Source organism: Eurosta solidaginis, chromosome 4 (assembly GCF_040869045.1).
Source record: "Eurosta solidaginis isolate ZX-2024a chromosome 4, ASM4086904v1, whole genome shotgun sequence".
NCBI classification, from domain to species: domain Eukaryota; kingdom Metazoa; phylum Arthropoda; class Insecta; order Diptera; family Tephritidae; genus Eurosta; species Eurosta solidaginis.
The window spans coordinates 272,053,335-272,328,494 of NC_090322.1; the positions used below are offsets into that span (position 1 = coordinate 272,053,335).

General features: G+C 36.8%; 2 protein-coding genes, 1 long non-coding RNA gene and 1 other non-coding gene across 7 annotated transcripts; 2 read left to right on the top strand and 2 right to left on the bottom strand.

The window, feature by feature from the left end:
- Positions 1-17,622: 17,622 nt before the first annotated feature.
- TRNAW-CCA (transfer RNA tryptophan (anticodon CCA)) lies at positions 17,623-17,694 on the bottom strand. The gene has a single exon. It is a non-coding gene; the product is annotated as a tRNA-Trp (tRNA).
- Positions 17,695-36,977: 19,283 nt separating this feature from the next.
- On the bottom strand, positions 36,978-227,631 carry Cen (cerebellar degeneration-related protein 2-like). 4 transcript variants are annotated; one of them, XM_067786149.1, is made up of 9 exons: positions 130,267-132,371; positions 56,912-57,024; positions 50,691-50,839; positions 50,378-50,621; positions 48,612-48,873; positions 48,451-48,550; positions 48,199-48,376; positions 39,914-40,094; positions 36,978-39,826 (listed from the first exon to the last, which is right to left on the bottom strand). In XM_067786149.1, the coding sequence occupies exons 1-9, from the start codon at positions 130,940-130,942 to the stop codon at positions 38,529-38,531; spliced, it is 3,201 nt and encodes a 1,066-aa protein (XP_067642250.1). In that variant the 5' UTR covers positions 130,943-132,371; the 3' UTR covers positions 36,978-38,528. The 4 variants fall into 4 exon arrangements, with proteins under 4 accessions (XP_067642250.1, XP_067642251.1, XP_067642252.1 ...); XM_067786150.1 differs by lacking the exon at positions 130,267-132,371 and adding an exon at positions 227,387-227,631 and having other exon boundaries at positions 36,978-40,094; XM_067786151.1 differs by lacking the exon at positions 130,267-132,371 and adding an exon at positions 152,901-153,381 and having other exon boundaries at positions 36,978-40,094.
- LOC137247811 (uncharacterized) lies at positions 135,101-149,325 on the top strand. Its single transcript, XM_067778757.1, has 4 exons — positions 135,101-135,601; positions 135,668-135,727; positions 135,796-135,950; positions 149,269-149,325. The coding sequence occupies exons 1-4, from the start codon at positions 135,112-135,114 to the stop codon at positions 149,323-149,325; spliced, it is 762 nt and encodes a 253-aa protein (XP_067634858.1). The 5' UTR covers positions 135,101-135,111.
- On the top strand, positions 179,022-179,738 carry LOC137251485 (uncharacterized). The gene is made up of 2 exons (XR_010953258.1): positions 179,022-179,224; positions 179,634-179,738. It is a non-coding gene; the product is annotated as an uncharacterized lncRNA (long non-coding RNA).
- Positions 227,632-275,160: the final 47,529 nt, after the last annotated feature.

The window sequence follows — 275,160 nt, forward strand, 5'->3', positions numbered from 1 at the left end:
TGAAGGAATAAAGTATAAATTATGTTCAGCCAGCTGCAGGAAATAACCAAAAAAAACCTACGAAGGTTTGCAGAAAGTCGGCTAAACCTACGCAAAGTAAAATTCTAGCAATTTTTTTTTTAATAATATCGAGGTTTTCTTATAAAATAATATCTTATCAAATTTATATATGCACTTACAAATATTTTAAAAATGCAGACCACATTTTTTTGAACAACCATATGGTGATATAAAGCTAATGTCTGTCTCCTTATGACTGCCGCCGCCGTTACAAAATGCAAATTTGATATTTTCCATCAATGCCAGCAACACTTCGATAATTTTTTACTTTTTGTGTTTTTCCTTTGGTTTCTCTTGCCTTATCCGACACAACTTTTAATGGTTGATTTTTATCATTCGTTTTTTGGTGAGTTTCATTTGCTCTGTACGCTACAATTCTTCTTTATTTCTTCAGCCGTAAGGACGAGAAGCAGCGTGCCTCATTTGGTTTGTGCAACGAATCATTGTGCCACCAAATCGACAGTAAACATTTCCAAAGCAGCCACATATCCGATCAAAGTGCCACATAATCCAATAATTCTACCAACGTCAATGGCGCCATCACTACTACTTCAAGTAATACAATAAAAAAATCTGCCAAAATGAAATCAAATTGGAAATCAATGCAAATGTGCCAAATGTCACGCGACCAAATTGTACAAAGAACTTTGAAACACACATACATTCAAAAACACTACAACCACATAAGCAAATTCATAGGATCGCACAGATAAACTGACAACTTACTGGCATTTAAGGTCGCGGCAGAATAGAATTTTTCATATATGTAAATGCAGTAACACAAGCTTATATAATCCAGTCACATCGCCACAATCACCCAAGATTTTGCGTTTATAAATATGAAATGACTTCAGACTTGGCAATTGAAGTTTATTACGCCTTGCCCATTCACATACAAAATTTCGCGAACCACTGTTATAAACATTCTCCCTGTACAACAAAAATACTTGCTAACATAGTATTTTGTGTCGTATTCATTTGTTATATTTCAGTTTTTAATTGCGAAAAATGTTAGAAAAGCTACCAACCAAATGTCAAATTCTTCTTCTTATGTTTCTCTTGCAACAAAAGTTGCTACTTTTCATGTAAGATGGCGCCAGTGTCGCTCAATATGCCATTCTCCATTAAAGTACGTGCAATCTACTTAAAATGCATAAGATTGAGTTCAACGCATCTATATGAAACACTACTTATGTGACGGGGCTTTTATTCACTGGCAGGCAATCAACAACATTATCAACAACACCCTCTACAGCAACACCATCAAGGCTTAAGCATCCGAGACATGAGGTTGATTTCAAGCCAGGCAAATGTACCAAATACGGATTTAACACAACAGCTCATAATACACTCAATAAAAAGAGCCTATTGAGCGTCATGTTGATTTTATAATACCAACAACAACAGTTCTGCTTTATCGGTGTAACCTTTGCTATGGATAAATCGATGTGGTAAAGGCAGTAAACATTTTTAGGATTTAAATGATGGCTGTTTGTTCCACAACAAAGGTTAGTTTTGCTTTACTCAGCAAGGTGTTCTTCTCCTTCCCTCCTCTTTGTGCTCGCTAGCACGTAGCGTCAATGCAGTTTATGGTTTTTTATTTCAATGAAAAACGTTTTCAGGTACTTCGATTTGAAAGTCATTTGACACTTGTTGTAATTTGTAACAAGGAAATTCGGTGGACTTGATTACATTTTTATCAATTTTCGCTTTCGTGTTTGTGCTTGTAATTACGTACATTTCATAGATTATGGCGGCTTTTGAAAAATATATGAAGTATTGGTTAGTAGACGATTTATTTAAATAAAAAGCATCCGTTTCAGGTTTATCAACGCAAATTTAAAAAATATGGCAATCTGAGCGGTGAAACAAAGAGTTTAAAAGAGTGTATTAAAATTTACTTTAAAGTTAGATTAAGCTGGCCGGCGCATTTGGATCTCACATAAACTGAATTAGTTCATAGTGTTACCAGAAGTTTGCTTGACGACCAAACTGAAAAACTATATCAAAAACCAGGGCCTATTTTAAGAAATAACTAAGGCCCTTCCTTTTGCAAATACTAGAAGATTTCTAATTCACTTGCTGTTTTTAGATCTAACAGATCTATAACTCCTAGCCTGGCGAGCGTAGGGCAAGAGAACAAAACGTGCTTGATCGTTTATTTCCGGATCAGCACAGCATTCCCCAGACCCTACTCCTTCCACTACTTTGGCGCTAAAAGTCCCTTCGAATATGTAATAAGGTGGACTTCCTTTACATGCATAATGTGTCACTATCTCATCCGCGTTGAACTTCCATGACAATTTACTGTCTAGAATGGTTTCTCCTGCATGGTCGCGCCTCCAAGTTTTAGTGTAGTCCAACTTGGGATCTTATTCCTTCTTAGTAAACAAACCATATCCATCTTATCTGCGTTGGCGGTCAGCCGGACATAAGATGCTGAGGCATGTATGTATATCCCGAAGAGCCTGATCGATCAAAGAGCAGATTGTTGGAGTGCACTCTCCAGATATGACAACTGCAACATCATCTGCATACGCCATAAACTTGACGGGTCCTTCGTCAAGCCGCAGTTGGCTGGTAACCAGCGTCCACAGAAGAGATGGTAATTCTCCGCCCTGTGACGTGCCCCTGTCCACTTATTTCATGCCACAACTCTCATTTTGAAGTAATCTCACTGCTATTAAGCTTGTAATGTAATTCAGACTATCCACGATCGCGCCTTTAGAGACAATGTCGAAAGCCAAGTCAATGGCTAAGAAGACTCCTAAGACGTGCTCTTTATACTGCAAGGCTTTCTATATTTATAACAACGCGATGAGTCTACCGACTTGCTTTCGGTATACGCATGTGGTGTTGGGGAGATCAGTTTTTCATCCACGCTGGACCTTATGTACATATATGTATATCATTGAAAGTTGGCACCTTTTTCTGAATGCTTAGTTGATAAGTGACTTTTTTTGCATAAATTTTATAAGAATTCCAAAAAAAAAGTACTTCTATAAGAGTCAGTAATGTATTCAGATCAAATTGAGTCCTATTTTTGTACCGCCAAGCCAATTACTGTATTCAATGCGCTTAAGTTCTATTTATTCATGGAGTAAAATTAAGAAAATCTTTTTTTTTTTAACATCGTGCCAGTTGCGTCCCGTAATATTTACTTACACGAACATTATATTGTTCTTTTCCGCACCTGTCAAAAACAGCTGTGACAACAATAAAATATTGTAAGTGGAAAAAAGTGTACATGCAAATTAACACTACAAAACTATTTTCAGTTTAAATATTTTTTGACAAAAACAGCACTTAGGCCTGTCGATGGCAGTGTTTTGGCACGTAGCCAATAAGCAAAAAACTTTGGACAATTACTTAAGAGTATTTTAGAATATATTCCATTTGTATGCCGCTTCTTTTGTTCCTGCGTGAAACGCTGTTTTCTTATTCTTAGGTTTTGCCTCTACTTGCTTGTCATGAACACGCCATTATATTTCGCTTTGATTGCTTATATATTTCGTTTTGATTTTGTCGGCCTAAGCCACAGCCAGATGAGGCTTCTTCAGCATCAACGCCTGTACATATTTGAGCCAAATGCATTGAGCTGCTTTTCGAGTTAATGAGCCGTTTGTTGTTATTTTACTAAGAAGATGTACGCTTTATATAAAAAAAGATTGTGAATTTTCCATCACATTCCGAATTTTTCTCAAATTTCCACCCCAATTTTTTTGCTGACTAGCCTTTAGTTTCTACTTGATTGACTCTTTTAATGTCGCATACTTAGCAATTATTTGAGCTACATCCAGTATTAGCTTATCAGAGCAGTTTAATGCGTTTCTTTGATTTCTCTGTTCCTTTTTGTCTATTTGTACATAAGGGTGTTATAATTTGGATTGGATAACGGTGGTACGTAATGGCATAAAAATAAAAAAATAAATGTAAGGCGCGATAACCTCCGAAGAGATCTAAGGCCGAGCTTCTCTTCCAATTTGCGTCGTGCTCCTCTTGATTTTCCCTACAAATTGGCCGGACGGGACCTACATGTTTTATGCCGACTCCGAACGGCATCTGCAAAGCAGATGAGTTTTCACTGAGAGCTTTTCATGGCAGAAATACACCCGGAGTGCTTGCCAAACACTGCCGAGGGGCGACCCCGCTTAGAAAAATTTTCTTCTAATTGAAAAATCTTATTTCTAAAATTTTGATGTTGCTTTGCCCGGGAGTTGAACCCAGGGCATACGGTGTGATAGGCGGAGCACGCTACCCATCACACCACGGTGGCCGCCGATGGCATAAAGGAATGCGAAAAATACAGACTTCCTTACATCAAAATAATCTGCATGGAAAACATTTTTAATTAGCCATATCCGTCTGTCCGTCCGTTAACACGATACCTTGAGTAACAATTGAGAAAGCTGGCTTATCTGGGCCTAATCTGGGCTAAATGGCATGATAACCACGCCTATTTTCCGATATCGAAAACTTTAAAAAATGTAAAAAATGCAATAATTCATTGTAGAAGACTGATAAACTGATGAGTCTTAATACGTGAGTTGACCTTGCGATAAAAAATAGAAATTTGCAAAAATTTTTGATTTTCATGGCATTTCCTTCATTTAGAAGATGAAATTTCAAAAGTCTTCTATGCCATAAATCCCAGCAGTTGAACTCATCATGTTGTTGGCAGGGAGGGTTTCCTTACCATTATACATTCACCTAATGATAACTAACAAAGACCATGCCCACTTTAAAACAATGTATATTGAAATTTCAAAAAATGGGAAAAATGCGATAATACATTACCAAGATAAGTAGGAGCTGAAACTTGTTATCATGGTTAACTTTTTGACCAAAAACAGAAATTTAAAAAAAAAATTTAAAAAGGGCCTGGCACGGCACGTCCACATTGAAAGAAGAAATTTTCAAAGTTTTTATATCCGTAAATAAAAAGGTGTTCCACTCCAACCATTACGTTATCAAAGTTAATATACTCTGTTTGCAAAGCACGCTGAATATAAACAAGTTGCTTAAAATTTTAACCCTTACGAAATTGACAATATATTTATTATTCGTATTGTAACGAATTTCCTGCAAATCATCTTATTTGCAACCTTCTGCTAAGTTCGAATAACTAAACTGTTAAATAAATAACTCCAATCTTCAATAATTCAAAAATTGCCTTTATTAAAGTAATTCACAATAACACTTATACTTCGCTTACTGATAGCTTGCTTAACTCAACTGATTGATAGCTTAAATGAAACTAACTCTCGCGCCTCTACTGTCGTGGCCTTTTATACTTTTTGATTTCTCGTTGCATACTTCTGGGCTTTTCCATTCCAGAACTTACTAGTTAGTTATCAGCTACAAAATCACCAGCCACAACTACGTTTCTGGCTTCTCATATGCGCGTGAGTAATACTTGCACAAATTATTGCCCTCTCTTGTGAGCACCTCAGATAAGATATATGCATGTGTTTGTGCGTTGCTTCTCCGCTGCGTGTACGTACATATGTGTAGATATAATTATTGATTCGTTTATGTAGATACATAATAATTGATTTATGGATGTGCATGGTATCACTGTTTAGCATCGGCTTAGAGATGACAGTACCAAGTAGTGTTGCTAATATTCGTAACACTGCCCTCCACCTAAGTCTGATCGTCCCGATCAGACAACTCTCTCGATCTAAACGCTGCTAGCATCTCCAAATGTACCACTCTTCTATTTCGTAGTTTCCCAATGGTTTGTATGCGCTACATGGTATCACTGATCTTCTTCACAGCTTTGTACGGGCTGCACCGAAATTTGGATGGAACACCATTCCGCCGGTGAGGGTTGTATAGCAGTACCAAATCTCCCTTCAAGAAAGCTTCCGAATTAAAGTTCTTGTCATGCCAGAGTGTCATCTTACTACTCATTACCCTGGGCCGTGCCCTCACACTATGTTCTTTGGCCAATGAAGAACTACTTCACAGAGCTTGATCTTGACGGATTAACTTTGTATCATCAGTATCGTCTTGACGTTTCACAACAGTAGTGCGCTCCGGCTCGAAACTACCCTCGCATTCTTTCTGGGAAATTCGTTGCTCCGTTTTTGTGCGTCCATTGAGTTTTGTTAATGCCAGTGTTTCTCTCGCAGGTACTTTTGATTTTGCTTTATTTGGCACATTCGATCTATCAACCTTTGCCTTTGACTTTCGTGGTCTTTGTCGAGTCTTCTCCACCAGTACTTGACTACTACTGAACCCTTTCGCCAAACTGAAGTTAAGTGGTATATCCTGGTTCTTATAACGCATAATCCTTCTCTGCATATCGATCCTGATGTCACGGTCAACTAAGAAGTCCACTCCCAATATGACTTCATCAATAATCTCCGCCACAATGAATTTGTGTGGAACCATGACCTTCCCAATTAAGACTTCACATATTACTTCTCCCTGGACTTGGTTATACTTGCCTGTGACCGTACGCAACCTTGCTTCAGGTAATGGCTTTACTCTCCTATTGACCAAATCAGATCGGATTAAGGAGTGAGATGCGCCCGTATCTACAGTCAGTACACGCCCCTTGCCATCCAGCTTTCCTTTGACGGCAAGACTGCTCAATTCTCTTCCAATTGGTGAGATAGATATCACAAGACATTCAACAGTTGGAGCTAGCTCTTGATCTTTACATATGGCACGCTCTTGCTCATCTCCTCCAGCTTTGTTATTAAGATCACTCATGCTGTTGCAACCACTAGGATCAAGATCGAAATGACGTGCAATGTGACCGGGCTTCCCGCATTTGAAGCATTTGATAACTCTCTCACTCCGCTTTTGCGATCCTTTCAGCGCCTCCAATATTGCGTCTAACCACTCTGGCCTTTCTACTTCCACACGGCGTGCTTTGAAAACTGGCTTACACAGAAGCGACGCTGTTTCCTGAATCAAAGCTTGTGAAACCGTTTCTGCGAATGTTGGCTTTGGGTTTGCATATGTAGCTCGCTTCGTTTCCACGTCCCGTATGCCATTTATAAAACTCTGAATTTTTACCCTCTCGGTGTATTCCACGGGTGCGTCCGCATTTGCGAGATGAGCCAATCTTTCAACATCCGGGGCAAACTCCTGCAAAGTCTCATTCTCTCTTTGTTGACGGTTTTGCAACTCAATTTGGAATATCTGTTTTCAATGCTCGCTTCCATAACGTCTCTCGACAGCGGCCATCATTGCTTCATAGTTGTTCCGCTCTCCTTCGGGAATCGTCTGTAGGATTTCGGCTGCTGGCCCTTTCAATGCCACGAACAGAGCTGCAAGTTTATCTTCAGCATTCCAGTTGTTCGCTGCCGACGTCTTCTCAAATTGGAGCTTAAATACCTGGAAAGGAACAGAACCAACAAACGTTGGGGATTTTACCTTCAGAGTAGACGTTGACGTTATTGGACGGTTCAAGTATAACACCTGAATACGATCTTTTAAAGCATCTATCTCGGCCTCCATTTTATCTTTTCCACCACTGAACCCTTACTGAAACTGCGTTAGTTTCTCTTCCATACGCGATTCTAGTTGTGCAGAGATCTGCGATGATACCTGTGCTGAAATTTGTGTCTACATTTCTGATACACGTGCCTCTTGTGCTTCAATTTTAGATGGTATTTCTGACGACATTTCTGAGATACGTGTCTCCTGTGATTCAATTTTCGCTATTATACGGTTCTCCTGAGATTCTAGTTGTTTTTTCATCTTGGATGTTATGCGTGTCTCTTGCGATGCCAGTTGAGATGACATTTGTGTCGACATTTCTGAAATGCGTGCCTCCTGTGCCTCCATCTTGAATGTTAAACGTGTCTCCTGCGATTCCAGCTGAGATGCCACTGTCGATGTTTGAGCAGTTATTGCAGAAAATATCATGTTGAAGTCTGTGCTCGTAACTGTCTGCGATATTTCGTTTTTCTCTTCAATTTTTGTTGTTGTCTCGTCGACATCAAGATGAAAGACATACTCCTCCACGTTAATTCCTTCTGCTTCCATTGCCTCTCGTAGTCGTGCCTGAATTTCGAGTTTAATGCCGGTTGTATTCAATCCACGGCACTCCAACTCCTTCTTCAGTTGCTGGATCTCCAATTCACTGAACTTCGCCATGTCCTTATTTTCCTCTAGAATTTATTGAACAATTCCTCTTCTGACACCAATTGTAACGAATTTACTGCAAATCATCTTATTTGGAACCTTCTGCTAAGTTCGAATCACCAAACTGTTGAATAAATAACTCCAATCTTCAATAATGCAAAAATAACCTTTATTAAAGTACTTCACAATAACACTTATACTTCGCTTACTGATAGCTTGCTTAACTCAACTGATTGATAGCTTAAATGAAACTAACTCTCGCGCCTCTACTGTCGCGGCCTTTTATACTTTTTGATTTCTCGTTGCATACTTCTAGGCTTTTCCATTCCAGAACTTACTAGGTAGTTGTCAGCTACAAAATCACCAGCCACAACTGTTTCTGGCTTCTCATATGCGCGTGAGTAATACCTGCACAAATTATTGCCCTCTCTTGTGAGCACCTCAGATAAGATATATGCATGTGTTTGTGCGTTGCTTCTCCGCTGCGTGTACGTACATATGTGTAGATATAATTATTGTTTCGTTTATGTAGATATATAATAATTGATTTATGGATGTGCATGATATCACTGTTTAGCATCGGCTTAGAGATGACAGTACCAATTAATGTTGCTAATATTCGTAACAGTATTTACATTACCACCATAGATCCATACATATGTTTGGTCAAAGTAGGGAAATTTTAAATATATTGTTATATGTATATGTTAATGCCAAAATCTAACGAAAAGCGGCAAAATTTTAACGAGACTGGGTAAGACCTTGAATTGTTTTATAGCTGCTTACGACAGGCGATATTTGCATGTTTAGAAGTTGTTTATTCCACCTTTTATATCATTTAATGCTCGTGACATTCCTCCCTAAACGCATTGTAACGTATTTACTTGCAAATCCTCTTATTTGAAACCTTCTGCTAAGTTCGAATCACTAAACTCTTGAATAATTGAAACTGATTCTCGCGCCTCTATCTGTCGCTGCCTTTTATACTCTTTGATTTCCTCGTTTATGTAGATACATAATGATTGATTTATGGATGTGTATACAAGGCGCTGTTTAGCATCGGCTTAGAGATGGCAGTACCCCTTAGTGTTGCTAATATTCGTAAGAGTATCATATATACATATGTATATACATATACATATATGTTTAATATCTCAGCTGTGTACTATTTATTAAGATTTTATGTGTATATCAACTTTTTGCAATTTTAGTTCGTCACTACTAAGGACAAAGTACAGGCGTGACGATTCCTTCAGAAATTTACGCGGCTTATGTTTAAAGTGAGTAACCAGTCCCCTTCATTTACGGTGGGTTATGGAGTTGAAAACACTATTTTATAATAAATAAGGTTAGGTTCCCTGATAGGGGAAGCTCACTTGGACAACATGACGGTCCGTTGTGATACCACATATAATAAACTAAACTAACGGTGACGTAGATATAACTACTTAGAAAATCGTTGGGTAGCAACGATAAAGTTCCGTTTGATCCCGATCTCAACCTTGGGTAGCTCCTCGGGAGATCCAAGTGAGTCACGACCGAAATACTTTCGCCTAGTACTGGCAAAAGCTGGGCAATCAAGCATAAAGTGATTTGGTGATTCCACCACATCATCCTCCATACAGCTGCAGCAGGATGGAGTTTCCAATATATTGAGACGTACCGCATGGATACCCATGGGACAGTGCCCTGTCAAAACTCCAATGACCATTGATAGGTGAGCCTTAGTGAACCCAATCATTTCAGCAGACGTCCTGTCATCCACTTTCGGCCAGAAAGATCTTGCTACCCTGCAAGACGTAGTGTCCGCCCAACGTTTGCTGAGCTTACTCGAGGCCCAGCTATGGAAGAGCAATCCAGAGGTGGCTAGCGGAATCCCGAAATCCCTACAGCCAACTTCATCCCGTTCAGTTGTACCGATTCGGGCCAAGAGATCCGCTTGGCAGTTACCCGGAATATCACTTTGACCCGGGACCAAGATAATCTTAATTGTAAAATAATTTGATGCAATCGCAAGTGAGGTCAGGCACACCCAGACCACCCTCGATCGCACTGTAGTTGAGCTCAAGGCCTTTATAGCCGCTTGGCTATATAACAAATAATATAAAGTTTAAAAAAACTAAAAAAAACATGGAAATATGGTGCCGTTTTAGTATCTATAATCCACTTAGATATTTGATGTAGACAGCACCGAGGTTCGTGTCTCCGCTATTAAGCACAACTCGTTTGTATTGAGTTATTTAACCACTGCTGCGAGTCTTCAATAATTGCCGCTAGATGGGTCTAACTCTTCTTTGCGCGCCTAGCCTAGAGAGTTACAAACAACCATACATACAAGTAAAGCTAATATAAGCGTGTTAAAAATGGATGTACTTTGGAGTATGCACATCCATTTCTTCCTCCCCCATTAAACTGGAATCATACAAAGAATTTAATATTAAATTCCACATCCATTTCGCAACAAAATTTTAAAAGTCAGCCAGAAATTCATATACTCAGCACGTACCTGAGTCTTAATATAATAAAGAAAGCGCATGCAATTCGCCAAGCTCTTAACCCATGAACCTTCTCAAAAGTCGTAAGTAACGGGCAAGTAACTGCTTTTGTTAGTGGTTTTAAGTAGCTCGAGGACAAATTGCAGCTGCGGAACTCTTGCAAGTTTCGCTAAAGGCTAGTGTACAGAAATATATCAGAATGGCTGGACAAAATAAAACTAAAGAATTTGAGTTCCATACCCTGAGTGAGTAAAACTAAAACTTTCATACATATTTACATGATCTTACATATGTTTTAAGTATGTATATACTTGTACTTCTCAAAATGCTAAAGAAACTGTTATATATACATACTTATTATATAAAGCAAAGTTTTCTGCCAGCGAACGTGATAATTTTGCATCGCATGCCACTCCACCTAGATCTTTATTCCTTTTTTTATTTCTAGTCCATTCAACATTCCTTCACTTAACCTATAGCTGTCACTACGATTTTTTTTTAAGCGCAATACTTCACAATAACTAAGCTCCAAATGTCTGATGTGCATTTGAATAATTTAATAGATTTTTATGAGCTGTAAAACGCTCAACGCATTTACACTTAACACATCGCCGCCTGCATTTGACTGTCATGCAAGTGCCAGAGGCACACACACACAGCAACATCTAAAGAGGCAACTCAAAGCATAGCGGCAGAATAAAAAAGATTAACAAATGAAAAAAAAAAAACTTGACTATATACGTCAAATGTAATTGTTTCAAGTCTCAAAGCTTCCCAAGTGGCCGTACGACCGGGAGGAGTTATATACACTTTCACATCATGTCCAACTACCAACGTGTTTTACTAACACATCACAGCACGACCGACCTTTCTTTCCGCCGCTGCATACTCACTACTCAAAAAGCGCATTAAATCTTTGTCAACTTCTCAGGTGTATTTCCTTTGTCGTTTTTTTTTTTCAGTTTTCATGTCATTATTGTCAACCAACGTAGATCCGACAGAAAGTCCAACACTAGCAGTATCTGGACCATAGTGAAAAGTAAAATTAATGCTTGACAACACCTTCATGCGCTTTACTCAAGCGTGAAGCAATAAATTTCGTACCATTTCCGTTTCCGCTTAGCGACAGCTTTTACACCACCAACGATAATCTCATAACCCCAAAGGCATGGTGGCTATTGATAAACAGGATATGAAGGAAAACAAAACGGACAGCTAAGCAAACAATAACAACAAAACCATTTGGGTAAAAGAAAAAGTTTGTTGTCGTTGTAAAAATATGTGAATATGTTAGGCCGGATTTATATAGAACGCTTTGCCAGGAGCTTCTGATTTCGTTTGCTTTGTTCCATAAGCTCCCTATAGGATAGCTGTACCTAAATTATACCTTGAACTTCACTGTTAAACGTAAAGGATGAGCAAATATGCGTCTTTAAGACGTTTGACTAGCATACTTACATGTTTTTATATGCTACCATACTGAAGTCTGATTTAGCATTTTACTTTACAAAATCTGCAAATAGCGGTACGTGCTCTGCAAGCAATACTCCAGAAAATTTAAAAAAAGCGACGCATACGAAAATATGGAATCAAAAATCGCACGATATTTAGTTCAAAATTTCCAATTTATAATATAAAAAAATTCCGCCGGCGAAAATTCAAATTCAAATTCGCGTGATTTTTTTATTCCAAATTTTCTATTCATATTATGATACGATATCAAGGTATTATTTCGAACTAATTTTTCAAGTTTAAAACACCAGCGCCGCACAATGGGGAAAACTGGAAAAAGTTGTCTCAAAATCAAATTTGTTCGCAACAATTAAGGCTAGAGTTTTAAACAAAAATTCTTGAAAGACCAATTTTTCAGGTATTTGGAAAAAACCGGCCATTGGGAAAAATGACACACAAAAATATTATCTGTACTTGACTAGCGAGACATGCTCATATTGTTTATACAATTGCTTTTGTTATTGATATTAAAGAAAAAATTTAAAGTTTACAAACGGCGTTCATGTTTCTTAATTTCACTTCTTCATCAGTTAACTTCTCGGGAGCTGAACTCGAATATGTAAAAGTACGGTATCGCTTCGCACAGAAATTTTACCTTAAAATACGAATAATATTGAAGATATTGGTCTGCTTTACAGTTTATATGACTTTTTATATAGTTACAAATTACATAATATCTGTGTTAAAACTCCGCCACCAAATAGTTTTAATCCCAAAAATGTTAACGTAATATATGCATACATTTGATTTTATTTGTCTCTATTGGCAACCCTCGCTCATGTCAGAATGTAAACTTGTTCGAATTGTTTCATCACTATTCTAATAAGTGCAAGCAAAAAGAGCGGTTGGGAAAAAACCAAATGTAAGTATTTTATTTCAAACTCTTCAATATGTAACAATTTTCTTTTTTAATTTATTAAATAAAGATTTAAAAGCCTTCGGCTATTTTATACGATAAATACACTGTGCTAAACAATTGGCTGGATCGCCAACAATCTGAAGTATTGCAAACCGTGTTTGAAAACATAATTTTTCCATTTTTAGGTGTTTTTTAATTTTTAAATAAAAACAAAATAAAAATTTTTAATTGCAAATCACATTTTTTAAAGATTTTGAGATTCTGAACTCGAATATGTAAAAAAATATATGTATGTGTTCAAACAAAAGTTTTCGCGAAAGGCACTAGCAAAGTTTATATGAAAGAGAGTTCCTTAGATTTTCTGGTTAATTTGTAATGAGTTAAAAGTTCGCTCATATAAAATGCACTAAAAACCCAATCAATCGCATGCATTTTGGCCACCTTAAAAATTAAAACTTCTGTTGTAGCCTATATTTTTTTCCTACAAATTCTAGTTTTGCAGCTCAAAATGTTAAGTAAGATTGATTTTAATGAAAAAAGGCTTTTAGTTTGTTTTTAATAATTAAAAAACAATAAAAAAAATGCCAAATAACCTTTTTTCAAACGTTTTTCTATATTTAGTTTTGAAATTTTTATCAACTTTTTTATATCGGCAAAAAATTGGCCTATCATGTTTTTTTTTTTTTTTGTTCGTTACAGCGAAATTTTATTTTGAGACAACTTTTTCGCATTTACTCCGTAGTGGGCCGCAGACGAAAATTTGATATGAATAATCACGCGATTTTAAATTTCTTATTTTCTCTTTATATTATGATGCGATATTTAGATATTTTTTTGAATGTATTTTCGAAGTTTAGAAAAAAGCGAGGGAGGCAAAAATGTTTAATTAAAAGTCGGGCGCCGTTTTAATCAAAATTGTCGATTTCTTTATCCTTATCCTCATCCTTATCCTTATACCTATTCTTAAAAATTTACTCAAACTTGTCTCGTAATGATTCGGTAATAGTTTCAAATGCTCTACAATTATTCTTGAAAACTATCTAGAAATGTTCAAAAGTAATCCCAAAATAGACATAAAAATAATACCAAAATCGCCCAAAAGGTAGCCCCATATAATCCTAAAAAACCGCGTGTTGATTAATGATTCCGGAACATCTTCCGCAATGATTCTGAAATAATGATTATAATAAAATAATCCTCAATTGCTCACGAAAGTTTTCCGTTTGGGTGCAATTCTCGAGTTGAATCTAAGAAAAACATAAAGCACGAAAATGGCACAAAAATTTACAACAAATGTAAGCAGCAACTTTTCTTTTTTTTATACTCAGTTGAGCAGAGCTCACAGAGTATATTAACTTTGATTGGATAACGGTTGGTTGTACATGTATAAAGCAATCGAGATAGATATAGACTTCCATATATCAAAATCATCAGTATCGAAAAAAAATTCGATTGAGCCATGTCCGTCTGTCCGTTAACACGATAACTTGAGTAAATTTTGAGGTATCTTGATGAAATTTGGTATGTAGGTTCCTGGGCACTCATCTCAGATCGCTATTTAAAATGAACGATATCGGACAATAACCACGCCCACTTTTTCGATATCGAAAATTTCGAAAAATGGAAAAAGTGCGATAATTCATTACCAAATACGGATTAAGCGATGAAACTTGGTAAGTTAGTTGAACTTATGACGCAGAATAGAAGCATGGTAAAATTTTGTACAATGGGCATGGCACCGCCCACTTTTAAAAGAAGGTAATTTAGAAGTTTTGCAAGCTGTTATTTGGCAATCGTTGAAGATATCATGATGAAATTTGGCAGGAACGTTACTCTTATTACTATATGTCTGCTTACTAAAAATTAGCAAAATCGGAGAACGACCACGCCCACTTTTTAAAAAAAAATTTTTTTTAATTCGAATTTTAAAAGAAAATTTAATATCTTTAGAGCATATAAGTAAATTATGCCAACATTCAACTCCAGTAATGACATGGTGCAACAAAATACAAAAATAAAAGAAAATTTCAAAATGGGCGTGGCTCCGCCCTTTTTCATTTAATTTGTCTAGGATACTTTTAATGCCATAAGTCGAACAAAAATTTACCAATCCTTGTGAAATTTGGTAGAGGCTTAGATTCTAGGACGATAACTGTTTTCTGTGAAAAAGGGCGAAATCGGTTGAAGCCGCGCCCAGTTTTTATACACAGTCGACCGGCTGTCCTTCCGCTCGGCCTTTAACACGATAACTTGAGCAAAAATCTATATATCTTTACTAAACTCAGTTCACGTACTTATCAGAATTCACTTTGTATTGGTGTAAAAAATGGCTGAAATCCGACTATGACCACGCCCATTTTTTCGATATCGAAAATTGAAAAGGATGCCATAATTATATATCAAATACGAAAAAAGGGAGGAAACATGGTAATTGTATTGGTCTATTGACGCAAAATATAACTTTAGAAAAAAACTTGGTAAAATGGGTGTGACACCTGCCATATTAAGTAGAAGAAAATGAAAAAGTTTTGCAGGGCGAAATCAAAAGCTCTTGGAATATTGGAAGGAATACTCTTCGTGGTATTACATATATAAATAAATTAGCGGTACCCGACAGATGAAGTTCTGGATCACCCTGGTCCACATTTTGGTCGATATCTCGAAAACGCCTTCACATATACAACTAAAGGCCACTCTCTTTTAAAACCCTCATTAATACCTTTAATTTGATACCCATATCATACAAACACATTCTAGAGTCACCTCTGGTCCACGTTTATGGCGATATCTCGAAAAGGCGTCCACATATAGAACTAAGGCCCTCTCCTTTTTAAAATACTCATTAACACCTTTCATTTGATACCCATATCGTGCAAAAAAATTCTAGAGTCACCCCTGGCCCACCTTTATGGCGATATCTCGAAAAGGCATCCACCTATGGAACTAAGGCCCACTCCCTTTTAAAATACTCTTTAACACCTTTCATTTGATACCCATATCGTACCAACAAATTCTAGAGTCACCCCTGGTCCACCTTTATGGCGATATCTCGAAAAGGCGTCCACCTATAGAACTAAGGCCCACGCTCTTTTAAAATACTCATTAACACCTTTCATTTGAAACCCATATCTTACAAACGAATTCTAGAGTCACCCCTGGTCCACCTTTATGGCGATATCTCGAAAAGGCGTCCACCTATAGAACTAAGGCCCACGCCCTTTTAAAATACTCATTAACACCTTTCATTTGATACCCATATTGTACAAACGCATTCTAGAGTTACCCCTGGTCCACGTTTATGGCGATATCCCGAAAAGGCGTCCACCCATAGAACTAACGCCCACTCCCTTTTACAACACTTATTAACACCTTTCGTTTGATACCCATATTGTACAAACGCATTCTAGAGTCAACCCTGGTCCACTTTTATAACGATATTCCGAAAAGGCGTCCACCTATAGAACTAAGGCCCACTCCCTTTTAAAATACTCATTAACACCTTTCATTTTATACCCATATAGTACAAACAAATTCTAGAGTCACCCCTAGTCCACTTTTATGGCGATATCTCGAAAAGGCGTCCACCTACAGAACTAAGGCCCACGCCCTTTTAAAATACTCATTAACACCTTTCATTTGATACCCATATTGTACAAACGCATTCTAGAGTCACCCCTGGTCCACGTTTATGGCGATATCCCGAAAAGGCGTCCACCCATAGAACTAACGCCCACTCCCTTTTACAACACTTATTACCACCTTTCGTTTGATACCCATATTGTACAAACGCATTCTAGAGTCAACCCTGGTCCACTTTTATAACGATATTCCGAAAAGGCGTCCACCTATAGAACTAAGGCCCACTCCCTTTTAAAATACTCATTAACACCTTTCATTTTATACCCATATAGTACAAACAAATTCTAGAGTCACCCCTAGTCCACTTTTATGGCGATATCTCGAAAAGGCGTCCACATATAGAACTAAGGCCCACGCCCTCTTAAAATACTCATTAATACCTTTCGTTTGACACCCATAGTGTACAAACGCATTCTAGAGTCACACCTGGTCCCCTTTATGGCGATATCACGAAACGGCGTCCACCTATGGAAATAGGGATCACTCCCTTTTAAAATACTCATTAACACCTTTCATTTGATACACATGTCATACAAACACATTCCAGGGTTACCCTCGGTTCATTTTCCTACATGGTTATTTTCCCTTATGTTGCCACCATAGCTCTCAACTGAGTATGTAATGTTCGGTTACACCCGAGCTTAACCTTCCTTACTTGTTTTTGTTTTCTTTTGTTGATTTCAGAAAAACTTAAAGGAATTGTGCAACCAAAATTATGGAAATCAAAAGTTTTTTATGTACTTAACTCGATTCGAAAGGAATCCTAATCCAAAAAAAAATGTTATTTGACAGTACCAAACGCTTGAAGTTTTTATAGAAAACCATTCAAACTAACACCCATCTTTCTCTTCAAATAAATACACGATATACTTAAAATATATGCCATTTGTTTTAGTTAAATAAAATCGCTTTAATAATAAAAATTTTATTTAAAAAATTTAACAACTGATTTGACCCCGACGTGATTTGAACACGCAACCTTCTGATCTGGAGTCAGACGCGCTACCGTTGCGCCACGGAGTCTTTTTTAGCATTTCGGCAAATGCGTGACATGAAACATATCAAAAAAGCTTTCGTACAAACAACAATTCCCAATTGAATGAAAAAAAACCAACCAAATCACTAATGTCGTACAATAAGATTTCATCTACATACTAAGCTATGTACTAAGTGCAAAGTACAATCCGTACAATAACGAGTAAATTGCATCATGAGGTCTGGCGACATGATAAGCATAGCAATTGTTGTTGTTGTATTCAAAGCTAAAATTAGAATTTGAAGAAATAAGCTTTTGTTTGCATTCGCGCTTAAGCGTTTGCATATGTACAAATATTAGTACTCACATACATATTTCAACAAGATGTTTTCCTCCCGCTTCATATGGCATAACGGTTTGTATACGCAGTCCCTTAAAATATCGGAATAAAACTTTCGAGTATAAAATTTCGGTATCCAGTTGTAAAGGTGCACGTTTTTACAAAACTTGTTGTTTACTGGAGCTTGTGATCAAAACTTCCTGACTCTTGCCGTGTCTTTCAGGCGAAAGTTTATGGCATAGAAAGAGCATCTAGACATCTCCTGGCCAGTGGAGTCTCAGTTTCCAATGTAACGATCAAAGCTGCCAGCCAGGAATTTAAATCTAACTTTATAAAATCGGATAAAGTGTGAAGGTTATCTCCCTTTGGGCACAGCAATATTAAAAAGAAATCATTTGCTAATGAGATGGTCACATATGGTTCTGAAACATATATAAAACAGACAGTCACCTCTTTGTTATCTCATCATATAAGAAAATTTCAGAATTACATGAGGGCAACGAACTTCGTGTGGACTAACCGTGATGGAAAAGAAAAAAAGTTACCTTCTTAAAATAAATAAGTTTGCAGTGATAGGTCCTACGGGCGTCATCAAAGGTCACTGTGTGCACTTATATTTCGGCGTTGGCACACACCTACAAGCTCCATCTGCTGTTTCCAGGACTGTCGAAAAGATGATTCGGTTTCTTACGGAGTTTAGATCTTCTGCTCTTACTTAAGCTCATACAGGGAAAAAATGATTTGATAGAGGTTAACTTGGAAATTTGTGGTTGGACGAAGCTCCTACATAACCCCTTTCAGTCTAACCTTGTTTTTCATCATATTGTAAACTGGGGGAGTGAACTCGCATAGATTGAATGAGTCCATAGTGCTACCAGAAGTTTGTTCAACGACCAAACTGAAAAGTCCTATTAAAAACCAGGGATTTTGTTATAAAATAAAAATATGCTACTTGCTGCTTCTATATCTGACAGCTGTGTCGCTCCTAACAGCAAACAGAGAAGAGCACAGTACGTGCTAAATATTTTCCTTCTGAAACCCGGATTTCCGACGTCTTCTATTACTGGCTTATTTAAAAGCATGTGACTCCAGATGGTAATGCTTAATACAATGCCCATCATGAGAATATATTCCTCGTTTTTTCGTGGTACCAGTAACTTTGTTAGGTAAGATCGTAACACTTGCACATGGTCTTCGATTCTTTGAAGCCCCGTGCTTTGGTTCCACGCTTTTCCGCTTAACCGATTATGTGCAATTCTACCCTCCTTTTAATCTCGCCCAATCTGATTGAGACGTCTTCAGTACAAGCTTCGACGAATGCGTTATTTTTAGGTACCTCACCCGCTATTTAATTTTCGTCTATTCCCATATGGCATAGTCCCAAATAAAGAGCACAACGTTAAAAAAGCTTCTATGTTAAGCCACTGGTGAGTTTCGAAAATAAGCAGGTGTCTTTACCGCAACTCAGCAAAATAAAAATACCCCATTTATAGCTTTTAATCCAGCAGACCCGCTTTAATGTCTTCAGAGACAGACGGTATGTGCGTCATTGAAAAACAAAGTTGCTCCTCATAGAAGTTGTCCTGATAACAGAAATGCATAATGCAAGTGGTGAATCGTATTAAAGAGTAAATAAATCCATAGGATCAATCACACAGACTGAACCCACCCTTTACTTGAGTTCTAGTAAAATCATACAACTGAAAGTATCAAGCGCTCATATTGCACGGCGTCTAAATAATGGAATGCAATGAAATGTAATGGAATGAAAGTATGTGGCATGTACAGAAGTGAAGTGGTTTCAGTGCTGCGCTTAATGGCAACAATAAATCCTTAAATCTGTCACATCGAGTGCACGACGAACCAGAGGAGGAAAACGAAAAGACAAATGCACCGGATAGCTCGTAACTTAAAGCAGAATAAAAAAAATATATCCTGCATAGAGTAGTGAAAAAAGCGATTTAATTGAACCAAACATTTCACTAGACTCAAATACATACTAGGAATTCCAGACATCTTAAGCGAATGGGATACAAAGAGAAGTTTATCACATATGCACATGTATGGCTGACGAAAATTTACCGAAACGTCTAATTACAACAATAATTTTCCAATGTCCCAAAAATACTGCCACAAAGTAACCGTCTTCTGCTTGCTATTGTTTACTTAAAACTTTTTTATTTTCATTCAAAATTATTCACAAACAAGTAAGGAAGGCTAAGTTCGGGTGTAACCGAACATTGCATACTTAGCTGAGAGCTTTGGAGACAAAATAAGGGAAAATCACCATGAAGGAAAATGAACCTAGGGTAACCCTGGAATGTGTTTGTATGACATTGGTATCAAATGGAAGGTATTAAAGAGTATTTTAAAAGGGAGTGGGCTAGAGTTCTATAGGTGGACGCCATTTCGGGATATCGCCATAAAGGTGGAACAGGGTGACTATAGAATGTGCTTTTACGATATGGGAATCAAATGAAAGGCGTTAATGAGTATTTTAAAAGGTAGTGGGCCTTAGTTCTATAGGTCGACGCTTTTTCGAGATATCGCCATAAAGGTGGACCGGCGTGACTCTTGAATTTGTTTGCACGATATGGGTATCAAATGAAAGGTGTTAATGAGTATTTTAAAAAGGAGAGGGCCTTAGTTCTATAGGTGGATGCCTTTTCGAGATATCGCCATAAAGGTGGACCAGGGGTGACTCTAGAATGTGTTTGTACGATATGGGTATCAAATTAAAAGTATTAATGAGGTTTTTAAAAGGGTCTAGCCCTTAGTTGTATATGTGAAGGCGTTTTCCATATATCGACCAAAATGTGGACCAGGGTGACCCAGAACATCATCTGTTGGGTATCGCTAATTTATTTATACATATATGTAATACCAGGAAAAGTATTCCTGCCAAGATTTCAAGGGTTTTTTATTTCGCCCTGCAGAACTTTTTCATTTTCTTCTACTTAATATGGGAGGTGTCACACCCATTTTACAAAGTTTTTTCTAAAGTTATATTTTGCGTCAATAAACCAATCGAGTTACAATGTTTAATCCCTTTATTCATATTTGGTATAAAATTATGGAACTTTTTCCATTTTTCGTAATTTTCGATATCGAAAAAGTGGGCGTGGTCATAGTGGGATTTCGGTCATTTTTTACACCAATACAAAGCGAGTTCAGATAAGTACGTGAACAGAGTTTAGTAAAGATATATCGGTTTTTGCTCAAGTTATCGAGTTAAGGGCCGAGCGGAAGGACAGACGGCCGACTGTGTGGCTTCAACCGATTTCGCCCATTTTCACAGGAAACAACTATCGTCATAGAGTCTATTTCACAAGGATTGGTTAATATTTGTTCGACTTATGGTATTAAGCTTATTCTAGACTAATTAAATAAAAAAGGGCGGAGCCACGCCCATTTTGAAATTTCCTTTTATCTTTGTACTTTGTTGCACAATATCAATACTGGAGTTGAATGTTGACATAATTTACTTATATACTGTAAAGATAATAGATTTTTTGTTAAAATTTGACTTTTAAAATTTTTTGTTAAAAAGTGGGCGTGTTCTTCATCCGATTTAGCTAATTTTCATTTAGCATATATATAGTAATAGTAATAACATTCCTGTCAAATTTCATCATGTTATCTTCAACAACTGCCAAATTACGGCTTGGAAAATTTTCAAATTACCTTCTTTCAAAAGTGGGCGGTGTCACGCCCATTGCCCAAAGCTTTACTAACTTTATATTCTACGTCATAAGGTCAACCCACCTACCAAATTTCATCGCTTTATCCGTCTTTGGTAATGAATTATCGAACTTTTTGGATTTTTCGAAATTATCGATATCGAAAAAGTGGGCGTGGTTATATTCCGATTTCGTTCATTTTAAATATAGATCTGAGGTGAGTGCCCAGGAATCCACATACGAAATTTCATCAGGATACCTCAAAATTTACTTAAGTTATCGTGTTTACGGACGGACGGGCGGACGGACGGACATGGCTAAATAAATTTCTTTTTTCGCCCAGATTATTTTGATATATTGAAGTCTATATCTATCTCGATTAGTTTATGCCGTTACGGATTGCCGTTATGCAAACAAAGTTAATATACTCTGTGAGCTCTGCTCAGCTGAGTATAAAAACTGATGAAAATAGCGCACGAAATTATTTGTCTGCTTATTTACTACATTTATTTCATAAATAAATTTATTTCTTGTTTGAATTTTTGCACAAATTTTCAAAATTGGTTAGTGTCACCTCTTAATGTTATTTGGATGTGCTCCGCAATTAAATACGTGTACCTAATGATCACAGTATTTGGTTGCAATGCGAATATATTGAAATGTTGGTAGATTTTTGGGCTTTGGTGGTAGAAGTGGTAGAAAATGAAAATGGGCTAAAAAGTTGGTAGTTCTACCAATAAAGTGGTAAAGTCCGTGCACTGGGTACCAATGCGAGTATGTTAGCAATGCATGACCTCTGAACTTGCCCAATTGAAATAGCATTTCAAGAAATGATTGCTGCAGTGAATGCGGAGTATGCGAGTGGAGTGCAGAGTGTGGCAGATGCTGTAGGACAGCAAACGACGAATTGCACTCCTGCCACGCACAGATTGTACATAGTTACAAGTAGATATGTAGATGAAGCATAAGAATATGTCGTTCATGTAATATGTTGCAACAACAACAAGCTAGCAGTGTCCAGTTGACATGCAAATCACTTAGTGGCCATTACCGGAAAGGTGACAATGCGAACCAATGGCCAATTGTTAAGCTATAAATTCGAAACGACTCTCAGGCATGTTTAACATATTTATCTTTGCATTTATGTATGTACATATGACGTATATGTAAGATATGTAGAGAAAAAAATGAAACGAATGTTACCATTGTACAATTGAATTAACTGCTCTTGTACGAATATTCCGATGTGAAAGCTATTTTATCCGGCTTACTGCGTTATTCCTACAGCTGCTGTAAACATTTTATTGACGCACGTGAGCTGATTTCAGTATGACCTTCATGTCACTGTTCAAGTAGTTAACGTTCAGTCTACAGTAGTCGAACAATATTTCGATTTGCTCAAGCACTTGACTAAAAAATTTTTCAAAATATTTTGCATTATAGCTTTGTCATGTCTTTGCTCTAAGAACATTGAGGAGTTGTGAAATCTTTCCGCGTTTGTTAGCTTCTGGCTAGCCAAAGCCGGAGCGCCTCGAAATAAGAAGAACTACTCTTTTAAAAAAGCTTTAATCAAAGTCAAGAGTGCGGAAATTTTTACTTAGACTTTCTTGCTTGGTAGTGGAAATATCCCTAGCATGCTTACATGACCATATGCTCGTATCTGTAGCTGAAAGATAAACAGTCGTAACTCCACTTTTGGCCCAAATATATCATCTTTAAACTTTAGTTGTCTAGACCTTCTGGAAATAACTCGAAATTCAAATATTATTCCCTATACTTTCTAATTTGTAAATTTTGTATGTCATTGTACCAGATGGGCTTGCGAAAAATAATCAAGCTGTTGTCTTGTTTAAAAAAAATGTATATATTTTAAAAGAAAAATATAATAAAGTAAAAGAAGCATAAGCCGTGCACTTGTGTATATGGTTGTCAGTTTTTATATCGTATATATGAATGAGATTCCGGATTAGGTTAGGTCGAACGGGCCGGCCAACAAAGGCCTCACGTAGACTGAATGTACCCATAGTGTTACCAGAGTTTTTTCGACAACCAAACGGTCGAGGTCTGGCAACTCTGCCACCCCTAGTATCTGGAGCCTTGACCTCTCGAGCGCAGGACACGAACACAGAACAAGCTCAACCGCTACTAACGTGGCTTAACTCCTAAGCATGTGACGCCAGAAGGCAGTGTCCAGCTAGTATGCCCATCTTGAGCCTTAATCTGGTCTCTTTAGAGATATTAGCAACTTTGTAAGTCTAATGTATTAAGCCTTTCCTCCTTTGTGGATGATATGCAACTGCTGTCTCTTTTTATTTCTACTAAGCGGACTGGGAAGTCTACGGTCGATTCATTTATTGTTCGGGAAGTCTACGGTCGATTCATCGAGTGCTGCACCTTACTTTGCCAGCAAGTCGGCATTTTCGTTATCTTCTTTTCTTTTAAGACCGGGAATCCAGTTCAAATATATTGGCGCCGGCCTGAGCTAAGTCTCTCGAATGCTTCATGACAATCCAGGACACTTATTGATAGAGTGCTATCAAATCTACACCTTAAGTTGAACTGGCCGGTCAATAAAGGCCTCGCATAGACTGAATCTAGCCATAGTATTACCAGAATTTTTCCGCGGACGAAACTACGTACCCCAATTAGGTGCCTGGTCCTATGTTATAGAATAACTCCGTTCTCTTGGCAATTACTAGAAGTTTTCTGGGATCTAGCTTGATTGCTGCTTCGAAATCCGGCAACTCTGCCACCCTTAAAAGCTGGAGCCTTGACGTGGCAAGCACAAGATACTAATACAGAACGTGTTCAACTGTTTCTTCCTGCAGCTCGCACTTTTTACATCTGCTACATTCAGGATTACTTCGCGAAAATTTTCCGTATTATTTCTAGACTAATTCGGAGCCAATTTAGATCGATTTCATGATCAACTCGGAACTATTTTAGGTATCATTTCGGGTAAGCTTTGGATTATTTCGAGACTATCATTTCTAAACTAATTCGAGACCAGTTTGGAGCAATTTCAGGATCACTCTAAGATTATTTTAAGTATCATTTTGGGAACATTTGAGAATCATTTATTGTTCGGAACAATTTTGAAATATTTTTAGGAGCACTTTGCGACTGTTTTTAGGATCAATCCATCCCGAAATGAATCTAAAAGTGTCCCAAAGTTTTTCCGAAACTGTCACGAAATTATACCCAAAATAATCCTGAAATGATCCTGAAATTGTCTTAAAGTGCATCAAAATTATTCTTGAAACAATGACGAGGTGTTCCTTAAGAAATGTTCACGAAGCAGTTACGAAGTAGCCCCAAAGTAGTTCAAGAATATAAATTACCACGCCATCTTATTAAAAATTGAATTGAAGTCCTTAAATCCCTTAGGGAAGGCCAAAAAAAGCCCCATATTAGTTGATGTGCATGCAAAAACGGTAAGAAAAGGATTTAAAAAAGGTTAGGGGTACCTAAGATTTGTCGAAACTCACTTGAGCTCGGTCTCCCTCCGAAAATATCCCATTGCAGGAACACTCTGAAAAATGTGTGTCTTATGTTCCTTATTCCTTCCAAATACCCAAGAGGATACTTATGGAGTCCCTGCTTTTTTTTCATATCTTTAGTCGTTCTTATATGTATTTACAGTTATATGCATATTGCTTCCCTTCACCATTTTTGGTGCATAGCTTATTTTTCCTGTAGACGATAAAAATTCGCCTCAAAAGTATCTGAATACATATATGTATATATGACATGCTTATTTATTTACGAGAAAAACAAATTTTCACTATTATCTATCCTTCACCATGGCCCGTATTCTTTAACTTTAGTTTTGCTTATTCTAGGGGATGAGGGCAGCGGTGGCCATTCAATTCAGCTTGTGACCGGGTGACATATGAAGCAAGCGTGCGAGTAACTGATGACACATGAAGGTGTAAAGTATCGTACTTTACAATTTTTCTGCTAAACACATGAGTAACTCGTTAGGTAACAGCACAGAAGTCACCGCAAAAAATAGTGATAGTGAATAATTTCGAATTGTTCTTAAGATAAATTTAGTAAAGCTTTACTTAGCACTGCATCAACTAGCCCGAAGCATGCTTAAGGTCGAATTAGGACTGCTTTGCACAAAAACAATAAAACCAGCCATATACAATTTGCAAATCACTTCTCATTGCTAAATTGCATCAATGTTGCTTGAGCCTGTTTCACTACACGGCAGTGTGGTAGTGGGAGCAAAATATAGTGTGTGCCTCCGGAGCAAGGCGAGTACTTGCCATTCTTAGTTGGCTTACAAAAAGTGCCTTGGATGGGCAGAATTGGACGAATACGCAACTGTAATAACCGTCGGAGGTCAATTGTTGGAGATGGTGTTAAAGTGACCATGCTGTCAACTGAGTAACCCAAAAGGAACAGAAGAAATAGCTGACATAGATAAGACGGCAGCTGGAACAAACCATTGTCCTAGCAGTTGACCGCTTTCGTGAAAGTAGGAAATAGAAAATAAGCTTTGAGAAGAGGCTAGATGAGCCACTGAGTCTGGGCTAAAAAAATAGACTAAAAACGTTATATGTTATGCTGAATATGTATTACGCATATCTGAGGAACGAAATGTTCCCAAAAATATGGAAGAAGCAGCAGCTAGTATTTATTGGCATTCCCAAAAGGAACACGATCTTGGAATCAGCATGCCGGGCGTAGTCGCGAAAGGGTTAACTTATTTGGATAAAACTTTGCTTAAAGGTAATAAACTTCGTTCGAAACTCTTTCTTTAGATGCTGTAGCTTAGGTCGCTTTTACAACCACAATTTGTTTTTAATAGAGAACTTAATTTTGTCATGTGCGTCCATTCGAAAACACCAAAAACATGATTGTGTTGGAAATAATCCAGCTACAATAACAAAATTTCATGTGCAAGTGTATATACTAACCCATAATTTATACTTTTTTTAAATTTTTAAAAAGAGGTGTCTGACTGCGCACTTCTCAATTCAATTTGTCAAAATGTCATTGGCCATAAATAAGAGCGGTTTGAGTTGTCATCACAAAGCTCGGCGAAATTATTTCCCTTCTCATAAGAATGAAAAAAAAAACAAAATGTAAGGCGCTATAACCTCCGAAGAGATCTAAGGCCGAGCTTCTCTTCCAATTTGCGTCGTGCTCCTCTACTTTTCCCTACAAATTGGCCGGGCGGGACCTACATGTTTCATGCTGACTCCGAACGACATCTGCAAGGCAGATGAGTTTTCACTGAGAGCTTTTCATGGCAGAAATACACCCGGAGCGCTTGCCAAACACTGCCGAGGGGCGACTCCGCTTAGAAAAATTTTCTTCTAATTGAGAAACCTTATTTCTAAAATTTTGATGTTGCTTTGCCCGGGGTGTGAACCCAGGGCATACGGTGTGGTAGGCGGAGCACGCTACCATCACATCACGGTGGCCGCCGGTGGGTCTGGAAAAAATAAAAAAATCGGCAACCGCCCATTATTATATAAAAGGTTTTTAACAGGGATTTAGGAGAATGAAACAGGCAATATCTTTGCCAAAAGACAACTTTACATCAATGAATAACTAAAAAAAATTTTAGAAATGGGCGTGACACCGCCGCTTTTTTACAAAATCTATTTTTTAAGTTTCCAGAGCCGAAATCCGAGGACCAGTTGATGTACATTGACAAAATTCCTTATAACCTTAAACTATTAAGTTGAAGAAAATGCCACGCCCACGTTTATATAAAAGAGGCTTAAAAGCCAGAGGTCGAATATAATAGGCTATACCTTTGGGCAATATATCTGCCATTTTACTTCTTAAGAGTATTTACAGCGAAAAAATGCATTAATAAAAAATTTTTTAAAATAGGGGTTGCCCGCCCCTTTTTTGAGGGTATCTTAGGCGAAGAGGAATTTACGTATCCTGAAAAAACTCGGTACACTTATTTCCTTTATAAAGGGGTATATTTCCAATTAATTCGACTAACAAACATGCCCACTTTTTATAATATTTAAATAAAATATATATAAGGCGCGATACCCTCGGAAAAGATTATAGGCCGAGTTTCTCTTCTAATTTGCGTCGTGGTCCTTTTAATTTTTCCTACAAATTGGCGGGACGAGCCCTGCATATTTTATGCGGACTCTTAATGGCAGAAGTACACTCGAGAGTGTTTGCCAAACACTAACGAGGGGCGACCCCCCTTAGAAAAATTTTCTTCTAATTGAAAAGCCATATTTCTGAAATTTTGATGTTGCTTTGCCCGGGGCGAGAACCCAGGATCTTCGGCGTGGTGGGCGGTGCACGCCATATAATATTTAGTGACAAGAAAACTGAGGCAAAATGAGCTGTACCATAGAAACTCTCAGCTGAGTATTTCAGCTTCGGTTACACCCGAACTTAAACCCACTTAACCCTTTCGAACTTGTTGGTACACCGTATGTACCACTAAATGTGTATATTGGATTAAATCCTCAAAATCACACTCAAACTGAATAAAAAATGCACCAAAGCAGGCTTTTTAGTTTGTCTAAAGGTACATATAAAAATGAAATAATTTTCTCCTGTGCAGTACGCTCAGTTTTGAGTTAAATATTGAAAGGTTCGGACACGTGTTTGTTTTTTGAATGATAATCTTAAAAAAAAAGTTGTAACTGCCAAACAAAAGATTTTGATGGAAGATATTTATTTTATTTACAAACTTTAGCATATTTAGTGAAACATTTATATGGATTTGCTTGAGTTTGTGGAGTTTCAGTGAGCTGGTACTTATATGTACCAGTAGTATTTTATACAAAGAAATTCCATCTCGAAAAAACTGAGCTCAGACAAAATCACCGAACTGTTGATTAATGAAATACTTGATTCGGATGACGACGATACAGGCACTGATTTTTTATGATGATAATTATTTGCCAAAATTGGGTTCGCACGGCGAAGAATCTGGTTTCCCTTCATCGTCCGATAGTGAGCTATCAGATTTTGAAAGCATTATAGCACCGAACGTGGGATCAAATTTAGCACAAGACAATAATGAGAATTACATCCCATCAGACTTTAGGTTCTGGTCTTCTCTTTGAGAAAATTCCATACCTATACATATCATAAGTGATTGCCGTGGACGTAAATTCCTCTAAATTCTTTGCCCTTTCAAAATTTTTCAAAAGATGTTTCCTCGAGGCCTGTGCATGTATATCACACAATGTACAAATGAGCCCATTTCTCAGTTTCAAACCGCAAAAAAAAAGATCAAATATAGTAAAGACTAATACAAATTATGCCGGCCTCTATGTTCGTTATGTCTTATAACAAGCTTCCGACTTGGTCAAAACATCCTTGAATAGGGAATGCTATTATCAAGACTGCAATTTCTCGTGACCGCTATAAATTTTAGGAATCAAAATTATATTTTTCATTTTCTCAGAAACCAACTGATTGCAGTAGAACTTATTACATCGACGATGTTGTGGAGTATTTGAAAAGTGCATTTCAAAAATACCGGCAGGATAAGGTTAGGTAGAGAACAGATGAATATTTGGCAAATTTTAAAGGAAGATCATCCTTAAAACAATATATGCCACTCAAATCAGTAAAACGTGGAATAAAAATGTGGCTGCGATGTGATTCTGAGACGGAATACATATAGGATTTCAATATATACAACGAAAGAAAACAAAATCAATACGATGGAACTTTAGGCGAACGTGTGGTTAAAGTTTTAGTTAGTACAATTAAAGAAAAATATAAAAAATTTACCACCAACAAACGAAAAATGGGAAAGAAATGAGTCCTCGTTCAGGGTCAGCCCATCTGGACACTAATATAAGGTATTAAAACTGCAGCCGTACGCGGATCCCAATCACCAAGCCGTTTATTTCAACGAAAAAAGGGAGCTAGGCAAGGTATCCTTGCATTTACCAATTCCTATTGAGACTCGAAAAGGTTGCGCAAAGTGTGCGCAGGGCAAAACACAAACCAGAACAAAACAAACACAGCAATGTAATATATCATTTTGCAAGATGTGCTTCGCAAAATGTCATACTCAAAAATAAATTAGATTCATACATACTTTTCGAAATTTAAGAATTGTGTGTTTACTTTTAAACATTTTTCTTCGAAGTAATATACTTTTTTATAAATTTTTATTTTTTCCAATAAATTATCCATCAATATGAAAATTTTTTATTATTATTTGTACATTGAGAACTTCTGGTACAAATCTTGTACCACACAATAGTACTGGTGGTACAATGTTGTACCAGTCCCCCCAGCCGCCCCCCCCCCCTCAACATAAAAATTTGAAATTTTTGAATGCCAATAATCTAAATATCCATATCTTAATTACTTGAAACTAATTAAATTATATTTTCTTAACAGGCTGAATGCCGGTTCGAAAGGGTTAAGTACCTACTTGTTGTTTTTTATTTACAATTTATGAAATAAAATAAGGTAAAGACATGCCCAAAAAATTCTTTCAGAAAAAATATTTTTAAGTAAGATTGCCTCAAAGCTTTATATATACATATATTTATATAATTGTATTTAGCTGTAGAATAACAAAAATTCTTCCGCACTTTGTAGCCAAAACCTACATATGAGTAAATGAATCTTTAAGAACTTGAAAACGCACTTAAATATAAAAGACATTGTTGAAGACTCAAAGTCAGTACCCACATCCGGCCATTATAAATACACATTTAAGCAAGGAAGTCTAAGATCAATACAAAATCATATAAACCAAGTACAAATAGAAGCCAAAAGTAATTAGTAACATTTCTTATAAAATATTGATATGACTTAATACCCACCAATCACCGAGAAGCAATATAAATATCCTGCGGCTACACCAAAACATGCGGGCTGTGTGTGTACTCTTATAACGGTAACAGCAATAATATAAATTTCAAATTTAGCTACATAAAAACATTTGCACTTACAAAAAATAATAAACTCTTTACCCACAAAAACAATAATAATAGCAAGTTAATACAAATATGTATATATGTATATAAGTAGATGTATACGTACGTGGATATAAGAAAACATGTACACTTTGCTAGTACAACAACAACAGCAACATCCTTATTATCCCTCGATTGTCATTATATAGCTTTTCTAAAAGTTGTTTTGTTCGGTTTTTATTGTCATTATCGTTAGTGTCGAAGTCGCTGCCTGTCAACTCTTGTTTATATACACACAAAAACAAGAAGACTCGATGCCACGAAAAGCAATCTCATTTTAGCCACCACCCAACTACCTTGTTTTGTTTTTCGCAATATCGACGACCTATCCAACACACACACCATTGTTTATTTCGCTTTTTTCCTTTCCATGCTCCACTTGCCAATGTTAACCTCAACCTCATCCGTGTGTGCAAAATTTTTTTCTTCTAATTTTTGTTATACATTTTACGCACCAAAAATACTTTTTCCCCTATTTCATGACTTAACTGGAATTTGTTTCTCTCTAGGCTTAATTTCCACCATGACTGGAAATAGAAAAAAAATTTCACAGGAAAAATGGTACTCTCACTACTCACATTAGCATTTAGGGGAGCGGCAATACTCTTCCAGTCTCCAATGCTAAACGGCGCACGTGCACTACTTCCATTTAAGTATGCGGTAACATACCTTTTCGCGATTTGTTCTTTTTTTTTCGTAAAAAAAGCCTGCTAAAGTCTTTTGATAAAGCTTTTAATTATCTATGGAAAGCATGGCAATTGAATGGCTCTCACTCACTCAATCGTATTTACTGTCCATGGTCATGGCTGACTGCAGCTCAACAAAAAGAATATCAACGCGTTCTATATTCCGGTCTCAAGCGCGTGGCAATAAATTCGACATACACTCGTTTAATCTACTGTGTAAATCTTGGTTTTTATATAAGTTTTCAGACAATTCTTAATAGAAGGTTTTCTGTGAAATAATGATCCTTGTAATTTAGTTGAATTTTTCTATTTCCTATTGAAATTGTTTTATTTTCTTTCAAAACGCAAAATTCATTAAAACCATAAATATGGTCCCTTTCGTTAGTTTTCTTGTTTCCGTAATGGTGGCATCTCTCTCTTTTAAATTTTAACGAGTAGGTAGTAATACAACTTTTTGAAAGATCGAAGCTCAGCACTCAATTGAAATACTCAACAAAAGTAGCTATTACTTAAACAATATCGAGTCTGTTCATGCTTAGAAATATTTGTTTTAAAAAATTGGTTACCTACTGCCTTAATAAGAACATTTTATCTTTCTTAATTCCAAATTAAATAGAGTATTTAAGTGATGCCGCAATTAGACATCAAATTAAGATATCTATAACACGGATAATGGGTACAGGGCCGTAATGTTTCTGCAGAAAGTCCTAATAGACCCCACACAGCCCTGTTAGAAATGTTTTCCTGCTGTGTGGGTGAAGTTTGTCGCAAAAGTAAGATGTTATTTGACCACCTCGTTAAAAGTTTGAACACAAACATTGTAGGGGTTGCAGACAAAGACACCTGCCTCAACGATTCACTTAAAGTATTTTCCTGATAACATTTTTTTTGCGCCGGCCAGAAGCGTTTAGTACGGCCATATTAAATTTATTCTTGTGCTACTGGCTTGTGTTGAGAACCTTTTGAGCCCATATCAGGGAGGCATCCAGTTTTAGAGGTAGTACAGTCGGAAAACTCGTAAAAAGCATTAGATTATTCATATTGTAACGAATTTACTTGCAATTTCTCTTATTTGCAACCTTCTACTAACGTTCGTATCGCTAAGCTGTTGAGTAAATAACTCCAATATTTAATAATGCAAAACGGCCTTTATTAAAGTACGTCACAATAACACTGATACTTCTAAACCAATAGCTTGCTTAAAAGAAACTGATTGTCGGCCCTCTACTCTTTCGGCCTTTTATACTCTGTGATTTCTCGTTTGCATACTTCTAGCCTCTTCCAGAATTTACTTAGATACTGCTATATATAATTATAACTACAGATGCACGTGTATAGCTTCTCATATGCGCGTGGATTTGTGAGCGACACTTCCACAATTATAATTGCATACTTTTGGGAGCATCTCAGATAAGATATCTGCATGTTTTTGTGCGTCTCTTTTTCGCTGCGTGTACGTACATATGTGTAGACATAATAATTGATCTATTGATGTGCATACAAGTCACTGCTTAGCATCGGCTTAGAGATGATAGTATCCCTTAGTGTTGCTAATATTCGTCACAATATTTATAAGAAGAATAAGTGATTGGTTTTTCTCAATGTACCGAAAGTTTTACATAAATGTACATACTTATGCCAAAAATTCAATGAAATGTCTAAAATATGAACAAGGAGTATAGCAGAAATGTTTGCTCAGGCCCTGTAAATTAGACTTCGATCTCCGATTTTATAAGGACTTTTTACTTTTCGCTTTATATAAAATAGTATAGTTGATATAAGTTTTTAAATTTTTGCTTTTTTCACATATTTTTTAGCGCAAAGTGCACAAAACTGGCGAATTTTGAAGATAATTAATTTTTCTGCTTATTCCAAAAAATTTAAGTAAGCAAAAACTACTTCAAAATGAAATTTAAAATAATATATATAAATAGTTTTACAGTGTCATATATAGATCACTGGAATGAAAATGTTTTTCGATCCTTGACAGTATAAATTATAGGGACCCCTGAAATGTATCGATACTACTCACTCTGTACTCATATCATCTTACCACCCATAATGACTTGCGATAACGATGTAAGCTTTCGACATAAAAGCCTAAATGTATACTAATATTTTATCTACGAATCGGCAATGAATATATTGGAAGTGCATTGAAAGACAGACACAGTTGCAGATAATGAGTGGCCATTACTACAATAGTAACAAATGCATTCAACGCCGAAATTAATACAAAATCACTACGGTTTTGATGTATTCGAATAATCTTGTAACTCAGAGTTTTGAAATGAGATTTTCCTCCTTCCGAATTTAAGTAGTACCTAACGAATACTTCGGAATGTTTTCCAAAAATCCTGCTGGCCACACGGACAGCTTGTTCGACAATTAGAGTTAAGATCACGAATTCGCGCAGACTGGCGCGCTTTGTTGGGCGATCAAAACCGTCTCAACGACTAAGTGACAATTACAAATGTAATAAAGAAATATTTCGGCACTTACCTTTGTTATCAGAAGAGGCTTGAATACCAAACATACTAACCCTTCTCTTAGCAGCAACGATACTATCTAAAATGTTTTGGTATTTACCAAACACAACCAATATTCATAATATTTTTGAAAAATAAAAAAAAATTCGTCAAAATAGCACATGTGGTATATCTGAAACATATAATCTCTGAAGATATTTAATCTCTTTAACCTCGAAACTTCTTTTATGTGTGTTTATACAACCTTCAAGGTAAAATGAAACTTTATTCAAGTCAAGTGAAACTCTTTTCAAATAAAATGAAATTTTGTATATAAAATGAAACTACTTTTTGACTTATGAGATCTACATGGTTTAACCTTATTTTTACAAACACAATTTTCATGTAGGGCCGTGTAACTCAGTGCGGGTTTGAGTTATTGAGTTGACACAGGACGTGAAGCTACTGGCAATTACACACTATTTCGTGAAGCCAAGGCGCAATAAGACGCCATTTTGAGATTGCAACATTTAAACTCACTTCCTTTATGACTCCTAAAAGCTTTAAGAAACGAGCAACATATATCGATTGCTTTATCTGGTGCACTAGCTGAATTACCAGCAATACTGCCATCAACCAAGTCATGTCGGTAACGAATACACAAATCTCATTCGACTCATCAGCACAAGCAAAGCCTTGCTTGGTATCATTGCGCAACCTACACAGTTGACACGCGCCAGTACCCAGGCTTACTATTGTGCTATTAAAAGTGTACTGTGGTAGCTTCATATACAAACTGTGTGGAATATCATCCCATTTTGGGCTGGGTAGCTTGGCCGAAATTTATTTTATTTAAACTTCACCTAAGAACAGTTACGTTTTACGCCATAACGGTCCGAGGCAACTGGATTAAATTGGTCTCATACATAGAAAATACACGGCAGTATGTACTGGCTACAGTTTGTTGAAAAAAGGGAAGCGGAAGGTTTCACTCAACGTAATCATTTAAGATATATTGACCAACTTTGAAATGTATGCAGTGACATTTTTTTTCTGATCTTTTTTTAAAGCGTTAAAAAGTATTTATACTTATAAGTAGTTTTAAAAATTTGCATGTTTTATTTGGAAAATATATGTCCACGGTTAAAATGCCCAGCCCTCTATAATTGGCCACTGACTTATAATTTCAATATTTAACTACCTTTTTATCTTGTGTGTAAGTATATCGGGCTCAGCCGAATGATGACATACTTTTCCAGATATATTTCTTTTGATTAGTGGGTGCAATCAGGTTCTGCCATTTACCAGCACGTACCACATTGGTACCTGTGGTATGTAGCTTAAATTTACGGTGCCACAAACCTCGTATTCTACTCAAATTTCATTCGCAAAATCGATATTTATCAGAAACAGATTTATTATTACAATAGTAAACTTACCAATTAGTTCGCTTACGAAAATTAGGTTTTTTTTTAATGTTTGTTGTAGTATTTACTACATAATCTTTATTCAGTTCAGCCAGGACGACTTACATTAATTATTTGTGACCGACTCAGAGTTTTATTCTTTGTTTCATAGCAATCATAATTTATAGTACTGACATAACATAAAATAAAAATTTATTTATTATTTTATTTAAGGTATTTTTGTTTTGTGAGTGAAATTGTTTTACGAAATTAAGATGAACATTTTTTTATTATTTTAGTATTATAAAATATTTGAAACTCCAAGTAATTTTAATAAGTGTAACAGACATCTGAAACTATCATAAATTTTTAATCGTAAATGCAAATAATTGATATGATATCTAATACAACACAAGTAAAAGTTTTAAGTCTAATTAAAACACAAAGCTTTGAAAAAAGTCTTGCAATGCGCAAATATTTTTGTTTGGTAAAAAATAAAATTATAAAATAATTTGTATTCTTTAGAACATTTGTTTTTGTTTTTATCGGCCTATTGATAAATCATTCAAGGTTCGAATCGAGCTCAAGACCAGAACAATAATTTTTTTCTAATGATAATTATTGTTATTTTTTAATTTTTCTAAATTTGAAAAATTGTATTTTGTTTTTGGAATAGTAAGTAGAAAATTTTTCAGACAACTTGCCATAGCTGCGCAGATAGATCCATTTCGAAGGGTGCTAAGCCTTCATCATCAGTACGCTTTAGGCATGCTGCGCTAACCATTTAGTTATACGGCGGTGGTTTGTTTGACTGACAAATTTGCTACTTCTATTCCTTTTTACCAACTATATTTATTCAGTGTTGCGCCATCTGGTGCAAATCACTGATAATGCTGGATAGTAATAATAAAGTAATTGACAATAATAAAAAAAAAATCCAGCATTATCAGTGATTTGCACCAGATGGCGCAACACTGAATAAATATAGTTGGTAAAAAAGGATAGAAGTAGCAAATTTGCCAGTCAAACAAACCACCGCTGTATAGCTAAATGGTTAGCGCAGCATGCCTAAAGCGTACTGATGATGAAGGCTTAGCACCCTTCGAAATGGATCTATCTGCGCAACTATGGCAGGTTGTCTGAAAAATTTCCTACTTACTATTCCAAAAACAAAATACAATTTTTCAAATTTAGAAAAATTAAAAAATAACAATAATTATCATTAGAAAAAAATTATTGTTCTGGCCTTGAGCTCGATTCGAACCTTGAATGATTCGAACCTTGAATTCTTTAGAACATTTAAAACAAATTTTAATTTAAAAGCGTACTATTTACAATACATTTAAATTATTTAAAAATATTAAATGGCGGCTTGTGCGTTGGATCCATTAAACACGCCCACCGCACGCTATACTTCCTACTCTCAGCGCTTGTCTTCGTTTTTAGCCAAAATTTTGCGCGAATTGCTTGGACTTGGAGAGAAGTGAAATTCTTCTCTTTTCACTAATTTTCGCGGTGTGCCTGATCTCACTTCAATTGAAAGTATCTCTCGCTGTAATTTTTTTTTTTTATTACCCTAACTCTTTGGAATTTTCTGAGCAAGTTGTAAAAATAATCTAGATCTTTCATGGGGCCGTTTTTTTCAGGTTTTTTGGTTTAGGAATCCGTCTGTTAATTCGTTGTTGAATAAAAAAGTAATCCTGATGGATGTGAGAAATCGTCATGGCCATCGACGCGTGACCTTCAGATGCTTTCAAGAAACAATGCAATGCACTAAAAGTATCTTGGCGGTACAGTCTTGATTTTGCCGATTATCATTCTGACATCAGATGAGCTACAAAAAGTAAGGCATGGGTGAGGTCGAAAAAGCCGGTCCGGGGGGACCTGAAAAAGAGTGAATAAGTCCATAGTGTCCAAGGCTTGTGTTGATATTTAAGCAAGTCTACTCTTTTATTGAATAACAAACTTTAAACTTAATACCTAAATTTAAAAAATCTAATTTTTTCGAAAACGGTTATGACAGAACTAGATTAGTTTTTCACATCTTTCACAAATCTGCACATATTTAACATCTGTATATCGATACTGATATCTATGCCCATATAACTGGTAAATTTCGAAAACAAACAAGTTAGGACGGGACTCTCTTTGGCTGTGCCTTTCATGAATGGAACTGAACAAAAATTGTTGTTGAAATTTCAAAAACTCATAAAATCCGAACAATCAGTTGTATGGGATATATACTACATGTATATACGACAGACCTTAACGATTTTTGAGACAACGATGTATGCCTTATATGTAAAAATCCTGTGAAGTTTCAAGTTTCTACCTGTGAAATGAGGAAGAAATCATTTTAAACCTTTTATCTGAACACTTGGTTGAATGGTATATATATTATATATATGACCGATGTTGACAGTTTTTTCAGACATAATTTTATGCCTTATATGTAATAGTCCTGTGTGTGTCCCCTGGAATTTCAATTTTTTCTAGCTGTTAAAATAAGGAATAAATAACAAATAAATGGGGGATATATGCCATAGTGGTTCAATCCGGTCGGTTCCGATAAATGATCAAGGAGACACCCAGCTATATTAGGCCACCAATGGCTAAATCAATTAAGCTCTCTTCTCTTTAAGGACCTACAGTTTTGAAATTCGTAACACACTTAAAATGCCATTTCATTTTCGTAAAAGGTATAAAAAAAAACGATGTTTTAACATAAAGGATGTCTAAAGAAAATTGCTGAGAGAGAAACTTTCATTTAAGAGGAGTTCAGCCACACAGTGTTTTTCTTATTTTTTTTTTTTTTTTTTTTTTTTTTGAGACTTTACGAAAATATTATGGTTATGAGGAAAGGCAATTACAGTTATAGGTCAATATTGATTATAGGTCAAGTAGTGTTGCTATAATTATTAGATTTATTTGATGAATGTAATTTCATGCTTTGTTCTGACTTCAAATAGAGTTTACATATATTTTGGGATACGAATACAATAATCGGTTTATTTATTTAAGTTTTTTGTTTTACTTTCTTTTTTTAATTTAATTTCTATATTTCTTCTCTTTTGTTCCTCTCTTTCTTGCTTCTTCTAGCTATTCGGGTGGGGGTTTAACATTTGCTTTTTTAAACTTGCAGAATATCTACTAAATATTTAGAGATAGTACGCTTATACATGTATGTATGTATAACTTATGAATTTATGTTTATATGTAAGTATTTAGTTTGAATGGATCCGATTAAAGTTATTTGGCGAACACAAATTACAGAGTTCATACTAAAGAGAGAAAGGAATTTTTATTACTGCAGTGAGCCTTTCTCTTTGTCCCTCTTTTACCAATTTCCTCACTTAATTTTTGCGATTTCGTTGATGTTTTTGTTGTTTATTTTGTTTTTGTTGTGATTGATGCTGCTGTTGCTGTTGATGTTGCTGTTGTTGATGACGATGATGTTGATGATGATGGTGCGCCGACGACTGACAGTGACCATGCTTGCAGCTATCAGCGCTGCGTAGCACTTCTGCATATGACATATCTAGATTCTTTAATTGATTGAGCTCCATTGAAAGAAAACTTGGACGATATTCGAGATTACTTAAATCCAATTCACGTCCACGTGCTGTAGTCGAATGAGTGACGGGTGAATTGAGGCTGCGATTATAAATGACCATCGAATTGCCATTCCATTCATAGCGAGCACCGCCGCTGGCGCGTGATGTGCGTGGCTGCTCGGGTGTGGTATTCGCCAGCGGAGACTGTACATATGGACGCACATCGCGACGCTTCTTACCGCTCGCAATAAAGAAACGTGGTGGTGAGGGTAATGTGGCAGGTGACTCCGCACGATCACCACTAAAATTGCGATTCTTACGACGATTCTTCTTTTTGATACCAACACCAACCGATAGATATTCGAGTGGTTCACGTTTTAGAGGCGTTAGCACGCGCCCATTTTCGAGAATGGGTGAATTACCCGACGCAACCATTGTAGTTATAGACGAGACAGCCAGCACCGGTGGCTGATTCTCTTGATTCTTCTCGATGATGTGCTTCTTTGCGGTTTTTCGTTCCAACTTCGTTATACACTCGGACATAGCAAATGATTGTTCCGAGACGGCGGACGAAATTATACTTTGTGTATCATCACCAAAATCAATAGGCAACTCTTCATTGGCAGGTGTAACTGGTGGCACTTTGGCTGTTATGCAAGCACCTGCATCAATCGGTTCGGTATCATCGAGCAATGGCAGCTTCTCACCCTCCTCTTTATTGGTAGCGGCCTTCTTGAGTACTGCAAAAATTTCTTTAAACAATTCTTTATACTCGGGTCGATTGCGGAAATGTGATTCAATAGGACTGGCATCATCGTAAATGCTGAATTTGCATACTTCACCATCGCCAATCGTACATAAAAATGAACCCGGCCGATTCTCTGTTTGCGTGAATTTGTTACTAGTCTCATCGGCATAACCAGAAGAAGTTGTTTCCGCTTCTGAGTACTCTGTAGGTGTACGACCACGCATCTCTTTTGTGTTGCTCACAAGTTTCGCGTTATTCTCATTGCTGGTTAATTGCAGGCTTTCATCGCCACCATTCAATAGGCTGCCATTGCCTGTAGCTTCGCTGCTGTCACCTGTCGCGCTCTCATCTGCAACAGAGGATAGAGTATGCGATTTTTGTGATTGACTGAATTCGCCCGATGACTGAAATTCATCGGCTAAGGACATGCCCTCACCTCCACTTCCACTGCCACCGCCCATGCTTGTTGTAGTAGCGCCACCTGTAGTGATATTTTTTCGCGCAATAGCTGAGCATTGCACTTCGAGTAATGCTTCGTATTTCTCTACAAGTTCACGATACGGATTGGGACTGGCGGGAACGCTCAGATCCACGGAGTCAGTAATGCGTGAAGATACCTAGAAAACGGTGATGGACAAGTGGGTTGTGTTAGAGTTAATAGGTGGCTATGGTTTGCAGTTTGTTTAAAAACAAATAAAAACATATGTTTGTGCACTTTGTGCACTAAAATATTGTTATTTTCCATCATTGCTGGTTGGTTTGTAATTGAAAATTTAAGTAGACAGTAGGGGTAAACAAGAAAATAAAGATATGCGGAAGTAATAGCAATGCAGTTTTGAGGCATAAAATAAGCAGCAACAACAATACCACAAACAAATAGGAGTAGATAATTCAGATTACGACTAAATATCATGCAAAAAATACGATAGGATATAATAAAAAAGCGTACGAAAAAGTATATAACAAACTACAGTTGACCAATTTGGTTGGACCTCTCTCAAACAGATAAATTAAACACAAATATTTAATAATTCTAGTATTTTTTTCTTTTTAATTGTTCAAAGTATCACAAAACTGTTTAATGCATTACATTCTTAATTTGTTCACACTTATTGCTTATAAAAAAATGTTTATTATTCAACAAAGGAAAATTTTACAGAACGCAAGACACACACTGTGTTAGTTAGAGCTGAAAACTTTAATAATGTTAAAATTACAGAAATTAGTTGTAAGAATAAATGTAAACATATCATATGTGTTTATGTTGGATACTACTAGATAAGAGTATTTTGGGCAGTAGGTTTTAACATAAGTAAATCTAAGATATCTTAAAAATATCAAAGCTGGCTATTGGATTGGTAACAAAATGGGTTTGTCATACAACGAAAAAATGTGCGTGCTGTACACTTTGACTAGAAACTGAAAATTTAATTAACCAATAAAGGATAAAAGCAATTGCCCAACAGTTTGGCAAATTTGACTTTAAAATTTCATTTGCCAACATGCTCGCTGATCACAGGCGATCTTTTTGGATGTCCTTAATAATATTTTCACTATACCAATATTAAACCAAAAAATGTTTTTTGACCCACTCTAATGTTCGCAAACTTTAGCAATTTCGAGTCAGTAGCAGTTTTTGATGTTACTCTTTTTGGCCAACAAGCATAACACATTACGATTTACTTATCCTCTTAATTCTAAGAAAAGTAAAACTCTTTCATCTGCCGAATGTTTTTAGAAAATATCGCATACATAAGAAAATTCAGAGATCGTTAATTCAGTGGTTCCGAAATTCAGATCCCAAACCAAATAAATTATGTGTACCGAAAAATAAAATATCAGAAAATCTCTTTATTGTATAGAGTTTGCAAAAACAAATTGTATGTATAAGAGCTGAGTTTTTTTTTTTTTAAATATGAGCGCGGCAAAAACAAGCATCAAAAAGTGTTCATAGAAAATAACGAAATACTGCGAAAAGTGATGCTCATCCTTTTTGTGAGAAAAATGAGAGGATTGGGAGAAATTTTCTGTACATTGGACCAATGAACATCAAATTATGTTTATTCTGCGGTGCTCTGCAATAGGATTTGCTTTGCAGTCAGTAATTCCGAAACTGCTAGACAAGATTGAGTTGGACAGGGAATTCTAAGGTACTTTCACTATTTGGTTTAGCACTTTATTGACAAAGCACAATTTTTCTCAATTCTGGAGTACAATTCAAACAAGCGTTCAACCGAACCGCTTTCGGCTTCAATTCGCCATAATCGGCAGGCATTCGGCTAAGTAATCAACATCGACCGAAAATGGCACAAGTTTGGCTTTAAAAGCAATTTCCTTAAAAACCAGGAAAATGGCTATTAAAATAAGGAAAAGTGGTATATAATATTTCGTCATAGAAATCCTTCCCTAAATCTGGACAAGTAATTTTCTTAAAAACTAAACCTATTTTTTTCCTTGGTCATTGGAACATTCTAAAAAGGGAAACATTTTATTTAAAAAAATTCAAAATAAAATTGTGTAACTGTCACGGCCGCGGTTTTCTCACTGCTCACGAGCTTTATTCACTGAGCTAACTCTTACATGTAAATATTGCGAGGAACATTCAATCAAGCATTCATGATACGAAAAAACAAGGTAATTGCACTTTGACCTATTTGACATAAAACTGTTTTAGTGGTCAGAGATACAATTTGGCAAATTCTGAAAAAGCATTGCCATCTTTACAAAATTATGTTTTGGAAATTTTAAATTTTTTATAGGGTATTTTTATTCAGCTATCAATAATTAAAGGACAAATATTTATAGAGCTGTTAAAAGGTTTGGTCTGATTTAATTACAAATAAAAGCCGCATACAAAAAATAAAGCAAAATCTGTTAAGCGTTTGTTTGTACCCGCAAACGACAAGGATTCTTTTTGCTTTGGGTACAACACATACTCCGACCTTTTTTTGATAATTAAAAAAAACTTCCTTTCTATATTTCAACTCTACTCCATTGTTGCGATAGGCATCTGACCATAGGCATTCCTGCATTTATGCAGTCAGGAACCGCAATCATCGCTCCGTTTACCTAATGGACAAGCGGAGTCGTAGATTTATGCTTCTTTTAGAATCTCAGACGAAAACCAGAGCTTCTGTTTCACCACACTTTAATTTATTTGTCACTTCATAGCAGCGCCCCCTTTGCTCCTCGAAGGCCACCTTTACTTGGAAAGTCAGCTAAGTCAAGGGAAGTCTATGTTCAAGTACAGCGCAATTAACAAGTTGCAAGCGCCTAAGCGATTTGGCTAAATAGTAGGGCTAATCCCTTAAATCAGTGACAACCTGCCAGTTCTAGCACTGTTTTAAGATCCAATAGTGTAAAAGGAACTGATGTGCGTTTGCGGTGGGTAAACTTCGGAACAACCGTTATGTTGAACCGAACATTAACGAGTTACATATATTCCGGCAAATATATTTCTTGTATGTTGTTGAACGTCAAAAAATTGACCAAAAAATTTAATGAAAGATATTAGAAATGCAAAAAAATCGTCTTGGGATGTTTATATTTGAAGGATATGTTAGCGCTGTTTCAAAAGGGAATGCCAAAACAGAGTTTATGTCAAATGGTGGCAATGGCGGAGAAGAAGATGAAATGGAACAACCTCGGTCTATTTGTGTAAAGGGAACTTTTTTATTTATCTGAAAGACTCTACTGCTCACTCTTTAAAAAATAAAAAAAACTAAAGCTAGTATTACGAAATAAGATTTCTTTATGAGTTTTGTTTGGGATAGGCTATTTTCAATTATCCCTTTCAACAGTCCAAACTTTTATTTTCTGAATTTTTATTAATTTTTATTAATTGATAATAAATATCAACGATGAACATTTGTTATTGGAAATTTATGGCTACCGAATTTTATAACGCAGGTTTTCTTCATTATATGTTGCATATATAAAGTCCCGTTAGTTACAAGCAAAATTACTAAATATGTTCGTGTTAGTACCCAACGCTATGAATTAAAAAATGTATAAAGATGATTATGAAAATGAATTTATATGCAATTGTTTCCAAGAGAAAGCTTCTTAATATCTAAGAAGTTGTCCTTTGTGAGTATTATTTGTGACTTGGAATAAGTTGACAAGTTTTACTCTCAAGCATACGGCAAATTTGGTTTCAATACAGATTATACCGGTCTACCCGAAAATGAGTGCACAGAACTGGGTTTCAATTTAAAACTGGAGAGGTCTACGCTTGCAGTTATTAAAGAGAAAAATCGAGTGGTCGGTGGCCTGGTTTCGAACCAAAGTTCCCGGAATGGCAATATTGTGCTCTATCCACTTAAGTATTACATCTGTTACATATGTATTATTGAAAATCACAGTGGTAAGTTGAAAGTTTTCCGATTTAGTATAAAAAAGTTTCGAAAAGTGCCTAGATGAACGCTTTAAAACTACTTCTAACCGTGCAGCCAAATAGAGTACTAAAGTACATTAAGGGTTAAAAATGTTTGAAAGCAAAATTAGAAGGTGTGGTCTTGCGTTTTCGCCATAATTTTTCTTTTTAACTTAACAACAAAAATATATGTAAAACTATGAGCTATTTTGTGTTTATCGCTTAATATTTTAATATTACAACTTCATATGTTTGTATGTATATATGCAATGAGCAAAATTTATAATACCAAAAAACTAAAACAAAAATTATTTTGAATTTACGCTAATTTTTTTAATATAGACTCAAAAACTAAACTAAAAACGATTGTTGGCACTGTCGAAATTTTTGATGGTGTCATTGGAAGGCCTTTTTCCGATTGATTGTCTTTTGAATGCTTATAAATGGAATGCATTTTCTTTAAGTACTTTAAGAGAATTTTTTTTTCGGAATAATAAATATTATTACTGTAGTTTTGAAAAGTATCAGTTAAATATTAGAAAACAACTTGATAATACATAACGTACGATACTAAAGAAAATATTAAGAGTTAACACTTAGACTAACCGACTCAGCGGTATTTTTTAATTAATTAATCCTAAATTTACTTAAATAAAATTACAAATTGTAAATATATGTTTTATATGCAGTTTTATATACATAGATATGTATTTTTTGCATATAGGAAGTTTAGTTCTTTTAATGCTGTTTTTTTGTTTTTGTATAGCAGGTTATAATGTATTAATATTCATAATATTTTTTTCTTCCTGTAGTTTGGGAACGCCTCACATATGCCTCGCATATCAAAAAGTCAATGCGACGTCATCATCATCTGGTAACGAACTAATCAGACGGCAAATGTATAAGGCGGGCCATTGAAGAAATTTCGCAATCCAACAAAAAATATTGAATTTTCTCATTGTATTCTGCCAATGTTTCAGAATTATTGTATCTAATGAGATTGGCAATTGATCTGGCAGGTACTTTGCGTTGGCATTTGAGCTGCAAATCGGACAAATCGTCGTTTTGTCAGCCTTAAATTGAGAAAGAACCAAAGAAAAACAAAAAAACAAAATAGTAGAAAAAAACAACAAAAACAGCTGAAATTCACATCTAATAAGAAACCTTATATAGAAAGTGTTTTTGTTGTGATGGGAAAGTGTTGGTGAAAGTACGCGAGTAGCGATAAAATTATAAGCACATACAAATTCACTAAAACAAAAAAAAAAAAAAAACTAACAACATATTACGAAAGTGATTAAAGTGTGATGCCACCTGGTGGCAAAATAATAATAATACACAAATTGTTTGTGTAAGTTGGCTATACACAAACGCTTTGATTATTTACTTAAGTGTGAAATATTAAGATAAACAAATGAGGTAAACGTAATTGAATATTAGCTACAATCGACAAATGGAATTATTAGCAAAACACATGCAAATTCATCCACACACACATACACGCTTGCACACACCACTTACATATACTTAGTTAACTTATGTAAAATAGCGTCAAATCTAGTTAAATTTAAATGGAGTAATTTTTGCATGAATGAAAAAATGCTTAATGAATCACTATATGAACCACCCTGTACAATCCTAAGTTCATTAAATCGTGTAATTTGAAACTACCGAAGCTGAATATTTCCAAATATAGAACTAAAACGTGAGGTCCTTATATAATTAGTATAAGATGAAAAACAAGCTGAATAGCTTGGAATTTAATAATTGTTTTCAAAAAGACTGCACCTCAGACCACATAACTCAAAAGCGCTTATCGTCATTCAAGGCGTTTGGAATGAAAGTTTGAAGTGTGAGTTTGTTGATGTACTAAAAAATTATAGTTGTTGGTGCACTTAAAAACACATTCGATTTTCCGTCGATTTGGCACTAACGCTGAGTCAATAGCTATCTGCGCAATAATACATATATGGTTCTATTCTGAAGTCATTTTCGATCAAAAAAAGCAAATTTCGTCCGGATTGGGAGATTTTTGTTCGACTTATGGCTTCAAAAGTATTTTGGAAACAGTAACAGTCACGCCCATTTTCAAAATTGTTTGCTCAACCATACCAATACTGAGGTAGAGTATCAATCAAATGTGATTGATGCACCACGTTTACTCGAGAGTATTTGTCTCCATATACCCCCTAGATCACTTCGAAATTGGGATATGTTTTATATTGATTGCGCCCGGACCCTCTATGCCTCTAACGCTCCCATTTTTAGAGCACTGAGGGAGTTCAATACTATCTCAAATTCTTTGGCCGTTGACTTTTTTTTGCCAAAGACCACCTTCAAATCTTTGTTGAGTGTAATAATTTTTTGATTGTATTGCTAAGGTCTGTATTTTTAAGTACAAACTCAAGTAGTCTGTTAGAACATTAGAATATTTTTGAAATTAAATAAAATAAATAAATAAATAAATGTAGTTAAATACCATATGGTTATTGCAAACTTTTTTAAGGTTAGACCTTTAGGAAAAGTGGGAGTGGTCTTTAACCGATTTTGATTATCTTCACTCGGTCTATATAATTTGGCAAGGATAGTGTCTCTGCCAAATTTCAATGTTATATCTTATGTACGTCTTGTTAAGCTTCCAAATTTTCTTCTTCTAATTGTGGGTTGTGCCACGCTCATATTCCAAAATTTTTTGTAATTTATGTTTTGCGTCATGAAACCAATCCACCCAGCTACCAAATTTCATTACCTTAGCGGTATTCGTTTTTGAATTATCTAATTTTTTTCATTTTTCTATATTTTTAATAATTTTTTTGAGATTATTATGTCAGGAAAACGTTCAGGACCCGTTACTTCAAAGTGTTCGGACCCATAGAATTTTATTTCCTTTAATGTTCAGGTCATACAATATTTTTCGAAACAAGTTTGTTGTACAAAGTGGCTCAATAGTTAAAACGTTCGATTGTGAGACCGATAACGCCAATTCGAAGTTTTATATTTGCTCTCATATTAATTTTTCTACTTTTTAAAAAATTTAGATTTTTAAAGTGATTTTATAAAGTTATCTCGAAAAGAGTTCATAATATGAAACAGTACTCAATAAGTTTGAGCAAAAAACTATGCTGCAAGGCAAGGGTAGAATTTATTTCGAAAGTACAATCAATACTCTCTACCCAATCGTCGCTTCGCCAACAAAAATAGTTATATGTTTCCTTTGTAACATTTTCTTTTCATTACATACTATATTAGCACTGTTTATTACACACATTTCCCCTTTCTAATTTTTTAATATCTCTTCTGATTAAGAAGTTATGGAAGGTTGCTCAGTTTTCAAATTATTATGAACGCTATGAAAGATGTTTTTGTTGTCCTGAATATTTACTGAAAAGCAGATTAGTACTTTCCCTAGCGCCGCGACATTATGTGATGAAATTTAAAAATTATGGACAGTCTAAATAACTTAAATTATTATGAGATGGCAGAATGGTATGAACAGAGCTTAATATTCAGGATTTCTCACTCCCTTCCTTCCAAGAGTAATATGCAAATGATGAGAAGAAGAAAGTGATGAAAAGAGATGACATATTTCGAATCCAAAAATTCTTTTTATTCAAATAAAAATGTTAAATATTTCTTTTTAATTCCATAACAAACAATGAGTAACTACAAACTAAGTAAGTACATTAAAACTTAATAAATAGGAAAAATAATACTTTATTAGTAGCATCTCAGTGTGATAAAGAGCACAATTTACAACGATAGGGCTAAATCGCTAGTTATTGCGTTTGAATCACAAATCAGTTTGTATAAAACTGGCATAATCATTAAACAATTAAATTCATAAGAAAATGCAATAAATTTAACTTTAATAAAAATGAAAGAGAATTATGCATTAAAGTTGTTCTTTTTCTTTACTAAATATATTTCAATAAGTATAATGAATTAATATTAAGAAAGCTCTTAATACCCAACAATGAAAGATGATTACAAATTCAATCAATTTTTGTTAAATGTGATTGGCAAAGATAGGGACAAATAGCGACTTTTTTCAATAAGGATTGATGGGTATACATATTATTATATATGTGCGTGTGTGAATGTGTGTGTGTGGTATATATATAAAAAAAACAGATGAGGGATGTGCATGAATAATGATATAAGAATAAACTAAAATCTAATTCTATTTGCAAAAAGGTTGCCAGCATAAACATTGATGTGTCAAAAACTGTAAACAGTGTTTGCGGTAACAGCTTGACAATCAAATGCATCTATCATCAATACATCAAGTGTCACAAACCGCGCATTATGTCAAATAGGAGATTCTTGAAATAGAAACAATTTCTCACCTTTATCGATACACCCGGACGGTAAGAAGCAGCCTGTGAACATTCACTGGCATTATCAAGCAAACTATTTTCTTCATCCTCATGATATTCCTCAGTAGGTGCCAACGATGATTGTTCGTCACCGATGGTGCCACGCTCTTCAACTACACGCAAGCAGCGACTACACATTTTGCCTTGCCTATAAATGAAAATAAACAGTTTGATTTTTGTCTAAAAAAATTTGTTTGTTTGTTTTGTATTCATCATACTAACCGCACTTCATCCAATATGGACAACTCCTCTTGCATTGAGCGCATCTCCTCGTTAGGACTATTGTTCGCTATACGGCTTTGCAGTGTTTGATTCTCTTGAACTAAAATATGAAAAAAGAAAATTCATATTCGAAAAAAAAAGTTTGTTTGACGCTCACGCACTTATGGCCACTAACTGCTCCTCTAATTCAGTGCAACGCTGCTGCTCCGCCAAAAATGCCTTTTTCATCATTTCCAAGTCATTCACGAGTTTTATAATTTCTTCGCTATCATCGGCACCACAAACCAAATCGTTCAACGCAATTGAACTATCCTGGCTGTTGTTGACACTGAGGCTGGTGGAATTGGCTTTGTTGCCCACGCGCTCCGTCGTTTGGAACGCAAAACTACAGTTCTCAGGTGCTGTGATATTGGACTCGAAACCCTAAGATGGAGTCAAATAAGCAAAAATTACCACTATGCTAAACATATAAGCAAATTTTATTCAGCAACTAATAAATTAAATTCTTGGTTTTAGATTATTTCTACGAAGTTTTGCCACACAGGTAGTTAAAAGGATCTAATTGCGTTTTTTTAAGGATCGGAGGAGCTCCCACTCCTCCTGGGAACAGTTCCATTTTCATTATATCAAGTTATTAAAATGTTAAGTCAAGCCAATATGACCACCAGTATTAAGTCTAAAGATGCGCATTTTCTTTCCCTCACACTCCCCTTCGTCGACCTCCACAGAATAGTTTTTAAATGTATCTCTACAGATTTGAGCATCTTTGACCGAGGCCAATAATATTTTATATCCGGATCATATAGATCCAGTATATTTTCACCCACCTCCCGCCGAAAGGAACGGTTTGGTATCATTTCAAGTCTTTTCCAGATTATTTCGCTGTCATTTTGGGACTATGTTAGAATCACATTAAGTTTTCTCAATTAGAAAAGTTTTTCTAATCGGTGTCGCTCTTCGGATTTGAAAAACACTTCGAGTGTATATCTGCCTGGAAAGCTTTTCAGTGAAAATTCATCTGCCGGCAGTATTGGATACAGATATATGGACTCCTGTGGACTCCTACCGGAAGACTCAGTAACAGGATAGGAGGTATGCATTCCGCCATCAGTGAACATTGAGAAAGAAGACGAAATCGCAAAAAGAGGGAGCAAAGCTATATGTCTTTGAAGCGATAGAGATACAGCATCCACTACCATCAATTAAAAGAAACATACAAATCAACTTCCAGGAGATAGCAATCTGTATTTGGTACTCTGCAGACGTCGACGTTCGACATAAAGAGAACAGAGGACCTATTAAAGATACCAAAGAAAACTCTTTAAGACTTCTACCACGATGAATGGACATAGCCCCTGGCCCTATATGGTGAAAAAATATTCAGTATTTGCTGCGGAAAGGACAGCGGGAAAACAATTCCGCACTACTTATGCGTATTCTTCGCTGTAGCGCACATTTTATTTCATACTCTGGGCAGATTTATACTATAGGAACTTAAAGCAAGTACGAAATTCAATTAGCTAAAGGCTATCAACCACCGAACCAAACGGTTCGAGCAAAGTGTCGAGTAACAACAACTGGTTTCAAAAGGAAGTACATGAAAATGGCGTCCCGCGCACTACTAGGACTCCGGTCTTTTACAAAAGTACAGCAGAGCAAACATAAGCTAGCTATGGTTACTCATTCTATCTTAATATCATCCATGTTGATTATAATCTTTCCACCGCGTACTACACGTGATGTATCTGGAAGGTAGCGAGGAGGTTTCATTTTCTGAACCCCTAATTTGTATTGTTTTGCTGTACAAATCATATTTATTGAATCTTGCGCTTCCCTAGCTGCCTTTTTAAGATAAATCCTATGCACTCGATTGCCCTGTTTACATATAGGCGCTTACACGAGTACTATACTAAATGTTAGATCTTACCGCTTCACTGCTACTCTGTTTTTCATTACTCTTTGAAGTTGGATCTGCAGCAACAACGCTGATTTCATGCTCTTCGCGTTTTCTATACGTTCCATTGGCTGCACCAGCAGCATTTCGTTTCTCATTGGCACTGCTAAGACGCTCGTTTTTTCGTCGCTCCATTGAGAGCGTCTGACGTAACTCTTCCAACTGCTTATTGAGCTCATCCTGACGTGCTTCAAGCGTTTCGATGTTTTGTACAAGCCTATAAAGGTATTCGGAAATTAAAATATATAGGATTGTCTTGGATTGAGATCTTGAGCAGGTTACTTACGTTTTAATGTGCTTTTTATCGCTGGTGTTTTCAAGCGTCAGCCGTTGATTGGCGCGTTCTAATTCCTGTATGCCAATATCCAATTGCTCGTACACTTTTAAACGCGTATCATTGACCTCACGTAATGCATTCGTGTGCTTCTTCAAATACTAAGGGGATGAAAAGAAAAAAGTTTAAATTAATTAAATTTGCACAACACAGCCGGATGCCTAAATTAGGTTTTGTTTTTTTTTTTTTAATTGAATGACGTTATATTTGTGTATCGACGACGCTGAATAATTTGGCGCGTGAGTGCGGAAGTTACCGCCGTTTGCCAGCGTCGTCACACAGCAACAGTGCGGCCTCAGGGCACATTCACGCCGCGCACTTGATGTGGCTTTCGGCGACGGACAGCTGTGACATGGCGCGCACACCGCAAGCGTTCGTGCGTTAAATGGGTCAGTTGCATTTTACCATTGTTTTTATTGTATTTTACTTTTTGGACACGTTTTTTCACTATGACCAAAGCAAATAATAAATAAACGAAAAAAAATTATAGCACATATTTCAAATGCCGCAAGCACTAAAGTCAGCAGTCAGAATGAGCAAGAAATGAAAAGCACAAGCGCAGTTGCTCCTTTTATACCCAGCTGTGCTTGTAAAAGATATTGTAACTTTAATCGGAGAATCGTGGGTTGTAATCATATAAAGGCGTCAACACAAATAAAGAAACTTCCTCAAAATTATCAGTATGGAAAAATATTTCGATTAATGTTACTTGAGGTAACATTAAGATGTATTTACCAAAGTGGATACACTGGCTTCTGGCTTGTCTGGACCCAGATTATATCGATATTGCATATGCCGAAGTTTAAGAAAACCCACGCTCACTTTTACAATAACCAAAAATTTGCTATACCTAATTACTAAATACTGACCACGTTATGAAACTTGAGAGATAATTAGATTGACTTTGTGACACAAATTTAGCAAGATATTGGAAAATGCTCGAGGCAAGCCCCACATAAAAAGAAGAAAATGGGTAATTTTTGCAAGCCATAAATTAAAAGCCGGTTATGATGTCAAGTTGATATTTGGCGTGAATGTCGTCTTTATTATTACATATGCACAGGCCTAAAACTACTTAAGCTGATTAACGACACACCCAGTTTTTTCAAAAATGTATCCTTTAAATATAATTTTAACACAAAATTAAATATCTTTTCCGTAGGTAACTCCATTACACCGATATTACATCTCGGTATTGAATTGATGGAGCCATAGTTAAGCGCAGTGCACTAAATTTTCGTTTCCACCGACCGCTAAAAATTCACTGGCGGTCATACATGTTTTATTGCAACACGCACTGCCATCTGCCAAGCTAAGTGGGGCACCACTAAAAATTCAGTGGAATTGAAAACTTTGTGCACTGCGCCAACTATGGATGGAGCAGATAACGTAATTTGGATTTACTGAATGAGTGAATCGATTGAAAGCCACGCCCACCTCTTATAAATCTTAAATGGAGATATCTTCTCCAATTAGTACAAGAGCTCGCAATATATTGGCGAAATTGAGCGAAATCAGATTATAACCACGGCCACTTTTCAATGTGTGATAGTTTTTTGGCAACTACCGATAAAGTGGTGAAACTTGGCGATTGGATTTACTTTATGGCGTAAAAAAGAAATTTACTGAAATTTCGGGAAGTGGGCGTGGCACAGCATATATTTGAAGGAAAACACTTTAACAGTTTTGGAAACAGTAAATCAAACCCCTTTTGAAACCATGTTGAAATATTGTAGTTCATTACTTTTGGTATTAAAGAAAAACCAGAGTAAAATCAGTTGAAGGCCACGGCCCCTTTTTCAAAAGAAGTTTGTTATAAGGTCTTATATTAATATTTATGGAATGTGACAACATTATAATAGTATTGCCAGGAGTAATATAGCAGAACAAAGTAGGGAAATTTCAAATAATTTGGAAATTGGCATTGCCCCAACCGGTTTTACTTGATGTTTCATTTTGTCATATTTTCACTATAAAACCAAAACAACAAATTTAGCTGTAATATATTTATGAGAGCGCACCGCTGGGTATATAATGTTCGACTTGGCTCGGATTAAGACTTCCTTACTTTTTTTTGTTTGATGTGTTGATATCAGTCTTTCCACACGAACGAAAATGGCGGGCACAACGAAACACACTTTAAGATAAACTCTCAAGCAATTTAGACGAGAAAATACTGTTATTTTTAGTGAAATCTCAGCCAACCTAAATGGCAGTACTTGACAACAACAGCCCCTCCAGCATCTGTAACATTATAGGTGGCCTTATCGATTCGGCGGCGAAATGCGCTAGTAAACCGTTATGCTTGATTAAGTTGCAACATTTTGCCTTTGCTTAAGGTGCAGCATACAAAGACCGCATTTGCAGCTGCAACGCAAGAATATTGCAAGAAGCTAAAGCAATATTTGGAAAGGTGGCGCCTGTTTTTTGTAAATTATGTCGCTGCGATTAACTGAAGTATAACCTTCTCACGCGGCATATTTAGAGCGGCGCATATATGCCCTCTAAACAATTACTCTGCTAAGGTACTCAATTATAAGAGTAATTGTTGCAACGGAAAATTTTTGGGGTTTCAATTTCCTTTTGAGAAATGTGACCCAAGATTTGCATGATCCATTTATGCATTGAAGTCTGAGAACGACTTCCGATCTAAATTGAAGTTGGTTGGTAATTTGATGGATTTCGCTAAGATCAATTTTATTTGTACAATCGTGTATGTATGTATGTATGTATGTATTCCTATATGAATACTAGTACATATGTATATAAGCAAGTAAAGAATTTATTTACGAGCGCGATATACCTCCGAGGAGATTCAGGCGAGCTTCTCTTCAAATTTACATCGTTCTTCTTGTAGTTTGTTTTCTAAGCCGATTCCGAATGGCATCTACAAGCAGATGAATTTTCTTTGAAAACCTTTCCATGTTAGAAATACACTCAGAGTGTTTGCGAAACCACTGCCGAGAAGCGGCCCTGCTTGGAAAAATATTTTTCCAATTGAAAATACTTATTTTTAAAGGCTTTGATGTGGCTTTTTCTGGTTCCTTGATATCACCACAAGTTCTTCAAGTAATCCGGATATTGTTCTGAGAAATTTCTTAAATGGTGAGAAAAAAATCGAATTAATCCGTAAATGCTTCCATGATAGTCCCATATGTATACCGAAATGGTCTAAAACTGTTTATTATATGATCCCGAAAAATTCCCAGAGTAGTTCTTAAATGTTTCCAAAGTAAGCCCCAAAAATACAGAAAATAGTACCAAACACAACCCAGAAAATGTTCAGAAAAGATCGTGAAATCATACCCAAAGAAACAACTAGTCCCAGTCCCGACACCTTTATGACAAAAAGGGTACACAACGATACAGAAATGTTGGAATTCAAGGCGTTGATAACCGCAATTCACAGCATCCGCAACCCAATTTTCAACGTTACGCGAGACGAAAGCTATTGGAAATATGAATGTATCATGCACATATTTAGCGGGATAGGTTTTGTTGACCGAAAGTTACTCATGGACCTAAAGGATAGAGTGCGGGAATCAATGTGGTTGTATTCTATCTTTCCCGAGATGGTCGGGCTAATACCTTAATGCTGCTTGTTAACGAAACATGCCGAATCTATATGTGGCAAAGGACCATCTACATCGATAGCGCTCCCCAAAACCTTGAGGGAGTGTATTTATCGCTACAACAACAATAATAACAACAACAATATGGAAATGCTCCCGAAGTGTAATTGTACACGACCATTTCTTGTCAAATGCTTGGTTTTCTTTAGCTCAAATTTGACCACAGACTTGGTCATATGACGAAAATGGCTTGTCACACATCGTGAAATGAGTTTCCATCCGTTTTGACTGCAAAGGACCATTAAATTGACCATTAAGTGAAAACGACATATGCCCAACAGCATGGCAAATTTGATATCAAAATTTCATTTTGACCTTACCAAAACCAAGCAAAACACGATGCTAGTGTGCGATAGCGCTGCAGTGGAGATAAAAAATGAAGGCTAGAACCCCAATGGAGCAAGAGATATCAGGGGGTTACCCTGTGCCTGCAGAGCGCAATTCTTCTCCTTGCTCAGATTGTAAGACACGCACAACTTAGTGGATAGATCATGATTCTGAACCAGACAGGTTCGACTCTTCAAATTTCTGACGAGCAGCAAAATTCAATTTTTTGTTAATTACAACTTTAGAATTATCTGTTTCAAAATTAAGACCAATTTGTGAGATCTCCTTTTCACAAAAACCGATATAGCTTGCAATTTTGTGTGGTCATAGATGTAGCACAACATTTTTAGATTTAAGGTCACGGTTAGAAATGTATACATGGCCCTGATTGAATGAGGGTTACTTCAGCCTTCGACAAAACATAGAGCCCGCATGTTTTTAAAATAACTCGTCTTAAACTACATCTGGGTAAATGATTCTGGTGATTAAAAGAAAGCAATCTGTTACTTTATGGATTAATATATTCTTTATTTGAATTGGGAAAATATGAAAAGCTCCTATGAGTTCCTTAAATATACGCACAACACCAAAAAATCCTTCCTGTATATCATAACAAATCTATCGTATGTTATTATTACGCTTATTTTCTACGCCTAGTGGAAAACTGCATACTGCAAGCGCTAAATAATTGATTCCAACATAAATAAATTGACAATAGCACTGGGCGATTGGACAAATCTTGAAAAATGCAAATCCTGATAACTGATATTGGAATGTGGTTGACCAAGTGCAATTTGCAACAGGCGACCGGTGACTACCAACTTCCAAATGGCTAACTCAAGCAATACAAAAAATCAACTGCAACTGCTAGTGGCAATATTTTAGCAACAACAAGAAGAACACAACCGACATATTCAACATTTGCCATGCTTTCGTGCATTGGAATCTACTTTTGCTTGTATGATTTTATTTCTTGTATGTACGAATGTAGTTAGGCTAGGTATGTTGTCTTTTGCATGCTCTAATAACAGCAACAAAAACATGTAATAATTGGCCCGATGCCAATTTACAGTCAGGCAGCACAACAAAACGCCTGCAATCAAGAAACCAAGCGGCTGCACGAACAGGAAAGGATTTTTAGCAGAGCACACAGACTGGTGGTCAATGCAGTTGGCTATTAGAAGGCTATGGCGCACAGGCCAAGTAAATAGTGGTCTATGCTGCCGTATGTGTCTAATGCAAATGCTGCTAGATGTAGAAGCAAGTAAGAAAGTCTAAGTCCGGGTGCAAGCGCACATTATATACCCAGCTGCATGCTCTCACATCTATACTAAGGAGAAATTCAAAGAGAACATATTAAGGCTGAAATATATCATTTACTTTCACATCTATTACTTACACATATGCAAATATCGTCTGCTATGAACGATTAAGCATCATAAGGATAATGTTTTAACGAAATTTCAAAATCATCAATTTACTGTGTTAGACTCAAATTTGCTCATCTACGTAACTGCATGTGAAAAAAAACTGAAAAATCGAAATTTTCATGCAGATTTTTTAACACTTTCCGAATTTTTGAATTTTTCGAAAACACTTCCGAAATCGGTTTGCGAAGGTTTAATTACAAGGAAGCACAATGCTCATATCAAATTTCAAACATTTTTGATTTTCGCCTTGCAAACCATTTACATTGACTTCTATTATGTATGGGTGATACTCGCCCCACGCTATTTTTTTTTAATTTTACAGAATTCTTATATTGCATGCCATCGCGCGATAATTTTGACCTAATGCTTTAATTTTTTTTTTTAATGTGGGAGGCGCCGCCCATTTTCCAAGATGTTTCTAAATTTTTATTTTACGTGTAAATTAAAACAACTTGTCAAGTTTCATCACTTTATCTGTCTGTGATAATGAACGATCGCATGTTAGTAATTTTTAGAAATTTTCGATATCGAAAATGCGGGCATGTTCAATTTCGCAAATTTTCAATACCACTCTATTCTGGAACCAGCTGAGTCAGTGGACCGAATTTGGAAACGGTAATTTTTGATCAAGCTATCGAGTAACAGCCAAAATCTTTTTCGACACAAAACCCGCTGGTATCCGATTGGGTGCGTGCAAGAAAAGCTGGGTATAAAAAATGGCAACAACTGCACTTAATACGCCATATTTATTTAAATACTTGTAAGCTAAAATATGCCAACTTACCACAATTTCCTGTTGCTGCTCATCGATGGTACCTTTCAGCTCTTTCACCAGCGTCTCCAACTCCTTATTTCGCTCGAGAAGCGTTTTTCCTAGCTCGGCGGCAAGCTGCAAATCTGCAAAAGTTAGAGAAAAATACAATACAAATAAATGAAGAAAAGAAAGCACACACATCTTTTTCATTATGCTTATAAGCTTGTTTACTAAATATAACTTAAGAAAAATCTTAAAGCATACAAAATGTGAAAAGTCAATCCGGTAGAAGAATGTAAAGCTGAAATTTATGAGCTTAATTTGTTTGGTGTAACGCGATGATGACAGGCCACAAAAGCCAAAGTCACAGCCAAAGAAATGAAAGAATTTAAAATGCTCAACACCAATCTGAACAGACAATGTAACGTGCAGCTAAGCCGAAGTTGGTCATTATTTCACAAATTTCACACCACAACATTGGGCTTTCTGAAGGCATTCACTTGCTCTGCCGCACAAGTGCATACAGTGAGATTTGCACACACACACACGTATATTCACAATCATGGCTTTTGTGAAAGAGAAGATAAAATAAGTTCAAATAAAATACTGTCCAAGGTATTCGTTTGTTTTTGTAAATGCATTCATGCGAGAATTCCCATTGACCCAAATCGACGAAAACTCGCCAATGAAGCTGAGGTTCAAATATGTGTCTGCGATGCGGCATAGACAGAAAGCACTCGCATAATTTTCTCACTCAACACTCAACGAGTTAAATATGTATTTACGGGTTAATTGAATTTATGATATTTTTTAATTAACTGACGTGGAGGAGGAGAAGGTTGACCACATTTTCATACATATGTATGCACATCGACTTATATATACCCTGCAAGCAAACACAAGTATACAAGCTAGTTGGATAATATTCATGTACCAGTGATTTTTTAACGGCGACTGAAATATCACATAAGGAATTACCATGACTGATCACACAATCACAATTACACACACAATCATAACAATAAGTTCTTACTATAATGCTATAGAATCAACCAATGACCCTGCGATCTATGAAATGTCCTTGTGAACTGCCATAATATGAGCGTGAGATGTGCTAGTTTCTATTGCTAGATTTCGAGAGAGAAGGGTCATTTGCATAGCCGCCTATATAGCAACTCATGTACTCAATGTTTCATATTGTCCCGGTGGTGCGTGATTGCGTTTATTTGGCAAGCGTGATTGTGAACAGTGATTTAGACCATATTGCTATTCTATCACTTTTTAATTACAGTTAAAATCAGAAATATGTCAGTCTCATACTATTGGCTTCGAAGATTGCCATGGAACAGTGGATAGGTACTCAACTCACATCTAAAAGTAAAGCTATCTATCACTTGAGCATTTCGGTGGATGAGCGCTTGGGCTTTCTGCATTAAAACTTAGGATTTAAAGTTAACAAAGTGTGTCATTTTTCGGACTAGTTCGATACCAGTAGAGACACCTCCGTAAAACGTATACACGCATTTCTGTGTATGTTTATAAATAATTTGAGATTTACGTTTATTTCAAGCTTAAATCAATTGGGGTTAAGAGGCTGATTATTTTTTATTATAGCATTCAAAGGTGAAAGATCTAAGATCTTCTGATATTTTAGTTTGAGACGAAGGAATTTATTATTAAAATCAGTAAAGTTTGTTTTTTAATTTTTATGAGAAAAAAAATGTTTATTAAGATTAAAATACGGTATCAATAACGATTGATTTTATATATCCCACGAATGGAGTAGCTGAGACCGGGCAACATCAAAGTGGGTGAGGCAAAGCACATGTGGACTAATACTGTTTTCACACAGAAACTTAATGATCTCATTTCACCTTCTAATGAAATCGTAAATTTTTTGCTTTCACACAGAAGTAACTGCTCGATTAGTATGAAGGATGAAATGTCAAGCGAATAAAATGACAATACTATGTGACGACAACCATGGCGGAACGATACAAGGTGGCAGCATGGTGACATACCTACAAACATAAAAAAATTCCATGTACTTGTAAATTCGTTGGACAAATGTCAAAATCGTACTGCGCCGGTAGTTGATGTATCAAATCAAATAGAAAAGGTTATAATCAGCTGTTCGATGCTAAGAAGTGGAACGCTGCCAACAGAGTTGCATTGTGCTTTTGACTTCATTAGGCATTCGATTAGCTACTAATGAAATAATTATAGATTCGAATTTTGTAGGGAAGATTGAGCTCAATAAGCGTCTTAATGTAGAAAACTGCCTTTATTATTCAATAAGCCGTCTGTGTGAAAACAGTATAACTCAATATAGGAAATTTAACGAATTACTCCGTACACTTTCCAATGGATCATGTCGGAACTAAACAGTGGCACCTTTCTGGTTAGTTATGTTAACAAAATAATGATCGCTACTATTTCGGCTTTTTGATGTAGAATACAGAATAAAAGCGTAAGTTTAGAGCAATGTTGGTTGGTTGTTTGCTGTGCTGTCTATTGATGCATATTCTCCTGGAGCCAAATACATAATATACCCTGTATGTTTACTCAAACCATTTGGTTAAATAAATAAACCTTATGATGTCCTGTATGGAGCGTTTTGACTTCACCCCTAGGTCTGGCACTACAAAACTGCCTAGAGTTCGGAATCGCATGTTGAAATGAATGACTGTCTTATATTTCCGCTTGTGGGCCAAATTGCAAGTGCTCGTAATAGTGGATATGATACTGAATATCTCTTTCCTGGACATATTCAGTAGAGACTCTGTTCTAATATGATTGTAGTTTGGCCATGTTTGCTTACTGATTTTGCAGATATACGTAGAGATTGAGAATAATGTCACCCTTTATTGAGGAAAGTCCGGTGCACCGTGACTGCCTTATCCCATTTTTCATTGCCGTCAATGTTCCTATGGCTGGGTAACCCAAGTGTGTGTGATGGGCACAAGGCTTGCTGCTTCGCGTCACGCTCTCTTACAATTATCGACGTCTTTAGAAAACGTATGTATATGGTGAATTTAGGGCTTTGAGCGTGCTTCACTGTCCGAGTATATGCGTACCCCATCGTCTCTTACCGATTCTATAATAGGAAAAGACAGACCCAGTGTCTCTACTTGGAAAATAGTAGCTGAGTTTGGAAGAAGGATATTGTGAATTTCAGTATAGAGTGAGGTTACACCCTTTTTGTAAACATTGTCGACAGGCCAACTCGTTCTTGCGGGAAACATCACTTTAAAATTCTTGTCAAAATTCAATGTGGGTAATAGACAATCTGTTAACTTTTTAAAGCTGATTGCTGAGCTTTTAGCTGTCATGTGAGTGTGGAGGTCTAATGGGAGCTGGTTAAGGATAACATTTACCAACTGTGTACGTATTAGTGTTGATTTGAGGGAAGAAAAGGAAAGGAGGGGAATGAAAAAGAAATAAAAGGAAAAGAAAGGAAAATGTTTGATTAGACGAGCAATCGCGCAAGGTATGCACTGTTTCAAAGCTTATTGATGAGTTATCGACTATTTATCGATTTGTTGTAAAAATACTTCCCTTTGTTATTGAAAACCATCGATTATTTACAGAAAAGTTATCGAAAATATTATCAAAAAGTTATCGATTTTCTATCGAAAAAATTTGGAATTATTATCGGAGTGTTATCGATTTATTATCAAAAGTTATCGATTTTTACCAAAAGCTTATAGATATATAGTTATCGAAAAATTATCGTTTCGGTTCCTAAAATGTATCGATTTGCTGTCGAAAAGTTTTCGATTTGTTATCGAAAATTTATGGATTCGTTAAAAGTTAATAGTAACAAAAAAAGAGCTACACAAGTTGACTGATAGAAATAATGCCCGAAAACCCTCCAAGAAAATTTGACCTATGATTAAAGGTGCCAATGCCGCGGCGTTTCCTGCGATAATGGCTACATGGTAACTAATATGTAGAACCTGCTGAAGTTATGGAGAAAACGCTTCTCCTCATTTCTATATAGAGATAAAGTCGACTAACGCAATATCCCGATCCCCGACGACGAAATATACGATCCCTCAGCTGACTATGACGAAAGGAGAATATCAGTATATCTTGATATGGGCAAAGAAAATTCGAATCACACTTTTGTTTCGAACCACGATCTTCGAAAAATATTCGTCAGAGTGCTGCTATTAGAAACTTGCAAGTAATAAAGAGCCAGAAAATCGCCATAAACAACTGTAGGAGCGGGCTGAACACATTTGTCCACAAAAGGGTCGCGTGATTTACGTTGGTACTTATTTCGACATTTTAAATTAAATATTTCACTTTGCACAGTTTGTGGTTGAATGACTTTCGAGTCTTATGAGTTCACCATCATTCTCTTATTTTTACGATCAAAATATTCGCCACTATCAAACTTAATTGAGCACATTAATATAAAAATATAATTTTCTTTGTATTATGAGACCCACCCATCTACGCAAAAAGTAATATTTTAGCACACTCCTAATTACAACACATCAAGCACTCTTAAGTTTTATAGACTTCTTTAGTAAGAAAATTTTGAAACATTTATAAAATTCCAAAAAAAGCCAACAATAATTAACTTTCCACTTAATTTTACTGCGACTTATTCACCTGCGCATCATCACTTGCCACTAACGAGCGACTGCCACATCACACAAAAGTACAAACACGTGGACACAGGCATACACACTCACATACACATAGGCAAGTAAATTTTGTAAATGCTTCTACAATTGGTGCTGACCGCAAGCGCTGGCTACAATAAATCGTTGGCCAACGTCCAACCGATAACCAAACCCCTCATAGTAAATAATTAGCACCAACGGCAAATGAGATGCGAAGTACTGATGCGAGTGTTGGCACTTAGTCGTCACATGTGGCACCATTTAGTATATTTGTACGGATTAGCGAAACATAACTACTAAACGAAAAGGAAGGAAAATTTAAGCAAACAAATTTATGCAAAACAATTGAAAAAAAATGCAAATGCGTTGCGAGTGAGTTTGTTTTTTTGTGTGTGCGCATACATTTGAGAGTTGAGCATAAAACCGGCAATCAACTACACGACCGCCTAATGGGCTAAGTAAAACCCCACAAAAGCTTAAGTGTGCTATTAGTAGATATTGCCCTCAAGATATATTAACAATGTTTAGTGTTTGAGTCTCTGCTGAGAATTCGCTTTAATGCGTCTAAATTTTGCTTTCAAATGTTTAAACTACAGATTTATTTATCTCATATAGCGGCACTTTCATACGTCAAAAAATTTAATAACAAATAATGTACGTGTCACAATGTATCCTGCGTTGTAATTATGTAGTACTTTTTTGCAGAAATAAAGACTTAAGGAACGAACTTGATAATCATCAATAGTGGAAAATTTTACGTGAATGTCGCGTAATATTACACAAGTATACACGGTTTTGGATCTAGGCAACTAAAAGTGGGTTTTAAGACAATTTATGACGCTGAACCCGATTCTTCATTCCATTTTTTAAGATTAATTCTTTAAAGATTTTTGTCAAATAATATTCATTTTATTAACTTAAAAGTAACAAATCAGAAATAAAGATTGGTGGAACTTTGCCTTTTGTATTGTTTAGTATCTGTTTCGCGCATTAGAGTCCAACAGTAGTCGCTCATCATGCCTTCATCCCAAAATCCTTGGTATCATCTTTCAATGTTGGCTAGATCTTGGTGTAGCCGCTCTCCTTATTCGTCGCTCGTATCACCCAAGTTTTCGGGGAAAAAATCGAGATGGGAATGCAGAAAATACATCTTTAGAAACATTCTAGCTCCTATGTTTCGATAATTTTCCAACATATCGCCAATAATTTCCTTAAAATTAGGGGATTTGTGATTACCAAGAAAGTGGTGAACGATATTTTGAAAAGATACCCATGCGGCTGCTTCATCGGGCGTTAAACATTTTGCCATTAATTTTCTAATATCAGGTTCGACAAATATTCCTTTAATTTTTGCATATGGCAATTTAGGAAACAACTTGACTAAGTACTGAAAAGCCGGTCTTTCACGGTTTAATGCTTTGATGAAGTTCTTTATAAGGCCTTGTTTAATGTGAAGAGGTGGCAGGAAAATGTCTTGTGCAATTACAAGTGGTTCAGCGCAGACGTTTTGCAGTCCAGGCTCATATTGAGTACGACTTTGCCATTCTTTTCTTACATAATGATGTTCCGTTGTTGCGCGGCTATCCCACAAGCATAAAAAACAACAAAATTTGGTGAATCCAGATTGCATCCCAGTTAAGATACCAATTACCTGTTGAAATAAATTTCGGTATCCATGACTTATGGGTGTCTGCTACTCTGAAACCAAAGTAGTGCAGATACGCATCTTTGAGCGCATTTTTTTTTTTTTTTTTTAATCATATAACAACCACAAACGTAACAAAAACACTTTGAATCAACTTTGCAACACTGTCTCTGCAGTTTTATTTGCTCTTATCACTTATATTATTTTACAGTTACAGTTGAAATGACTTATCAAGCAGTGTCAATATTTAGAAGGTGCTATAACAGCACAATGGGGCTATCATGAGAGAACTCGGAAACTAGAATCAGTCTTAAAAAACTGGATGCAGATTCGAATTCAGCATATCAAATATAGTTAAGAATCGTTCTTATCTGCTCAGATCCAAAAGTTGACCTGAATTTGTAAACTTATGTTATTAAAGGGGTCGTAACAGTTTTAGCTTTTCTTTTAAAAATTCGCTTTTAAATAACTATTTTTTGAGCATTTTATTTCGCCTAGTAAATAAGAGTTATTTGTTGAAATATTTATTTCTCTCAGAAAATAATAGTTATTTTTTTATGTTTCATTTCGCTCGGAAAATAAATTGTCTTTCAGGTTCTTGTCCTTTTTTTAATTGTTTCTTTTCGATCGCAAAATGAAAATTTGTCTGGAATTTTTCCCGGAAAATAATTAAAACAAAAGTAACCACTGTGAAAGTCCTGCTTTCATAGCCAAAAAAAAAAAGCAAGATCAAAATGACGATGGTTTGGTAAATACTTTGAGTATTTCTCCCATGAATAGCATCACAGGAGCTAGCAATGTCGTTTGGAGTCGGTGTAAAATGTGTTGGTTTTGTCTCGCCAATTTGTAGGAAAATTTAAGTACGATAGCACGCCGCAAAAGACATATCGACCAGGTATTTATTAAAAATTTTTTTTTCGATCCTTAAACGACAGTTCTTTTTCGAGTATTATATTTCGCTCGAAAAATATCTTCGAATATAATACATTTATCAATAGTCTTGGAAGTAAGGAACGTGGTGGTGGCATTAACTTAAGTATGATTTTTTTTATTTAAATGTTGGAGAATAACAATTACTTGCAGTCCCTCATTAAAACATAGGTCAGACCCAAGCGGGTTAGGTTAGGTTGAACAGGCCGGTCCATGAGCACCTCACATAGACTGATTGAGTCCGTAGTTTTACCAGAAGTTTGTTTTAACGACCAAACTGAAAAACGCTATCAAAAACCAGAACTTATGTTATAAAATAACTCCGTCCTCTTGGTAAATACTAGAAGCTTGCTAGGACTTAAACCCCTTGCTGCTTCTAGATCTGACAGCTGTATCACTCCTAATAGCTGGAGTCTTAGCCTGGCAAGTGCAGGGCACGAGCAAAGAACGTGCTCGATCGTTTCCTCCTCCAACCCGCCACTTCCTACATCTGCTATCACTGACCAAGCCTAATTTAAAGGCATGTGACGTCAGAAGGCAGTGTCCAGTCAGAATACCCGTCATGAGTCTGCAGTCCTCTCTAGAAGCAACTTTGTTAGTCTAAGGTTGTAAGACCTATACATAATCTTCGACACTTTACAGCCCCGCGCTTGAACCCACGCCTTTCTCGCTTGGTCGATCATGTGCACCTCTCGGCTTCGCTTAATCTCGCCCAATCTAATTCGGACGTCTATGGAGCAAACTTCAAGGGATGCGCCCTTTTTAGCTAGTTCGTCCGCTTTTTCCATCTATTCCCATATGCCCTGGGACCCAATATAGATGTATGCTTCTCCCTTTCTCGATTCTCTCCAGAGACTGCTTATACTCTAACACGCATTTAGATGCTGTGCTATGCGATATTATTGCCTTATTTGCTCCTTGACTGTCAATATAAAAGTTAACACGTCTGCAGCTTAAGCTATTCTCTTCCAGGGTTTCTACTGCTTTGGTTACGGCTAATATTTCCGCTTGGAAAACGCCACAGTAATCCGGCAGCCTGTAGGATCTGCTTATTTCCGGATCAGCACAGTATACCGCAGACCCTACTACTTCCACTACTTTGGAAATATCTGTGTATGCATGTATCGCCTCGTCCGCCAACCGTCCAGCTCTATTGTGGCCTTAAGATCTCCTTCGAAGCGCAGATAGGGAATCAGTCTGTTCGTCTTGTGATTGATGACGCTATACTACTATGGCCATATGGTCGGCGCTCAAGCTGCCCCGAGGCACCGAGCCTGGTTGCAGTTGTTAATGCTATGTTCTTTGCTACCAGGTCTACAGGTGGAATGTGCAGAATGGCATACAGTGCAGCGGTCGGGGTTGTTTTCAGGGCTCCCGTAATGCTAAGCATCGATAGTCTGCATACCCCGTCTAATTTTTTGAGGTATGTTGTTTTTTGTGTGGCTTTCCACCAAACAAGAACTCTATTATATAGAATAGGGCTTACAATCGCTGAAAAAACCCAATGAGAAAGAGAGGGCGATAAGCCCCACGTTCATCCAGGCATTCCTTTACATGCATAGAGTGCCGTTGAGGCCTTCTTCACCCTCTCCTCCACCTTGAGCTTCGATGACAGCTTACTGTCTAGGATGATTATTGGTGCGAGGTTTCTCCTGTAGGGTCACCCTCCTAACTTAGACCTGGTCCAATTTGGGACCTTGTACCTCTTTGTAAACAAGACCATATCCGTCTTCTCCGCATTGACTTTCAACCCGACATTAGATGCCCAAGTGGGTTAGGTGGCTTAGAAAATACCAGCAGGTATACCTTTCGTAAGAGGCGACTAAAATACCCAATTTATTCAAGGCGTTGTGTAGCGCAACTCTTTCAAAGCCTATATGGTTTCATGTGGTCAAACCAAATCATTCCCGCGATGGTCGGCGTAGTACCTTAATGGTACTTGTCACCGGAACGTAAAGGAAAGGACCATCAACATCGATAACACTACCCAACCCCTTCGAGGAGTGTCCTTATCGCTACAACAACAACAACAAAACATAGCTCTGGGAAATTATTGATAATCATACTTTAAAGGCGAGGCAAATGCATATGATTATTAGTTGCCTAATGCTGCATACTTTTGCGCAGGCACAACAATTATTGCAGCTTTTGTGGACGCGCAACTAAATTATCCACCGCCAGATACAAGTAGGTGTCAATATACTTCATTTTGCGCTTGAGGCTTTTGTTTGCGCGCGATTTTATCACATTTGCGTGATTTATCAGCAGCACGCACTGTGAGGCGCGCGCACAAACCTCATTGAATGCTCAGCGCTGCGGCTTTCAAATGTACAATGAAATACTTTTTTTTAATACGCGCAGACAAAATTATCGAAAATTAATTGTTGGCACTCGTTAATTCAGTTGTAAGCGCAAAAAGGTGCAATTGCGCGCATACGAAAATGCAAATGTGTCAAATAGTGACGAGTGCGCAACGTAGCGTAAGAGTGAAAACCGACAAAAGAGCGCGTATTACTTGTAACAGCTACACTTTTTTAATTTTTTCTATTCGCTAACGCGCTGTAGTTTCATACCTCTCATTATACCCGGCTGTTAGCGCACTAGCCACTGCCGCATGCCGCGCGCACGCATAAAAATTGCCTGCTACAAAATTATTATGCATTTTTCTTTTAGTTGCAGTCATCATCTTGTTTATTGTTATTACTTTTGTCATCGTATCCCGTTTATCACCGGGCATTTGTACGTAATACTTGGATTTCGTAACCTATGCTGTTACGATCGCGTAAATGTCACATTGTATGAACGCGCGCAGACTTTCGAATGGAAATAATCAACGCGCGCGCCCCTGCGCGGTGTAAATGCGCAAACCTTCCGCTTAGCACATAAACACATGCACTTGCGCAGCTTTTTAAGTTGTCCACATGATTGCACTTTAAGTGTTTACGTTTTTTTTTTTTTCATATGCGTGTGCACGTGAAAGTGAAAGTACAGTTAGCGTGGAGTCATAAGGTGCGTGTTCACACTGGTAGCGCACATGTGCAGATGCTGAGCGCCTTTGTTATTATTGGCTATATCTTTGTTAAATTAAGGAAACAAGTAAAAATAGTGAATGGCAAAGGATGTGCATATGCGCCGCACATTTATTTGTACTGACTAACTGCTGGATGTCTGCTTCGTTGCCTTTCTTTCCTCTTCCTTTCCAATAATATTTTATTTGTAATAACTTTGCCGAAATAATCATAAAAATTGCTATACACAATCACATAACTGAATACGCTAACCACAACAACAGCAAGTGCAGTGAATTTCATAAATAAATATACTGCTTTTGTTGTTTATATTACTGCAGGTATTCTTGTAAGAGTTGTTTATGATTTACACTGCCTTTCGAAGTTATGTTCATTTAGACAATCACTTTATTGAATGCGAATTACAATATCAAGGCTAACCTATTAACAGCATTTGCACTTAGGTTTCTAGTGAGCCAACAATTTGTGACACCATTGGCATCTGCTGGTAGCACACACCAACTGCAGGTGTTGGTTGCATCAGTACACCAACTTCATTTTTCAACTACAAAATGGACTATCATTATTTGCCCAGCAACATAGTTTCCTTAAAATTTCAATTGGTGTATGAATTTAATAAAATTCAAATTCAAAATCGCTCCAAACAAATAACAAAGTACTTGGACATAAACGCCCACGCACACTTCAAGTGCTTGGCTGACAAATTTTCCGTCAGTCCATCCGGTAGTGCCGCAAGCTGTACGAGTATGTAAATCTCTGCGCACTACTTCATAGTGACAATAGTGCGACGCCGCGGCTTCAACGTGATTTCGTAATAAAACCTGGCTTATTCGTCCCAAATATGGCGAACGCCCAGCACCAATTGTTGTCGGCTCATAAATAAAAATACAGACTCTATGCAAAACGAAATCTATGGCAGAATTGGATATGCTCATATAATTCACCCTACTGTGCGAAGTACACAGAAAACTTGTTATTGCATTATTGTACTGCATCTTAACTCAGGAACATATAATCACTGACAAAATGCAGATTTTAAGGATGTCTTTGAGAATTAATTTACTCGCAAAACATCAAGAACTTAAAACAAATTTTAATACTGACAGATCTGTGTTCAATGGTTCCTTTAGTATTCAAACGATTTTTGATCACATATTAAAAATTACTAGGAAAATTTATTATTTATTTTACTCACATCAACTTAGTTTTTTTCGGTAATTTTAATATGATTGTCAAGAATTTGTCAGGATTTTGTTATGTCTGAGTATAATGTTATCTTCATCCTCAATATAGAATATCTAGATAGCTCAGAGCACAAATAAATTGCTCGAAATGCACATCTAGAAATCGAAGGAGTATTTAAGGTTTTCGAAAAAACCCTGGTTACGTTAGGAGTACAAGGAATTCTAGTTGAATTATTCCACAAACTCATGTGTAATAAAACGCTTGCAGAGGAGTGGGGTAGGTGTACAATCCAGGGAAGAGTGTGCAAAGATACAATAGAGTGTTCAGTCCGCTATAATCTGTACAATAGTAGCAAACTAGCGTTTCGGGATCGTCGAAGGAATGCCTTGCATGGTGTTTTGTTGCCTACGCAGTTGGCCTGTTAATCCAGGTTAAAGTAAATCTCCTCAACTGCCTTTTATTGCTATGGCAGGCCATCCACATGAGCTGGGGCCTCTCGCTAGAGTTCTTACACACACTTTATGAGTCAGTAGTCAAGCCTTTACTCCTCTATGGGGTGATTTTTTGTATTGTACGCTGGTTTATCAGTAGCGATTTTGGAACAACACTTACTAGGACGCTATGGACACATTCAGTATATGTCAGGCCTTATGAACCATAAATCTATTTCTTTATATTAAATATCATTCTTAATATGCATCCGAAAAATATTGCAAGCAAAGGAACTGTAGCCTGGACGTTGATCAGGCTTTTATAATGTGGGATACGAGTTTCCTGATTTCGACTACTCTAGCATTTCTTTTTTCAAGGCTGAACACATTAATATACTCCGCAAATTCGTCTTGAGCGAACTTCAATGTCTTCATTCCTCATTTCCTCAAGAAAATTATTGGACAGTAGGCTGGTGAAGGAGTAGTGGAAGTTAAAAAGAAAGTTTACTATTACCCTCCATCTCAAGCTGCCCGAACATTGCATTGTCTTTGAAACTACGAAAGTTGCTGCACTAAAATGTTTAGGGGGTGGGATGCTCTCCAATGCAATTACGATTATATAATTTACCATATTTTGAAGAATCAAACGACAATTTAATTTATGAGATTAACTGTAATGCCATCGACAGTGGTCTGGAAGTGATTGTACTTGCTTGGGATGCATCAAACTATTTTAGCTGTTGGTATAGTCTACCTACTTAATCTTAGCATAACACCGGATGTGGTGACCGGGCATTACTTCTTGCAGAATAGCGAGGTGCATCAGGCATAAAGTGGATGAGAAGCCGTCTGTCCAAATCAATGAGTTCATTAAGGTTCACATATCTGAGGTGATTGGAGTTCTTAAGAGTAACTTTTCAATTAGAGTCCATGCAATGCATCAGGGCTTTCCCTGCTGCAGCTATAATGAAGTGAAGTGACTAATGGGATTATTTAGCGTAACCTTTTGAGGGCTTACAATTGCAATTTATAGCTTCTCCATCGCAATTGTCAACCTACTCGTAGGGAATGCTGTTTATTGAGCAGGTGGGGCTCTGGCGGCCCCAAATTTCTCACGATCAGAGTGTGTTGAATGACCTACATATGTACACTCAGAAAAAATGCTTACCTAAAATTAGGATAAAAACATTTCCTAAAAAAATTCTTTAAATTGAGAAAAATTTAAATGTAATGAGTAAGAATTTCTTATTTTTTCACTTATTTGAGGAAAAATTTGTGTTCACTTTACTTGATTGGATATTTCTCACAATATTTACACGTACGAGTTAGCTCAGTGAATAAGGGTACTCGACTGTAAAATTGCGAACATCGACTAGAAATCCACGGCCGAGACAGTTACACCAATAAATTTTTTTTTACAATTTTCTCCATTTTAAAGAAAATTATTCCTATAACCAAGAAAAAAAAAAACATTTTATTTTTGGGGAAAATTACCTTTCAGGTTAAGGGAAGAGTTTCTATAGCGCAAAATCGATCCCATTAATTCTTCTTTTTCAGGAATTTTGTTTAGTGTAGAGGGTTCAATGTGGTCATATTAAATAATTTCCGGCTGGTCGGGCTAGTATCTTAATCGTGCGATTTTCGAAACGTTTTGGATCTTTGTACTGCAAATATCCATCGATATATACATATAAAACTTCCGAAAACCTCCGAGGAGTCTCCTTGTCCCTACAAGAAGAAGAAGCAGATGACTACATGAAATCGTCGAGTCATTTCAATCTTTACCGTCTGATGTATTCGATACAGACTAAAATACCTTCCATTTTATAACGGTGTTACTTTACTTTGAAGGTGGGGTGAATTCTATCAATCAGTGAGTATTCCTTTATTTATTTTTATCTCTGTCTATATTTTTAAGCCCTTTGTTTCTCAATATTTTGCGTTGTTCATGTTTTTCCGAGCCGCTTGGACTCAATTGAGAAAAAGGTTCAGGGTCAGGAGATTTCGGTTGGCTAAAAGAACACACCTATTATTTGAGCCTTTGTAATATGCTGGATTCAGTTGCAGTTTAACTATGGCAATATTTTACTGTAGTTCGATTTGGTTGGGAGTTTTTTATTCCGAAGTATACAAACTTGGTGTTCAGTAAATTTCATATTTCTTCACATGCTTGAAGTTATACTCACTTTCTTACTAAGGAAGGCGGATGAATTTTAAAACATCGAAAACAATACCTACTTCTCATAATTTTCTTTCATTCCTGTGAAGAAAAAATAAATACAAAACTTCCCACCTTGTCACATTCCTAAGCATTCTTGCCACTTACATTAATTCCGCACATTTATTGACAACACGTTCATATGCACCATGCACTCACCACTTAGCGCTTACTCATTTAATGCTATTGCGCATAAAAGCATGAACAGTAATTTATGCATGAATAGTTAGATGAGTGTGTGTGTGTTCGTCGTGTGAGTAGGCATGCGTGCAGCTGCGCATGCGCAAATGCCATTAAGTATATAAAATTGCAATTTATTCTTTTACATTCAAATTATTTTCATTGCTGTCGCTAAAGTCTAGAAGAAATACGTATGCATACAAACACACATACAAGTCCATTTCTCTTGAAGTGAGGTCAGCAATAAGCTCGTTGACTTGCAGGCTGCATTGGCTGGCTATCAGTTTAAGAATTTTTATAGAAACATTTTAATTGATGAGTGTCATCCATTCGGATTACCCCCATAGCGACTATCTTAATAGCATACCACTAGCATTAAACACCGTTACAGCAATTGTGTTAGCCATATGTAGCGGTTTCTTGCCGCGAGGTGTTGTTTTATATGTTGCTCAACTTTTTTTCTTCTACTGGCTATTTTTAATTTGTTTGTTACCACATTCTTATATGGCGAACTCAAAATAGAAAAATATTTTTAATGAGCTGACTAAAATTGATAACTATGCAAGAACAAAAGCAAATAAAAGTTAGATACACACATATTTATTTTGATTATTATGTTACGCTTAATTGATTAATAGTTTAATGAAAATCTTTGATTACTTACAAGCAGCGATCAAGGTTATAAGTTCGTTGTGGGTGTGTATAAATCTAATTGTGTACACGCGTGTGTTTTTTAACAAATTTTGGAAAACAATATATAATTAACTAATTGTAATTAATGCTTCAATTTAGATATTATGAAAATTAAATATATTTCGAACAACAATTGAACCAAATGACGATAATTATGATAATTAAAGCAAATTTTAAAATAACGGCAATGAGTAAAGACCTCTTTCTATTCTTGAAATCGTAGATTTGTATAGATTTGATTTTTTGTTGCTTATTTGTTATTGATTTATGTTTCTGATTCGATTCATGTTATAAATCGGGTCAGTAATTTTCGTAATGAAATTAATATTTAAGACGCCGGCCAAATTCTTTTAAGTAGCAAATAAGTGTTTTTGTTTCAATAGCTCTTGCAATTGATGAAATTGTATACCGAATTGATTTAAAATTTGATCACTTTTAGTAACAACTTAATATCTAAATTATGTTTTTAAAGTCTAATGTCACAATGCACTTGCGAGGTGTTCTACGAAACTACTCAAGCACATTGTGATAAAATTTGAAATACGCCTTTAATTTGGCCCAACCTCAGGCTACTGGGTGCTTTTTTATATCATTAAGCGACCAAAGTAGATTACGTAGTATAAACTTTTTAGAAATGTGGCCGGTTTCTTTTTTGAAAGTTAACTCATATATGAGTCATCGATGAGTGGAGAAAATTATACAAATAAGACGGATGAGGGATGGAGAAATATATAAATCTTCAAAAGAATTTACTATATGCATCTCAAAGATAAAAAGCTAAGACATTTTTAGAAAGTGGGTGGTTCACGCTTTTTTAGAAAAAATTTCATTCGCCATATCTTCGAAAATAATTCAAGTTATATTCAATATTAAATAAAAATATATGGTCACGATGAAAACGTATATATATCAGGAAATAGAAAAATAGTGGAAAAGGAAAACGTCGGAAATTCGCCGCCCGTGCAAGGTTCATTTCTAGTGGGTCATTCGTTCGAATGGAAAAACTTGTTGTTAATTCTTGGCTTGGGGGAGTTGTAGAAGGAGTGCTTTTTTATTTTATACTATAGGATTTGATTTAATAATTATGAACTTATTGGCAACCCACGACAATACAATAATACATATGATAATCTCAAAGGCGTAGCTGGGGAAGTAAGGCGGATTCTCTCCCATTTTATACGGTACTTGCGTTGGCCTGCAATTGATTTGTCTACATAAAATTAGTAATCCTACCTTTCCATTGTCACTCTCTATTTCAACCACATAATCATTTTTCTTTTCTCCACCTCCCACTCTTACTCCCAATTTCACTTCCACTCCTACTCTCACTCCCACACTGGACCGGAACACTTCCCTCCTCTATCTCTTAACCGAATATTGGATACCTGCTTCAAATAACTGTCGTTATATAGCGAATTTCCTAATAAGGGGCATCGCGCCGGCCAACAATTTTATACAAATTTGAATTGGGTACATATGTGTACGCAAATCTTAATAGTTTGCGCCGAACAGTATCGGATGTTTGGCAAAATGAAATTTTAATTGCCTGGGAGATGGCCCCGCCAACTTTTCCAAAAATATTTATAACCTACTGTAAGCTTCGTTATTATTATTTTTTTATTTTTTTTAATACAACCTGAAATAAAAATTAAAACTACTTCGAAATGAAATTTTCGAATTATCATTAAGTAAATTCAAAATATCATATTTAAAACTACATAAATGCTATATTCAATTTAACATTTTTATTGTTTTTAATTATCGAGACTAATCGTTATATTGATGAAATCAGTTTTCTTATTCAGAATAAATTGATTCATGTCTAATCAATTTAAACTTATTAAATTGTTATTAAAGGAAATCAATTAATTTGAGGAAAGATCTGAAAACTTGTTACTGGGATTAACGATTATGTTGCAGATAAGCGTATAAATTGCTTTGCGCATATCCATATGTCGGTAGGCAAATATGTACATTAGACTGGGCCAGTCACCGAAGTAGTAAGGTAACATAAGACCACCTCCTGAGTTTGGAGCTTATGCTGAAAGGGACTCTTGGTTACTGGGCATCAAATTTTAAGAATAGCTGCGTCTTTATTTTGTTCTCCAGATGCTTTAGAGTTATTTCTTATGGACTTTTGAGCTATGAAATCGTTTATACATAGACGTGTTTTTCCTAGTTTGGCAAGTGAGAAGCATACGTTTAGGAGCTACAACTGGTTTTGTTGACAAAAATAAAATGAAACGACTTTTGAGCTCAAAGGAACATTAGCAGGAAATAATAATAGCTTTTCAAGACCAAAATTATGACATTTCAATTTTGAAATTACATTAGCTCCAAATACTTTTACGACTTTTTTTCGACGCAGTCTAATCTAAACACACGTACATATGTGACTGTTCAAGCGTTCAGCACAAGTTCACTGGCTAACTGCTGAGGCTAACTAATTTCGCCGCTCCACTTAATCTTGTACGCACAAATTGATTATGAAATAGTCGAAAGCTTTCAATAAGTCCATCTTAATGACCGGTTTTTTAACATTAATTATATAAAATACTCACTACTGTGTAAACAACTGTTTATATGAACTTTGCATTTCTCATTTTCTCTGCTTGATTTTTTAAAATAAAACAAAAATTTAAAACAAGCTATTTTCGCTAATTAATAATGCTTAATTTAAAGCTATTTAAGTATCGTTTAAAATATACAAAATTAATATCTATAAGTTGAGGGAAACAGTGTTGAAATTTATTTTTATTGGTTTTTGAAGCAATTTCCATTATAAATGCTGCTACTTAAGTGGACAAACAGAAAAAACGAGGAGCAACAAAAAAGTGCAAGTCATGGTTGAGTAAAATTCAAGCAGGGCAATTTCTATGCGACCAGCATAATGAAACTGACAAAAACTGATAAAAAAAACTGTAAAATATGTTCTATACTAGGGACATGAACACCGGACCTTTGGTGTGGTAGGCAGAGCACGCTACAATCCAAACACGGCGGCCGCCAATAAACAGAGTAAACACGAACGTCTAAATTTTATATCCACAAGCAACCTCCCGTATGACTCCAACTAGAGTAAAAACATTTTTCTTATCACCTCCGCTTTACTCTAATAGGTTAGCAGAGATCTACGGGCGAAAATACTTCGTAGCAATCGAATGCTTAAAAAATCGCTAAACGAATTTCATTGCTTTGCAGCACAGCAGATCACAGTGAGATTTTAGGAATCGCGCAACCAATGATCAGAGCATTTATACGTTCCTGTACGGGCTTGAGACTGACTTCAAAGAGAAAGTCAAGTTCCTAAGTTATCTTAGTCGTCTCTCCCAAGTCCATTTCTTGTGTATGGGAGTACATAGTTACTCCAATGGGGTCTCATGAATCCCAATGAATAACTAACGCAGTTTCAGGGATATGGAGCTCATAATGTTGCAAATGCCCTGCTCTATCCAAGGCAGTTATAGAACAAGTACTTTATCATTTATTCAACAGAGCAATATTTTTACATGGCTGTCTACTGATCGAAATACTCCCAATCAGATCGATCACGTTGTGATAGACGGGCGGCATGCTTCCAGTGTTTTAGATGTGCGCACGATCGAGGACCTAACATCGACTCGAACCATTATCTCGTTGCAGCCAAAATACGCACCCGCCTCAACGCGGCTAAAACCAAGGAACAAAAAACACAAGGAAAGCTAGACGTCGAAAAGCTTCAATCACAACAGACTGCCAATGATTTCGCAACTCGACTCTCACACCTGCTCTCTGAGAGCACAACTCATCCTGAAGGAATACAGGAGCAGTGAGAGCATATCTCCAAAGCACTTCGTGCTGCCGCCGAGGAAAAAATTGGTTACCGGCGGCCACGAAAAAACAACTGGTACGATGAAAAATGCCGCGTTGCAACCGAAAGAAAAGGCGCTGCCTACATGCCTACGTTAAAAGCGAGCGCGACAAGAGGAGTGTGTGAACGCTATCGTGAGTTGAAAAGGGAAGCGAGACGCCTTTTCAGGAAGAAAAAAGCAGAAGCAGAAAGGCGTAAGTGCGAGGAGCTTGAGCTGCTAGCCACCAGGAATAACTCCCGAAAATTCGACCACAAAATACGGCGACAGACGGAAGGTTTTAAGACCGGGGCAAACTCCTGTAGGAATGAAAACGGCGACCTTGTAACTGATGTCCAGAGAGTGCTTAGATTATGGAGGGAATACTTCTCTGCTCTCCTAAATGGAGGCAGCAATTCACCGCGCAGAGATGAAGAACCTGATCCCGAAATCGATGATGATGGAATATATATCCCCCCGCCCGATTATGACGAAGTTAGAATAGCAATAACCAGATTGAAAAACAAAAAGGCCGTGGGCGCTGATGGATTGCCTGCGAAGCTATTCAAGTATGGCGGCGAGGAGTTGGTAAGGCGCATGCAGCAGATTCTTAGCAAAATATGGGCGGACGAGTGCATGCCCGACGGTTGGAATTTAAGTGTTCTTTGCCCAGTCCACAAAAAGGGGGATACTGCAAAATGCACAAACTATCGTGGAATCAGCCTTCTTAATATCGCATATAAGGTCCTTTCAAGTGTATTGTGCGAAAGATTGAAGCCCACCGTGAACCGGCTGATTGGACCTTATCAGTGCGGCTTCAGACCTGGTAAATCTACCATCGACCAGATTTTCACAATGCGCCATATTTTGGAAAAAACCCGTAAAAGAGAATCGACACACATCACCTCTTCGTCGACTTTAAAGCCGCCTTCGACAGCACGAAAAGGAGCTGCCTATATGCCGCTATGTCTGAATTTGGTTTCCCCGCAAAACTTATACGGCTGTGCAAAATGACGTTGAGCAACACCATCAGCTCAGTCAGAATTGGGAAGGACCTCTCCGAGCCGTTCGAAACTAAACGAGGTTTCAGACAGGGTGACCCCCTATCGTGCGATTTCTTTAATTTGAAGCTGGAGAAAATTATACTAGCTGCAGAACTTAACCGCACTGGAACAATATTCTATAAAAGCGCGCAATTACTGGCATATGCTGATGACATTGATATCATCGGCCCAAACACCCGCACTGTTAGTTCTGCTTACCCCAAACTGGAAAAAGAAGCGGTAAAGATGGGTTTGATGGTGAATGAGGACAAAACGAAGTACTTGCTGTCATCGAGCAAAGAGTCAGCGCATACGCGCCTTGGCAACCACGCTACTGTTGGCAGCCATAATTTTGAAATAGTAAAAGACTTCGTTTATTTGGGAACCAGCATTAACACTGAAATCCAGCGAAGAATCAATCTTGCTAATATATGCTACTTTGGACTAGGTAGGCAATTGAAAAGTAAAGTCCTCTCTCGGCGAACGAAAATCATACTCTACAAGTCACTTATCGTACCCGTCCTGCTATATGGGGCAGAAGCATGGACCATGACAACAGCAGATGAAGCGGCTTTGGGAGTGTTCGAGAGAAAAGTTCTTCGAAAGATTTATGGACCTCTACACTTTGGCGATGGCGAGTACCGAAGAAGATTTAATGATGAGCTGTACGAGCTATACGCAGATATCAACATAGTCCAGCGAATTAAAATGCAGCGGCTGCGCTGGCTAGGCCATGTTATGCGAATTAATGATGATGCTCCGGCCAAAAAAGTGTTTCTATCGGAACCCGCCTATGGAAGCAGAGGTAGAGGGAGGCCCCCACTCCGTTGGAAGGACCAGGTGGAAAACGATTAAAACTCCTTTGGTGTGACCAATTGGCGCCGGTTGGCGGAGCGAAGGAGCGACTGGCGCGGCTTGTTGGACGGCCATAACCGTTTAGACGGTTAAGCGCCAATTAAATAAAAAAAAAATATAAAAATATTTTCATTTCTTGTAAATGTAAAAAGAAAGAGCTTTATATTTCGTTCTTGATTTTAAAATGGATCAAACTTTTTTTCTGCTAAACTGAGGGATAGTCACAATTAACTAACCTAATCTAAACATCATATGATATCGTCAGAGCTTTGCGCGCTCAGGGCTTTCGACTGAACACTCCGACTAGAGCATGCATGTGAATTTCCAAAACTTTCATTTTATTGACTGTGAGTGCAGTCGGTGAATGCAGGGCGGGCACGCAATTATCTAACCAAATACTTCCTAAATAGTATTCAATAAACAAGGAGCGAAAGGCATACCTGCTATACATCCACCAAACGTCGAAGAATCAGTGAAGTTGCACATCACCAATAATTATTCTGACTTCGGGTTTGTTTAATTTGCGAAAGAACACCGTACCTAATCCAAACACCTCCCTCATATTGAGATGTCATACGACCACCAGTGAGGTTGAACACCTCTATACGATGTCTGATTTTAACAAATTGCATTAAAATGCTGTAAACAAAGGTATTGGTGTCTGAGACATTACTCTATCGGATCCTTTCAGCCCTGCAGATTCTAAGAGCACAGTCCATCAGCAGCTCCTTTTCCATTTTTGAGCTTGTCCGTAATCGGCTTAATTTCACATGTAGAATTCGATAGCCCGAAATATTTTTGTTCAGTCAAACCCTGCAAGAGCTCCTTCAGAGGACACCAAGCGAAGAATACCCGACTGCTGATCGCTTTTTTGTATAGCGGCTTCCATAATACTAGAGCGCTCTGCCTTAGTATAGGTGCAATGACTGTGTTGCATTTTACATGGATGTTATACAGCAACCGGGTCCATTTCTTCTCTTTTTTAGGCATAATAACCTTCCAAAGCTCTTTTGACATATGTCCAATATTCTCAATCCAGCGTAACCTAAATAATGATTTATAAGCTTTGTGTAAGTGGCAGAAACTAATCAAAACAAAAACGATTTGTTTCTTGTTTTGCCAAATGACCTCACTTCTAAACACGTGTGGCATGAGTACCAAATTTGTATGCAAATCTCCTATCCCTCTGGTTTCTTAAAAAATTATGCAAAACTAAGTAATAACAAAAGAAACTTACCAAAAAAAGCAATAAATTATTCCAAAAAAAGGTTTCCAAAAAGTGAAATTTTACAAAAACAAGAGCAATATGACTTTCTTCTTTCACAGATTCGTTTCACCAAAAAAATTATTTCGACCACTTTACAACACTAAATCCCTACAAATATGACACATCGATTTCTGCACAACTCCAATGAATGTATAAAAGTTAGTGCCTTTTCCGTTACGCGTTCAGTTTATCAAATTTTAGCTAACCGATCAAATCGTATCAACTAAATAGTTTTAATGAATTTCAAAAGTTTCAGTTTCTACGCCTGGCTGCTCCTACTACTAAACATAATTAAATCAGAAGTCATTGCTAACGAGCATGTCATCCAACAAGATGGACCGGTTATGGGCGAACAAGCCAAATTATCAAATGCAGATCAAGTAGCCGAAACCATTAATAATTTTATGTTGCCAAATGGTGAAAGCAACACTCAGATAGTAGCTCAGGAGCCACAAACCGAAGTCATGAAACTGGCAGTGAATGAAGATGAAGTTAAGGAATCGATGGCGCTACATGATGAGATCGAAAATAAAGCGACTGGTGACCCACAAGATAATGCACATGCTGTTGTAGATGGCGGAAAGAAAAACGTTGAGCAGATGCTTAGCAATAAAGACGTAAACAAAGTTATGCAAATAATCGCATTCCCAGTGAATTCAAGTGAAAATGAAAGCGACGCTAAGGAAGCCAACATTAAGAGCTCTTATGAAGAACCTAAAGCGAATATTGAGAAAGGCGCGGATATTGAGATAGAACCACGCACTATCAGCGGTCGCGATTCACGCGCTCTACGCTCCCCCAGCGGTTATTACATACTCGCCTTTGCGCCAATACAAGGACCGCTCGTCGCTCCAAAATATACTAAATTGGATATTATACCAGCAGAAAGAGCATTGGATGGCGATTTAAATGTGAAAAGTGTGGATAAACAACATTCTAAGGAAAAGAGTGTACAAAGTTCAAATGATGTAGATGAGGCGCGTATATTGAGCAAAAGGATGTTCAACCGTTACCTGCGGCGCCTAATGAAGCAAATACGCAAAGGAACACGGAAGTTGACGCGCAAAACTCACTTCAAATTCAAATCGAATGCACCTGAGCCAACAGTGGAAAATTTCCTACATAAAATGTATACGCAACAAACGACGCAAAAAAAGAAGAAAGCCAACTGGTTTAGCTGGTAGACGCATAAGGTGCTAGCTGCCTAAGAAGTATTGTAAAACAAATTTATAAATTTATTTCTATACACATAAGTTAAGCGTAAGTATTTTATTTTCTTAGTATAAAAATAAAAAGAAGAATTATTTATTGACTAGAAAAGCTTTTTAGTCAGCGTTGCGCGTCATCACTCCTCTAGCAGATAACTTTCCCTATTTAAGAAGGCGGTAACGTGAACGGCCTCTCACATGCACAAAGCCTTTTAAACACATACAAAGTATGGGGAGCACATAAAAAGGAAAAGCGCGCACATTCTATGGTAGATCGGCATAAATTAATACGGCTAATGCCCGCAGGTAGACAAGCAGCAATGCTGACATATGCAATGCGTCACAAAGTTTCCCACACATCATGCAATAAAAGTATCCGCAGTGGCGGATCGGCAAGATGTGAATGGGCCTACAAAGCGCTGTGCCTTTTTGTGGGCTTTTTGGGTGTAACTGCAAAAACTTGAACAAACTTCCAACAAAATCTAGAACAGTTAAACGCTTTTTGTTTTTTTTTTATATTTAGAGATAGTCAAATTTTTTTTTGTAAAATTAAAAATGATTTTGACCGTTGTTATTTAAGGCTATCCCCATTCGTACGGAACCACGAACAAAATTATCGTTTTAATTGTTCTTTACTTTTTATTCTAAAACTTTTAGTACACAAATTTCTACACTTTTTTATTGAAGTAGTAATTTGTCCAAAATGAAGAAAAAGGGCAAATAAATAAAAATAAATGTTTCGGAAATATGGGGCAAAGCAGCATCAAATTTTTAGAAATGAGTTTTTTTCAATTTTTCTAGGCGGGGTCACCCCTCGACCCCTTTTCAGTGAAAACTCATCTGCCTGCAGATGCCGTTCGGAGTCCGCATAAAACAAGTAGGTTCCGTTCCGCCAATTCGTAAGAAAAATTAGAAGCAGCACGACGGAAATTGGAAGAGAAGCTCGGCATAAAATCTCTTCGGAGGTTATGGCGCCTTACATTTTTTTTATATTATTTTTTCTTTGGTTCATTGATTTTTTATTTTTATCAACAAAATTAAAAATTATTTTTGGGCTATCTTTTTCCTTTTTAACACGAAAGTTTCATTACAAAAATTTAAGTTTTTTTTGTTTTTTTTTTTGTAAAAATATGTCTTTAGAATAGATAGAGGCATTTGCCTTAACACCAGTATGACTGCATATGTGCTAGAGTCCAAAGCTCGGCACCCGGATACGTGGCTAGTGAAGAAGATACGTCAGAAAGACGTTCTGTGTGCAATTTTGAAAGTTTGGCAGGTAATCAAATATACATAAAATGTTTAAATTTTCTTTGCAAAATAACGACTATTTGGGATATATTATATTCAGTACATTTTATGGTCAATTTGTAGGTTATTTTTGTGCTCTTGTTTTTTTTTAGTTTTTTGTTAAAGACAAAAAAAACATTTTTTTTTTCAAAAAGGTGCCCCTTTTTGATAAATTTTTTTTACTTTCGGAAGAAAAAATTTGTTTATTTCCGAACTTAATTTTTTTCAATTAATTTCCGTTACGGGTGAAAAAAAAATTTCGTGGTAAATAACAAAAATCAATAACTTTTTTAACTAACAAAAGTAAAATTTAAAAACAGTCTTATTTCGTACAATAAATATTATTTACTGGTTAAAATACCGATGTTCCTTTATAAAACAATTACTATGAAATTAAACCGGTGATCTGATGTTCTCAAATTTTCTTAGTAGCTCAGCAAATTATATTTTTAAACGAACCATCATCATTATTATATGGCGCTTAACCGCCTCAGCCATTTTGGCTCTTTCGTAACAGTCACGCCAACCATCCCTGTTTCGCTTTAACTGACGTCAATTGACAGCACCAAGGGAGGCCCAGTCTTCCTTCACCTGCCTCACCCAACTCAGTAGAGGTGTTCGCCTTTTCCTTTATAAATGAATTGCTTTATTTAACTTAGTGAAAATCACTAGGGTGCCTCATATACTTTATTATTGGCGCCGCCTTAACTGAATCCACCACTGCGTGTATGTGCTTAATTATATACAATAACTCTACGCATACGCAAACGTACATGATTGCCGTAGTTGATGGTTAACTAAAAAGTGGCATCCAACTGACTCAACGCTTAGATGTCGCGAGCAATGCAAAAGAACGCATCAAACAATGGGCGGGCCATTTGAGATTTGCGGCAAATGTTATGCATGCATGTGTACATCAGATTAGGCGTTGCACTTTCACATCACGCGTATTAGCATTAAAAATTTAGCTAAGCGCAGAAAATTAGACACGTACACTTAAGATTAACCTAATGGCCTGCGTCAAAGATTTTCGAAACAGTGCGCATAACACACGATTAAATGCTTTAAGCTACTAACTACTGCAGGGAGACAGCAACAGCAGCAACAACACAATTGAAAAATCACTGTCAAAATATTATTTTCATTACTTTCAACGCTTTAAATATTGATAATCTGCCATATTTGGGTGCGTCAAGCGGCTGGTCGCTATTGTCATAAGCGCACACACACAGCACTTGAGAAATGCGCTTTAAGCACTCAGCACCCATAAAGGTCAATTCAACTTTCATTGTAACCGTTTTTTGGCTCGAACTGGTGTACATGAATAGTGGACAAGTGTTGGAACTGATGTCAGTCATGCCACTTAGCTTTTCTAGCAAAAAAAAAAAAAGAAAACATCAAGCAACACCCAGCATGCAGTTTGGTGAGATCTTGACTCACAAAATGCTGATTGGGGTGGTGAATGCAGGGGGAGCGCTTTTTTGAATTTGTGGCGAAAACAATTTATGAATTTTCTATAAAAAATAAATTGGAAATGGATGTTTAATACTTTTTTGTGTATATGCATATATATGTGAATACAAAAATACTTTCTAGATGCATAACGAATGACGGCGACGTTCTGAGGATGCTACACAAATAAGCGAATGAAACTTGTTTCATTAAACTTGACATGCAACAAGTTGTCAAACATGTATGTACAATTTGAAGCACCTGCGACCAACCACGCAGCTAACCACAACAATAACAAGCCGTCAAAAAACCCACGGCAAAATAGCATAGCAGGCGCCGTCGCACAGTGGTCCCTTTTCCATCGATATTCAATGAAAAAAATGTTCCTTGAAATTTTTTTTGTATTCCTTTTTTTAAAGTTTACATGAATTTAACAACTTCAAAAAACGTGTCTAAAAAAAATGTTTCTGTTTCTTTATTTAAGAAATTTTCGCATATATAAAAAAATTACTAATTCGGTATCTGAGCTATTAGTTTCTGACATAACTATCGACACCAATAATTAGACATTGTGCTTTACTTTGTGGCCTCAAGCTTGTCAAACATATCACACCAAAATAAATAAGGTTGTTAACGACAACTTAAAATAAAAATTATAATAAAATAAAATTTAACAAGTAAGGAAGGCTAAGTTCGGGTGTAACCGAACATTACATACTCAGTTGAGAGCTGTGGAGACAAAATAAGGGAAAATCACCATGTAGTAAAAAGAACCTAGGGTAACCCTGGAATGTGTTTGTATGACATGTGTATCAAATGGAAGGTATTAAAAAATATTTCAAGAGGGAGTGGGCCATAGTTCTATGGATGGACGCCATTTAGGGATATCGCCATAAAGGTGGACCAGAGGTAACTCTAGAATGGGTTTGTACGATATGGGTATCAAATGAAAGGTATTAATGAGTATTTTAAAAAGGCGTAGGCCTAAGTTCTATAGGTGCACGCCTTTTCGAGATATCGCCATAAAGATGGACCAGGGGTGACTCTAGAATTTGTTTGTACGATATGGGTATCAAATGAAAGGTGGTAATGAGTATTTTAAAAGGGAGTGGGCCTTAGTTCTATAGATAGAGGCCTTTTCGAGATATCGCCATAAAGGTGGACCAGGGGTGACTCTAGAATTTGTTTGTACGATATGGGTATCAAATAAAAGGTGGTAATGAGTATTTTAAAAGGGAGTGGGCCTAAGTTCTATAGGTGCACGCCTTTTCGAGATATCGCCATAAAGATGGACCAGGGGTGACTCTAGAATTTGTTTGTACGATATGGGTATCAAATGAAAGGTGGTAATGAGTATTTTAAAAGGGAGTGGGCCTTAGTTCTATAGGTGGACGCCTTTTCGAGATATCGCCATAAAGGTGGACCAGGGGTGACTCTAGAATTTGTTTGTACGATATGGGTATCAAATGAAAGGTGGTAATGAGTATTTTAAAAGGGAGTGGGCCTTAGTTCTATAGGTGGACGCCTTTTCGAGATATCGCCATAAAGGTGGACCAGGGGTGACTCTAGAATTTGTTTGTACGATATGGGTATCAAATGAAAGGTGGTAATGAGTATTTTAAAAGGGAGTGGGCCTTAGTTCTATAGGTGGACGCCTTTTCGAGATATCGCCATAAAGGTGGACCAGGGGTGACTCTAGAATTTGTTTGTACGATATGGGTATCAAATGAAAGGTGGTAATGAGTATTTTAAAAGGGAGTGGGCCTTAGTTCTATAGATGGACGCCTTTTCGAGATATCGCCATAAAGGTGGGCCAGGGGTGACTCTAGAATTTTTTTGTACGATATGGGTATCAAATGAAAGGTGTTAATGAGTATTTTAAAAGGGAGTGGGCCTTAGTTCTATAGGTGGGTGCTTTTTCGAGATATCGCCATAAAGGTGGACCAGGGGTGACTCTAGAATTTGTTTGTACGATATGGGTATCAAATGAAAGGTGGTAATGAGTATTTTAAAAGGGAGTGGGCCTAAGTTCTATAGGTGGACGCCTTTTCGAGATTTTGCCATAAAGGTGGACCAGGGGTGACTCTAGAATTTTTTTTACGATATGGGTATCAAATGAAAGGTGTTAATGAGTATTTTAAAAGGGAGTGGGCCTTAGTTCTATAGGTGGACGCCTTTTCGAGATATCGCCATAAAGGTGGGCCAGGGGTGAATCTAGAATTTTTTTGTACGATATGGGTATTAAATTAAAGGTATTAATGAGGGTTTTAAACAGGAGTGGTGGTAGTTGTACATGTGAAGACGTTTTCCAGATATCGACCAAAATGTGGACCAGGGTGACCCAGAACATCATCTGTCGGGTACCGCTAATTTATTTATATATGTAATACCACGTACAGTATTCCTTCCAAGATTGCAAGGGCTTTTGATTTCGCCCTGCAAAACTTTTTAATTTTCTTCTACTTAATATGGTAGGTGTCACACCTATTTTACGAAGTTTTTTTCTAAAGTTATAATTTGCGTCAATAGACCAATACAACTACGTTCATCCCTTTTTTCGTATTTGGTATATAACTATGGCATTTTTTTCATTTTTCGTAATTTTCGATATCGAAAAGTGGGCGTGGTCATAGTCGGATTTAGGCCATTTTTTACAACAATACAAAGTGAGTTCAGATAAGTACGTGAACTGAGTTCAGTAAAGATATATCGATTTTTGCTCAAGTTATCGTGTTAACGGCCGAGCTGAAGGACAGACGGTCGACTGTGTATAAAAACTGGGCGTGGCTTCAACCGATTTCGCCCTTTTTCACAGGAAACAGTTCTCGTCCTAGAATCTAAGCCTCTACCAAATTTCACAAGGATTGGTAAATTTTTGTTCGACTTATGGCATTAAAAGTATCCTAAACAAATTAAATGAAAAAGGGCGGAGCCACGCCCATTTTGAAATTTTCTTTTATTTTTGTATTTTGTTGCACCATATCATTACTGGAGTTGAATGTTGACATAATTTACTTATATACTGTAAAGATATTAACTTTTCTTTTAAAATTTGACTTAAAAAAAATTTTTTTTAAAAGTGGGCGTGGTCGTTATCCGATTTTGCTAAATTTTATTAAGCATACATATAGTAATAAGAGTAACGTTGCTGCCAAATTTCATCACGATATCTTCAACGACTGCCAAATTACAGCCGGACGGACGGACGGACATGGCTCAATCGAATTTTTTTTCGATACTGATGATTTTGATATATGGAAGTCTATATCTATCTCGATTCCTTTATACCTGTACAACCAACCGTTATCCAATCAAAGTTAATATACTCTGGTGGGTCAATAAAGACCTCACATAGACTTAATGTGTCCATAGTGTTACCAAACTTTATTTTCGACCAAACTGAAGAACCCCAATCAGATGACAGGACTTATGTTATAAAATAACTTCGTCCTCTTGGCAAATACTAGAAGTTTTCTTTAGAAATCATACGCTTCTGTCCACGCCTGTCCTGCTTGGTGGATCATATGCAGCTCCTGGCTCCTTTTGATTTCGCCCAAAGGTATTAAGACGTTTACTGTCGATTTGGCCAACTCATCTGCGTATTTCTTACCTTCTAGCCAAACCTTCGGATCAATTATGGCCCTAAGATCTCTACTGCTACTTTGGACTAGGTAGGCAATTGAAAATTAAAGTCCTCTCTCGACGAACAAAAATCATACTCTACAAGTCACTTATCGTACCCGTCCTGCTATATGGGGCAGAAGCATGGACCATGACAACAGCAGATGAAGCGGCTTGGGAGTGTTCGAGAGAAAAGTTCTTCGAAAGATTTATGGACCTATATGCGTTGGCGATGGCGAGTACCGAAGAAGATTTAATGATGAACTGTACGAGCTATACGCAGACATCCACATAGTCCAGCGAATTAAAACACAGTGGTTGCGCTGGCTAGGCCATGTTAGGCGAATGAAAGATGATGCTCCGGCCAAGAAGGTTTTCTATCGGAACCCGCCTATGGAAGCAGAGGTAGAGGGCGGCCCCCTTTCCTTTGGAAGGACCAGGTGGAAAACGATTTAAACTCCCTTGTTGTGACCAATTGGCGCCGGTTGGCGGATCGAAGGAGGGACTGGCGCGCCTTGTTAGATGGCCATAACCATTTAGACGGTTAAGCGGCAATTAAGTATAATAAGTAAGTAAGTAAGATCTCTTTCGAAGCTCACGGAACCGAAGCACGGGACCATATCTGCCGTTTTCCCGATGTCATATGGCGCTATGCTGCTATGGCCATACGGCCTGCATTCAACCAGCCCCGTGGCCTTAAGCCTTGTTGCAGTGGCTTACGCGATATTTTTGGTCATTAGGTCTGCAGGTGGGGTGTGTAGAATGGTATATAATGCTGCTGTCGGGAGGAATGGCTTTTAAGAGATTTACACGGTATAATCGAAATACATGGATGTCGCCTTGTCCGTCCTCATGTCACGTTGTTTCAATTTTTCCCAAATAATTAAAAAAAAACAGTATCCGTGCCTGACAAAAAACTTCACATATAACTCATAAATTAAATATCTTCAGCCAGGTGTTCTCCAAAATTGGGAAAAAATCTCAGAACTCAAAAAATGTTTTACAAAAAAGTATTCGTCAGTGTTTAACAAAAAAAAAAAAAAATCAATAATTATTTCTCCAAATAAACTACTTTTTTGATAAAGTTTTTAAAAACAATTTTATCTTAATAAACAATTTCTTTAAGAATTTCATGTGAACATAAAAAACTTCAATATTTAAAAAAATTTGAATTAAATTTGTTTTTAAAATTTTAAAATTTTTTTTTCCACTTGTCCAAACTCAACGAAAATTAACTAGACGGTAGCTGACCTTTCAGTGTCTGGCGAAATCAAATTTTTGTACTAAGCATTTTATTTCTTTTTTCACCAAACATTCCATTAAAAATTCGAGGTTTTCTATAAACTTTATTTTAACAAGTCTGTTATTAAAAGGAAATTAGTAAAAATCTGTTTTTTTTTTCGTCCGCTAGCGAGTGCAAATGGCCCACTGTGCACCGCACCCATTATCAAGCGCATTCCAAATTTCTGCTTTAATTTGTTTCTTTTTTTAACTTATTTCCTTTTTGTTTGTACAAAGATTCGCCACGTTTGCTATGATGCGACGTGTTCCAAATAACCGTTACACATTAATTTACTGATGCTTCATTAATGCAAAGTGACAGCTACAGTAATTTTAATCATTCCTGAGACAGATCGAGCACTCCACCAGAAATTTTCACCACATTTATGCAATATGACAGAAAGCGATTAATAGAAAATGACGATCGCTCAACATTCACAACGATCGTGGGACAGCGTACTGGCACCTCTAAGTATGCTGTTATGCCACACCCCACCCAAAGCGGCTGCCCAACCGCAATAGAAAATGAGTTTTTTTTTTTTTTATTTGTTAAAAAACTTAATTTTGTGCTCCACTTTGGTGACACTTTATGGGAATTTTCCGTAAATATTGTAAACGAGTCAAACAAAAAAATGTGCGCCAAAGCTGGACATACAAGTATCAACATTTTACAAAATGAAAAATTCGCTAAATTTAAGATTTTACTATGAATGCTGTATCTAGGTTGCACAAGTACGAGTTGTTGGTAGACTAACGTTTTTTTGCTTTTATATGGAAAAATGGTGTAAAGAATGCGCTTAAGTATCTTATATTAATCTACTACTCTATCCCAGAAATGTAACGGTTAGGAAGGATCATATCGAGCAGATATATGAGACCAATTAGGTATTTAAAAATACAAAAATAAATAAATACTTGGCGCGATATTACGCCGCTATACAAATTATCTCTTTCTGCAGAAAACTACGCGACTGATCAGCAACATCGAAATTTTAGAAACAACTTTTTTCATTAGAAGAACGTTTTTCTAAGCGGGGTTGACCCTCGGCAGTGATTTGGTAAGCACTCCGAGTGTTTATCTGCCATGAAAAGCTTTTTAGTGAAAACTCATCTGCCTTGCAGATGCCGTTCCGAGTCGGCATAAAACATGTTTATAGGTCCCGTCCCGCCAATTTGTAGGAAAAATTAAAAGGAACATGACACAAATTGGAAGAGAAGCTCGGCCTAAAGTTTCTTAGAAGTTTATCGCGGCTTACGTTTACTTATTTATAAGTGCGTACCGCATGTTGAATGTCTCCAATGAGTACAAACCATTTCTTCAATAATTCATCAAACTTGTCTAACAAAACCCTTCAACCAAACTGAAGTCGGCCATTTCTTAGGACTACAGAGCGTACAAATTATTGTTATGTTAAGTTTAATTTAAATCTTACACCCATCACCGGGGAATAGGTCATGTGCAACACATTAATAAGACGGAACTTTACTTTTCGTACTCATTACTGTGATACCATTTGGCTGTCGATATTTCTTTACATGTTTCGTTCATTTTCAACAATTTATCTCTTTCGTTATTGAAAAAAATTTTTGATAATTTACCCAATTTAATACAGAACTTGAAAACGCTGAAAATGGCAAGTGTATGATAACAAAAGATAAATTTCATACGCTTTCCAAATTTCCAAAAAATCAAAAAAGAAAAATGGTAAACTAACAAAGTAAAAGCTAAAATATTTGTTGTGGCTTCAAGAATACGCCCGCCTTTGTTTCATTATGCTGGATCATCAATCTTGCAATCGTAATGAAAATTCCAATGAAATGCATTGAAAACAAACATACATACATATGGATTCCCATGAACAAACAAATAGAAAACTCGCCCACATACATACACATAAGTTCATAGCTTTTTTGACAGCACACAACATTGAAATGCGCTGACAAAACTTTGTTAATTACCAAAAGTATTTTTATGGCAGCGCATCAAAGGGGCGCGCATTGGTGCGTTTGGATGTGCTGCATGCTTGATGTTCAAAGAACACAAACCACAATTGATGCGCTTAACAACAACAATTACTCAGCTATGTAGCAATCACTAAGCAGCAGCTCAATGCAGTTGCTAGCGAACATGAAAATTGCTTTTTTTCCCAATTTGACTTGGTAAGATAAAGAGCGTTGTTGGTAGCAGCAACGGCCAGCAACAGCGCGCTGTATATACATATGTGTAGAGCACATGAAATATGTAGATCTGTACTAATAATCCTACACATACACATTCAGAAAAGTTAAGGGACATGTAAGCTTAAGAGGAGTGGGCGGCATCACTGGTTGGGATTCTGATTTCGTGTGCGCTTTCGTGACGTTGCCGCTTAAGTTGCTGCCGCATCATTTCGTGCTGCTCTTTTTAAAGGTGGGCGAGTATGAAAACTTCACTGCAGGAAGCGGCTCACAAAATATCTGAGAAAACGTGCATGCTGCATGCAACAAATGTGCATATTTTTGTATGTACTATATAATAGTTTAAATGAATATCACCAAACGTAGAAAGTAATATAAATACAAACATAAATATTTGTGTATTTACGTTAACTTTTATTGCATATACATATGTGCATATGCATTAGGGTGTACTTTATTTTCATCGATTCCTAATTGCCAAATTGATGTAAGCGACAAATTTTCCGATTTCCCATATTTGATAGTAATTTATAGCTCACCAATTATTTCAGCTGGCTTAATTTTAAACCTGTGCGACAGAGCCTGGAGAGTTGATAGTTCATTTATATATTTAAAGCTTTTTCAAACAGAAAAAAAATATAAGTGGATGTGCAAACATACAGAAGACTGAAAAACTAATGCTTTAAAGTTAATTAGAGCTCACCAATGGGCTGAGCCTAAACCACAGCAGAGATAACTTTACCCGAAACAAATAACGACGAGCTTTTGGAAAGAGCTTGCTGCTTTACTATCGGCTTATTATCGACAGCGAATAGCTATCGTTGAGCTATCGGTTTGTTATCTGCTTGTTATCGACAAGTTACAGATGCGTCATTGATTTATTTTGAAGTTTTATCGACATCTCTTACATATAATAAATTTGTAACACTCCAATAAGAAATCGATAGCTTTTCGATATCAAGTTCATAATTTTGTGATAACAATTCGATAACAAATCATAAGCGAATCGAAAATTTTTCGATAACAAATCAATAATACATAAATAATTGATAATTTTTCTATCAAAAGCGAAAACTTACTATAGTAAATCGATAACTTTTTGTTAAAAAGTCAATAGATTTTAATACTAAATCGAACATTTTTTGATGATAAGTGAACCTTCGATAATATGCCGATAGCAAATTGGTAACGATCCCATAAAAAATCGATAATTTTTCCATAGAAAACCGATGAAAGCACAGGGATCAAGAGTGCACCTATGGCGTTACCCAAAAAACAGGAAGAAATTGTTCACTGACAAGAACTATGGTAAAATTAACAACGATACCGATATTAAGGCTTAGAATACTAAAAGCTTAGGCAATAATCAGCAGCCACGTAGAAATCACACTCGGAGCAAAAACGCCAGACCAGGGTACAGCGATGACAAAATAAAGGACACTCTGAATCCATAGGAAAGCGCTCACGGAGTGAGCGACGGTTCCGGCAAGGAAAGCTTCTCCGTCCGCAGATACACGGTTTCGGTGATGGTAATAATTATGGTGATATAAAAACCTTGCCATCCGCGCTAATTACTATTTGTTAAATACTGCTACTCAAGGTCTCAATAAGAGACCTATTTTCAATAAAAAGGTGCAACTATTTTGAAAATACTACTTTTTATTTTCTCGATGCTAACTACGCAACTGACTGTGCTTTTACAGAACATTATTCGACTTTACAAATTGTTCGCAAGGCACGTTTTTTAGATCAAATGAGCTTTGAGTAGTGATGCTTTCATCAAATAAAAGTTGCGAAACGCACCCTAATGTACTGAAACAAACATAAAAAAGATTTTACGCGTTTCACTTGATTTCGCTACTTTTAACTTTGACTCACCCACTGCAACTCTTAACTGATTTGCACAAGTACAAACATATGTACATATGTCATTATTTTTTCTAAAAGGGGAAATGCGACAAGTTACAGCATTTGAAAAAAACGTAAGTGCAAGTCAAAGAAATTGCATTTCAATTAAAAATTCATTTGTTGAAAGTTATAAACAACTTTGTCAATAGAAGCGCCCTTCACTTTCTTCAACGTCCCAATGCTCCATCACTGATTGACGTGCAACTGTTTTGTACTGTACAAAAACAATTCACACGATTGCAATAACATCAAAAGTGCTAAAGATAACGTTAACGAGCTTTGTGTGAAATTTTTATATAAATCATAAGAAACGAGCGAAATTTACAACAATAGTAAAAACTGTTGCATAAAGAGTAAAACATATTGCTTAAACAAACACTCATACATACAAATACAAATGATATAATAAAAACAAAACATATTTCAAATGATAAATGGTAAACGAAGAATGAGTAAAGTGGGCAACAATTTCAAGTATCATTTAAAAAATTCCACATGCATCATTCCATAAAGCGCCACCACACAAATTACGACGTGGAAACTTTGTGTCAACAACTGCACTACGCAGCGGCACTCAGCAAAAAATACTTAAAGCATTGTTCCGGTGATTCCACGCCTCGTTTTCACTTTTATAGCATTCGGATGTGACAATAAAATTTCGTTTTTTTAATTTATTAAATTAATATGCCACCGCCGAATTAGACAAATGGACTGATGAAGCGGCAAACAATAGGCGCAAAATGTTATGAATGCAGGCTGGCCGCAGTGGAAGGAGTCAAATAAGTTTGCTCATAGTTACGGGGAAAAATTATAACAATCATGTAAATTACTGTCATATCTCATTCCGCATTTCATTGCATGCATTGTTGCATTGGCCGCCTGTCAGTGACACGAAAGAAAGAATTAATATTAAAAACAAAAAAAACTCTGAAATGGCATTCAACATGAAGGCATAGCTTTCAATTTGTTTACGATTGTATTTCCTGATAAAAATTACTCTGAGATGTTATTTAAGTTATTCAATCAGTTCAATGTACTGCACTTTTGATGATAATCCAAGTAATCACGTGGTCAAACGTAAAAAATATTTCTCAGCTCATCAATTGAGTGAAGTAGGGCCGTTCGGAAAAATACGAAGGCCCGGCGGTTTGAAGGAAAAATTCAAAAGCAGTACAAGATAGGTTGAAAGAGATGCGTGGCTTCAACTTTTGGTCCCATAAACTATTCGTTAGAAAACTAAACTGAAAAACTTTATCAAGAAGCAGTATGTGATAAAATAGCACCTTTCTCTTCGAAAATACCAGACATTTTCTGTAACTGCTTCCGTTTCTAGCATCTTAGATCTGATAAAAGTGTCACTCCGAAACTGTTAAACTGTTGGGTATGTAGGCTTTGTAGAACATATGACTGAATTCGCCTACCTTTTCTATGAAAAAGTTCAGAGCCGTTCTTTACGAAACCTAGCTCAGTAGGATGCTTCCTTCAAATCTGTGTACATCCATTCCAAAAACATTACATTCGCCATTTAAAGATGGACAGAACGTGGCAATTTGATTTGATAAACGTTTTTTCCGACAGTTATATTCTGGTATTTTTTATCAATACTGGTACAATTAGTTCTATATTTAAAGTTTCAGCCTTATTTTCTGGCTTGTCCGCATAATTTATCGGTGAAACATTTGTTTGGAGGAACTTGTCACTATTACATGTCTGCATGTAATGTAGTTTATTAGTCCAAGAACTATATTTTCACTGGACATCACTTTCCTCAACCTAGTTGTTTCACTTAAACACTCAATGTCAGCACAGGAATTTTTCATGAGACCCTATTCGAGTTCTGAAATTCAACTTTTTAAACCTATTTAAAAGCTTCTTTCATCCGTGGAGACTCAGTATTATACCCTATGTCTTTGTACTAAGTCCTATCAGAAGGCAAGCTTTTTTATTCGTATTTATCACCATAATTAGAGGCCTCCAGTTCCTCTACGGATTTGAAGGTCTGGAACTACGCCCTTAAAAATATCAAGTTCGTATTTCGTACCTTATCAACTTAACCACGTTGTACTATCATGCTGAACCGAAGGATGATAGCAACGAATTTTCCTGTTGCATTCTGATCTTAGCACTAAACTGCTAGCACTATCGTCAAGGTACTGCTTTGTTACTTTCAGAGACAACTTGAGTCGCAACGTTAAGCCCTTTATAATCTCCCAGCAAACTCCTCCCCTCTTTCTGCTTTGCAGCTTTCGATGAGCATGGTTCCTCACTAATGCGCGTCCCTTCTGCCCACTACTTTGCAGATTCTTAGGCGAAAGTCATGTCACTGCGGCGAGCTTGCCCAACTGCCTTGGTACAAGAATTTTTTACTTCCCCCTTCCGTCTCTCAAATGTAGGTTATCATTCCTAACATCTATTCCTCCCCGCTTTCAGTCTAACAGTCATTGAAATTTTTTGAACGATGTATATGGCCACCTGTTCGATAAAGCATGTCCACGGCTTTCGTTTTAAATACAGAGAAAAATATACGTCCACCACACAACCAATCCAGTTTGGGAGTGTTTCCTGTGTTCAACTCCCGGGCAAAGCTACATCAAATTTTTAAAGAAAAGTGGTTTCAATTAAAAAAACATTCTCCAAGCGGGATCGCCCACGGGAGTGGTTTGGCAGACACTCAGAGTGCTTTCAGCTGCCGGTCGGAGTAGGCATAAAGCATGAAGATCCCGTCTCGCTCATAGGGCAAATTAGAAAGGTACACGACACAAATTGGATGATCAGCTTGGCCAAAATTTTCCCGTACTTGAATCGCGCCAAATATTTTTTTATTTTACACCGACAACAAAGTGCCTATCGTACAGAGTGTTTATTTGGGAATTCAGTGAAACGAACCGGTAATGAAAAATCGAAAAATCATTTCAATCGTTACATTTCGTTTTTATTAACATTCTTTTTCCCGGAACTTATTTGCATAGAAACACAAGTTGAATGTTAATACTACATTACCATGAAGATGACACAAAATATTGGCACGATTTATCAAAACTGCTAAATTTGATAATGCTGCACAATCGCCGTAGATTCAAAGTCGACTTTTTTTATTATTTTATTTATTTTTATTGGCATACAATGTGCAGAGACACTGCAAATGCTTTTGCGACATTTCATCATACGTAATTTCTAATGAAATGCGCCGAATGACAACGCCTTGCACTCTTAGATTAAAATTTTTTCTTTAAATTACTACTTCCGCACAATTGTAATAAAACTGTTTGACATCTACCAAACTTTGCTTTTTATTTGCTTATAATTAATTATAGTAAAATCATTGATTTTCATTTTTTTTTTTTTTTGTAAATGTTAATTGCTGGTTCAAAGTGAATAACGATTTTGTTGCTGAGTATGTTTTTGTTGTTGCTGTTGATATCTCGAGTTACGACTTCGTTGCCATTGCAGCATCAGCAACTGCGCCACCAAAGACTCGCTTCTGTGTGAATGCCCATTACCTACATAGTTTTGGTTCAGTAATTTGGTAATTTTGAGAAATTGAAAATTAATTCAACACATCAAATTAACTGAATTGGAAATTCAAATTTCCACTAAAAAAATATAATGACACGTCTAAGAGATTTTTAATCTGTGTAAGTCGTGTGAACAGCTGCGTGTATTTGATTAAATCACGAGATTATGTAATGGCAATTTACGAATGAGTTGGTTTTGGAAAGAATTCAATCGGAAAAAGTGATAAAGAAATGTGTATACATAAAAAAATTGAATGTAAAAACGTCATGCATAATAAAGTTATTTTAAATGCAAAAATATTTTTTTACAATTATCAATTTTCTGAGATATAAAATTTACAATACGGAAACCACTCTAACATGCGGTCGCTGCCCTCACAAACCAAAGCTCTTAGTTTAAATTAAAAATAAAATTTAAAATTTGTACTTGCATATATTTCTGTGTTAGTACACGTGTGCGCATGAATATAACTTTTACACAAAACATATGAAAAATACTCATAAACCTACGCCAATGTTGATGGCCTATACGCATGCGCTATAAATTTAAGTTAGCTCTTTGGGTCAGCTGTTTAACACATGACTTTTGACCAACACGCACACATGCAAAGACGCTTTAAGACAGCACATGCATTCATGAAAAAGCGATTGGATAAATGAAAAATTGTGTGCCCTCTAGCAGCAGCAAATCAACAAGTTTGAATTTTGAATGATTTTTAGCCGAAAGGTTAATTTCTTCATGTCGACTTTTGCCAAAACGTCATTGTAATAAAGAAGTCAAAAGTGATTGTTGCAGCACAAAAACGATGGCAAAGCAAAAACTTTTGCAGACACAGAAAACTTTAACTAATAATGGGGTATCCTAAATGAAAAAACGTTATAGGAAAAACATTTATTATTTTACTGTCGAAATGTTTATCGGGCTTAACTAGTAAATATGGAATTTGCTTAAACAATCCACTTTTAAATGTTAGGGGAGAGTTGCCACCATTCAAATATCTCATTACTCTACAGAAGAGAAGAACGCATTCTACGAGCGCCTGGCCCGCGTATCCGAGCCGTGCTCCGCCAGAATAAAAAGAAGTCATACTGAACGACCCCAACCCCAGGACTGTCAAAGAAGCTACCTACTTGATTGAGAATGATCGACATCACTTTCTCCTAGAATATGGTTATATCCGTAAAGCTACAGCAACAGACAAACGGCATGCATTCAGTGCCCACGATACGAGGTTCCAAATCGACTCGGATCTCTATCTAGTCGAAACTTAAATTCCCTACAACAAAAAACCACAAGGAAGGGTAGATTTCGAAAATTTGCAATTGCAATAGATTGCCAATCTATTTGCAACTCGCCTCGTTCACAGGGAAGATGTTAAACCCTAACCCACAACCGTAGACCATTTAATTATTGTTTCCTCATACGACTAACTGAGATACGATTAGCAATGTCTCAATTATAAAAATATAAAGTCGCTGGCACTGATGGATTGCCTGCAGACGATTGCAATCTGAGTGCTTTTGGCGCAGTCTGCAAAAAGGAAAAACCTGGAAATTTCGCCCACTACTGGAATAAGTATATATATCAGAACATTTACGCAGAATGCAACCATAGGCCGAACAACATCTGGGTTGATGACTCTCTACATTAATATCCAGGAATGGGTATGAGGGCTTGTCTAACAAGCCGAAAGACGCAGCTTCATATTCTGACATGATAAAGCTTCTCAACAAAAAACCAATCGAAGTCTACAAATTAACGGAGAGTTTCGAACAAAAAAGTAATTGGCGCGATTTACTTGCGATGATATTTAGGACGAGCTTCATTCCAATTGGCGTCGTGCTCCTTCTTAATTTTTCCTACAAGTTAGCGAAACGGGACCTCCTAACGGCAGCTGCAAGGCTTTCAAAATAAAATTTTCACTGCGAAGCCGGGCCGAAGGGCGACCACGCTTAGAAAAACTTTTTTCTAATTAAAAAAACTGTTTTCTAAATTTATGATTATAACCCCACCGCACGCTACCACCACACCACGGCGACAGCGGAGAGTACCGAATTGTGCCTTTTTGATTGACAGCTTTCTATGCTGTGCTCAGCGATGTATTGACAATTTTGTTGTTGTTTTTTCGGCCCGTCGACTTGAGATCATAGGTTCGAATCGAGCACAAGAGTTTCTTTAAATTGGAAATAAAGATTTAAAAATGTTCAAGAAGATTTTTATAAACGTTCCGCATTCGATCGTTTATTATCGAAGTTTTAAAAAAGTTATTTGCATAGTTTTTGTTATGATAAAAACACCTACAATGTATAACCGTTTCTGACATTATTGACTTTTTTCCGCAACGGAAAATTTTTAAAATTGCTCGATTTTGATGATTAAAAATTTTAATGATTATTAATTATAATGAGTTTTCCCCAGCCAATTGTTTAATGATTAAGTGCCAGTAGGTATGCCCTTTTAATGATTATTAATTAATTATTTTCATTAAAAAAATTAATTAATTAATTTTAATTGCATAATTAATACAAAAACTTTTAATTATTTTTAATTATTTTTTCGTTTCTATTATGAAATTATAAATATAATTATTTGATTGTTTTAGTTAATTTTGGTTATTTTTAATTACATAATTAATATAATTATTTGATTAATGTAAATTAATTTTGATTATTTAAATTGCATAATTAATATAATTAAATGATTATTTTTGATTAATTTTAATTATTTCTGTGTTTTTCCAGCATCATAATATATTCAACAAAGTAAAGAAATATTACAAGCATATTTATCTCTGAACGGGCAGTATAGTAACGTAAAAGAAATACATAGATACACAAGAATAACAAACAAGGGAAAAAGCACATTGTTTTATTAAATACTAACTAATTACACGTCATATGTACGGATATTATTTTTTTATACTCAGCTGAGCAGACTCACAGAGTATATTAATTTTGTTCGCATAACGGTACCCCGTAACGGCATAAACTAATCGAGATAGATATAGATATATCAAAATTATCTGATCGAAAAAAAATAATTTAGCCACATCCGTCTGTCCGTCCGTCCGTCTGTCCGTAACCACGATAACTTTAGTAAATTTGAGGCACCTTAATGAAATTTGGTATGTAAGTTCCTGGGAACTCATCTCAGATCGCTATTTAAAATGAACGAAATCGGATTATAACCACTCCCACTTATTCGATATCGAAAGCTACGAAAAACCGAAAAAGTGCGATAATTCATTACCAAAGACGACGTAACTTGATAGGTGGGTTGACCTTATGACGCAGAATAGAAAATTAGTAAAATTTTGGACAATGGGCGTGGCACCGCCCACTTTTAAAAGAAGGTAACTTAAAAGTTTTGCAAGATGTAGTTTGGCAACTGAGTATGTAATGTTCAGTTACACGCGAACTTAGCCTTCATTATTTGTTTTATTATTAGGTACAAGAAAGGGGATTACATATACACACACAAGTAAAGCTTATATATGCGTGCTAAAAAAGATTAGGTGCTGTTTGCATTTGCTTTAAATAAGACGAGTTTTTCAAATGAAAAACCCATCAAAGATTGGCGACTTAGAGAATTTATAATGCCTGCGACAGAGAAAAGCCTCTCAACTGGGGCAGATAACGTCAGTGGAGTGTTAAATAATATTGACCTTTCCCTATTTGGTGTTTTTTTTTTAGTTTTCGCATCTATGGAACAATCGCGTATGTAGCTTTAAAGTTGACTTTAAACAAGGCTCCTCAAAGTTTCTTTAGAAGGCGAAACTTGCGCAACACTTGGGTCATTTTCATTATCTAAAATTAAAACAAGTAAGGAAGGTCAATTTCGGGTGTAACCGAACATTACATACTCAGTTGAGAGCTATGGTGACAACATAAGGGAAAATAACCATGTAGGAAAATGAACCGAGGGAAACCCTGAAATGTGTTTGTATGACATGTGTATCAAATGAAAGGCATTAAAGAGTATTTTAAAAGGGAGTAATCCTTAGTTCCGTAGGTGGACGCCGTTTCGAGATATCTCCATAAAGGTGGACCAGGGGTGACCCTAAAATTTGTTTGTACAATATGGGTATCAAAACAAAAAAGGTGCTAATGAGTATTTTAAAAGGAAGTGATCCTTATTTCCATAGGTGGACGCCGTTTCGAGATATCGCCACAAGGGTGGACCAGGGGTGACTCTAGAATATGTTTGTACGATATGGGTATAAAAAGAAAGGTGTTAATGAGTATTTTAAAAGGGCGTGGGGCTTAATTCTATAGGTGGACGCCTTTTCGAGTATCGCCATATAGGTGGACCAGGGGTGACTTTAGAATGTGTTTGTACGATATTGGTATCACATTGAAGGAGTTAATGAGAGTTTTAAAAGGGAGTGGTGGTAATTGTATATGTGAACGCGTTTTCCAGATATCGACCAAAATGTGGACCAGGGTGACCCAGAACATCATCTGTTGGATACCGCTAATTTATTTATATATGTAATACCTGCCAGATTTCAAGGGTTTTTATTTCGCCCTGCAGAAATCCTTTATTTTCTTCTACTTAATATGGTAGGTGTCACAACCATTTTACAAAGTTTTTTCTAAAGTTATATTTCGCGTCAATAAACCAATCCAATTAGCATGTTTCATCCCTTTTTCGTATTTGGTATAGAATTATGGCATTTTGTTCATTTTTCGTAATTTTCGATATCGAAAAAGTGGGCGTGGTCATAGTCGGATTTCGTTCATTTTTTATACCAAGATAAAGTGCGTTCAGATAAGTACGTGAACTAAGTTTAGTAAAGATATATCGATTTTTGCTCAAGTTATCGTGTTAGCGGCCATGCGGAAGGACAGACGGACGACTGTGTATAAAAACTGGGCGTGGCTTCATGGCTATGAATTATTGCACTTTTTCGGTTTTTCGAAATTTTCGATATCGAAAAAGTGGGCGTGGTTATAGTCCGATATCGTTCATTTTAAATAGCGATCTGAGATGAGTGCTCAGGAACCTACATACCAAATTTCATCAATATACCTCAAAATTTACTGAAGTTATCGTGTTAACGGACGGACGGACGGACGGACGGACATGGCTCAATCAAATTTTTTTTCGATCCTGATGAATTTGATATATGGAAGTCTATATCTATCTCGATTCCTTTATACCTGTACAACCAACCGTTATCCAATCAAACTTAATATACTCTGTGAGCTCTGCTCAACTGAGTATAATTAACTTTCACGAGCTGGAGCCGTGCGCATCTTGCGCAACCAATATAAAGGTCTCTTATCAAATATCAACAAAAATCAGCTACTCTATCAATCAATTGCGCTGCCATCTAGCGTATGGTACCAACTGCCTGTAATGCAGTGCAAATATTCACAATAGTGCCATAGTAAAAATAGATTTTTTGTGTGCTCACAATCGTTTATTTTTAACAAATTATTTTAATAAAATATAGCTAAACAAAAGCTCTACGACCAAAATTGCCCAAAGCTCGCTAATAGCCCGAATCTCCATCTTTACAACCAAAACTTTATTTATAGATTTGGATTCCATATAAGAGCCCTTTTTCGCTCTTAGCCGTACATAAAAGCAGCAATTAGAAATAATATATATGATTATTTCTTGAATAATTTATGAATGTAAACAAAGCTATTTACCATGATCCTCGAAATGGAAGTATTTCGATCGCGATGATGTTTGGTTAGTGTTCGTACCGTCGACTTCAAATGAAAGTTTGCCTTGTTGATTATACAAGCATATGGTGGATACAACTCTTTCGTATATAACAACAAATCACCAGAAAATCACACCCCAGCGGGTTAGGGGATCAGAATATACCTGCGGTAGGTGTGCCTGTAGTAAGAGGCGACTAAAATACCAGATTCTATGGGCTGTGTAGCGCAACCCTTTAGGTTGCCAGCGCAATATATAGCTTCTCAAAACCCAATTGTCAACCTCATCTATCCGCGGCGAATCCTGTTTCACTAAAAGATGAGGCTCTGGCGACCCCAAGCTCCTCATGGAACTTGGAGTAGGGAGGGAGGGAATGGCCTGAAGGTTTAATGTGGCCACATAAATCGTTCCCGAGATATCGATAACACTCCCCAAAGCCTTCGGGGAGCAACCTTATCGCTACAACAACAACAACAACAACCAGCAAATCACATAACTGCGCTTCTAACTTTTCCGAAATAAAGCTTAAAAATTGTGTTCGTTGTAGTTCTATAAATAGACAAAAACAGCAACAAAACCAAAGTTTCTTTGAAAACCGCCGTACCAAGCATAGCTTTAACACATAATTGCATACGAAGTATGCAATGTGTAAAAGATTAAAATATGCAAAAAGAAGGCAATTGGGAAAAAACTTTACAACAACTAAGGCATGACGTAGCTGAATGCTTTTATAACCATTTCCACTATCGCAGGAGTGCGGGTTCGACTCCCACTCCCGGGAGAAAAGGCTTTGAAGAGATTTACAAGGCATAATCGAAACAGCTGTCGCCTTGTCCGTCCTGATGTCACGTTGTTTAAATTTTTCCCAAATTATTAAATAAATCTTAAAAATTTAATTTATCGTTTTTTCTTCTAAGTTTCTTTAGTTTGTTGCTTAGTGTCATGAGCACTGGAAGGAAATATCCGTACACAACGTTTATTTCCCCTTGCAAAAAACCAAGAGAGCTTCTGCTATGGACTGCATTATACATATATATTATTGTGAATGGTCGAATTTCAAATTACAGGTAGATTTGTTTGAAGTCGATGCGGAGATTTCGACTTGCTTTTTATTTTGATCCTTTTTGGTAAATAAGTTGGATCACGAACAACGTCGTTCGCAGAGAAGTCCGCCATATTTTCTTCTCATGTTTTCGACATAAATTTTTTCTGCAAATAATTCATAATGTGTACTATTGAATGGTCAAAAAATTTATACAGATATGTATATACTTACGTCTGTGGTGTAATAAGCCAAAATGCACGCTCTCCAATTTAGTTTTTAAAAGTTTTCGTAAAAAACAGCGACACTTGAGAATATCGGTAAAAATAAATAAGCCCTTTATTTTGAAAGTGGTATAAGTCATTTCCAACTCATGGTCTTAAACGCATTGTTGTATCTGAACGAACGCATATATAGATGGTTCTACAATTATATACTAATAATAAGAATTTCATCTTTTGGCTATTGGACTCTAACAAACAGAAGGCGAGGAGAGATACCAACAAATTATCCCTGAACTTAAACAACATCAAATTGCTTATACCACTTTCAAAATAAAGGGCTCAAATATGTCTTATATTTCTTGAGTTAGCACAAGTATGTACATACAGTAGTACATTTGGTTTCTGCCACTTATTACTTACTTCAAACATTTTCTCTTTCATGTTAATAATTCAAAGTAATCATATAATTGGAAATAATTAGATAATTAAAAATAATTAAGTAACTGAAATTAATCAAACAATTAAATTTAATTATTAATTGTTTGATTAATTTGAATTTTTTTGTTTATTTTTAATTGTTTGATTATATTTAATTACCTAATTATTCTTAATCATATGATTGTCTTCAATTTAAAACAATGGGTACATTTTTTAATTATTTTTGATTATTTCTTTAATGGCCAATAATCATCATTATTTTTAATTATTTTTTAATTAATTAATTATTAATTGGTAGGTGCTGTGCAAAAAAATTAATTAATCATTAAAATTAAAAAGGGAAACGAAATTAATGATTATTAATGTTAATGGAAATTTAACAGGTCTGGATTTTACACATTCATATTTATATTTTTTTGTCAAACAAAAAGAAATTTGAATACCCAGTTGAAATAAATTGTATTCATACACGAGGCATGTATGCTACATGCATGAAAAAGTATGTAAAATTCATATTATTTGAAACGAAAACATATTTAATCATACACAAAATGCTTAGCATAGTGGAAAAGTATGAACAATTCATAATAACTCGGGTGGAAAGAGTTATATGCATGAATTATGCATGCTGTAACAATGAAATCGTATATCTGTAAAAATACACTTTTCTTAATTTCATTTCAGGTATATAATTAAGAACTCCTTCATTTTTCTTCATTGTTTTAAAAAAAATGTATTACTTTTTATAAAATGTATGTATCTATATGAAAATCTTCCATCCTCGAATGGAAATCATGGGCAAGATAAATAGATGAGAGATGATGCAACTTGGATATATCAGTGCTTGATCACTGAACTTGTGTGAGAACGTTCTTCATAATGTTGGTCCAGTGGTGGCCCTTCTTTTTATGGAGGGGGAAAAAAAGTGTTTGGATTCTTGATCTCACCCCCTAAAAATATGCGAATAGCTCAAAAACGAATATATACAAAGTTTTAGACCAATCAAAAAAGATTTAGGGGTGGCGCAAAGGGCTTGAAATCCTGAAAAATGATGAATTTTTACAATTTCGTGTTTCGTGTTCCATATTTCTAAACCCTACGAAAATTTACTGCTTTTCCATACCGTAGTAAAATCTGTGTTTTCTTACTTTTCTAAAATGGCCACAATCTTCAAAATTGATCGATCAGTAACAGAGTTACAGGACAAAATATATATTGCTTTCGACAAACAAATATGAAAAGTAAATTAAGTCTGTGCAAATGTGTTTATCAGTGAATCGTGGTATTCGGGTAAAAAAGGCTCAAATAAACTTTTTTATACACAAATACATATATCCCTTGAAGCCAAAGTTGAAGTTTATTTATTTAAAAAAGTATATACATATATTTTTTTATAAATTTTCTTTCGAAATGCGTGATGCCACAACAAATTTAAGCCTGCACTGCAACTTGTTCTTACAACAAGCATATCGAAAGAAATTTAAAAAAAAGTATAAATAAATGAAAATATATATTTTAAAATTGCAAACAACTACAAAAAATTTCTTTGACGTTTTCTTATGAAAACTTTACTGCTCTTGAATTAACAAATTTTGAATAGTAGGTTTTTTTTTTAAATAAATAAATTGCGGCACTTTGCATTGGGATGGAAAACCACTTCCAGAAATAACAGGTCGTGAAAAGGTGAAACGACTTCCAGTTGTTGTTACTTACAGGAATGGTGAATAGTTAATAGGAGCTCCAAAATTATATGCTGCAACAGGCTCGTAAATAGCTGATACGTTTTATAAACTGTTATTTGAATGGGATATGAAGGATGATATTATTGCCTGCTGTTTTGAAACGACATCGGTTAACACGGGCGTTATAAAAGGAGCTGCAACGTTATTAGAAAAAAAACTTGAGCGAAAACTTTTGTATCTACTTTGTCGTCATCATATATATGAAGTTCTGCTGAGTGTTATTTTCCAGTAAATACTAGTAAGGACGTTCAGTTATTTCGGCGATTTCAAGAAAATTGCAAAAACATCGACAAAAAAAGTTTTAGAGATTTGCTACAAAATAACGAATTGAAATTGCTTTTAAGCGATAGCAAAGATACTATTTAAAAAAAAACCCTCTTAGGAATAGTTGAAAAAGAAAATAGTAAGAGATGACTATAGGGAATTATTTGAATTAAAGTCCATATGTCTAGAAGCAAGTGATGGCATAAAGTTTCGTGGACCAAATCCCACTCATCATGCTCGGTGGATGTCTAAGGCATTGTATTGCTTGAAAATCTATTTATTGCGTGAACAGTTTAAGCTAACGGAGTATGAAGAGAATTCGATAGCAAGTATATGCGCGTTTATTATACAATTCTATGTTAAGCTTTGGTTTTACTGTACCAATCCTCATACAGCAACTCTTCAAGACTTATCTTTTATTAAAGAAATTTATAAATACAGATATATTAATAAAAAAATATCTGACATTGCAATAAAAATTTAAAGAGGTTACACTTAAGGCCCAGTGAAATCAATAAATTCATAGAAAATGAACTACACGATTGTGTAACAGGAAATACAATTGATTTTTTTAGTCGGTATACTAACCACTATACTGGGGGGATACAGGAACCTATAAAAAAGCTAAGGATACTGTTATAAATATAAAAGTAGTTAACGACACAGCAGAACGGGGAGTCAAGCTTATGGAAGAATATAACAGAATAGTTACAAATGACGAACAAGAAAAACAATATTTTTTACAAGTTGTAACTGATTACAAAAAACAATTTGAATCACATACTAAATCCTCATCTATTAGATCCTAGGAAATAATATCATATTATATACGTGTCAGCTAAAGTTTCACAAGATATATGTATATGTTTTAAAAATGTATTTTCAAAAAAATTTATAATCAAAAAATTTAGACAAACTCATTTACGTATACTCATTATATACACATTCTTGAAGTAATGACCCCGTGTTTAAGGCATAATTTATTTTATAACTTTATTATTATTTGACCAATTTTTATTTTTTTAGATTTATTTGAAAGTAAAATATCTCTAGAACTTACTAATAACACGATAAATTACGTTTCACCCATAACAAATTAATTTGGGTTGACCAAATTTAAGAAATTGTAAAAATTCGTCATTTTTCAGGACTTCATGCTCTTTGCGCCACCTCTAACCCTTTTTCGATTGACCTAAAACTTTGTATTTTCTAGTTTTTAGGCTATTCGCATATTTCTAGGGGGTGAGATCGAGAATCGGAACACTTTGGAAAATAAGGGCCACCCTACTGGACATACATAATTGCTAATATATGTGCAGGTATTAACTGTCCATATATTTCAAAATGCTTTAAGTTGCGCCATCTCTCATCTTATGAATTTTATTGTAATTTTAATTACATACTGTGTAGGACAGCTTGATTAACGCAGCGTTAGTACTTTTGTGAAACATGCATATGTATGTGTGTATAAGCGTTGTTCTAGTGCCTTTAAATAATTTCGGCATTAACACAGCCATATGCATACCGAATTAATACAAAGCGAGTAATCGAGTATGCATGCTCCCTGAGAAACTACTTGTGTTAAAAGGAAATGAACGTGCATTTATTCTGGCATGCATTGCATATATGTTTTCAACACGGTATTTTACTTCGTTTATTTTTTGATTTCCTTTTGTACTGGGATTAGTTTCTTTAATTTTATATTTCGCAAAAACTTCAAAAAAAAAAAATCATGACCGACCAGAAGAGAGAACGGCTGTGCCTCATAAGTGTTCTTATCAAGGTTTTCTTTGTAGAACTCATGCATTTTTTTTTTAATAAAGGAAAATAAAAAGGGAACTGATAAAATTTGCTGATAATTTTTGCTGGTATTTTTCCAGTCTCAAGTGTAATTTGAAAATACAAATGTTCCAAAACAAAATCAAGGTAGTTTACTTTGGCATTTTAGGCATGTTGGTATGGATGAATTTTTTGGACGCAAACTTCGGTTTATCCAAAGAAAACTTAGCCGTGATTGTCACACCGTACCGAAGTAATTTGTATTTATTTTGACAAATAGTTGTTTAGCTGAAAAAGGCTAAAACAAGTAAATAAAAACGTAAAATTAAAGAGAGAGCAATTCAAGGCTAACAAGTGCAACCGAGTAGTTAACATACGACAGAATTGCGTTGACTTTACATACAAACTGAAGCACACTTACTTGTCAAGCAAATATACTAGAAATCATATATACCAGTCGGTTACCATTTAGATTGCAATCGAAATGTCTACAACATGCCAACAAAAAAGATAAAACAGACAAAACTTTGTCAGCAATACAAGTGGCAGTACTACTTGATACAGTTTAAGTGTTGTTTTTATTCTTTATATTATTAGTCGCTGTTTCTTATTTTTATTTTTTACAAACGAACAGCTTACAAAATGCAAATCATGCCAACGGAAAATAACACAATAAGTTAACTTATAATTGATCAGTGGCACAAATTCCAAATTCCGCTAGACTTTGTGCTTTTTTTTAATTTTTTAGATCAATTAATTAGCAGAGGAGGCAGGTGCTTTTTTTATACTTATAAATATATAAGACCAATATACATATGAGTTTTTACATATGCATGAGAACATTTAGGGGAATAGAAAAATATGGAGCTTATATACAAAACCCACTATAATTTTTGCCATGACAGTCAGGTTCGAAGTGACTCGCATTCGTATTCCACGGAGGACTTAAGTTTCGTTTATTCAGTCTATGATCACAAAATCTTAATAGACTTGAATAGACACAAAAATTAATAAAATCTTTTTTACAACAAAATATAACAGCCAACAAATATTAAAAAAAAAAACAAACAAATATAACAGTAAACATAATCAGAAGATAATGTCAAATTAAGAAAATATTAATAGCTGACTTGAAGGAGTCTGTGGACAAAGAGAAATCATTATTTACAACCGTTGAGAATCTATTAAGTTCGATGAGGGCGCGGAAGAGTGGATTAAATTGAAAGTAATTGGCCCGACTGGCGGACAAATAAAACAGGAGGAATACGCGAGGAGTTCTTAGGAGCACATTAAACGGTATATTGCCAAGAAGAGCTGGGCAAGCCAAAGAGCCTGCAATGAGGTCATAGACAAACGTGACCAGCTGCACCCTTGAAAAAAGTGATTGCAAATTGATAAATTTGCAACGAGAGGAATAAGATGGCAACGGATTATCAAAATTTAAAGAGCATAAGGAAAACCTTTTGAACCTTTTCCACTCTGGCCGAATGACTGCTATAGATAGGGTTCCAAATAATGGAAGCATATTCTAATCTAGAGCACACCAAATAGATGTATAAGGCTTTCCTGGTATAATGATCTCTAAAATATTTTGCATACCTGCGAAGGGAAGCTAGATTTCTGTATGCCTTTGGCAGGACGTGAAGTTGGAATCAAAGACAAAGCTTAGGTCAACATATTCGCTGACTCCCGCCAACTGGCCACCTGAAATTCCACAGGATGAGAAATGGAAGTGGGATGATTTCGAGAATGGATAGCACTAGATTGTTACGGTCGTTTCGCAGAAGGGAGGCATCCGAAGGGGAATTGATTCTACTGAAGAGTATAAAAACGTCATCATAGAGAAGGAAACTAGAGTTTTTGAAGCAGAAAACAATATCATTAATAAAAAGCACAAACAGGAGAGGACCAAGAATACTGCTTTGGGGTACTCCAGATGTTGCTACAAAAGAGCGAGACTTAATATTTTCAATTTCAACACACACGAGCCTATTCGTTAGGTAGGACTCTAACTAACGTAACAACACAGAGTGGAAGCAAATACACTCAAGCTTAAATAAGAGGATATGGTGGAAGGCTTTGTCAAAAGCTTTCGAGAAGTCGGTGTATATATTTCAGTACACCATAACTTGCTCAAACCTTCGTATATTGCAACAATGGCAGACAGATGTTAGAAGACCACGCTAGCAATCGATTCGTGAATGCATAGATAGAAAATGCATTCTACATTTATATTGAAGACTGGGGCTAGAAAACTAGTGCTTTTTAATCAAAATCTATATACATTGCCTTTTGGGTTAACTCCATATATATATATATAATATATTTTTATTTTTCAGTCCTACTGTTATCACGTCTTATTTAATATTTATTCTTCTATTTCTTTTCTTTTCTTCTTTCGTCTCTTTAGCAGCTTTATTTTCATACAAAGCGATTATGTAGCTATAAACCTCATTAAATACATAAATACAAATTTCAATTGACAACGAAAATCCAAATAACTGTTCGGTTGACCTATATGATAATGAACTTTGTTTAAATTCTCTATGTGCGCCTGCTGAACAGTGATGCCAGATTGATTATATCATAGCTGAATGTAAATTTATTTTTGTAGGTTCTCCTATAAAATTGTTAAGTTATATACTTACTTACTTACTTAATTGGCGCTTAACCGTCTAAACGGTTATGGCCGTCCAACAAGGCGCGCCAGTCGCTCCTTCGCTCCGCCAACGGCGCCAATTGGTCACACCAAGGGAGTTTAAATCATTTTCCACCTGGTCCTTCCAACGGAGTGGGGGCCGCCCTCTACCTCTGCTTCCATAGGCGGGTTCCGATAGAAACACTTTCCTGGCCGGAGCATCATCTTTCATTCGCATAACATGGCCTAGCCAGCGCAGCCGCTGCGTTTTAATTCGCTGGACTATGTTGATGTCTGCGTATAGCTCGTACAGCTCATCATTAAATCTTCTTCGGTACTCGCCATCGCCAACGCGTAGAGGTCCATAAATCTTTCGAAGAACTTTTCTCTCGAACACTCCCAAAGCCGCTTCATCTGCTGTTGTCATGGTCCATGCTTCTGCCCCATATAGCAGGACGGGTACGATAAGTGACTTGTAGAGTATGATTTTCGTTCGCCGAGAGAGGACTTTACTTTTCAATTGCCTACCTAGTCCAAAGTAGCATTTATTGGCAAGATTGATTCTTCGCTGGATTTCAGTGCTGATGTTGTTGCTAATGTTGATGCTGGTTCCCCAAATAAACGAAGTCTTTTACTATTTCGAAATTATGGCTGCCAACAGTAGCGTGGTTGCCAAGGCGCATATGCGCTGACTCTTTGCTCGATGACAGCAGGTACTTCGTTTTGTCCTCATTCACCATCAAACCCATCTTTACCGCTTCTTTTTCCAGCTTGGAGTAAGCAGAACTAACAGCGCGGGTGTTTAGGCCGATGATATCAATGTCATCAGCATATGCCAGTAATTGCACGCTTTTATAGTATATTGTTCCAGTGCGGTTAAGTTCTGCAGCTAGTATAATTTTCTCCAGCATCAAATTAAAGAAATCGCACGATAGGGGGTCACCCTGTCTGAAACCTCGTTTAGTTTCGAACGGCTCGGAGAGGTCCTTCCCAATTCTGACTGAGCTGATGGTGTTGCTCAACGTCATTTTGCACAGCCGTATAAGTTTTGCGGGGAAACCAAATTCAGACATAGCGGCATATAGGCAGCTCCTTTTCGTGCTGTCGAAGGCGGCTTTAAAATCGACGAAGAGGTGATGTGTGTCGATTCTCTTTTCACGGGTTTTTTCCAAGATTTGGCGCATTGTGAAAATCTGGTCGATGGTAGATTTACCAGGTCTGAAGCCGCACTGATAAGGTCCAATCAGCCGGTTCACGGTGGGCTTCAATCTTTCGCACAATACACTTGAAAGGACCTTATATGCGATATTAAGAAGGCTGATTCCACGATAGTTGGTGCATTTTGCAGTATCCCCCTTCTTGTGGACTGGGCAAAGAACACTTAGATTCCAACCGTCGGGCATGCTTTCGTCCGCCCATATTTTGCTAAGAAGCTGCTGCATGCGCCTTACCAACTCCTCGCCGCCGAACTTGAATAGCTCCGCAGGCAATCCATCAGCGCCCACGGCCTTGTTGTTTTTCAATGTGGTTATTGCTATTCTAACTTCGTCATAATCGGGCGGGGGGGACATATATTCCATCATCATCGATTGCGGGATCGGGTTCTTCATCTCTGCGCGGTGAATTGCTGCCTCCATTTAGGAGAGCAGAGAAGTGTTCCCTCCATAATCTAAGCACTCTCTGGACATCAGTTACAAGGTCGCCGTTTTCATTCCTACAGGAGTTTGTCCCGGTCTTAAAACCTTCCGTCTGTCGCCGTATTTTTTGGTAGAATTTTCGGGCGTTATTCCTGGTGGCTAGCAGCTCAAGCTCCTCGCACTCACGCCTTTCTGCTTCTGCTTTTTTCTTCCTGAAAAGGCGTCTCGCTTCCCTTTTCAACTCACGATAGCGTTCACACACTCCTCTTGTCGCGCTCGCTTTTAACGTAGCCCTGTAGGCAGCGTCTTTTCTTTCGGTTGCAACGCGGCATTCTTCATCATACCAGTTGTTTTTTCGTGGCCGCCGGTAACCAATTTTTTCCTCGGCGGCAGTATGAAGTGCTTTGGAGATATGCTCCCACTGCTCCTGTATTCCTTCAGGATGAGTTGTGCCCTCAGAGAGCAGGTGTGAGAGTCGAGTTGCGAAATCATTGGCAGTCTGTTGTGATTGAAGCTTTTCGACGTCTAGCTTTCCTTGTGTTTTTTGTTCCTTGTTTTTAACCGCGTTAAGTTATATAGCAAATCCAAAATTGAGAATCGAAAACAAGAGCTTCAGATTTATAATTTAATCGAGACTGAATCTTTTTTATTTACTATATTTTATGTTTGATCCAATCGTCTACAACTCATTAAAAATATTTAGTAATATGTAAAAAATCGTATTTAAAGTGCGGCTTTCTATCTATATATTTAAAAAAGATAGTACTAATAAAAAAGAGAAGTGAAAGAGGGAGGAAGAGGTGCAGACGGAAGAGCTAGGGAGGGAGTCAAGAGGATCGAGTTAAAAAAGGACAAAAAGGATGAAAGTGGCAAAAATTTGCGTGTAAGAGGTTAGGTTAGGTTATGTTGGGTGGTAGCTTCCCTGAAAGGGGAAGCTCACTTGGCCAAATGACGGTCCGTTGTGATACCACATGTAATAAACTAAACTAACGGTGACGTAGATATAACTACTTAGAGAATCGTTGGGTAGCAACGATAAAGCTCCGAATGATACCGATCTCAACTTTCGATAAATCCTCGGGAGATCCAAGTGAGTCGCGACCGAAGTACTTTCGCCTAGTTCTGGCAAAAGCTGGGCAATCAAGCATAAAGTGATTTGGTGATTCCACCTCATCATCCTCCATACAGCTGCAGCAGGATGGAGTTTCCAATATATTGAGACGTACCGCATGGATACCCATGGGACAGTGCCCTGTCAAAACCCCAATGACCATTGAAAGGTGAGCCCTAGTGAACCCAATTATTTCAGCAGACCTCCTGCCATCCACTTTCGGCCAGAAAGATCTTGATACCCTGCAAGACGTAGTGTTCGCCCAACGTTTGCTGAGCTGACTCGAGGCCCAGCTATGGAAGAGCAATCCACAGGTGGCTTGCGGAATCCCGAAATCCCTACAGCCATCTTCATCCGGTTCAGTTGTACCGATTCGGGCTAAGAGATCCGCTTGACAGTTACCCGGAATATCACTATGACCCGGGACACAGATAATTTTAATTGTAAAATATTTCGATGCAATCGCAAGTGAGGTCAGGCACTCCCAGACCACCCTCGATCGCACTGTAGTTGAGCTCAAGGCCTTTATAGCCGCTTGGCTATCAGAGTAGATGTTAAATTCCCTAACCGTAGTAGCGCTGGATAGCATTTCCCTCCCATGTCCCAAATAATTCCTTTTCCCCACTCCTCCCTCGGGGGAATGACTGGGGTGAAGGTCGTATAGGGAGCGGCCATCGGCATGCAATAGTCCATCCTGTCCGGGATAAAGTCGAAACTAGTAAGAAGGCTAGAGTGTCCGAAATCAGAAAGCATATAACCCATATCACGAAGCCTGACCAACGATCGGGCCGCGGCTGCCTTTCCCGCAATATCTACTGGATGTATATTCAGCATGACATTCAGTGCCAAGGTAGGTGTTGTTCTCATAGCGCCACTGATACCAATAAGCGCCGTCCGTTGCACTAACTCTAACATTTCATTTTGGAAGTGCTCGCCGTGTCCAGTGCTTTCCACCAGACCAGCACGCCATAGAGCAGAATCGGTTTGACCACCATCTCATAAAGCCAGTGTACTACTCCTGGCGAGAGCCCCCATCTCTTTCCGATAGCCCCCCTGCAGCAGTACAAGGCAACCGCGGCCTTCCTGGCCCTATCCTCCACATTGGGCCTCCAGGACAGCTTCTTGTCCAGAACAATTCCCAAATATTTAACCCTGTCAGTAAGTACCAACGGTACCCCTCCAATCGAAGGAGTTCTGAAGTCGGGTATCTTATATCTCCTTGTAAAAAGGACCAATTCTGTTTTTCCCGGGTTGGCCGCCAATCCACATGATTCAGCCCACCTAGCCACAGTATCCAGGTAGCCCTGCAGAACATCGCGCAGGGTGCCCAGAAATTTGCCTCTGACTAGGATAGCGAGGTCATCTGCATAGGCAACCACCCGACAACCATTGGCTTCCAGCTCCACAAGAGGCTCGTTGACTACCACAACCCAGAGCAGAGGAGATAGGACACCCCCTGTGGCGTGCCCCTGCACACCTTCCTCCTAATTATGGCCCCTCCACACTCCGCTGCGACAATTCTGCCGCATAGAAGTTTGCTAATAAATTCAACCAGAGCCGCTTCGACTCCTAAACCCACCAGAGCTCTTTCGATTGCCCCCGGTAAGACATTGTTAAAAGCCCCCTCGATGTCTAGAAAGGCACCCAGAGCATACTCTTTATGTTCTAGTGACCCCTCTATTTGCTTTACAATCGAATGGAGAGCCGTTTCCGTTGATCTGCCTTTGCGTGTAAGAGGTAGTAGGAAAGGAATTAAAAGGGGAGAGAAGAGCGAGGAGAGGCCAAGAGAAAATTCTTCAAACTATTTCAAAATAACTAGGTAAGCTGCTCGGATATTTATACATTAAATACAAAGCCATAGTCATCAAATTTTTGTTTTGTTTATTTGAATCAGTAAATTTTTTGTAGCAGTTAGTAACAAATACCCGAGCACTTTTTAAAAAATTCAGATTTTATGAAAAAAAATTAATTTTTTAGTTGTTAATCGTTCTTTTTTTATTTCTGTGGAATAATTAATTTAATTTCTGGAGTGTGTTTCATGCAGAAGTCCTCGCAATTTGGCAAGCCTTCATATCACTCGAGGTTCGGAACATAACTGGCCATGTATATATCTTTACTAACAGTCAAGCGGAATGTGTTTCATGCAAAAAACTATGAAATAAAATTAATATAATTTTTTAGCAATGCTTTTAATTTTTTCGCTAGATTTAGTTATTGTTAATATAAGTCAAGTAATTTCTTAGAAAAATTTCTGGTAATTGTGCTTATGACCAATACAAGCAGTCACGCATTCGTAGATGTACGTGAAAATATTTAATTTTTGTTCTTATCTAAAATATATATATATGTGTATTTATGTATTAAGTTAGACAGTGTATGGAGACTCACTTACGCAAAGTCCAGTATACGATCCCAGAAGCCAAAAATGTTCATAAAGAAAAAGCAAGTCATTTCGATAGCTGAAATAACTTTAATCTTTAAAAAGCAAATACTTTTCTTAGCCCTGACTATTGTGAATTCATACATGTGAAAAATCTTTAAATTTTTCATTGCCTCACCTAACTGTAAAATAGCAGGGGTAACGACTGTCCCGAAAAGCTAAATAATGGAAACAAGTAAGGAAGGTTAAGTTCGGGTGTAACCGAACATTACATACTCAGTTGAGAGCTATGGTGACAACATAAGGGAAAATAACCATGTAGGAAAATGAACCGAGGGAAACCCTGGAATGTGTTTGTATGACATATGTATCAAATGAAAGGCACTAAAGAGTATTTTATGAGGGAGTGGGCCATAGTTCTATAGGTGGACGCCATTTAGGGATATAGCCATAAAGGTGGATCAGGGTTGACTCTAGAATGCGTTTGTACGATATGGGTATCAAATGAAAGGTATCAATGAGTATTTTAAAAGGGCGTGGACCTAAGTTCTAAAGATGGACGCCTTTTCGAGATATCGCCGTAAAGATGGACCAGGGGTGACTCTAGAATGCGTTTGTACGATATGGGTATAAATGAAAGGTGTTAATGAGCATTTTAAAAGGGAGTAATCCTTAGTTCCATAGGTGGACGCCGTTTCGAGATATCGCCATAAAGGTGGACCAGGGGTGACCCTAGAATTTGTTTGCACAATATGGGCATCAAACGAAAGGTGTTAATGAGTATTTTAAAAGGGAGTGGGCCTTAGTTCTATAGGTGGACGCCGTTTCGAGATATCGCCATAAAGGTGGGCCAGGGGTGACTCTAGAATTCGTTTGTGCAATATGGGTATCAAACGAAAGGAGTTAATAAGTATTTTAAGAGGGAGTGGGCCTTAGTTCTATAGGTGGACGCATTTTCGAGGTATCGCAATAAAGGTGGACCAGGGGTGACTCTAGACTTTGTTTGTACGATATGGGTATCAACTGAAAGGTGTTAATGAGTATTTTTAAAAGGGAGTGGGCCTTCGTTTTATAGGTGTTCGCCTTTTCGAGATATCGCCATAAAGGTGGACCAGGGGTGACTTTAGAATTTGTTTGTATGATATGGGCATCAAATGAAAGGTGTTAATGATTATTTTAAAAGGGCGTGGGGCTTAGTTCTATAGGTGGACCCCTTTTCGAGATATCGCCATTAAGGTGGACCAGGGGTGACTCTAGAATTCGTTTGTGCAATATGGGTATCAAACGAAAGGAGTTAATGAGTATTTTAAGAGGGAGTGGGCCTTAGTTCTATAGGTGGCCGCCTTTTCGAGATATCGCCATAAAGATGTACAGGTGTGACCCTAGAATGCGTTTGTACGATATGGGTATCAAATGAAAGGTGTTAATGAGTATTTTAAAAGGGAGTAATCCTTAGTTCCATAGGTGGACGCCGTTTCGAGATATCGCCATAAAGGTGGGCCAGGGGTGACTCTAGAATTCGTTTGTGCAATATGGGTATCAAACGAAAGGAGTTAATGAGTATTTTAAGAGGGAGTGGGCCTGTCTGGACCAGGGGTGACTCTAGACTTTGTTCGTACGATATGGGTATCAAATGAAAGGTGTTAATGATTATTTTTAAAAGGGAGTGGGCCTTCGTTCTATAGGTGTTCGCCTTTTCGAAATATCGCCATAAAGGTGGACCAGGGGTGACTCTAGAATGAGTTTGTACGATATGGGTATCAAATTAAATGTATTAATGAGAGTTTTAAAAGGGAGTGGTGGTAGTTCTATATGTGAGGGCGTTTTCCAGATATCGACCAAAATGTGGACCAGGGTGACCCAGAACATCATCTGTTGGATACCGCTAATTTATTTATATATGTATTACCTGCCAAGATTTTAAGGGTTTTTTATTTCGCCCTGCAGAACTTTTTCATTTTCTTCTACTTAATATGGTAGGTGTCACAACCATTTTATAAAGTTTTTTCTAAAGTTATATTTCGCGTCAATAAAACAATCCAATTACCTTACCATGTTTCATCCCTTTTTTCGTATTTGGTATAGAATTATGGCATTTTTTTCATTTTTCGCAATTTTCGATATCGAAAAAGTGGGCGTGGTCATAGTCGGATTTCGTTCATTTTTCATACCAAGATAAAGTGGGTTCAGATAAGTACGTGAACTAAGTTTAGTAAAGATATATCGATTTTTGCTCAAGTTATCGTGTTAACGGCCATGCGGAAGGACAGACGGACGACTGTGTATAAAAACTGGGCGTGGCATCAACCGATTTCGCCCATTTTCACAGAAAACAGTTAACGCCATAAAATCTATGCCCCTACCAAATTTCAAAAGGATTGGTTAATTTTTGTTCGACTTATGGCGTTAAAAGTATCCTAGACAAATTAAATGAAAAAGGGCGGAGCCACGCCCATTGTCCAAAATTTTACTAATTTTCTATTTTGCGTCATAAGTTCAACTCATCTACCAAGTTTCGTCGCTTTATCGGTCTTTTGTAATGAATTATCGCACTTTTTCGGTTTTTCGAAATTTTCGATATCGAAAAAGTGGGCGTGGTTATAGTCCGATATCGTTCATTTTAAATAGCGATCTGAGATGAGTGCTCAGGAACCTACATACCAAATTTCATCAAGATACCTCAAAATTTACTCAAGTTATCGTGTTAACGGACGGACGGACGGACGGACATGGCTCAATCAAATTTTTTTTCGATCCTGATTATTTTGATATATGGAAGTCTATATCTATCTCGATTCCTTTATATATGTACAACCAACCGTTATCGAATCAAACTTAATATACTCTGTGAGCTCTGCTCAACTGAGTATAAAAAGGGTTTGTTTGTTTGCCCACGGTAAATGCATTGAGTCGCCATGAATGAGCTGCACGAGCTTTATGCAGACATCAGCATAGTCCAGCGAATTAAAACGCAACGGCTGCGCTGGCTAGGCTATGTTATGCGCATGAAAGATGACGCTCCGGCTAAGAAAGTGTTTCTATCGGAACCCGGCTATGGAAGCAGAGGTAGAGGGCAGCACCCACTCCGCTGGAAGGACCAGGTGGAAAACGATTTAAACTCCCTTTATGTGACCAATTGGCGCCGGTTAACAGAGAGAATAAGCGACTGGCGCGCCTTGTTGGACGGCCATAACCGTTTAAACGGTTAAGCGCCAATTAAGTAAGTAAGTAAGTAAGTTCTAATCAATTTTTCTTTTAAATGAGGCTAAAGAAAATAAGACTTAACGGTACATTCAGAATATTATGTTTCACCTATTGATCAACACTTATGCTAGCTGAAACCGCCCATTGTGAACGTTTTCCAATCATTCGCCACTTGTATGAATTCACAATGGCCCTGAATATTTAGTTCTAATAGGCAACGTTGATGCAAAAGTATCGTTTGACAGCAAGTAACTTTTTAATTTGAAAAAAAAAAACATGAAGAAGCGTTATTTGTTTTGATATTACTTTGCTTCAATTAAACAAACAAAACATAGAACTGGGAACTCATTTAGCTGGCATAATGATTAAAATATGTTGTAAAGTGTGTTCAGAATATGTTCAAATAAATACAATTACGCAACAAACATAAATGGATTGGCCATATGCATAAATAAAATAATTTAAAAAATTTGTTTAAGTTAAACGGTTTTATTGAAAACAATACTTACATGAAGTAATAATAATTCTAAAAGCTAGAAAATAATTGGGTAGGTCCTAGGTACTAGTCATCACACTCCTTATCAATCTAGGGCGTTGATCAGACAATTAAATAAAAGCGTTGAGCGCGTGAAATTTGTAAAAATGTGAGTCGCAGCATAACCTTATTAAGGTTCAGTTGGTCTTATATATAACTATCAATAGAAATTTGACGCGATCTCGATCCTTGCGCCACCTAGCGGCGATTTTTTTCATAGGTCGCTTTCTATTCATGTATTTATTATGTGTTCCAAATATGAGACAAATCGGACCACAAATACGATTTTTTGAAATATTTCGATCCATGCCCCACCTATCTTATTATCGCATTGTCATTAGGTTCCGAACTAGGTTCTGAACTATATTCCAAGTTTCAAGCTTGTAGCTTATCGGGAAGTTACTTAAATTTCAATTACAAAATTCGTGCCGGCCGGCCTGTCAAGTCAAGCTAAATAAAATCGTTTAAAAACAAGCATTTCCTCATACATATTTTTTCAGAGTAGGTTGAACTTCCCGGTCAATAAACTGAATGTGTACATACATAGTGCTGGCTTGAGTAAATTACAGTTTTTTTATTTTTGTAGAAAAACAAACAAGAAAATGTTTCCTTAAAAAACGAGTCTGAGCAAATGCTCGCATTTAATGCATTAGGGCTAATGTTTTTGAAAGCCTGGAGAAAAGCATCTAAACCGACATTAACTCCAACTTTAATGAAATTCCCGTTCGGAACTTCTATTTCCAAAGTGGTACTAATGTTTTTTCAGTATGAGAGTTATAGGATTGCAAACAAATAAAGCAACGCTTGCAGTAAATTTATGACGGAGCATTGTAGGGAATGTTGACTTTTAACTTTACTTTCATTTCAGCTCATTCGTATGCATATGGCTATTGGGTAGTGTTTCTCATTAGAGATATGTAAATTATCAAATACGTATTTTCTTATCGCTGCTCTTTTTAAGGTTTCATACGCCAATAACTATTTACATATTTACTTACTTACTAATGCAAGTCGATTAATCTGGGACATTGTCGAATTACTTATAATTGAATTTCATTGTTTTTGTATTAGTTATATTTGTCTAGCTTTAATCACAAACTTTTAATTCATATACATACCAGTTTCAATCAAATAAACTGAAGATGGGCTAAACCGAAACCTGAATGTTATTTTTAGTTTCATTCCTTTGTCAGAAGCCTTAATATGTGGTATATACTACTGTAGCAAACTTTATTCCGTCCTATTCGGGTTTTTAGATTTTATACCTACTAAAGTTAGGTGGATATTTTGAGCATTTTGTAAATCATATTTGATGGAATGAACAGCGTTATCATTATAACATAGTAAATAATCTCAATGGGTGTTTCGCTATGATGATAAGACTACTGACTATGCCTCAATCGGCATGAAAAGTCGAGCTAGAAAAAACCGGGATTCCTATTGTGTTCCGTTTCCATCTCTAATGTTGACTGTTATCATCGATGCGGCCCTGTGTTATCTTTTAATTTACTGCTCGGTAAGTAAGATTTCATTCAATTTCAGGTATAGTTTTCGTTATCACTTGCTCTGAGTTTTACATTTTATGGCGAAATCAATAAGCAAATTGGGACATGTAGAAATTTGTTCATTTATTTTAAATTAGTTTTTGTTCATGTATATATTTATTGAAAACATTAGCCACAGGCCGAAATTATTTACTACATTTTTTTATGCTAAAGTGAAAGTAACTAAAAAGATCACTAAATAGTGAATGTTGTTTTAATATTTTCTTTTAAACACATAAAAAATCAACTTTAAATTCTCGAATAGCTTTCATTCGGTTAATTTTAAATTTTCTCTGTTTTATATTGCAATATTTCGCTTGCGATCATTACCTTGATAAAAAGTATTTTTAAAATTATGACACATTTAATTTTTATTTTAAGTTTCCATTTTTAGCACCTAATTAAAAATGAAGTGGAAATCATTTTATTACATTTACAATAATGCTTAACAAATCACAAAAACTTACACAAATCCCAAAATAAAGAAGTGAATGTCACTGTATATATTTAAATTTGAAAAAATGTTTATTAATGTCCTGAGCTTTATTCATTTGCCTTTACTTTAATAAACAAATTTCACATTAATGAGCGTTCCATTTTCAGTTTACGATTTATACCATCGTAAACATTTTTAGTTTATTTATTTAGTATTTAGTGTAATAATATTGTGCGGTAAATATCTAAACAAAGATAAAAACTCGCTTTCGAAATATTTGTCTATGAGTTTGAATAATCAAAAATAAGCATGCGCCTCTACGAGACAGCTTGAATAAATCTTGGCCCTTTGTCGTTGTGAATAAGGTAAAATTTCAGAGAAACTACTAATATCACAGCACATACAACAAAGTTAGAACTTTTTTTGCAACAGAGTAACCTGGTTATTTTCGTAAAATATACTATTTTCAAATCATTTTCACCGAACATACTTATAGTCTAGCTCGTCTAAGCTAAGTTAGGCACTTAGAGACCAGGGGTTGACAAAGTCAAGTTGTAAAAAATCTGGATGAGTTACAACTTTGGTATCCTAGCAAATATTACTCCCTTTAAAATTTCATACTAACACTTGAACTCTCCACGATTAGTGCTTCAACAGTTTTTTTAACCCCGAAGTGGAAATGCCAAGTATATCTTAGCAACATGTTGCGTCAACATATTGCAAATTCTGGATGCCTTCGGGGCAAATGTGAAAAAGTGGTGAAATTTTCAAGTGTTGCTATCAAATGTTACTAATTTTATAATCACCAAAATTCTCTAGAAACCAAAGCTTAAACTCTTCAGAGTTCTGCACACCGAGGGACACCTTGTGACCAGTTTAACTGACTAAACTGGACAAGCTAGATAGTAAGTTTTTTCAGAATTTTTTCTGTGCAATACTGAATTTCGGAAAATGACATAGTTACCTAGTTGGAAAATGGCTGTTGTACAATGTATTTAAAAAAAGTGTCTCAGAAAGTACTTCGATCAAGTTTCTGTATATTTTTTTTAATTATACCAATTTCAAATTCACTTTCCAAGAAAGTGTTCCTATCGGAACCCGCCTATGGAAGGAGAGGTAGAGGGCGGCCCCCACTCCGTTGGAAGGACCAGGTGGAAAACGATTTAAACTCCCTTGGTGTGACCAATTGGCGCCGGTTGGCGGAGCGAAGGAGCGACTGGCGCGCCTTGTTGGACGGCCATAACCGTTTAGACGGTTAAGCGCCAATTAAGTAAGTAAGTAATTTCAAATTCATCTCCCAATTAGTAAAATCGTCCCAAGCTTACAGTTATCTATGGAATGCCCGAATACCTTTTCAAGTAACCTTCAATCACCTTCAACTTCGATGCGTATAGAGCAAGACATCTAGTATTCTTGCCTTTTGTAGCGGGAGTTGTGTTGCCTGGGGAGTGAGGCCCCCACTGTTTGGGAAACAATTTCCAAAATCGTTTGTTACTTTTGCATTCTTAATGAAGCTTTATTTATAATTGTCATTAACAGCAAAACGTTTCACACATTTCTAGCTCTATTTATTGTTGTTTTTGTTGAAGAAACTAATTAAAATTCATAAAGAAATATGGGCATATTCATGGTTGTCTCGATTTTTGGCTTTCGCCTTTAAGTTATTCAGGCAATTGTAGTTCATTGAATGTAATCTATTCTTCATGATTTTTTTTTGCAATGTCAATGACCATTTAACTAATGTAAACTTTTTTGGTTTGTACATTCACGGGAGGCTAATTGAATAATTTTAAATTGAAATTTGATATTTCAATGGGTAAGAAAAGTAATTCAATTGAATTTTATGTGAAGCTAAAGTAAAGCACTGCCGGCTATATCTTTTTACAAGTTATTTAAAATTTTCATAAAATAAACAAAGCAGAATTAACAAAAAATCCTGCAGTCGTAATATATCCGAATTCAAATGGGAGTTCACTCAAAATTGACATGTTTTCCTTTTAAATTAAATACTTTTTTTGGGTAGCCCGGGCATAAAAGCAACGAGTACTTGCAGAATTGCTCAGTGCTCATTATTTGAAAATATTGGCACGTAATCATATGAAGATTATTTTCTCTCTCGCTTTTGGTCTTAGGAGGAGGAAGATGCTTGCATAAATAAAACCTACATCTACATCCAAATATTATTTTCTTGTTGAGCATGAAAGCAATGGCCTCACTGTGAAGTGATATGCAGGATAATTCTGCACTCTGCCCACAGCGTCCTACGAAGGATTTCGTAGAAAACAGAGCAGAGTGACTTGAGGATACAGATTTGTACTCTTCTCGCAATCTTGATTATCAGCTGAGTTGACTGGTTGATATCTAATGGTGGGAACAACACCCTCACGAACGTCAATGCATAATATACTTTTGACCTGCAGGGAGAAGCCAACGATGTTGCAGGGAAAACTTACCGGTTTATGCAGTGGAAGCGGGATTGACGTAACAACACGGATAAGATATTGTCCCTGCGGGCGATGTATACATCAGCAATACGATACTGATCACTTTTGAGGATGAAGATAGTGACGCTTCCTCAGTTACCTCTACTGTACGACATTAAATTGAAGCAACCAAAAGTGTCTCAAATTGTGCTAACAACTGATTTTTAAATTTTTATTCAGCAGCTCTGATTGTTCAAAAGCTCGGAAATTTGAGTAAACATTTGTGTATCGAGCTATTCGAACTGCTCGATAACAGGACATCTTGCAATTATTTTTTTTTATAGAAGTCTTATTTCAAGCAGTATATTCCAAACTTTACCCAAGTTCAAACAAATTACAAAGAAATTCTTTACTTAGTCTTAAATGAAAAAAAAACACACAGTTTAAAAGCCAACCTAAAATCGTATTCTTAAAACTTTGGATGATGTCTTCAAAAAATATGTTTGAAAATAAACAATTTCAAAGCGGCCTTATACTGACTGTCTTAATCTAAAATTATGTGGGCTACAAAAGTGCATTTGCGATTATTTTACTTGCAATTAAAAAAAACTTCCAAATTTCCGAAAATTTGTGTATTCCTAAAATACACAAAAACAGCTTAGAAGATTAATACTGCTTTGAGATTAGATTTCTATAAAAAAAAATATTGAAATTAAAACGAGTGGGCCATTGTGATACCCAAAAAAATTATTGTTCTGGTCTTGAGCTCGAATCGAACCTTGAATCATTTATCAATAGGCCGATAAAAACAAAAACAATTGTTAATAAACCATGAGCACTTGCGAATGTCAAACAAAGTAATTGACAATAAACAAATCCAGCATTATCAGTGATTTGCAGCAGATGGCGCAACACTGAATAAATATAGTTGGTAAGAAGGAATAGAAGTAGCAATTTGTCAGGCAAACAAACCACCGCTGTATAGCTAAATGGTTAGCGCAGCGTGCCTAAAGCGTACTGATGATGAAGGCTTAGCACCATTCCAAATGGATCTATCTGCGCAGCTATGGCAGGTTGTCTGAAAAATTTTCTACTTACTATTCCAAAAACAAAATACAATTTTTCAAAATTAGAAAAATTAAAAAATAACAATAATTATCATTAGAAAAAATTATTGTTCTGGCCTTGAGCTCGAATCGAACCTTGAATCGTTATAATTTAACGATAAATAATCAAGCAATATAAAAACAAGTTCATTGAATTCGACTGGAAAGTGAATTCACCCTCCATACAATCCCTTGTTGCATGTTATGTGCATATATGTACATACAATATATATCTTCGTGTGAAAAGTTGGTAATTTTAGCAACAAAAAGCACAAAATCTCAAATACATATGTAAATAAATGTAGCAATTATGCAAATTTCATTATTGTTTAGAAAATCTTCAAGTACCTATTTTAGTTCAGGTAGTCTCAGGCAGTCTATAGGGTGGCAAGAATGGACTCCAAACACATTAAAGCGGATTAATTCCCACATGCACAACTACGCTTATATATACTCGAATACATAGAGACGCCATTTATCAAGGCGCTTAAGGTGTTCCTCCGCCTCCTAGTGGCCGCCGTGGTATGGTGGTAGCGTGCTGCGTCTACCAAACCGAAGATCCTGTGTTCACGACCCGGACAAAGCAACATCGAAAATTTAGAAAACAGTTTTTTCAATTAGAAAACAGTTTTTTCTTAGCGGGGTCGCCCCATGAAAAGCTTCTCAGTGAAAATTCATCTGCCTTGCAGAGTGTTCGGAGTCGGCATAAAACATGTAGGTCCCGTCCCGCCAATTTGTAGGAAAAATTAATACGAGTACGATGCAACTTGGATGAGAAGATCGGCCTCAAATCTCTTCGGAGGTTATTGCGCCTTATATTTATTTATTTAAAGGTGTTGCTCCCATCACTAATGGTTATGCTTTGGGGCTTACAATGCTTGCACTTCACGCAGCATTGACTATTCATAAATTCCTATGGAATAAGCACAAAAACAACAACGTTATGTATTTAATAAGACGATATTTTAACATATTCCCACAGTTTATTTTTACTTTTAATTATGGCAAAATGAGTTAATTTTTGTTGAAATGTGAAATTAAACAAAAAAAGTGTTGCCACTCCTTGTGCGAAGTCAAATATTTAAATATTTTATGGCGGCAAAGTGCCAAAGAGTTTGTTTACAATATGCTTCCAGCTGTCAATCTCTTCATTACGAAAAAAAAAATCGCACGAAACTAGGGCACCTGTTGACTTAGTTGGCAGCCGTTACTTTAAGTTTTGTGAAATGGTTTTAATTAATGGGCATTACGATTATTGTAGATATTTGGTAATTATTGTGTGAAAATGTCAACTTAAAAACCTAAATAAAATTGATTGCAGAGAAAGGCAACAATTAAAATAAGATTATTTGTTTACAGTTTAACAAAATCGTTAAGAGTTAATTGCTGCAGAAAAAAGCTGTAGATGAGATACTACAACAGAGAGTTCAAATTACTTTACTGAAGGTTGCGGCACGAAAATAAAATTTGCATAAACGATGTATTTTAAAGAAGTGAGTTCTAGACGTCCATAAAAAAATACGAAGGATACAGATAAAAAACAGCTAAAAAATTTAAATTGAAAAAATAACAAATAAATAAAGTAATAACAGCTTTTATTCGACTGTCTCCGGCTGGGTGAAGGTTGTCTCTTCCAAAAAAAAGTACCCTTATTACGTTAGGCATGCGCTGCCACAATGTTCTTCTCCCCTAAAAAGCGATCATTTGCCCAGAACGAAAATCTTTTAGCTAAAAAGTCTAGTCTGGGGTTCTTATTTACTGCGGTGACCAGTGAATCTAAATAAATACCTTATGCTTGTTGAAGCTTAAAAAAACGGAGCCTGACCGCAATGCTTAGAAGGCAGCAGAATGAACACGAAAACTTGAGAGATATTGAATAAAAATGCAAAGTGTAGAAAAATGTTAAGCTACTCTCCAAGGCTTTAAATAAAAGCTTAATTCAAAACTCGTCAGAATAGAAATCGCCCTAAACTATTATTGATATTAGAATGGCTCTTTTGTTGTTATTGTTACTGGTAGGTACATAGATAAAAAAAACTATTAGAGATCTCATTTTTGAATCGATAAAATCAAAGGTCGACTAATTGAGCCCTTCCGATATGATTTTTCGTCGATAATTTTTTTCCGATTCGATCTATGAAGGTAGGTAGGTGAAATGGGTGCGACCCTGATAGCCCAAGTAGCTATTTAAAGCCGTTTTGATGCCATGTAACTCGACTAAAAACCTACCGAATGTTACAGTCAATGTATTACAACCAGCCACAGTTGTTGATAAAATTAAGAATATTCGAGATTGCTATCACAGATAACCCTCTGAGGTCTTCTAGAAACTGGGTTCCAAGGAACCTTAGCTGGGCTCTAGCTAGAGCCGGGCATTTACACAAAAAGTGTTCTACTGTCTCCTTGGCACTTGGATCTTTGCAGCTTCTGCAGTAGTCGTTATACGGAATGCCCATCTTTTCCGCATGCGTACCTACTGCCCAATGACCGGTGCAGACTGCTATCAGTTTGCGTATGTTAGCCCTGGATTTATTCAGAAGACTTCTCGTCCTCTTTCCATCATAGTTTGGCCAAATGGATTTTGATATTGCACAGGTGGTGATGTTATTCTACTTTGTTTGCGCTTTCTTCAAGTAGAAGCTTTGGATATTCCCCTTGGCTACTGCTAAGGGTATGCCTACTTCGACACTGGTTATTTCCTCGTTCATCTCCGATGAGCCCCTGCGTGCAAGCTCGTCGGCCTTCTCGTTACCCTCTATCCCCCTATGACGCGGTACCCAGATAACGCGTAGTTCTAGATTAGTGGATAACTGGGATATGAGTCGCTTACAAGCCCACACTAATTTTGAGTTAATGTGTGGCGAGGAAAGCGCGCTTATCGCTGCTGGGCTATCCGACAGGATGCAAACTTTACCAGCTCCATTCAAGCCCTACAGTGATTTGCAGGCTTGCCAAATCGCGAAGATTTCTGCTTGAAACACACACACACAGGCAAATCTAGGGACTCAGAGAAGACTCCGGCCACCACTCCCATCTTGGAGCCGTCAGTGTAGATTTGGATGTCGTCGACCCTTATGCCCGGATTTCTCTTCCACTCGTTCCTGCTTGGAATGGCGGTATTACAACCGTACTCAAACTTCAGCTTGCGAGGGTAGTAATCTGTCTCGGTACTACATCTACCATCCGGAAGTTTCTTTAGGATACTACTATGCCCTTGCTGAGTATCCTTCCATGTATATAGTATGAAAATATTATTATATTATTTTGAGGATCGAGATGAAAAGAGGCATACCGATGCTCTTTGTAGGTCTACATAAGCCACAAAGCTGAACGGCACGCGGAATCAAAAAAGTCATTCTGCATCTCTAATAGGATGCGAACCTGGACGCCTAAGTAGCTATTCAAATGCCGTTTTAATGAAATAAAGCTCTTCTAAACCTATTTATTGTTAAAGCGCATATACGCACCAAACGCCCATTTGCAGATTATGGGCTGTAAATAAACCCGAGGTAAGCACGTCTGTCGTAAAAGGCGACTAAAATCCAATTTGGATACCCAAGTAAGGTGGCACTTCTAAAAGGTAGCAAACAACTACGTTGTCAACTTCTTGCTGGACCCACCATGATCCACGAAAAGTGTTGCCATGTGAAGCTGGAAGCGAAGTCCTGATCTGTATATGTTGTATTTGTACTCTTGTTCACAGATCTCATCTCCACTTTTTACAATGACGTGTTCTCCTGAAGGTTACGTCACCCATTACTAAGCGTTCTCATAATCTGTTCTAGGCTCTTCACAAATATTCAACTGTGTCTTCATCGAAGGGCAGAGAAAAGGTAGATCACATCCCTAAATGAATGTTCTAAACAGATGCCTATTTTTTGATGACGATCGATAATTATAAAAGTCGTTTGAGAGAGTTACTATGAATGCTGACTCTTAATTTTGAGATGTTTGAAACTATTTTAGGCTATGCTGCTGTAAGTTTATGAATGTTGAATCTAGATCTGGTATTACTTGTTCTTCTCTCATTGTGTACAACATGTGGCTTTTGATATTACACAATAGTACTCTTCAACTGTTGGTGTGCTTTTGCTCATGTGAGTGAATGAAAAATTGGCCTGAAATCGGCCTGCCTCTAAACCAAATTTGTATTGGGATGAAAGCAAATCATTCCAATATACATCAATTATCCATCAACAACAAAACAAAATGAATCAAACTGCGTTGTATGAATATTCTTCCAGCATCCAAATTACCTGTGTCCTAGAGATATACGCCGCCGATAAACGCCGCCGCCGCCGCCGATTAGGGTCGTTTTTCGCACGCCGCCGCCGAATGTCAAAAATATCGGCGCGGCGGAGGCGGCGTCCGGCGCGTTACTATATTTTCTACTCGTTTAAGACTGTTTAGGCCATTTATTGTTCATGTCGGATATGGTCGAAAGTGGTATCAACAGATGCGCATCACTGCCAGTTATAAGAAACTAATTGTGAAATTTACTTGTTTCTAACTGTTCAAAAGTTATTTAAAAAAACAAGCGTTTTCGATGTCAGCTTAACACGGACTTTGCATCACCCACTTCACCAAGTTATTAAAAGAAAACACTAAAAGAAAATTTATATAATAAACTAGCAGAGTACCCGACGTCGTTCGGGTATAAATAAAATCAGTAATATATAGACTAATATATTAGACTAATCCCAACCTTTTTCGCTTTCTCCCGAGGGGGTAGGGATTAGTCTTATATACCTCCTCACCTAATTTCAGTCGTCTAGCCTTAATAATTTCAGATATATTGACTACGAAAAATTCCAGTTGTATGAGAGGTGCCACACCCCCTTGTCGAAAACTTTTTATATATAGCCTACCATAGATTGACGCACTCAGGGTATGTCATGGCAAAATTTCGTTCGATTCCATTCTGCGGTTTAGGCTGCAAGTCCAAACATACATACAGACATACTTTCACAAATATATAGTAGAGATTTATATGCTCACTTTGCATATTTTTTTTTTTCAAAAAATTAATAATAAATAATTAATTACGGCACATTTTACAAATGTGAATACGTAGGCACATATATTTACCAGGTGAGGCTTTGTCCTTTGCAAGAACACTCATAGTGGTGAAGCAAAAGCTTCCCCAGAACGGTCGAACTAATGACTGTGTGTGCTATTACCCTAACGTAGTGGACAGTCGAACTAGTCTGAAAACTGAAGCTAAGCGTTCATCCATAATGATCTCTTATATCATAAGGCCGGAAAACAACAGTTAACATCTTTCAACTTAAAATCGGTCGACTTTCATTCTAAAATATCGTTTTGAATTATCGAAGGCTATTGAAATAAATGATGTGAACACAAACGTCTGCAAACATTGGTTTACATTTTAAAAATTGTATCCAGGGTCCTTGTAAAATTTTAATTATGTAGATGCGCCGAGTACTTTACGATTTTCACCGATTACGCAATGACTTCCACTTAGATTGCTTATGATTTCGAAGGCGGCGTCCTTTGCCGAATAGTTACTCCCTAATGTTTCAAGGTGTTTCTCTGGTGTAGCTCGGCAGCATAGCGCGACAAAAGCATCCGTTGGAAAGTCTTCGGAGCTACACCTAGAGCTTCTAGGAAAGTGACGTCGACGAAGGTATGAGTTCGAAGTCGCAGTCCTATAGCTGGCATATGATGTGAGGGTCAGGAGGCGTTGTAGCGACTGGTGGTCGGGATTGCTATTGTTCGCACATCGGGAATTGTAGCTCTTAAAAACAGCCGAAAAACTGGAGGCGCCCTGTGCCACGGGAGTCATGAGTATTAATAGACCATTAATAGCAACCGTAAGTCGCCTTTGCGCGTGACCGCAAAGGAACCACAAATGATTTTAAGAAATAGTTTTCGCAACGATTATGAGGAGTTAACCCTAGGTGAAACTACGCTTTGCACGAGATATACAGACAAAAGTGTGACTATTTTATGTATCTCTATTTTTTTTCAGCAGACGCAGCAGTAACAATTCCAAAGACCGGGGTTAGGTTCGCAGCCTGTTTGGGGTACGGGAACGAGGGACAATCCCTCCGCAAGGAGCTACTCCTGAAAATTTTTGAACGGTCTGCGATATCTTGAGACAAAAACCCCGGATCTTTCCGAAATGGCCAACACGTTGACTTCATTAAATACATACAAACAAAACCTTTCCTAAATAATATTTTTTTAAATAGAAAAATCACGCTTTTTAAAGTAAGAATACCGGCATACGCCGGCGCGCCGCCCACGCCGCCGCCGCCGATAAAGTGATCGGCGTAAACCTCTACTGTGTCCCAATGCGATTTCCCTCAGTAAATGCAACCCGAGCATATGTTTATTAAGATTGGAGAAATATCAGAAAATCTTTATAGAGCGGTTGCTATTATGTTTCGAAGTCAGCTAAGCTGTCATTAAAGTACTTCTCGGGTACTGTGAAGTATACTTATGCCAGTATTCGTTGTTAAATCCAACGCTGCAAGGCGAGGAACGGGACTTGAAACATACCCATATTATCTAATTAGAGAATATCGACATTGTGAAAGAAGTTTAAACTGATAAAGTTCTTTAAGTTGATTGATGGCATCAGATACAAATTTTATAAAATTCTAAAAAAAATGCAAGTTTGGGAGGAGTGTTTGTCTGGAAAAGTCGTTTGAAGACTGCGCCCACTTTTCACAAAAAGTTAAATTTGACAAGGCCCGACTCTACTTTTTGTCCACAAAACTCATGAGAAAGCCATTTATTGACAGTTCTTAGCTATGTTATTTACATAATTACATTCTACACCCACTAACCTTGTGGTCCATTAAGGCATTCCAGCTCTACGGTGTAATCCCAACAGTCCATGCTATTCATTTTTGACAACGAAGCCAAGCCGCTAGAGCCATTCTGAAATCCATTTTGTGTATTCGCAGGTGTCATGAGAGCAGGTGGAATACGGCGCACATAGCCATTATGAGCGCCAAGTTCCCATGGACGACGCACATCCACGCCGCCATCTACTTGATCCGTCACAGGATTGGTGTCCTCTTCGTTTATCACGCCAAAAACATCAGTTATACTTTCCACCGCATTCTGCTCAACTTCTACAGCTTCCTTGTGGTGTCCATTGACGGTATTTAAAGGCGTCGCACTCCTGGACGAGCTACCGCTGTTGTCATCGTCATGGCCATTAACAGCTATCGCGGCACCAGTTGGTAAATCCGGTGAACCACGTTCACACACTTTCGCTGTAACCGCCACATTCGGTATGGCCGGCGGATTTGTAGTTGACTTTGTTGGCGAGGTGGTAAAGCTATTTTGATTGTGGGGTCCTTTGATAATTCTAACATCGTTGCTGTTGTTTATGGCGACAGTAGATTTGGCCAGATAGGCCAGCGAGCAGAATGGTTTGCTTGGCTTTACGGTAGAAGGTACGACGCGCGCAGTCGACGTACACGCTGCGCGCTCTACACATTTGTACTCATTCATTTAAGCGTTATTTGCTTAAGGTGTGTGTGTAGGCACGTTTAGGAGTACACGCACAGACTGTTCACATTGTTTGCGCAAACATTAAGAACTTTAAATACCAAACAAAACACTGAAAAAAATTTTCTTATTAAAAACACGGTGCATATACTGGCTCTTACGCAAGCTTTTTGTTGTTGTTATTGCTGATGCTGTGGCAAGTAGCAATTATCTTCAAGCTAACACATGCAACAAGCCGGTTTACTTGCTCTTCCGGCACACCTGGTTTTACTGCTACACAAAGGTTTTAGTGTTAGGTTCGCAGTGCACAAGAAGAGCGACAACAGAAGCAGCAACCAACACGATTTGTGCGTTAGTATGTTGTAAGTACGTGCAGCAGCGTAGTTAGTGCGAATATGGCAAACATGTACAGAATTGAACAACAGCAACAATAGAGAATTCTTCCATATAGGTACATGGATCCGAGTTGGAAGATGCGACTTCAAGTCAACGCACTACAAGTTTTGCCTTGAAAACTTAACTAGAAGCAGCTACAACAACTGTCAGCAGACAAAAGATAACCAATCGCATACAACAGCCAAAGTACCACAAAGTAGGCGCAATTGGTTGAAGGGAGGTGAACGTGCGCTGATCAAGAACAAGTACAAAGCAGCTTCCACTGGATTTCGTGCAGCAAACTGCAACTCACTTTTTATTGCACGATGTATGCTTGTTGTTTCACTGTTTTCTTATTACAGCAAGTTTTTGTATTCTGCACATAACACAAGATTATCCACAATAGCATAGCAACAAAAACCAAAACACAAATAAGACAAAAGATTTTAAAATTCCACAGAGCAACCGACTATCGCCACTTGCTGAAAAAAGTCGTATACAGCTTTTGTTTATCTTTTCTGCTTTGCACAGTTGTTCTTATTGTAATTTTTGTTGATTAACTTCAAAATTCTGTTGCTTTTGTTTTTGCACCGATTGCACAGGTAGGTATGCTAAAAAGAAGCACGTTTCAAATAAACCGTCATTCAAGCACAATACTGTCAATTCCAACTCCGACCGAACACTAGCAGCTCCAAAAACAATTCGGCGCCTTCAAAACATAAATTCTTTCTTTTCAACGCGCTTCTCAATTCCGATATTCACTCGCGACTGCACTTATTCCTCCTTATCGATGTTCGTCCGTCCACCTGCAGCAGAGGCGAACTGGTTTTACAGAATGTGCTACTCCAATGGTGGGTAATCTCCAAAAAAAAGGCAAGCACAATATGGAATAAATGGTATGTAGATAATCAAAATCGCTGCACTCATAAAAGTCACAACAAACAAATAAATTTTTGATATTTTAGAATGAAGAACTCTCAAATATGGAAACAAAACCCTATAACGAAAAATCAACGAAACACGACCAAAGCAAGTTGTAGTCGACAGCACGTCCAGTCAATGACTGAATAGGCTGACGCAGCAATCGATTCGAGTATACCCAACCGTAGAAGCTGAACCACTTGCTAACAGCAAACGACACACAACAGAGCAACTATACATACACATTAACGAGTATGTTCATACCGGAGATCAATGAAGCAGCAAAAAAAGCTCCCAAACGTGTTGCCGCCACGTTGTTTGCTGCTTTCGTTGGCGTTGACAGTGACAAAACAACTGCAACAACACTTACTATAAATAAGTAAAACAAAAATAGAATAAACAAGTCTGAATTCGTGTAGAACCGAAAACTATATACACAGCTGTATATTTTCATAAAACTACACCTGTGTGTAAAAGTAAATCAAGTACTACACAAATTGTGTCATATTTGAACAATTTTTCTCAATGTGGTACAAAGATATCAAAGATTATGAAATAAAGAATGATCCAAAAATAGGCCCGACATGATCATTAAGGGTTCCCGAATTAGTCCTAAAATTACCTCAAAAGTACCCGAACCATATCAAAAGGGCATTGAAGATAATACGGAAATGGTCCCCAAATAATCTAAAACTCAGCTTAAGATGATCCTTAAAAAACAATCGAATTGGTCTAGAAGTTTGTGGAAACTGCCACAAAATGATAGCGAAAACAATTTCGAAACTTTCCTAAAATGATCTGAATAAAATTCCGAAATTATATCGAATCCTTTCTGAAACTATCCCGAAAGAGCCCGAGTTCATTCCGAAAACAATCACTAATTGTCTAAAAACTTTTCCGACATGTTTACGATCACATTACCGAATATCTCTATTGGAACAAAATGTATTGCAAAAAACTGGTGCATGTTTACTCTGGATAAATTTCCAGCACTAAATATTCACATACATTTTGAAATGTCCATATAATTATCATGAAGTTGTATTAAATTGGTTCAGTTTGAGTATGGGTTTGATATGGGGCCGGACTTTTGTTCTAGCCTTAAAAACAAAAGTCCAGATTCATTTTTATGTTTGGACTCCAAAATCAAAAGTCGGGAAATAAAAATTATCGAAGGTCCCTTGTTCAAATTACATTGAAAACAAGGTTCAAATTATCCTGAAATAATCACGAAAAAATGAAGATTCATATGATTCGGAAATACGCCAACATTAAAATGAACAAAAATTGTAGAACAAGAGCTGCGAAATTATTGGCATACAGTCCCGGAATGTTACAGAAAGCTATGTGAAAGGTTCCTGAAACGATTGAGAAAATAGTCCTTAGAGTAAAGGGGGGTAATATGGACCACGCGGGTAATATGGTCCACCCAGTTATCTTGAAATTCAGACGTCACATCCTCCGTTATTTTCGTTTAATTTCTTTGTCTATTCGCGCTAGTTTCCTCAGTTTGAATTTGTCGTTCAGCAAGTGCGGGTATTCGAGTAAAAGTATTTTTTGTGAAATAGTGTTTGCTGATAATTATATGTCAGTAAGTGGAATTTGCGTTTTTATTTAAAATTTATTGTGCAACGAACAAATGGACGAATAACATGCGTTTAATAAATATGTTTTGCTAACTTTAAATGGCTACAGTTTATTAAACATCGTTAGCGTTCGAATTAAACCCAGTTATTTCGACAGCACGTGTTGTGGGTAATATGGATAGTGGTCTATATAACCCGCAGAAAAAATTCTTGCTCTTTTCGCTCTATTATCCTTGAGTTCATTAAGATTTTATTAATGTAGGATATGGCTCCTGGAAAGCGTAAAAACTGGAACACCGAGGACATGAAAAAAGCGATTACAGCGGTACGATCTAATACCTGTGGTTATTTAAAAGCAGCTAAATTGCACAATGTTTCTAAGTCAACTTTAATAAGGCTAGTGTTAAAGGAAGATTCCAAAATCGAAGAAGTCGTAAATACAAAACTAGGGCGTAAGCCAGTTTTTCCAGAACATTTTGAAAAGATGCTGGTGGATTACGTTCTGACGATGGAATCGAAATTATTTGGACTAAGCAGAATGGATGTTAAGTACTTAGCCTATCAACTGGCTGAAAAAAATAATATTAAGCACCCATTTTCAAAAGAAAACCAGCTTGCGGGTAAAGATCGGCTGCGCGGTTTTTTAAAGAGGAACCCAAATTTAGCGTTCCGCTCTCCAACGGGAACTTCTTTGGCAAGAGCACGAGGCTTCACAAAAGATAATGTGAATACCTTTTTTGATATTCTTGAAAAGGAAATGGATAATTTTATTTATTCAGCCAACAATGTTTTTAACGTTGATGAAACAGGCATAAGCGTCGTCCCGTCAAAATTACCCCAAGTATTGTCAAGGAAGGGTAAAAGGCAGATTGGAAGCCTAACATCTGCAGAGAGGGGATCTACGAACACAACTATTGTTTGTATGAGTGCAAGTGGAATATTTGTTCCCCCACTATTTATATTTCCACGTAAGAAGCGCTCAGACTTGTTATTAAAAGGAGCGCCGCCAGGATCAATATACGAATGTCATCCGTCCGGCTGGGTGCAAACATATATTTTTACAATATGGTTTAAGCACTTCATAACACATGTCAAACCAGCAGCTGCTTCACCAATATTGCTCGTCTTAGATGGTCATTCAAGTCATACAAGAAATATTGAGATTCTTGATTTGGCTAGAGAAAACCACGTATCTATCGTATCCATCCCTCCTCACTCAAGCCTCTTAATCTTTCGGAAGAAATACGTGTTTGGATGCGTTCGAATTGCAGAGCTTTGACGCACTTCGATATGGCAGATCTATATGGAAAGGCGTATATGCGAGTTCAGAGTGGGGAAATCGCAATCAATGGATTTCGCACCACCGGTATATTTCCCCTGAACAGGCATATATTTCGTGATGATGAGTTTTTAGCTGCCGATGAGGAAGAACCACATTCTCCTCCTCGAATTTGTGAAAGCGCTTGCGAAGCACCCGAAGAAATACTGAATAACGAAATCACAGTAGAATCAGAAACCACGTCTCGGGTAATAACACCGATGGAAATATCTCCGGTTCCTATAAAAAAAACGAAGCGTTCTAATCGTGGCAGACCAGCAGGAAAGTCGACGTTATTAACGTCTTCTCCGTATAAGAAATCACTACAAATTTCGTTGGAAAAAGCAGCTGAAAGCAAACCTCTAAGAGAAACCAAAAAACGTCAAGATAGTCATTCTAATAAGCCCAGCACCTCCAAGAAAAATATTAAAAAATTTAATTTTGCAAAAGAAAAGTTCGCAGGTAAGACTGCTTAAGCAAAAATTTTGATTAAATTTGTAAAACATTCGTTCTCTATTTTCATTCAAGAATCCAGCACTTCCAAATCAGTTATGAAAACAATGAACTCCGCAAGAGAAAAATGCCCAGGTAAAGTTATTAAAGTAAAGGTTTTGATTTAGTATTTATAATATCGTCTTCTTCTTATTTCTTTTCAGGAAAAAGGAAGAAGACAAATTCATCATCCTCTTCGGATTTGGATGATAGTTATAGCGTCCGGGACGAATCTGACGAATTTTTAGAATTTGCAAACGCCGCTGAGAAAGAGGATGCGAAATGCCTATATTGTTCTACTTTTTATTCGGAAGATCTGGTGAGATATGGGTTCAATGCGTCTCTTGCAACAATTGGAGCCATGAAGAATGTGCTGGTTGTGAACAAGATCTATTTATATGCGACATGTGTACACAGTAAACACTGCTGCTAATATGAACTAACTGGTCCATATTACCCCCCAATTTTTTTTTTCGCCTTTCTGGGTATTTTTAACTTTTTACATTTTTTTATATTTTTAGAGTTTGGATTTATGCTATTGCAATAAAAAAAAAAATGAATTGTTTTTTAAAGTCAATAAAATTATTTTCATTGTATTATCTCATGTATTTGGTGAATTGTTTACCAAGAAAAGATTGGTGGTCCATATTTGCCTACTTTACTCTAAGTATATAGAGATAGTCACAAAGTGATCCAGAAATCGTTCGAAAATGATCCTTAAAACATTCCAGAAAAAATATGAAATTATCCCGAAGTGGTCTTTATTTAATAACGACGTGTCCAGAATACTGGTTTCCACTCGCTCGCTCAGTTATGCGAAATTGCTTAGACCTCTATATCTATGACAAATATGCCAAGTATCATTGCTAATGGTTCTGATTTTTGGAGTTATAACGAATACAAAATTTTTTTAAGGCTTCACATCTGCCTCCATTGAAAAAAATAGCCATAGCTTGGTTACCTGTGAGAGAAATTTAGTTTTGTGGTTCGGGCGTGATTGAGAAACAAAATCAAACCTCCCACATCCAAATATATAAACATTAATCTTAAGAAGTAGGTAGAAGTACATCGGGGTATAAAATTAAAAAGAATAGCAGACATACACTAACAGCTGGCACTCACTCTCGCTGATGTCATGTTCCATCATTCTGTTCTGAATTGTCGGTTGAATTGTTGTTGGACCATCAAAATAACATACTCCCTCCAGGTTCAGTGTGATGAAGCTCCGATTAGTGAAATTTGTACAAAATGATGGGCCACTCTACACAACAATGAAACAAATCAGCAGAAATTGAGAATGCAGTCAACTTCACTGCGGCAGAACTAGCCGGTGGCGAACAAACTTTTCAGCATTAAATGAACCACCACAGCTACACCCAAGCAGTGATGGATCGGAGAGGAAACCACTGTGTGTTATTTCTTTAATATCGTGACCAAAAAATTAATTTTGTTTGATTTGGCTAAAATGTTTCTATATATCTTCTTTTATACACTTGCATGTGTAGAGTTATCTATTTTATTTAAAAATACTATATTTTTGTAAATTATTTTTGAATTATTTTGTTTTGAATATTATTTCAAAAAGAAAATTATCTTGTCAGTATTTATAAATTTTCAATATGAATATTAATATTTTAAAATAAAAAATAAAATTTTAAAATATATAGTTTTATTCTAAACTATAGTATGTATGTATATGGGGTATTCCATCCCATTTCGACCAATTTTAAACCCGACTCCTTTAGAATTGGCTTAAAGTTTTTCTTCTTTTTCTAGCTTACGAAAGACGTTTTTCAGAAGTTTTTCAAATTTTTTCATCCAACTCAAAAAAAGTTATGACTTTTTAAAAAACACCGTTTTGGTTTTCAAAATGCTATAAATTTTTCAAAAATTGACCGTTTGGGATCTTTTTTTTGTAATTTTTCAGTTTTTCGAGATTTTTCGAATTTCGCCATTTTTTCTCGTAAAAAACTTCAATCAATTCTGCAATCATCCTCACTAATCCGGAGTGGGCCGAGAATTTTTGTTTTTTTATTCAAAATATTTAAAACTTATTTTGAGTTGGAAAACGGTATTTTTTTTTCAAAATGCTATAACTTTTTCAAAAATTGACCGTTTGGGATAATTTTTTTTTTTTTTTAATATATTTTTAAATGGACTTTTCGGAAAAAGTACAAAAAAAAATTTAAAGTTTTTTTTTCAATTAAATAAAAAAAATACAAAAAATTCTCGGCCCACTCCGGTATTAGTGGGGATGATTGCAGAGCTAATTGAAGTATTTTATGAGGAAACAAAAAGGGCGAAATTCGAAAAATCCCGAAAAACTGAAAAATTACAAAAAAAATAAACTTAAAAAATTTTTTTAATTTTTTCCGAAAAGTACATTTAAAAACAAATTTAAAAAAAAAAAAAAAGATCCCAAACGGTCAGTTTTTGAAAAAGTTATAGCATTTTGAAAACAAAAAAGGTGTTTTTTTTTAAATTCATAATTTTTTTTTGAGTTGGATGAAAAAATTTTAAAAACTTTTGAAAAACGTCTTTCGTAAGCTAGAAAAATGGGATGGAATACCCCATATATAAAAATCAGAGTATATGTAAGTTGTTCGCCTAAAACTTAGAATGGACAACAGGGAATAAAATAAAATTTTGTACTTTCACCTACTTTTTTACACGAAAGGGCTATAGCCATATTTTTAACACACGATTTCAGAAAATCGTAGAGAGACAGATTAATTCCAAAAAATCTTTTTTATGTTATTTTCTCCAATTTAACTTATTTTACTCTATTTTTGCCCATTGGCGTTACACGGTGTGAGGTAGGTGTTTGTTCTCTGAGTTATCTTTTACCTTGCCACCACTTTAATTCACATTCCACATACGTTCCACACATTGGCTGCAGTGTATGTTGCAAGTGTTTGTGAAACCGACGCATCGATCGTTTTGTTTGCACCTCAATTAGTGGCCTCCACTTATCAAATACCGACCGACTGTTGGTCTGGCAAAAATGGCACCGTTTCCTTTGACTATTAATACTTCAAGAAGATTACGTCAACATACATAAAATTACTTGAATTGGCGATGGGCGCACTTATCATGCCTATTGTGATGGAAATTCGAATGTCCATAAGAGATTGGTAAATAAATATAGTTTCAAATATGCAGAATTTTTTCATAAACCAAGCTGAGATTATTCCTTAACTCCAATGTGTGCAACGAACCGTATTGTATGTATTTGAATATATGTATACGTATGTGTTTGTGTTGCAGAGACTCGTCATATTTTTTCTCGTTTTTTACCACTTATTTACCTTTTTTGTTCGATTCCGTAGTTAGGTAATTATTGTTTGTTTTTTTTTTTTTTTTTGTAACTTCGGTGCGCACACAAATTGATTGAAATCCGATACGATTTTGCAAATTACTTAAACACACAAAAAATCAACGAACTGCAGAACTGAGTGCGAACTTCCGTTTTGGAAAAGATTCACAACAGTAAGCTGGCTATTCGAAAGCATTGCAGAATGTGAATTTATGTGAAATTCCAATTTATTGCGTGGGAATGTATAATAAATAACAAAAATAAAAATAACACGATCTTGCCGAGGAGAGAAACACTAAATTACTGCAGCTTTTTTTTTCAAAATCCTGCTGAAGGTTTCTTAAACTAATAATTCTGTACAACAATCTTACTCTGTTGCAAAAAAGTTCTAATTTTTTTGTACTTTGTATATATTAACAAATGCCTCATATTAAACTTATAGTAAAGTTAATGACTTATGTTTGTTTAAATACAATTTTCTGAACCCCCTTTCCAAATACGGAAATGAATTAGTAAAGCCATTCAAAAGCAGTGAAGTTAATAACTGACCAAGCAAACCAATACACCTTAAGCCCTTTTACCCAGAACTGTTTTCTTTGCTTTCTGCCAGAGCTTCGCTTTGGCCGAAAAAAATTCAGGTGAATTCATATCAATTGTCTACAGTTTAAAATGGTGATTTACAAACATACAAACATTTATTCATTCAGAAAAGGTAATTAAATAGAACTACCCTGCAAAAATCGCAAGTACTCCATGCATGCATGTATGGAGTGCTCGCTATGGACCAAGCGAGTGCTCCAAAATTAACCACAATTTATACAAAAAATATAGTCCAATTAACATTGCTATGTCCTAGGACTGGACCATATACTCCAGCTCAGCATTACATCCGAGTAATCCATGGAGTACTCCAGTATGACACAAGTGGACCACATGATCCAACGATTTGTGCAGGGTAATCTGGAAAAGTTCAAAGAAGTTAATAGTAAGAAATTCCACAGTTGGGGTACAAATACAAAACTGGTTTAACACAACCATAAAACTATATACATTTACCTCACCTATGTATATTAGAAGGATCTAAAATCTCGAATTCCGAAGCTAATCGTATTATCAAGTTTCCAGACGGCAAAGGAATGTGATTTTAACCATAAGTTGGTTATGACGGTTACCTTTCACTTAATGCAGACAGGCAAACTTACACTTACTGGACTAGTGTTTAAAGAATTCGGCAGGTGCGTCAAGCTCCTATGACGCCAACGCGTGCATTGCGCTAAGTTTTTTGTAATTTTGTGAGACTTTAGGTCTTCCAAAGAGCTTCCAACCACACTTTATAAAAATTTGTCAGCCGTAGAAAACTAAATAGCCTTTTTGTACCCGCTTCTCGCTGACAGATTGAAAGGTTGTTAGTCGACGTTTTTGAGATTGGTTTGGGTAGTTTTAATTACATAGACATTTTTTCTTCAAATTTAAATATGATAAAAACTGTCACTGCTATTTTTCTGCTCGCTACTGTATATGTACGAATTTAAATTAATTAACCAAAAACAACGGCTATTTCATAACGACTGAACCAAGGGGTTGCCAGCGCAATATATATAGCTTCTCTAACTCAATTGTCAACCTCACCTACCCGCAGCAAATCCTGTTTCATTAACAGACGAGGCTCCGGCGACCCCAATCTCCTCATGGAACTAGGGGGTGGGGAGGGAGGGATGGCCTTGAATGTTTAATGTGGCCACATAAATCGTTCCCGAGATGGTCGGGCTGGTACCTTAATGGTGCTTTGTTACCGTAACGTACCGGATCTATATCCGGCAAAGGACCATCAACATCGATAACAATCCCCAAAGCCTTCCGGGAGCGTCTTTATCGTTAATACAACAACAACAACTGCAAAGGGCGGAATTCGCCATTTCTTAGGGCATCACAATGATAAAAGCATCAGTTGAAAGAGGAACAGAATTAAAACGAATACCGTATCTTACCGGGGTAGACTATCCTATCAAATAGAGGTCATGCTGTTGTTTTTGGATTCAGTGTTCCCCTATTTGCTCATGCATTTATAAAAACATCCCATCATAAGCCTATAATACATAGTTGCATTAAGCGCGTAATCGTTGCATCGACAAATTATGAATGGGCATCAAGTTGCCATAATATCTCACTTCCAATCGGAGTCAAATCTTGGATTACCAAACCAAATCCACTTGAAGGCTATTAACTGATTTATCTCAACATAATAATGGGTGCGACAATCCATAACGTAATTATTTGATTTGTGCTGCAACAGCGGTATTAAATAATTTACTACAGATTGGTGTGCACGTTATTACAATTACAACAACAAACAAACTTGTAGGAGCACTTAACTTACAACAAATTATCTAATGCACTCGCCACTGAGTTTATGTTATTGGAAATTGTTATTTAATTTAATGACAAATAAACTTGGCAAAACAACATAAAAACAAATAAAAATTTTACTGGTTTGCAAGTTGCATGCAGACTCAAATTTAGGGCGGCATTCAGCACTTGACTGATGTTGATCTTGACTGCGCTAACTGACGGTCAGTGCCTGAGCAGCAAATTTATTCTACGTCCAATTGTTTATTAAGAATTATCTGCGTATAGAATGTGCAAGAATCACATAGCAATTACCACTTCATTAAGTAACATAAATTTTAGATTGACGTTATTTGAAATTAAATAAAATTTTGATTTGATTTTTTCTTGTTTTATTTGTTTCTGCTTTTTGGCTCATTTACGGTTTGGCATTGATACTACGTTGGGGGTTAATATCGTGACGTCGGTAATTGGGGAAATAAAAATTCAGCAAAGTGAGAATGACTGGCGCACACAAATGACCCAACAATCGACTGTTGTTAAATCATTATTTTAGCGTTTCTCAAATTTTCAATTGTCGACAGTCATACTTTTAATATCTCTTACATTTAGTCGTTTTGTCAATCCAAGCTCTAGCAAAGTAAAAAATAAAAATATTTGATGTCCCCCAGTTTAACAGTACCAATCGTCATACCGTTGCAATTTATACGGCGTCTATGCAGACGTCATTGATAGACAACCGGAAAGCAACTGTTAAACGAGTTGGTGAAAGAGCTTTGGTGCAAGATCTCACAAATACGATGTGTGTTTGTGTATGTGTATGAACATTCACACATACTTACTGATCACATACTTACAATAACAACTGAAACACTACCAATGGTCACCACCTCCTACACACCTACTGGTGCTGTTGCTGCTGCTGCTGCTAGTGTCAACAAGCGAACCTATCACAGTGGTCGATTTGTCCACGCTTGCGGAAGAAAACTTAATTTGTTGCATAAATAATTTTTTATTTTCTATTGATATCAGACACTTCAACTAGCTTGTGATTTAGTTTTACTGACCACGACTTGAATTCATTTCAAGCAAATGGTTTGCCACAGTTGAGAGATTTAGCCAACTTTTTCAACTAGGAGGTGATAGATCGATCCAAACGGGTTGAAGAGCTTATAATATTCCCGGGGCCTATATCTGTCGTAAGAATGGACTTAAGTCTACAGAATGGTTAAAACAATAACTACAACAACATATAAACAGCTATAATCTGCCAAGCCTAACTTATTTTTTAGGAAAAGGCTTAAGATATTTTACCAAACTTTTGCAGTCTTTTGATAACTCGGAAGCCCAACGACGTTGTCATCGCTTTATCAGGTCCATTTCACTCAGCAGTAAGAGAAGTTTTTGAGTCGGCGCTTCGGAGGATATATGGGCAACCAAAAGCGGGCTGAATGAATGGTAGCCTCAAAAACCGATGCGTATACTGTTTACCAACAAAAAGCAAATTATCACAGTCTCGTCTGCTCACTCTACATGGTACTGGCCTCTCGACGAGCGTTAAGTATCTAGGCGTCGAGACAAACTATTAGTTGGAAAATATAAACTTATAATAGTAATTTTACTGCAAACCCTCTTATTTGCAACCTTCTGCTAAGTTCGAATGACTAAACTATTGAATAAATAACAACACTATTCAGTAATGCAAAATGGTCTTTATTAAAGTACTTCACAATAAATAATACTACTATTGCTCGCCAGATAGCGTACTTAATCAAAACTGACTCTCGCGCCTCTACTGTTGGTGTTGGAGTATAAATATGTGATTTTTTCGTTGCACCTTCTAGGCGCTTCCAGAATTTACTTAGTTACTGCCATATAATTATAACTACAGATGCACGTGTATAGCTTCTCATATGCGAGTGTATTTGTGAGCGACACTTCCACAATTACAATTGCATACTTTTGGGAGCATCTCAGATAAAATATCTGCATGTGTTTGTGCATCTCTTCTCCGCTGTGTGTACGTACATATGTGTAGACATAATGATTGATTCGTTTATGTAGATACATAATGATTGATTTATGGATGTGCATACAAGTCACTCCCAGTATCGGCCTAGAGATGACAGTACCCCTTAGTGTTGCTAATATTCGTAACAATATCATTTATGATATATAAAAAACATTGAGAAAAAAGGCTTTTGGAGTTTTTGCATTGCTAGACTCCATATATGTAATACTACTAAATTGCTAATAGAAAATGCTCGCAATGTGTTTTGAATTCGAAATCAAAACAAGACAGCCTATAAAATTTCTGTGATTGTAGCAGCATAAGTGTGACAAGAAAAAATTTAAATTTAGGTACATTCGATTATTGAATACAAAAACAAAAACGTTTAAACAGCAATATTTCGGCACTCTGATGTTTGGGAATGTACCTAGCCCTTTGTAGCAATATAGGAGTATTACATATATGCTAGACTCTGATTATTCAGATACCGAATAAGTGTTTTCATTTGCGTACAAATGAAAAAAGTTTATTGCTTTTCAAAATATTTCTTTTTTTCTTTTTATAAAAATATAGTATTAATTCTACAATTTTTTCTAGAGATTTGTCGCGAGTATCGGCTTCCTTAATTCCTTAGGCTTAATCGATGCATTGGCTGTTTTATGTATAGCTTCCGATTTCTTCTGCTGCACAAACGAAAATTTCCACGAAACTCAATTTCCTCATTTAACTATGGTGTAGATCGGTATGGCGTAGAAGGTTCAATTTGGTCATGTTAAATCGTTCTCGAGTTGCCGGATCTCTATCTGTCAAAGGGCAACCAACAACAATAATACTCTCCAAAACCCTCAGGGTATGTCTTTATCGCTGCAACAACAACAACATGGTAACTAATTTACTTTAGGAGCTATTAATTTTGTTCAACGAGCGAGGGCAAATTGACCACTGTGCGTATGTACCCTTGTACTCTAACGCATCAGAGCTGAAGTCTCGTCAGCTTTTCAATTTTATCTCGACGATAAACATTTTTATACGACAGTGGCGCAGAGAAACAAACAAACAAACCAAGAGCTGGTGAATGACAGCTCGAATAGTTTTGCATTGCTACACTGCGACGCCCTCGCCGCCTCAATCTAATACCAAATAATCCATGCTTAGCGTTTTTTGAACGTCAACTGACCCGTTCACTTGTTCCATGCCGGTGTGCAGTCGTAATAACTCATTTGGGGGGAAAATGGAGCGGAGTGAAGTGAATTTCAAATTATCACATTTTTTGCGAATTTGCATAAATTCGAAATTAAAAACCGTCAAAATACTAAATTGCAAAAAAGTCAAAAAAAAAAAAAAAGAATTCCAAAACAGGTGAGTGAATACCTTGGATAATGTTATAATATAAACAAACATACAACCATAACAACAATCACGAATACAATGCTAACCACAACAAAATTCATATCAAAGACTTCATAATAAAACAATAAAGTAATAAACTCAAAATAAACAATGTATTACTTCAACAAAATACCGTTTGCTACACCACCAAAGTTGAGTTGTTAATAAAAAAAAAAAAAAAAAATTTGGACAGCTCCAAAAGACATTCATGCAGCAGACAATCTCATAAAAGCGCGTAAAAAATCGCAAAACCGCCTTTCTAAAAAAGCGCAAATTTATGCTGCAGAAAAAGAAGAAGAAAATAAAATTAAGAAACAATTTAATAAAACAATAAAATGGTCTAGCATAACCATATATTGGTTGGTATGTATAACGGCATCACTAACCGGCGCTGATGGCAACCGTTGTGACGCATTTTGTGATCGGTGTCGGTGTTCATGATTGTGGAGGCTGTGTGCGGTGCTGCTGGTGAATGTGTTGATGAGCGTGGCTGGTTGGTTGTCTTTGGTGGAGGTCATGGTGTTGCAGGCTTAGTTATTGCACATATAAAACAATTAAATTAAAATGAAATGTCAATGACTTTTTTAGCTAAAACGTCCAGTGCATTTCAGCTTATGAATCAGATAGCCAGTGCAATGCAATTTTTATTGGCACAACGTCAGCGCTTTGCTAATAAAATACTTTCGGTGTCGCATTCTGCTCAGGCACCTCCAAACATTTCTCATTGGACTGAAAATTTCAAAGCAAGGTTGCGTCAGTGTCACGCTGGTCTCTAGGGCCAGCTTTTATTTTTCAATAATATTTCTTCCTAATCAAAAACGTTGAAACAACAACAGTCTACTTAATAAACAAATAACCAGTCGAGTCTGCAGCTGCTGTGAATTGCATCACCGCCTCCTATTCCCCTTGGCGATGCATTTGCCTCTCGCAACAATCTGGTTTATAGCCAAGCCGGGTTTCTAAGATGTGCCCCTTCCTTCTTGAGGTCATCTTTTATTTTTTGGTCTCTATTGCTATAAAGCGATGACATTCTGGGAGTCTTGTAGCATTTGGCTCTCCGTGAAAGTTTTATGTTTGGTCATTGCCATCACGCCGGATGAATGAAGAAAAAATAGGGCTTCATTCAGCTGGGCGCCAGACCAATGCTAAGTATCACGATTTTTTGTTTAAGAAGCCACGTTGCAGATTAATCTTTGCGCACATATTTATGGCGAATATTTTAGCCTGAAAAATGCCTAGAAATAGTGCCTAGGAATGGTTCCAAGGCATGAAATATTTGCCGTAAATATGTGCGCAGAGATTAATCTTCAACGTGGTAACTTAAACGAAAGAATCGTGAATCTTAGCGATAGTGGTATAGACATGCTGGATCTGGGGGTGAATTTCCTGCTCAGCTAAACTCTGTTGTCTTTAATCCATCTGTGTTAGGCAAGTGTATGGTTTTGGTGAAAACCCTCACCGCTGGAAATTTCCCAACGCTGTTTTAAAAACTTCTTGTGCTAGAAGTCTGTTTTACAAGATGGAGGTTAGTAAGCGGCTTCTGCACTGTAAACAGAGTTACTAGCTCTATATCTTATCGTAGGTTTGATTATCATGCTGTACATCCATGCAAAGGTCCCCGTTCTATATCCCCAGGACTTGCCTGCAATGGGTCTTCACACCATTATAAATCTTTTAGCCTTGGATATCGCACTGGCAACATGTTTTGCTCATTGTTACATTATATCGAAGGTCACTCCGCGGTATTTGTTTGCCGTAACACTATACAATGGCGTTCCATCCAAGGCCATTGCTTTCATTCCTTGAGATATTTTTTACCATGATTTATATGTGTTATCTCGGCGCACCACTTCTTCGTTAATTTATCGTTCATTTCAATCATGCCTCTTGCAATAATGGCATTATCGTCTGCATTACTCTGTTACCGGATTCCGTAGTAGTTACACATCTACTGCTAGGCGCTGGAAGAGGGTTACAGGACTCTTCACTGTGGATTGCCTTTTGTAGTCTACCGTACCGTGCGGTCACCATACAATGATTAAATATAAAACAGTCCTTTGTTATGCCGTACAGCCTTTGATATTGCGTTCACACTTCTTTAATAAAAGAAACACACAAACAGCATTTGAAAGTTTATGCTTAAAATGTTGCTGGTTTATGCTATTAAATTCTATTGACCTGAGTGATTGCATTGCCAGCTGTAATATGCTCGACTATGCTATCAGCGCACTAATATTTGCGCCAATACCCAGCCTAAATTATGAGAGAGAAAACAAATCTAGATATGAATGAGTGTAATCTCGGGCGCTGATTTATTTCCTCAAATACCTATTTATTATGAACTGCAAAATATAGTACACCAAACTGACCCTTCTGTATTTCCGATTTGCTTTCAAACCAAATTAAATCAGGGATGATACAAAAAAGTTCCAAGTTAAATCAGTTAACCGGTCGTATGCAAAACAATGCAAAATGAATTACTGATTTAACATTTAACTTCCTTCTCTCTTATCTAATTGAATACCAATATTTGATTTCGATTGGGAACCGCAAACCATCAGCAGTAGACAAAGAGCCACCAAGTGATGTCACCTCCTTGTCAACATTAACTGTTTTCAGCGAAAAATATTTGCATTGCACACATTCTTAAACGCATATTAATGTGGCTATAAATAAATATGATGGTTAAGTGTTGACGGCAACGCTCATTTATCAGCGGCGTAGTCGATTGGCTTTTATCATAAAATAAAAATTTGTTTTTACTGCGCACTTCCAGCAGTACAATATTTCACGTACCGACTCGCATAGCAAAAATATATATCACACTACAACATTAACGACTTTACAAACTTACGTTACATACTTACAACCAAACAAACAACACTTTGCTTTAAACTGAGTATTAATTACTTAGATATCGTTGCTTGAAAACTTAGAGGAAAGAAAAAGGGCACACAACTCGGGCAGTTTTTGGCGACTCAACTTACTGTCGCGCAACGTTGCTTTCTCCAACAATCAGCCACATTACTCTATTTCACACTAACTACCACCCAACTACATTAGCGCGCACATAGCTACATACGAATCAATGCCTCGGGTTGAAATCCAAAACGATCTCCTTTGCACATTGATTTAGCCAAGCGTATTGTAGAATGGGTCGGATTGCAACTTTGCATCGCTTGCAGCGCATGCCCTCTATGCGATTGTCCAATACAAAAGTTAAAAAAGAAATAGTTTTTAAAACTCATTAGGGTGGATCGATTGTTAGCGCAACGAAAGTGCAGAAAATCGCATATGCCGAAAATGTCTCGCGAACTAGTCTGAACAGCTTTGCTTAGGACACAAGGGGTTTACAAATTATTTCCAAACCGCGGTTTTGAAGTAAAATAATGAAGGCCCAGATTGGAATACAAGGAGTACGTAGTAGACCTCTTCCTAGATATTGCCAGTGCTTTCAAGAATGTCTCCAAACGGGTGATAATATATGGTTTTAATTATATTGAAGTAGTTCCCTCCTTGTCAAGTTGGATCGGCTGGATGTTCGTCTTGAGGGGATTACTTCACAGAGCTATCTACATAAGACGCCACGGCATCTGAGAAAAAACGCACATGACAAGGCGGGGTATATATACCTGTATTGAGGACGTTGGTAAGCAATTAACTGTTAAGACGCTTTGTCATTGGACCCATCAAAATCAATGCGTTAGCAGATGGCGTTTTAGTAATCAAAGTGTCAGTTGCCTGATATCAATTTTCTCTCTGAAGATCAGGTTCTGTTCACTAGGAGTTATAAAATGACAGTCCTTGGTCGGGAAAAATCCCGAGTCGCTCCGGTACATAGAACCGACTGCCTTGGGAAGCGACCTCCTCTTAACATTCCCTGATCTCCCTCTTCCTCTCTTTCTCCCACTCCCATTGCCACTTCCATTATTTTTCTTCTTTCCCCTGCCTCAAATCGTATTAAGCAAAGTTGCACAGAATGCTCTGTATGGTACATTGAGCGTATTCCGCACTGGCGATTTCAATGCAGAAAATCGGTCTGCCCTAATACATAACTTTATGTGTACATATGTATGTTACTGCATAGCTTAACACCTCTTAGTGGCTGAAATTTCCCCGAAACACTTGACTTTGTTGATGCTTACGATGTTTGGCTAGCCTAACTCTCAATGGCGACTCAAGTTGCATGGGGCGCCTTTCGCATGTTCGAATGGATAAATTTGATCGCGTCCGTTTCATACCATATTCGCATTTTTTTTTTTTTGGTTGGTAAGTGTAATAATATGGAAATACTGGCTGTGTTATGTAAATAGTGCGCAACACCTTTCACTACTTTGCCAGTCACAACAACAAAACATCGACATTAAAAGTAAATAAATGTCGCCAATCGTAGGAGATCCATTTCTACAGCGTAATATTACATACGACATAAAGAGTATCAAAAAATATCTCAAATCAAATGTATACATATTCATTTGTGTATGGATATGTGTATGAATTCGTGCTTAAGTATCGGCATAACGAAAACAACCATAAAAACACTTTCATATCTATTCCGCTTCAATTCAACAAAAGGATCGTCATCATCATCATCATCAACAACAACATCATCAGCACAATGCACTTATTTAACGCCAAAAACAAATTATTCCCGCGGACAACCATTCAACAATTCATTTAACGATTTGCTTACTTGCCTCATTCATCCACTTACCCGCCACATACACGCCCCCAGTTCCCTTCCAATTTAATTTGTTCGCGAACAGGTAAATTTTATATAGCTATCGGGCATTGCAATCAAAGTACTTGCAACAACAACAAACCGCATGCATAGTTGCTGCTTTAATGACGTTTTCGGTTACCACCAACCTGTGACATTTCGATTTTGTAAAAAATTGCAGCTTCAGCTAGACATAGCGACTGAACGAAGCGATTCGCTCGCGTTGTCTGTCTATTGAGGCTGGGCAGCACGAGCACATTAACGGCGGTGGAATGGAATGCGTGGGCGCAAATTGTGATCGTTCTCACGCCTCAATCAACGATCACAATTTAAAATGTGGCCAAAACCAACTGCAACAACAACAACAACATCGGGTACCACAGCGCAGCTCAATTTTACGATCAACACGATCACCAAATAATTTGTAATTGTATCTGGCGCAACCACAACAACGACGCTAAGAAGAGCAAAACAAAAACAATAAGTTTTTGAATAATGGACTTTGCATGTAAAATATTTGCTTTTGCACTATTTGTTTATGAGCACATTTTGCCGCGAGCCCATTGACATTCACCGACCATTGGCTGCGGCCATTTAACCGCTTTGCTTATGACACCTACACAAGACAACCAATGAAATTTACCTCAGAGACTTAAATTTATGTATGTAAAATGAGACGGTATATATAAAAGTCGCCTAAGTCCGTCATAAGGAAATTTTGTGAAAATCTAAGTTGGTTGTTTCCTAGCTGTCCTTTTTTTACCATCATTATTAATTGGCGGTAAACCTCTATGAGTTTTTGATCATTTCATAACAAGTCAAACCAGCTATCCCTGCTTCGCGATAGCCGACGGCTGTCGGGAGCATCTTTGGACCTTTATTCCGTGTAATATATTGATATCCGCGTAAAGCTCATACTGCTCATCATTTTACGGCGTTAAATGCTCGCCATCGGCATCAAGAAGAGGACCTAAAATCTTTCGAAAAACTTTTCTCTCGAGCACTCCAAGAGCCTTCTCATCTTCTCTAGCCGACTTGTAAAGGTGTGATTTTTGTTCTTACGGACCTAAAAGTGTTGCTCAACGTCATTTGCCAAAGCCTAACTAACTATGCAGGGAGCTTAAATTCAGACATAGCAGCATACAAGCAGCTTCTTTTGGTGCTGTCGAACACGGCTTTGAATTCGACAAAAATATGGTGAGTAGCGATTCTCATACCGTTAGTTCGTGAACTGCGTGATTGCCTCTCTTATGGATTTGGCAAAGCACACATAAATTCCAATGTGGAGGAGTGCACTTATGCGACCATATTTTGCACACAAGTTGATGCATGCTCTTAACCAAATCTTCGCCTCCGTATTTGAAGAGCTCGGTGACTAGTCTGTCCTTACAGTACTCTAGTTAAACAATGACATTTGCTCTAGAGGTTTCCATTCAAGTAAAACATATGAGGAGGACAGTTGCTCAATAGCACAAGAAACTTGAAAAAAAAATGTATCAGTAATGCGCACAATTTTACGTTTTTCTCAGCCAAAAATGCATTTCGAGTTCATAATTCACGTCATGTGCGCTTCATTACAGCCGCTTAAGCATTAAAGTTGTCACTTAGATGTCAGTTAGTTAGTAATTCTGCTTCCGCGCTCGATGTCATCTCTGCACCGTAGCCTTCAAACTGTAGAGAATATGACATTTAAAATCAGTAAGTCAACAATTTTGGTATTTGGCGACAGCTATACCAAGAAAGTCCGGATTTACCTAATTTGAGAGTAAATACAGTAAACAGTAATTTTAAAATTTTTGTATATTTTCGGCAGCAGTTAGTTCCTGCTGCATTGTCACAAACCTGATCATTCACAACAGACAATTGCTTATTGCAGATCCGATTTTTCAAGAAAATAAGGGGGCATTATCAACAGTAATATAACAACATGCGACAATAATTTGCTCAGGTTATTGACATTAGCCGTAGCTCTACACCTCCCATTCGCAACTCAAAACCAAATAACGTCATGATCAGAGCCAAATATGCACGTAAAGCACTAAAAGAACCCGAACTACCCAGGAAACGTGTGTTAATTTGGCACGGTTTTGTTCAACTTTATTGTAAATACTTATAATCCACAAACAATTCAGATTATTTGAATGTACTAGCACTGATTGTATAAAACTTACAATCTTCAATCATTTGGATGCAAGTGATTGCAGTCACGTTTCCACTAATTTCATTCATTCCTTCCAGGATTTGGCTACAATCATTGATTACCCAAAACATGTGATGACAAGTCGAAGAAAACAATCGTTTTTCGTTAGATTTTATTTAGTGAACGAATTACTAGAATTATGATTAAAAAGTCTTCAATAGTCAAAGTAGCTATCCACATTTCAAATGATTGCTTTTTTGATTACTGAAATTGTATAATTAGATTAGGTATCGATTGCAATCAAGTTAATTGCAAATGAAATGAAAGCCCATTGCAACATATAATTTCAAATCGATTGTAGATAGGAATTTTACAATCACAAAAAATTTAACGAAAAATATTTCGATAACAATGAAATAATTAAGTGTCGCAATCGTTGATAGTAAATCTAAATGATTTTAAGTTTTTCCGGCTCTCGACGGTGACGTGACACAATCCTAAGATACATAGCACCAAGTTATTAGGTATGGTGTCACCTCTACTGCAGTGACTTAACCTCAAGTTTTTTATTAAGTTTATGAGACTGCAAAAGGGTGACAGAATTTCAAGAAAAAAGGGCATAATCTTAAACATTTTAGTAGCTAAACTTGAGCGCAGAACTTAGTAATTCAACGGTATTGTTTTTATAATTTTGGAAAACTCTGGAGAAAACACAGCAGGTAATGGAATTTTTTTCTTTGACCGTAGTTAAAACTTATAATACCATTAATAACATGGACTTGAAAGGCACCAATTGCACCTGAAAGGACTGATTTTCACAAAGTTTGCTCAAAAATAAAACTATTCAGCTTAGCCTCAAGATCACTTTGGGTCTTAATGAATCTTTATCTTATCAATTTCAATGGATGATATTTTGATGGATTTTAACTATAAGTCACTCTGATCTAAATGGTAATTTTTGGCTATGTAGAATTACACTTATAAATGGCTCTAATTGAACTTAAGGCTAAAGGAAAGTATTTTTAGGACTGCAGCCGTAATAAAACGCTCTACTTTAATCCTCAGCAGAAGGTTTCCCCTGCCTTCTGATATAATTGCAGTAGATACTTAAACTTCGTGAAAATTAGTGGTCTTGTGATCAAGGTGAAAGAATAGCATTAACAGATACCATAGCTAATAGTAGAGGATTTAAGCAAGATCAAAGCAGAAGATTCCATCATCTGGGGTAAAGTAAATATGTGTAAGCATTAAAAGCTTGAACAAATTCGTGATTTTGATACTTTCATGACATGTTGTAAAATAAAACAAGATTTCATTTTATCATTGATATGAACTAATAGTTCTTACCATCAAGCATATATTTTGATATATCCTCATCATTTTTCTGCAGATCTTCGGTGTAGACTTCCATTATGGCACGCAACTATTAATATTTTATTTTGTTAAATTTTTTAAAAGCTTTATTTTTACAATTTTCTTAACTTTTTGCTACTTTGGTATTGAAACAGCGCAATAGGTCACATGCGTATACCGTTAACACTTTTTTTTTGGCTACACTCTGTGTTAAATAATCGTTTTAAGAAGTCTTGAGTCACAGGCATGCAACATAAATTTTGAAATTGAGCGATTTTCTTTCGCACTTTATTTTCACTTTACGGAAAAAAATTACATGTTTACATTTCACAGTAAAATTTTTTTACTACGTGTTTGCAAAATTTCTTTTTTTTTTTTTTGTGTTAATGATGTTGATCAAATTTACATAATGCAACTTGTTAGTTTTGGCAAAAATTATTTCATCAAAATTCATTCGCATAAATTATTTTTTTACATTTCCCTCTACGTTAATTTGTGCGTCACCTTGAATGCAACATACACACAAAAATCACTCAAATAGCTAAAATGTATTGATTTTAAATCAAATAACTAACAGCATTTATTTGCTTATTTCCATATTCTGCTGTTTTATTATTATTTTAATAGGTGCAGGTTTTTATGCAGTCAGCTTGGACATCGCATTCTTGCGCACAATAAAATTAAAAAAATAAAAAACGAGCAAAGTGATAAAGAAGCACTTAAGAATTCATATTCATGTGTGAAGGTGACTGAGAAAGCCACAAATTTGAATGCCAAATATGCAAACAAACAAAAGACTTAAGAAACAAACCCGCCACTCGCGCACATTGAATGCGTGGCACGCAGAACATACAAACAAAGTACATAGGCAGATAAACTTTTTGAATAGCGAACGTGTACTATCCGTCCAATATGACTTCACACAGCCGATTGAAATAAATTACATTTGCAATTACATATACATATGTACATATGTATGTTAAAATGTTTATATACCTACCATAGGTATAAGCAATTTGTCAACCTTTCGAAAGGAAATGCCAAGCCGCAACAGCTACTGCTTTAAGGCAGCTCTCAGTGTAATACAAAGCTATTTTAATATTGTCATACATACATATATGGACAAGTACAAATGCAGGTGTATGTACATATGTATACATGTAAGTAGAATTTTATTGCAATTTTTGTATGGTATTGAAGGACTGGACACAAATCGGGAGTTTATGGCTTGCAGCAGAAAGTCAATTCTTACTATTAGATTTTATCGATTCTTTTGAATGTTAATACAGCAAATGTTGGAGATCTCGTTTTTAAAAAGTGCATTAATAAATATGCGTGTGTGTGCGTGTTACCAAGCCGCTATTGGAAAATAATACAAACCAAAAGAACAATGAAATTGCTGCATAATTGAGCAACAATAAGTGAGTACACATGAATTCATACAGTGGTGTATACACTCAAAGAAATACTTAAAAGTTAGGGAGAAGCTATTGAAATGGGAGGTAAAATCGGTGTGAATTTTCGACACAGAATTGTTTTTCTAATCGAAACAAATAAAAAATAAATAAAATAAATGCAAGGCGCTATAACCTCCGAAGAGATTTTATGCCCAGCTCTTTGTTCCCGTCGTGCCCCTTTTTAATTTATCCTACAAATTGGTGGAACGAAACCCACATGTTTTAAGCTTTTACGCAGAATGGCATCTGCAAGACAGATGAAATTTTACTGAGAAGCTTTTCATGGCAGGAATACAATCGGAGTGTTTGTCAAACTGGAAAAAGAAGCGGTAAAGATGGGTTTGATGGTGAATGAGGACAAAACGAAGTACCTGCTGTCATCGAGCAAAGAGTCAGCGCATGTGCGCCTTGGCAACCACGCTACTGTTGGCAGCCATAATTTCGAAATAGTAAAAGACTTCGTTTATTTGGGAACCAGCATCAACACTAGCAACAACATCAGCACTGAAATCCAGCGAAGAATCAATCTTGCCAATAAATGCTACTTTGGACTAGGTAGGCAATTTAAAAGTAAAGTCCTCTCTCGGCGAACGAAAATCTTACTCTACAAGTCACTTATCGTACCCGTCCTGCTATATGGGGCAGAAGCCTGGACCATGACAACAGCAGATAAAGCGGCTTAGGGAGTGTTCGAGAGAAAAGTTCTTCGAAAGATTTATGGACCTCTACGCGTTGGCGATGGCGAGTACCGAAGAAGATTTAATGATGAGCTGTACGAGCTATACGCAGACATCAACATAGTCCAGCGAATTAAAACGCAGCGGCTGCGCTGGCTAGGCAGTGTTATGCGAATGAAAAATGATGCTCCGGCCAAGAAAGTGTTTCTATCGGAACCCGCCTATGGAAGCAGATGTAGAGGGCGGCCCCCACTCCATTGGAAGGACCAGGTGGAAAACGATTTGAACTCCCTTGGTGTCACCAATTGGCGCCAGTTGGCGGGGCGAAGGAGCGACTGGCGCGCCTTGTTGGACGGCCATAACCGTTTAGACGGTTAAGCTCCAATTAAGTAAGTAAGTAAGTTTGCGAAATCACTGCCGAATGGCGACCCCGCTTATTTTCGATGTTGCTTTGCGTGCTATTTTTAGTTGGTTCTGGGAACGATATTATTTGGAGCACAAAAAAAAGCATTAAAATATCAGCGACCATAGCAATTATATGTTTAAGCTAATAAATTATTATTTTTTTTTTTTTTGTATAAATAACGGAATGGGGGAATGCAGAATGTAACCGTAAGTGTAGCCAGTAAACTTTAGAATAATGTGGGAGCAATGGTCGTGGTGGAAATGATATGCGCGAAATCAAATAATTTAATGCAAATTCACGAAGGCAGAAAAAGAGGAAAACAAAGATTAGAAATCCAAACTGAAGCCATTTCTGATCGACGAGATATAGGTTTGTTATCGGTGTGTTATTGACGTGTCACAAAAAAGATGTATATTTGTTATAAACGTCCTATAGATTGTAGATAACAAAGGTTATCGATGAGTTATATTTTTTTTAGTTAGGAGTCATCAATGTGTTATCGAAAATTTATCGACTTATTATCGAAGACTTTTCGATTTTTTATCAAAAAATTTTCGATATATTATCAAAAAATTAATTATTTGAAATCGAAAAGTTAAGTTTCTTAACGGAGTATTGCCATTTTTAATCAGCGCGTTGGCGATTTTATATCAAAAAGTTATCAGGAAATTTTCGATTTGTTTTCGAAAATTTGTCGAGTTCTTATGAAAATCTTATTGTTTTCCTGCAAAAACTTCTCGACTTTTTATGAAAGTGTCACAATTTGTATCGGCGCGTTATCGATTTGTTATCGACCACCCATCGGTTTGTTATAAAACTGACACTGATAAAATGAAAGATGACACCTCTGTAACCAGCCGATAGAAAGCCGACAAAAAGCCAATAAGAGGACTATGTATGACTTGCCGATAAGAAGCCGACAATAAACTCAATTAATTGTCAGAATAGGTTGGTACGGATAAGAAGCCAACGAAGCTCTTCTCAAATAGGCCGAAATTATTTGTTTCTGGTAAATTTACCTCAATTGTGCTTGAACTCCTGGCCGAACTGTTTTTAAATACCCCCTCGTCGATAATGATATTTGAATATGCAAACAAAAGTTTCTTAGCAAAAGAAAGCAATCGAAAAATAACTGTTAATTTCTGCATGATACAAAAAACTCAAAAAATATTACAACAAACGAAAAATTACGAGAGAAATAAAAAATTCGAAAAATAACTCATTTTCTGAGATATAAAAAAATAGAATAATAGCCACGAATTTTTAAGCAAAAAGAAACAAGGCTAAAAATATCTGTATTTGCCAAAATATAACTGTTGTTTTCCGAGCGAAATGAAAACTCAAAATAGGAATCAATTAATTTGTTGACAGCTTGTGTCATAAGGAACGAATTGGTATACTTCTTATACAGGTGATATTATACCTCAAGTATGATTTTGTTGGTCAACATTTTGATCACTAAAAGTTCTTAGCATCCCTGATTTGCCTATATTTTTTTAACAAAATGCATTCAAAATCAAAATAACACCAAACTCGTAAAGTTGTTTATCGAGTTTAATAAAGTTTTGAAAAATACAAAAGTTCATATTTTCTGCTCGGCTGGAAATTGTAAGAAATTTTTTTCGAAGGGTAAGAAAATATGTCAGTTTAATTGTGGAAATCCCCACTGAGTGCTGATCCAAATTTCTGCTAACTACAGATTAGCTTTTTAAGTGTGAGGCATGATTCTCCAAAACATTTTCATATTTCACTAGGAATGAACGTGCAATAATTGAAACAAAATTTCAGGGAAGGAAAATTTTCCCTTCTATATAAAATTTTCTCATTTAAATTATTTTTTCTGAGCGTAGTTACAGAAGTGCTACATTCACAATTTGTATTGTAAGAATTCTTTGCTGTCGATTATTATGATTTATTTTGTTTTTATTTTTTAGGATTGCGTGAAAATATGCCAAATAAAAATGCAGCGAACATACATATGTACATAAGTATGTAAGGCACCAGACTTCAGTTAGTATTTGACTTCGACTAAAAAGGGTTAAAGACCGCCACAAGAAATCCAATCTTAACACGACAAAGCATATTGTCGTTTTCGCTAATTTCATAGTTGAAGCACATACATACATACATTCAATCAAATATGTATAAATGCAACTTCACTCGCTTATACGCAAGCATTACAAGCCATGCAAGGAAAGTGACCATTTTTACCAAGTGTAAGTAATTTATTGCTGGATATTTTGGTATATTCATACATACGAATAAGCATAAATAATTCAGTACATCCTAAAATGGACCACCACGACACTCCAACTCGGCCCCCAATCATCGAAAACGCCCAGATAGTAGTCGATTGTATGAATCGCTCGATTATCTCTACCTAACGCTCACTCATTATTCGTCTTGTCGGAGTTTTGCTTAAAATACCATATGTAGAGTGTGTATCAATCTTTTGCCACCGTGTGCTAAAATTCAAGTAAACAAAACAAAAGAAATTTTTGGATGCCTTTGTAGACCAAACATAAATTTCCCTGCTGTGCATTAGTGGAAACATGAATCCTATACGCCTCTATGGGAGCATGGCTATGTGAGTGGAGACATAAGCTACCTTATGCTTTACGAATACGTACACAGATAAAATAATCTGGCCCTCTCTATGACTAAATGGTGTACTCAAAGCCCCCTATGCGCTTTATGGAGCCCTATCCATTGATTATAAAGAAATTATTCTTGTTAAGTAAAGGCGGTTCTGCTCTGGTGGGAATAGTAGAGGCATTAGTTGTTTTTCAGCATTCTCAATTTAAAAATAGCCAGCTGCTAATATTGATGGGTTTCGCCTGATACTACATAATTTTGGACCTCTACAAGTCGCCTATCATACCCATCCTTACAGATGACTCGGAATGACGGAAGGTGTCGGGAGTAGAAGAGATGGCTCTTGGAGTGTTCGACAGAAAAGATAATCTCCGGAAGATTTATGGTACTCTCCGTTATGCCAACGGCGTGTATCGGAGTATGTGTAATGGTGAGCTGTATGCGTTTTACGCAGTTGCGATATTGCAGCGAATAAAAGTCCAAATACTTCCCTGGTTAGGTCGTGTTATGCGAATGGACACAGCCGCTTCAGGAAAAGAAGGGATTTCAATCGGCAACGTCATTTTGAAACAGGAAGTTGGGAGAGGTAGATGGAGGAAGAATGCACCTCCCTAGTGCTTCCGATTGTCGTCAGATATCGCGAAACAGGGTATCTGACGTGACTTCTTACGGAGCGGTAAAAATCGCCTAGGCGGCTAAACGCCAATTAATAATGACGATGAAGGCTGTTACAACAACAACAAGGCTGCTATGAAGCTTTACATCAAGATTTTATCTTCTAACTGATAAATCGTTTCTAATTTACACTTTTTACACACAATGTCGATTTTGATTTTGTTGCCATTTGCAGTTAAAAATTTCGGTTTTATGATTAATTTTGATTTAAGGCTCGGCTTTTAGCGCTGGTTTTCGTTTTGTAATCCTATCCAAGTTGAGTTCAGTTATACCTTATTCCCGCCTTTTCATTCTTATTTTGGTCTGGTTTTGGGTTCCGGATTCGGTTTCACCATTGACGTGGTTCCAGTCTCGGTCCATGATTCGGTTCCGGGTTTGTTAATTATTTCGATTCCAGGTTGGGTTTAGCTCCAGTATTTGGTTATGGATTCCATTCCATTCCATTTTGGTTACGGTTTTGGTTTTGGTTTCAGTTCCGGATTCGGTTATGGCTTCGAGATTCATTCCTAATTTTCTCCTTTTTTCTTTCTTAATCCTTACGTTAACCATAAGCATCGTTATCATTGTCCACAACATAACTATACCGTTTTTTTCTTCCTACTATTATTTTCATTCCTTTACATTTACATTCGTGGCGGTTGCCTTGGTGTGGTGGTAGCGTGATCCGCTTAACACACCGAAGATACTGGGTTCAAGCCCCGAGCAAGGCAACATCACAAATTTAGATACAAGTTTTTCAATTAGAAAAAAGTGGTTTTTCAATTAGAAGGAGCGTATTTCTATCATGAAAAGCTTCTCAGTGATAACTTTTCTGCCTTGCAGATTCAGTTCAGAGTCGGCGTAAAACACATAGGCTCCATCCAGACAAGTTTTAGGAAAAAACTAGAAGGAGCAAGGCACAAATTGGAAAAGAAGCTCGACCTTTTTTACATTTACATTTCCTCTTCCTTCCACTTCCTTCTTTCTCACTAATTTATTCTTACTTATTTATTTTCCGATTTAGGGTCTGATTGCGCTCAGATCAAACTTCGAAAAACTAGTTATTAAAAAACGATATTTTATATTCAATTGCAATTCGCCCACAAAAGATTACAACTAATGCCAGTATATCATATATGCACTAAAATACATATTTACATACGTATAGACATAAGTTCCAATTTAACAGAAACTTGTACGTTTTTGAGTCGACAATGGCTGAAGAAACGAAGCGATTGTCGGCCGATTGAATGTCAAGCTGTGTGCTGAATATAAGCATATCTTGCCTTAATACCCAGAAGGACTTGGACTTCAATCTTTAGCAAATCTCACTTTTTCACTGGCGGATGGAACTCTGCATTATGCGGATAAATTAATAAAAAAAATATCAGGACGCCGTAATGAAACAAGCTCTTTCGCACGTATAGAGATATGCTGTTCACCAACAGCTGGGTCCGATTCCAGAGATCGGATATGAGTTTGAAAACTTTTGGTATTAAGGATCCATCATCGGTACATGAAAATATTTTTCTTGTGAAATTGGACTAGATATTTTGAGTCTCAATTGGTTTAAGGCTTACCACCAAATTTCCTGCAGAGAATGCACTCCAGCAGTCATAAGCGCCTAAACTCATTCGTATGACATGTTCACCAAACAATTTTTCAAAATAATTTGAAATTCGAATGAATCGTCAACATGTTAATGTTTGTTATATTTGTAATGCAAATATTTATCGTTGACGGTTACTTGTGGTTGACAGACAAGTCGTAATGGCGCTTTGTTCGGTTCGCTCGCATACATAAATACCCATCAACAAATTTGACCCTTATATAAGCCTTATTTCATATGTCCGGAAGGCTTATGATATCAGGCCTTAATTCTATAAGAAATAATAGTTGCATGACGTACCCCTTATAATACTCCTTATTTTCTGTTCTTATGAAATCAGACCTAAGGTTTATCTGAAGGTTTATAACCCATGTATAACGGCCATAACCATTAGATAAGCCTAAAATAAGGTGTTTCTATAAGGCGTATTATGTACTCCTTTTATCTTATACCAAGGTTTATCTGTCAGGTCTGAAACCAGTATTCCTTATAGTTTCCAACAGCTTTTGCTGGGTACCTGTGTACATACATATACAATGCATATTATGCATGTGTGTGGGAGTATTCTGTGTTCAAATATTCCATAGTTTTTACAAAACATATTAACCCAAACTTGATGGATATTTAAGCAACTCATGCTATCAGAAGTTTTTTATGTTGATTTCATTGGCTTTCGCGGACTATTCTCAATGGGCTTATGTGATTTAAATGATTGTTAAACGGTTTTATTTAGCTTGACTATGTGTACTGAACGGCCAGTCGGCCGTTGTGAACGAATTTTCTAATTAAAATTTAAGTAGCTTCCCGATAAGCTACAAGCTTGAAACTTCGAATATAGTTCAAGAACCCGATGACAATCCAATAATAAGAACAAAAAACTCCGATAGGTGGCGCAAGGATAGAGATATTCAAAAAAATCGTATTTGTGCTCCGATTAGGCTCATATTTGGAACACATATTACATTCATGAATAGAAAGGGACAAATGAAAAAATCGCCGCCAGTTGACGCAAGGACCGAGATGTTAAAAAATCTTATTTGTAGTCCGATTTGGTTCATATTTGGAACACATATTACATACAGAAATAGAAATGGCTTTATGAAAAAAAATTCTGCTAGGTGCGGCAAGGATCGAGATATTAAAAATACTCGTATCTGAGGTCCGATTTGACTCATATTTGGAACAAATATTACATACAGTCTGGTAGAATTGACATCAAAATACTTTGGAGTTCGAGGTCTTAGATTGTAACAAATTTTCAGGAAAGAGTCCTTGGAATATGCAGTTTTTATTTGGAGGCCAAGCCAGCAGACAGCTGTAAATAGAATATAGTGTATACAGAAGATCTTTCTTAAATATGCTCTTCGACCTTTAAACTTCTCTGAATCTATGCCTCCTTATTCTTCTCGTCTCTTGCTATTAAACCTTAAGACCTTGTTGATTTGAAAGGAATTTTTAACATAACGCTGCTTTAAACGATTCGTCATACATTTGTTAGGATACTTAAAAGCAGGGACCTTAACCGGAAACCAGCTATTTTCTGTTAAATATCTGAACCATTAACCGCACCGTAATCGTGCACAAATATTTTTCGATATATAAATTTATAATTTTTTTTTACTTGTTTGTTTATTTGCCATTTGGCAATGTAAGAGGTTGTTCCAAAGTGTTTCGACTTAGGTTAACACATTAATCAGTTTCTCATTAGGTTGTCATTTAAGGAATTTTGAAATTTTTATTTCCGAACCGAGAATCCGGTTTAATTAAGGTTTGATAAACCAAAACAAAAGTGCGAACACGGTTCAAAATGCTGAACCGGACCGACCACATTTTCCATCCGATGTACGTCCCTACTTAAAAGCAAATTATTTTTTTCCCACTTGTTTTCGTTGATTTGTTGTGTCTATAATTTAAAAGTTTTACTGGCTCTTTTTTTATTACCGCAGCAATGTCAAGTAAATGAGTGAGAGAGCGTGCCAATTGACTATGAGATTTGTTTAAATTTTTAATTATATCGAGCTTCGTTAGCATCAGGGTATCAAATGTAAATATATGAATTTACTTAAGTATTTGCATATAAAAAGCAATACATATATCTAAGTACACAAGTTCTAAGTATAAGTATGTACAAATATATACCGTAATACAAATTGAATTGTGTTAAAAGTCAAACCCGCACTAGAAAGCATTGGTACTAGGAAGAAGGTGCATATATAGCAATGGAAAGGCTGATCAATTAGAAATCTTGAAGCATACTAATCCATAATAAGCCACCAAGCAGGTAGGACATTTAACCTCTTTAGTGGTTCTGACCATTTCGTAGCAAAGCACGCCAGGAAAGGCCTCAAGTGGTGCCCCATTTAGCTTATGGGCAGGGTCGGCTTAATCGATTGAAATATAAATAATTCGCAGTTGCCACAGAAAGAACCATAAATCTTTTTAATGCGAAAACTGGATTATCGCTATCTATTCACCTCATAAAATAAAGCAGGCATGCTTAACCTACGAACCGATATCATTTCGTTACGATAATTAACGTTAATAAATGAAACAAAGTCATTTCGTTTCGTTTATTAACGTTAAAAACGTCAAATTAACGAAATGATTTCGTTTCGTTTTCTGCCATATCAAAACGAAATCAAATCGTTTATGTTGATTATTAATTTCAAACTATGCTGGCAAAGCTGATTGATGGCGGAGTCATTAAAGGTGAGAGCATTAGCCAAGCTGATTGCAACTTTTCTCATGAATTTTGACAGTACGAACATTTCTCAGAGTATTTTTGACATTACCACCAACGAATTACACAAACAAATTACATGGAGTTTGTGTGTGTATGTGCGCTCGTTGTTACCACCTTACGGCTTCACCATGGCTATAGCATTGCCAGCACAATTCAAACATAAAGTATCACGTTTTTGTTAACGTTTTTAACGTTAACGAAAGCTTTTCGTTTCGGTTAAAAACGAGATACAATTTATCTTGATAATTTCTTTATCGATAATATTTCGAAGTGTTTCAACGGAAACGGTGGAAATTTTTTGATAAACGATTAGCTTAACGTTAAGGTGCATCCCTGAAATAAAGTCGCTAACTGTCCACTTAATGTAATAACTCCGCCTAAAAAACTCTCATTCGAAAACAAGCAATGTGAGGTGGTTAATTTCGATATATTGTAAAGGAATCTATGATGGGGGCATGACAAATTACTAAAATATGATAAGATTCATAAAATTGTTGTTTCTATAGCTGAAAATCAGCAACGAATTGATCGATTGATGCAATGAAATTTTTAATTATATACACTTTCGTTCGGCTTAAAAATAGTTGATTTCCTTCTTCAAGTTTGTGTGTTTCTTCGCTGTCAACCATCCGTTCAAACATGCGTTTAGCGAGAGGATTCCACCACATAAGATGTTGAATTAGATCAAATACTCAAAAAGGCCACCTAGTGAAAGCGATACATGTAGCGAGGGAGGGTAAAGGATGGTTGCTTGAGGGAGGTAGATATATAGAGAGATAGAAAAGAAGGGAAATAGGCGGAGATGGAGAGATACGCAGAGAGAGAGAGAAAGGGAGAAGGGGAAGCGAGCGGAGAGAGGGAATTAGAGATACAAACATCTTAAAGTCATGCAGATGAATCAAAGTTATGTCAGGGCAACGTGTGCCGGGTCTGCTACTAAATTATAAGTTACAATAATTTTTGCACTTAGTTTGGCCTGCCGCACAAAATTAAAAGATGTATACCGTGAACCTACCCTCCTGCCTACGCTCATGATTTATAAAATCATTGTCTTACCATTCTTTCATTCAACTTCGGTCAAGTTAAAACTGATGATATGAAATAGCCGAGAGGAAGAGCCTTTCTAAAGTGAGCCCTTTTATTTTCCATAATTCTACCAATTACACCAATTAATCTATCTAATTGTTACATTATCATCAGTCATAGATATGTCTCACGTTGGAGTTAAATCTTACACAAGATACATTCATTCATTAATATAAATATTATCTTATAAAGTGTGCAAGACCCCCTCATAATCCTCCCCATTCATCTTCATAAGTTCCTTTGGCTACGACGATGAATCTATCAAATTATTGTATGCCAATCAAAAATTGAGGGATGAAATGGTAAAGCACTATTGCTCTCCTCATGGTTCCTAGCTCCCAAAAAAGTGAAAGGTCATTTTCCGAAGTTTGTCACTCTCGCCAGAACGCATTGCTGAAGCGATGTCATTCTAGGTTGGTCCTTTTTCCGCGGTTTTCATCTATCTCGTCTCGTTCAAGCTACGTATATGGGCAGAGATAAGAGTATATCCTAGCACTAATAGAAAACTCATTATTTAAAATTTCTGTTGGTTTGGAAGTCCATTCTTCATTGTAAAGTATAATAAGTTAACGATTTTTAACAACATTTTTTTGTCTATTATCGATTTTATGTAAGAATATTAATTAACTTTAACTTGTTTATTGTTCACAGTTAAAGGTCAGTTAGTAAACGATAACTTTGTTTGTGCCGTCTGAACGCAAGTTTGAGATTAGATTATATTAATTTGAATATCGGCACATTAATTAATTTTTTGCTATTATTATTATTTAATGTCATTGAAAATCTAAGGCCCTTAATTTCTGACTCATCGATGAATTCAATTTATTTATTTATAAACTTTAAGATATGATAAGTATTTAAAGTATTTACATCACAAACATGACGAAATGAATAGTTAGCAGCTAAAATGATTTTTTTTTAGTTTTTTAAATTTGGGTAGACAAAGCAATTGCCATCAGATTGTTCATATTTCTATGAATGAGATTATAATTAACGCGTTATACAGCTATTTACATCAATTTATTTTAGATATGTATGTACAAAATGTGTCCATTTAACATATGCCGTTATTCAATTGTTTGAAGAATGTAGCTACGTTATGCACTTCAGACAAAGTGTGCTTACAATTCTCTACTGGTGTGCGAGATATTTTTTAGATATCTCAATGCTGAATGAAATTTATATATTACTTAAACATGTCTTTTCCAAAATGCATTTCTTTTCCAACCGCGCTAGTTGTTGTTGAATGTCTACCAAGTTTTTCGTCAAGAGAACAAATTTGCTTAACCATTCCAACGGAATAGAAGTTGTTGATCGCAATAACAATATTCCGTAAAAACTACAGAAAGAAGAACTTATTGCAATATTCATTCTGTCAATATTCACAACTGTCAATATTATGCAATCCATCATTGAAAAGAAACGTATGTTCAGCAGTGCGCGCCTGCTTTGTTCTTATGACGATGGTGTCACAGAAATTTCAGTCATATCAATGGCGTTCACTGTTACTAAACCTTAACCTCTTATACTAAACCGAAAAAATTTAAAACAAAATGCCTAATCATTCAAAAATTCCTACCTTCCTCCTTGTTGAACTTCTTCAGAAATTTTTCATACATCAATACTCTTATTAAACACAAAAACATAGTCAATAGCCTCTTTTATAATATCCTCAACAAGCTAATTGATGAAACATGAATTTTTTTTCTTATTAACATTGACCTTGAGCAACCCAGCAAAAAAGTACTGAATCAAAAACTTGTGCTTGGACCTACAGATAACAATGAAATAATTAGTTTTAAAAAATAACAACTTTGTCATTTTTTATGTGTTTTTTTTTTAAGAGCGCGCATGTTATCATTGACTGCAATTAAAACGCTTATTACTCATGCATTAGTGAATGTGTGTAAGAACATTGGGGTGGTGCATTAAAAGTTTAATTAGAATTTTCGTTCAATATAACTAGAAACATGCTTTTTTAAGTTTTATATAGAAAAATATTAAGTGTATTCGTGACTTTTTTAGTTTTAATTTTGGCTAGTTGGGTGGTTTTCATGTTGGCCGATACCTAGATGGCTTCGAAAACACTACGGAAATATATAAAATAGTAACTGCTACTGGTAATATTTATTTTTGTTTCTAAAATTGCAAGCCAACTGGGTAGTATATAAGCAGCGCAATCGAAGGAATGATTGATCTGTTTGATTTTAACACGTTGTATGTGAAGTACGCGAATATTTTGAATTTTGAAGTTCTACTACAATAGTAGTGCTTTAAGTTAACAATATTCAGATACACTGAGGTTCCAAATCCTGAGGAAAGTAAACCAAATCGTTCAAGGAACGCACCCTCTTATATATGTACATATGGATTTTAAAAGGATCGTAGACGATTTAAATAAGCGATATTTTACCAAACAAAACTATAAATTAACAAAAGTTGAAGAAATTCGAAATAGGCGTGACACTGCCCCTTTTCTTACCAAGCATTTCCTATGTTTCGTAGGCCTAGACTAGCAGATGAATTGACGTATCATAATATAATTCCGTACTGGAATTTGTCCTTACAATGAGAAATTTTTCTAGTATAAGTGGGCAACTAAGTTAATAACCGAACCAGCTTTTGATAAAACTTAGTGCCAAACAAGAAAGAAGGCTAAGTTCGGGTGAAACCGAAAACTACATACTCAGCTGAGAGCTTTGGAGACAAAATAAGGGAAAATCACCATTTAGGAAAATGAACCTAGGGTAACAATGGAATGTGTTTGTATGACATGGTTTTCAAATGGAAGGTATTAAAGAGTAAAAGGAATTTGGCCATAGTTTATAGGTGGGCGCCATTTTGGGATATCGCCATAAATGTGCACCAGGGTGACTCTAGAATGTGTTTGTACCTTATGTGTATCAAAGGTATTAATGAGGGTTTTAAAAGGGAGTGGCCCTTAGTTGTACATGTGAAGGCGTTTTCGAGATATCGACCAAAATGTAGACCAGGGTGGCCCAGAACATCATCTGTCGGGTACCGCTAATTTATTTGTATATGTAATACCACGAACAGTATTTCTGCCAAGATTCCAAGGGCTTCTGATTTCGCCCTGCAGAACTTTTTCATTTTATTCTACTTAATATGGTAGGTGTCGCACCCATTTTACAAAGTTTTTCTAAAGTTATATTTTGCGTCAATAAACTGATCCAATTACCATGTTTCATCCCTTTTTTCATATTTGGTATAGAATTATGGCATTTTTTCATTTTTCGTAATTTTCGATATCGAAAAAGTGGGCGTGATCATAGGCCGATTTCGGTCATTTTTTATACCAAGATAAAGTGAGTGCAGATAAGTACGTGAACTAAGTTTAGTAAAGATATATCGATATTTGCTCAAGTTGTCGTGTTAACGACCGAGTGGAAGGACAGACGCGACTGTGTATAAAAACTGGGCGTGGCTTCAACCGATTTGGCCCATTTTCACAGAAAACAGTTATAGCCCTAGAATCTAAGCCCCTACCAAATTTTCTCAAGGATTGGTAAATTTTTCTTCGACTTATGGCATTAAAAGTATTCTAGACAAACTAAATGAAAAAGGGCGGAGCCACGCCCATTTTGAAATTTTCTTTTATTTTTATATTTTGTTGCACTATATCATTACTGGAGTTGAATGTTGACATAATTTACTTACATATATACAGGAAAGATATTCAATTTTTTGTTAAAATTTGACTTTTAAAAATTTTTCTTAATTCGATTTTTCTAATTTTTATTTAGCACATATATAGTAACAGTAGTAACGTTCCTGTCAAATTTCATCATGATCTCTTCAACGACTGCCAAATTACAGCTTCCAAAACTATTAAATTACCTTTTTTTTAAAGTGGGTGGTGCCACGCCCGTTGTCCAACATTTTACTAATTTTCTATTCTGCATCATAAGGTTAACCCACCTACCAAGTTTCATCGCTTTATGCGTCTTTGGTAATGAATTATCGCACTTTTTCGGTTTTTCGAAATTTTCGATATCGAAAAAGTGGGCGTGGTTGTAGTCCGATTTCGTTCATTTTAAATAGCGATCTGAGATGAGCATCCAGGAACCTACATACCAAGTTTCATCAAGATACCTCAAAATTTACTCAAGTTGTCGTGTTTGCGGATGGACGGACGGACGGACATGGCTAAATGAATTTCTTTTTTCGCCCAGATCGTTTTGATATATAGAAGTCTATATCTATCTGGATTAGTTTATGCCGTTACGGATTACCGTTATGCAAATAAAGTTAATATACTCTCTAAGCTCTGCTCAGCTGAGTATAAAAACTGCTACTAAAGTGTGCGGTACAAGCTCAGCGTTGGGTATATAATGATGGATTTCAACCGAACTTAGGCCTTTTTATAGTTGTGCCATGGCCCTGGATGTAATATGGAGCATTCAAGATCCAACTTTTTTTCACATACATTTTTGGCCCACCTTAAAATCCATGCAGGTGTATAAAGCTTTTATCGAAAATTGCTAAAAGCAACAAATGAGTGAAAAAAGCATGCGATGGGTAACAAAAATATGAACACAAGTTCAGGGATATTGCTAGTCATTAAAATGAAAATTGTAAACAGAAATTCGTATACATACATATATACACACAAATTTAAATGTACATATACGTATATGCTCATATGTCAGGTGCATATGTACATAAGTGCTTAAGTGCGTGTTCACTTTTACAAAATTGAACTTTGCTTACATTTAAATCGACATCAGTAAATTGCTGCCAGCGAGAGTTCGACGATTTATTAAAGCTTCGGAAAAAACTTGAACGATTAAGAAATTCCATTTTTTGCTAGAACCACATTTTGTTGTATTTGTTACAACCATGGCGGAACGATACAAGGTGGCAGCATGGTTACATGCATACAAATATATATAAAAATTCGATGTACTTTGTTTTTGTAAATTTGATGGACAAATGTCAAAATCGTACTGCCCGGAAGTTGATGTATCAAATTAAATAAAAAAAAGCAGGGATGCACCTTAACGTTAAGCTAATCGTTTATCAAAAAATTTCCACCGTTTCCGTTGAAACACTTCGAAATATTATCGATAAAGAAATTATCAAGATAAATTGTATCTCGTTTTTAACCGAAACGAAAAGCTTTCGTTAACGTTAAAAACGTTAACGAAAACGTGATACTTTATGTTTGAATTATGCTGGCAATGCTATAGCCATGGTGAAGCCGTAAGGTGGCAACAACGAGCGCACATACACACACAAACTCTATGTAATTTGTTTGTGTAATTCGTTGGTGGTAATGTCAAAAATACTCTGAGAAATGTTCGTACTGTCAAAATTCATGAGAAAAGTTGCAATCAGCTTGGATAATGCTTTCACCTTTAATGACTTCGCCATCAATCAGCTTTGCCAGCATAGTTTGAAATTAATAATCAACATAAACGATTTGATTTCGTTTTGATATGGCAGAAAACGAAACGAAATCATTTCGTTAATTTGACGATCTGAACGTTAATAAACGAAACGAAATGACTTCGTTTCGTTTATTAACGTTGATTATCGTAACGAAATGATATCGTTTCGTTGGTTAATCATGCCTGAAAAAAAGTTTATAATCAGCTGTCCCATGCTGCCACCTTGTATCGTTCCGCTATGGTTACAACAATTAACCCATTGATATCCTACTTGAGGGTACGATATTTTTATACTGAAATTAACTGAGCGAAGTACTGAATAAATTATTAAATTCGATTCGTAGAAGCCTCTTTTTAAACGAACACAAACACATAATTCAGCTGATTTTGATAAGAAAAATATGTATATGGATGTACATTAATTCGTATATGAAATTTATTCTACCAAAACAAGCACAATATCATATTCAAATTGCTGTTCTTTTTAATTCGAAGCAGACAGACAAAGCGAACGTGCACAGAAGAAAAAAAGTTCAGAATAGCTAACTGACCAGTACCGCCAACAGAATTCACAGCCGCCCTGCAGTCAAACCAACTAGTTGTATACTAGAAGAATACTAGTTTGCCAAAAATCTCAACTAGTATGAGTTCTGTCTTTCTTCCATATTAGCAACTGGTATTTTTAACACGGCGATGTCCTACGAAATATCAATTGCCAGCCTCTGCATCAGCATCATACCAATTGACAAACTAGTCGTGGTTGACTGTGTAAAAACAGGCCAAGCTGCACTAGCGCCGTCCTGTTATGAGTGTTAATGGAGTTCAGAATGGTGGTAGTGATATGCACTTTACGGAAGTCATGCTTATGGCTGGATAACCGAACAATTTCATTTAATTGAGGGAATCATAACGGCTTTAAACGTTTTCGTTTCTGACGTTACTGGGTTTCCGGTCTTTCTTTGTTATTCTGGAAAGGCATAGGCTTTTAACGATAAGTAGAAAAAATGTCCTAGGCTACTGATGCCCTCATGGCCAAGGTGTTTTGGCATCGGTATAGGTCTTCCATCTGGGACTATTGATATGGAAGGCTTGGCCTTTTCAATAACTTCTTTAACCTCTGTTGAGGTAACGGTGAGGGTTGACTCGTCATGCTTGTGTTTATGTGCCCGTTGATTTGGACGATATCTAGCATTGTCAACTGAAGTATGCATTGCAAATTGGCTACAGAAAGCACTAGCGCATTTCCTCGAGCCGACAGACGAAATTCTAGTCAAATGAATTATTTAAATACTAACTAGTATTAATAACACAACAAAATTATAGTCAATGAACCATTCTAAAACTGACCAGTATGATGAACGCCACACAATTCTAGTCAATTAACTACTCATACACTAACTAGTATGAATAACACCACAAAATTATAGTCAATGAACTATTTAAAAGCTGACTAGTATGAATAAACCCACAAAATTCTAGTCAATGAACTAGAATGTTTGCTGACTACTTTGGCTTTTGACTGCAGGGCGATTATTAAGCTCCGGGCCGAAGGACCAGTAGGGCTGATTACATCCTACACGTCGTCTACAGACCACAACTACAGGGAAGCAAAGCTTGACGACAACCGTAGCCAAGCATTGCCTACTTGATTACTTTGAACGCTTTTATTATCTGTTATTTACTTCTATTTTAATTTTTATTGAGAAAAAAACAGGACGCCACTCATTGTCGCTACGCAAAAGTAGAATTAGGTTTAATCTGGCAACAATTCATTCGTGATTGATTGTCGTGCCGAAAATAACGACCCTCATAAGAACATGTGTAAAAATAATTTGACAGATGTCGCTTTGTAGCCGCCGCCGTGAATGTAATCAGGCCTAGTGAATGACTCAAAAAAGCTCATAAATCAACAACAGCTGCCAATGAGCTCACGAAAGAGCAACGTCAAACAAATTGCTAAAACAAATAAAATAATCTGTGCTTTATTTGAAATAACTTAAATTCTAGTTACCGCGGCTTTAAATAACACTCAAGTTTTGAATTCAAATCTGAAAAAAATTTAACCAGATATAAAACAGACGAGATAGATGAAAAATTAATGGATGTAGGAACTTTTCTGCATCATAAATTTTTTGTTTGCATATCGAAATTTCCTACTAGTAACTATGAAACGCGGATAATATAATCAAACAGGTAAGGAAGAACATTATATACCCAGCTGTATGCTCTCACATACGAGTATATGTTAAAACAGGAAAGGAAGGCTAAGTTCGGGTGCAACCGAACATTACATATTCAGCTGCCAAATTACAGCTTGCAAAACTTTTAAATTTCCTTCTTTTAAAAGTGGGCGGTGCCACGTCCTTTTACTAATTTTCTATTCTAAGTCATAAAGTCAACCCACCTACCAAGTTTCATCGCTTTATTCGTCTTTGGTAATTAATTATCGCACTTTTTCGGTTTTTCGAAATTTTCGATATCTAAAAAGTGGGCGTGGTTATAGTTCAATTTCGTTCATTTTAAATAGCGATCTGAGATGAGTGTCCAGGAATTTACATACCAAATTTCTTTAAGATACCTCAAAATTTACTCAAGTTATCGTGTTTACGAACAGACGGACAGAGGGAACGAAATTAATATACTCTATGAGCTCTGCTCAGCTGAGTATAAAAATATTTAAGGATAAATGTCACGAAACTTAATTAACATGAAAGATGAGGAGTGATATTCCCTGCAGAAAAAGTGGGAGACAGTCCCGCAGAGCGACAGGTTCGCACTACAGGTTTAATGACTACCTCCGAACTGGTGCCAATCGATTGCAGAGCGGGGCAGTTGGCTGCCGTTCTTATGCCAACAGTACTTAAGTCTGAGCAATGGGTATTTAAATCAATTTATGAAAGACGGCAACTCTTTCAGAACCACCTACAACTGAACTAGTTAAAAAGTGGTTCAAACCATCTACAAAGTCGAGCAATTGCTATTTTAAAACACATCATAATGTTTAAATGCCAAGTTGAAAGCACTGCAAAGGAACAGAATAGAACTAGTACCGTCTTTTAATGCGATTGTTCTGCTGTTCTGCGTTTGTTTGGAGCTATTGGTAGCAAACCTTGTGTTGCTGAAGTATTTGCAACATTTCGGTCAAGCCACGAACTAATTGTATCAATGTTGCTGAGGAGTAGTTGCATTCAGAGAAGATTTTGAATTTTTTCTTCATATTGAATTTTTTAAAAGGCGTAAATCATAAATAAATAAAAACAGTAAATCAATTTTGTTAACTTTCACCTGGCTTATATACAACAGCAAGGACAATGCCTCTGCCAAATTTCAAGTGCCATGCCGTTTTCTAAAATTTTACTCCATTTCTATTTTGTTTTATAAAGTCGACCCACAGACCAAGCCTCATCACATTTTTTTCGTTTTTCGAAATTTTCGAAATCAAAAAGTGTGCGTCGTTATAAGCAAACTCCCTCCATTCTTATTACCAATATCAGATTTAGTACTGTAATGAATTTAATAAGCATATCCAATTGTTTGCCTAAATCATCGCGTTAATGGACGGACGGATATAGCTCAATCAAAATCTGCTCCAATGCTTATAATTTCGAAGTTAGGAAGTCTATCTGTCTATCTTGATTACTTTGTACAAGTCTGGACTTTTTCGGACTAGTTCCATATACATAAGTCAGAAAATTCTAGTTGGAAATTAGTATTCATTCTTGATAATTAGTTTGTTATTCCAACTGCCACCCAAGGTGTTGTGTTCTAATCGCATCCCTACGGCATTCTCCCTAACAGTCTAGTGCCCGGTGGGTACCGTAAAAAGGCATATGAATTTTCACTGAGAAGCTTTTCGTGACACAAATATACATACATACCAAATAATTTGACAAATCACTGGCGGGGGCGAGCCAACTTAGAAAAACTTGTTTTTAATTGAAAAAACTTTTTTTTTAATTTTCGATATTGCTTTGCCCGGGGCTTGAACCCAGGTTCTTCGGCGTGGTAGGCGGAGCACGCTACCACCAAACCACGGCGGACGAGTGATATAGGATTTTTACATCCGGACTTTGAGGGTGGGAGCAGCATCGTTCAATTATCGATAGATGTCAGCTAATTTTACAATTTATTGTTTTCTATACATGAAGCACTTTGAACTTTACAAATTGAATAAAATACAGTCTAGCTTTCAATATCGACTGCTGAGTGGAATATTACCCTATATCGGCTATCGTTTCGAAAACATCCTATCTAACGTTAAAATATATTGAACTTGAGTTAAGTAGGGCGTTTTTAAAAAAAAGTTTTGAGATGGAGCGTTTTCGAAATGGTAGCCAAGATAGGATGATATTCCGCTCAGCAGTCGATACGTCATTTAAAGACACTGATTCACTTTATAAAAAAAAGTATAGTCTGAGTTCATAATTGGAAGTTTGCACAAAAACTATCGTCACAGTCGTTTGTTTCCCATTTTCAATTTGAAGATGTTTGTTTCTCATGATCCCTTGCTGCTTGAAAATCATAATAAATCAAGAGCTTTAACTGTAAAGATTAAAAAGGTTTAATATAAAAATATTTACAAAGAATCTGAACACTCATGCTACACTACTTCTATCTTGGTACTTAGACAACGACGAGCCCCCTGCCCCTATTTTACATGAGGCGCCGCGCGCTTCATTGATTGCACAAACGTACTTAAATACAAGAAAATAAAAATTTTATAAAAAGTATTCCACGATTCGCGACGAGTTATCTAATGCACTTAACACGCACTCCCTAACGCTTTATAATTTATCAGCTCAGCTCAAGCGTTTATTTGTCGCCGATGTTGTTTTGCCTGTGACTACTGCTCGAGGAGCACTAAATAAATGCGCAAGCGTTTTGTGCGTTACTGGGCGGTTTTGGATGGGCGATTTCAAGCATTTAATCACATTTACTGTAGCGTGCCGCACCAACAACAAAGAAATGCGATTCGCATGTAATGAAAACTTAAAACAAAAACAATTAAAGGTGTCTAAGTTCGTGTGTAACCGAACATTACATACTCAGCTTGATCTTTAATTGTACATTTCATTTCAGATAAATTACTTTTCTACATAACACGTGGCACCGCCCATTTAAAAAAAAATGTCTCCACATTTCCTGTTACAATAATACTTGATAAGTGAAATATCATTGATTCAAAACTATTTTTTGCTAATTTATAGCTTATTATTCTAGTCTACGACCCTTTTAAACTTGTTTTATATCTAAGTTGCCGTGGTCTTTAACCGATCCCTCCATTTTTTTCTAGAAATATTTTCCGCTATAAGGAAAATATATGTACATAATTTAATTACGATATGATCATTTTTCTTCGAGTTATGGCTTCCGAAACATAGAAAATGGCTTAGTCATAAAAGGGGCGGTACCACACCCACTTTCAAAAATTTTAGTGTTGCCAATTTAATGTTATAATGCAATTTATAAAGTAAAATTATATTGATACAAAGCTCCTTTTCGCTGATATAGCTTATTATTTTCGTCTACGACCCTTTTAAAAATATTTTATATAAAAGTGGGCGTGGTCTTTAACCGATCTCGTTCATTTTTCTAGAAATATTTCCTGATATAGGGAAAATTTGTGTACGCAATTTTATAACGATCCGTTAATTTTTCTTCCAGTTATGGCTCCCGAAACATAGAAAACTGCTTAGTCATAAAAGGGGCGGTGCCACGCGCGCTCCAAAAAAACAGTGACTCCTTGTTGAGCAAGAGTATAGCCTGAATCCTATGCTCCAGCTTCTCCACTAGAGCAAAGTAGCTCTGGGTTGAAGGCCATCCGGCTTGGATGGAATCCAGACCCTAGCTCTAGATGGGATGTCCTTGAAGTCGACAGCCCTGAGCATCGCACCAGGGTAGAACTTACCCAACCTAGCCACCATCTTGTTGTACAAGTCGGCTGACCTCTGGTCATAGCAGGCCACCAACTTGACTTGCCCCTGATACCAACCCACCTCTTTGCAAGCAGGTGTATGTCCAGGGTTCTCCCTTACTAAGGGGACTGAAAAACTGGCCATTTTGGTCCTTATCCAGCCCTATTTTTCCTTGAAGTTCTGCTCCTTTTCAAAATTAGATTCAAAGACCCCACAATGATGCTACGTTTAGCAAGATCTGTGAAGGAGAGGCCTTTGTCTCTAAAGCTCTTAGCAGCATTCTGCGCAACTTCCATAGAACGGTTGCGCTTGATATAAAGCTCTTTTTTGCAAAGATATAGCTTATTTTATTCGTCCATTACCCTTTTACACAAGTGGGCGGTGCGACGCCCATTTTAAAAAATGTTTCAAAATGTTTATCAAGAGTCTCAATATTAGTCCACATGTCAAATTTCAACATTTTATTATTTACTAAATTATCAGGTTTTTTGTGTTTTCCAAAATGTTATATATATAAAAAGTGGGCGTGGTTATCATCCGATTTCGCTCATTTTCGATACCAATCTATTATGTGTCCATATAAGCTCGTGTACCAAATTTGGTGAAGATATCTCAATATTTAATCAACTTATCGTGTTAACGGACGGACGGACGGACGGACATGGCTCAATCAAATTTTTTTACGATACTGATGATTTTGATATATGGAAGTCCATATCTATCTCGATTCTTTTACACCTGTACAACCAACCGTTATCCAATCAAAGTTAATATACTCTGTGTGCAAAGCACGCTGAGTATAATAAAGAGGAGAAAAACAAAACGCGCAAATGTCTGGAGCAATTTCCATTACAACAATTCAAATGAGCTCAAAATGTACAGTTACATTGTTAGTTGGCTATGCCCATTTGGCATTTTTACCTACTTGGACTTGTCAACGTTCTCATCCGTTACGCGCTGCGACAATATCATATAGCCACAGTATTGCATTACCACTGGAAAAGCTTATCGAGGGCGGCAATAATAACAGAACGAAAGTAATGTGGTGACGACAACATTATGTGGGTATTCCTAGGATGATTCTAAAAGAAGATAAGTTTTAGAAATTAGACTATACCATGAACAAAAAAACTTTGGGATACAGTTTGTAATTTTTATACCCAGCTGAACATGGGGTACTGTAACTTTAAACGTGTAACTGCGACTCGTAATAGTTAAACGGAATTCAGATGCATACAGACTTTTATCTACCAAAATGTCGAAAAGGATTTTGGTTCAGCCTTGTCTATCTGTTCGTTAACACGTGAACTTGATCAAATATGTAAACAGGAATAGATTGCTTTGGGAAATGAATGAATTCGTGATATAACCACGCCCCCTTTTTCGATATTGGAAATTTCGAAGAATGAGAAAAGTTTACTTGTTGGATAACAATTACACATGTAGTGGTCAAACTTTGCAAGTGGTTTGGTTTTATGACATAAAAAATAACTTTATTGAAATTTAGAAAAATGGGCGTGGCACCATACCCACTGAATATTAAGAAAATATATGCAACATTTTTGTGGCTGTATGTATAAGTTTATTGAAAAAAATCTAACCGTAGTAGTGAAATGACAACACTTAATAGATACGAAAATTTTAAAAATTTTAGAAATGGGCGTGGCTATGGCCCTTTTTTATTTAGTCTTTCCATAACTTTCAACGCCGAACAAAGATTTAGTTATGATAACGAAATTTGTTCCAAATATTCCTTATATGACAATAAATGTTTGTTATAAAAGTGGGTGAAATAGGCTGTGATCCACGCGCACATTTTCACCGTATTCCAGAGAATGTGTCTGGCAGAATGTTAAATGTAACATTTTTTACCAAATAAGCTATCAGCTATCTATATTCTGGTGCTCGAAATTGATCACATTTGGCACTTGGAGCAGTTAAAGCTCCGCCATTGGCGCAAAATCCCCATATTCATATTACTCACGCTCATATACTTTTAGCGGTGTATCTAGCATCAGTGACTGATCTACCTGCACCAATAGCTTTGGCTGCAATCAAAGTTTCACTATTCTCTATTCACCCTGCATCGCTTCATCGTTAAGGCCGCGGCCTAATGAAATTTTTCATATAGATGCGTTTAATACAGCTTATGCATTCCAGTAACATCACCACTATCAACCAAGATGTTGCGTTTATAAAATTCACATCCAAAAATTCGCGAAGCACTTTTATAAACATTCTCCCTGTACAACAAAAATGCTTGGTAACATACAAATAACATACATAACAAAAAAGTTAGAAAAGTTACCAACGAGTGGGAAAAATTATTTCACTTGCAAAGTGTGCCAGCACCTTTAGCCAAAGCAAATCTCAAATTCTTTTTCTTATGCTTTGCTTGCAACAAAAGTTGCTAGTTGGCTACTCTTTCATGTCAGATGGCGCCAGTGGTGCTCAATCTACCATTCTCCATAAAAATACGTGTAATCTAATTATATCTGCTTATAATGCATAAGATTGAGTTAAACGCATCTATATGAAAAGCTGCTTATGTGACGGGGCTTTTAATCAGTTTCGCCGTACCACATCTTCAGATACATTTGGCACCAATCAAACTCATCATTCCACTGGCTGACCATCCACCATTTACAACCTGCCAACCAACTGATCTGACGACTTAGTCACCTGCCGGTAATTTCCTAATCATTACATTCATTATTAAGGCGAGGGTGACCTCCAATGGGCGCTGGATTTGCTACCCAAAGTTTACCTTAAGTTCGAGAACGCTAATAATATTCACTTGAGATAAATTTGAGAACTAAAATTTGGCCAGCAAATGCTTCTCAAGTTCATATATGAATAAAATATTTACTGCTTATTATGAGGATTGCTGCGAGCTGAAGTTAAATCTATTGTTCTAGACTCTACACCTTATTACTGTATTTCTACATCTTATTACTGTATTTTTGACAGCTTAGGCAAAAATCGGTTCAAATTTTCATGTGGTTGTTGTATTTTTCCAGATTTGTTGTACACACACACGCACTAATGCAGTAATGTGTTTTGGGCGCATTTAATTTTATCCCCAAACCGATTTGGACCCACCCAGGGTTATTGTCTTAAATGACGGCCAAAGGCCGCCAACGCAGAAAGGTGTTCTATGCAAAAAAAATATGGATCGGGCCCCATATTTTTACCCTCTCGGGGTCATTTTATTGTTTTTTGTAAATATCTTTCGACAGAAATAAAATCTTAAATTTCCGCTTTCGGATTCTAAAAACGGCTTTTCGGATTGCAAAATTTATATTGCAACGATTGATAGTGGGGGGCATACTGTTGCCATCGATTTCTTAAAATGCGGCCCACAGTTATCGACTCCAGTTTTACAACCATTAAATTTTGATCCATCCTTGCAACAAACCTTTGAGTCAGGTATTTTAGCGACCAGTCTAATAAAGAACATTGGTCAGGGTTTTGAAAATCAGCTGGAATTGTTATACCAGCTGGTATAGTTTTCTAGTTTAAGAAATTTGCAAGTGAAAACTAAGCTTTGAATACAAGAAAACAAAAAACAAAATTACACAAATGAAATACTTTAGATTAAAAAAAACAGCAACTGAAATGCAATCTTATTTGACAATAAAAATCACAATAAATGCAGAGCATCAATAACCGAAAAGTGCATTCCAGACGACTCGGGTTAGCTGTGCAGATATTGATTTATCAAAAATGTCACCAAAATTTTCACTTGTCACCGAGCCATAAAAAGTAAGTTATTGCAATAAATTAAAAGTAGGTCTCATCCAAGCTCAACTACTCTACTTAAGTTTTAATTTTTGTTTTATTTTTTAACACAATATTTATTTTATTTATAACTATTTATTTATATTCATTCTTAAACAGCACAGAATGCAAGCACTTCATATTGACTGAAATATTGTTTATTGATTTTTCCATCGCAGCTGGTGGATGCTGCATTGGAAACTCATTTTTTTCTTTAGGATTGCTGCATCAAAGACATAAAACTTTTTCTTTGTTATTTTTTATAAACTTTCTTTTTCTTTACACATCTTACGTTTATCACTATATAATTTCACTGCTCGCACATTTTCATATTTTTGAAATTAAATATATTAACTTCGATTAATTATAAATAAATTTTTTATTTTAATTTTAGTTTAATGAATTTGCAACACCACGAAGATTGTAAAGTAACAAGGAATAATGACAAAATGCAATGCAAAATTTTAGCTGCCGCACCTTTCCAAAGTGACACACAAAATACCCAACGCCCACCCTTCAAAAACACTTGCAACGTAATATGGCACAAAAACAAAAGCGATACTTGCAACCCCAATGTTTCCAACCTGAATTGCCTAAGGGCGTCTGGAAGTGTGTACAGTGGATCTGTTTGAATTTGAGTCCGTTTAAATCTTAATAAATTTTTTGAAGAGAAGTAAAAAAGGTGAGGTAGTGAATATTTATTCAAAAGCTAATTGAGGCGTCATCTTGGTTAATCATACCTTTATCTCCTAACCCTTGCAATATAGATTTTTTAAAGTATAAAAAATATTTAATGACGCAAGTTATTGCTAGGGATCTAAAAATATTTCTTCTTGTAAATTTAGAAACACATTTTCTAGGAATAGAGAAAATGTCCTGGGAAAACATTATTCCACCCATTATAAACTGTGGGACACACATGTCCCAATAGTATCAGATTAAGGTCGATCATATACAATTTTAAGAGCCTCAAATTCGCAAATGTTTATTATTATTCGTACTATATTAACTGTCAATTTTTCCAGAAATTTCTTTATTAATAACATACAATATTTTTTTATAATTGATGTTTTTCCACTTACTGACCTAACACGTGCCACGATCTAACTGCACCTGCAAAGTATGTGTATACAGAAATATTATATTTGGCTATGCAGAGCATAACTGATTGTATTACTGATAAAATACTGATAGAAAGAAAATACATAGCGATGTAAAGAAATATTTGGCATTTAGTTAAGCGAAAGACCTCACTGGGACGTATGTGTCCCGTTAAAATTGTAAGGGTTAAATAGTATGATTTTAAGACGTAAAATACAAACTTAGTAAAAGTTGTGGAAAATAGACATGTTGTTGTTGTTGTTGTAGCGATTAGGTTACTCCCCGAAGGCTTTGGGGAGTGTTATCGATGTGATGGTCCTTTGTCGGATACAGATCCGATACGCTCCGGTAACACAGCACCATTAAGGTGCTAGCCCGACCATCTCGGGAACGATTTATATGGCCACATTGAACCTTCAGGCCATCCCTCCCTCCCCACCCCCAAGTTCCATGAGGAGCTTGGGGTCGCCAGAGCCTCGTCTGTTAGTGAAACGGGATTCGCCGCTCGAAGGTGAGGTTGACAATTGGGTTGGAGAAGCTATATATTGCGCTACACAACCCCTTGAATCCCTGGAAATTCACACCACGCAGTTTCAAGAAAGGAAAGTTCAAATAAAAAGGTTGCAGTTGAAGCCAGTAGCGTCTATATTATTTAACTCTGATGTCTTTGAATTTCGTCTTAATATATGCACTACAGCCCTCAGCTGGGTATGTAATTCGGTTTCATCCGAACATGGAAATTTTAAGTTGTTATCATGAATTTGGGGGTGTTGTTTCTGGTGACTAAAAGCAGTTTTGATATTAAATCTATTTTTTGTCAAAAAATAATCCCTTATACAAATTATTTATCTATATCTCAAGCATAATTCCCCACTGTCAAACTCAAAATCCATCACAACAAAACTTAAGCATGCAAAAAAGTATGTTATCATTTTAACATAAACAACCCTCGCAAACTACCCCCGGTTAGTTGCATTTGAGCGCAGAGAGGTAATTAGTGCTGCCAAAACTCCAAAAAAGTTGTGCGAAAGTACGCATGCGCAAAAAAAGAGGGTGCATTGGTAAGGCTCGTGCCCGGCAACTGTCCGGCAACGGAAGCACAAACTAAAACGTCAACAACAATGCAGAATTTGGCATACACACATAACTACGCCGTAGTCTGAATGTTCCAACGAAAACGCATAAAGCATATTATCAAACAGCTGTGTTTGCACGAATACGGCAATAAAGTCAAACGTTCCCTGCACATATACCCTACACAAAAAAAAAGCAATTATTAAAATTAAAATTTCCTTCCTACGCGTTTCGTTGCTTCCGCATCTTTTTCAGGGAGTGTAGTTATTATTTAAAAACTAATTTGTTAATATGTTAAATGAATAAAAACTAAAATCTTTGAGAAGAATACTTAGGGCCGATTTCACCAACTCGACTTAGGCTAAAACTTAGTTGCAACTCAAGTTAGCCCAGATTTATGGCTAAGTTTTTTTCGGTTTCACCAACTTAGCTACTAAACCCATTTGACATACAAAACCCCTATCAGATGTTTTATTCATAGTAGTATTTTTAGCTACGTTTTAATCACACGCCGGCGGGGTTGCTATATTTACATAATGAAATAAGTATCAATACTGCCATTTAATTCGACTCAAAATTTTTACTACAGCAACACTGTTGAAAGTCAAGAATAAGCCAGCTGACAGGTAGGCTAATTTGTGACTTAGCTAAGCATTGGTGGTGAAACAGAAAAATTAAAAAAATATGGCTTAACTAAGTCGAGTTGGTGAAATCGGCCCTTAGTGTCCGAAAAACTTCCAACTCATTTAAAAAACAACTGACATTTTGGCCCAATAAAAAATTATACAAGAACTATTAGCGCTGACGACGTTTAAGTGACCACGCGACTTATATTTGCTTCGATCTCTTTTTTATGGAATTTTTACAGGCATATCTTACCAAAATATTAGTAAGCCCTTTACACATTCGGCTTTTTATCCACAATGGCCTTTGTATTATTCGGCATTCCAGATCGAAAACGTCGGGCCACCGATAACTGTCAAAATCACATATTAAATTCACTAAAATGTAATTTAAATGTTGCTAACAATTTTTCAGCTTTTTTTTAATATTTAAAAGAAGTTTTGCCGTTTAACTCTTGCTCTTAACCTCATTGCTCTTTGCAATGATTTTGCACTTCCTCACTATCTTATTATAACTTTCAGTCTCGCTTTTCCTTGTATTCTAACGCTTTTTTCCGGTCTTCTTCCAGCATTCCTTTTTCCCCCTATATTTGTCCTTTCTGTAACTATTTACTTTTTCCCCTTTCTATTTCATAATTCTCCGTCTGTTTCTTCCACTCTCGTACTCTTTCGCGTCTGTCCTCCTGCTCTACCTCGCTCTATCTCCCACTGGCTTTCCAGCTTTCTGCCCCCCCCATTCATACTTCCATTCAAAGAACATGTCTCCCGCTCTCTTTTTGGACCCTTCTTCTATTCTATTCATTCGTCGTTTCGCTCTAAATTCCTCTTGTTCTTTTCCTTTTATTTCTATTGAATTTAAATACGTTATTTCATTTTATTTTAAAAACTTTTATTTTGATACATTTTTTATCATCAATTTGTAACCTTTATAACATTGCAACATGTTTTCTTGCTACTTTCATATTTTACACAATATGCTCACTTGTAAGTTGCTTGCTACGTAATGAACCGATGTGCTTATTTCTAGTTATTTTAATTACTTTATTTTAATATTTTATTCATCATCAATATTAAACCTTTCTAACTCCGTTTAAATGTTATTTGATTGCACCCCGCATTCTAACTTCCATTGTAACGATTTTTTAATAATCGGGGATTGCCCATATTGCTTTTTTTTTTTTTAAATGTATGAAAACATTTATTTGAAGCAATTTTTTAATTTTATAATTTATTTAATAATTTGGGAAAAATTTAAACAACGTGACATCAGGACGGACAAGGCGACAGCTGTTTCGATTATACCTTGTAAATCTCTTCAAAGCCTTTTCTCCCGGGAGTGGGAGTCGAACTCGCACCCCTACGATAGTTGAAATGGTTGTAAACGCATTCAGCTACGTCATGCCTGTTGTGAAGTCTTTCCCAATTGCCTTCTTTTTTGCATATTTTAATCTTTTACACATTGCATACTTCGTATGCAATTATGTGTTAAATCTATGCTTGGTACGGCGGTTTTCAAAGAAACTTTGGTTTTGTTGCTGTTTTTCGTTCTATTTATAGAACTACAACGAATTAACCAATTTTGTCTGTTTGTATGATTTTTTAATAATCGGGGATTGCCCATATTGCTTTTTTTTTTTTTTAAATGTATGAAAACATTTATTTGAAGCAATTTTTTAATTTTATAATTTATTTAATAATTTGGGAAAAATTTAAACAACGTGACATCAGGACGGACAAGGCGACAGCTGTTTCGATTATACCTTGTAAATCTCTTCAAAGCCTTTTCTCCCGGGAGTGGGAGTCGAACTCGCACCCCTACGATAGTTGAAATGGTTGTAAACGCATTCAACTACGTCATGCCTGTTGTGAAGTCTTTCCCAATTGCCTTCTTTTTTGCATATTTTAATCTTTTACACATTGCATACTTCGTATGCAATTATGTGTTAAATCTATGCTTGGTACGGCGGTTTTCAAAGAAACTTTGGTTTTGTTGCTGTTTTTCGTTCTATTTATAGAACTACAACGAATTAACCAATTTTGTCTGTTTGTATGATTTTTTAATAATCGGGGATTGCCCATATTGCTTTTTTTTTTTTTGTAACCATTAGAAGAAATGGCGTTATCACTGTTCTCATTTTGATCACTCTACGCCATTAGCTATTATCTTATTGTATCTACTTATTGTATGTTCACTAATGTACTAATGTTAAAATCTGTTAAATTTCATTCATAAGATAATACTGAATAATAAAAAAAAAAAAAAAAACAAACAAAAATCGATCTTCTTTATCGCGTTTCATCTTTTTAACTTTCTGCGTCCTCTCTCTTAACATTATCATACTATAATTTATCTCAAAATTTCTCTATACCAAATTATATGTGTTTGAAGTAATTGTGCTTATTTAACATATTACAGGCGTGGCACCGACCGCGGCCGAGAGCCAATCCAGCTTTTAAGCAACTTTTTTTAAACATTTTAATTTATCAAGTTACCTTCCCGACCATCCGTACGATTACCATAAAGCTTCTCTACTGCTGCGTTTTAAAAATATTTTCTCTGTGTAAGAATCAGTTTGCCTTCCAGTCAAGAAAGCCCATTTCATGTCTTATCGGATAAGGTTATTGATAGTCTTATAGGGAAGTTTTCGCAGGCTTCGGAGTCTAAAAATATAGCTAATATCTCAGAGGATACCGATAACACTTCACTAATTGTTCACTAGGTGCTGTCCAGGCGAAAGAGAATAAAAATTAATCTGGAGCTCTGAGCAACAGTTCAGCCAATTTTCAAAACTACTCATCAATGATGAGTACTCTTTCCTTTTTGATAGAAACTAGTCAGAGATGACTTTCTGCACCTATATCTCTACGGTTCAGAGATAGCCAGGAAGCCTTGTATATCTTGCAGTCTTCCTTCTTGTAAACAAGTATATAAATATAAGGGCATTGCAAATTGCTTAAATATGAAAAAAAAATCATATACATGCTTTTTACACAGTCTATAAATCAACAACGAGTCTCTCGATTTTCAAATAGTTCTTAATTGCAATCAAAGACTGAAATATTTACATTCGTTCTGCTTTTAAAATAATAGTTGATTGTTGTTAGAAAGGCATAACCAAAATTGGCAGTTTGTGTGTGTGTTCGCCGTCAACCATCCATGCGTTCATAGAGAAAATTCCACCACAAAAGATGTTGAATTTAATTAAATGGTGCAAAAGGCCAGCTATCGATAGCACGCTTACCTATGTAAGAGATAACAACTTCATAAGTCATGCACAGAGGCTAAAGTTAGGACAGAACGTCTGTCGGGTCTGCCAGTATAGCTACAAGACACAAGTACAATCGATTTAAATTAAGGCCCTAACACATAAGATTTTTGATGCAGCATCGTGCGCTGACAGAAGAGTAGATTGCATGTGTTTGTAACACATACCAACAGTAGCAAACCCCGGAATTCGATCCTGGAAATTTGACATATTGGTCAAATTCGTTGCCAATTTCTTGCAGGGTATGCATATGAGTTTGTACTTATGTATGTAGATTAGGGTGGCCACCAGAAATCAATTTTAAATTTTCCGCTGGGGCACCCCCATAAAATATGCCAATAGATTAGAAAATGATACATACAATGTTTCAGGTCAATCCGATAATGTTAGCACGCGCCTCATTGAGGACAAAGTTAGGAAAAACATCGATTTTTTCTGAGAAAAATTTTTGTGTTTCGTCAGTAAAAATGAAAGCATTTATGCCAGGAACTTGACTCATACACCATTCGACAGGTAATTTTATTTGTGTTGATTTTGATCTTAATAATATTATTATTTATATTATTTATAAAACGGTTATTTTTAGCAGTATTTAGCATTTATCAGATCAGGTCATAGTGGATATCCCTAATTTTGAATTTCCATGCAAACGTCTATGGACATTACGATATTCAATGGTATATGAGTCAAGTTCCTGGCATAAATGGTTTCACTTTTACTGACGAAACACTAAAATTTTTTTTGAAAATTCGCTGTTTTTCCTAACTTTGACCTCAATGAGGCACGTGCTAACATTATCGGATTGGCCTGAAACTTTGCAATAATCATTTTCTGATCTATTGGCATATTTTAGGAGGGTGCCCCGAAAGATAGAACAAAAATTTAAATTCACCATATACCTTGTAACCACCCTAATGGAGATGTACGTAGGTCGTAGGTGCTCGTGTTTATTTTTCAACACAGCTTAAAAGGGCAAAAAGCTATAGTTGTCAGGTATGGCACATACAAACAATGCATATACTAAGTATGAGTACGAATACCACGTTTCCTGTCAAGCAGGTATTAGTTCGTTCCATAAATGCTTATAATTGCCAAGCGTCCACTTTATAGAGCTAGCTTAAAACGTGAAACTGCAAGTTAACCTGTATTTGACTTGTTGCAGCTGACGATATTGGAAGTAAGTACTTAAATTCTGCATTGATGCTGCGACACCAATATTTGCTGATGTAAGCATAACAAAGAAGAGGAAAGTGAAAATCGCCCACCTAGCTCGAAGGTGCTAAATGCTTTAATCTCGCTTTCGTTTTAATAATTCAAATGTATGAAATAAAAGATTGCATTGCCCAAATAGGTGGTATTGTTGTATTTGTATTTTCATCCACATAGGTGCACATGATGTACACCCACACACGTGCACCGGTGCCGCGTAAGCTTCATTAGCGAATTTTCATCAATCGCTTCCTATTTGGGTAACATTTTTAACCATAAGCATTAGCCCTCGTCTCGCTCAGCTTGCGCCTTGAACTCCGCGCTACTGCTGCAGCATCGAACTTTAATCCGTATAATCGATAATTTGTGGCCTCCAGCTGTTTTCGTCTGCATTGAAAAACATACTCCGATGCGGGCAAATATTCATGATTTATGAGACAAAGTGCAGACTCGCCCAACAATGCAACAAGCCATTTTTCGGGCTATTGAAAAGACTATTCAATATTCATGCCTTATCAATCAGCATGTAGATATGTATGTTTGTGTTTAGCAAAATCAATTTCTATGAATTGGAAATGTGATTCGAATGGATGTCCATCAAGTAAGTCGACTAATGTTGGCAAACATGTTGCGACAATCGCTAATCTTTCAGACGAACAAGTCAATACACTCGGGTTAATTCATCAAAAATAAAACACAAATAATTACAGTATATACAAATTTACACATTCCCAGATATGGCCAGAAATGCTGGAGCACATATGGCTGTCTGAGTTTTTCAACGGTTTTGCCTGCTATGACTGATTTTCCATAATCAAAAAAAAAAAAAAACATGATTACGTAATACCAAAAGAGATATATTTGTATGACAGTGGCATTTGAAATTCCCGCATTGTAATGTAAATGCAACATTGGCTTCTGTCAACTACTATTTGTTAATAAACTATTGTTTTAGGCAGGTTGCATCATTAATCAATATTTATTGCGTACAAGGAGGCTTGATAGGTTACACTGGGTTGTGCATATGTAAAGATGTTAAATTTTAATAGAGGGATTAATTCATTATCGTCAGAGCTATTTACATACACATGCTACTTATAATATATAATAGCTTGACGCTATATACCTCAGAGAAGATTAACTCCAAGTCTCCCTCTTAACTTGTAATGTGCTGATTTTTCATATTTTCTACAAGTTATCGGAACCTACATGTTTTATGGGGATTCCAAACGACCTCCGCAAAACATATGAATTTTGGCAGAAAGGCTTTTCACGGCAGAAGTACAAATCTCGGCGACTTCCTTTAGCAAAACTTTTTTTAGATAATAATGCCTGCCTTATAAAACCACTTCCTCCAATGAGGACTACGACATTTCCGGGCACTTAATCTAAACGGTACTGCTGGTTGATGTCCTCACGAATGCAGTCCATCGGGCCTTGTGCCGTCGATGCCAAAAAAAAAATGTAAAAAAGAAGCGGTTGTGTTGGTATTGATTATGGAAGAGGTTCTACAGCCGCAAGGTTCTACCAGTAGCGCATTTGAACGGGCATCCCTAGCAAAGCGGAGATAAGGAGTTCTTCTATGAGCGATTTGAAAAGCCAAACGAACGCTGACCTTTCCACAACATTGAAATAAATATTGGTGACTTAAAATTTAACATTTCCCATTGGGAAGCAGCTTATTGACTCCGCCGTGCTTGAAATGTGAGAAGCGTAGTACATATCTGGTTATACCATACAAAGATACCCCAAGCTTTCTGGCTGCCTCCTAAATAAAATAAGGTTGCAAACTTTTCCAGATCCCAATGTCGCATCCCACCATCATCTTGTCGCAGCCAAAGCTTGGAGCATAATCAGGCTAGCTAGCTCGCTGAAATCCCACTGAATAAGCTAGAACCATTCTCTTTATATATGTAGGGAGTTTAACCAATTTGTTCATCAAATGTATCGCAGAATCATCAGAGTCAAGCTCGGCTAAACAGACAGTAGAGTTTGTACTCACCTGAGCAAAACATCTGCAAAATAAGGTTCTCAACAGTTTCTATCCCCTGTCCAGTACCGCAAGGGTGGATTGGTATTTAGCCACCTCATTGAAGAGCATGGATAGTTTGGGCACAGAATTGATGGGGCTATTTCTTAGAAGAAAGTGAGCGGAGAACTTACCGCTGTCTACGCCGTTTCTATTCTATTAGGCCATGCGGGTGAGGCACATCTTTTGGGTTGGTTGGTTGGTTGCTGTGCTGCCTGGATCGTAGAACCCCAAGCCTAAGTAGCGCACGGGGCACCATTTTTATACATTTTAGTTTCTCCTAGAACGAATTGTTGTTGTTTTTATAAGGATTATTCGGTGCTCGGTTTGAACGATTTGACTGACTATTTCTTTTATGTCCATTTTCTCAGCGTCAGGCCAAGTGGCCAGTGTCCGGTAATTCTGGCAGTCATCCTAAAAAATTATCTCCTACTATCGTAAGTTGGCCAAGTATGCTTTGTTATTTTGCAGGTGTCTGAGGTATCTCCAGGAGTCTGTATATGTATTTTACTTATAACTGATGTGAGAGGATGATTCATTTCGCCCGCCACCGCAGCAACACCTGAATTTCGTCTCCCTCGTTGCCCAAAATGTTCCTGTTACCAGGAACCCATATAAGCCTCATGAGATCTTGCTTTGATATTGGCATCATCCCTGTGAGCATCGGAATAAGCAGCTCGTGGGTTCCCTTTCCCGCAGAGAGTTTTGAGTAGGTACCATGCAATTGTTCAGCATAAATATTTCCGCTGAAATTGGCCTTTGGGGACAGGTCGTCCGCTAGCAGCTCGTCCAGCCGATATGTCCCTCGCGTGGTGTCGACTTTCCCTCTAGGATCTTATTTACACCACAGCTTGCAGGAGGAAAAGTAATGGTGGCCGACGCCCGATACTCCTATCGACAACGTTGAAGTTCAAGATCGACCATCTGGATATAAAAAATTTATACAAGCAAAATACCAAAAATAAAATGAAGACACCGGGAAACTTTAAATTACAGGCCAAGCTGAGTATTAATGTTAATTTTCTGTGCCTTGCCAATTCGGAATCGATCTCCTTAATATCGTATAAAATCTTCTAACTAGCACAATGTGCGAAAGACGGAAGCTCCCCGTCGACGAGCGTTTAAACTTTGTCAGTGTAGCTTGAAATCTGCCAAGGCAACCATTGATAAAATTATCGCGAATCGCCAAATTCTGAAGAAGATCCATGAATATAGAATCATCGACATGTAGAAGAAGATACACATTCTCATTGTAGGCAGGTTTAAATCTAAAAATTTGGTCTCTCTGGGAGTGAGCGGCTATGCCGAAAATGTTGTCAAACGATACAGTCAACGAGGATTACACTTCCCCCCCAAATACTATTTGCGCTTTATTGCATCTACGTATCTTGAAACAAATTCACTCTCATTTAGAAGACAACGAAACCAGTCAAATTCATTAATCCTAATTTATGACATGCCTGAATAATAATTTAATTAATACTTTTTTTTATTGTAAAAAAAAAATATTTTTCAAACAGTTATCGACATAACGAAATTCCGAACGTGCAACGCCTTTTCCACCCATACACAACCAATTGTCTATAACTAGGCATTACAACAATTAAATCATTGACAACCTGCATGCACGGTATGCAGTCGAAATCTAATATATACAAAAACAATTACCCTACAATAAAATACGTTTAGTCCGGGATGCCTACGGGACTAGTCCCTGCGACACAAGCGACTAGTAACACATTTTACTTTTTTTTTTTTTGCTAAACTACTACTTAATGCGTTGTGAACATAATTTTTATTCGATGTCCACACGAAACCTCTCATTCATCGTTCGTCCTCGAGCTACTTGCCGAATTACGTCAAAAAAACGAACCATCTTATTCAGTAATAATTTTCTCTGAACCACTACGTGAACTTAAGCTAAACTTCATTGTTTGTCTACCGATTTTCGAAAGTTCGTCGAATAACATTGCAACTCTAAAAAAAAGCATTTACTTATTTGATGCTGCCAAACGATTGGCAATTGAAGAATGAAAACGTGAAAAACTTAGTGATTTATTTCGAGCCTCCAATAGGTTCCGAGTGGATCCCATTTAACAGTGTTAACAGTTCGAAATAATTTTAGAATAATTCACATCCAAGTGTACCTGATAAAGGGTTATCTCGAACTACTCTTTATGTATACTAGTATCGCCTGTGGTCGAAATTCGACCAACTTGTATTTTTTCAACTCAGTCAATGCATCCAGTGTTGAAGGTAGTGCAATAATGCGTTAATAGTTTAGCAGTGAGTGGAAATATAGCAAACTGGTCTAACTTACTTAAATTTCTCATGAAAATTTTGAATCTGACCTAAGACGTTCTAATTTTTGATTGCATTTTCTTAAATTTTCTACAAACTTTTCAAATGTAATTATAACGTTTTGGTATGGAGGTCCTTAAACAAAAATATAAAAAATATGTAAAATCAAACGAAATCGACATAGAATTATGGCGAAATTACTTGAAATTGAATTGAAAATTTGCCTTTTCTACACCACCCGGGAGGTACGCCGTTAGCGCGCTACTGAAGCTAGGTTTTGGTGCTCGGTTCCCCAGTAGGCCTATATCACCCATATAAACTACATATATCGCCCATTTACTTCATAATTCAAAAAACACGCATTTTTAGTTAGCCCATTTCACACAACCTGTTATGTATGCAATTGGCGCTGTACCGTGTTTAATTTTATATAAATACATATGTAATATGTAAGTGTGACACAAAACGAAAATTTCGAAAAGAATTGAGGATACCTTCATAAAAATGAAATGAAAATATAAAAAAATTATGAAGAGGGAAAGAAGGCAGAGTTTATTAAATTAAACAAAAATTAAAGAAAAAAAAATAAAGTACTAAAAGTGCAAAAAAACTAAGTGAAGTGAATAAACAGTTCCATATAAAAACTCAATAAGTGCACTTGGACTCTTTCAGGGTTTTAATGTTATCATTGTGGAAATATGAAGATTCTAAGGGTGGGCTATATCCATATCTACCATAAAATATCGTATATGAACGATATAATACAGAGATATAACAAAGCATAATAAACAAATTATTCACGCAAACATAATTACTAAAATAAAATTAATTTCATAACTTTAAGCGACATAAACAAATTAGGGTTATGGGATCTAAGCATCCGATATAATGGGCATATAATCCAACAAAGTTAGCCTAATAATAAATATAGTAGGATAATATATGGCCTATGCACAACGGGCGCTATGATGCCGATTGCCGTTTTGACCTAAAATCAAAAATGTTTTTGGGACGTCGTTTTGTTTAATATACAACGTGAAACTTTCCGATTCAGACAAGTTGCATTTAAATAATAATAAACCAATTTGAAATAAGAGAATATATAATAAAATAAAATAAGAAACAAGTAAGGAAGGTTAAGTTCGGGTGTAACCGAACATTACATACTCAGTTGAGAGCTAAGGTGACAACATAAGGGAAAATAACCATGTAGGAAAATGAACCGAGGGAATCCCTGGAATAATGTGTTTGTATGACATGTGTATCAAATGAAAGGCATTAAAGAGTATTTTATGAGGGAGTGGGCTATAGTTCTATAGGTGGACGCCATTTAGGGATATCGCCATAAAGGTGGATCAGGGTTGACTCTATAATTTTTTTGTACGATATGGGTATCAAATTAAAGGTATTAATGAGGGTTTTAAAAGGGAGTGGTGGTAGTTGTGTAGGTGGTCGCCTTTTCGAGATATCGCCATAAAGTTGAACCAGGGGTGACTCTAGAATACGTTTGTACAATATGGGTATCAAACGAAAGGTGTTAATGAGTATTTTAAAAGGGAGTGGGCCTTAGTTCTATAGTAGACGCCTTTTCGAGGTATCGCAATAAAGGTGGACCAGGGGTGACTCTAGACTTTGCTTGTACGATATGGGTATCAAATGAAAGGTGTTAATGAGTATTTTTAAAAGGGAGTGGGCCTTCGTTCTATAGGTGGTCGCCTTTTCGAGAAATCGCCATAAAGGTGGACCAGGGGTGACTCTAGAATATGTTTGTACGATATGGGTATCAAATGAAAGGTGTTAATGAGTATTTTAATAGGGCGTGGGGCTTAGTTCTATAGGTGGACGCCTTTTCGAGATATCGCCATAAAGGTGAACCAGGGGTGACTCTAGAATGTGTTTGTACGATATTGGTATCAAATTAAAGGTATTAATGAGAGTTTTAAAAGGGAGTGGTGGTAGTTGTATATGTGAAGGCGTTTTCCAGATATCGACCAAAATGTGGACCAGGGTGACCCAGAACATCATCTGTTGGATACCGCTAATTTATTTATATATGTAATACTTGCCAAGATTTCAAGGATTTTTTATTTCGCCCTGCAGAACTTTTTCATTTTCTTCTACTTAATATGGTATGTGTGACACTCATTTTACAAAGTTTTTTCTAAAGTTATATTTTTCGTCAATAAACCAATCCAATTAACATGTTTCATCCCTTTTTTCGTATTTGGTATAGAATTATGGCATTTTGTTCATTTTTCGTAATTTTCGATATCGAAAAAGTCGGATTTCGTTCATTTTTTATACCAAGATAAAGTGAGTTCAGATAAGTACGTGAACTACGTTGATATGTCGATTTTTGCTCAAGTTATCGTGTTAACGGCCATGCGGAAGGACAGACGGACGACTGTGTATAAAAACTGGGCGTGGCTTCAAACGATTTCGCCCATTTTCACAGAAAACAGTTAACGTCATAAAATCTATGCCCCTACCAAATTTCAAAAGGATCGGTAAATTTTTGTTCGACTTATGGCATTAAAAGTATCCTAGACAAATTAAATGAAAAAGGGCGGAACCACGCCCATTTTGAAATTTTCTTTTATTTTTGTATTTTTTTGCACTATATCATTACTGGAGTTGAATGTTGACATAATTTACTTATATACTGTAAAGATATTAAATTTTTTGTTAAAATTTTACTTTAAAAACATTTTTTTGTTTAAAAGTGGGCGTGGCCCTTCTCCGATTTTGCTAATTTTTATTAAGCGAACATATAGTAATAGGAGTAACGTTCCTGTCAAATTTCATCATGATATCTTCAACGACTGCAAAATTACAGCTTGCAAAACTTTTAAATTACCTTCTTTTAAAAGTGGGCGGTGCCACGCCCATTGTCCAAATTTTACTAATTTTCTATTCTGCGTCATAAGTTCAACTCACCTACCAAGTTTCATCGCTTTATCTGTCTTTGGTAATGAATTATTGCACTGTTTCGGTTTTTCGAATTTTTCGATATCGAAAAAGTGGGCGTGGTTATAGTCCGATATCGTTCGGCTTAAATAGCGATCTGAGATGAGTGCTCAGGAACCTACATGCCAAATTTCATCAAGATACCTCAAAATTTACTCAAGTTATCGTGTTAACGGACGGACGGACGGACGGACATGGCTCAATCAATTTTTTTTTCGATCCTGATGATTTTGATATATGGAAGTCTATATCTATATCGATTCCTTTATACCTGTACAACCAACCGGTATCCAATCAAACTTAATATACTCTGTGAGCTCTGCTCAACTGAGTATAATAAAATAAGAAATAAAATAAATTAGCATAAAAGGCAATATAAAAAATGTAATGTTATATTTTTGTAACTTTTTTTTTGTTCAGTATAACACGTACTTTATCTAAAATGAGGATTAAATCTGCAAATGCAAAAACATTTTCAGGCAAATTTGCCATTAATTGTTATAAATAAATTACTAGGTGAAACATTTGTGCTTTCGAATTTAGCGGGGATACATAAAGGTTTAGGTCTTTGAAATTCGCCACAGATGGCGCGCTTGTGCACGAAAATGAATTTCGATATTTGGAAGAATTGTTCGAATTTACAAAAAACTTTTTCTATTAATTAAAAACAAATAGAGTAATATTTGTTAACAAAAATAGGCCTATGCACTTCGGCTGATCCATACGAATCGATTCATATAACTTTTATATGATTTTACGTATGCTAAGTATGCGAAACAGCCTGTCAATTGATTGTATGGAAATTTTGTTAGCGTATTAATATATATATAAATCACCCAATTGTCTACACGTTATACATAAGTGGACATGATCGTAAATCAACACATTGACATTACACATTTAAATGATTTTATGGATTTGTGAAACGCATTGTCTGCAAAATGCTGCAGCGACTTTCCTCATAAGTTGCCGTTAACGGCTATTGTCGACGAAGGCGGGAAGTCCACATGACAATCGCTGCAATGGAAAAGTTTTAATTAAGTAACACAACCAACACTCAATGCGATGCGGCGATGCTGCAAAGGCGACATTGGTGACGATCGAAAAATGATCGATCGCAGCTTATTGGGTGGCGAATAAAGACATAGTCTCTTGGGCGTCACTGAGGTGTTGTTCTTCATTTTTAGTTTTATGATTTCAATTAAACCAATCTGTCGCGACAAGATAAGCAAAGGATATGTCGATATTTGCCAGTATTGGTTTTTACTTGTTGCACCGTAAATAAGGAATGAATTAAAAAAGGCACAAAATTCCAAAAATGCTAAGCCTATATGTTTTTCCTGGCAAAACAGAAGAGTTAATCAAAATATTACTCATATGATGCACCTACAATCAATTATATCTAACCGGAAAATCAATTACAAGGTTTTGAAGGGAATTATTTTAAGTATCTATTTAGTCATGCTTCACGGCATTAATTCGCTGTTCTTATATTAATTTATTATATTGCGCTTTAATTTACACCCTGCTGTGCATAGTGCGCACGTTCTCGTATCGGGCGAATGCATTGATTGTTTAATATTGCTAATGGATGATTCCAGGCCAACTCCGCCACCATATATATATAATATCCTTATTAATAAATGCTAAAGCGTTCCATGAGCTGAGCTATGTTGCTATAAATAATCCTCCGTGTTATGTAATAAAATAGTTGTTTTTGTTTTCACTGCTATTTTCATGATCACATCAATTTGTATGCCAATGAAATGTTATGTGGATTATAACACCAAGTGATTATGGTAATAAATATTTTTAATTTAGGCTTAAATCTACCACATAGCTTACCAACTTAGCATTACAATAAATACAAATATTAACTTGAGTTGGAATATTTTAAAAAAGTGCAAATTGCAATGGACTATTTTAATGAACACAACTGTACATGTGTACAAACATACAAACAAACAAACATGTAAGTGGATGTTTGTGATCTTTTATTATTTTATTTCAGGTCACGCTAAATCTTAAGAAGTAAAAAGTGTTTTTGTTTAATAACATCTACAAACGTACCTAAACTTGTACATAAATAAATGCAGTGTTGTGGCATTAACAACAATTTGAAACGCGCTGCCGAACTTGCAACAGCTCAGAGTTCCACAACCAGCCGCTAAGGTGCTGCTTTAAGATTTGTGAATGGAATTAAATTGATGGCGTCGGAGAATGGAATTTCGCTTTTTGGCTGTGTTGTGTTGGCCGGTCGTGTTGCCATAAAAGGAAAGTTTCTTTTAACAAGTGGTGACGCTACGTCGATCGACAGTAAGTATCGACTGCGATTTGGCTGCTGTTTCAATGTTTCCTAGCTATGCACATACTAAATGCTTCAATTTGAAAACAAAAACTAAACTGTATTGCTTTCAAAGCCCAGCTGTAAGTATGTAACGAAATATTTAATTAACATTTGGCGGAGAAAATGGTTAAATACCGTAAAACTAAATAATCGAAAATGGAATTAAACGAATTGTTGTTTCAGTGCATAGTTAAATACTTAAATAACTTTTCATTAAAAATGGGATGCATATGCTATTTATACTACATACTAGAGGTTTACGCCGGTCACTTAATCGGCGGCGTAGGCTCTATTATATACTAGCGACTGCGCACAGTGGACCGAAATTAAAAAGTTGGGACTTAGGACTTTAAATGTACATTTTCGTATTCTGTGATCTTTTTCCATAACTTACTGGAATATAACATTTTTTTTTCATAAAACCTAATTTAAAAAAGTTATGACACTTTTAGTAACCGGGTTTCATATCGACATACCCTAACGAGCATATGTGTACATCGGGGTATTTTTTCCAATTTCCAGCAATTTTGGCTCCACTAAAATAATTTTTACTATTTCTCAATAAAAATATGTATCAAGGTCTAACCCACAAGCTTTCAATTTTATTTTAAAAATGGGTGCAAAATTCGCGAAAACTCGACGAAATTTTTTCAAATTTGTGCAAGAAAACAAATATACTATCACTCAATAAATGAGTGCGATTCAATTCGAAATCGGTAATTTAACGGAAACAAAATGTGAAAAAGGTAAAGTCAGTCAATCATTAGTACTAACCATGATTGATGGAAAAGCTTCATCAATTTTGGGTGATACATCCACGCAACGTTGTGACATATGTAAGGCTACCCCAAAAGAGATGAATACCTCACTTTAATTTTTAACACAGACGTTGATACTGACATTTACAAATATGGGATGTCAACTCTGCATGCGAGAATTTGGTTTATGGAGTGTATTCTTCATATATCTTACCGATTAGAATTTAGATCGTGGATAGCGAAAGGAGATAATAAATCTAAATTGGAAGAAAAGCGGAGAGCAGTGCAGAATTCTTTCAGAAATCAGACTAGTTTATTGGTAGGCGTGGTAAAGCAAGGACACGATACAACGAATGATGGAAATACCGCTAGACGATATTTGCTGACATTAAAACTAACTCCTCTATAACTGGTGTTAGTGAGAATCTCATTCAAAGATTCTCTACAATATTAGGGGCACTTTCTTGTGGGTGTCCAATAAAAATAAATAAATGTAAGGCACGATAACCTCCGAAGAGATCTAAGGCCGAGCTTCTCTTCCAATTTGCGTCGTGCTCCTCTTGATTTTCCCTACAAATTGGCCGGACGGGACCTACATGTTTTATGCCGACTCCGAACGGCATCTGCAAGGCAGATGAGTTTTCACTGAGAGCTTTTCATGGCAGAAATACACCCGGAGCGCTTGCCAAACACTGTCGAGGGGCGACCCCGCTTAGAAAAATTGTCTTCTAATTGAAAAACCTTATTTCTAAAATTTTGATGTTGCTTTGCCCGGGGCGTGAACCCAGGGCATACGGTGTGGTAGGCGGAGCACGCTCCCATCACACAACGGTGGCCGCCAATAGATGTAAAAAAGTTCAACATGTACGCCAGAGAAACCATTCGAGTTTACGTCGAACTATATGAATTACATGCCTTCAAGTGTGCATAAAATTTTACTACATGGAGCTTCAATAATAGAACATTTTGGTTCCATTCCTATTGGAAACTTGTCCGAAGAAGTCGCTGAATCCAGAAATAAAGATTTTAGAGAATATCGTCGAGACCATGCAAGAAACATTAGCCGCAAAGCCACAAATGACGACATTTTAAATATGATACTGAAAACTAAATGTTTTAGTTTCTCAATTTTGATTGTGTACGAATATACATATATACTACATATGAAACGTAACATTTACTTAAAATAATGAAAATTGTTTTCTTTTTTTAGTTTTTTTTTTGTCGCATTCCTATATATATTTGGAGATTTTATGGACTATTGGCCGAGTAAATACTCCCTAACATTTAAGAGTGTTTTTGTGGTGTGGCTCGGAAGCAAAGCGCGACAAAAACATCCGTCAGAAAGCCTTCGGAGCTACAGCTAGAGCTTCTAGGAAAGTGACGTCAACGAAGTCACAGTCCTACAGTTTCTGTGCTGTCATATGGTATAAGGGCCAGGATTTTTGCCTCAAAATCTCGCGGATCGTTCGAACAATTTCGGGAGTAGCTCCTTGCAGAGAAAGGGAGAAATACTTAAAATGGTCACACTTTTGTAGCGTAGTTTTACCGAAGGAGATGTTCCGGGCTAACTCTAAAACCCGTTGTGGCTACATGCTCGTCACGCGCAAAGGCGACTTACGGTTTCTATCAATTATCTACTAATAGTCATGACTACCGCGGCACAGTTTTAACGATTAGCGTAAATTCTGGCTTATTGTTGATCGCGCCAAAGGGCGCCTACAGTTTTTTTCGGCTGTTTCTAGGAGCTACAATTCTCGACGTGTGAACAGTAGCAATCCCGACCACCAGTCGCTACCACCCATCCTGGCCCTTATACCATATGCCAGCACAGAAACTGTAGGACTGTGACTTCGAACTCATACCTTCGTCGACGTCACTTTCCTAGAAGCTCTAGCTGTAGCTCCGAAGGCTTTCTGACGGATGCTTTTGTCGCGCTTTGCTTCCGAGCCGCACCACAAAAACACTTTTAAATTTTAGGGTGTATTTATTCGGCCAGGGATGCCGCCCTCGAAATCATATGCAGTCTAAGTCGATATAATTGGGTAACACATGGGTTGAAATCATATAATCCTTTTCGCATCTACATAATTTGAACTTTACAAGGACCGTGGATTAAAGTTTTAAAATGTAGACCAAAATTCGCAGACGTTTGTGTTCGATACATTGACTTCAATAATTTTCGTTTCCGTCCTTATGATATAAGAGCTTATTATGGATGACCGCCTTCAGTTTTCAGACTAGTTAGTTCGACTATCCTCTACGTTAGGATAGTAGAACACACGGTCATTTGTTCGACTGTCTTGAGAAAGCTTTTGCTTCACCACGTTGAGTGTTCTTGCGAAGGACAAAGCCTAACCTGGTTAAAAAATGCCTACGTATTCACATTTGTAACATGAGCCGTCCCGTGCTGGTCATATTTAAACATGGTTGATAGGCTATATCCAATGTGATTCACTCAACGGGACCAGTTGGGAATAGGACCACCAACTCTAGGAAATATCAAACCGGGAGACTTGGATATTGAAAGATGAAGTGTGAAAATCAAAATAAGATTTCAGACGCTATTTTTATAGCTAAGCAAATAAAATGATTTTTCAAACTCTTCTCATACGTGTTGAAGATATATGCAACTTAAGCGTGAGCTGAGAATCATTTCAAAGGAAAATTTAAACCACTGGAACCTACTGAAGGATTTTGCATCATTGATTTGGCTTATTCTTGGATTGGATTTTCATAACTGGCAGTGATGCGCATCCCTTTATACCCCTTTCGACCATATCGGACCAATTTTCGAGATGAAAAATAAATGGCACAGACAGTCTTAAAAGAGTAGAAAATACGCGCCGAACGCCGCCGCGCCGATTTTTTTGACACTCGGTGGCAGCGTGTGAAAAACAATGCAAATCGGCGGCGGCGGCGGCGTTTATCGGCGGCGTATATCTCTACTACATACCCTCATATTGAAAAAAAGTATGTTAACGAAAATTACTTTTCCAGCTTTCAAAATTTTCTTCCTTTGGAAAAATGGGCTATAATAACTTAGTGATCATATCAAATCGTTCCCGAGACATATACATATATGTATGTACATATATTCGGCAAAGAACTATCAACTTCGATAAACAACAACAATGTACTCTCGGTAGGACAGAAAACCTAGTGGTCGGACAATTTCCTCTTGTTGATTTCAAAATAAGGGAATCAGTGATTTCACAACTCTTTCTAAAATTTAAAAAATTGAATGGAGTTTATGGTTCCAAATAAAATTCAATTCGAGTATTAGTAAACTATCGTCCAAATATGTGACTGAGCAACAGGACTCTTGCACTTACGCTGTATATCTTCGTAAGGGGCGGACAAATTTCGGTGACTAATAACTGCTTACCCCGTAATCAAGGCTCTTTTTTGCGAACAGTGGCGTGCGTGGTATGGACTTAGCGTACTCACTTGCCATACCGATGGACCTAGCTACTCAGCGAAAATTGGTTTGTGTCGCAGAAGAAATCCGCCCGTCAATTTATAGGAAAAAATCAGCACAACGCAAATTGGAAGAGAAGCTCGGCTTAAAGAGGCAAAGGGAGGTATATCGCGTCAAGTTATTGGTATTTTTTTACTATACGAAGAGTGACTCTATTAGATGATTTCAGACTATGGATCAAATGCAGCTGTATTAGAAAGAGCTTCCCCTACAGTGGACCGCGTCAGGAAGAAACGGTAATCATACCACAACAATGAAAGCTGTTGTTGAGGGTAAATATTATTCCCTATTTATATATTAGACCACTCTGGCCGACTCGCGGAAAGGAGGTCATGCAGCCAAAATCAATCACCTTAAATATATTGAAAAAAACAAGTAAGGAAGGCTAAGTTCGGGTGTAACCGAACATTACATACTCAGCTGAGAGCTTTGGAGACAAAATAAGGGAAAATCACCATTTAGCAAAATGAACCTAGGGTAACCCTGGAATGTGTTTGTAAGACATGTGTATCAAATGAAAGGTGTTAATGATTATTTAAAACGTAGTGGGCCTTAGTTCTATAGGTGGACGCCTTTTCGAGATATCGTAATAAGGGTGGACCAGGGGTGACTCTAGAATGTGTTTGTACGATATGGGTATCAAATTAAAACTATTAATGAGGGTTTTAAAAGGGAGTAGCCCTTAGTTGTATATGTGAAGGCGTTTTCGAGATATCGACCAAAATGTGGACCAGGGTGGCCCAGAACATCTTCTGTCGGGTACCGCTAATTTATTTATATATACCATACCACGAACAGTATTCCTTCCAAGATTCCAAGGGCTTTTGATTTCGTCCTGCAGAACTTTTTCATTTTCTTCAACTTATTATGGTAGGTGTCACACCCGTTTTTCCTAAAGTTATATTTTGCGTCAATAAACCCATCCAATTACCATGTTTCATCACATTTTTCATATTTGGTACAGAATTATGGCATTTGTTTCATTTTTCGTAATTTTCGATATCGGCAAAGGGGGCGTGGTCATAGTCGGATTTCGGACATATTTTATACCAAGATAAAGTGACTTCACATAAGTACGTGAACTAAGTTTAGTTAAGATATATGGTTTTTTGCTCAAGTTGTCGTGTTAACGGCCGAGCGGAAGGACAGACGGTCGACTGTGTATAAAAACTGGGCGTGGCTTCAACCGATTTCCCCATTTTCACAGAAAACAGTTATTGTCATAGAATCTATGCACCTACCAAATTTCACAAGGATTGGTAAATTTTTGTTCGACTTATGGCCTTAAAAGTATTCTAGATGAATTAAATGAAAAAGGGCGGAGCCACGCCCACTTTATAAATTTTGTTTTATTTTTGTATTTTGTTGCACCATATCATCACTGTAAAGATTCTAAATTTTTTGTTAAAATTTGGCTTTAAAAAAAAATTTTTTTTTAAAAGTGGGCGTGTTCGGCATCCGATTTTGCTAATTTTTATTTAGCGTAGATATAGTAATAGGAGTAACGTGCCTGCCAAACTTCATCATGATATCTTCAACGACTGCGAAATTACAGCTTGCAAAACTTTTAAATTACCTTCTTTTAAAAGTGGGCGGTGCCACGCCCATTGTCCAAAAGTTTACTAATTTTCTATTTTGCGTCATAAAGTCAACGCACCTACCAAGCTTTATCGCTTTATCCGTCTTTGGTAATGAATTATCGCACTTTTTCGGTTTTTCGAAATTTTCGGTATCGAAAAAGTGGGCGTGGTTGTAGTCCAATTTCGTCAATTTTAAATAGCGATATGAGATGAGCGCCCAGGAACCTACATACCAAATTTCATCAAGATACCTCAAAATTTACTCAAGTTATCGTGTTTACAGACGGACGGACGGACGGACGGACATGGCTAAATGAATTTCTTTTTTCACCCAGATCATTTTGATATATAGAAGTCTATATCTATCTCGATTAGTTTATGCCGTTATGGATTACCGTTATGCAAACAAAGTTAATATACTCTGTGAGCTCTGCTCAGCTGAGTATAATAAGGAAGAGGAAAATTATGGAGAGAACTCTAGAAAAGGATGTAATAATAGTGCATCTTCACTTAGCTCGGTGTGGAAACGGGGACTGTGTGCTTACCAGAATAACGATAGGTAGGCAAGAACATAACGCAATAGAAAGGGGAAAAGAGCCTAATCGGAGTATCCGAAAGCGCTAAAGGGAGACCAGGAGAGAGAGCCCTTGAAGTGGTGAAAGGAGGTCGAAGGTTCTTCGAAGAAAGATACAGCGAGTTACCCCCGATACTGCTACAGATTCGAAAAGGAAGGGGCCACAGGTGACAGTAGGAGGCAGTGATCTGCGAAGTATAGACGGAGCCGCAATGACGATGAACTCTTCACATCGAGAGTTGCAATGCAGGGACAGCTACAAATTAGTAATATCACACCAATAACAAAAGAGACTATTCGGATAGTCTTGTTGTTATCTCTCTCAATTAATCTATGGTTTACTCGGTGCAGCAAGTACTCTGTTCCATCTTTCGATTTAAAGAGAAGATACAACGGAGTCAAACTCGTATCGTATAAGAGGCCACATGACATTTTGGATGGCGCGAGGGTCGATGCGGTAGATGGAACGCTCCTTTTAAGGTTTTGGGGAATGCAATCGATGTTGGTGGTCCTTTTCCGGATATATGTACATAGGTCCGGTATGTTTCAGTAGCAATCACCATTAGCCTACTGACCCGACCACCTCGGGGATGGTTTAGTGTGACCACGGTGAGCCTTCTAAGTCATATATTTCATGAGGAACTTGGGGTCACCAACGACTCGTCTGCTATATATATATGTGTTAGATACATTCATATTTGTAACAGAATTCGCTGCGGGTGGGTGATGTTTAAAATTGGGTATGGTAACCTGTAAAACTTTATATTGCATTTAACAACCCCTTGAATCGCATGTTTTGGGTATCTTGGCCTTGGGTGTAGGATCAGCACTATCGACAAGGAGGTGGAGGAAATGCTACACCCGGGTTTTGGGAAATGCCCTGGAACAATATTTTTCTATGCCTAAGGAAGGAAACTCAAAAACACAATAATTGTCAGGTTAGGTAGAAAGAGGCCTCCAAACCCATATTAGGTGCCAACAAAAAGAGGTATTAGGAGGAAGGGTCTACAACAAGAACAAATTGGAATTATCTACTAGTAACTGCAATTTGGAAATATATATGTAACTAAAAATAGATACTATTCTAATTTAACTGGCTCACAGAATTCAAACGTGGGCATATTATATTCGTAGAAAAATAACTTTAAATATAATGCAAAGTATAAAAAAGTGTATTGCCGGACTAAAAGCGCCTTTACCCTTCCTAGAGATCTTTGTGTTCAACAGGACATTTCCAATACTTTTTGCCTCTTGTTGGCATCCATAAAACAACCCTCCCCTTCAAATTTCAAAAACGTTTGAAAAAAATTTGATGTCATAGAAAAAAAATTAACAACGGGGTTTCCTCTAATTCCACGAGTGCCACGAAATAAATTTATTTCGCATAAATGTCAGTGAATACTTTTTTTTCGTTGTTTATTTCGTTAATTTATTTCTTAAATCGTAGTCATTAGCTACATACAAATGCATTGACACCAATCATTGGAACACAACAAACAACAACACGAAATATCACCTGAATTTCAGTGAAATTGAATGTGGCCAAAAAAAAATATTAAGGAAAAAAGTCGGGTTTGTTGGCGTTAACCAATTTAACGGCATTTTATGTACCTACAGTGAATTGTCAGCAACAAAGTAAAAATTTGGAAGCTATACGTGAATATGTTGCATGGTGTACCGTTTTTCATACCAATGACATGCCAACGATTTACGACCATACATTCGAACCAAGCGACCAAAGCAGCAGTTTATATGTTAGACTCTTTTCAACTAGTTTGCCGTGGTTGTTTTTTTGCCAATAATTTAAAAAAAAATGTATCAGAATCAAGTTCTCACGTCAGTTCAATGAACATGGAATGAAATAGCATTATATACATAACTTATTTAGAATCCGAATAAAACTTTTTAAATGGATGACCAGATAAAAGTTATAGTTTTTCCAAAAATATGTTTGACGATTTTTTTCTTACGGTCTAATATACTCACGTCGATAAATACTTGCAGCGGCAATAAATCACAACAGCTCTATTTTAGACTAACCACGGAAAGTGCATGCAGTTTTCGTGCATGCCCCCTATGTGCTTTTTCGAAATATTACCGTCCCTTTACCGTCTCGAAGCAGCTGATCAACGACAATGCTGGTTTATAAACGGTTTTATTTAGCTTGACTTGACAGGGCGGCCGCTGTGAACGAATTTTGTAATTAAAATGTACGTAACTTCCCGATAAGCTACAAGCTTGAAACTTGAAATATAGTTCAGAACCCGATGACAATGCAATAAAAAGATAAAAAACTCCGTTAGGCTCATATTTGGAACAAATATTACATACAGTGCGGTAGAAGAGACATCAAAATACTTTGGAGTTCGTGGAGGGACAAGCATACGTGGCGCCGAGTCGAGTAAAGTCTTTGGAAGGATTATGTATTGAGGACTTAGATTGCAACAATTTGTCAGGAAAGAGTCCTTGCAATAATGATTCACTAAATGAATTAAGCAGAATGATAAATAACAGGCATTAAATAAAGACTAAAAACTTGAAAATAAAAAATTTAAAAAAATTTTTTTTAGTTAAACGACTTTTTTTAAAACAATACTTACATTAAGTAATAATAATACTAAAAGCTGCCACCGTGGTGTGATGGTAGCGTGCTCCGCCTATCACACCGTATGCCCTGGGTTCAACTCCCGGGCAAAGCAACATCAAAACTTTTAGAAATAAGATTTTTCAATTAGAAGAAAATTTTTCTAAGCGGGGTCGCCCCTCGGCAGTGTCTGGCAAGCGCTCCGATTGTATTTCTGCCATGAAAAGCTCTCAGTGAAAACTCATCTGCCTTGCAGATGCCGTTCGGAGTCGGCTTAAAGCATGTAGGTCCCGTCCGGCCAATTTGTAGGGAAAAATCAAGAGGAGCACGACGCAAATTGGAAGAGAAGCTCGGCCTTAGATCTCTTCGGAGGTTATCGCGCCTTACATTTATTTTTTATTTTTAATACTAAAAGCTAGAAAATAATCAATCTCGTTATCAGACAATATACTTTTAATATGGTGCAGACTCAAAGTCCTGTTAAGACTCTCCTTATCTATACATTTTTTTTTTTTTGAAAAACACCAACGGGCCCATTTACACAGAAAATTCCATGGAAACTAGTTGACAACACTGTAGTATCCTATAGCGAAGCTAGAAGTATGACTGATACGATGAAAAATGTTGTACCCCATACGAAAGGTAGGACGGAAATAAGTCAGAGAAATAAGTCAGGTGATAGCCACATTGTAAGGAATAAGAAATAAGAGTTCGCATGACGTGAGTACGGAATTCGAGATCTGTGGTGACAAGAATATCGCCCAATAACTGCACCATAAAACCAGCGGATGTCGAAAGGTTTTAAAGACTGTAGCTTAAGTACTCTCAGAGATTTCAGATTTTAATAAATATGTTGAAAACTTAACACTGAATCAGTACTTTTATGTTAAAAAACCTCTCAATATATTAGTATATGCATATGCAAATTATAAAAAGTTGTATACTGTCACAGGTGGGCATTTTTCGCGCGTGGGACATGTTCGAGTTAAAGACCTTGTGAACTTATTAATAGTACATGTTGTATGCCGAAAATTCAATATATTATATATATGTCATGGGCTAAATAAATTTAGGGTACGGAAAATTTTAAGAATTTTAACTATCTAATCGTTTGGATCAGATTCAAGGGTCATGCAAAAATGTACTTCATAGATGTCGTATTTTGATTAAAATTTCTACTGGACGTAATAAAGTGATATCTCTATTAGGATTGTAAGGAGCTTTCGTTTGATATCCATATTGTGCAAACACATTCTAGGGCTACCGGTGTCCATATTTTGGAATCTATATCCTAGTGACCTACTGGATTAAAATGGACCCTAAATTTTCACAACGGTGAAAGTCGCATTAAATTCGATGCAGTGGTTTTTGGAGTGATGCCCGGTTCAAACTACATACAAACAAACAGACAGACAAAAATTTTAAAAACTGTTGATTTGGACTCAGTTGCTCTAATAATGACCACTGGCATACATTTTTCTTTTATACCTTCAATATACAGACATCGCACGGTGGGATGTTTGATCAATCTAGCTGGCCAAAACTAAAACAGCAGTTATTTCTATTAAAAAAGTAGTTGTCTCACTTCATTATTATGAAAGGAATTATTTGACAGTAAATTCACGGTGTTCCGCGTAGAATTACTATGGAGGGACCCGGAGTAATTTTTTGGCATTACATGAGATATGTATGTATGTCAATATGGGTATCAAACGAAAAATATTTTACTCCGAATTTCTATTGATACTTTTATGTAGGGTTGCCAATTAGGGTTCCCACCTCACCTTTTTTATATTTCTTTGTAAATCCACTATCATCTCGGAAACGGCTTAACCGATTTGAATCAAATTTGGTACCTCGATATAGTATTACATTTTAAGAATTTTCGCCTAGGTGTTGCCACTGAGGATGTTTTCACAAGGTTGCCACCTTTTGCCAATAGGAGTATCAATCTCTTACAAAATTGATCACCACTCAAAAAATCGCGGGTATGCATAGCCGTTTTTGTTATTAAACTTTGAAACAAACACAAGCTAATGTATTGCCAAAAAATTACTGACATGATATGCCATGAAAAAAAGATATTTTGTTTGCAAGGTTTTTAAAAAATTTAATATTGAAAAGTTGTAGTATTTCAAGTAGAATAAATCAGTTAAAACATGCCGTATAAAAAATCTAACATATGAATTAACAAGTAAGGAAGGCTAAGTTCGGGTGTAACCGAACATTACATACTCAGTTGAGAGCTATGGAGACAAAATAAGGGAAAATCACCATATAGGAAAATGAACCTCGGGTAACCCTGGAATGTGTTTGTATGACATGCGTATCAAATGGCAGGTATTAAAGAGTATTTTAAGAGGGAGTGGGCCATAGTTCTATAGGTGGAAACCTTTTCGAGATATCGCCATAAAGGTACCCCGGGGCTGACTCTAGAATTTGTTTGTACGATATGGGTATCAAATGAAAGGTGTTAATGAGTATTTTAAAAGGGAGTGGGGCTTAGTTCTATAGGTGGACGCCTTTTCGACATATCGCCATAAAGGTGGACCAGGGGTGACTCTAGAATTTATTTGTACAATATTGGTATCAAATGAAAGGTGTTAATGAGTATTTTAAAAGGGAGTTGGCCTTAGTTCTATAGGTGGACGCCTTTTCAGGATATCGTTATAAAGGTGGACCAGCGGTGACTCTAGAATTAGTTTGTACGATATGGGTACCAAATAAAAGGTGTTAATGAGTATTTTAAAAGGGAGTGGGCCTTAGTTCTATAGGTGGACGCCTTTTCGAGATATCGCCATAAAGGTGGACCAGGGGTGACTCTAGAATTAATTTGTACGATATGGGTATCAAATGAAAGGTGTTAATGAGTATTATAAAAGGGAGTGGGCCTTAGTTCTATAGGTGGACGCCTTTTCAGGATATCGTTATAAAGGTGGACCAGCGGTGACTCTAGAATTAGTTTGTACGATATGGATACCAAATAAAAGGTGTTAATGAGTATTTTAAAAGGGAGTGGGCCTTAGTTCTATAGGTGGACGCCTTTTCGAGATATCGCCATAAAGGTGGACCAGGGGTGACTCTAGAATTAATTTGTACGATATGGGTATCAAATGAAAGGTGTTAATGAGTATTATAAAAGGGAGTGGGCCTTAGTTCTATATGTGGACGCCTTTTCGAGATATCGCCATAAAGGTGGACCAGGGGTGACTCTAGAATTAATTTGTATGATACGGGTATCAAATTAAAGGTGTTAATGAGCATTTTAAAAGGGAGTGGGCCTTATTTCTATAGGTGGACACCTTTTCGGGATATCGCAATAAAGGTGGGCCAGGGGTGACTCTAGACTTTGTTTGTACGATATGGGTATCAAATGAAAGGTGTTAATGAGTATTTTTAAAAGGGGTGGGCCTTCGTTCTATAGGTGGTCGCCTTTTCGAGATATCGCCATAAAGGTGAACCAGGGGTGACTCTAGAATATGTTTGTACGATATGGGTATCAAATGAAAGGTGTTAATGAATATTTTAAAAGGGCGTGGGGCTTAGTTCTATAGGTGGACGGCTTTTCGAGATATCGCCATAAAGGTGGACCAGGGGTGACTCTAGAATGTGTTTGTACGATATTGGTATCAAATTAAAGGTATTAATGAGAGTTTTAAAAGGGAGTGGTGGTAGTTGTATATGTTAAGGCGTTTTCCAGATATCGACCAAAATGTGGACCAGGGTGACCCAGAACATCATCTGTTGGATACCGCTAATTTCTTTATATATGTAATACCTGCAAAGATTTCTAGGGTTTTTTATTTCGCCCTGCAGAACTTTTTCATTTTCTTCTACTTAATATGGTAGGTGTCACAACCATTTTACAAAGTTTTTTCCAAAGTTATATTTCGCGGCGATAAACCATTCCAATTACCATGTTTCATCTCTTTTTTCATATTTGGTATAGAATTATGGCATTTTTTTCATTTTTCGTAATTTTCGATATCGAAAAAGTGGGCGTGGTCATAGTCGGATTTCGTTCATTTTTCATACCAAGATAAAGTGAGTTCAAGTAAGCACGTGAACTAAATTCATTAAAGATATGTCGATTTTTGCTCAAGTTATCGTGTTAACGGCCATGCGGAAGGACAGACGGACGACTGTGTATAAAAACTGGGCGTGGCATCAACCGATTTCGCCCATTTTCACAGAAAACAGTTAACGTCATATAATCTATGCCCCTACCAAATTTCAAAAGGATTGGTTAATTTTTGTTCGACTTATGGCGTTACAAGTATCCTAGACAAATTAAATGAAAAAGGGCGGAGCCACGCCCATTTTGAAATTTTCTTTTATTTTTGTATTTTGTTGCACCATATCATTACTGGAGTTGAATGTTGACATAATTTACTTATATACTGTAAAGATATTAAATTTTTTGTTAAAATTTTACTTTAAAAAAATTTTTTTTTTAAAAGTGGGCGTGGTCCTTCTCCGATTTTGCTAATTTTTATTAAGCGTACATATAGTAATAGGAGTAACGTTCCTGCCAAATTTCATCATGATATCTTCAACGACTGCCAAATTACAGCATGCAAAAATTTTAAATTACCTTCTTTTAAAAGTGGGCGGTGCCACGCCCATTGTCCAAAAGTTTACTAATTTTCTATTCTGCGTCATAAGATCAACTCATCTACCAAGTTTCGTCGCTTTATCTGTCTTTTGTAATGAATTATCGCACTTTTTCGGTTTTTCGAAATTTTCGATATCGAAAAAGTGGGTGTGGTTATAGTCCGATATCGTTCATTTTAAATAGCGATCTGAGATGAGTGCTCAGGAACCTACATACCAAATTTCATCAAGATACCTCAAAATTTACTCAAGTTATCGTGTTAACGGACGGACGGACGGACGGACGGACATGGCTTAATCAAATTTTTTTTCGATCCTGATTATTTTGATATATGGAAGTCTATATCTATCTCGATTCCTTTATATATGTACAACCAACCATTATCCAATCAAACTTAATATACTCTGTGAGCTCTGCTCAACTGAGTATAAAAACACATTTACCTGTCCTAAAAGAAAACGTAACTAGATTTTATTAAGGCTAAACAAGTGAACAAGATTTAGGTTAGAAGGGTATATTTTTTTTAATCCAAAAATACATCGAACTGCACACAATTTTTATACAATTTTAGATGTGCGCGGTTAGCTCCGCTGACGTTGCAGATGGGTTTTTGGGTATGTATACTATTCAGTGGACATCTAGGAACACCAGGGAGTATACAATTAAAAAAAATTAGAATATTTTGAAAAATCGAATTTTGGTCAGCTAGAATGATCAAATTCCCCACCATGCATCGGCATGTTACAATTTTATTATATATAGAGATTAAAAAAAAAAAATATGAACAAAATATATAATAAAGCCTAATACTAATAAAATGACAATTTATAATATACAATAGAAAATAATATTGATATTTTAGAAATTTTGGTTGGAAATGAGAGGAGGAGAGGAAAAACAAGGAAGGAAAAAAAGAAGTGATTAGAAGTTGCCTTGTATACAAGAAAAAATCAATGATACAAAAATATTGTGTTGTTTGCATTTTGAAGTTGCTTCTACTCAGTCGAGCTTTAACACTTTCTGGAAACATGTTCCACATTTTTGCAGCGCTAATGAAGAATAGGCCAATTGAGGTTTCCCATATAAATTTTTCAAGTTTTATAGATGACACTTTTGTTTCCTAGCCTTAGAACAATCTCTAGGGTGTAATCTCTAGTTAGAAGAACGACATTCTATTAAGTATGTAAAAATTGTACAGCTATAATCTAGTTCCTAGGGTTGAAACATATGTAAACGCATAGATTACACTGGTGGACAAAATGGCACTTTTTTCCTATTGCATGGAGTTTTTATTTTGTTTCTCACTAAATTGGGGTCGCTGATTTCAAATCTCCCTAATCTCAAATTGCTCCTAGCAGCTCGGGTTTTTGAAATACGGGTAACACTTCTCAGTTGACATATTACCATAGTAGATGTAGTAACTGCTGTAATCCACTGCGGTATTTATTATGAGTTCATCAAGGAGAATATGTACAAACAATCGAAATAGTTTTTGGTTTATTGTGGCTTGTTAATGTTCAAGGAATTTCATTTGAATCTGGCAGACCTTGTGAAGCGAGCTTATATGGACTTATTCGGTTCCCCATATGAAACTGATAACAAACCCTGGATTAAAAAAATATATGCCTGATTGTCTTGAAGTTTTAAATTATTGCAATTCGTTGCAAGGGAATTCCAAAAGCTGCTTTTTGTTTGTGGCTTACCCGATGGGAAACAACGTGGCAGCTTCCTGTGGTATATGCAATTTTGATCCAAAACGCAGATAGGTAAATATTATTGCTTGAAGACTTACAAATGTAAGCAAAACTATCAAGAGGTGTTGCTAAGATGGACAGCAGCTTTAAAGTAACCTCGCTATATAAATACCTAGATGTATTTCCATTTAGTAACATATGTTGGGTATTTAGTTTGCGACGGCATCTCTGGGAAGATTCAATTATGATAATCGTGCAGTGAGTTCACAGGACTTGACTCTGGTCATCTTTTAGAAAAGAGTGACGCTTAAGAATGTCCTACCCTGAGCTATCGAAAACTCGATGGTAGGTTGTAGGATGTAGGAGGACCACATTTGAGATAATTGTTTGCAGAGCCCTGCAGAACGGAGGTGTTTTGTCACCTCTACTTAGAGTTGGACTTCGAAGCCAGTGTCTGCGGCGGGTGCCTACGTAGATGCAATAACAATTCAGGCCAGGCGTAAATTTCGGGACACCATGCGCGATATTTTTCAGGGCTGTCTGTATATGGTAAATAGATGAGCAGTCATGTTGATTGACTGTTGTTTCTAGTTAATCACCGCCGTCAAGGATGCGATGGATGACATGCTCTCCTAACTAAAGTTAGGGAATCTAATATCTACTCGTGTAACAAAGAGGCAATCAAGGCTCTGAGATCGATTGCGGTGCGATCAAGGTAAGGTCGGTAATGCAGACCTCGCTAATATCTCTTACAATCATCAGGCGGAATGACCCGAAAGGGTATAAGTTATACGGATGTGGATGGCTGTCAGGAATTCGGAGCTTCGCTGGGAATCTGTAGTCGACTTTTGTACTGACAGGTATCGACTCAGCCAAGTAAACGGCGGGCACAAACTTGTAGGATGAAAAGGCCCTTCTCCTTTCAGAATTAGATGGCGGAAAAAATTGGGTTTTCAAAGGCTCATTTATAGTTCGGTATCGGTACAAAACATGTACATAGTTCCCATCCATGCAATTTTTAGGAAAAATCAAAAAGTAACACGACTCCAATATTGTTATGTTTTCTTATTTATTATTATCACAACGGACTATTATGCAGACTAAGCGAGCTTCTCCTTCTGGGGAGCCACTCCACTTAGCTATAAAAATGTTTAACCCGCTAAGCGCCAATTAATGAAACAGGGGTCATTTATGACCGTCCTTCAATATAACTTTCATCAACAAAACGAAATTTGTATGGACCACCAAGTATGCCTTTGCCAAAATAAAAACTTGTAGTCATCACCAACCCAGCTCATCGACAAGACCCACTACCTGTGTTAGCAGCCAATCCTTTAAAATTGTATTATCATCAAAAACTGTGAATTAAACCAATTTGCAATATAACAACAAGCTAAGAAAATTACATGAAAGCAAAAGGAAGGCTTGCAATGAAAACAAAAAACACAAATTCATATGACGGAAAGGCGTGATGAAGTCACTGCCTTAGCTGCCTTAACCAGGAAATATCTCACGCCGCAACGAAGAGGTAAAAGATTGGTAAAAATGAAGATTTTCTATTGAATTTAAATTGTTGCAACCTCATGACTCAAATGCTACTTCAAGCTTGTGGATTCATGAAATTTCGAATTAATGTTAATATCCTCGTGTAACACTGGCGCATGGTTGCAGCGACGTGACCACAAAGCGCCAAAATACTGTAGATGCAAAATAAGTAAGTACAAAGTAACCGGCAGGCCGGTCAACCTTCGTGGCCATCAATAACGGGGAGAAAGTCAATTAGGGTGCGCTCTTTTACTTCGCTGCCCTTGACGCATACTTTTCTGTATTTCATAGACTAAATAATTTTGCAATATCATATTGTTACGAATATTAGCAAAACTGAGGAGTGCTGCCATCTCCAGGCCGATGCTAAGCAGTGACGTGAATTCACATCAATAATTCAATCATTATGTATCTACATAAACGAATCAATAATTGCGTCTACACATATGTACACATTCCGACGAGCAACATTTACATACAAGGCAGCGAGAGATGAGATGTCACACACCGATGAATTTACTTATACGCTTATGTGTGTGCGGGAGACTGTAAACTACAAACACATGCATATATCTTATCTGAGTGGTCACAAGAGAGGGCAATAATTTGTGCACGTAGTTGTGGCTGGCGATTTTGTAGCCGAAACAACTAGTAACTTCTGGAAATCGAAGAGCCTAGAAGTATGCAGCGTAAACTATAAAAGCGGTGCAGGCGAGTAAGAAGGAATTCAGTTTGATTTGAATTGTCAAGCAGTTACGAGTAAGACGATATCTAGCGAGCAATAGCACTATTATTTTGAAAGTCAGTTTCCTTTAAGATATCAGTTTGGTTATTAAGCTATTCGTTGCACAGTTTGAGTGTTATTGTGAAGTACTTAATAAAGGCCATTTTTCCATCATTCAATATTGGAGTTATTTATTCAACAGTTTAGTGATTCGAACTTAGCAGAGGATTGCAAGTAAGAGCATTTGCAGAAAATTCGTTACAATTGGTGTCAGAAGAGGAATTGTTGAATAAATTCTAGAGGACAACAAGGACATGGCAAAGTTAAGTGAATTGAAGATCCCGCAACTGAAGAAGGAGTTGGAGAGCCGTGGATTGAATACAAGCGGCGTTAAACTCGAACTTCAGGCACGGCTACGAGAAGCAATGGAAGCAGAAGGAATTGATGTGGAAGAGCATGTCTTTCATCTTGATGGCGAGGAGACAACAAAAATTGAAGGGAAGAACGAAACATCGCAGACGGTTACCAGTACAGACTTGAACATGATTTTAGCTGCAATATCTGCTCAAACATCGACAGTGTCATCTCAACTGGCAGAACAGCAGACATATATGGAATCGCAGGAGAACCGTATAACATCCAAGATGGAAGAACAGAAGACATATATGGCATCACAACTAGAATCGCAGGAGACACGCATAACATCGAAGATTGAAGCACAAGAAACGCGTATGGCAGAAATGTCGACACAGATTACATCAAAGATGGAGACACAATTGGAAGAACAGAAGACATATTTGGCATCTCAACTGGAAGCGCAAGAGGCACGTACATCTGAAATGTCGGCACAAATTTCGGAACAGGTATCAGCGCAGCTCTTTGTGAAACTGGAAGAGCAGGATGCAAAAATTTTACAACTCGAGGACAAAATTGATGCCGAAATAGAAGCGTTAAAAGGTCGTATGGAGCAGTTACAACTAAACCGCCCAGCTGTTTCAGCGAGTAATCCAAAGGTAAAGACACCATCCTTTGACGGTTCTGTTCCTTTTCAGGTCTTTAAGCTACAGTTTGAGAAGACCGCAGCAGTGAACCAATGGAATGCTGAAGATAAAGTTGCAGCTCTGTTCGTGGCACTGAAAGGGCCTGCCGCGGAAATCTTACAGACCATCCCAGAGTACGAGCGGAACCACTACGAAACATTGATGAGCGCTTTAGAGAGACGTTACGGAAGCGAGCATAGGAAACAGATATTCCAAATTGAGTTGCAAAACCGCTACCAAAAAGCAAATGAGACATTGCAGGAGTTTGCTTCAGATATTGAAAGATTGGCTCATCTTGCAAATGCAGACGCACCCGTGGAATACACTGAAAGGGTAAAAATCCAGAGCTTCATAAATGGCATACGAGATGTGGAAACGAAGCGGGCTACATATGCGAATCCAAAACTAACGTTTGCTGAAACGGTATCGCATGCACTGACTCAGGAAACAGCCTCACTTTTGAGTAAGCCAGCGTACAAAGCTCATCGCGTGGAAGTGGAAAAGCCAGACTGGGTAGGCGCAATTTTGGAAGCATTGAAGGGTACGCAGCAGAAGAATAATGATGCAGTCAAATGCTTTAAGTGTGGAAAGCCAGGGCATATTGCGCGTTATTGCAACACCAACCCTAACAGTTCCAACACTGTGGGTGGCCGTAAACGCAAAGCTGGCGGAAATGAGCAAGAGCGTGTCGAATGTAAAGAACGAAAACTTGCCCCGGCTGTTGAATGTCCTGTGATATCTGTGTCGCAAATCGGAAGGAAATCAAGCAGTCTTACCGTCAGAGGGAATGTGGATGGTAAAGAGCGTGTACTGACTGTAGATACGGGGGCATCTCATTCCTTGATTCGATCTGATTTGGTCTGCAGGAGAGTAAAGTCATTACCTGGAGCAAGGTTGCGTACGGTAACAGGCGAATATAATCAAGTCCAAGGCGAAGTGGTATGTGAGGTATTAATTGGAAAAGTCATGGTTCTACACAAATTCGTTGTGGCGGAGATCGTTGATGAAGTCATATTGGGAGTGGACTTCTTGGTTGACCATGACGTCAGGATCGATATGCGGAGGAAAACTATGCGCTATAAGAACCAGGACATACCACTTAACTTTAGTTTGGAAAAAGGGTTCAGCAGTAATCGGGTACTGGTGGAAAAGACTCGACATGGGCCAAATAAATCAAAATCAAAAGTACCTGCGAGAGAAACACTGGCATTGACAAAACCTAAAAGACGCAGGAAAACGAAGCAACGAATTTCCGAGAAAGAATGCGAGGGTAGTTTCAAGCCAGAGCGCACTACTCTTGTGAAATGTGGGAACGATACCGATTATGCAAAGCAAATCCGTCCAGCGCAAGCTCAACGAAGTGGTTCATTGACCAAACAACAGAGTGTGAAGGAACGGCCCAGGGTAATGAGTAGTAAGATGAAACACTGGCATGACAAGAACTCTAATTCGGAAGGTTTCTTGGCGGGAGATTTGGTACTGTTAAACAAACCTCACCGGCGGAAAGGTATTCCAGCCAAATTTCGGTGCAGTTGGGAAGGCCCGTACAAAGTTGTGAAGAAGATCAGTGATACCATCTACCGCATACAAACCACTGGGAAACCACGGATTAGAAGAGTGGTACATTTGGAGATGCTAGCGGCGTTTAGATTGGGAGATTTGTCTGATCGGGACGATCAGACTTAGGTGGAGGGCAGTGTTACGAATATTAGCAAAACTGAGGAGTGCTGCCATCTCCAGGCCGATGCTAAGCAGTGACGTGAATTCACATCAATAATTCAATCATTATGTATCTACATAAACGAATCAATAATTGCGTCTACACATATGTACACATTCCGACGAGCAACATTTACATACAAGGCAGCGAGAGATGAGATGTCACACACCGATGAATTTACTTATACGCTTATGTGTGTGCGGGAGACTGTAAACTACAAACACATGCATATATCTTATCTGAGTGGTCACAAGAGAGGGCAATAATTTGTGCACGTAGTTGTGGCTGGCGATTTTGTAGCCGAAACAACTAGTAACTTCTGGAAATCGAAGAGCCTAGAAGTATGCAGCGTAAACTATAAAAGCGGTGCAGGCGAGTAAGAAGGAATTCAGTTTGATTTGAATTGTCAAGCAGTTACGAGTAAGACGATATCTAGCGAGCAATAGCACTATTATTTTGAAAGTCAGTTTCCTTTAAGATATCAGTTTGGTTATTAAGCTATTCGTTGCACAGTTTGAGTGTTATTGTGAAGTACTTAATAAAGGCCATTTTTCCATCATTCAATATTGGAGTTATTTATTCAACAGTTTAGTGATTCGAACTTAGCAGAGGATTGCAAGTAAGAGGATTTGCAGAAAATTCGTTACAATATATTTCGTTTCTATTAGGCCACTAGGCCTGTCAGCCAACAAGAGTCCGCCGACCAATCTATAACAACAGGAGCTCAGAAGATGACAATGTCTGCCAGTCAACCGCCCATGCTATGCCTCGCTGTAATGGCATATTCAATTTTCTTATATGTATGAATAGTAGGTCTGCTTTAGGGTTGCTGCGAGTGTCTTATTTCTGATATTTGTGAATGTGAAAGCGAATTCGAATGCACGAATGCTTAGATGTAACCTTAAAAATGCTATGTCTACTTAAGTCATTAGTTACTTATTTTCAAATACATTTACACAAACATTCCCTGCAAATGATCATGCGCCTAGTCTAATTGGTCCTCACTAGCCGCTAATGGTTATAGTTGGGATTACTCAGTGAGCAGGAGCGAAATGCTTATACCTTTTGTTGGATTATCGTAGTTTTTTTTTTTCTCTACAATGCCAAAACAATATCTCAAACTTTTAAATATTTTATTGCAATTCCAACCTTCTTGTAATCAGGATATAGAACTTACGAAGGCTGGGGGAAGTTCACATTTGTAGCAAGCATGCGGCTAAGATGATGTTGTAAAACTAAGATGATGTCGCAGTTTAACTCTTAAACTGTACTTTTACTGCCCATTCCAAGCGCCCATTTGCCAGGTCTGTTGGCTGCTTCTAAGCGCTAAACAATTCATAAAGCTGCACGGTACTGTGGGTAACTTCTTTTACTTCCTCTGATACATACCCTTCTCCAATCTTGCTCTCTGATTGGATTCAACTACTGTTTCTTCACGGAGCTTATAGAATTTCCGTTAATTTTGCCGAGTCCGACACATCTTGTCCGCTCCCGCTTGTGACTCTATTCGCCCTTTCTCTTCCTTAGTATTAACACAAGATATTGGGAAGGTTGCATCGAAATACAGCCGTGTATACCCTTTGGCTGCAAATCATCCAATATACATAGTTCTTGGTCACCAAATCCCGCAGCCCTCCTATGAAACAGAACGGCATAGATGGAATGCCCTAAAGTTCTGGGACACATAACAGGGAGTTCGGGTAAGCAATCACACCATCGACAAGGTACATATGCTAGTGAAAGTCTTGAGTAAGCTCGAAGTAGTAACAGATGAAAAAGTTATGTTTCGACAAGTTGAAGTCAAAAATATGATGCATTTTTTCATGCCCCAACTTACTTCTTACTCTGCCTCAAGCTTTCTCCCCCTTTTTCCTTATCATTTTATTCACTCCTCCCTCTGCCTTTCTTTTTCTGTGCGTCTCTTTCTCCCTTTCCGTATTTTCCCTCACTTTTTTTTCGCTCCATCTATCTCTATCCCTTTATCTTCATCTAACTCTATCTCTTTCTCACTCTCCTTCTTTATCCCCTATTCCCAGTTCCTGCACCAGTTCCAGTTACAGTCCCAGCGCAAGTCCCAGTTCTATTTGATATCCATATTCTATAAACACATTCTAGAGGTATCCGGGTCCACTTTTGGCCTATATCTCGAGACCAAGTCCCCTAAGGGTACGAAAAAAAGCACTCATGAGCAACTATTATTTGATATCCATATTGTATAAACACATTCGTGGGGTATCCGGGTCCACACTTTGGCCTATATCTCAATAACCTAGTCACCCATGGGAACGAAAAATGCCCTGTATTAAAGTACTCATCAGCTTTCATGGGTAAACGTTTTGGTCTATACCTCAAGAGCCCAGCCATCTAGCGAGATAAAAGTATACCTAGGGCCTTCGACATAGAATTTATAGTTAGGAAGATACTAACAACTTTCTTTTTAGGAAATTTTGGGCTATTTGATTTGACTTTTTTCCAAACTTAACCATTTGTATTAAGTTTGGAAAAAAGTCAAATCTTAAGGTTAAAAAGAATAAAACTGGAAAGCACTGACTCACGAGTAAGAAGATGACGTCTCCGAACGTACTCATCAGCGAATAAAGAAGATAATACCCGTAGTGGTACGAAAGCGGCTTGACCGACAGCACCCGTAGGAGGACCAAGAGTACATGACCGACTGCATCCATTTAGGCATAAACAGGTAAATGGAAACTTAAGGTTAAAAAGAATAAAATTGGCAAGTACTGACTCACGAGTAAGATGACCTCTCCGAACGTACTCATCAGCGAATAAAGAAGGCAATACCCGTAGTGGTACGAAAGCGGCTTGACCGACAGCACCCGTAGGAGAACCAAGAGTACATGACCGACAGCATCCATTTAGGCATAAGCAGGTATGTCCATAGAACATGCTCAAAAAAAGGGATCAGCTCAGTCCACATGAGCATGTTTATTTAGACTCTTCCCCTAAACTATTAGAAAACAAGTAAGGAAGGCTAAGTTCGGGTGTAACCGAACATTACATACTCAGCTGAGATCTTTGGAGCCAATTAAGGGAAAATCACCATTTAGCAAAATTAACCTAGGGTAACCCTGGAATGTGTTTGTATGACATGGGTTTAAAATGGAAGGTATTAAAGAGTATTTTAAAAGGGAGTGGGCCATAGTTCTATAGGTGGACGCCATTTCAGGATATCGCCATAAAGGTGGACCAGGGGTGACTCTAGAATATGTGTTGTACGATATGGGTATCAAATTAAATGTATTAATGAGGGTTTTAAAAGGGAGTGGCCCTTAGTTGTATATGTGAAGGCGTTTTCGAGATATCGACCAAATGCGGACTAGGGTGACCCAGAACATCATCTGTCGGGTACCGCTAATTTATTTATATATGTAATACCAGGAACAGTATTCCTGCCAGGATTCCAAGGGCGTTTGATTTCGTCCTGCAGAACTTTTGTCAGTTTCTTCTACTTAATATGGTAGGTGTGACACCCATTTTACAAAGTTTTTTTTAAGTTATATTTTGCGGCGATAAACCATTCCAATTACCATGTTTCATCTCTTTTTTCATATTTGGTATAGAATTATGGCATTTTTTTCATTTTTCGTAATTTTCGATATCAAAAAAGTGGGCGTGGTCATAGTCGGATTTCGGCCATTTTTTATACCAAGATAAAGTGAGTTCAGATAAGTACCTACGTGAAGTAAGTTTAGTAAAGATATGTCGATTTTTGCTCAAGTTATCGTGTTAACGGCCGAGCGGAAGGACAGACGGACGACTGTGTATAAAAACTGGGCGTGGCTTCAAACCGATTTCGCCCATTTTCACAGAAAACAGTTAACGTCATAAAATCTATACCCCTACCAAATTTCAAAAGGATTGGTAAATTTTTGTTCGATTTATGGCATTAAAAGTATTCTAGACGAATTAAATGAAAAAGGAGCAGAGCCACGCCCATTTTGAAATTTTCTTTTAGTTTTGTATTTTGTTGCACCATATCATTACTGGAGTTGAATGTTGACATAATTTACTTATATACTGTAAAGATATTAAATTTTTTGTTAAAATTTGACTTTAAAAAAACTTTTTTAAATCCGATTTTGCTAATTTTTCCTAAGCACACATACAGTAATAGGAGTAACGTTCCTGCCAAATTTCATCATGATATCTTCGGCAACTGCCAAAATACAGCTTGCAAAACTTTGAAATTACCTTATTTTAAAAGTGGGCGGTGCCACGCCTATTGTCCAAAATTTTACTAATTTTCTATTCTGTGTCATAAGGTCAACCCACCTACCAAGTTTCATAGTTTTAGCCGTCTTTGGTAATGAATTATCGCACTTTTTCGGTTTTTCGAAATTTTCGATATCGAAAAAGTGAGCGTGGTTACGGTCCGATTTCGTTCATTTTAAATAGGGATCTGAGATGGGTGCCCAGGAACCTACATACCAAGTTTTATCAAGATACCTCAAAATTTACTCAAGTTATCGTGTTTACGGGCGGGCGGACGGACGGACGGACGGACATGGCTAAATGAATTTCTTTTTTCGCCCAGATCATTTTGATATATAGAAGTCAATATCTATCTCGATTAGTTTATGCCGTTACGGATTACCGTTATGCGAAGAAAGTTAATATACTCTGTGAGCTCTGCTCAGCTAAGTATAACAAAAGTAATGTAGAACGAGTAATGGTTTTTTGATCGGATAACTGTTGTTGTGCAGTAAAAATAGAATAATACCATTGATGTGTATATTTTATGACATCATGTGTGGTTTCTCAATCTTCGTGTTGTCGAGATATAAGGTCGGGTTTTAGTTGTGTTGGGGTTTGGTCGTGTCGCGACCATGTGTTTAGGGATTTTATAAGTCGGGATATTTTTATACACCCTAACCAAACCTATAAAATACTGATTATACACTTCAAGAGTGCCAATTAAGTATAAGTACGGAAGTAGTTGAAATATAAGTAAACATCAGAAGAATCATAGAACTTTAGTTTCCAAATTGAAAGTACAAGTACGGATACGTATCAAGGGCGTGCTTACTTCAAAGTACTTTTTAAAAAAAGACGTCGAAATCTTAGATATAAAATTGTCGTGTCACAGTGTCACAGGAGTTCTTTCTTCGAAACGACTCGACCGATTCTCATGAAATTTTATGAGTACACTGACCAGGTCTGAAAATCGGTTCTTATCTATTTTTCATATCCCAAAATGGTGAGGGTGGGCGACGCCGTAGTTTTTGTTTTTAGACAAAATCTTTTTTTTTTATTTTTTTATGAAACAGCATTGAAAATATGTACATACAACCCTCTAGCACTGGGACTGAACTTGGACTGGGAATAAGCGATGGAGAAGAATAAAAAGAACTAGAGAGAAGAAAAACGAGGGAAGGAGGAGACTGAGGAGGAGATAGAGTTAGACGATGATGGAGAGATGAGGATAGCTGAGCAGGGGTGGGAAAAGGAGAGGGAAGTAGAGAGAAGTGAAGGGATGGAAAAGACGGAGAGGGAGAAAGAGAAAGCCAGAAGTAGTAGTGAATAAAAGGATAAGGAAAAGGGGCAGAGAGGGGCGGGAGAGTAAAAGGTAAAAATGTATTAAAAGTTATGGAGGTTGACCAATGTTAGGGCAGAACAACGTCTGCCGGATCTGCTAGTTTCCTTATAAATTTGTAGTAAAAATATACTTGGACTTCAGAATTACTTACCAGATAGCTGTAATTACTTTTTTCTGGTTTGATACATATATGTACATTAGCGTGTGTTGGAAAAAAGTCGAAGTTTTCTAAAAGCAACACCTTTTTTTCGAAGCACATTTGAACAAAATTTGGAATTAAGTAAAAATAATTAGATATCCTAGTTCGTGTGTCGTTATCTGAATAATTAGGTTACTAGCAGTTGTTACAATGCACAGCAACCAGCTGCGCCCTGCTCTAAAGAGAGATTGAGCCATAAACAAAAGTCATTTCTTTGTTTCGTTATCCCTTAAATCATAGGTATGGGCTTTCGAAGTAAGGAATTGAGCTATTCGTAAATATGTAAATAATTTTGATAAATAAATGTAAGGCGCGATAACCTCCGAAGAGATTTTAGGCCGCGCTTTTATTCCAATTTGCGTCGTACCCCTTTTTAATTTTTCCTACAAATTGGCGGGACGGGACCTACTTATTTTATGCAGACTCCGAACGGCATCTGCGAGGCAGATGAGTTTCCTCTGAGAGCTTTTCATGGCAGAAATACACTTGGAGTGCTTGCCAAACACTGCCAATGTGCGACCCCGATCAGAACACTTTTCTTCTAATTGAAAAACTTTATTTCTAAAATTTTGATGTTGCTTTTGCCCGGGGTGTGAACCCAAGGCATTCGGTGTGGTAGGCGGAGCACGCTATCATCACACCACGGTGGCCGGTGTAACCGAACATTATATACTCAGCGTGAGCTTCAATTGTACGTTTCATTTCAGATAAATTACTTTTCTACATAACACGTGGCACTGCCCATTTAAAAAAAAATTTCTCCCCATTTCCTCTTACAATAAAACGTGATAAGTGAAATAGCATTGATTCTAAACTATTTTTTTGCTAAGTTATAGCTAATTATTCTAGCCTACGACTCTTTTAAATTTGTTTTATATCTAAGTTGCCGTGGTCTTTAACCGATCCCGTCCATTTTTACTAGAAATATTTTCTGCTATAAGGAAAATATGTGTACACAATTTCATTACGATCCGTTAATTTTTCTTCGAGTTATGGCTCCCGAAACATAGAAAATTGCTTGGTCATAAAAGGGGCGGTGCCACGCCCATTTTTTAAATTTGAAGTTTTTCCTATTTATTGTTATAAATCCACTTGGGATATGAAACACCATTCATATAAAGCTCTTTTTTGCAAAGATATAGCTTATTTTATTCGTCCACGACCTTTTAAAAATCTTTTATAAAAAAGTGGGCGTGGTCCTTAACCGATTTCGCTAATAGTTCTTCAAAGCATTCCTTATAGTAATGGCAACCTCTCTGCCGAATTTTGTTACGATAGGTTTAACGATTTTTGAGTTATGATTAATAATATTTGTAAAATTGATTTTATCACAAGTGGGCGGTGCAACGCTCATTTTAAACATTTTTTTTTTCAAATTTTATTAAGAATCTCAATATCAGTCCACATGTCAAATTTCAACATTCTAGCTGTATTGCTTACTAAATAATGAGGTTTTTTGTGTTTTCCAAAATGTTATATATATAAAAAGTGGGCGCGGTTATCATCCGATTTCGCTCATTTTCAATGCCAATCTATTCTGGGTCCAGATAGGTAAGCTCGTGTACCAAATTTGGCGAAGATATCTCAATATTTAATCTAGTTATCGTTTTAACGGACGGACATGTCTCAATCAAATTTTTTTTCGATACTGATGATTTTGATATATGGAAGTCTATATCTATCTCGATTCCTTTATACCTGTACAACCAACCGTTATCCAATCAAAGTTAATATACTCTGGGTGCAAAGTGAAACATATTTTGAGATAGTGTATATTTGAATAAAACTCTCCTTTATCAATTTACGAAATATTTAGTAGAAAATGAATTATTCACCCCAAAACCTGTTGGCATTTACACTACTAATTTACTACTAAAGGTACTTTTCTATTCAAATTTTCGCTGAGGGGGATTGAAATATTCCCCTTTTTCCTTATTTCGTAAAAGCAACACGTCCAGATTTTTAAATTTGGGGAACAAACCTGTAGTAATTGAATCATGATGGGTATCTACATTCATACTAAAACTGACATATTGAACTTATGTAACTTGTTTGTAAATTTTCAAAATGTGAAGGTTCTTTGTTGAAAATGAGTATATTGCACTAATTTGGATGTGTTCTTTATTTGCATGATATTGAACACAAATTTATTTCTTTTCGTTATTCTATTGATCTTTAGATAATACGACAATTTCGTCACAACAACAAAATTCTTTCGTGACAAAATTGTCCCTGTGAATACTATGAAATAAGGTCCTGAATATAATAATCGAACTCGAATGTCTGGGTCCAATTTTGGAATACAAATATTCGCTACATCTATAATTTGCATATAATTTATTGCGTCCCTCTGCGGATGCATTCAGCTTTATTCGGCGCGAGGATAGCTGCTGACACCTGTTGCAATTGCTTTGCTCACGAATAACCGTGATAGCGTGGCAAACAACGGCAATTGTCAAATATTGAATTGGTCGGATGAGCCTGAAAAATTCGGCGTATGGAGAGCACCCTGCCCTCAAGTAAAAGATATTGCCGGCAACGATCTGCCGCTGTACGTTCATAGCAATGCGAAAATATTCGTACATACATATATTGAACAGTGCACTGTGATCGAAATCCTCAATTCAACTAAGCACTTTTACCCATATATTAATGAAGTCACGTTACTGAAAGTGAAAGTAAAAGTAATCATGGCAAGCACTCTTACCTTTGAAAATGAAAATGGATATCGGTATCTAAACGAGGTGCCTAAAAAGTAATTATGAAACGGACATATGAAGGCGCGCACATTAAGGTGCCTCGCCAAATTAAATTTAGATACTTTTTATGGTACCTCCTAAAATTTACATTACCTAATTCTGTCTATGTTAGGTCTTTATTAAACGACAAGTTCAACCTGTCAAATTATTGCAGGAAGTATGTTGATCAACAAATTACCGTGGTATAAAAAGAAGATAGTTCGAGATAAAAATTTTTGACGTATTTGTGGGTATTTGAAGTTTCATAAATAGTGTTGTTTTCTGAGTTGACAGATTTTCACTACTAAGAAAAAAATTATAACATTTCTGTATGGTAATTTCCTTCACAGTACATTTGTAAAATATATAATAATATCTTTATACAACATCAAGGGCGTTTAATACATTAGATTAGATTTTTTTAGACTAGATTTATAAACTTTCTTTCAAATCACAATATTTTATATATGTTTACATATATAAAATTAACACTTAAATTAATACATTGAAATTGAAAGAAAAGTAAGGCATTCTGTAAAGTTATCTAAAATTTTAGTTTTGTTTATATTTTTTATTTTTTTTTAATCACAGAAAGGAGCTAAGATGTTAAGAATTAAGTTTAAGAAGTATAAATATGAAGTATAAACTATAACCAATTTTCAAGTTTAGCTGTTAAAAGTTGATGTCATAGAATCTCGTCTATCTTATACATATTACATGAAAACGGTTAAAAACTTGTAAACGACATGTATTCCCAATTTCTACGCAGAGGCTCACTTAACGCAAGGAATTGTTTAAAAATATTTTAATTAAACGTACTGCTATATTTTTTTTTGTAATTATAAGCTGGTCAAAGAAAGCATGGCTTCAAATATTTTTTTCTTTTTGTTTGGAGCCTTGTTGCTGGTTTCCGGACTTGTTTCCGAATTTTGGAACCGAGTTTTGATTATATTGCTATCGTTCTGAGGCTGGATATCATTCTGGAATGGAGTATCATCCCCATTGAACCCGTTATCGCTTTTTTTCGAGCAGAGCTTTGTCTTCTTTGAATCTGGCTTTTAAATATTTTGCACCTTTAAAAACTTGTTTGAGTTACTCTATTGGACAATCCCGTTTTCATAGGAGACTATGTTAGGGTTGCGTCCACCACTAGGACCAATTGTCCTTTCTTTCAAAAGTGCTCAGGGTGAAATGGAGTGAGTCTGTTTTAGACACAAAGTACATTCAATATGTTTAAGTGTCCGACTTTTATTGCTTTTGCTTCTTCTGTAACTTATTCAAAGGATTTATAAGATTGTGACATGAAAATGTTGTTCTGTGCCTCCAAACATTACCGTCTTATTTCCGTTAAATTTTTATTCCGATCTCTACACTCCCACGCACAAAAAACGTTTATGTTTTTTACGTTTTCGAACAAAATCCCAATTTTCTTCGAATATTTTATGAATTTTAATCATCTTGGATGTCGATAAAATCCATCACATAAAATTTGTTTTTAAAATTTTTGGTCTGGTAGGTACCATGGTTTTGATGATGAAATGTCATTGTCCACGGGTAAGTCAAGTGTGTATCATGCGCAAAATAATCCGTTTAAAAAAAGAGGTTTTTAATTTTTTTTATCTGCCTAATTTTGACGCTTAAGGGTATTTTAAGGTTCTGTTCTGAACCTTAGAAAATTTTCAAAACAGCTTGGAACTGTAGAGTAATTGAGAGTGAGAACATCCGAACGTTTATAGCAATATTCTACTGCTTTTTTTTTTTAATCGTTTGAAAGAGATGTGCCCATTTGAGCGAGCGATGAATGTATGTATGAAAACAGTAGTTGTGTCCCCTGTTGCAACATTTACTGAATGCTGGCGAGGCGTTATATTATTATGAATGTTCCAAAGAATCTTTTATAAGGATTAATTAAATGGCTGCTCTTTACGCGTTTTACATTGAAAATAAATTATTTTGTAGGCCATCCAAATGGCTTTCTTACCAAACAAGTGTTTCTGAAAGGAACGTCCGTCATATAAAGCTGCGTGCCTCATAACCGAGCATTATTATAAGTATTCATATAATTACATACCCACAGCTCTTTTAAAAAGGCCTCTTTCAAATTTGTAGTGTTAAAAAAAATAAAAACAGAGAGGTTCAAATGGTCTCACAGTTAATTTTATATCCCTAGAAACTAGAAATCATTAAACCAGAAGAAGCGTTTAAAATCGTGAGAAAGTACCTATGCCAAGTTCGAATATTTAAAACAATTATTCCATTATTCAAATATTTTTCCATCGTACTTTATCACCTTCGTCCAAGCACCTAATATTTTGAATTTGGCCCATTAGTTTGCTCCACATTAACAAATAATACATACATATGTACACTATACATAAGAATGTATATACTAATAGTAAACATCTTAAAAAATTGTCTCACCTTTTTCAGACATATTGATCAGAAACATTCTGACAAACTGGAAATTTTCATCTAAAACATCGAACGAGTCAAAACGTAGTATAATCGTCGAATCCATTTTTCCAAACTTATTTTAGAATGTACACTAATTAAATAAATATTTTTAAATTTACACAAAATTTGAGACGGACAAATAAAAAAACATAAATTACACGCGAGGACACCCAAACCGTTTAACAGCAGCTGAGACAACGAAGAAAAGAACTCAAAAGAATAAAATCAGCATTAGGAAATAGCGGTGCATAGCTTACAGAGTTGTATGTTAACTTTAATTTTAATAATAGCCATCATCCGGTGGCAAAACCCTGAGCCATATAAATAATTTTGCATGTAAATGAATCAACAACGATTTGAGCCAGATAAATCCAGATAGAAGTCTGGTTCAATTTGTGAGCCAGATAATTTGTTAATTTCTTGTCTTTAGTTTGGCAACGCTGCCTTTAATAAACCTACTTTTCAAAAATAAGTGTCGCTGCTTAGCCTTTCGCCGTATGAGTGAAATGAAAAACAGCGGCGACATCCGCCTATCACATTTCACGTGTGCGAAAATATCACGACATCTGCTTCTCAAGTTTCTCAATGATCAAGAGCATTCCCGTGAGAATTTAGCGTGAGCCGGAGCTGTAAAACACACTGGATTACGGCAAATAAGAACTTGGCGTTAAAAGCCCCGTCACATTTAACGCAATATTTTGTTTCTCACAGTTAAAAACTTCAATTTAACAAGTGAATAGGACACAAAATATATTAGCAATTATTTTTCTTGTATAGTATAGTGCTTCGCGAAATTTTGTATGTGAATGGGCAAGGTGAAATAAACTTCAATTGCCGAGTCTAAAGTTTCTTTATATTTACGTGAGTATGGCGATGTTACTGACATGCAAAAGATTGCGTTGGCCGCATCTATATGAAAAATTTCATTGTGGTTTGGTCATAACTTAGACGTATTTTAGGCCTTTGTCCTCCAAATAGTGTTGATTTCGGGTTTTTGCTTAAGATGGACAGGAGAGGCTATGGCAGAATCATACAAGTGACGGCGGGAAATCAGCAGATTGGTACTTTTTTGGTAGAATTTATATGTGCAAAGTTTTAGGCCAATCGTTTCGTCGGAGTGGTCGTACAGTGTCATCCTCCGCTCAACTGCAATTTTTCGGGCTTTTTAAAAAGGCCTCAAGGTTGGCTTTGTGCTTCCTACTGGGGTCTTGGCGGAGTTAGGAGATGCAATGCGTCACTGACCTGGAGTCAGGGTGGTGGTTTTGCACTCCTCATAGGAATCAGTGAATTTATAATTGATCGCTCATTGAATTTTAAAAACTGGCATGGTGCCAAATAAAAACCAACTCGCTCTATATATAAAACGGATCGTAACGGGACAATATTATTGAAAAACGGAGCTACTGTGAATAGCGGAGCTTCTGTGTATAACGGAGGAACATCAAGATTTAAGAACTGGCGTGGTGCCAATTAAAAACTAAATTTTTTTTATATACATAACGGAATATAAGGGGACAGTGAAAAAACGTGGCGATAAGCCACATATTGATACAACACATGATTATATAAAAGAAAATTCTCGAAATTAGAATTAAAAACTGGCGTGGTGCCAATTAAAACCCAAAATCGTTTCATATATATTTTGATCTGGCATTATCGGTTTAGCCGAAGCCAATCACCCTCAACACATGTTTAGTAAATCCCCAAAAAAAAAAGTTTTAGGCCAATCAAAAATGATTTAGAGGTTGCGCAAAGAACTTGAAATCGTCCACCCTAATCTATTTAACGTGGGTGGAATAGCGTCTGACTGGTTATCACTAACCTCTTCCTATTTCTATTTCAAATAAATTTAAAATTACAAAAATTGGCCAAATAATGATGAGGGGCCTCTTCAGATAGAAATTTACTCTACACTTTATCTTTGACAACTGAGAGCTAGCAGAAATTGCATTGAAACATATTACGAATATTAGCAACACTAAGGGGTACTGTCATCTCTAAGCGATGCTAAGCAGTGACTTGTATGCACATCAATAGATCAATCATTATGTCTACACATATGTACGTACACGCAGCGGAGAAGAGATGCACAAACGCATGCAGATATCTTATCTGAAATGCTCCCAAAAGTATGCAATTATAATTGTGTAAGTGTCGCTCACAAACACACGCGCATATGAGAAGCTATACACGTGCATCTGTAGTTATAATTTTATAGCAGTAACTAAGTAAATTCTGGAAGCGCCTAGAAGATGCAACGAGGAAATCACAGAGTATAAAAGGCAGCAGCAGTAGAGGCGCGGCAATCAGTTTGGTTTAAGCAAGCTATTAGTTGCGAAGTATAAGTGTTATTGTGAAGTACTTTAATAAAGGCCATTTTTGCATTATTCAATATTGGAGTTATTTATTCAACAGTTTAGCGATTCGGACGTTAGCAGAGAATTTGGAATAAGCGAAATGCAGTAAATTCGTTACAGTATTTTTGGTTACTAGAAATATTTTAACATTGATCTGTTGCTATTTATTTTATTTCAAAACTTAAAAAATGCTGCGAATAAGGGAAAGTATGAAAATTTAGAAGTTAACTTTTCGTTATGTGTTTGCACCAAAGCATTCATTCTGTTAACTTTCATTAAATTCGCATGCATTGTGAACTCATACAGGTGGCGAATGTTTAAAGAACCGTTCACAATAGCAAACAGCCTTGATCACGTGTTTAATCGCTATTCGATGACTTAAATCATTTATTCAATATCGACACATTTAAAAGAAAAGTTGGTTTGAAACACAAATAGGTTATTCATGGCGATTCAGTTTATTTACCGCGAGCAAACAAATCAACCTTTCTTCCGTTCTCTGGCCATTCGTGATAGCCATTCTCCTAAATATCACACTTTTATTAAAACAAAATTCACAGCAATTCAAATAATTTTAAAAATATGACATTCACATTTTCGATTTTTTACTAAGAATTTATATATAAATGTTTTGGGGTTCGGAGTTTTGTAGGATACTCAATTTGACGTTAACGATGTACACGTTTGAGAATTTTTTTCACTAGCGGGTGTTTAATTTTGTCCTATAAAATGATTGAACATAATTAGTGTTAATATGGAATATGTTTTGTCTGTAACTCTGTTATTAATGGAGCGTTTGACAGGTTGCAGTCTTTTTAGAAAAGCAAGGAAGTAATTGTATTGAAAAAGTTCTGTAAAAGTTTCTAATGGAAAGGAATATGGACACTTGGACTGGTAAAAATGCAGCCTTTCCAGAATTCCAAGCTCCTTCGCAACCTATAAACCTTTTTTGTTTGGCATAATACTGTTTTTTCATATATTCGTTTTGGGCTATTCCCTTGTTTCTATCGGGTGAGATCGAGAATCCAAACACTTTTTTTTCACCATAACTAAGGGCCACCCTAATATATATATTGTGGCGAATGTTAGCATTACTATGCTGTTAGTAAATAATCACAACACCAAAAAGATTAAAGCAAACCAATCTTCTGTACATGAACACATCAATCATCATCATAGAAGATTGGCTCATCTCGCAAATGCGGGCGCACCCGTGGAATACACCGAGAGCGTTAAAATACAGAGCTTTATAAATGGAATACGGGATGTCGAAACGAGCAACATACGCAAACCCAAAACCTACATTCGCAGAAACGGTATCGCATGCTCTGATTCAGGAAACAGCATCGCTTCTGTGTAAGCCGGCTTTCAAAGCACGCCGTGTGGAAGTAGAAAGGCCAGACTGGATGAACACAATATTGGAGGCATTGAAAGCATCGCAAAAGGGGAGTGAAAGAGTAATCAAATGCGGGAAGCCCAGTCAAATTCCACGTCATTGCGGTCTTGACCCTAGTGGTTCCAATAGTATGGGTGGTCTTAAGTACAAAGCTGGAGGAGATGAGCAAGAGCAAGCCATATGTAAAGATCGAGAACTTGCTCCAGATATTGAATGTCCTGTGATATCTGTATGGGCAGAAAATCGAGCAGTCTTGCCGTCAGAAGCAATGTGGATGGCAAAGAGCGTGTACTGAGTGTAGATACGGGCGCATCTCATTCCTTAATCCGATCTGATTTGGTCAACAGGAGAGTAAAGCCATTACCTGGAGCAAGATGCGTACGGTCACTGGCGAGTATAACCAAGTCCAGGGAGAAGTGTTATGTGAAGTTTTTTTAATTGGGAAGGTTCTACACAAATTCTTTGTGGCAAAGATCATTGATGAAGTCATATTGCGATTGCATATTGGATTTCTCAGTTGACCATGGCATCAGGATCGATATGCAGAGAAGGATTATGCAATATAAGAACAAGGATGTACCACTTAACTACAGTTTTGAGAAAGGGTTCAGCAGTAATCGAGTGCTGGTGGAGGAGACTCGACAAAGACCACGAAAGTCAAAGACAGTAGGCCGGGCAAAGCGTAGTGGAACGAAGGGAACACACAAATCAATACCGAATGTATCTGCGGGAAGAACACTGGCATTGACAAACCGAAATAAACGCACTAAAATGAAGGAAAGAATTTCCCAGAAAGAATGCAAGGGTGGTTTAAAGCCAGGGCGCATTACTGTTTTGAAACGTCAAAACGATACTGATTATGCAAAGCCAATCTCTCAAGATCAAGCCCTACGAAGTAGCTCATTGACCAAACAACAGAGTATGAGGGAACGAACCAGGATAATGAGTAATAAGATGAAACACAGGTACGACAAGAACAACAATTCGGAAGGTTTCCTGGAGGGAGATTTGATAGTGGTATATAACCCTTACTGGCATATGCTGATGACATTGATATCATCGGCCTAAACACCCGCGCTGTTAGTTCTGCTTACTCCAAGCTGGAAAAAGAAGCGGTAAAGATGGGTTTGATGGTGAATGAGGACAAAACGAAGTACCTGCTGTCATCGAGCAAAGAGTCAGCGCATATGCGCCTTGGCAACCACGCTACTGTTGACAGCCATAATTTCGAATTAGTAAAAGACTTCGTTTATTTGGGAACCAGCATCAACATTAGCAACAACATCAGCACTGAAATCCAGCGAAGAATCAATCTTGCCAATAAATGCTACTTTGGACTAGGTAGGCAATTGAAAAGTAAAGTCCTCTCTCGGCGAACGAAAATCATACTCTACAAGTCACTTATCGTACCCGTCCTGCTATATGGGGCAGAAGCATGGACCATGACAACAGCAGATGAAGCGGCTTTGGGAGTGTTCGAGAGAAAAGTTCTTCGAAAGATTTATGGACCTCTACGCGTTGGCGATGGCGAGTACCGAAGAAGATGTAATGATGAGCTGTACGAGCTATACGCAGACATCAACATAGTCCAGCGAATTAAAACGCAGCGGCTGCGCTGGTTAGGCCATGTTATGCGAATGAAAGATGATGCTCCGGCGAAGAAAGTGTTTCTATCGGAACCCGCCTATGGAAGAAGAGGTAGAGGGCGGCCCCACTCCGTTTGAAGGACCAGGTGGAAAACGATTTAAACTCCCTTGGTGTGACCAATTGGCGCCGGTTGGCGGAGCGAAGGAGCGACTGGCGCGCCTTGTTGGACGGCCATAATCGTTTAGACGGTTAAGCGCCAATTAAGTAAGTAAGTAAGTAATATAACCCTCACCGGCGGAAAGGTGTTCATTCAAAATTTCAATGTAGCTGGGAAGGGCCGTACAAAGTTGTTAGCAGATCAATCAGAAAGCAGATCATCTACCGCATCCAAACAATTGGGAAACCACGAAATAGAAGGGTGATTCAATTGGAGAGGCTAGCAGCGGTTGGATTGAGAGATTTGTCTGATCGGGACGATCCGACTTAGGTGGAGGGCAGTGTGGCGAATATTAGCATCACTGTGCTGACACAACACAAAAAAACATTAAAGCAAGCCACACTTGTATACATGAACACATCAAATATCATTTACACACATGCATAGAAGGCGACGAGACGTACATGCACACACATAACCAGCAGCTCCAAGTGAAGAGATATCTCACACACACACACACATGTAGTCATCAGCCGAAGTTCTTATGCAACATTTCTAGGAGGTGAAACGCCTAGACCTTTGGAGAAATATGCGGACGAGGCAACAGAGATTATAAAAGCAGCGCAAGCTGAGTAATAACTAGTACTAGAGTATTCCTTATAATACTCAATACTTTTATGTACTTATTTCATCAGGAATAGGATTTATCTGAAAGATAATATTATGTATAAGGGTTACATAAGGAATTATTATAAGACATTAGGAAGAATATAATAACCCAATTATAAGTCTTTTATATAACGCTTGTAACCCACTAAAAATCAGTCATACCTACGGCGCTATAATAAAATAATACATCGAGTACAATAGCCTGATATACCGTTTTTGAACCAGGTATGATAAGGAACAATATGCCATATTTTATCCAATTATAAGTCTTATTGCAGGCTTGCATATGATTTACATTACGATACCATCTGACTTTAAATTCCTCTATCCATCTTTATAGTCACCTATTTCAAAACTTTCTTTTACAGAAATAGTAATCTATCATTAAAAAGTCTTTTTAATTTCCTTCGTTAAAGTTACGTGAGAAGTAACATTAAAACACTTTTCGAAAGTTTTTTTGAACAAGGTCACTTCTCCATAGTGGCTCTGCCAGCCCAGAAAGGGTATATCAGTAATGGAAATGTTCTTTTCAAAAATTAATTTGCTATATGACTTCCCAGATGTTGATTGGAGTCAACGTTAAAACCACGTAGCGCTGAGGTACGAAAAATCTGTTTTTCGGAAAGGGTTTGATCGCGGATTTCGGTGGATAAATGCTCCCGCGGTGGCATAGAATCACACCTTGCAGAAAAATCCAGGGTAATGAACCCTTCCATTTAAACTTGTTTCAAGCAAACCGTGCTTCACCACTCACCATTTTTTGTTACTCACCATTATTTGATTTACCATGCTGCATCGCGAAAAAAGAATTTTTTTTCCAGTTTCCCAAATATTAGATATAAGAATTAATGAATTTATCAATTGAAAAAAGCTACTTGGTCATAATGCAATAATGAAGTTAACGCAACAACATAACCTCACTTTTTGGCAGCTCTATTTGCCAGTATTTACTTGTGTTACAAAAGTAATAAATTGTGATTGCTCCATGTTTCGTACAAAATTTTGTTTATATCTTTTTTGGGGAATACAAAGTTACGTTCAACTTTTTTTCTAAAAAAAAATGATAGCGGCTTATATATGTAGCTATCATATTTCTAAACGAATAGTTAAATCTACTCCGATTGGAGTAGAACTCAAGGACAGTTACATATCTGTGGACATTTGACAAAATAACCTGTTTCAAAAATGCAAACCTTTCAGGAGGGCAAAAAAACATGTTTAGGGCCTTCCACTATAAAGATTCCTTACATATAAAGGACAAAATCACTTAAACTTGGATACTGGTAATTAAAGAAGTGTTCTTCAATCAGTTGAGTTATTTTAAACCTTTTACTTTTTTAAATAAATACAAAACAAATAGGTAAGTTGTTTTGTCAAATGCCTTTGCTTAAAAAAATTATCCTACCTCATACAAGCTTTTTTTTCAAATTTCATTTTTGTAAAATAGGACATGGTTTTTTTGTCTTATGTCGACACAAGTTTTTTTGACAAAAGCCAATTAAAACAAGTAAGGAAGGTTAAGTTCGTGTGTAACCGAACAGTACATACTCAGTTGAGAGCTATGGTGACAACAAAAGGGAAAATAACCATGTAGGAAAATGAACCGAGGGAAACCCTGGAATGTGTTTGTATGACATTGGTATCAAATGAAAGGCATTAAAGAGTATAGAGGCCATAGTTCTATAGGTGGACGCCTTTTCGAGATATCGCCATAAAGGTGGACCAGGGGTGACTCTAGAATTTGTTTGTACGATATGGGTATCAAATGAAAGGTGTTAATGAGTATTTTAAAAGGGAGTAATCCTTGGTTCCATAGGTGGACGCCGTTTCGAGATATCGCCATAAAGATGGACCAGGGGTGACCCTAGAATTTGTTTGTACGATATGTGTATCAAATTAAAGGTATTAATGAGGGTTTTAAAAGGGAGTGGTGGTAGTTGTATAGGTGGTCGCCTTTTCGAGATATCGCCATAAAGGTGGACCAGGGGTGTCTCTAGAATGCGTTTGTACAATATGGGTTTCAGTATAGACGCAGGTAGGGTATTGAAAACTTTACAAGATACGATAGTAAAAAAGTTATTATGTTATAAGTAGTACGAGATGTGGGAACAACAACAAGTCCGAGTGAGTTTTGCCTCAAATTATAATTATCCGTGACTAGGCTGTGTAAATACCCACAACGAATAAAGAATATTTTTAAAGTCTTGTAATAGTACATGTGTTTTACTGGAAGAATTTTCAGCTCTCTAAATAACTCCATGCTGTGGTGGAAACGGTTCGCATTACATATTTTCCTTATGACACATTTTTGAATAGTAAGAAGTTGCTGGATTTTACTGTAAGACGCACCACCCCAGCAGCATATGCCATATTGAAGGTTAGAGTGAACCAAAGCGTAATAAAGCGTCTTAAGCGTTGCGTTTGAACATATATTCCTTAGACTATAAAAATAGCGCACAGTAGATCGCATGTATGCCTTCAGGCGAGAAATATGTGTTGACCAACTTAAGGATTGGTCCACAGAAACACCCAGATATTCGAAGGTATAAACTGTTTCAATTGGGAAACACTTATCTCTACAATTTGTTTCATGATTAAACGATGTACCAGAGCACGACATATTGCTAAGGGAGAAATTCTGCAGTCAGTGGCGTGGAATATAATGGCAATATCGGGTGAGATTCTTGGATGTAAATTGAAATACATCAGTTTAGTTTTATTGCTGACGATCAGTTTATGTTTAGCAAACCACACTCTCAACAAATGAGCATCGAAGTTGACGCCTGCTACCAAATCCAGATAGTTCGATGAACTATAGGCTATAGCAAGGTCATCTGCAAAAGCGGTAACCTTTCCATAGAACGGCAAAGATAATAAAGAATTCGAATAAACAAGGAACAGTATTGGACCTAGGACAGACCCTTGGGGTACTCCTAAGGTAGTTGTCACAGAATTACTTAAACAATTGCCAACCTTTACTTTCTGCACTCTTCCTGATAAATATGATTTCAGCCAATTGTACATATAGCCACAAAAGCCTATGCAATACAATTTATCTAACAGTATTTGGTGATCAACCATATCAAATGCTTTCGTGATATCAATAAACAGGTCAGCACAGTTCTGCTTTTTGTCTAACTCGCCATAAATAACGGAACAAAAGCTCAGCAGGGCATCTTCTGTTGAGAGTCCAGATCTAAATCCGTATTGCATCGAGCTGAAAAAATGTTTGTTGTTAAGAAAAGAAAGAATTCTGCTTTTAACAAGCTTTTGAAAAGTTTTGGAAATAGAAGAAAGTAAAGAGATTGGTCGGTAATTGTTTATATCTTTTTTGTTCCCCTTTTTATATAAAGGAATGACAACAGCACATTTTAAATCAGTAGGAAAAGTTCCAGAGTACACGCTTTTGTTAAACAAATAAATTAAAATGTCAACCAAATTTAAAGCGACTTTTTTCAAAACCTGATTTGGAACACCATCAGAGCCACAAGATCTGGAGTTGTCCAATGATTTTACTACCTTCAGTAATTCAGTGCCAGTAAAGGGTTCAAAGAAAAAACTACTACCTAAATTTGAAATAACTGAGTTATTTATTGAAAGTTCGTATGTATAAGTAGTTGTATAAGTTTGCCCGATTGACTATTAAAAAGGTTTTCTACAGTTGTGGGATCAGAAATATTTAGGCCACTATTGCAAAAAACAATTGATGAGTCAATTGCTTTAGGACTCCGATTTAAAAGGCTGTTTATAACATTCCATTCCTTTTTTTGGGTTTCCAAACCACGACCTGAATTCATTTCGATAGAAACTGTCGCGTTCCAATCGTACTTATTTTCTTAACCTTCTGCAAAGATCTCTATTCCGGCTACGAAGCCTTGTATTCGAAGGATTTTTAGTGCTCTTTCTTCCAAGCTTCTTTTTAAGGCGAATCTTTTTCATCAACTGCTTACTTATCCAAGGCTTTAACCTTATATCAGATCTAAGTGAAGTGACGGAGAAGCTTGCAGCCTGAATGTGGCTTATAAAAGTATTTAAAAAAAATGTGGTATGCATTGGATACGTCTTTCTCAGCAAAAACTTTGCCCCAGGACCCAAACCGCAAGCTTTGATTAAGCAAACCGAAATTAATCTTGGTTAATTTTGAACTCGTATTACTTCTATTTATGCTTTTTTTGTATGCAATGTTTATTAATATACCAGTCATAGTATGATATGTAATTTTGAAATCAAGGTTTATGCCGGAAATAATATTAAAAGTACTACAGCTGCTGCGACCAAAAACATGATCGATGCAGCTTCCAGAAACACTACGACTATATAAATTTAGGAATGATGTTAAACCATGATTATCCATAAGCGTTAGGTAGTTATCAGTTGTATCACTCAGTCTGAGGATATCCAATTTAAAGTCACCTAAAATAATGAATGTGTATGTTTAATAAAGTTTGAAATTTATAAGTTACGATTTGAAAATTACCTTTTGAGTTTTTCGACCTCCAAGTGTAGTTCATTTTAAGGAGGGCACTGAATTCAAAAAACTCTTCCTGCTTCATTTCATGTACGACGTATTTACTACTCGTAGCAGCTATAAGGTTGACCCAGTCGTGCGGATGCTGAATGGATCCTGACATATTTTTCTTGTTCCTTTAAATCTTTGCATGAACGGAATCACATTCAAGATGCGTGTGTCCCACAACTAGGAATTTATGATCTATAACCGCTATACTAGGATGTTTTTCCATAACTTGTTCAAACATGGCTGAAATATAAGAGTTACGATTCTGTCCCGGACATGAGTCGCTGTACATAATAACATGACTAATAGATTCTGGCAGTCTCATCAAACATTTAAAAATGCAGGAACCAATATCATTTGCTCCATGTTTTGCAATTACTTCGTGCCATATGTAACAGTTTGCTTGTTTCGTTTCTCCGTCGTGCACTGTTAAATTGAAAGTCCATAATGGACATTTATAAAAAACATTGGACCGGTTCAGAGTACTTTTCTTTATACAATCTATATAAGTGAGCAAGGTTTAGGCCACGCTGGAAGTATAGCTGACTAGTGTGAGAACGACTGTAATGGCTTTGGTACTTAGGTATACTGTATATATGTGCAAGTACTTCATTATATTTTTCGATTGACAACTTATGATGAGGAGAATGCTTGCCTCGTTGGTCATTTGCGATATCTCCACCAAAAGGGCCGTTGATCTTTTGACGACATACAGTTTTAATACTTTGATCCGTTTCCCTAAGTATTTAAAAAAAACACTTTGCATACTCGAGTTGTCTGTCCATTAATTTAAAAGTGATAAAAATAAACAAATTGTCGATTTCTTGGATTTGAGGCTTTTTTAAGCGTTTCGCTTTTTTTGGGCTCTATGTGTATCATCGAGCAAAGTAATAGCGTCGCTTGTTATAATCCCCCAGTTTCCAGTAGGCTTTGAATATTTTTTCCTGTTGGTCCATGGTGATTTTTGTAGTACACATTTTAAAGCAATCGACTAATTTTTCAGTTTTCTTTGCTGACATTGTCTTATTCTTTCATGTAACATATTCTTTTCCCAAATTTTTGTTTAGTTTATTAGTTTTCTTAAAATTTTTTGGCTTTGGATTATTCATTAAATTGTGGTGAAACTGTATCGCTAAGGTTTGATTCAATTACACCTTCCATCATTCTGATACTTTCCGATGTAGTATTATGACCAGAAATGTTCGAAGTTACATAATCTGAATCGTTGTAATCAGTTTCATGAAATATATCTTCTTCTGAGTGGTCGCTTTCAATGCTCCTAAATTGGGAAGTATTTAGATGTTGTCGCAACATAGAAATGTTATTAGTATCGAATAGCACATTATAGGATGAAGCTGTTTCATTTGGGAGTTCATTCAACACTTCACCATCCACGAAGCTAAACGGATGAACTATTTTTTTATTTTGCAGACTTTCACTAGGGCATACATATATTGGAGGTCACTTTTATTTTTTGGGCTAAACCACTAATTTTTTACGTCTTCCCATTTTTATACTCAGTTGAGCAGAGCTCACAGAGTATATTAAGTTTGATTGGATAACGGTTGGTTGTACATATATAAAGGAATCGAGATAGATATAGACTTCCATATATCAAAATAATCAGGATCGAAAAACAATTTGATTGAGCCATGTCCGTCCGTCCGTCCGTCCGTCCGTTAACACGATAACTTGAGTAAATTTTGAGGTATCTTGATGAAATTTGGTATGTAGGTTCCTGAGCACTCATCTCAGATCGCTATTTAAAATGAACGATATCGGATTATAACCACGCCCACTTTTTCGATATCGAAAATTTCGAAAAACCGAAAAAGTGCCATAATTCATTACCAAAGACAGATAAAGCGACGAAACTTGGTAGATGAGTTGAATTTATGACGGAGAATAGAAAACTAGTAAAATTTTGGACAATGGGCGTGGCACCGCCCAATTTTAAAAGAAGGTAATTTAGAAGTTTTGCAAGCTGTAATTTGTCAGTCGTTGAAGATATCATGATGAAATTTGGCAGGGACGTTACTCCTATTACTATATGTACGCCTAATAAAAATTAGCAAAATCGGAGAAGGACCACGCCCACTTTTAAAAAAAAATTTTTTTAAAGTAAAATTTTAACAAAAAATTTAATATCTTCACAGTATATAAGTAAATTATGTCAACATTCAACTCCACTAATGATATGGTGCAACAAAATACAAAAATAAAAGAAAATTTCAAAATGGGCGTGGCTCCGCCCTTTTTCATTTAATTTGTCTAGGATACTTTTAACGCCATAAGTCGAACAAAAATTAACCAATCCTTTTGAAATTTGGTAGGGGCATAGATTTTATGATGTTAACTGTTTTCTGTGAAAACGGGCGAAATCGGTTGATGCCACGCCCAGTTTTTATACACAGTCGTTCGTCTGTCCTCCCGCATGGCCGTTAACACGATAACTTGAGCAAAAATCGACATATCTTTAATGAACTTAGTTCACGTACTTACTTGAACTCACTTTATCTTGGTATGAAAAATGAACGAAATCCGACAATGACCACGCCCACTTTTCGATATCGAAAATTACGAAAAATTAAAAAAATGCCATAATTCTATACCAAATACGAAAAAAGGGATGAAACATGGTGAGGTAATTGAATTGGTTTATTGACGCGAAATATAACTTTAGAAAAAACTTTATAAAATGGTTGTGACACCTACCATATTAAGTAGAAGAAAATGATAAAGTTCTGCAGGGCGAAATAAAAAACCCTTAAAATCGTGGCAGGTATTACATATATAAATAAATTAGCGGTATCCAACAGATGATATTCTGGGTCACCCTGGTCCACATTTTGGTCGATATCTGGAAAACGCCTCACATATACAACTACCACCACTCCCTTTTAAAACTCTAATTAATACCTTTAATTTTATACCCATATCGTACAAACACATTCTAGAGTCACTCCTGATCCACCTTTATGGCGATATCTCGAAAAGGCGAACACCTATAGAACGAAGGCCCACTCCCTTTTAAAAATACTCATTAACACCTTTCATTTGATACCCATATCGTACAAACAAAGTCTAGAGTCACCCCTGGTCCACCTTTATGGCGATATCTCGAAAAGGCGAACACCTATAGAACGAAGGCCCACTCCCTTTTAAAAATACTCATTACAACCTTTCATTTGATACCCATATCGTACAAACAAAGTCTAGAGTCACCCCTGGTCCACCTTTATGGCGATATCTCGAAAAGGCGAACACCTATAGAACAAAGGCCCACTCCCTTTTAAAAATACTCATTACAACCTTTCATTTGATACCCATATCGTACAAAGTCTAGAGTCACCCCTGGTCCACCTTTATGGCGATATCTCGAAAAGGCGAGCACCTATAGAACTAAGGCCCCCTCCCTTTTAAAATACTCATTAACACCTTTCGTTTGATACCCATATTGCACAAACGAATTCTAGAGTCACCCCTGATCCACCTTTATGGCGGTATCTCGAAACGGCGTCCACCTATGGAACTAAGGATTACTCCCTTTTAAAAAACTCATTCACACCTTTCTTTTGATACCCATATTGTACAAACAAATTCTAGGGTCACCCCTGCTCCACCTTTATAGCGATATCTCGAAACGGCGTCCACCTATGGAACTAAGGATTACTCCCTTTTAAAATACTCATTAACACCTTTCTTTTAATACCCATATTGTACAAACAAATTCTAGGGTCACCCCTGGTCCACCTTTATGGCGATATCTCGAAACGGCGTCCACCTATGGAACTAAGGATTACTCCCTTTTAAAATACTCATTAACACCTTTCTTTTGATACCCATATTGTACAAACAATTTCTAGGGTCACCCCTGGTCCACCTTTATGGCGATATCTCGAAATGGCGTCCACCTATGGAACTAAGGATTACTCCCTTTTAAAATACTCATTAACACCTTTCTTTTGATACCCATATTGTACAAAAAAATTCTAGGGTCACGCCTGGTCCACCTTTATGGCGATATCTCGAAACGGCGTCCACCTATGGAACTAAGGATTACTCCCTTTTAAAATACTCATTAACACCTTTCTTTTGATACCCATATTGTACAAACAATTTCTAGGGTCACCCCTGGTCCACCTTTATGGCGATATCTCGAAAAGGCGACCACCTATACAACAACCACCACTCCCTTTTAAAACCCTCATTAATACCTTTAATTTGATACCCATATCGTACAAACACATTCTAGAGTCACCTCTGGTCCACCTTTATGGCGATATTTCGAAACGGCGTCCACCTATAGAACTAAGGCCCACTCCCTTTTAAAATACTCATTAACACCATTCGTTTGATACCCATATTGTACAAACAAATTCTAGAGTCAACCCTGATACACCTTTATGGCGGTATCCCTAAATGGCGTCCACCTATAGAACTATGGCCCACTCCCTCATAAAATACTCTTTAATGTCTTTCATTTGATACACATGTCATACAAACACATTCCACGGATTCCCTCGGTTCATTTTCCTTCATGGTTATTTTCCCTTATGTTGTCACCATAGCTCTCAACTGAGTATGTAATGTTCGGTTACACCCGAACTTAACCTTCCTTACTTGTTTTCAATAAAACTTGTTTTGTTTTCGAAAAGCAACTTAAATTTGCTTATTTTACTTTTATAAGTTTAGCTAAAGCACTTCTCTGCAATTTACACTTTTTTCGCAATAAATAACCTGTATTGATGCAAGACGTTCTGTCACAATTTCATTTGGCAACTGAATGATTGACAAATTAGCTTGTTCAAATTGAGAAAGCAATTTTTTTTAAGCATGCATATGACAAAAGAACTTCAATCGAAACAAGTTGTTTTGTCAAATTAAAATTGTTGAAGTTACTCAAACGATAAACAGAGACAAGTTTGTTTGATAAATTTGCGTTATGATTTTTACGTTGGAAATTCCAACTTAATCGAGACAAGCTCTTTTGTCACACGTAATTGTGAAAAACTACAAAAGAAGTTGTTTTGGTGACCGTTATAACTTTTGAACTAACGGTCCTAGGAATATGGCTATAAGACAGAAATATGCGCATTGAAATTTCATATATATGATAAAAATCTTGGAGAATTGCTTTATTTCGAGAGAAGTTCTTTTGTCAAATGTCCACAGATATGTATGACAGACAACCCTATAAAATATCCATACCGAACTTGTCAGAATAAGGGCAAACATTAATTTCATAATGTTTCTGAGTGAAAAAAAGGGTTACCAGAAAAAAATTTCTTTGGGGCTAGAATTTAGAAAAAAAGGGTTAGAAAGAGCTAAATTTGTTCAAGGAAATGCAAAACCCGTTGCCAAAGTTATAAAAAAGGTACAGTAAAATAAAAAAATAAAATTAAGTACAAGAGAGGTACATAAATAATACTGTTTTTATACTCAGTTGAGCCGAGCTCACAGAGTATATTAACTTTGATTGGATAACGGTTGGTTGTACAGGTATAAAGGAATCGAGATAGATATAGACTTCTATATATCAAAATCATCAGTTTCGAAAAAAAATTGATTGAGCCATGTCCGTCCGTCCGTCCGTCCGTCCGTCTGCCCGTTTACACGATACCTTGAGTAAATTTTGAGGTATCTTGATGAAATTTGGTACGTAGGTTCCTCGGCACTCATCTCAGATCGCTATTTAAAATGAAAGATATCGGACTATAACCACGCCCACTTTTTCGATATCGAAAATTTCGAAAAGCCGAAAAAATGCGATAATTCATTGCCAAAGACGGATAAAGCGATGAAACTTGGTAGGGGGTTGACCTTATGACGCAGAATAGCAAATTAGTAAAATTTGGCACAGTGGGCGTGGCACCGCCCACTTTTAGAAAAAGGTAATTTAAAACTTTTGCAATCTGTGATTTGGCAGTCGTTGAAGATATCATGATGAAATTTGGCAGGGACGTTACTACTATATAGTAATAGTATGTGCTAAATAAAAATTAGCAAAATCAGATGAAGAACACGCCCAATTTAAAAAAAAAAAATTTTTTAAAGTCAAATTTTAACAAAAAAATAATATCTTTACTGTATATAAATTTTGATTTTGGCGACCTTTTTGTTAACTAATCACTTTTTTTTTTCTAGCTGGCTTGAGGTCTGAGTTGAAATAAAAACACAAGGGTTTTTTATATATTACCAATATATTTCGATTACACACGGTAATCGTCTTCAGGGTGAACAATTTTTTACACGTGTGTATCACTTGACGTGGAGTTTATCACTGTTTATTTACTGTATATATATAAGTAAATTATGTGAACATTCAACTCCAGTAATGATATAGTATAACAAGATACAAAAATAAAAGAAAATTTAAAATGGGCGTGGCTTCGCCCTTTTTCATTTAGTTTGTCTAGAATACTTTTAATGCCATAAGTCGAACAAAAATTTACCAATCCTTCTAAAATTTGGTAGTGGCATAGATTTTATGACGGTAACTGTTTTCTGTGAAAATGGGCGAAATCGTTTGGAGCCACGCCCAGTTTTTATACACAGTCGACCGTCTGTCCTTCCGCTCGGCCGTTAACACGACAACTTGAGCGAAATCGATATATCTTTACTAAACTTAGTCCACGTACTTATCTGAAATCACTTTATCTTGGTATAAAAAATTACCTAAATACGACTATAACCACGCCCACTTTTTCGATATCGAAAATCACGAAAAATGAAAAAAATGCCATAATTCTATACGAAATACGAAAAAAGGAATGAAACATGGTAATTTCATTGGTTTATTGACGCAAAATATAAGTTTAGGAAAAACTTTGTAAAATGGGTGTGACACCTACCATATTAAGTAGAAGAAAATGAAAAAGTCCTTGGAATTTTTGCAGGAATACTGTTCGTGGTATTACATATATAAATAAATTAGCGGTACCCGACAGATGATGTTCTGGGTCACCCTGGTCCACATTTTGGTCGATATCTCGAAAACGCGTTCACATATACAACTCCCTTTTAAAACCGTAATTAGTGCCTTTAATTTGATACCCATATCATACAAACGCATTCTAGAGTCACCCCTGGGGATTCAAGGGGTTGTGTAGCGCAATATATAGCTTCTCCAACCCAATTGTCAACCTCACCTTCGAGCGGCGAATCCCGTTTCACTAACTGACGAGGCTCTGGCGACCCCAAGCTCCTCATGGAACTTGGGGGTGGGGAGGGAGGGATGGACTAAAGGTTTAATGAGGCCATATAAATCGTTCCCGAGATGGTCGGGCCAGCACCTTAATGGTGCTGTGCTACCGGAGCGTATCGGATCTGTATCCGACAAAGGACCATCACATCGATAACACTCCCCAAAGCCTTCGGGGAGTAACTAATCGCTACAACAACAACAACAACAAGAGTCACCCCTGGTCCACCTTTATGGTGATATCTGGAAAAGGCGTCCACATATAGAACTAAGGCACACTCCCTTTTAAAATACTCATTAACACCTTTCATTTGATACCCCTTTTTTTATTGGACTTTGGGGTAGCGCACTACCTTCAAGTGGCCCAATGAAACCAGGCTGATGCTGTTCATGTGTCCGCACCCCGTGGGACCGCCGTTAGGCATAACGTCACGGGGGGAAAGGCGATTTAGTCGCCACTACTTTGTATGCGCATTTCTCTGCGCTCCCCTTCAGCATGCATCAATTTCGTCATTACTATAAAGGCCATCTTGCTCACAGCAATCCAACAATCTATTTTTCCGCACATTCGTGGAACTAAATTCCTAATGGAAGGCTCCTCTCCAAAAACTCTGTTTACAGACAGTCTTTCGCCGAGAAAACGAGGGCAGTGAAACATTACATATTCTGCGCTTTCCAATTCGGAGGGACAGCTTGGACAGAAAGTATCCTCCTCTATCCCACGCTTATGTAGATATTCCTTGAAGCCGCCGTGCTCGCTCAATATCTGTGTGAGGTGGTAATTTAGTTCGCGGTGTTTTCGCTCGTACCATTCCGCTATATTCCGGACTAGCATGAAGGTCCAGCGCCCTTTTCTCGAATCTTCCCACCGTTCTTGCCACCTAACTATTGTTCGTGACCTTGCGCTTTTCTTAGCATCTTCAGATGGTCGGCTGATTCCAATGCCATACAGATCGGCCATTTCACCTGAGAGTAGATCGCGTCGTCGGACACCGTCCGATAAGCACATGCTATTCGTATAGCAGTAATGCGGTAGGCTGCTAGTATATCTTTTTGGTGGACCATTTTAGATCCGTGCCATACCGGTGCTGCATATAATATTATAGAGCTGGTTACGTTGGATAATAGCTGACGGGTAGCTTCGCTTGGGCCGCCGATGTGGGGCATTATTCGCGTTAGGGCTCCACTAACTCTTGAAACTTTCTCCCCCACCGCCCTGAAGTACTCCCTAAAAGTTAGTTTTGAGTCAATGATTACTCCTAGATATTTCACGGAGGGCGTTGAATTTATTTGATAATCTCCTATGGTTAGGACCAACTCATCCACAGTTCGCTTTGAGCTCACCAGAACCACTTCTGTCTTATTGCTAGCCATCTCCATCCCCATGTTCGTCAACCATTCTCTTATTCTTCCCACGACGTCATTACATAATGCTTGGAGCAGATCAAGTTTCTTGGCCACTGCTACTACGACAATATCATCTGCATAGCCGACAATTTCCGTGCCTCCGGGAAGGTCGATTTGTAGCACCCCGTCATACATCGCATTCCAAAGAGCTGGACCTAGAACAGATCCCTGAGGGACACCGCCCGTGATGTTGTGCTTTCTTGGTCCCTCATCCGTATCAAAAAGGAGTACTCTGTCGCTTAGACAGCTACCAATTATTCGGAGCAGGTAAGCAGGTGTGCCAAAGTTTCGTAGCGCCGTCATTATCTGCATCCAGTTAGCGGTGTTATAAGCATTTCTAATATCCAAGGTTATCAGTGCACAGAGCTTCCTTTTACTTTGGCCTCCGTTTATGGCTCCGCGGGCTATGTTGACAACTGTTTGTATTGCATCTATCGTAGATCTCGATTTTCTAAATCCAAACTGACTATTTGACAAGCCACCTGAGCTTTCCAGGGTCTGCTGCAGACGCCCACTAATAATACGTTCGAGAATATTTCCTATTGAATCCAACATACAAAGTGGCCTGTATGAAGATGGCTGGTCGGGCATCTTACCAGGTTTCAGCAAGAGAACCAGTCTTTGACGTTTCCATGAGCGTGGAAAGACGCCTTCTTGGAAACAGGCGTTGAAGAGATCCGTAAATACCGATGTTCTAGACCTTATCGCTGATTTAAGAGCTATATTTGGCACTCCATCAGGTCCTGGAGACTCACTGTCCGCAACTCTTTGTGTTGCATCTAGTACCTCCTGCTCTGTTATTTCTGGGATGTCCATTCTTTCGAGAACCTCACTTTGATAGGTCCGGTAATCTTGTGTCGGAAAAAGAGTTTCTACAATTCTTCTCATTAGTATCGGGCATGTAGGCTGCTCTAATTTCCGCCCTTTAATTTTCGCCATCACCGTTCTGTAAGCCAATCCCGTAGGATCAAAATCAGCACTATCCATCAGTTCCTTGAAGCAGGCTCTCTTGCTCTTTTTTATAGCATTTTTAAGCGTCGTACTTTGGGCTATGTAGGTATTGTGTAGCTGATCATCTCGTAGCAACGAGCGTGCCCTCTGTGCCCTTCGCCGTGCCTTGTGGCATTCTCTACGCTCCTCCGTTATTTCCTCGTTCCACCAATATACCGGAGTCCGATTGACTTTTAAGCGACTTCTGGGCATGGCAGCATCACACGCCATACCTAATGACTTAAATATTTGAACCGAAAGATCTTCCGTATGTGTCCTTCGTATTACGGCATCGTTCCATACAACATCGAATACTTCTGGTTCAAAAAGGTGTTGTTTCCATCTTCTTCTTTGCAGTTGGTTGGAGGCGTTCCTTGGCGCAGTTTCCACAAGCTCTAGGCTAACAGATTTGTGGTCGCTATGTGTGTAGACGTTACTGAAGGATCATTTTGCTCGTCTCGCTATTTCGCTACTAGCAAACGTGAGATCTATAATGAACCGTCTATTGCCAGTGTCGAATGTATATTTCCCTGCCTCATTTAGAATTTCTAGCCTCAGGGGTGTAAGGCTTTCGAGAAGAACTCTACATCTATGGGTAGTTCTACTACTACCCCATACAGTTGGCCACGCATTGAAGTCTCCACATATTATAAGCGGGTGTTTACCCTGTGCTTCTATGGTCATCCCAAGAATAATGTTCTCAAACTCTGTGCTACTCATACATAAAAATGTATATTCCTTTGATTTTTGCCCACGTGAATCCTGCCACTGTTGGTGCCATCTTTTCCTGTGGAAGAAGTATTCCTGGTATCCAGATTGATACCCATATCGTTCAAGCACATTCTAGAGTCACCCCTGGTCCACCTTTATGGCGATATCTCGAAAAGGCGTCCACCTATAAAACTAAGGCCCACTCCCTTTTAAAATACTCATTAACACCTTTAATTTGATACCCATATCGTACAAACACATTCTAGAGTCACCCCTGGTCCACCTTTATGTTCGGTTACACCCAAACTTAGCCTTCCTTACTTGTTATAGTTCATTTTATATTTTTTAATGACAAAAATGCGTTTTTTTTACTTTTGTTTTGCCATTTGGCGGTAAGGTATCGTTAAAAAGTAAGAAGTATTTTTCACACTACTACAATGATGGCACGGCTATAGGTCAATTTATTTAATTATTAATTTAATTAATTTAAATTTTTTCCAATTTTTTATTCAATTTTTAACGTACTACGGGTGTACGAATCACCATTAAAATACATGTATGCGATATTCAAGTTTAAGTTGGGACGAGATATATTGCAAGGGCCTTAGACTTCAAAATCTATGATTTCATCCGCTTCCCAAGGCAGTCGGTTCTATGTACCGGAGCGACTCGGGATTTTTCCCAACCAAGGTCTGTCATTTCAGTGTAACCCCATTTAATTTGTTGCGTCCCTCCCACAAATTTTCATCCTCCCAGCATCTCCTTGCAGCGGGACTTCTCCATATTCTCTTGCTCCGGGAAGGTATCGAATCCAATCCGGGTCCGTCTCCTGACCCGGTCCTGAGAAATGGTTTTGCTGCATCTGCCGGAAAAGAATCTTTTTAGGACGGTCATACTCTGTTCAGTATGTCTCGTGTATGGGATGGTTGCATCGGACAGGTTGTTCTGGGCTTGGTCCCAAAACCCGACGTCGACGTAACTTTTATAAATCTTTTGTGGCTCCTTGCTGTTCACGTCCAAGGGCGTCCCGTAGTCTACGCCTTAGCACCCCCCCTCCCACTACCTTCCAGCAGCCCAGCTGCTCAGCAAACCACAACTAGTACCCGCTGCTGCTCGCGCCCCGCGGCGCCAACAACTCAGCTGCTACCACTCATAACTACTATCTCCGTAGTAGGGTCGGTAGCAATGCTGAGCATCAGCCCCTGCCCACGTCTTCTCCCCCCCTCTTTTCCGGCAGCAATCGTTTAGGTCAGGGAAACAGACTCTTAGTCCCTAACCCCGTTTGCACCGTTTGCCAGCACAGAATATATATGTTTGCGACATCCGCCCAATGCAGCTCCTGCCTTGGGCGGTGCCACTTTCCTAGATGTTCTGGTCTCCGCGACGGCAACCCCCCGACGGGTTTCATTGCGCCATGTTGCCAGGTCGCAAACCCCAATCTACCGGGTACCCCAATGCTTGCCCAAGGACGCCCAGTCCCAGGGCCACAACAGCAGTTGCGTCCTGGTCTTCCTCAACCCAGGCGTAATCACCCCTCCCTTACTCCCAGAGTGGCGACGTCTCCCCCTATGCACTTCAGAATTCTGCAGTTAAACTGTAATGGACTAACTGGGAAAATCACGGAGATAGTCGATTTCATGAAGCGGCACAACATCCGCATTGCTGCGATTCAAGAGACTAAACTCACAGCAAGATCTGCACTGCAAACCTGTTCTGGGTATAATGTCCACAGAAAAGATCGCGAGAGCGGAAATGGAGGGGGCCTCACGTTTGTAATACACCACTCTGTGCAATATCATATATTTGATCCTGGCATCGACCGCAGGGACAGTGTGTTAGAACGTCAAGGCCTATCTGTCCGGTCAGGCGATGCAAGCCTAGAAATCATCAACATCTACATCCCCGCTGCCACCTGTTGCCCCAGTGGATACCGCCCTGATATTAGCGCCTTACTCACTGGCAACAATCGCATTATCTTAGGCGACTTTAATGCCCATCACGATCTATGGCATTCAAACTTGCGGGCGGACAGTAGGGATGAGATGTTGGTGGATCAAATAGAAGAAACGACGTTCTGCACAATAAATGGAGACGCCCACACACGTACGGTAGGAAGCTGTCACAGTTCGCCGGATATCTCAATCTTGAGCACAGAACTCGTAAACTGCGTCAACTGGCAGCCGATGGTAACATTGGCATCTGACCACCTGCCTATACTTATTTCGTTCGAGCGTACCGCCGACTTCATCGTTACAGAAAAACGCACTTTCATAAACTTTAAAAAAGGAAAGTGGGACGAATACAAATCTTTTACAGACCACCTCTTTGTTGCCCTCCCTATCCCGACTGATGCCCGCCAAGGGGAGCGTGCTTTCCGCAAGGTCATTGAATCCGCCTCGGCACGTTTCATTCCCGCCGGGAGAATTCCCGAAATTCGGCCCCATTTCCCGGCGGAGGCCGCAAATTTAGCGGGAGGACGTGACCTTATAAGACAGCTCGACCCAGGCGACCCCCAAATAAGGGATATACACCAACGCATCAGATTGCTTGTGGATGAACACATGCGGGCGAAATGGCAGGAGACCTAAGAGGTTGTAACCTCTCTGCCGGTGTGGGTAAACTTTGGTCCACCGTAAAGTCCCTATCGAATCCGTCTAAGCACAATGACAAAGTTTCCATCGCCTTCGACGATAAAGTGGTGTTGGATTCGAAAAAATGTGCGAGCGCTTTCTGCCGTCAATATGTAATGCATTCTACGGTCGACAAAGATAGACGGAGGGCCAACAGATACGCACATAAACATAAATTCAGCGCGTCACCAATTACCAACACCGCCAAAGAGGTTGAAGATGCCATTGGAAACGCTAAACCATCCAAAGCAGTGGGCCAGACGGCATAGCCATGCCGATGCTTAAAAGCCTAGGGAAAGAGGGTTTCAAATACTTAGCACATGTCTTCAACCTGTCTCTTTCCACCTTTGTCATACCCGAAAAATGGAAAATGGCCAAGGTGGTCCCGCTACTAAAGCCTGGGAAACCAGCTAACATAGGAGAGGCGTATCAACCGATATCTCTCCTATCGCCAGTAGCAAAGACGCTTGAAGCCATTTTGCTCCCCTACTTCCAAGCAAATTTGCAGCCAGCCTGTCATCAGCATGGCTTCAGAAAACTCCATAGCACCACCACCGCGCTAAATGCCATCAGCACCCAGATAAATTGCGGTTTAAATCAAAACCCCCGCCATAGAACAGTACTCGTAGCGCTAGACCTATCAAAAGCTTTTGATACGGTCAACCATGGGACGTTACTGCAAGACCTGGAAGGTTCTACCCTTCCCCCATGTCTTAAAAGATGGACCGCAAATTATCTGCGTGGTCGGCAGGCATCGGTGCAATTTAGAAACGAAACATCAAAATCATGAAAAATTTAACAAGGGGTGCCACAGGGTGGTGTCCTATCCCCACGCTACCGACTGTCCTACACCCCAAAATCTTGGGTGTGACGTTTGATCAGGATCTACATTTTGGTGAGCACGCAGCCGCAATTGTTCCGAAAATCCAGAGCCGTAATAAAACCCTCAAATCCCTTGCTGGCAGTACCTGGGTAAAAGATAAAGAAACGCTCATTACTACATACAAAGCAATTGGCCAGCCGTTTACGTGCTACGCGTCACCCATATGGTCGCCAAGCCTAAAAATTACCCACTGGAAGAAACTACAGGCCTGCCAAAATACTGCTCTCAGAATCGCCACGGGCTGTCTTCTTATGTCCCCAGAACACCATCAACATAATGAGGCGAGAATACTCCCCATCAGGGAGAGAAATGAGATGCTAACCAAACAGTTCCTGTTGAATACCCAAAAACCTGGGCATCCAAACAGACATCTGATTGATGAGCCAACACCGCCTATGGGCTTAAGGAGTCATGTCCGTAAGCATTTTGAGGAAATACGGCACCTGAGAACCCAGCCTTATGAAGCAAAAAAAACACAAGCAGGTCCTTGGTGAACTCGACAAACAGGCGTCGGACCTTTATGTCAGGAATTGCCCGGTGAATCCAGTACTCAAAGAAAAGTACCCAAAACTTGTGGAAGAGGAGCGCATACTCCCCAGGGATACGCGTGTCACTCTTGCTCAACTTCGTTCTGGATACTGTAAGAGGCTAAACTCTTACCTATCCAGAATCAACCCCGACACACAAAACGTATAACCCGCTTGCAATGTGTCCCCACATGACACCAACCATCTCCTTAATTGTAATGTGGAACCAACGCCTCAAACACCCCTTTCATTATGGTCCACCCCTGTTGAAACAGCAAGTTTCCTTGGACTCTCGTTAGAGGATATTGATGACAATTTGTGATCGGTCGCGGCTGTTAGGTGGGGCGAAGCACTGCTACAACAACAACAACAACATGACTTCGTCCTCATAAGATGAATTATTATTTTTGTTACACTCATAAATATTTTTTGTGTTCATTAATTTTAAGAGATCGTTGTTTATTTAAAAGTCATGACAGCATTTATTCAGCCTTTTAAGACCACTTCTTATTGTCAGAAGCGAATTCAACACAACTAAATTCATTAAATAAATATATTTTTAAATAAATTATAAATTCATTTTGTTTCTGTGTTTGCTTTTAAACAAACTCATGTTTGAAAACGTTCTTGCAACTTCAGCATTACTTAGTGGTAGCACAAAATCGACAAGCTGGTCTTAACATCAACCAAAAACTTAATGTTGACTGTCTACTGCACTTGTAATCTCGTTATTTCATCAGTGCTTTACTTGTTTTTTTTTCATTTGTGAAATATGAAAACCTTTGAGGTTTTACTATTCTCAAAGTGTTTGCAACCGAGAAGAAATATATTTTGGTAAGCGTTTCTATATTGTGCGGCAAGCGTTGCCTTAATTGCTCTATTAATTTAATTATGAAGTCGCGACATATATTACGTATATTTCTTTCAATTAATTCGTCTATATATTTACCTTATTTTTTAATTCGTATATATTCTTCAAAGGTATATAGAAAATAAGGTACGGGAGACAAAAAAGAGCGATTAAGCTCTTTTGATATGAATTTTATTTTGAGGAAAGCGTGAGTCCTTGTATTTGACAATTTTTATGCGATAAAAGTGATAAATATTTGATTGAGTTTTCAGAATAGAGTATTACATTTTTTCAACCCACAATTGATGAAATAGAAATTAATGTATCATGACTTTTTTTTAATTCAGCGAAAAAGATGAATATTGAATTTATCAATGAGGAGTTTTTCTGAACCCTGCTATTATCTTACCTGCTTGCGTCCATTGCTCGTAATTTGTCTGTCGGAATAAGCCGGCCTAATCAAAAAGAAGCTCCTTATAAGATGACATTGCTTTCAAAACCCTGACTAGTTTCTATTGTATTGTAAACTAGCAGACCAGGCAGACGTTGTTCTGCTCTAACTTTGGTCTATCTGCATACATCTTAATAAGCTCTTTCCGTCTAACTCTGCCTCCCCCCTCTTATATTTTTCTTAATCTTTTATTCAATCCTCCCTCCGTCTTTTTCGATTCATCTATCTCTATTTCTCAGTCTCCTTCTCATACCCTCTTTTCTCTTCTCTCAAGTTCTTCTCATTCTCCTTCATCTCTTATGGGTGGTCCTAATCCTAGTCCCAGTCCGTCTCTGGTCTAGTTCCCGGAAAAAAGGATCGTAAATACTAATACAGGCAAATTAATACACCGAATTTCAGGCAAATCGAATAGGACGTACATAGGTACATATATAGGTATGTGGGTATTATTAATTCATGTCTTTATTTCGGCTTCGCATGCTTATTTATCAGTTTTGCCAGATTGATGCTACTAAATCGAATATTACAATGGAAATTACTTTAAAGCTCTCAGCAATAGCATTCATTTGATATCCATAATACACACACATTGTACAGGTATCCGGGTCGACGTTTTGGCCTATATCTCAAGACCCTTGCATCTCAGCGATATAAAAATTACCCTGTACTAAAGCACACATCAACAGCTTTAATTTGCTATCCATATTACACACACCTTCTAGGGGTATCCGGGTCCACGTTTTGGCCTATATCTCGAGACCCTAGTCACCAATAGGTATGAAAACTACACTGTACTAAAGCACTCATCAACAGCTTTCATTTGATATCCATATTATATAAACACATTCTAGGGGTGCCCGGGTCCACGTTTTGGCCTTATATCTCGATACCTTAGTCACCAATAGGTATGAAAACTACACTGTACTAAAGCACTCATCAACAGCTTTCGTTTGATATCCATATTATATAAACACATTCTAGGGGTGCTCGGGTCCACGTTTTGGCCTATATCTCGAGACCCGAGTCACCCAGGGGTACGAAAAATACTCAGTATCAAAGTACTCAAAAAAAGATTCCATTTGATACCCATATTGTACAAACGCATCTCAGGATTACCCAGGTCCACGTTTTGATCTCAAGACCCTAGCCAGAACGGGATAAAAAGTATCGTATGTCCGTTCCCTGGTTATAAGCTACCTCTCCACCAATTTTCAGCCAAATTGGTTCATCCGTTCTTGAGTTATGCGTAGTGTAACTAACACGACTTTCTTTTATATAGTATTTTTCTAAAAAAAATCATAACTCAAGAATGGCTAAACCGATTTGAGATTTCAAAATCAACTAACCATCATCTCTCCTTCCTGTATCCTTCCTAAATATTTCATGGCAATCTTTCTATCCGTTCTCGAGTTATGGAGTGACAATCAAAATGTACACTTCTTTATATATATATAGATTTTTCTAAAAAAAAATAATAACTCAAGAATGACTAAACCGATTTGGGATTTCAAAATCAACTAACCATCATCTCTCCTTCCTGTATCTTTCCTAAAAATTGCATGGCAATCTTTGTATCCGTTCTCGAGTTATGGAGTGAAAATCAAAATGTACACTTCTTTTTATATATGGGGTATTCCATCCCATTTCGACCAATTTTGAACCCGACCCCTTTAGAATTGGCTGAAAGTTTTTCTTCTTTTCCTTACGAAAGACGTTTTTCAGAATTTTTTCAAATTTTTTCATCAAACTCAAAAAAAGTTATGAATTTTTAAAAAAACACCGTTTTTGTTTTCAAAATGCTATAACTTTTTCCAAAATTTACCGTTTTTTTTTAAATTTGTTTTTAAATGTACTTTTCGGAAAAAATACAAAAAAAAATTAAATTTTTTTTTTTAATTATTCAGTTTTTCGAGATTTTTCGAATTTGGCCATTTTTTTTTTCTCATAAAAAACTTCAATCAATTCTGCAATCATCCCCACTAATCCCGGAGTGGGCCGATTTTTTTTTTATATTTTTTTTATTTAATTGAAAAAAAAAATTTCAAAACTAAAAATTTTTTTATCAATTTTATTTATATAACAAAAAAATGTAAGAAAATGATTTTTAAGTATTCTTTTCTTTATATATTATGGTAAAAGAAGAAAAACTTTCAGCCAATTCTAAAGGGGTCGGGTTCAGAATTGGTCGAAATGGGATGTAATACCACATATATAGATAGGGTATTTTTGTCGAAGATCTGCATGGATATAAATATTTGTTTTTCAAAATTCAGGGAACAACAACAGCAATAGCAGTTTATCAATCGTAAATTATAAATACATATTTCAGCATGCTGCGGGGATCACATTTTCGAAATATGTATTTTCTGTAATGATAATTACCGCAAATAAATTATTAAATATTATCGGCTATTAGTATACGGCATACATACCCAGCAAAAAATACTGTAATCCATCCATCCATAATATCTTAAAAAGTTCAATATACTCCATTCAACGCACCCTCTAAGCCTTTTGATCAAATTAAATATGCCTTAAAGAGAAATTAATTGCTGTCAAAAAAAAAAATATATAAATCGGCACATTCGCACCTTGGCAGGTTGATGAATGATATATGTAAATACGGCACTGTGAAGAACCTGCATTAGCAGTGAAAACAATGTCAGCGTAGAAATAAATCAGCAACGAGTCCTGTTTGGACTGTGTAGGTAATTGAAATCCTCTCTCTTCAAGGAAAACTCACACCATATAAATATCTTATCTATTGCTCGAATTTATTGACGCTGTCGAGAGAAAGTGGCTATGTTATGAGAATGAGAGGAGCACGATCTGGCTCAAAAAGTGTTCATAGAGCAACACGACGAAGAGGAGACCTCCACAACGATAGCTGACGTGACTTATTATGCAAGGACGAAAATAACTGATGCGGTCAAGCGGCAATTAATATCGATATCACTAGTCAACAAGAGAAATTAATTTGAAGTCTAACTATTTAATTTCGATGTATTATGGCCCCCTAAAAACAAAAACACCAAAAATTTTAAATTTTATGGATTCGATTTTTTTTTATTTGTTTTTCTAAAATCAGGAATTTTCACAGAGGTCTTCTCATTTATTTTATCATATCTTGGAAATTACTTATCTAAATTCGTTGAGAGAAACACCAGTGGATTCACCGCAAAATTTTCTTCAAGTCTTGATCAGAAAATTTGTTTATATGATCGACGGTTGTGGAGTTATTCACATAAAAATGTAAAAAAAAAATTTTTTTTGCAAAATCGAACATTTTTTATTTTTCAAAAATTCATAAAAACTCGAAGATTTTAAAAACTTACCATTTCTATTTCACGGTCTTAAGACTGTAAATATTATAAATAATTGAAACCTTATTTCGTGAAAATACAAGAATAAATGTTGCTTTTATTGACAATAAAGTGAAAATACCCAATTTAACGAAAATTTTGCATATCAAGCCTGTTATTGTTTTTGACAAAAAAATTATTTAGGTATGACATTTTGCGCAACTTTGTCTTTTTAAAGCTTACTACGGGCATCGCCAGAACTGAGAAAACTCCATAATGACACTCAAGAAATTTTTCCCCGTCAATTTTTCTTAAGGCAAAACGCATATCATAAGAAAAAATGCCTCATACTGTATGGAAAATTTAAGTTGCCAACGCGGGTTTTCGTAAAAATGAAGTATGGTCATATATATTTGTTATAAAATATATACAACTTTTTCCTTGAGGCATTTCTTGAGATATTCTTAGAATCCTTAAATCATAAAAACAAAAAAATCAAATTATCACTCCGTCATAGGCCTGCACAGGCCATTTCCCATAGCATATGAAGTTTTTTTAAAAACCCCTTTTTTCAAACCCTTTCGCAGGTAGTGGTTAAAAAATTTACAGACTCATTAGATGCCTGCCCTGTATGGTATATTGTCGCCGATTGTGACAAACTTAACGAAAAACAAGTAAGGAAGGCTAAGTTCAGGTGTAACCGAACATTACATACTCAGTTGAGAGCTATGGAGACAAAATAAGGAAAATCACCATGTAGGAAAATGAACCCAGGGTAACCCTGTAACGTGGTTGTATTACATGTGTATCAAATGGAAGGTATTAAAGAGTATTTTAAGAGAGAGTAGGCCATAGTTCTATGGATGGACGCCATTTAGGGATATCGCCATAAAGGTGGACCAGGGCTGACTCTAGAATTTGTTTGTACGATATGGGAATCAAATGAAAGGTGTTACTAAGCATTTTAAGAGGGAGTGGGCCTTAGGTCTATCGATGGACGCCTTTTCGAGATATCGCTATTAAGGTGGGCCAGGGGTGACTCTAGAATGTGTTTGTACGATATGGGTATCAAATGAAAGGTGGTAATGAGTAATTTAAAAGGGAATGGGCTTTAGTTCTATAGGTGAACGCCTTTTCGAGAAATCGCCATAAAGGTGGACCAGGGGTGACTCCAGAATATGTTTGTACGATATGGGTATCAAATGAAAGGTGTTAATGAGTATTTTAAAAGGGAGTGATCCTTAGTTCCATAGGTGGACGCCGTTTCGAGATATCGCCATAAAGGTGGACCAGGGGTGACTCTAGAATGTGTTTGTACGATATGGGAATCAAATGAAAGGTCTTACTGAGCATTTTAAGAGGGGTGGGCATTAGGTCTATAGGTGGACGCCTTTTCGAGATATCGCCATTAGGGTGGGCCAGGGGTGACTCTAGAATGTTTGTACGATATGGGTATCAAACGAAAGGTGTTACTGAGCATTTTAAGAGGGAGTGGGCATTAGGTCTATAGGTGGACGTCTTTTCGAAATATCGACATTAGGGTGGGCCAGGGGTGACTCTAGAATGTGTTAGTACGATATAGGTATCAAATGCAAGGTGGTAATGAGTATTTTTAAAGGGAGTAATCCTTAGTTCTATAGGTGGACGCCTTTTCGAGATATCGCCATAAAGGTGGACCAAGGGTGACTCTAGAATGTTTGTACGATATGGGTATCAAACGAAAGGTGTTACTGAGCATTTTAAGAGGGAGTGGGCATTAGGTCTATAGGTGGACTCCTCTTCGAGATATCGCCATTAGGGTGGGCCAGGGGTGACTCTAGAATGTGTTTGTACGATATGTATATCAAATTAAAGGTATTAATGAGGGTTTTAAAAGCGAGTGGCCCTTAGATGTATATGTGAAGGCGTTTTCGCGATATCGACCAAAATGTGGACCAGGGTGATCCAGAAAATCATCTGTCGGGTACTGCTAATTTATTTATATATGCAATACCACGAACAGTATTCCTGCCAAGATTCCAAGGGCTGTTGATTTCGCCTTGTAGAACTTTTTCATTTTCTTCTACTTAATATGGTAGGTGTCACACCCATTTTACAAAGTTTTTTCTAAAGTTATATTTTGCGTCAATAAACCAATCCAATTACCATGTTTCATCCCTTTTTTCGTATTTGGTATAGAACTATGGCATTTTTTTCATTTTTCGTAATTTTCGATATCTATAAAGTGGGCGTGGTTATAGTCGGATTTCGGCCATTTTTTATACCAAGATAAAGTGAGTTCAGATAAGTACGTGGACTAAGTTTAGTAAAGATATATCGGTTTTTGCTCAAGTTATCGTGTTAACGGCCGAGCGGAAGGACAGACGGTGGACTGTGTATAAAAACTGGGCGTGGCTTCCACCGATTTCGCCCATTTTCACAGAAAACAGTTACCGTCATAGAATCTATGCCCCTACCTAATTTAAGAAGGATTGGTAAATTTTTGTTCGACTTATGGCATTAAAAGTATTCTAGACAAACTAAATGAAAATGGGCGGAGCCACGCCCATTTTGAAATTTTCTTTTATTTTTGTATTTTGTTGCATCATACCATTACTGGAGTTGAATTTTGACTTAATTTACTTACTATATACAGTAAAGATATTAAATTTTTTGTTAAAATTTGACTTTTAAACAAATTTTTTTTAAAAAGTGGGCGTGTTCTCAATCCGATTTTGCTAATTTTTATTTAGCACATATATAGTAATAGTAGTAACGTTCCTGCCAAATGTCATCATGATATCTTCAACGGCTGCCAAATTACAGCTTGCAAAACTTCTAAATTACCTTCTTTTAAAAGTGGGCGGTGCCACGCCCATTGTCCAAAATCTTATTAATTTTCTATTCTGCGTCATAACTTTAACCCATCTACCAAGTTTCATCGCTTTATCCGCCTTTGGCAATGAATTATCGCATTTTTTCGGTTTTTCGAAATATTCGATATCGAAAAAGTGGGCGTGGTTATAGTCCGATATCGTTCATTTTAAATAGCGATCTGAGATGAGTGCCCAGGAATCTACATACCAGATTTCATCAAGATACCTCAAAATTTACTCATGTTATCGTGTTAACGGACAGACGGACGGACGGACATGGTGACATGATGATTTTGATATATGGAAGTCTATATCTATCTCGATTCCTTTATACCTGTACAACAAACAGTTATCCAATTAAAGCTAATATACTCTGTGAGCTCTGCTCAACTGAGTATAAAAAGATACATACTTTTGAAAATCGAAGTGGCCTGCGCCTATTTAAAGTAATTCATTTAGTTCATTCAATGTTATTTAACTAGCATTCCTGATCGCGAAAAGTCAAGCTGTCAACAACAGCAAAAAACTATTAATTGGTTAGTGAATTTTAAAAAAATGAATAATAAGAGTAGAAAATTTGTCTGCAAAAATGACCCGAATATATTTTGTTATGTATGTGGTCTTTACACTACAGCAAAAGGGCGGAGAAATTTCACTATTTCACTACAAAATTCATATAAGGATTATTTTAAAATAGATGTTGAGAACTTGAGCCAATGTTGGACGCCAAATTCAATTTGTGATAGCTGTATATATATATTATATATAAGTAGGAATATGATATGATTTTTGTATATTCATCATAATTGTAGCTTCTAAATTACATATACATATAATTTCAGGTGCAAACATGTCTTTAAAAATGAATTTCTTACACTCCCATTTGGATTTTTTCCCTTCAAACCTTGCTGATGTCTGTGACGAGCATGGAGAACGATTTCACCAACAACTTAAGTCAATGGAGGAGCATTATCAAGGATTCTGGAACGAAAATATGATGGGATTATAATTGGTTTCTTATACGAGAATCAAATTCAGAAAATTACAGTAGACAAGCAAAAAGTATAAAATATTTTTAAATATTTCAAGTACTAAATTTTGTAGAATTTCTTTAATAAAGGTATCTTAAATAGCTAAATGAACAAAAATATTAAAAATACGTATTTTACCTTCATTCACTTAATTGTTAATAATATTACCGTTTATCCATGGATTTTCATGAAATAAAGCTTGCCTTATTTGGAATGTTCACAGTTTTACGATCATGTAATAAAGTCTCTTTCGATTTTTACGAATTAAAGAAGAAAAAAATGGAAATTTTTAATACAAAAAATCGATTTTTTTATAATGCGATGCAAATAACTCTGAAACCAATAAGTATTTAAAAAATGGTATTTAAACAATTCTAAGATAAGTTCATTTGCTATTATATGCTGTTTTCTCCACCAAAATCGGATAACCCGTTCCAGAGATATGATAAAATCAATGGATCTCCCTTTTCAAAAAAGACAAATTTTAGAAAACAAAAAAAAACGAAAACGTATCCATAGAATTTTAAATTTCGACCATTTTTATAATTAGGGGACTAGAGAAAATAAAAAAAAATATAGTGGTGATCCAGGGTAATGCAAAAAGTTTAATTTTGTAGAGCAGTGTATTTGGTCATATTAATTTTCACTTCAATTTCACAGTTTCAACCTGGTTGCCGAAATTTGTCAACACTTCTTTTAGTTTGGGCTCAAGCCATTACAGAATTAAATGACCTGTTTTGTGAGTTAGGTAAATTGTTATCTGCCAAATTTTGCAAGCAGCATACGAAAAAGGGTATAAAAATTGCTTGTTATTTTCGTGATCGGTTATAATAATGTTGTTACCAGGCTGAACGCGGCATTATTCACAATTCATAGTTTTGCACAGTTACTAAAATCACTCTAATTAAACGTAACAGCACATTCGTCATTTGAATCTTATTGAATAAAAGACGTATTTTATCGCCCTCTCCCACATTAACATTTTCCATTTAAAATATTAACACTGTCCTATGTATGTGTATAGATACATTCATATCAGATCACTTTATCCTTTCGCACACATGTTTATAAGTTTCTTTTGATTTATCCGATCGTGTAAATCCATTTTCGCGTCTTCGTACACAAACGTGGTCGGTCGTCTATTACCAACTTCAATCACTTTATGCGCTCTCTTCCCAAGCCTTCGTCAACCGTCGAATTGCTAATAAAAACACAATTATCGTGTAAAATTCAAAATATCTTAACAAATCCCAGAAACACTTATGTAGCCTCTTTACCCCGCAAAAGTGTTGCTGTAGAAACATCTTGACTTTGGTCCCACGAATTTCGCATACGATTGCACATTCACGCTTTTACCTACATTGATCCATGAATGTGCCTTGAGCATATATAGAGGTACATGTCCATATCAGAGAACTGCAGCAGTCCAACATATTTTACGTCTTCATCAAATGAAAACCTTAGTGTCCACAATTTACAAAAATTTTTATTTTCCCCTCCTAAGTCCAATTTGATTTTTTTATTTGAAAATATGCATTTTGCTATTCTATCAAACGTGAAATGATTTATTCTTGAGCGCTTCTTCAAGGGCCCAAGATATGCTCGAGAGAAGCTTGCAGGCTTAAATTTATATTAGCAGCACGCATGTCGGAAGAAATTTTATAAATGAACTATCAGAAAATATAAAATAACATTAAAAGTTTCAAATTTGACTTACATGGGGGAAAGTAATCAAATTTCGTGAGCATTTTCTTGTGATCTGGATAATGCGCTTTAAGCTTGAGTGGTTTAAAATTTAAGTAGAGCATCTTAGACTTGAGGCATTGTCTTTTAAAGTGCATTAGATTTGCTATATTTTCTCCATATAAAACTCACTTAAGTTAAAGTTTACTTTTACGGTCTTATTCCGAACGATACCGATAAATTTGTTATGGAAGTATATGTAACCGAAAATCATTAACGGTTAACATACAACCGAGGTTCTGGCCTACGCGGTTATACTGCTAAAATATGCGCAAGTGAGAATAAAATGAAAATTTAAACTATATTTTGCGCTAAAAAACATAAATATTGTAACGAATTTAGAGAAATCCCTTCTGCAAACGTTCGAATCGCTAATTGTCGAATAAATAACTCCAATATTCAATAATGCAAAATGGTCTTTATTAGACTACTTTAAGGTACTTCGCAATAACAATAATACTTCACAACTAATTGCGAGTTTAAATCAAACTGATTACTGACTACTCAGCTTGTGCTGTTTTTATACTCTCTGTTGCCTTGTCCGCATATTTCTCAAAATGTCTCGACGTTTCTCCTTCTAGAATCTACTACTCGGTTACCAGCTATATGCATGTCTAATTGTAGTTTATAGCCTCTCGCATAGCCATATGTGTGTGTATATGTGAGTACTACTTCGGCTGATGATTACATGTGTTTATGAGTATCTCTCCGTTGCTTTGTATGTATGTGTGTAGATGATAATTGATTTGTTTACGTACATACGAGTGGCTGCTCAGTATCGGCTTAGTGATGGTAGTATCGCTTAGTGATACTAATATTCGTCACCACTTTAATTTTGGTTCGTGGTTTGCCAATGGTTTGTATGCGGTAAACTACATCGTTGATCCGTTTTACAACTTTGTATGGGCCTTCCCAATTACACTGCAATTTCGGGGACAAACCTTTTTTCCGTTGTGGGTTGTATAACAGCGCCAAATATTTTTCCCGAAAACCTTCCGAATTAATTTCTTTATCGTATCTGGCTTTCATCTTGTCACTCATAATCTTCGTTCGTTGCCTTATAAGATCGTGTATTTCTCTCATTGAAAAGTTTGAAGGAATAAGAAGACGTTGCAAGTTAAAGGTTGCGACTTAAATCCTCACTTTATTGAATAAATTATTGTCTTTTATACTAATTTGCTTACCCTATACATTAATAAATATCTAAATACTAATAACTAAAAATAAGTACATAGGGAATGGAGAATGCATACATGTCTGTTTGTATACGGTCTTTGTATACATGTATTTTTGTATGCATAACTCCATACATGTAGCATTTTGTACATTTAGCAGCGTCAGCAGATCAGTTTGAGTGTTTCGGTATTTTCCCAAAAGAGGCTTGTATGTTAGTATGTATAATTACAGTGGGTTGTATGTTTATATGTATAATTGATTAGCTGTGAATGGATATAGGTCTCATGTTCGGCATTCCATATAGTCTGGGTTAGTTCAATAATTTATGTTGGGAAAAATATTGTAATATGATTATTACTAAAATATATTTGGAATTTATACAGCGTAATACCGCAAGTGTGTTACAGTCGTTGTGAGGTATAATGGTACCTTACAGTGGGTATGACGTATAATGCTACACCATCCGCCTTAGAAAAAGAGTTTTATACAATTGTTTTGTGAACAATTGTATGAGACTCTTTGTCATATTTTCAATGATTGATTTTGATATTTTATTGTTGTAGTGTTTACTTTTTACGTATATATATATATATTTTTTTTTTTTGTATAAGTCCATTTTTTTTTCAAAATTCTAGATTTTTAGATGTAGACATTTTTTTAATCTTACTTATTTTATTTATATTGTTTATATTAAAATTTTATACAATTGTTTTGTACAGCCGGTCCTTAAGAGCGTCGACTCTCTTAAAAATCGTCATGTTCTTACAAATCAAGTGAATTGAAATATTTATTTATTAGTTGTTCTTACAAATCAAGTGAATTGGAATATTTATTTATTAGTTTCTAAATTATTTTTATAGTTTCTACCATTATTTATTCTACCATTACTTATTAACTTATGCAAATCATTTTCCTATCGAAATAATTTTTATTATTTATCTACCTAAAGTTAAAGAAGAAGAAACCTTGCTATTAATATTTTCTAATCTATTGGGGTTAGAGTGAGCTATTTTCTTAATATGTAAAAATATGACCTTATAAGACCTAGGCAATAAATGAATGTATTTATTTTATTTTATCAAACTAATTCCGCATATTATTTAAGGAAAAGATTTCTCTTTTTTTTTTGATATTTTTCATTCATAATAAGGTAAATTTGTAATAATTACATAGATGATAGAGGGGTTGCTGATGGAAGAGCGGGGTAGCTATGTATTGATAGTAGCTCTATTAATGGATAAGTGGAAGGTACAGTGGGTGCAAACAATTTTTCGTATCTTTAATGTTCTTTTTATATGGATTCATATTTTCCAGCTATTTCTTTGATCTTATTTGTCATGCGATTTCTGCGGCGGCCACCAAGACAGAATCGTCATGACTTTTATGAAGAATTATTTTTATACCGGGATTTGTCACTTTCACAACCTTTTTGGGTTTGTGCAATTGTTTGATCTTAGAGGATTTGGGTACCTACTTTTGTTATTTTAAATTTGCCTACTCGAGTAAATAATCATTTTTCACCAATTTGTCCATGAGGACAACTGTGTTTTTCATATAAATACCAAGTCCTGTATTGGCGGCATTTGTACAACGTGTGTACAGCCTGATAAGTAATTGTCCTAAGTCAATTTTATCATCTACAATCAGGTTTCTTGTATTTCCTACGCTACCAAATTTCTATCCTAAGATGAAAACGAGCGCGACATGTCTTATTGCAAATTTGTATAGCGCTTTACTTATATTTTTATAGGTTCTCTTTGTGACTATTCTTCATCATTTTTTTTTTTTTATGGGCTGGTTTTAAAAGTTTCTTAGTTTTGCCTATTTCCACTGTCCTAAAATTTCCTATTGCTTCATGACTATTTTTGTCAGGAGCCATCAAAGGAATTATGCTAATTTTTTTTTTTTTGATTTGCTGTTCGCTTTAGGCAGGGTTGCCTTTACTGTCGATTGTGACATTTTTAGGTTTATTATTTGAGATTTATTTGAATTTATCGCTCTTCCTCAGTTTTGGTTTGGTACTGGTAATGGGTTAGATACGAGTTGTGGCGGGTTTTACCTGCCTAAATTTGTGCTTCATATAGTTTTTGAGGATCATGGCTATTGTGATGATCAATAGCATGAATACGCAACCTATAATTGCTAACCAAACATCCGGGATGTTCGGAGTACTTTTTGTATCTACCCTAGTTGATGACTCGTACTTGACTATTTTGTTATCTCTTGTTTCAGAGCTTTCTTTTCCTACTTCATAGCCAGCTTTGGCTACCATAATGACTTGGGCTATTTTTGTCCACCAAGGCATCTTGAAATTTTCCTCTGCTTTCATGAGAGTTGAAAAAAATTTTGATTGTATTCTTTATTTTATGCATTCCATTTATTATTTTTCCTTATTTAGTTGGCATAAAAGTTTAAGACAAATTTTGTTGGAAAAATTTGTTTAATTTTAATTTAAAAAATTTTTTTTCTACGCCACATTGGGCTTCAATCTTTTTCCCTAATTTTTAGGTTGAAAACGATTTTTTTTTTTTCAGATGCTACTTAGCATTTGGCATCGTTGGGAAACACTTTCCTCATCATTCGCATTATTTCTTCCACCCTGGTAGTGGGGTTTATAATGTCCTCAATTGTGGGTTCCCTTTCCATACCTATTATCTTCCACAATTTCTTTAAACCTTCTAGTTCTTTGGGTAGGTCCCTAGTGTGTCGGGTATTTTCATCCTACCAATAGAGAGGAAGATCTGAGGGGTTTCTTTGCATTTTAATAGTAATGGACAGAGTAGTTTAAATTTTTAAATTTTATTAAAATGTTCTATGGGATTTCTCTAGAGGTTTTAGAAGTGTCCTAAATATTCCAATTTACTTTTCTTTTTCTATAAAAAATTTTATTTTTAAATTTTAACTGAGTAAATTTTTATATTATATTTTTTGTTTAAAAGAAATTGTTTGTACATACTTTATAATATTTATTTTTTTGTTAAATAGTACAGATTTTCAATATTTCAAAGGAAATTTGTTCAAAAAAAAAAAATTTTAATTAGTTTTATTTCCTACTAAAAGAAAAAAAAATCCTAAGCAAAAACTTTCGTTTTTGCTAATGGTTTAGCGTCCTTAAGGCCGCTCAATTGATTCTAAAATTTTAAATATACTTAACGTTATAAATTGTATACCTACTTTAGTCTAAATTGCTGCCATTTAGTATTTTGCTGGTTATCAATGTTTCATATCTACGCTGCCAGTGTTGATTTTATTGTTTTATGTCCGCTCTCCAGTTTATGCTGTTAGTTGTATCAGATTGCTCAGGCTTATGCGTTTTAAAAGATGTGCATATTGTTGTCGAAACTTCTCGCGTTGATTGTTAATGCATTTTATTAGGTTGTCGATCATAATTTCCTTTGCTCCCTTTTGCTCCTTCTGTGTTACCAATTTTTGCAGGATTTTTAATAACTGTGTTGTTTACCCTTAGCTCCTTCTGTGTTACCAATTTTTGCAGGATTAATAACTGTGTTGTTTATCCTTTGCTCCTTGCCAAATTTGCAGGATTTCTAATAACTGGCTGGATCTTAGAAACATTTTTTTATTGCTTGATCAGCAACTTTTTTTTTTTTTTTTAATTGAACTGGCAGGATCTTTTCGTTTTTAGCAGTTGTGCTGATTTGATCTAAACTGGCAGGATCGCCATGAAAAGTTTGATGGAATAAGAAGACGTTGCAAGTTAAAGGTTGCGACTAAAAACCTCACTTTATTGAATAAATTCTTGTCTTTTATACTAATTTGCTTAACCTATACATTAATAAATATCTAAATACTAATAACTAAAAATAAGTACATAGGGAATGGAGAATGCATACATGTCTGTTTGTATACGGTCTTTGTATACATGTATTTTTGTATGCATAACTCCATACATCATCTCTTTTTCCAAGACACCAGTGGATATCTTGGTATTTCTCTCCCCATCGGCATCTATCCCAAACTTCAAATCAGCTGGCAGTCGAAGGTCATTTCCAAAAATTACCTTTGCGGGAGTTTGGCCCGTTATCTCATGCACTGCCGATCGGAAAGCCATCAAGAATAATGATATGTGTGTATCCCACTCTTTATGGAACTTGTCGACTACTTTCCTTAAGTGCTCCTCCAAGGTTCTATTGAATCGTTCCACCTTACCATCGGACTGAGGATGCAGTTGTCCGTGTTTTTCGAATGCCCAATATCTCACACATTACTTGAAACACCGCTGATTCGAAGTTATTGCCTTGGTCAGAATGTAACTCCATTGGTACACAATACCTTGCAACCCAATCGTTTGTAACCACTTCTGCTACTGTTTCCGCTTCTTGATTTCGGATTGGGTATACCTCTGGCCATTTACTGAAATAATCCATAACATTCAGTATGTAATTGTTTCCGCGGTTGCTAGTATGAAATGGACCTGCGACATCCATGGCAATCTTTTCAAATGGTGCACCTGAAATATACTGCTTCATCTGGCCATGACTTTGAGTTTTGGGCCTTTTCGCTCTGCTGCAAACCTCGCAGTTGACAATCCCCTCGGTGACCGATTGACGGAAACCAACCGAATAGAATCTCTGCTTAATTTTCTCGAGCGTCTTCGTGATTCCAAGATGATCTCCGCTTGGACCATTATGCAGCTCGCTGAGCACGTCAGGAATCCTTTTCCTGAGAACAACTATCAGTTTCTTCTTGCATTGACCATCCTCACTCTCCCATACTCGATACAAGCAACCGGATATCAATTCTAAGCTGTTGCACTGTGCCCAATATGACTTCGCAATGGGACTCCCTGCTGACATTTCCTCTCTATTTGATCTTTCGTTTCGTTCAAGCCCTTGCATAACATGTGACAGATCTGTATCTTCTAGCTGACACTTCCTTAGTTGTTCCTTGTCCCCTTCATCCGTACACGTTATAGTCATTAGCCGGACATCTATAATGTCTTCTTTAGCCTCAGCTTTTGAACAGTGGTTGCATTCCAAACTAGATGGCCTTCGTGACATGCATCAACATTTCCATGGGTATTACCTTTTCGATGCTCAATGGAGAAGTCATAGTTTTGGAGTCGCTCGATCCACCGTGCCAATTGACCTTCCGGATTACGGAACTGCAGGAGCCATTTCAACGCTGCGTGATCTGTCCTGACACGGAATCGCTGCCCGTAGAGGTACTTGTGAAAATGTTCAATGCACTCTTCGAATGCCAATAGCTCTCTCCGTGTAACGCAATAGTTCCTCCTTGTTTTCCAATTGAACGGCTGTAATATGCAACTACCTTCTCCTGTCCATCAACCAGTTATGATAAAACGCCGCCTATAGCATATCCGCTTGCATCTGTACCTAGAATAAACGTTGCTCCTGGAATTGGATATGCCAACATTGGGGCAGTGCACAAACGCTCTTTCAATGTTTGGAAAGCCACTTCTTGCCACTTCTTCCATTCAAAAGCTTTATTTTTTCTTGTAAGCCCGTGGAGGCAATGGACTACGCTGGCAAAATTTGGTATAAATTGGCGGTAATATGTGCACAGCCTAAGAAAACTTCTTAATTCATGCAAGTTCTGTGGTCTTGACCAATCCTTTACAGTTTCTATCTTTTCATTCGCAGTGCAGATGACCTTTGTCGTTACCTTTTAACCCAAATAATTTACTTCCTTTTTAAACAGCGAACACTTTTTGGGACTTAGTTTCAGACCAGCGCCAGCTATTTTCTTGAAACCTTCCTCCAAGTTCTTAAGATGTTCATAAAAAGTTCTTTCCCCATACGATGATGTCGTCCAGGTACACCAAGCATGTTTTCCAATGTAGTCCTTTCAGTACCTGGTCCATGAGTGTCTCAACAGTAGCTGGTCGATTACAAAGTCCAAAAGGCATCACTGTAAATTGCCAAAGACCATCACCGACACTGAAGGCTCTTTTCTCTTTTTCTTCCTCCATCACCTCCACTTGCCCGTAGCCGCTTTTCAAGGCCAGTGTGGAAAACCATTTCGTACCAGATAGTGAGTCCAGAGTGTCGGCAATTCTTGGCAATGGGTAACTATCTTTTTTCGTGACGTCGTTCAACTTGCGGTAGTCCACGCAAAACCTCATTTTTCGCTTTTTCTTCTTCGCAAATACCACCGGTGAGCTCCATGGACGCCGCTGTCGCTCATTTCTTGTATGATTTTACTCAAAACTTCCCGCTTCGCCAGTGGAACACTACGTGGAGCTTGACGTATCGGCCTCGCATCTCCATTGTCAATTTGATGTTTCACAACGTCGGTGCGGCCTGGTTTGGAGCCATCTTTGTCAAATATGTTCGCGTACTTTAGGAGCAGTTGTTTTGCCTTACTCTGATAGTCTTCGTCCAGTCCTTCCGTCCATGCCATGATGTCATCTGAAAGATCAGTATTGCTAGTTGAAACCTCTTCCTGGAGCTGTTCGCAACTGATAATTACTTCAACCTCTTGGCATCTTCCCAAAGTAACTCCTCTGGTCAGTTTGAGTGGTGACTTGAACTCATTGAGTTTTGTTATAGCCAAGGTTTTTCCTACAAGTACGTTCGGTGTTGATTTGTTTGCTGCTTCGACAACCCACAATTTGTTTGTCCCACAATCTCCATCAACCTTTGCCCAGATGACTGCTTCGGATTTTGGTGCCATTCGCTGACTCTCTTCCACCAGCACTCGTTTACTGCTGTAGTCTCTCTCGTAGCCGAAATTAAGTGGCATATCCATGTTCTTATATCATATCGTCTTGCTTTGCATGTCGATCTTGATGCCTTCGTCGATTAAGAAGTCCACTCCAATTATGATTTCATCAACCATGACGTTTACAATTGCGACTTCACATGATACTTCTCCTAGAACCATGGTATTTTCTCCAGTAGCTGTACGCAATCTTGCTCCATGCAATGGTCTTATCTTCTTGTTGACTAAATCCGCTCCAATGATGGAATGAGTCTCTCTCTACAGTCAGTAAACGTTCCTTACCATTCCCATGGCCTCCGACAGTAATATTGTTTGACCTTCTTCCAATTTGTGAGATAGAGCTTATGGGGCATTCAATTGTGGGAGCCAGCTGTTGCCCTGCATGCGATACCGTTTCAGCAAATGTTAGTTTTGGATTCGCATATGTAGCTCGCTTCGTTTCCACATCTCGTATGCCATTTATAAAGCTCTGGATTTTTACCCTTTCAGTGCATTCCACGGGTGCGTTCGCATTTGCAAGATGACCCAATCTTTCAATATCTGAAGCAAACTCCTGCAAAGTCTCGTTAGATTTTTGGTAGCGATTTTGCAATTCTATTTGGTAGATTTGTTTCCTGTGTTCGCTCCCCTAACGTCTCTCGACAGCGGCCATTAATGCTTCATAGCTGTTCCGTTCGTACCCTGGAATAGTCTGTAAGATTTCAGCTGCAGGCCCTTTCAATGCCACGAACAATGCAGCAGCTTTATCATCCGCATTCCAGTTGTTCACTGCTGACGTCTTCTCAAATTGTAGCTTAAAGACCTGGAAAGGAACAGAGTCGTCAAAGGATGGTGTCTTTACCTTTGGATTACTCGCTGAAACTGCAGGGCGATTTATTTGCAACTCCTGTATACGACCTCTCAAAGCTTCTATCTCGGCGTCAATTTTGTCCTCAAGCTGTACAATTTTTGTATCCTGTGCATACAGCTTTGATGTTACCCTTGCTTCCTGTGCTTCTAACTGCGAAGACATTTGTGCCACTTGCAATGATAAGCGCTCCTCTTGTGCTTCCATCTTGGATGTAATCTGTGTCGAGATTTCTGAAATACGCGCTTCTTGTGATTCCATCTTGGATGTTATGCGTGTCTCTTGCGATTCCAGTTGGGATGCCATATATGTATGTTTTCTGTTCTTCCAGTTGAGTTTCCATCTTGGATGTTATCTGAGTCGACATTTCTGAAATACCTGTTTCTTGTGCTTCAATCTTGGACGTTATACGGTCTCCTGGGATTCTAGTTTTGTTTTCCATTTTGGATGTTATACGTGTCTCCTGTGATTCCAGTTGAGATGCCATTGTCGATGTTTGAGCAGATATTGCAGCCAATATCATGTTCAAGTCTGTGCTGGTAACTGTCTGCGATGTTTCGTTTTTCTCTTCGATTTTTGTTGTTGATTCTTCCACATCAGGATAAAAGACATACTCGTCAACATTAATTCCTTCCAACTCCAATACCAAGCCGTGCTTGAAGTTCGATCTTGTTGCCGGTTGTATTCAATCCACGGCTCTCCAACTCCTTCTTCTGTTGCTGGATCCTCAATTTACTCAACTTTGCCATGACCAAGTTGTATTCGCATTCTACTTTGTAGGCGTGGGTTCGAATCCCACTTCTGACACCATTTGTAACGAATTTACTGCAATTCCGCTTATTTGCAACCTTCTGCTAACTTTCGAATCACTAAACTGTTGAATAAATAACTCCAATATTCAATAATGCAAAATGATCTTTATTAGACAACTTTCAAAATAACACTTCTATTGCTCGATAGATAGCGTGCTTAAATCAAACTGATTTTCGCGTCTCAACTGTTGCGGTTTTATAGTGTTTGGTTTCCTCGTTGACATATTCCTAGGCGGTTCTATTCTAGTTAGTTAGTTAGCAGCTATAAAATTACCAACTATAACTACGTTTATAGCTTCTTATATGCGCGTGTATATGTGAGTGTTACTTGCACACATTATTTCCTACTTTTGAGCGCATCTCAGATAAGATATATGCATGTGTTTTTGCGTTTTCTCTCCGCTGCGTGTACGTACATATGTGTAAACATAATGATTGAATCGTTTATGTAGATACCAGTGACTGCCTGCTTTATTGTTGTCGTGGCTTCATTTACTTAGCATCAGACTAGTGATGTGAGTATCACTTAGTGTCACTAATATTCGTCACAATATGTACATATGCTATTATTTTTAGAGTACTTAAGTTTTACTATATGGATATATTTATTTCAATGCTTATAACTTTTGTATTAGTTCATCGATTTTGTTGAATGAAAGCTTATTTTTTTTTTTTGTAATAAAGCAGAGCTTAGATAGAAAAAAAATCTGCAAAAAAATAAAAAGTTTTCGAGATCCTTCCTCGCAAAGTACAATTTTTTTTATATCTTTACAAAAAAAATTGAAAAAATCCGTAATGATTGTTCGTTATCTTTGAATCTGCAGGGCCTAGCAAAAAGTGTTGTATACACAGTTTATAGAAAATTTTATTAGCTTAAAAGTTTCAAACCGTTTTGGAATTGCTCAATTCGTTCTTGATATATATATGATTAAGTGGACCCAATTTATTTTTGTTTTTTTTTTTTTTTTGAAAAACGGTTATTCGTAAATATCTCAAAAGCGTTACCATATAATTAAAAATAACCTTGAATTCCGGAATCAGAGTGTGATTTTACATAGGAATTTCATAATGGCGTCTCTGGTGCATTTTGGCTGTAAACCAGTGTATTCGTTGCCTTTGAAATTCGGCTTAAAATTTGCACATGGAACAACTAGACTCTCCTGAATTTAAAAAAAATGTCTTAGTACTCTAAACCGCGACCCCCCGAGAAACCCCGGACCCGGGGGAATACTCCCTTTCCAAATCCCCCCCTCTCGACGGGCCTGCATACAGATGTAAAAATGCTTTGAGTGCATTTTTCGTTTACCATCTCCTTCTGAAAATCCCTACGCCAGTGCAATGAAAAAAATAAATTCATCTGATGAGATGGGCCAATCATATAATGACACGGTAGAACCAGAGATTGGCGTGGTGATTTCAGCTGTCGTGCGAATTTGAAAATGTCAACCACAGTTGACCCAGTAAGAAGGCGGTATTTGGGAAACATGGTGAATCGCAAGTTGTACCGAAATATAATATGAAGTGTTATATTCACCTCTTTGAACAATTGGGGTTGTCAGGGAATGATTTTTGAGTGCTTCAGGGTGTTGTGTACCAAATTAAAGAGGTGAAAACATTTTTTTTTAAATGTTAGGATAGCCGTGTTTTTCTTACACGCGTATACGTTTCGTTTGCACGTGAAAAAAAACGCCTATCCTCGCTTAGATAATGTTTAGGAGACGCGCATAGAATACATGGAATTAATGCAGAGGGTGAAACATGGACACATATTTCAGTTGCATCTGAGTATAATGCGTATTGAAATTTAGTAGTACTAATTTTATGCGTAGCAATTTCAGAGGTGTATTTAAAGTTTGTCGCTTAGCAGTCCTATAAATTTTAAGTGTAAACGTATATAGACGTGAAAAAAAACACAGCTATTATATGTTTATAAAAATTTTGGTTTTGAATGAAATATATACATTTTTTTCATTATTATGTAGTAAAATTTAAGCCAACCGACATTATGGAATATAAATGTTTAAAACTATCCTACTTAAGGCCGTTTTCACCACCTCCAGCTAAGTTGGACATTTTTGTTTAAGCAAAGACTTTTTATTTGTTACGAGCCGTCACTGGATATTTTGGCAAATTACTCGATGTGTTCTCAAGGTAGTCGAAGGTTTTTTGTCAGATTTGTTTATTTTAATGATTGCATTAAATTAATTAACTAATTATCTTTTCAAAAATCGCAGTAACGAAAAATTACTACATCGCATAAATATACACGGTACGGTTAACCAAAACTTCCTTGACAAAACATTTGGCATGAATTGGTTGCTTTGTTGTTGCCAAAGGATCCAGTAACGGCTCTTAACAAATTAAAGCTCTTTGGTTTTAGTATGTATTAATGACGTTGAAAGAAAAATAATCTTGGGTGAAGAAATGCAATCGTCTATTGAAACATGCGTGAATGGTTTTCGGTCATTCGTTTAACAACTATCTATGAAACGACTAAGGTAAACTGGTGACTCAATTAAATTAAATTTTCTTATGTAACTGAGATGAATTACAAAGTTTAGCCAATTAACTTATTTATCAATATCCAAATTTTTTATTTCATTTTACACTTCACAAACTAGATGTAGCCAGATGTATGTAGGCGTATGTATGCGGACGTATATTGAACTCGTCCGTTAAAGCGACCGGCTCTATTTAAATATGGTTGTTGTTTTTTTTTTTATGTTTTTTATGTAAAAGTTAAGAATGGGTGGCAGTACTAAGAGCGTTCCGAGGGGCAATATCCATTTGTACTAAATTTTCTAGTAATGAGGTTTCCATATAAACTGCATACCAAATTGTGCTGGTTATCACATATTTGTGTATTTATTCCAAAAAATGTATGCGTAAATAGCAAATTATTTTCTCAACTATTTATTAAGATAATTTTTTTATTGCA

Bases quoted from the DNA above. Each gene is read 5' to 3' on its own strand.
- Cen (XM_067786148.1), bottom strand. From the start codon at position 130,942: ATGAATGAGTACAAATGTGTAGAGCGCGCAGCGTGTACGTCGACTGCG. The intron at 48,551-48,611 runs GTGCGTGAGCGT...TTCATATTTTAG, and splicing joins GGAGCAGTTAGTGGCCATAA to TTCAAGAGAATCAAACACTG. The intron at 48,377-48,450 runs GTTAGTATGATG...TTTCATTTATAG, and splicing joins TCCATATTGGATGAAGTGCG to GCAAGGCAAAATGTGTAGTC.
- LOC137247811 (XM_067778757.1), top strand. From the start codon at position 135,112: ATGGCAGATCTATATGGAAAGGCGTATATGCGAGTTCAGAGTGGGGAA. The intron at 135,728-135,795 runs GTAAAGTTATTA...ATTTCTTTTCAG, and splicing joins CGCAAGAGAAAAATGCCCAG to GAAAAAGGAAGAAGACAAAT. The intron at 135,951-149,268 runs GTGAGATATGGG...ATTCAACAAAAG, and splicing joins CTTTTTATTCGGAAGATCTG to GATCGTCATCATCATCATCA.